The sequence below is a fragment of the Physella acuta genome, unplaced genomic scaffold (assembly GCF_028476545.2).
Source record: "Physella acuta isolate Inbredline_101_S28 unplaced genomic scaffold, ASM2847654v3 ptg000104l, whole genome shotgun sequence".
Classification (NCBI taxonomy): domain Eukaryota; kingdom Metazoa; phylum Mollusca; class Gastropoda; family Physidae; genus Physella; species Physella acuta.
In genome coordinates, this window is record NW_026731624.1 from 107,414 (window position 1) to 395,771 (window position 288,358).

Genomic DNA, 288,358 nt, shown 5'->3' on the forward strand with positions numbered 1-288,358 from the left:
ACCCGCCCCACCCAAGACGTAAAGCCTTTACTGTTGCTGGTTTTTTCCCAAACACATTCTAGCATTTATACGCTACACAGCTAAATCTAACGGTTGTTGGTCGATTCACACACCACATCCCACACACTAGAACTAACACACCAAATCCCACACACTAGAACTAACACACCAAATCCCACACACTAGAACTAACACACTAAATCCCACACCAAATCTTACACACCACACACACACGTCTCACACACCACAAGTCCAACACACCACAAGTCCATCACGCTAAATCCCACACAAAATTACTTACATACCACACACATAAACCCCCACACATCAAAAAGTCAAGCATACAAGTCAAACACACCAAACCTTATACACCATACACACACATCTCCTCTAAACCAAAGCCAACACAACCATTCACACACCAAAAAGTCCAGCACACCAAAGCTAACACACACACACACACACACACACACACAAACTCCACCCACCATTCTACCTTTCCCACAATTCACATTACCAAACGTTTACTTTTATTACACACCCATCACTCTAAGAATACGTTTAACAGTTAGCCTATCCGAATACTCTAGACACATGTAAACTAACCGAAGCTGTACAGATAGTATTTTACCGTCAATAATTCAAACCACTTTTAAGGTTCCCTAGTTTCCAGGAAAGGAAAAATAACCCAGATAAGATTTGAATAGCTTCCCCTGATTTGCGCAAAGATTTGAATAGCTTCCCCTGATAAGTACTTGTCCCTGTCGAAATCCAATTACAGCGGGTCGCCTCCCCTGTCAGTTTGTTTACTCTCCCCTGCGTTACCCCACAAAGCAATAAAACGTTAATTTATGAATTCTCTGCATTGCGAGATTGGATTAGACTGTCGACTGCTATAAAGGAAGAGATATATTTTTTCCGTCTTCCTTGGATACAGGTAAAACGTCTTAACTTAATTCTTATAATAAAAGCTTGTAAAAATAGATATACTTGGATATAGGTCTACCTAGAAATATAATTTCATGCGTCATTCATACCTATAAAGATATATCTTACCTGCTGTCATTAGGGGTAAAACTTAAAATTATTTTTCTTATTTCAAAAGATATATTTCGTCTGCTATATTTAGAATTAAAACATTATTCAGTTCATTAATATTTTTCGTCGCTACAATTGCAAGTAAAATTACATACACGATTCGTTTTTAAAAGATAAATTGTGTCTACTATAATCAGAGTTAAAATGTCAAGCTTATTTTTTTTAAGAGCTTAATTTTTCTACAGACTGTAACAGATTTGTCCATTAAACATGAGGTAGATTGGGGTAGTATTCGCCATAAAGCTGGATATTGTTCAACTAATGAACAATTATCTTCTATTTTCTTTGGTTTATAACGTGACCTTAGGGGCGAACTAGATCCTAGATAGAGCATTCAAATAACGTGCATGTTCAGAGTGCCTAATGACATTGTTATCACTGAAATTTCGTTTCTGAGAAAATTTAGGCGTATAATCTATATCTGCGCATAGTCAGCATTCTTGCAGCTATGTTCATATATATTCCATTAAGGTAAAGGATGGTCGGTTCATGTATTTATATCTCGTTTTATGGTAAGTCTTTATGGTTTGTCTGATTAATCTTAATTAGTCGTCTCCTTGCCGCACACCTTGCTGCGACGTTCAAAAAATTGCGTTTAACTGGGCGAGCCAACCACAATTGGCACCCCCCTCCTCCACACATCACCACCCCCACACTGTCCTGTGGTCCTGTGGTCTACTGAACACGCCACTGTCCTGTGGTCTACTGACAAACGCCACTGTCCTCTGGTCTAATGACCACGCCACTGTCCTGTGGTCTAATGACCACGCCACTGTCCTGTGGTCTACTGACCACGCCACTGTCCTGTGGTCTACTGACCACGCCACTGTCCTACCACCTTAAACATAATATTTTGTCCCTACCACAAATCGTAATACATTTTTTTACTAAAAACTCATGTTATATGTCACGTTTCGATAGTGTCACGTTTCGATAGTGTCACGTTTAGTGAGTGTCACGTTTAGAGAGTGTCACGTTTAGAGAGTGTCACGTTTAGAGAGTGTCACGTTTGAGTATTTACGTTTAGAAAAGGTCACTTTTTTAGTTTCACGTTTAGATTTTCACGTTTATCTAGATTCAGGCTTAGTCACATTCAGAGAACGTAACGTTAACAGAGTGTCACGTTTAATTAGACTGTTAGAGTGTCACGATTATAGAGTGTCATGTTTATAGAGCGTCATGTTTATAGAGTGTCACGTTTAGTTAGACTGTTAGAGTGTCACGATTATAGAGTGTCATGTTTATAGAGCGTCACGTTTAAAGAGTGTCACGTTTGTAGAGTGTCACGTTTAGATAGTGTCACGGTGAAAGAGCGTCACGTTGAGATAGTTTTACGTTTAGATAGTGTCACGTTTAGAGAGTGTCATGTTTAGAGAGTGTCACGTTTAGAGAGTGTCACGTTTAGAGATTATTTCACCACCAATCGCTAGAATGTTCTCACCCTCAAATCCCCCCCCACCCCTCTATACAATTGAAGCAGGTCATGTGACCCACGGGCTACTAGAGGATGTTCACACGTGGGTCTAGCAGAGGTCAAAGGTCAACTCTAAGAGCAACGAACCCAGGAGGCTGCCGGAAGTCTTGACAACCTTCTCTTTTCTAGGATTAGGATTAGTGGATAGCTGTGTCAGGATTAACTCAACCCAACATGGCGCCCAAACTTAAAGGTCCACTGAAGGCTGGTAAGTGTATGTTTTAGTTTGTGTATGTGGCATTTCATTAGATGTGTCAATGCGTATCGATTTATTGTGTGACATTTGTAGTTTTGTATTGTTTTGTTTTCTGACATATGTCATACAGTGTTATGTCGACGCGCAGGTATTTGTTTTTCACAGTCTCTTATAGCATTGAAAGGAGATTAAAAAATGTGTGACATTTTCGACACGTTTATTTATTTTCAATTTTATTTGAAATCACGCTGTGCGTCAAGACAACCCCACCCAAAAAAATTGATCATAGCTAGATTATAAATTATAGAGTATGTCCAATCTCTCTTGGTGGACTTGAGATTAGCCATACACCTGTGGCAGTTACTTTAACCCCCCCCCCCCCCACAATACACCCTACCCCATTACCGTCTTTATTTACCGTCTGTATTTATTGACGCCCATTTACACTGGTATATCTATCACACACCTGGGCTAAATACACTGGTATATCTACCACACACCTGGGCTAAATACACTGGTGCATCTACCTGTGCTAATGTATAATGATGCATCTACCACACACTTGAGCTAATATGTCACATATCACGTGTCTCCGACATACACACACACGATTATTAATGCTTGGATCAGCATTATAAATACCATATCATCAAAGCATGCAGTCGATATTACGTCAAACAATTCAAGGCGGATTAACGTTTATAGTTTACTGAGATGGTTTACTGGGCAAGTCAATAGAGATATAACCACAAGATGATGACAGATGGTGTGTTGGTTGCTGGTGTTTGTAACAACAAATGTGTATGGTTGTTGTATGGCCTGTTGTATGGCCTGGTGTATAGCCTGTTGTATGGCCTGTTGTATGGCCTGTTGTATGGGCTGTTGTATGGCCTGTTGTATGGCCTGTTGTATGGCCTGTTGTATGACTTGTTTGTTGTATGATCTGTTTATTGCATGGCCTGTTTGGTGTCTAGGGTAAGGATTGTGTCTAGCCATATGATGATTTCTAGTCTAATGATTGTGTCTAGACCTATGATTGTGTCTAGCCCTACGATTTTGTCTAGCCCTATGATTGTGTCTAGTCATATGATTGTGTCTAGTCATATGATTGTGTCTCGCCCTATGATTGTGTCTAGCCCTATGATTGTGTCAGTAATATGATTGTGTCTAGCCCTATGATTGTATCTAGTCATATGATTGTGTCTAGCCATATGATTGTGTCTAGCCCTACGGTTGTGTCTAGCCCTATGATTGTGTCTAGCCATACGATTGTGTCTATGATGATTGTATTATAACCCCAGCGTGAGTCGTGACGTTACTCACGTGCATGTGTGCGTGAGTGCACGCGCTCACCTGGAGTCAAGTGCTCACGCCGAACCAAGTACCTGGCCTGTCGGTTTCGGTTATTTCCCCTCCACTTCCGACACCTCTTAGCCTGTTTCCACAACTCACACGTGAGCGCCATCTTGGGGGTCCAGCACGCTCTACGAGTGACGGGCTGACCCCTGAACGTGACCCCCGGGGCTTTTATTGTTAGATGGAATATAGAGAGTCTGGCCCTTTCATGTTTTACCCAGGGATTTTATTGTTAAATGCATAAGTAAGGCTCTGATTTCTCTACACGCAACAAGTGTCCCACTCAACTGACCTTAACCTTAACCTACTTAACTTTTAACCCTAACAGTAACCATTTATTTAATAAAATACTTAAAAAAAACTTTTTAAAAAACCACGTTTTTCTTGTGGACTAAAAAGTAGAAAATAAATTTTTCTTTTGTGCTTCCTCGAGCTGTGCAGGTTCTTGTGATGACTGACAAAAAACGTGGGTACGTTCACCATCAAATTTCCCGACCCATCTGCCCGACCCACGTTTTTTGTCAGTCATCACAAGAACCTGCACAGCTCGAGGAAGCACAAAAGAAAAATTTATTTTCTACTTTTTAGTCCACAAGAAAAACGTGGTTTTTTAAAAAGTTTTTTTTAAGTATTTTATTTTCTCCTTTTTAGTCCGTTGCTACACATGAAAAACGTAGTTTTTAAAAAAGTTTTTTTATATAGTTTATTTTCTACTTTATCTAATGACTTGATTAAGTATGACTTGACTAAGTGTTTATAAATACACGGACTAAAAAAATCTTGAGCGACCAGGATTCGAACCTGGGTTGTCGCGGCCACAACGCGAAGTACTAACCACTATACGATCACGGCCAGCGCGCTCACATCGATTGGGGCCGAAGTAACTGTGTCTATAAGCCTCCAGTCTTGTCGGTATCTTTAGAAATCATGTCCTCAATTTTTTGGTCCTTGGGGCGTAATTAAATTAAGCTAATTACGGTCTCTAATTGCTAGTTTTTATGATTGCATCTGAAATTGTTAGGCGAAAGTAGCCTGTATGCCAAATTTCAGATCTGTAGAGCAATCAGAAGTGGGCTAATTTTCGATGTCAATTTTAACAACAAACAAACAAATCCACAAACGCGAAGCTGAGTTAAGAAAAACGTGTTAAAAATACGGCCACGGCTTCACCCTAACTTAGCAAGGACTTCTCTAGCCTAGTCCCTGAAACATGTGGCTAAGACCCCCCCCCCCCCATCCCCCCCCCATCCCCCACCAACCCCTAACACCTCCCATCTGGTGTGTGTGTGTGTGTGTGTGGATCCACGAGGGAATGATCAGATAGAGGCTGGAGGTCAGCAGACTTGACCCAAACTCTGGTCTCAATAGGTCAGCGTGGTGAGCAGAAGTCGACTCACACCTCTCTGTTATCTGGTAAACATCTGGAAGGTCAGTCTCGCACTCTCCAGATACCCCCCCCCCCCCCCGCCCCCACCCCCACTCCACTTATCCCCCTTTTTCTAGAGAAGTACTGTATCAAACTCGTAAAACGAAATACCACCTTGGCAACTATTATCACGCCTATCGTGTAAATTTATAAATCAGGTTTTATTTCTTTCAGGCACCCCCCCCCCCGACCCCGGATAAAATAAAAATTATTTAGTTTATATTGAAGACACATAGCCGACGGTCGCAGATATATGTCTTCACTTACCGCACCTATTTTACCGACTCAAAGCATCAAGTTATAAAAAAAATTTTAATCGAATTTCTAAACTTTTATTTGGCACCCCACGTTGCTCTGACGCCGGTAAACGTCTGTGTGACTCCCAGACGCCGCTGTGACTCAGTCATCTACCGCAGCATCAATAATCGCTTTCACTCACACACTCTTCATGCCCCCCCCCCCTGCCGTCTTACCCCTCAATCAATCAATCACCGTCTTGATTGTTCCACCAATCGCCACCCACACTATTTCTTACGTTCCTTTAATCACTTTTACACGCTCACTTCTTCTCACACCTAATATATCGTCTCCATCCACGCCTACCCCACTCCCCCACCCCACTCTCCACCCCACGTCCCACTTTTTCTCCTCAGCCCATATCGTAACCATTTTTTTTTTCTAATTCTATTTTCGCGTTTTTACAATTTCATTTTTTTTTCTTAGATTTTTCAGTTTTGAAAAAAAAATACACGTCTGAATGTTTTGAAGGAAAATATAAATAAACTAGTTCAGTTCTATTTACTTTAAAACTTTCTTGAAAATTGGTGAGATAAACAGATACAAGTTTTTTTTTATTAACTTTAATCAACAATATTACAAGATTCAAATCTGAATATTCAAACTCAATACTCACATAAGACAAATTAAAATCAGACAAACACAATACTGAAAACAGAAAAACACAAATCTTACACAAACACAATTTTCAAAGCATACAGACACTATATTTAAATCAGACAAATACAATGTTTAAAGCGTACAAACATAATAATTTACACTTCATTTAAATAAGAAATATTCAAATCTGACAAACACAAAACTTAAATCAGACATACTGAAATTATGAAATCAGACCAATAAAAAACATAAATACGACAAACTCAAATGAAACAAACACAAAACTGAATCAGAAAAACACAAAACTGAATCAGACAAACACAAACTGAATCAGACAAACTCAAAACTTGAATCAGACAAACACAAAACTGAATCAGACAAACACAAAACTTGAATCAGACAAACACAAAACTTGAATCAGACAAACACAAAACTTGAATCAGACAAACACAAAACTTGAATCAGACAAACACAAAACTTGAATCAGACACAATACTGAATCAGACAAACACAAAACTTGAATCAGACACAATACTGAATCAGACAAACACAAAACTTGAATCAGACAAACACAAAACTTGAATCAGACAAACACAAAACTTGAATCAGACAAACACAAAACTTGAATCAGACAAACACAAAACTTGAATCAGACAAACACAAAACTTGAATCAGACAAACACAAACTGAATCAGACAAACTCAAAACTTGAATCAGACAAACACAAAACTGAATCAGACAAACACAAAACTTGAATCAGACAAACACAAAACTTGAATCAGACAAACACAAAACTTGAATCAGACAAACACAAAACTTGAATCAGACAAACACAAAACTTGAATCAGACAAACACAAAACTTGAATCAGACAAACACAAAACATGAATCAGACAAACACAAAACTTGAATCAGACACAATACTGAATCAGACAAACACAAAACTTGAATCAGACACAATACTGAATCAGACAAACACAAAACTTGAATCAGACAAACACAAAACTTGAATCAGACACAATACTGAATCAGACAAACACAAAACTTGAATCAGACAAACACAAAACTTGAATCAGACACAATACTGAATCAGACAAACACAAAACTTGAATCAGACAAACACAAAACTTGAATCAGACACAATACTGAATCAGACAAACACAAAACTTGAATCAGACACAATACTGAATCAGACAAACACAAAACTTGAATCAGACAAACACAAAACTTGAATCAGACACAATACTGAATCAGACAAACACAAAACTTGAATCAGACACAATACTGAATCAGACAAACACAAAACGGAATCAGACAAACTCAAACGAGCCAGCACATTGTTTGACCTTCCCGCACCGTGACCGATTTCAAAGTGAACTCATTTTGGTGAAGACATAAAACGAGGCTGAAGACACATTGGAAATGGGGTTGGGAAATTTGGAAAGAGTACCATCTACTTCCGGTGTGAGGGGGTAGGTGAAATGTTTAAGGCAGTCTGACCTTGAGGGAACAGACGAGATGAGAGAAAGGTTGGGGGGGGGGGGGGTGAGGGAGCTTTTTTCTGTTTCTTGAGAATAGTTTTTGTTGGGGGGGGGGCAGGAAAGATAGGGTAGGGATGGGGGTGGCTATGTTATCTTTTTTTCTAAACAAGACAAATCCGATCGTTAAACGCCTTAGGCTTTGGTCTCCTGTAGGTGGGGGGGGGGGGGGGGTGTATGAGTGTGGTTTGGTCTGGCGGTGTGTGTATGTGAGTGTGTGTGTGTAGAACTACATGTGTGTGTTCGTGTGTGGCTAAGCGTAAACCTGGGCTTAGTTCCAGTTCACTGACTTTTATTTTTACGTCGAAGCAAAAAAGATGTCGGTATTTTTACTTACCACATTTGAGCTAACCTAGTTATTTTTGGTGTTATTTAGGGGAGGGGAGAAAGTTTTTGAAATCTGATATTTAAAATGTTCGGTAGTTTTTGTTTTGTGGTGAGTTATGACGATGATTGGTGTAGGTTGTGGGAGTTTTGGATGGTTGTTGATGATTGTTGCAGGTTGTTGTTGATGGTTTTAGCTGTTTGTCGATGGTTGCAGCTGGTTGTTGATGGTTGCAGCTGGTTGTTGATGGTTGCAGCTGGTTGTTGTGGGTTGTTGATGGTTATTGATGGTTGCTGATGGTTGTTGCTGATTGTAGCTGGTTGTTGTTGATGGTTTTAGCTGTTTGTTGATGGTTGCAGCTGGTTGTTGATGGTTGCAGCTGGTTGTTGATGGTTGCAGCTGGTTGTTGTGGGTTGTTGATGGTTGTTGATGGTCTCAGCTGGTTGTTGTGGGTTGTTGATGGTAGCAGCTGGGCCATGGGCCACACCACGATAATGTGACGTGACGTCATGTGGTGATGGGGTGGGATACCATTTTACTACGCAAATGCTGCGTCGGCATGTAAGTTATAGAGAAGCAAAATATTGTAAATTATAAATATTTGTTATATTCTCATCTCTGAAGGACCAAGTAGGTTGTTTTTTGTTGTTTTTTTACATCGTCCCAAAATAGATTATAATTACAATATATAACAACATTGAACTTTAAAATAAAACTAATTAAAGCATCGACACAATCAATAAATTGGTAATCTACAATACAAGACATTTCACCTTTAAAAAAATATATATAGCAATTTTTTTTTTGCTATTTCTGCATTTATTTTTTTATCACACGACGTCGCTAATTCCCCCCCCCCCCCCCCCCCCATGTGCGTAAAACCATGACCCTACTTGCCGTTCTGGGAAATCCAGCCCCTCAGACAACCAATCGCTACAAAAACTCTACTTCACCATCTCTAAAGACACCTCAAACCCTGTGACCACCATCACCTGCGACAGGCTTAGCTACTGTAGAACAGCCTTTTTACCATCACTGCTGTTTTTGTGTCGGCATCTAGCCGTCTAACACATATACTGCCCCAAAAAAAATTAACATTTTCATTGTCGGCATTGTCTGGCATAATTTTTCCCCTAAAAAACAGAATGAGCTACATTTGTAGGTTAACATCTTTCTCGTCTGCGTCAAACAAAAGCTCATAAATTACGCGCCGCGCATGCGCCGAGAGGCATCACTCGCGCAGCTCTCGCCGGCGTGATGGGTCGGGAACTCGGGGCTGGCGGGGTCAAGCAGAACTCACCACCCAGGGGCGCGCAGACAGGTCGGGAGAAGCAGACGATAGCTCTTACGGTGATGATGACATCGGGAGGGGTCTCACGTTGTGCATGTTAGGGTCACGTGATCTAGATTCGGTCAAATAATAGGGCTTGTAAGTCTGCTGTCTCGAAATCTACTAGCTGGCAAGTACGAGAACGAGAAGTTGTGACCTACCTACAAGCCGTATTAGTGCATGTGATTTATTTAGAACACGATCACGTGATGACTTCAAATATCAGTGCCTTACATGTATCTCTTCTGCTAGCCCCGAAGTACGTACAGACCCCCCTTCACCCGGAAGACATAGAAAGAAATATATTTTATGTATAAATATATATATATATATATATATATATATATATATATATATATATATATATATATATATATATATATATTTCAATTAGATGTCCGTATATTTTAAAAGTTTCCCGACTAAGTCCTCGGCTATTGTTTCAAATGAAGAAGACTAAAGATGTCAAATTAAAGCCTGTTTTATGTCATTTCAATGTCATGTCATTTAAATGTCACTTAGTGTGGCGTCAGATTGTAATCAAACAGAAACATGAATACAGAATTTCGAAACAAACTTAACCAAACTATTACATCATATTTATACTTAGGAATTTATAACAATTGAGTGAATATGTATTTTTTGAATGGCGGGAGGGAGGCGGCATACCATGGAGAGAGTCAAACAGTCTTAAAAATGTTTAAAGCTCATGGTTGCTAAACCGAAATGTCTCGAGTTCGAACCCTCGGGCAGATGAGGCTCGTTACCTGGGGACAGCCACTCTTCTAGGAGAGACAACTCCAAAATTAAACAACTGCTGCCTTGTAGTTTGTTCTTGGTTGGACAAAGGCTATGGAAGCAAATCCAAAAAGAAAAGCAGGCTGAAATCGGAGTCAATGGCCTCAATGGCGCATAACCAATTGACACGTAACGCTCAATTGTGTTGGAGGCGTGGTCGAGTCGGCAAAAAGCTCATGGTTGATAAATTCGAACAAAGTCTCGATTTCAAACCCACTGGCAGATAAATCTCGATCACCTTCAACACTAATAATTAAGAACGAAGAAGAAGAAGAAAAAAACTAAATATACAATAGTATTATTATAGCTGGATGTTGCTTTGTTGTTATAATGTTGTTTTTGTTTTAGATTTTTATTATATAAGACTTTTCCTGATCAATGATGGTATAGTTAAATATAGTTAAATTTTAAAAAATATACGTTTACCAATAAATGATGTTTTCTTCTATTTTAAAAAGACATTTACCAATCAATAATGTTATATTTATGTTTAAAAAGGCATTTACCAATCTAGCACGGGTGTCGCTATAAAGTTTGCGGGGTGGGAAAGTCCAACCGAATGCTAGGACGCCCTCGCGAACGTCAGATTTAGATTACCGTAGCTAAGAATAAATTCTATTTCTGTCGACGTCTGGGCGTCCTACTTTGAGTGAGGGGAGACTAGAAACTGCAGTGTATGCAGCGGTAGCTCTGCGTCTAGAGTTACCGCCCTTGGGTAAACTAGTGGTTTAGAGTTGTAGTCCTTGGTACGAAGGACCAACTTTCGTTCAAAATTTTTTTGTTGTTTTAATTCACAGTCTACTGATTACATGCTAATTACTGGCTTGTGACGAACCCAGAAAATATGTCTTGTGGGAATGTCCCAGTTGTAGGTGTTAAGTTGATTTTTTTATTACACAGGTGAAATATCGATTCTTTAGTTTTGTATTTTTAAATGTTTATTTCTAAAACGGTTTATACTACCCCTACCCACCCACTAAAATACTCGTGTATTTTTACACACCCCCCCCCCCCCGCCAATCTTTTAAACACCGTGGTACACACGCATCCCTTCAATAACATGTTGATAGTAAAACAAGTCGCACACACGCACACACATACACACACGCAGACACACATACACACACACACGCAGACACACGCATACACACACGCAGACACACATACACATACACAATTATTGATTGTTACCCGACCATCCAGGTACCCTATTAGACTACTACCTCCAAAAACCGGAACCAAACTACCTGCCACTCCCCCCCACCCACCACCCACACACTATAGTGCGTGGAACTTAGGAGTGGGGTGCGGGGTGGTATACAGCTCATTGTTGGGTCTCTCTAGGTGTGGCTACAGTGGATCACGGATCTGGAAGAATTTGATTTCAATACGGCTGACACACCGCAGTTTGTTGATTTCAATACGGCTGACACACCGCAGTTTGTTGATTTCAATACGGCTGACACACCGCAGTTTGTTGATTTCAATACGGCTGACACACCGCAGTTTGTTGATTTCAATACGGCTGACACATCGCTGTGTGCTGTTGATTCCTGGGCTAGTGAGGTCTTATCAATCCAGTCGCTCATTGATCGAACGTTTTATCCGGTCAGCTAAATTATGGAGGGGATGTGGTTCTTCCTGGATTTTATTAATTTTCCTTTCACTAACAAATTGGCAATTAAAGGATTCGTATGTGATTAGTGTTTGGTTAGGGATTAATTAGTTAGATTTTAATTAAGCTTCGCTGTTGGATTACTATAAAGATGGAATCAAAACGGATAGGTAAGTGATGATTTATAAAAGTTATAAAAAAGTTATATTTTATAAAAATGATAGTTTTGTAAAATGGTTGTTTTATAAGTGATATTTATAAAATAATTTCTGGCCTTTACAAATAGGTTTGTTTTTCGTATTTTTTAAAATTATTTTATAAAAGTAATATTTTATTTTTGAAATGCTTTAAGTGATAATTTTAGAAGGGATGTTTAGATGATTTTTTGTCTACTACAGTAATGAAATTTAGGTGTTTTGTGTTAAGTGTAGCTTTTTTAAAATTAACTTATAGAAAATGTATTACCGTGGGGGTGAGTGATGTTTTGTGTGTGTGTGGGGGGGGGGGGGGGGGAGGGGTAGTCTAAAATAAATTAGCATAAATTACCCGCAATTTAAACAATTTACTGTTTTATTTCAAAACCAAGTATATAGTTCCGCTTATTGATGAGGTGATAGCGTGTAGAGAATTTTTATTTGTTTAGTTTCTCGTCAGTGACTTGACGATCCAGCACTAGCCGACCCCTTGACTTCTGTTTAATACAGTAGCGCTAGTAGCGGACACCCCACATCTTCAAACAACGCCCCTTCTAGCCAGTAGCTGTCCTGTTTTCGTACCCCCTACATCCGCCTGTATCACGTGGTACGATATCGCTCACGCCGTTATGGGCGTCAGTGGTGTTCGCTAGCTTTCTCCAGCTGACGTCATTCACGTAAACAACGATCACGTGACACTGCGACAAGGATAGGAACAAACCTTATACTTTTTCAACTTTTTTGGTTTGACGTACCCTTTAAACCTGTCGCAGGTTCCGTCGGCAAGGTTTAGGTTTCTGTGTAATATATGCAGCAATTAAAATTACGTCATTGATTGAAAATTTGGGCACGACTGTGCAAAAATTGACGTTTAAAAATTATATTGCACGGTGTGAAATTTAGAGTCAATTATGAGCAAACTGAATTTTTTCATAAAAAGAAAGCAGGCGATATCACAAATAGCGGGGTGGGGATGGCTCACATTGGGAGAGGTAATGTTTTATCCGATGAACTTAGACACTAGGTCAAGGCCACCGAACTCTTTCATCAGGTCACGTGACCTTTGGTGTAGATTTTCTAAAGGTGTTGGTGGAGGTAGCCGTTTATTCGCTCGCGGCTAGATCACAGGTGAGGTATGCCAGCCTAAAGTGCCGGTAAAACCTGGCCACTCAAAGATATACAGTTGAGATTGGGCCACTCAATGAAATACGGTTGAGATTTGGCCACTAGGAAATAGATATTTGGCCACTCAGAAATAGAGATTTGGCCACTCGGCGAAATACAGTTGAGATTTGGCCACTCAGAAATACAGTTGAGATTGGGCCACTCAGAAATACGGTTGAGATTTGGCCACTCAGAAATACGGTTGAAATTTGGCCACTCAGAAATACGTTTAAGATTTGGCCACTCAGAAATACGTTTAAGATTTGGCCACTAGGAAATAGAGATTTGGCCACTAGGAAATAGAGATTTGGCCACTAGGAAATAGAGATTTGGCCACTCAGAAATAGAGATTTGGCCACTCGGCGAAATACAGTTGAGATTTGGCTACTCAGAAATACAGTTGAGATTGGGCCACTCAGAAATACGGTTGAGATTTGGCCACTCAGAAATACGGTTGAGATTGGGCCACTCAGAAATACAGTTGAGATTTGGCCACTCAGAAATACAGTTGAGATTTGGCCACTCGGAAATAGAGATTTGGCCACTCAGAAATACAGTTGAAATTTGGCCACTCAGAAATACGTTTTAGATTTGGCCACTCAGAAATACGTTTAAGATTTGGCCACTCAGAAATACGTTTAAGATTTGGCCACCCCTCTAAATACCCTTGTAACGTTACCTCCAATTATTTTTGTTCAGAACGGCCGAGCCTTTGTTTGGATTTCTCTCCCTTTGTTTATTTAAAACCTGTGGCTATCTCCACACCTTCACAGGGGATATTTGACTCAGTGCAACCCATCACAGGCATTCCATCAGCACCAGGGGGGGTAGGGGTGGGGGAAGGGAAGAGAGTGTATTGTATAGGCAGAGTCCAACTCTATCATTTACGTTTGAAAATCGTTTTTTAGATCTTATACGCTGTATAGACAATACACGATACACACACACACACATACATACATATATATATATATATATATATATATATATATATATATATATATATATATATATATATATATATATATCAGTAGCACATAACCTACACTTATTTATTTACCCAATTACTCAACACCTGAAGTGGGTATCCCCCACCCCCCGCCCACCTCACCTCCACCCACCCCATCCACCCATCTCCCCATCCAATGCTATGTGGAGATAACCATAACGTCTGAGAAAATAAAACAAACAGCACTTCTACAATCTAGGGTAAATATTTAAGCAATATGCGTCGTATTTTTTATCGCTCTAGTAAATAAAAAGGTGGGCTAATTGAACACGCGACATGATTTCGATTTCACCGATAATGACAGCGATAAAAGACTTGCAAAAATGGAAATGTATACACACTTGTGTTTTCCGTGTGTTTTTTTTTTTTTTTTTTTCAATAACTAGCAACCAACCTAGGACTTGCTAAAAATGGCAACGTGTCTCTGCGAATGTAATACACCTATATGAATACAAATGTACAAGCTTACGATATTCAAGAGGCTTTTGATTTATGCTTCGCTGATGACGAAAAGATTTTTATTTGGATCACTGAGCAAGTTATGTAAGGAAGAATTTTTTGCGTCGGTTTTTAAGAATTATTAGTCTCGCCCTTCAATATTTGTTTGGGTTAGTGTTGTATGGCCTTGGCTATGAGGTGAACAGTTCTAGAATGGTCTAGCGTGGGTAGTGAACAGTTCTTGAATGGCCAACAGTGAATAGTGAATAGTTCTTGAATGGCATAGAGTGCCATAGAGTGGATAATGAACAGTTCTTGGATGGCATAGGCTGAATGGTGAACAGTTTTCACAACCTAAAATTGTCAAGAAATTAAAAACATTGGATTAAGAAACCTTAACACTCATGAAAGACAGCGCTTTTTTTAAAAATCTGGATTTAATCAAATATCCGATACGAGTACATAATTATTTAGTTCTTTCTTTTAAATAGAATATATTAACATAACATTTGTATTTTGTATCCTGCTTTAATCTGAGAATTTCTTATAAAAAAAACTACGGTGTTTGTTCCGTACTGACCAGGGCTGAGTGTGCCTCAGGCAACTTTAACTTTACCCAACTAATGTCCGGTACTGACCAAGGCTGAGTGTGCCTCAGGCAACTTTAACTTTACCCAACTAATGTCCGGTAATGACCAGGGCTGCGTGTGCCTCAGGCAACTTTAACTTTACCCAACTAATGTCCGGTACTGACCAAGGCTGAGTGTGCCTCAGGCAACTTTAACTTTACCCAACTAATGTCCGGTAATGACCAGGGCTGCGTGTGCCTCAGGCAACTTTAACTTTACCCAACTAATGTCCGGTACTGACCAGGGCTGAGTGTGCCTCAGGCAACTTTAACTTTACCCAACTAATGTCCGGTAATGACCAGGGCTGCGTGTGCCTCAGGCAACTTTAACTTTACCCAACTAATGTCCGGTAATGACCACGGCTGAGTGTGCCTCAGGCAACTTTAACTTTACCCAACTAATGTCCGGTAATGACCACGGCTGCGTGCGCCTCATAGCAGAACCATCTTCCAGGGTAAACGTGGCTTAGGTGGTCAGTAGTCGCGTGTTCTACCCCTAGACCACGCATCCTGCAAAGAGTACATTCGTACCCACGTTAACAGCTGAACGCGTAGAAGTTGTGTGTGTTTATTGTATTTCAACTGACAACGAGCCACGTAAAAATGTCCACGACACTACATCTAGCAAGATTATTTTAACTTGAACCCGCTAACAGGGTACCAGTAACCACTGACGTCTAAATCAAATTGAAATTAATGGCTTTGGGTTCAAGTTTTTTCTATTTAAAAATGCAGACAGTATGTTAATTTTTTTTTAAATAGAGCGAAAAAAAAACACCTGCCCTAGCCCCATTTCCCACACCCCACCCCAATTGCCTACTGACACATATAAAAGCCCACGTTTCTAAGCCGCGTGGATTACGGCCCTTGTGCTGCATGTTTTACGAAGACATTGTGTCGGTGACTCGTCTCAATGTTAGAGGGAACTTTTAGAAATACGTTGTTGTCTCTCTTGTCTTGAGCCCCCCCCCCCCCCCCACACACACACGCCTCCCCCCCACACATACACACACGCCTCCCCCCCACACATACACACACGCCTCCCCCCCACACACACACGCCTCCCCCACCCCCCCCACCCCCCCACCCCCACACACACACCTCCCCCACCCCCACACACACGCCTCCCCCACACAGTGTGTCGTCAACCAGATGAAAGCGTTGTCTTTATTGAGGATTGTGGGGTCACGGGGTTGTCACGGTGAGATGATTGAAGATTGTGGGTCTTGGCCAACATGATTGAAGATTGTGGGTCTACTTAAACAAGATTGAAGATTGTGAGGCACTGAGTTGGCAGTTCACAACAACTTGAACGTCAGGTGAATGTGTCGTGTGTTCATGCTGTGTAGTTCACGTGTGGCCACAGTGACAATGGCTGGATAGCATACACTGGGAGGTACAGTAACAATTTACTTTAATGTTTTACATACGTTGGCGGTATGCCCTGCGTAATTAGGCCTTAGGGTTGGGTTTAATAACACACCTAGCCTAAATTAGTGTGCAAACATGAACTAGGGTCATGTCGTCACAACAGGATGTCACGAAGATTTAGCGAGAAACAACACGTATCTAAACAACGTGTCATACAATAACTTTTAAAGGTTGGTTTTTTTTTTCAATAACCGGAAGTAGATTTTAAATATTATATATGCGATATCATGTATCTTAGCACGTGTTGTATGTGCATAGCAATGTGAAGCGTAATATGAACCTCACGACAACTATAAGTTCGAATTTAAAAATGTAAATCCTGAGAGTGTAACGTAAATTCCGTTTTATGTCAGTCGTTGCCGGGATAGTAGTAACACAAGAACTTGGGGCGTAAAGCGAGACCCCGGGGGGCGTCACGCTAGATCCCGGGGGTGGATGTAGGCGTTTGTCACAGAGATTACTTACAGAGTGTCGTATGGATCTTAATGGGATACAGGGTCTTAACCTTACTCGGATTTAACCCTTTTAGAACCTTAAGGATTGCACGCATTATTTTAATCTCAGCATACATTTAGTAGTAAAACGACACGTTTTGTCCATATCTCTAATACTTATTGAGATCTAGCATGTGTCCCTATGGTCATCAAAGGGATCAATCCTTACTCGGGTCTGTGGCGTTGACCGTACTGAGATTCTTGGCATTGACCTTACTGTGGTCCATAGCCTTGACCTTACTGTGTTCCATGCCCAATAACTCTACTGCCCTGGACCAAGAAAAATATTAAATTGCCATTTTATCAGATGACAAGAACAAGTACTTCTATCACACAAGTGACATCTGCCTCGTAATCACTGACATCTACCTCGTAATCAGTGACAAGATTTAAACATGGATTGGAAGTTTTGTATAAAAAATCTGGTCAGATTTCAGTCATGACGATTTTTGTACAATTTTCAGATCTAATTAGCTGTTTAATAATTAAAGCAAACCGAAATTCTCCACACTTTACACAAGTGTAACAAATATACAATTTCTATGAGATTTTTTGTTTTCGTTTTATATCTTTACCCAAAGTTTGAAAGAAAACCTTTACGAAATATCACCATTCAGCATCTGAATACAACGTTCTTCTTACCCTAACACCTATGCGACCACAAATTCACACAATTTGGGAACCGCTGTTGTACCAAAAAAATAGCTACCAACAAAACTATAGTATTTATCTCCCTTATTTTTATCTCCCCTACCATAATACACTATGCACTAGAATTCCGGCAATAATGAACTGAGACCGTGATCACCGGATTAGATTGTCACGCTATTTGAAATGTGGAAGCTTTTGGTACAGAATTTGACAAGACCTGTTGTTTCATGCTCGCGAAGGTATGCGACGTTATTTTATGAGCGCTGTGACGTTATTTTAGGAGCGTTGTGACGTTATTTTATTAGCGTTGTGACGTGTTATGAACCGTAAGACGTTGTTGTAATAAAGAAAGTTATGCTGCGTCGTTCACGCAACTGTGATACGGATCTGTTATACTCTGCGTAGAGTAGGTTTGTACGTGGGTCTCGTTATACGACGCTATAGCTTGTTGAGCTAACATGTTAGTAAAAAAAAATGTTTCGTTGTGCGACGATTAGGTATACAAACTTCTTATTATTTAAACTAATCTTCAAAGCTAACTTCAATGTACGAAACACAACACACAAACATTACTTAAACATCTGAAGAAAACCTTTGAAGCAATTGAGTTTTTTTTTTTCTTTCTAAATCATAGATTAGGTTTTCAAAATTGATTCTCTCATGCAAACCTTTGTGAGGTAGGCTTATATATTCTTAAGCACGCAATTACAGTTTAGCTACAGAAAATCTACTTCGGTTACTTCGATGACGTCATGAAATGTAATAACTATCATACAGACGTATTATCATGTCCTATTGCTAACTTCCGTTAATTAACCACACCGATTAGCCTAACCTAGTGTCTGACAAGATAGGAGGCTGCAGACATGAGCTCTTCTCACACCCAGTGATAGGGCATCTGTCACGTTGTTGTGTCACGTTGTTGTGTCACGTTCTTGTGTCACGTTCTTGTGTCACGTTGCTGTGTCACGTTGCTGTGTCACGCTGCTGTGTCACGTTGCTGTGTCACGTTGCTGTGTCACGTTGCTGTGTCACGTATCCGGGTATTTAATAACAAAAGTACTCTGTGTTGTCTTGCTTCTTGTTTAAATGTTCACGTGTTGAGTCGCCAGCTCTAAAAAAATCATGCTAACACAACTTTCTTTTAAATCAAGGTAACTGAAGTAGATTTTTTTTTAAAACTTAAATTAAATTACTTATAGTGTGGTTTTGTCTTTATCTATTACTGTTTGAAATAGTTTATTTAAATCACAGGCTGTTTGGAAGTAGAGTGAAGCATTTTTAGAAATGTTATCTTTGTGTGTTGACTGGACAGTCCTTGTTATTTTTTGTTATCATTAAGGGATTTGAACAAGATAACCGCATACAATCATAGAGTAGTTTCCCGTACCTAAAGTTTGGGTCATCATTTAAGTGGGTCGCACGCGTCACCCAATCGGGTCACTATTTATGCGGGCCACTAGGGTCTTCACTATCGTTGGTTACCTTAAGGACTGGGTCAAGAGATGTGTGGGTCAGCGCACCACACCAGGGGCGTGGCTTGCTGGTTACACGGGTAAACTCGTGCTAAGGTATCTACAGGTGAGTGACCTGGTTTCATCACAGTCTGAGAGATCATGTTTTTTTTTACACTTTCAGCTGTTAGTACTCAAGTTTTAATACACTTTCAGCTGTTTGTATTGTAGGATACACGTTGTAAAGTAAATAAAATATTACAGCGAACAAATAAGGTTGACAAAGATACTGAACCGTTTCCTAATTTATGTTGACGGTTATCAAAATGGAGCACAGTTTTAACCACGCCCGTACTGTTTTAAGTCCTAAATGTTTGGATAGTTTGCACTTTATCCTATCAGATATCAGGACCCAAAAGATAAAATGTCAACAACAGTTTTCAACTGATATAAACACTTAACCTGGTCATGTTTTGGCAAACAAGGGGATAGTGTGGACAACACTGTGCCCAACCCTCTTTATTTCACTGAGTCAAGTACTTTTAAGAGCTGGGTGGACTCAGTTGTTATATGAACTCTAGCTTAGGATTCGAACTCGAAACTTTCAGGTTAGCAGTCGTAAGCTCTATCATTTGACCATGGCGTCCCTTATTTTACCTCAATGGACTAAAATATTTTTTTACTCAATAGTATAGGTTTAGTTTAATTTAGCTTAAATAAGATTCAATTCTGGGTATTTTTAGATCGCCCGCCCCAACCAAAACATTGACACGGGGGATACCTAGACATTTTCACCCGCGTAAAATGAAGCCACGCATTTTTAGTGTCTTCTGGAGAAAACGTTAGCGCTGATTTTTTCAACCCCACGACCGTGAGTAGGGGGGGGGGGGGGGGGCGCTAGAATGGAAGCCGGTTCCCACTTTCACGAGCCGTTGCGTAGGTAGGCAGATTCAGATGGTTGGCTTGAGACGTCTGGGATGTGTGTTTTTACGGTAGGCCGCGTTTGTTTCGTTTTATTGTGGTGTATTTTTAATGATCTATTATGACGCTGTAATCATGGCAATGTGATAATGGCGCTGATATAATAAAATGATTTTATGGACTAGAAGTATTTTTGTGTGGATAATACAGAAAATCATGTTATAGATATACTTGATATTTTAGAGAGACTTGATGTCATAGATATGACTTTGTAGCGATATAATATGTTGTAGCGATACCATATGTGGTAGCGATACTATGGTGTAACGATACAAAGTGTTGTAGCGATACTATATGTTATACCGATATTATGTGTTGTAGCTGTAGCGATACTATGTGTTGTAGCGATACTATGTGTTGTAGCGATACTATGTGTTGTAGCGATACTATGTGTTGTAGCGATACTATGTGTTGTAGCGATACTATGTGTTGTAGCGATACTATGTGTTGTAGCGATACTTTATATTGTAGAGACTTACCTATTATATTTTAATTATTACACTTCCTATGTGTTATATCGATACTATGTGTTGTAGCAATACTATATGTTGTCACTTTTTTAGAGACTTACGGATTATATTTGAATTATAACCCTTACTGCATGTTAGATTTGAACCATTATTCTTTCCCCTCCTTGAATTCAAGATTTCAATCACTCGACCCCCACCCGGGCCACCACCCCCCCCCCTTATATGTTAGATTTCAATCATTACCACCTGTAGATCCCAATCAGTACCCACCATGCATGCAGCCATAGCCTCGCCGCTGAAGGTGTAGTGAAATGATTGATGTGATGTCGTAGATAGCCCGGCAAGTTTCCTGTAGCCTCGTTTTGAGCAAGTCTGATGTACACGTCACTACATTCAGTTAAATGTGTCAGGTGGTTTTACCTGCCTCCCCCCCCCCCCCAGCTATTTTTATTTGACTTAAAATCTCCAGGTATGTGCGAGGTGGAAGTCAGTTTAAGGATAAAACGTTGAAAAACTACACTCAAGATTTAAGTTTGAAAGTCCAATAGTATTTCACTTGTCTGAGGCCGAGTACTCGTATTAGCTAAGTGGGCTCTCGTGAAGTTCAATGAGTAAATGTAGCCCTATTGAATTGTGTCTTCTTGTCTGTCCACAGAAAAATGTAGCCCCTACTGAATTGTGTCTTCTGGTCTTTCCGCATAAAAATGTAGCCTCTATTGAATTGTATCCTCTGTCCACAGAAAAATGTAGCCCCTACTAAATCGTGTCTTCTGTCTACGGAAAAATGTAGCCCCTACTGAATTGTCCTCTGTCCACAGAAAAATGTAGCCCTACTGAATTGTGTCCTCTGTCCTAATGTAGCCCTACTGAATTGTGTCCTCTGTCCGCAGAAAAATGTAGCCCCTACTGAATTGTGTCTTCTGTCTACAGAAAAATGTAGCCCTAATGAATTGTCTTCTGTCTACAGAAAAATGTAGCCCCTGCTGAATTGTCTTCTGTCCACAGAAAAATGTAGCCCTACTGAATTGTGTCTTCTGTCTACAGAAAAATGTAGCCCTACTGAATTGTGTCTTCTGTCTATAGAAAAATGTAGCCCTACTGAATTGTCTTCTGTCTACAGAAAAATGTAGCACCTACTGAATTGTGTCCTCTCTCCACAGAAAAATGTAGCCCCTACTGAATTGTGTCTTCTGTCTACAGAAAAATGTAGCCCCTACTAAATCGTGTCTTCTGTCTACAGAAAAATGTAGCCCCTACTGAATTGTTCTCTGTCTACAGAAAAATGTAGCCCCTACTGAATTGTGTCCTCTGTCCACAGAAAAATGTAGCCCTACTGAATTGTGTCCTCTGTCCTAATGTAGCCCTACTGAATTGTGTCCTCTGTCCGCAGAAAAATGTAGCCCCTACTGAATTGTGTCTTCTGTCCACAGAAAAATGTAGCCCTACTGAATTGTGTCTTCTGTCTACAGAAAAATGTAGCCCTACTGAATTGTCTTCTGTCTACAGAAAAATGCAGCACCTACTGAATTGTGTCCTCTCTCCACAGAAAAATGTAGCCCCTACTGAATTGTGTCTTCTGTCTACAGAAAAATGTAGCCCCTACTAAATCGTGTCTTCTGTCCACAGAAAAATGTAGCCCCTACTGAATTGTGTCCTCTGTCCACAGAAAAATGTAGCCCCTACTGAATTGTGTCCTCTGTCCACAGAAAAATGTAGCCCCTACTGAATTGTGTCCTCTGTCCACAGAAAAATGTAGCCCCTACTGAATTGTGTCCTCTGTCCAAATGTAGCCCCTACTGAATTGTGTCCTCTGTCCACAGAAAAATGTAGCCCCTACTGAATTGTGTCCTCTGTCCAAATGTAGCCCCTACTGAATTGTGTCCTCTGTCCACAGAAAAATGTAGCCCTACTGAATTGTGTCTTCTGTCTACAGAAAAATGTAGCCCTACTGAATTGTCTTCTGTCTACAGAAAAATGTAGCCCCTACTGAATTGTGTCCTCTGTCCAAATGTAGCCCCTACTGAATTGTGTCTTCTGTCTACAGAAAAATGTAGCCCCTACTGAATTGTGTCCTCTGTCCACAGAAAAATGTAGCCCCTACTGAATTGTGTCCTCTGTCCACAGAAAAATGTAGCCCCTACTGAATTGTGTCCTCTGTCCAAATGTAGCCCCTACTGAATTGTGTCCTCTGTCCACAGAAAAATGTAGCCCCTACTGAATTGTGTCTTCTGTCCACAGAAAAATGTAGCCCCTACTGAATTGTGTCTTCTGTCTACAGAAAAATGTAGCCCCTACTGAATTGTGTCCTCTGTCCTAATGTAGCCCTACTGAATTGTGTCTTCTGTCTACAGAAAAATGTAGCCCCTACTGAATTGTGTCCTCTGTCCACAGAAAAATGTAGCCCCTACTGAATTGTGTCTTCTGTCTACAGAAAAATGTAGCCCCTACTGAATTGTGTCTTCTGTCCACAGAAAAATGTAGCCCCTACTGAATTGTGTCCTCTGTCCAAATGTAGCCCCTACTGAATTGTGTCTTCTGTCCACAGAAAAATTTAATCCCTACTGAATTGTGTCTTCTGGTCTTTCCGCATAAAAATGTAGCCCCTACTGAATTGTGTCCTCTGTCCACAGAAAAATGTAGCCCTACTGAATTGTGTCTTCTGTCTACAGAAAAATGTAGCCCTACTGAATTGTGTCTTCTGTCTACAGAAAAATGTAGCCCCTACTGAATTGTGTCCTCTGTCCACAGAAAAATGTAGCCCCTACTGAATTGTGTCCTCTTGTATGTCCACAGAAAAATGTAGCCCCTACTGAATCGTGTCTTCTGACTACAGAAAAATGTAGCCCTACTGAATTGTGTCTTCTGTCTACAGAAAAATGTAGCCCTACTGAATTGTGTCTTCTGTCTACAGAAAAATGTAGCCCCTACTGAATTGTGTCCTCTGTCTACAGAAAAATGTAGCCCCTACTGAATTGTGTCCTCTGTCCACAGAAAAATGTAGCCCTACTGAATTGTGTCCTCTGTCTACAGAAAAATGTAGCCCCTACTGAATTGTGTCCTCTGTCCACAGAAAAATGTAGCCCCTACTGAATTGTGTCCTCTTGTATGTCCACAGAAAAATGTAGCCCCTACTGAATCGTGTCTTCTGACTACAGAAAAATGTAGCCCCTACTGAATCGTGTCTTCTGTCTACAGAAAAATGTAGCCCCTACTGAATTGTGTCTTCTGTCTACAGAAAAATGTAGCCCTACTGAATTGTGTCTTCTGTCTACAGAAAAATGTAGCCCATACTGAATTGTGTCCTCTGTCTACAGAAAAATGTAGCCCCTACTGAATTGTGTCCTCTGTCCACAGAAAAATGTAGCCCCTACTGAATTGTGTCTTCTGTCTACAGAAAAATGTAGCCCTACTGAATTGTCTTCTGTCTACAGAAAAATGCAGCACCTACTGAATTGTGTCCTCTCTCCACAGAAAAATGTAGCCCCTACTGAATTGTGTCTTCTGTCTACAGAAAAATGTAGCCCCTACTAAATCGTGTCTTCTGTCTACAGAAAAATGTAGCCCCTACTGAATTGTGTCCTCTGTCCACAGAAAAATGTAGCCCCTACTGAATTGTGTCCTCTGTCCACAGAAAAATGTAGCCCCTACTGAATTGTGTCCTCTGTCCAAATGTAGCCCCTACTGAATTGTGTCCTCTGTCCACAGAAAAATGTAGCCCCTACTGAATTGTGTCTTCTGTCCACAGAAAAATGTAGCCCCTACTGAATTGTGTCTTCTGTCTACAGAAAAATGTAGCCCCTACTGAATTGTGTCCTCTGTCCTAATGTAGCCCTACTGAATTGTGTCTTCTGTCTACAGAAAAATGTAGCCCCTACTGAATTGTGTCCTCTGTCCACAGAAAAATGTAGCCCCTACTGAATTGTGTCTTCTGTCTACAGAAAAATGTAGCCCCTACTGAATTGTGTCTTCTGTCCACAGAAAAATGTAGCCCCTACTGAATTGTGTCCTCTGTCCACAGAAAAATGTAGCCCCTACTGAATTGTGTCCTCTGTCCAAATGTAGCCCCTACTGAATTGTGTCTTCTGTTCACAGAAAAATTTAATCCCTACTGAATTGTGTCTTCTGGTCTTTCCGCATAAAAATGTAGCCCCTACTGAATTGTGTCCTCTGTCCACAGAAAAATGTAGCCCTACTGAATTGTGTCTTCTGTCTACAGAAAAATGTAGCCCTACTGAATTGTGTCTTCTGTCTACAGAAAAATGTAGCCCCTACTGAATTGTGTCCTCTGTCTACAGAAAAATGTAGCCCCTACTGAATTGTGTCCTCTGTCCACAGAAAAATGTAGCCCTACTGAATTGTGTCCTCTGTCTACAGAAAAATGTAGCCCCTACTGAATTGTGTCCTCTGTCCACAGAAAAATGTAGCCCCTACTGAATTGTGTCCTCTTGTATGTCCACAGAAAAATGTAGCCCCTACTGAATCGTGTCTTCTGACTACAGAAAAATGTAGCCCCTACTGAATCGTGTCTTCTGTCTACAGAAAAATGTAGCCCATACTGAATTGTGTCCTCTGTCTACAGAAAAATGTAGCCCCTACTGAATTGTGTCCTCTGTCCACAGAAAAATGTAGCCCCTACTGAATTGTGTCCTCTGTCCACAGAAAAATGTAGCCCCTACTGAATTGTGTCCTCTTGTATGTCCACAGAAAAATGTAGCCCCTACTGAATCGTGTCTTCTATCTACAGAAAAATGTAGCCCCTACTGAATCGTGTCTTCTGTCTACAGAAAAATGTAGCCCCTACTGAATCGTGTCTTCTGTCTACAGAAAAATGTAGCCCCTACTGAATTGTGTCTTCTGTCCGCAGAAAAATGTAGCCCCTACAAGAGGCTGCTGCGTCGTCTACTGAGGAGCATGTTGCGGTCAATGGTCACAGTGGCAAAGGTCACTTTAGTCTTCCTCAACATCTGGGTGTTGGCAGTAGTCCTGGTCGTCTCGCTGGGTGAGTTGTCCTGGTCCTACGCCACCTGTGTCCTACACCACCTCAATGTGTCCTACACCACCTCAATGTGTCCTACACCACCTCCATATGTCCTACCTCACCTCCATGTGTCCTACCTTACCTCCATGTGTCCTACCTCACCTCCATGTGTCCTACCTTACCTCCATGTGTCCTACCTCACCTCCATGTGTCCTACCTCACCTCCCTGTGTCCTACCTCACCTCCCTGTGTCCTACCTCACCTCCCTGTGTCCTACCTCACCTCCCTGTGTCCTACCTCACCTCCCTGTGTCCTACCTCACCTCCCTGTCCTACCTCACCTCCCTGTGTCCTACCTCACCTCCCTGTGTCCTACCTCACCTCCCTGTGTCCTACCTCACCTCCCTGTGTCCTACCTCACCTCCCTGTGTCCTACCTCACCTCCATGTGTCCTACACCATCTCCCTGTGTCCTACACCATCTCCCTGTGTCCTACACCACCTCCCTGTGTCCTACCTCACCTCCTTGTGTCCTACCTCACCTCCCTGTGTCCTACCTCACCTCCATGTGTCCTACCTCACCTCCATGTGTCCTACACCATCTCCCTGTGTCCTACACCATCTCCCTGTGTCCTACACCACCTCCCTGTGTCCTACACCACCTCCCTGTGTCCTACCTCACCTCCCTGTGTCCTACCTCACCTCCATGTGTCCTACCTCACCTCCATGTGTCCTACACCATCTCCCTGTGTCCTACACCATCTCCCTGTGTCCTACACCACCTCCCTGTGTCCTACACCACCTCCCTGTGTCCTACACCACCTCAATGTGTCCTACCTCACCTCCATGTGTCCTACACCATCTCCCTGTGTCCTACACCACCTCCCTGTGTCCTACACCACCTCCCTGTGTCCTACCTCACCTCCATGTGTCCTACCTCACCTCCATGTGTCCTACACCATCTCCCTGTGTCCTACACCATCTCCCTGTGTCCTACACCACCTCCCTGTGTCCTACACCACCTCCCTGTGTCCTACACCACCTCCCTGTGTCCTACCTCACCTCCCTGTGTCCTACCTCACCTCCATGTGTCCTACACCATCTCCCTGTGTCCTACACCATCTCCCTGTGTCCTACACCACCTCCCTGTGTCCTACACCACCTCCCTGTGTCCTACACCACCTCCCTGTGTCCTACACCACCTCAATGTGTCCTACCTCACCTCCATGTGTCCTACACCACCTCAATGTGTCCTACCTCACCTCCATGTGTCCTACCTCACCTCCATGTGTCCTACCTCACCTCCATGTGTCCTACCTCACCTCCATGTGTCCTACACCACCTCAATGTGTCCTACCTCACCTCCATGTGTCCTACCTCACCTCCATGTGTCCTACCTCACCTCCATGTGTCCTACACCATCTCCCTGTGTCCTACACCACCTCCATGTGTCCTACACCACCTCAATGTGTCCTACCTCACCTCCATGTGTCCTACCTCACCTCCATGTGTCCTACCTCAACTCCATGTGTCCTACACCACCTCAATGTGTCCTACACCACCTCCATGTGTCCTACCTCACCTCCATGTGTCCTACCTCACCTCCATGTGTCCTACACCATCTCCCTGTGTCCTACACCATCTCCCTGTGTCCTACACCACCTCCCTGTGTCCTACCTCACCTCCCTGTGTCCTACACCACCTCCCTGTGTCCTACACCACCTCCCTGTGTCCTACACCACCTCCCTGTGTCCTACACCACCTCAATGTGTCCTACCTCACCTCCAAGTGTCCTACCTCACCTCTGTGTCTGTGTCCTACGCTACCTCCATGTGTCCTACCCTACCTCTGTGTCTGTGTCCTACGCTACCTCAATGTGTCCTATCTCACCTGTGTGTATATGTGTCCTTCGCTACCTCCATGTGTCCTACCTCACCTCTTTGTCCACATATGTGTCCTACACCGCCTGAGACCTTCATTAGACAAAAATGTGAAAACGTGTACCCCCATTTTTAACATACATGATATTGTCATCATTACACCTCATTACACACCCTTACACCTCATTAGACACCCCCTCGCGTGATTTATCAAGTACAACACCTGCACGCACACCACAACTCACCTGTCTTAACTTCCTCTATCGGTTCATTTGCTTATGGCCAGGCCAACGTATTTAAATTTATTATCTTCTATACAAATGTTCAATTTCAAATTTACCGGCATTACACAACAAAGGCCGTTTATTTCTTATTAACTTCTCTCTAATCTTTACTACAAGACGGTATAAGAACTCGCTTGAAGAATGAGGATTGTTAGAAAAGAAGCTTTATTTTAAACCGTAAATAAAAACCACATTTATATTTAATTTTTTAACGTCTTCCTGAGACAATGAAAAGAAAATGGAGTTCACCTTCAGACTACCCATCCACCCTCCCCCCATCGCTTACATACCTGGGCCCTACCTGAAGCACCTGCGGAAGCTTATTGTTCCAACAATAATCGACCCCAATCATCGTCTATTTTTTTTTCTCTTCCTCTCGTCTCCAACACCGGAATCAAAGGAAAGGGGAGACTATCCAACCCGAGATACTGCTGTCCGTATGCGTTAGGTCAACCAGGGTTCAGAGGTCAAGTTTAGAACGGCGAGGAGAGGGGAGGGCTGCACTCACCGCTCTAGCCCCTCACCGCTCTAGCCCCCACCCTCCCCCATCCTTATGTCTTCTCCACTTGACGTGAGATCTCAGGTGCCAGACAGAATGAGTGCGCATGCCTGGAACTCGTTAGCCGGAAGTGAACGTTTCCGCCGGCCCGTTTCTTTTTCTTTTTTTTAAGGATTACTGTAAATGCTTAAGGATTACTGTAATTGTTTTGTTACAATCTCTTTAGATTCGAATATGTCAAGTTGACAAAACTTCATTTTAGGCCATTTCATTTTTACTTTCTCGTATATACGAAGTATAGAGAAAGTCTTGTAATCGTGCAAAAAAAAAAATCGAGATTTTTACAAATCTCGACGTTTCACACCTCACTGATACGGAAAAACATAATTTTGCAATCTTGTCCGTATGTCTGTGTGTCTGTCTGTGTGTCTGTGTGTCTGTCTGTCCGTGTGTAAACACGATAACTTGAGAACCGTTACAGCTAGGTTGATGAAATTTCATATATAAGTATTTTATCAAAATCGTAGATCCGTATCAACTTTTGAGCGATTTCCGATAACCGGAAGTGGTACTTTTCCTACTTTGAATTTTTCAAAAGCCTATAACTTGAGTACTATTTCAGATAGATAAATGAAATTTCATATGTAAGTAAAAGATCTAATTCTCTACCTTCTATCAAATTTTGAGTCATTTCCGTTGACTGGAAGTAGTACTTTACGCTACTTCCGATTTCTCAAAAAACTAATGTAAATTTTAAAAGTAATAATAATATTGCGCACCATTATGCGCTTTTTTATTTGGCGTTCACTTGGTGTGCAATTAATTTGTCTACGAGATTTTATTCTATTTTTAAAACTTTAAGTATTTAAAATGGATTAAAAATCATGTCTATAGCCCGAGTTCCCATCCCCTGTTATTTTATATAAGAATATTCGAGAAAGTTTAGGGGAGATCACTCCCGGTTTATTTTTTTTTTAAATATTTGTAATCAAAGACGCCTTAGCTGATGTCTTCGTTATTTTTTTTATTAGATTTTTAACCTAAATTTTAAGACAACGATGAAAAGAAGCAAATTAAATATTTCATCTTTTTTCAAGGATTACTGTAAAATCCCAGAAGAATCCAACATTACGTGGCGTTCAAACTCTGATTGAATGAGAAGTTTTTTTTTTAACTGCAGTCAGGAGCGATAACTCCAGCTTGTTAGTGCGCTAATGGGTAACTTCCCTATTACCTGTAGGGGCATCCGCCATTGTATGGGGGGGGGGCAGCAGGGGGAAGGGTCTGGGAATTCCCATTGATCCACTTCCGCTGGGAAGCACTGGGTTCAAATAAAACGGGAAGCCACAAAAGTTCCACGTCAGCAAGTTTTTTTCTCGCGAGAGTGCCAGCATCAGTGGGAGAAATAAAAAATGAGGATTTCAAATGTCTGTAATTTGACACCGAAACAAACATGACATGAAATCCCACTTTTGCTAACCATGCTCTGCTTTTGTTTATTTTAATTAGAGGATTTCATTTTTTTTTTGGTGTGTCAAGTTTGTTTAGCCAAGTTTGGTGTGTGAAGTTCGGTGTGTGAAGTTTGGTGCGTGAAGTTTGGTGTGTGAAGTTTGGTGTGTCAAGTTTGTTTAGCCAAGTTTGGTGTGTGAAGTTTGGTGTGTGAAGTTTGTTTAGCCAAGTTTGGTGTGTGAAGTTTGGTGTGTGAAGTTTGTTTAGCCAAGTTTGGTGTGTGAAGTTCGGTGTGTGAAGTTTGGTGCGTGAAGTTTGGTGTGTGAAGTTTGGTGTGTCAAGTTTGTTGCGTCAAGTTTGTTGCGTCAAGTTTGTTGCGTCAAGTTTGTTGCGTCAAGATTGGTGTACTCTCTGACTCTTTGACACTCTGACTCTTTGACACTCTGACTCTTTGACACTCTGACTCTTTGACACTCTGACTCTTTGACACTCTGACTCTTTGACACTCTGACTCTTTGACACTCTGACTCTTTGACACTCTGACTCTTTGACACTCTGACTCTTTGACACTCTGACTCTTTGACACTCTGACTCTTTGACACTCTGACTCTTTGACACTCTGACTCTATGACACTCTGACTCTTTGACACTCTGACTCTTTGACACTCTGACTCTTTGACACTCTGACTCTTTGACACTCTGACTCTTTGACACTCTGACTCTTTTGACTCTGACTCTTTTGACTCTGACTCTTTTGACTCTGACTCTTTTGACTCTGAACTGTAAATAACAAAAACAATGTATATGCCCAGATTAAGCGTTTTGTATTGGAACAAAGTGCGGGTTAGTTCTGCTAGAATGTGAGTTTTATAACGATGCTTTATGCTAAGTGCTTCTAAACCCACAGTGTTCGATTTTTTTTTCTCAATGCCGAACTGGTGAACCAACGCGAGTACACATATTGTGACCTGTGTAAGACAATTTGGCGAAGCTACGACAACATGCACGGTGCACGTGCAACTGCAGACGGCGCGTGTTTACGTAAGCCGCGGGCGTGTTTACGGCGGACCTCTCGCACTTCCGGCACTAACTCAGATACAACTCTGGTGTCATCGGCGGTAAAAATTGTCGGATGTACCGACAACGGGGCGCACAAATTCTGCCGGCGCCCTACTTTTTTTTTTTAAGTTGATATTGTGGTTTTAGATAGGGCGTCAAATTGGGGCGGATTTTTAAGTTTTTGGCCAGGAAATTAATGCTGACTTGACATATTGCGTTGAGTTTTTGGGCCAAGGTTTAACAAGGCGGTCGAGACTAGACTGTATGCAAATATCGGGCTAGAGTTAACATAAAGGTTTAGGGTTATCATTCAAGTTTAGGTTTAACATTTGGGTGACGATACTCTAGTAAAGAGCACCAGGCTAGCGTTGGGATTTTAATACTCTTAAAGATTTATTTCAGTCAAGCCACGTCTAAAAAAACTTCTTTATAAAGTTGTAGTTAATAAAATACATCACACTTTTTGCCAGTCGTCTCTCTTTTCATGAAATAACAGGTCCTTCTCACTCCAAAAAGTCAAAGAATTTTAGTTATATAAATGTTTCTTAGCGATATGTTGAGATTTTTTTTTTAAATGAGGTAGAATCAGAGGCGTAGCGAGTGGGGTGCGGACCACACCGGGTGACACCATTAAGTGCCGCACCGGGTAACACCCGACCTCGCTACGCCACTGGGTAGAATCAGAGTTAACTATGGCTATATTCTGGTATACTTTCGGGCTAGAAACTCCGAAATTAATCTCGGAACTTTCATCTCAAGAATACTTGACACCGATACAAGGTATTCGGCCATGTAGACGTCAATTTGTTGTGACGATAGAAATAATTTCACATGGATTCTTCTAGTTTAACACCTGCAAAACAATTCTTTAAAAAGTAAATGGTTTAAATGTAAATTTTATGGCGCTAAAGTGGCTGAATTAAAGGTAATCCCACCTAGTGTGATATCTACGTCTGCATCAAACAGCGCCAAAACCTCATCTAGAACAGAATCGTGTTTTGAAAGCCGAAAATAAAAAAATGAAATCGTGAAGCGTGACGTCCTTTAGTTGATCCAAGGATTAAAATAACCCCAAGCTTGTATGTTATGTAAGGATTGGTTCGAGAATTTTCGCACCATAACTTTCTTAAAGAATGGCTTTTGTGTTCTATTCGAGACGTTTTTTATATGATCCTTAAAAGTGGTGTCTATTATTCTTTTTTTTTCTCATGATTTCGGCGGGAGGGCTAGAGATGGGGTTTCATTTTTTGTCATGCTAAATTTAATGTCAAAGCCGGATCCGATTACGAATTAATTCACCAGATTTGATATCGCGATTTAATTTTAATTTTGCTGCTGAAAACTAAACCTCTCTCCTGGCCAAAGGTGTGTGGTTGAAAGTTATTAAGTTTTAATCAAAGGATATCGGATGTGGAAAAACTGTCTAAAAGTAACACGTCATACAAAGTATCAGGATTTTATGACCAACTCTACCTTAACTACAAACGACATTGCGTTTCATAATGAACTCCCCTCCCCCTCACCACCCACCGGCTCAACCCTCCCCAGTGACGGATTGTTTAGGGGGTGATGAGGCAGTGGCCTAAGGCCCCTATATTTTAAGCCACCAAATGTATCCATACTAGATCACTTTTGTCATTTGCCCTGTTGAAGATTACAGACAATGATTGGATGTGATTGGTTTGGGCAGATTTAAACTGTAAAAAAATATGATTGTCTCCCCCCCCCCCCCCCGACCCCCACCCCCACCCTTCTACAGACTCTCGCCGGAAAACTTCGTACAACGTATTTGGTCAATGTTTTACTGGACTCTTTGTGTGTATGCACGCATATTAGGAATAAAAGAATTGTTCTCATTAATATAGTCTCCAATACGATAGTACCCAATACGATCGTGCCCAATTTTAAATGAATATTTACCTTAATCAATAGCCCTAGTGCCAATTACTACAAGTTAATAGATTGTCCTAAAATATACCAGATACTTTCAGGCGTGGTAGAAATTAAACAGCGCCGCGTTAAACAATTACTTTCTACAATGGTTTAAGTGACGTAATAGTCGCAGGGCCCCTGACAATATTCAGCCAGGGGCCCCACCTAAGCATAATCCCTCTTTGACCCCCCACCCCCACCCAACCTAAGCATAACCGCTCTCTAACCCCCCCCCCCCCCCAACCCCCACCTAAGCATAATCCCACTTTGACTCCCCCCCCCCCACCTAAGCATAATTCCTCTCTGACCCCCCACCCCCACCAAAGCATAAACCTTCTTAACCCCCCCCCCCCACCCCCCCCCCCCACCCCCTCTAGGTCAACGTGCATTCTGGATTACTTGGGTCACCGTGATATCTGGAATAATTTGGGTCACAATGATCTTACTTAAGACATCAATAAATATCTGAAGTCGGTGAATTAAATGACGTATTGGCACAAATTACCCCCCCCCCCCCACCCCATCCGATATTTGTCTACGCCAGCACAATTCCAGACATGCCTGGCTGCTGCAAGATTTATGATCGCAACATCGTGAGCCGCCAAAGAAAACCAGGTTTAAAAACTACCACTGCCGTGTTGGTGCGAAACAAAACATGACCCAAGCTGTTTCCCTTCGTGTTGCTAATGGCAACAGCAATGTTCTCTCAAACCAACTTTTTAAAGTTGTGTTGTAGATCTGTCAAATTTTTTTTTACAAGTTAAAGTTATAGTTGTGTCACTTTCGAAGAATGAAATAGGAGCCTGGGTATTTATAGCGACTAAGTAGTGAAAGATTGAGAGGAATCTTGGCAAAGGTGGGAATACGTTTTGAGTTCAGACATATCTTTAGCGGCTGCGATACATCATTGTCTCAAATCTCAAATATTAATGGGGTAAACGAGTGGAGTAATTAGCAATGGCATATTGGTTGGTGCGGTTACCTTAAGTACACAAACAGCAGTAACACACAACTCCACCAACACAACCACCACCAATTTAACCACCAACAAACAACACAACCACCACCAACACAACCACCACCAGCACAACCACCACCAGCACAACCACCACCAGCACAACCGCCACCAACACAACCGCCACCAACACAACCGCCACCAACACAACCGCCACCAACACAACCGCCACCAACACAACCGCCACCAACACAACCGCCACCAACACAACCGCCACCAACACAACCGCCACCAACACAACCGCCACCAACACAACCGCCACCAACACAACCGCCACCAACACAACCGCCACCAACACAACCGCCACCAACACAACCGCCACCAACACAACCGCCACCAACACAACCGCCACCAACACAACCGCCACCAACACAACCGCCACCAACACAACCGCCACCAACACAACCGCCACCAACACAACCGCCACCAACACAACCACCACCAACACAACCACCACCAACACAACCACCACCAACACAACCACCACCAACACAACCACCACCAACACAACCACCACCACCACCACCACCACAACCACCACCACCACAACCGCCACCAACACAACCGCCACCACCACAACCACCACCACCACAACCACCACCACCACAACCTCCTTCAACAACACAACCACGACCACCAACAACACAACCACCTACACAACCACCACCAACGCAACCATCACCAAAACAACCACCAACAGCAAAACCACAACCAACAGCAAAACCACCAAAACAACCACCATCAGAAACTTATAAATAGTGCTGTATTTCACTCAGCGCTTTTAAAGTCCTACAGTTCTAGCAACTTTAATAATTATTTTGGCAATCTTTCCTCATTATAAAATATCGACTCCGCTCACTTAACCATAACCTTCTAAGAATAACAATCTGTTACAGCTGTTTACTATTACTAAGACCGACCTAACCCTAACTGGTATTTCAACACACATACCTGAGATTAAAATAGAAAACAGGGTAACTATCTAAAAACCGAATCAAATCACACCATCTAAAATATGATCATGTCTGCATTAGTGTTTCTTTCGGAAATTTTTCTCCTGCGTAGGTGGGGGGGGGGGGGGGACAATCGAAACTATGACGTCGTCTATTGTTGCGTTTATTCCTCACTGTTAATGTTACGCATAAAGCTTTTTTTTTATTAACCTTAAAAAATGAAACTGAAGAAATCAACAGCATATCAAATTGTTCACCAAGTTGGCAGAACGCCACACGATCTAATAAAGATACGTATAAATACTACCCCCCCCCCCAGGGTTTTCAAACCAGCCCAGACCTGCCCCCATCCCCACCCCCTCCATTCATGACGTGGCCTGCACGACCTGATTCACACACCTATCATTCAACGTGTGTGCAGCATCACGTGATCGTCTTCACGCGTGAACGCTTTGCATAAATCAAAACAAAACCTGTGTGGTGTGTCGCTCAAGTATTGGGAGGTAACATAATTGAGTTGTAGTAGGTGCCCTCAACCCAAGAACGCTGTAGACAGAATAACTACTGCTCGAGCGCCCTGTGCACACACCATATCGCACATCGCACCTCCCACACGCTTTATCTCACACACCTCAACTCTCAACCATACCCCACTTACCAACACACCAAACCACACCACCCAACCACACCACCCAACCACACCACCCAACCACACCACCCAACCACACCACCCTACCACACCACACCACCCAACCACACCACCCAACCACACCACCCTACCACACCACACCACCCAACCACACCACCCAACCACACCACCCAACCACACCACCCTACCACACCACACCACCCAACCACACCACCCAACCACACCACCCAACCACATCACCCAACCACAACACCCTACCACACCACACCACCCAACCACACCACCCAACCACACCACCCTACCACACCACACCACCCAACCACACCACCCAACCACACCACCCAACCACACCACCCAACCACACCACCCAACCACACCACCCAACCACACCACCCAACCACACCACCCAACCACACCACCCAACCACACCACCCAACCACACCACCCAACCACACCACCCAACCACACCACCCAACCACACCACCCAACCACACCACCCAACCACACCACCCAACCACACCACCCAACCACACCACCCAACCACACCACCCAACCACACCACCCAACCACACCACACCACCCAACCACACCACCCAACCACACCACCCAACCACACCACCCAACCACACCACCCAACCACACCACCCAACCACACCACCCAACCACACCACCCAACCACGCCCAACCACACCACCCAACCACACCACCCAACCACACCACCCAACCACACCACCCTACCACACAACCCTACCACATCAACCTACCACACCACCCTACCACACCACCCAACCACACCACCCAACCACACCACACCAACCAACCACACCACCCAACCACACCACCCTACCACACCACACCACCCAACCACACCACCCAACCACACCACCCTACCACACCACACCACCCAACCACACCACCCAACCACACCACCCAACCACACCACCCAACCACGCCACCCAACCACGCCCAACCACACCACCCAACCACGCCATCCAACCACGCCACCCAACCACACCACCCAACCACACCACCCAACCACACCACCCAACCACACCACCCAACCACGCCCAACCACACCACCCAACCACACCACCCTACCACACCACCCAACCATACCACACCACCCAACCACACCACCCAACCACACCACACCACCCAACCACACCACCCAACCACACCACCCAACCACACCACCCTACCACACCACACCACCCAACCACACCACCCTACCACACCACCCAACCACACCACCCAACCACACCACCCAACCACACCACACCACCCAACCACACCACCCAACCACACCACCCAACCACACCACACCACCCAACCACACCACCCAACCACACCACACCACCCAACCACACCACCCAACCACACCACCCAACCACACCACCCAACCACACCACCCAACCACACCACCCAACCACACCACACCACCCAACCACACCACCCTACCACACCACCCAACCACGCCCAACCACACCACACAACCACACCACCCAACCACACCACCCAACCACACCACACCACCCAACCACACCACCCAACCACACCACCCTACCACACCACACCAACCAACCACACCACCCAACCACACCACACAACCATACCACCCAGCATCACAAAACCTCTCAACCTAATCACACGACACTTCCCACCTCCTACCTCCCTACCTCACCTCCCACACTCTTCCCTCCCCACAACCTCCACCCCCAATCCCTACTTACTCTGACCTGCTTCAAATGACCTAAACCCGACATGCCAATAATTAACTCCTGTATGTTGCTGAAGAAAAAAGCTGAAGATAAAAAAAAAAAAAAATCTCGATCTAAATTTGCTTCGCCGTCAAACTCTCCAAGCTGTTTGTATTTTAAAAAACTCCAGCAGCTAGTAGAACGAGCAGACCTTGCGTATTTGTCTTAGCTCGCTCCGTAACAAACACAAGAAACGTGAATCTTAGTCGTGAACTAGAGGGGTTCTCATACTTACACAGGGCACAGGGGCTTGGACGGAGGGTTAAGGTGGGGGGGGGGGGGGTATGCACAGATCACAGGTGACAGACGATATATGTGTATGTATATATGTATATATATACATATATACATATATATACGTATATATTTATATAAATAAATATATGTGTGTATATATATATGTATATATACATATATACATATATATATATACGTATATATTTATATAAATACATATATATATATATATATATATATATATTTATATATATTTATATATATATATATATATATATATATATATATATATATATATATATATATATATATATATATATATATAATATATATATATATAATATATATATATATAATATATATATTATATATATATATATATATATATATATATATATATATATATATATATATATATATATATATATATATATATATATATATATATATATATATATATATATATATATATATATATAATATAACCACTTAAGAAGTTTGTACTCTAAACAACCCATCCTCGTCTACGTCACTACTTTCGATAAACCATTTTGTCAAGAAAAACAATAAACTTCATCAAAGGATTCCGTAAATTGAGTGTTTATTAAATTTACGTTGGCAAATTACATGCTAATTAAACGTTTTGTGGCCAATCAGGGCACTCCTCAACGTTGTTGAAACCCTAAAACCCATATTCACGCTGACCCCAGTGTCTGCGCATGCTCGACATATCCTCGTGAGGTCACAGCATGACGTCGCCGCCATCTTGTCGGTCACAATACAAATATTTCGTTTGATGGCTAGTTTTTATCTATTGTTTATTAGCACGGTAAAAGAGTGTATAAACATACTAAGATATATAATTTTATAATGTTTTCCAATTTCAAAGCTTTTCTTTTTTTGCACAAAATAACAGTCAGCATTTTTGTGTGCAGATATAATTGTGTGTTCCAAACAAATGGCAGGTTACCTTTATAAAAAAACATAATCATAAATCGTACAGTAAACTGCCACAGGTGTGTGATAGTTTACGTCTTAAAGACATTCCCAGCGCTTCTAAAAAAAAATCATGCACTGCCAATAGAAAGTTAGTTAAAGGAGGGATAACCTTCCCCCCCCCCCCCCCCCCCGCCCTCCCAAAGCACGTCTACCAAGTACAGCCCACCCCTCCGCCCCCAAACGTAGTAGATTAGAATTAATATACAAATAATATTATTAACTAGCATCCATAGGGGGTCGTCCATAAATAACGTCACACTCGTAGGGCGGGGGAGGGATTCAGTAATTTTGTGACGGTGTGTGTAAGGGGGAGGGGGGGGGGGGTCAGATGGTGTGACGTCACAATTCTGCATTATAAAAAAGCAATGTTACAAAACGAGTTGTAGCTGGTATTTAACGTTTTAGAAAACTGTTTTTGATAAATTGTAATAGGAATTGATTAAAATACTCTGTGTTGACAGATTTCAGACACAGTATAGGAAATATGTCGATCTTTTAAGAAAAATTCAATAGCAATTTGAGTGGCTGAGATGACGTCACCTTAGGGGGGGGGTCTGGCTTTTTGTGACGATGTGTGACGGAGGGGTGGGGGAGGTAAAAATCGTCAAAAAAGCGTGACGTCATTTATGGATGACCCCTAGTAACCCCTTCCCCTCCCGGAAGAAAATATCTGAAAGAAACAACGCTTTCCTAAAATATTTAGAGCCACTGCTCTATTCATGTGTTGTTGTCTTAAAGGTTACCTCTGATCTGTTAATATGACAACTTTTCACTGGTCAGATTATGACGGTTGGGCCAAGACTTTGTGGTGTTTTGCAGATATTGTTAGAACCGCTGAAGATGTCAGACGGTGTATTTTGGTGTCTGGCAATGTTTGCTCATGTAAATATTTAGCCCAGTATCTTCGTGCGTGGCGTTTGTAGCAATGCTACATTTGTATGCTCATGGTATGTTACATTTATGTCTGGCTACACCTGTATGTGTATGCCGTAATACTACATTTGTAGCTGTACGTTGCGATGCTAATTTTGTAGCATGTCTACATTCTGTCGAGGATTGTCGACATGTATAAAGAGAATGTTTCGTGCACTTGTTCATATCTCCGTTGTTTTTTTTAACCTCACCTGCAAACAACAGTACCATGGTGACTCCATAATGTACTGATTAAGGTACTCCATAATGTACTGATTAAGGTACTCCATAATGTACTGATTGGGGTAATCCATAATGTACTGATTACGGTACTCCATAATGTACTGATTAAGGTACTCCATAATGTACTGATTACGGTACTCCATAATGTACTGATTAAGGTACTCCATAATGTACTGATTAAGGTAATCCATAATGTACTGATTAAGGTACTCCATAATGTACTGATTACGGTACTCCATAATGTACTGATTAAGGTAATCCATAATGTACTGATTAAGGTACTCCATAATGTACTGATTAAGGTACTCCATAATGTACTGATTAAGGTAATCCATAATGTACTGATTAAGGTACTCCATAATGTACTGATTAAGGTACTCCATAATGTACTGATTAAGGTACTCCATAATGTACTGATTAAGGTACTCCATAATGTACTGATTACGGTACTCCATAATGTACTGATTAAGGTACTCCATAATGTACTGATTAAGGTACTCCATAATGTACTGATTGGGGTAATCCATAATGTACTGATTGGGGTAATCCATAATGTACTGATTAAGGTAATCCATAATGTTCTGATTGGGGTAATCCATAATGTACTGATTGGGGTAATCCATAATGTACTGATTAAGGTAATCCATAATGTTCTGAGTCCGCCATACCATAATGCACTCATTCAACTATACCATATAATACTGATTCAAATACACTATAGCGTACTGATTCAACTATGGATTTAGAAAAAAATTGAATTCCGATCTTATACTAGTAAAAATTTTAAATTTCTGAAGCTGTTTATTTTTCCTATGTACCGATAGAGTGATGTAATTCAATATTTCGCCTTCCCTTGTGTTTCTTGGCTCTCCATGTTGTAACTGATGCGGGGGTTTTCCGTTTTTCTATTTTTGGAACATTCATTTTAAAAATCCGAAGACTGGTCTAGTGCTGGGAACGCTAAAAATGCTTTAAAACTACAAAAACTGCGTTATTTTATTTTTATTTTTGTCTTTATTTTGTTTCGCAAACTTTATAAAAAAATGTACATGCACATCTACTCAAGTTGTAAATAAACATAAAAATGACATTGCACTTAGACTTAAGCCCCTGTTAATTAGTTTTTGACGAAGATCCTTACAACGCCACGACAGATTGATAATTAAAGTAAGTTGAAGGTTTCATCTTGTTTGTTTTTATCAGCTGTTTTCCACGAAACGATAACTCTTCCTCCGATGGCAAGCGCGGTTATCTAGCGGGTTGCTTCCCTTAATGCTGTTTCAGTTCAAATTACATGAGAAATTTGTCAATACCTGTCGTGGTTAATTTTATCCACAACACTGCTCGTGAAGTTCCGAGTTTCGTGAAGAGCCTGCGACTGCTGGTAAAAAATGTTATTCTGTTTTTAGACTGGCAGTGCGTATAGGTCGGGGCTTGTACAGATAGGTCATGTTAGTTCGGATAGGTCCTGATACAGGTAGGTCATGTTAGTTCGGATAGGTCCTGATACAGATAGGTCATGTTAGTTCTGATAGGTCCTGGTACAGATATTTCATGTTAGTTCTGATAGGTCCTGGTACAGATATTTCATGTTAGTTCTGATAGGTCCTGGTACAGATAGGTCATGTTCTGTGTGGATATGTCGAGTCTTGTACATATAGGTCATGTTAATGCTGATAGGTCGAGTGTTGCAAAGAAGAACACAATCTAATTATCTGGCTAATTTATATTCTGCAGTTAAAGTTTATGGTTAGGTAGATTAAGGGCGGTGTTTGCCTTTGTTGTGTGTGCGGCTGTAACAATAAAACTATTTTCTCTGATCAAAGGCCGACTCGGTTATAATACTAGAGGTCTACTGCACTAACTGGCTGCGCCATCTGCACTTTGTTAACATCGTTTAGTTGGGGTTTTTTACTCATTATGCTTTACGTTGATTAAAACTATGACTTTATTGTAGGTTTTAAAGTAGATAATGTGTTAATCTGACCTGAGAATTCGGTCAAAAACTCTTATTAATTTCATGACCAACTGACCTTTATTCTAACAGGTCATTGGCGGGTGTTTGATGCTACTGAAACCTACCGAACGTACGACCACCCCCATTTGGTGGGCGTCAGGGGCCTCAAGACCGGTAAATGTCTTTTTTTTAACTTTCATGAAAACAAAAGTTTTGGTACCATCACAAAAAAAATTTTTTGAACTTGACACTTTCTCGTTCGTTGTGAAACCAATTCTTGTATGCGCAAGTTTTGTTCTTTAATTACTGTTGAATGTTTCTAAAATTTAAGCTCTGTATAATAATCTCATACTTCCCACTTTACATATGTATCTCAATGTTAAACGATTTCATCTTATTTTCAGATGGTAGGAGCGCAAACCTATCTGCCCCTCAGCCCGTGAGTATTTTTTATTTTTTTTTCATTCAACTTTTTTTTGTTTTTACTTTTTCATGATAATGGTAACTAAAGATTTTAAAATGACGCCTAAATGTAAAAAAAATAGCCAATGTAATTAATGATTGACCACCTGCTAATGTGTTGATGTGATTGCTTCAGGTACCTAACGCTGGAGTACCGCCTGACGCCGGCAACAACCCACCTGTACCCGCGGTGCATGCAGGATCCGTACCCCCCGTGGACCAGAAGCCACCCACAGCCGCGCCGGTGAAGAAGCTGACGGCGGCGGAAGCGCGGGTGGCCAACCTGCAGCAGTGGTGCAAGCAGCAGCACCCCCACAAGGTGCCCTACCAGCAGGTGGCCACGTCCAAGTTGACCTCCATCCTAGTGGACGAGAAACACAAGCTGCTCTTCTGCCAGATCCCCGGTGTGGCACTAAACGATTGGCGGAAAATTTTACTCATCCTCAGCGGAACCGTCAACGCCACCTCAACCGGATCCATTTCCGGCGGCGACGTGTTTGGGAAGTACGCCAAAATTCCTAAAAGACTATCAGACTACGACGAGAAACAGAGGGTGGAGATGCTGACCAAGTTCTACAAAGTTGTTTTTGTTCGTGATCCCTTAGAACGGCTGGTCAACGCCTACAAAACCAAACTCGTCGCTAAATCGTCGAAATACTTCCACAAAGTCTTCGGGACACAGATCATCACAAAATATCGCGTCAACGCTAAAGATAAAGATAAAAAAGACGGAAGTGACGTCAAATTCTCCGAGTTCGTCAAATATATCGTGGACAGCGAACATTCAGGCAGTATCAGCCTGAACGAACACTGGCAACAGTTCTACAAACAGTGCCATCCGTGCCTCGTAGACTACAACTTCGTGGGCACGTACGAAGATGTAGAGAAAGACACTGAGCAGGTTTTAGTTAAGCTTAACGCTAACAAAAAGCTCAAGAAGCCCTACGTGTGGGACAGCAAGCCGCTCCAAGAAAAAGAACTGTCCAAAATGTACGCTGATGTCAGCGCCACAGACTTGAACAATATCTACAAAATATTTTCCGCGGACTACACCCTATTCGGATATAAATGTCCGGAATATTTACACTCGTTGTTGAAGAGGGGAAATGTGTTTCATGATTATTGACGGAGGGTGTGTTGCAAGTTGTTATTTATGTTGCAAATATTTTGCAAGTTTTTCACGTTCCATTTAGGTGCACACAGCGTGTGTATACAAATTGTTTTTTTCCTTTCATCTCGTTGTATAATTTTGTTGACAGCAAGTTACTGGCTGTGTTGGCCAAGTTGTGATAGTTTTAGGCCATTGTCAATCATGATAGTTCTAGGCCATCTGTAATTGTCATGGTTCTAGGCCATCTGTAATCAGTTCAGTCTTAGGTCATCTGTAATTGTTACATTTTTACGCCACTTTCGATCATGATAGTTCAGGCAATCTGTAAATGTAATAGATTTAGGCCATGTGTAATATTGTAATATTTTTAGTTTTAGGCATTATGTAATCGTTGTAGTCTTAGGCCATCGGTAATCTTGATAGTTTCAGGCCATCGGTAATCATTATAAGGCCATGTTCAATTGCGATACAATATTTGGCCATCTGTATTTCATAAACTATCCCTGTGCTCACTTATTACAAGATTTTTTTTGTACCTGCCATGGCTATATATAGGGTTGGTAAGTAGGTCACCAACCAGTTCTGAGGCTCAATAAAACCTGCATGAGCCATAGAACTGGTTGGTGACCTACTTAACAGCCCTATTGGGGGTGTAACCATATATTTCTAATTATAGATGTATTATTTATAAATAAGCTAGCAAATTAAATCATATTGAAAAGAATAACAACACAATGTTTTTTTATTTTACATATTTAAAACTTAGTTTTATACAAAACTATAAATATCTTCCAAACTATCAGATGACGTCATTAATATGTGGGTACACATGAGTTGTTGACTAACCTAATTATGTTCTCTAACTTAAAATAAGTTGTCTGTATACACATAAAAGTATCGTGTACATTTCACATGTGCCTTGAACTCTTTGAATAAGGATTATATTTCTGCCTCTACTAAAGCTTTTAACATAAACAAAAAAACTTTCAATTTATTAAATCTATGCAGCTTCGGGTCATTCCTTTCTATAAAATTGTTAATTATTTTTTTTAATTGTGTAACTAATTAAAATATGTACACTTCCATTTCTGTTTGTGTCCTTGCCCTTCGTGACCAGCGGTCATCATTTCTCTGACCTCCGTGATCTCCCAGCTCTAAATACGCCTAGTCTATGTTGCCCCCCCCCCCTCCCCCACCCTATTTTATACCTGTCTCTAGTTATGCCTGGAACTGTTCATCATTAAAAAAAACTTTCTCTAGTCCTGATGACCTTGTGCTATTTCTGTATGATCTGAACTTTGAACTTTCGTTTTTTTTTTTAATTGATGGTCATCAAGTCATGACCTCTTGCATCCAATCACTCGCTAGGTCACTGGAAGTGGGGGGGGGGGAGGGGGGTCTTTACATCTAAAACAGTTTATAATTTGTTTTGTTACTTAACAATACTTTTTGGTATGTCAGTATTGCCATCTTTGAAAATGTATAAAATTGTATGGGTGACCGGAAAAATGCACGCAAAAAAAAAATGTGCAAGGGGGTTTTTATTTTCTAAAATCGAGCATTTATAGACAAAGAGTGAAAACGTGTACATTGTAGCATAAACATATTTCTCCGGAATAAGACACGATTAAAGCGTATTTGTATAATTAGTTTGTATTTGCGCATTTCCTGTTTGCGCATTTTTCAATTGCGGAGTTGTTGGAATACGCATTTTTCTGGGAACCAATTGTATGTCTAACTAGTTTTACTGTTTCACCTGATGCCGAAAGTAACATGTAAATATTATCTGTTCTGATCTGGCGGCAAACAAAGTATAAAATTGTGTTTACTAACCAGAACGTTTACTGGAGGGTGAGAAAAGGCGCACTACTAAAACAAACAGATTAAAATCAAACAAATATTTGAATTATCATGATAAAAATCTGCTACATTTATACACTCCACAGCGAAATCAAAATGCATTCAAAACGCCAGGAAAATATTTCTTTAAGGTTTCAAGTTCTAAAAGAAAAAAATAAGTGACCGCACTGAATTATCGATTTTAACGTCCAATTGAAATTTGTAGACTCAGTAAAATAGTTTAACAATTATTTCATCAGTTCTCTTAGTTACAATGACTAAAATTTAAAACTAATTATATACTAAACTGCTTAATAATTCATTTTTAACAGGATTTTTTGTCAAACACGTTTTTTTTCCCCTCTGCAATTTAACTATTTAAAGTTGAACGAATTTCGCTCATACTCATTTCAATTGTGACATGCTGCGTCTCTTCCAGGCATCTCTTCGAGAAGGGGGGGGGGGGGGGCTGAGCCCCCCGGAACGAAATGGAACAAAATGGAAATGTATATAGAAAATATATATTTTTACTAGTGTCCGCCCCGCCCCGCCCCCCCCCCCCCTTCGGAGGAAAAGTCTGGAAGAAACACTGGTCACCTGCCGCACATTGTTGTTGCATTAGCTCACATCCGCCATTTTTTACATTTGTGAACACGTGACATTGTTACTAAAAAAAGATTGATAACATGATATGTATTATTGTTTATCTATACAACCGTGGGTTCTGTTGCATTACATACATGAGGGTTTATTTACTTATTTTTCATGCAATTTGTGTTTTATGCAAATGTTAATTTAATTAGCTGTCTCGTGAAGATTATCTTAACCTTAGAGCTTCGAGACGAGCAACTATTTTTGGTCAAATTAAAAGTATTACGGTATTTTTTCTAGTGCTGCTTTGAGTTTTCTTGTTTTTTTTGTGTTTGTAAACGTCAGTTTATTACAGTATGTCAGCTTCTAGCTGACCCTTTGGCCAATAGCTGACCCCCGGGCCATTAGCTGACCCCCGGGGCATTAGCTGACCCCCGGGGCATTAGCTGACCCCCGGGCCATTAGCTGACCCCCGGGGCATTAGCTGACCCCCGGGCCATTAGCTGACCCCCGGGCCATTAGCTGACCCCCGGGCCATTAGCTGACCCCCGGGGCATTGGCTGACCCCCGGGCCATTAGCTGACCCCCGGGGCATTAGCTGACCCCCTGGCCAAAAGCTGACCCCTGGCCAAAAGCTGAACCCTTGGCCAATAGCTGACCCTCGGGGCATTAGCTGACCCCCAGGCCATTAGCTGACCCCCGGGCCGTTAGCTGACCCCCGGGGCATTAGCTGACCCCCTGGCCAAAAGCTGACCCCTGGCCAAAAGCTGACCCCCGGCCAAAAGCTGACCACCCGGGGCATTAGCTGAGCAAGCCAGGAGGAAGGCATAAACAGAATCTGCCAAAGGAGCTGGCCTCAACCTCTTGGGGTGACCCATAGATGGACGGCTGACCCACGAGCCGACAGCTGACTCATGAGCCGACAACTAACCCATGAGCCAACAACTGACCCATGACCCTAAGTTGAGCCTTGCAATCCTTGTAACTAGCAAAACAAACCAGCACCATGTAGAAGAACACAAGTTCAAAATCAGAATTTAAAAAAACGGGTTTGTATTAAAATACGGGTCTGTATAAAATTCATGTCTGTAAATTAACAAGTCTTTTTAAACTCTCCAAGTGTTGCATTGTATTTCTCAAAACAGTGCTTTGTTTATTATTTATTGAGGTTAGGCAAAATAACTGATAAACAGGTTTTCAAAAAGTAATAGATTATTTGGTTCAGCTGGGGGTCGAACCCAGGACCTTTCGCGTGTGAGGCGAACGTGATAACCACTACACTACTGAACCGGTTGATATCCTTGTTTCACCTCTAGCATAACGTAAATATCGCAACTGATAAAAAAAAAACTGATATCACCGAGAGAGGACATGTCTTAAAAAAAAAAAAAAAAAAAAAAAAAAACACCTGAGTATGTTGAATGCGAGGTCAAGGGTCGTTAGGCTAAACCACCAGTTACCTTCGCTACAACAGCTTCCCACCCTACAATTGACAATGTGAGGCAACACTACCCGATCAGTGGTTCAGGTGATTAATGTGGAGAGAACGGGCCATGCTCTACAGATGAGGGAAGGGGCGGGGGGGGGGGGGTCTTAAAATAAAGGGTTTATCCACACAACGACACGCTCAAATAAAGATTTTCACCTCTCCCCCTCACCTTCATTCACATCGTCTCAAAAAGCCAGACGCTCCCGCCCCAGGGCTTAAATTAACGTCACACACCACATATCTCAGCCTACGACCCCCCCCCCCCCCAAACCACCATTATTGTCATAGCTTGATCAATAAAGAGCATGTCATTCACTTTCTAACACACTTTATTAAAACAGTTTACTAACAGGCAAAATCACGGCCGAAGTGAAATTCTTCTAGGTGGGGGAGATTGAGCATAAGGCTCCTTACATCGTAGAAAAAACAAATACGCTACAGAAAAAAAATCAAATAAGTAGGGCATTCATTAAAGTACAAATAAATCGTTAGAAATATAAATCAATTAGTTAAGCACAAATTTTAAAATATTATAAAATGTAGGAAGGGGAAGTAGCTTAGTAAAATAATCCTGTAAAATCCAACACTAGTTATCTACCGTAATTTAGACAGTTGTGAAAGGGTCTGAAGCACATTTAAAATTGAAAACGTAAAAAAAAACACGATTGTCTCCCTTCTGTTAGCATGTCTCATGACGCCTAATAATGTGCCTATTAGACATCCGGTTCAGTAGTGTAGTGGTTATCACGTTCGCCTCACACGCGAAAGGTCCTGGGTTCGACCCCCAGCTGAACCAATATAGAAAGTTTTTTTTTAGTAGAGAAATGTATATCAATTAAAATCTTCAATTGTCTAAGCATATCTTTAAACAATTATATTAATTTATTTTTTGCTTAATTTTTTTTATTTACAATATGATGCTATGCCGTTCTGTTATCTTTTTCAAAAGGTTTTAGAAAGATTAATAAAATTTACTCTACGAACTAACAGCGCAGAACTTAGTTTAAAAATGTTTGCATTATTGATAACATGTGTGCTACATATCGCAAAATTCATAAAATATTTTAGTTATCAGTTTCTAATTTGCAAATAATACGGCAAGCATGAACAATTTTACATGCCCGTCCTCAGTGTTAGAATTCCACGGGGAATTCCCGTAATTTTAGTATGGTAACCAATTCTATCAACTTATTTATTTCCTCTTTGGTTAATTATATTTATAATATTATGTAAGTATAAAGAACTTGCAATTCTAATTTTTTTTTATCTATTGAAAATTAGATTATACGTATTCTTAGTTTAAGCACTATATTTCTTTTTATATCACTATAAAACAAGTAAAACGTGTTAATCTAAAAACTAGTTTTGAGTAAATTTAACAAATCGGGATACCGTAGATAAAGCGTGTTACTATTTGGGTCAAAATGTTTTCCTTGAAATTTTACGTGGACGGGAAAAACAAAACAAAAAAAAACAACAGCCTACACACTTAACAAGCACTTGAAAGAACTAGATTTCATTTGTGTAGTTTTTGCGACATGTTGATCTTATTTGTAGATCTATGTACGGAATTTCTCGTATTGAAGAAGATGAAGATGTAGAATCTAGATCTCACGCAATGTTGTGTGTAGGTCCATACAAAGTTGTTTGTGTACTGTAGCGACCATTCGGCTAATGTAATGGCGGCTGCTACATTCACAGTGCCGGCTTCTTGAGTTGAGGCAAGGCCCATAGCCAAAGAAGAAAAATAGAGGAATACTTGTGGACTGAGATTGTGGTATGTAGATCTATGGTTTGTTAAATTTTTAACTGTTTTATCCTAAATTAGCTGTAATGTTTATTGTTGCAGTCTTTTTAAAAGAAATAAGGGTGCACCATATAAGGGCAAGGCATATATCGAAACTAAATAGTAAATAGTAAATAGATCTTCTAGTAAAAGTAAAATACTGTTAAATAATAATTTATAGATCTAGGCCTAGTACTCTTTTTATTGGGCCTAAGTGTCTATTCTAAATAGTTGGTTAGTGGTAGGCCGTTTGCTAAGGCTAGTTAGTCTACCTACAATCCGTATACAAACATTACTAAATATTAATATTAACCGTCTCCCAACTCCCTAGATTCATCATTATCATCTTTTGTTCCGGTCGTGGCCAAGGTACATGGGACAGATGAAGTAGAGTTCATCTGCCTCAGGGACCTCGGCATACACTGGAATAGTGTAACCTGAGACAGGTACCCATTAGAGCTGGGTGGACTCAGGGCCGTCCTTAAGACTTGAGCCCGGGATCAGAACTCTAGACTTTCGGGTCAGCAGTCTAGCGCCCTACTTCTCGGCCAATGTACTAGCACTGTGGGATTACTAAGTTATTCTACGCCTACTCATTAATTAATAATTATATTCAATAATAATTATTAACAATTAAGATAATTGCTATTAGTCAATATTAATTGCGTCAAAATTTTTAATAAAACCAATTTTTTATTCATGTGACAATTATAGCTTATTTTTGTGGCATTGTTATTGTTAAGATTTACAGTTAAGCCTGATGAGTAAATTAGCTTAACGCTTTTTAAAATAACGCTAATTAGCCAACTTGTTACCAAGTGATTTGCTATTTTGAACACTATGTGTAAACGTAATTTGAAATTTCGATAAAGGGGTCATCCATAAAGGACATCACGCTTTTTTTTTACGATGTTTTACCCCCCCCCCCCCCCCCAATCCCCTCTGTTACACGTTGTCACAAAAAGCCAGACCCCCCACCCCCTAAAATGACGTCATACCTCAGCATACAACCCCCCTCAACATTGCTGTTGAATTGTTCTTAAAACATCCATATTTTTCAAAAATCTTGTTAGAACTCCGTCAAAATCGAGTATTTTGATCAATTCCTGTTACAATTTATTAAAACCGTTTTCAAAAACGCGAAATAACGGCTAAAACTAGTTTTCTAACAATGCTTTTTATAATGCAAAAAAGTGACGTAACACCATCTGAACCCCCCCCCCCCCCCTCCCCCTCATCATACACCGTCACAAAATTACGGACCCCTCCCCCTACCAGTGTGATGTTATTCATGGACGACCCCAAAACACGAATATGCCCAAATCTTTCTTTACAAAATTAGTTGTTTTTTTTTTAAACATGAAATAGAGTTTAAGAAAAAGTGTAACATATTTATTTGAGAAAACACATTCTCGAGTTCGGATCCCGATGGGTATGTCTACATGTTTAACTATAGGGAAACGCATTCAAGGGCGTTAGGGTGTTTTGTGTCTTCCCTTCTCAAGTGCGTCTACGTGTTAGATGTTCTACCAGGCTCGACCTTACCTCAGAGATTCTAACGGTCGATGTCCTCTAGCTTTCTGCTCCTCAACCACGCTATCGTCAGGGCCCCTTGCATTGATAACCCTATGCAGTGGCGTAGCGCGGTCGGTTGTCATCCGGTGCGGCACTTAATGGTGACACCCCCCAGAGGCGTAGCGACCCTTCCCGGGGTCAAACTTTCAAATTTTCGATTTGCACCCCTCTCTCAAAATGTCTCAGACTTTCGATTTGCACCCCCCCCCCCCCTAAAGTTTTTCTCTGTATATTTTGCTATTTTTTTTTACCTTGGTGTTACCCCCCCCCCCTAAATGGTGTCACCCAGTGCGGTCCGCTGCCCCCCGCCCCCCCCCCCCCCTCGCTACGCCTCTGACCCTAAGCCCTCTACGTCTAAAATACTAGGGCCCCTGTATACCTGTTGCTATCGCACCAACCACCAAGGCCTACGTGGACGTGACGTAGTGGGAATTCATTTGTAGCGCGACAGCCGGTTTTTACCATATCATTCATAGGTAGTTTCATCCAATGAAATGTGAGCCCCCACCTTCCCATCCCTCTCCTTCTCAATGGAGATGCAGATAAGTTAAAGTGAGCGGAAGTCACGCAATGCGTAACCATGCCCCAGGCCTTATCTAACTCGTTTATCTCCCAGCATGCTCTTTACTTCCTGGTGTAAACATTGGGAGTCACGTGGTCTCATTGTTATTTAGTACACATAAACCACATGACAACATTTCTATCTTTAGACTCTCACTAGTCTTACCCTCCCCTCAACTCTATCCTCATTCTTCACAAACCTCAACCTCCAAAGCTCCTGGCTTATCAGCTAAATATAGCTCGCCAGTTTGTTTTGTTAGTATTGGATTTCTTTGTGGCTTTAAATCCATTTTAAACCCGTCTCCAAAGATAATGGTTTTAATAAAAATATTTTAAACGTTATAACTATAACAAGCTGAACAGGTCATATCAGTATTCAGCCAAAATGTGACAAAACGTCTCAGGAAAATGGGAACAAACAGCTCAACAACAAAAGCATTGGCGAAGATGAAAGCTAACAAAACTTATAGTTCTGTTTGTGAACCTTAACAAACGTCACAATTAAAAAGATAATGCTCACTTTCAATTAATCTGGGTAAAAAACGTCACAATTAAAAAGATAATGCTCACTTTCAATTAATCTGGGTTAACAAACGTCACAATTAACAATATAATGCCCACTTTCAATTAATCTGGGTTAACAAACGTCACAATTAACAATATAATGCCCACTTTCAATTAATCTGGGTTAACAAACGTCACAATTAACAATATAATGCTCACTTTCAATTAATCTGGGTTAACAAACGTCACAATTAACAATATAATGCCCACTTTCAATTAATCTGGGTTAACAAACGTCACAATTAACAATATAATGCCCACTTTCAATTAATCTGGGTTAACAAACGTCACAATTAACAATATAATGCCCACTTTCAATTAATCTGGGTAAAAAACGTCACAATTAACAATATAATGCTCACTTTCAATTAATCTGGGTTAACAAACGTCACAATTAACAATATAATGCCCACTTTCAATTAATCTGGGTTAACAAACGTCACAATTAACAATATAATGCCCACTTTCAAATAATCTGGGTAAAAAACGTCACAATTAACAATATAATGCCCACTTTCAACAAATCTGGGTTAACAAACGTCACAATTAACAATATAATGCCCACTTTCAATTAATCTGGGTTAACAAACGCCACAATTAACAATATAATGCCCACTTTCAATTAATCTGGGTTAACAAACGTCACAATTAACAATATAATGCCCACTTTCAATTAATCTGGGTTAACAAACGTCACAATTAACAATATAATGCCCACTTTCAATTAATCTGGGTTAACAAACGTCACAATTAACAATATAATGCCCACTTTCAATTAATCTGGGTTAACAAACGTCACAATTAACAATATAATGCCCACTTTCAATTAATCTGGGTTAACAAACGTCACAATTAACAATATAATGCCCACTTTCAATTAATCTGGGTTAACAAACGTCACAATTAACAATATAATGCCCACTTTCAACAAATGTGGGTTAACAAACGTCACAATTAACAATATAATGCCCACTTTCAACAAATCTGGGTTAACAAACGTCACAATTAACAATATAATGCCCACTTTCAACAAATCTGGGTTAACAAACGTCACAATTAACAATATAATGCCCACTTTCAACAAATCTGGGTTCATCGCGTTGCGTCATAGTTGCGTCATAGTTCAGATCCCACCAAAAAATCTCCTTTCATATCAGTCTTATAATGTGTGTTTTGTCAAATCTGGTTTGAAGAAGCTGCTGATCAGCGACGGTCTACTCCACCTATCTGTGGCGTGCTGTCGTCAGTGTTTCGTTCAGGCATCATAGTGGGCCCCGGGGCACGTCTACCGCCCCTCCCCTCCCCCACCCCCAACTAAATAATGTATATAAAAATATATACTTTTACTATTGTCTCCCTACCCTCCCGGAAAGTTAAGTCCCCCTCCCCCGTAGAGAAAAAGTCTGAAAGAAACACTACGTGCTGTGGGATTCACCACCAGGACTCAGCCAGTCTGGGGGAGCTCTGTCAAGCACACATTTTAAGTTAGGCCTACATATTCACAAACAAGTGGGTTCCGAACCAGCTACTGGCAGGATTAATATCAGATTCTCCGCTTGACGACATTGTCACACACCAAATTATAAAAATGTATTTTGTATTTCTTGAGACTTAGATTCTCAAGTCCTCTGTATCTACATACATGACGCAACTTTACCCCATCCATCAATGAGCCACTTGGGTATCCAAGGTACCTTTGCCCTTGTGAATTCCCGAAGCGTCTCAGAAACAAATATAGGATGCGAAATTCCCGGTTCTCTTAAAACAAAACCCCGGTATTGTTAAATATCACTGTCTTGTTTTCCCACTGGGGTCAATGTTATATATAGGGTCAGTGTTATGTTGAGAGGGACTGGAAAGTACCGGGCTCACATAGTAAACATGTTTCCCTGAATGGCTTGTCTGTTGACATGGTACACTTTGTAACACAAGGTCACCAGGTCACACAAATATCCTACATCCGAGCTAAAAATAGCCTGCAGCACTTGAATCATGTGACTTTGGAGCTGAGTTTTATCGCAGAGTTGAAGAATTTGGAGCTCTTGTGATTTACTTAGTGCGGTAACTGTTATCTAAGCCGGGAAAACATGATGGGATTTCAAGGCTTGGAAAATTCGACGGTGACCTTTTGACTTGTGTGTTCGGAAAACACTTTGTTTTGGATATAAAAGCTAGTTCCATCTACTGCAACATGCATAGAGTGAGTACTAGTTCCGTCAACTGCAACATACACAGTGTGAGTACTAGCATGTTCTAATGCGGGAGTTTTCTAAAGCATACCTGCATCAAATAGAATAATGTCAGCGTGTTTGAGATCGTGTTATGTGTCAGATTGTGGATTAGACGTGTCAGGTTAGTCAAACATTGAATATGTACGGCCATTCGGCCTACTAATGTATAGTCTAGTGCAAGATACTAAAGTTATTGGATAATTTTATTTAATCCGTTTTACTTGCAGTTGTTCGTCTAGTATTTCGATTTTATTCCAAATTTTTCCCACGTTTTCTTTAACTTGCTTTCGCGTCTTTCCAATCAAATCTTGCGATCGAAATTTCGGGCACTTCCCAGTTAGCTAGCGCGCTGAAATTTTCAGGGAAGCTTTGTTTCCGATGACAATAGAATATTCAATTGTTATTATTACTAAATTGATCCATGGAAACATTTTATTGATCATTTTAGACCGCTATATAATTGTACAAAAAACGTGGGCAAAAAGGGACATACCCAGTAATTGTAATTTGATGAAAACAAGGTTCGGTACTCTCCCTCTTTTTGCTTACTGAGTAGTTGTCACGCGGTGTTTGTGTACAAACAACCGGAAGGTAACAACTGGTGGCCAGTATGGGGGAGACGATATGGTCGAGTGGTTGGGCACACGATTGCTAACCCACTCGACACGGGTTCAAGGCACGTGTTTTTTACGAGTTGTCTTCGTTTACCCAAAAAAAAAAAGTGAATGCGAGAAGATCAAATCGATAGCAAGATTTCAATGCAAACAAACAGACAAAGACTAAAAAGTAGAAAATAATTATCATTAAAAAAGTTTTTAAAAAACCCACGTTTTCTGATTGAACTAAAAAGTAGAAAATAAATGCTATACATTACAATAATGCAAGCGATCACTCTACTATAAGCGATGAAAAACGCGGGGCGCCGTGATTTTCTTACAGTTTCTAATACTGTTGACTCTCTACAAGCTCCCTAGTAAAAGTCAATAGTATTATCTAATCAATAGTAATATAACTTTTACATCTTATATTAACAATGACCGATAAAAAACTTTTACTTCGGCGCCCCACGTTTTTCATCGCTTATAGTAGAGTGATCGCTTGCATTATTGTGATGTATAGCATTTATTTTCTACTTTTTAGTTCAATCAGAAAACGTGGGTTTTTAAAAACTTTTTTAATGATAATTATCTCTACAATAAAAATCGGGAGGCAAAATATTAAAACTTTTTAAATGATAATTATTAGAGCTTGTAGTTATCTAGTTTTTGTAGAGAAGAGGAGTACATCAGCCCAAGGGGTGCATTGATCAACCCGGGGATGCATTGAAAAGCCCGGGGGTACATTCATCAGGTGAATTCATCAGCTCGAGCAGATTCATTTGAACCAGATTTATTTGCGCCGGACTCTGTAATATAGTTCAGTTTTATTTTTCTAACATGTATTTGGCGATATTAAACATAGAGTTCACTAGACGTGTCTGCGCGGATAACTGGAACGCGGAAATAAATTGTGAGCAGAGGTACAAAAGACTTGTTGTGCGGGTATGGTTTGGTCGCTGAAGGCAACTACACTTGTATTGAAGGCTAGCACAGCTGTAATGAAAGCTAGCACACCTGTAGTGAAGGCTACCACACCTGTAGTGAAAGCCCAACACCTGTAGTAAAGACCTCCACCCACCTTGGTGGAAGCATGCAAGCCCGATTAATAGGGTCCTAACAACTGTATAGGATCCCCCCCCCCCCCCATAGCTGCGGTTAAGCCCCCCCCCCCCCCCCCCACACCTGCGTTTAAGACTTTCACGCCTATAGACATTCTGTAGGCCCTATGTCAAAAGGTGTTCATATTCTCACACAATTCTGTAGCCAGTGTTAAAAAAACCCCTAGAGAATGCTGAAAATATGCTACGTCACATTATGTTACGTAATGTAGGCCAAAGTCATGGACGATCTTCACGCAAACTAGGGCCTTCTTGTTAAACTTATGACAGAAAAGATGGTTAGATTTTTTTTAATAAGGGTTAATGTAAGTGTGGAGAGTGAACAGGGACTAATCTGCGTTTATATGTAGCCTTCAGGAGTATAGGTGGACCTATATTAGTGATCTTTATTTGTAGCCTATAGGAGTATAGGTGGACCTATATTAGTGATCTTTATGCGTAGCCTTCAGGTGTACAGCTATATTAGTGCTCTGCAATACCGGCGTAAAGCAAATCCATTCATCGGATTAGGATTACAAGGAAAGATCCAAACACTTTCTTTCATTTCATAGTTAACAATTTGTTTCGTTTTTAACAAGTTGAGATGCTGAGTTTTTTTTTAAAAATTCATTTTCGCTGTGCTGCTCGACACGCGTCTGCTGCTAGGCTTTCGGTTTTGGAATGAGTCACTCAGGAAACTCAAACGCTCAGCGTGACTTTGTGTAAGACTCGCGATTTCTAAAGCTTTTGAGTTAAACCAGAGATTGGTGTTGTCTTGACGTCGCCATGTTTTCTAAATCGTTTTCTTGTCGTAGTGCAGGCCTAGATGACGATTGTGTAGTTGTCAATATTGGTGAAACGTAAGCTAGATTGTGCTTGACAAGGAGGATAGCTTATGTAGGCTATAGATTAGATCTAATATATGTCGGCTTATGACGATCACGTATAGGATTTGTGTGCGAAAATAAATTTCTAATTTTTGTTATAGTAGCCACTGCAAAACGCTCTAGTATGTAGGTGGTTCCTGATTAAGACAACAGGCTAATTGGATTATATAACTGTAAATTCAGGTAGCCTAATAATCAGTTTCTTTCAAGCATCTCTTATAGGGGACACTAACACCCCCCTCCCCTATACGAAATTTTTAAGCAACCCAACACCCCTATGAGAAAAATGTTTGAAAGAAACACTGGATACAATTATTCTGGTTATTGTTCAACTTAAGCGTAGGATGTGTTCATAGGTTCCAAGGAGAATTTATTACTTTGTTCCGCATGGCAGGGGATGTAATCTAGATCTGGTTACCACTTTTGTGAGAGTTATAGGCCCTTCTAGTTTAATTGAGTATTGGTGTATTCATAGCCATTTTGTAGGGGGGGGGGGGGTGTATAAATGTACTTTAATGAAAGGGAATGCACACTTTTAGAATGAGTTGTGTAAGATTTGGTGTATCAGTAGTCACACTATATTTATGACATTCTTCTAACATTAATTGAAAATGTGACACCAAAATAAAAAGGTCTAACCACTAATTCAAAATCAAATAATTAGCCAAATTATGAAACAAAATAAACATAATAACGCACTAATATAATTATTATAAGCACATACATTTACACAGAAATATTAATAAATGTATGAATAAAATTGCTTTTTATTTTTCATTACAGTTGATTCCAGTTAATTGCAGTTGATCAGCACAAAGCTAGCCATCTCAAAAGTTAATCAAGACCAGCCATCTCAGCAGTGAGTGCATGCGATGGGTAATACTGAGTCCACTGGCCAGACAAATTTACAAACACCAACAATAAATAGTAAGCCAATTTTAAATATTTACAAACACCAACAATAAATAGTAAGCCAATTTTAAATATTTACAAACACCAACAATAAATAGTAAGCCAATTTTAAATATTTACAAGCACCAACAATAAATAGTAAGCCAATTTTAAATATTTACAAACACCAACAATAAATAGTAAGCCAATTTTAAATATTTACAAACACCAACAATAAATAGTAAGCCAATTTTAAATATTTACAAACACCAACAATAAATAGTAAGCCAATTTTAAATATTTACAAACACCAACAATAAATAGTAAGCCAATTTTTAATATTTACAAGCACCAACAATAAATAGTAAGCCAATTTTAAAGCCATTTTTGTCATATACAATTTTCTGCTTTTATTTTTAATAAATTTAAATATGTTGTTATAGTTAAAATTTCAAAAATGTAAAGGGTCCAAAGAGGCAATAAGAAAACAATAGTTATACATTCTAGCTTTGTGTATTTCTTTTCAAAGATCAAAGTGTAGGTTTGATGAATAGGGTCAAATTTCTAGAAGGCAATAATCTATAGGGCTGTTTAGTCAACTGATATAGTTCAGTATATTAAATTTTTTTCTTATAACACTGTTGTGATTGTGTTTGTAGAAAGTCTGTACATGTTTTCTTATTACACTGTGTTGTGATTGTGTTTCTAGAAAGTCTGTACATGTTTTCTTATAACACTGTGTTGTGATTGTGTTTCTAGAAAGTCTGTACATGAACATGGTTGTCCTTGTGTTTCTAGAAAATCTGTACATGTTTTCTTATAACACTGTGTTGTTATTGTGTTTGTAGAAAGTCTGTACATGTTTTCTTATAACACTGTGTTGTTATTGTGTTTGTAGAAAATCTGTACATGTTTTCTTATTACACTGTGTTGTGATTGTGTTTCTAGAAAGTCTGTACATGTTTTCTTATAACACTGTGTTGTCCTTGTGTTTCTAGAAAGTCTGTACATGTTCTTATAACACTGTGTTGTGATTGTGTTTCTAGAAAGTCTGTACATGAACATGGTTGTCCTTGTGTTTCTAGAAAGTCTGTACATGAACGTGACGCCCTGGCCATCGGTTGCCATCTACTCCACGTCCACCAGAAACAGGGACAGAAATCTGGCCAACTGCAGCCCCAGGTCTTTCAGCAGCAACTACTCTATCAACGATGATGCCCCTGGGTCAGCCGCAGCAAGTCTGACTTCCAGAGGGCCTGGGGCTGGTTCTAACGGACAGGTCCACTGGGACAAGGGGTCTCAGAGTGGGCTGCAGCAGGTGGCACCACCACTTAGGTACGGCTCTGTTGCCAACAACTACAGCTCACTAAACGAACTCAACCATCTACAGTCCTTAGAAAATGGCCGCCTGACCTCCACTTGCTCTGAGACTAATGTTGCATGCAATGGCCTAGCATCATCTTCTCACTGTGGGTTTAACCCCAGAGTTCTGGCTCAGTCCACTCTATCAGCCTGCAACAACAGATCATCTTCTGCAGCTGACCTCCCTCTGTCCAGCAGGAAGTTCCAGACACCATCAACCAAACCCAAGCCCAGCAACTCTAGCTCGAAAGAAAATCTTCCAGACTGTAGTGCAACACACAGCCAAGCTCCCAAAATACTAACACCAGCCTGTGGGAAGTTCCACAACTCTGAGCTAGACTCGCATGGTTGTGTGCTGCAGATGGATTCGTTGCCTTCTTTAGCTAAAACAATGGATTACCCAGGTGACTTGCAGGTAAATTCAGGTCTGGCCAGAACACCGGAGTCAGTTGAGCCTGCAAGTGATGCCTTCTCGTACTTTGGTTCCAACCAATTTGGGCTTGAAGCAGCGTCCAGCTACAGCACCAGACAATCTTTTGACACGGCCCACTTTACGGCTAACTCTGGCACTAGAGAGACCTCCAGCAGCAGCTGTGAGTTCAATCCTTGCGTCTGCTGTGTTGAAGCAGCAGATCCCTTCCATGAGTCGAGAGACTCTCTAGCCTCTGAACATCTCTCTGCAAGATGTACGTCTGAGAACTACAACAACAGCATGGAACACAGCCTTTATTCAAATAAAAGCAATATTAGCTATCAACAGAAAAGTTTCGGTATTTCTTTGTCTTCACAATGTAACCGAAACGCTGTTGAGTCAAGTGAAGTTGATGACTCTGGAGGATTTACAGCAACCAATGGCAGCATAGCTCCTGCATCATGTGACCCTGCTCTGTATTCCTTTGGTCCATTACCTGGGGCACCCCTCTCTTCTGTTGTCTGTATGCAGTCATCTCACGCAGCTGACAGCAACTGTTTTGCTGTGTCATCAGCTGACGTACGCAGCAGCCCTGATACAAGTTCAGGCTGGAGCAGCGCGTCCAACCCTGTGAGATTCACCAACCATCAAAACTTCCTTTGTGACTCCCAGGATTTGACCACGGAAGAAAATCTCACCGCCACAGACTGTGCTGCAGCTACTGCTATTTCTGAGCTGGCTTCCTTAAGCTGCAAAACTTGTGTTTCATCCTACGCTCAGAGCTTGGGCTGTAATGATAGCAAAGGATATGAGTCTCGTGGCTTCTGTACTATGCAAGCAAATGCTCATAATGGTTCAGAATCTATTAAGGGCTGGAACCATAATAATCATAAACATTCTGGACATAACAGTGACAATCTCAAATCTTCAACTCACATGCACTTTGATGTGCCACACCCTGATCTCATCAAGGCTTCAAATTCTTTTAACCAAACTTCAGATACAGTGTCGTCTGTCAATACAGAGAACCCTCAGTCAAAGACAGTGTATCTGCCATCACAAAAGGTATCAAAGACAGTGTACGTGCCACCACATAATGTATCAAAGACAGAGTATGTGCTGCCACAAAATGTATCAAAAACAGAGTACGTTTCGCTACACAAGTTATTTACTCATAGATCGTATGACTCCAGTCAATCAGCCCAACATCGCAGTGATACCTCCCACAAAAGGAGCTCTTCAGAAAGTGAAAGCAGCAACCCAAAACACATCAACATTGGGCATGAGTGTTCTCTCTCAGACGCGTGTAGACCTTTCCAGCAGGCAGCCCAGGGTGGCTCTGGGAGACTGGTGGTGGCAGAACTAGAGGGAGATGACCAAACACAGGAGACAGGGGGAGCCAGCAGGTTGGATCACCCGACTAGGCAAGAAACCAAGAGAGAACCAGGCAAAGATTTGCCTTTTTCAGAACACAAGGCACAAGGTAAAAATTTACTTTTTATATATTTTACAGTACTTTAAAAACAGGCAGGGATTATTATGGTAAAATGCAATTTTATCATCCATCTAAAACACCAACCAGCTATTCTGCCAATTAGTCATATTTGACCTTTGCTCTTTGAACTCGAGCTTCATAAAATCGCAGTTTTTCACACTTACATCAGATCCCCAAAAATGTCAGCCATTTCAGAGAAACAGCTGTTGAACTGATGACTAACAAAGATGAGGTGTGAATTTGCTCTATACAATACAGTGGCGTTCTTTATAGAAATAATAATTAGGCCAATGGACATTGTTTTTTTTTTTACGTCAAACAATATATTGATAAAAAATTTGACAATTTATAATTTTCTTTTTCTTAAATGTTCATTAACATAAAATGTATAAGCCTATTCAAATACAATAATTTTTAACTGTCAATATGTTTAACAGCAGCCTGTCTTATGTAAATTTACCAGTAGACCTATAAGCATACTTTCCTCCTCTGTGTGTACTTAGTGGGTGTGTATTCAAAATTAAATTTCTTTAAACACTAAAATCACAATTTTTAAAGTTGCTCCTTCAGGTGGAACCTTTTTTTCTGGCATATTCAGTCTAACAAAAAAATTGTTTCCTTATTAATTTAAGGATGTGTGTGTGTGTTTTAATTTAACAGGGCTATATTAAAAAAATTATATTAACGAGCATTTTTCAAGAAATGTTTATTTTGTAATTTTTCACCAAGAGCTTTTTGAAAAATGGGGGCTCTTGTTCTATGGCCCACTTTTGGGTGTGTTGACTTCATACATGTCAACATGTCTAAAATAGGTCACAGTTTCTAGAACGTTGTGTCTATTATTAGACATTACAAAAATGAAGTGTTTTCTCAAGTCACTGATCAAGTGACCTTTGTGTTTTATAATTTAAGTTGAAAAAATGTTTGAGGGCCTCACTAAAAGTTGTCGCACTTAACAAGTTAAAGAATATTTTTAACAGAAACATTAAAGGGTTACCTCATCACACACAAAAAATCAGTAAAATGAAAACACTTCATTTTAAAAAATAAGAGAGGTTTCTAGATTTTGTGATCTTGAGCTACTTAGGAGAGGGGGCTGAAATATGAGGGCTTGCGTCACTGGGCTATAACTTAAAATTAAATGCAAAGACAAGACCTGTGGTTAGGTGACGAAGGAGGAGGGTTGAAGTTTGTGATATAATAAATCACCATCATTCTGTTTATGTTGTTTGTGATTTGGGGGGGGGGGGGGGGGGGAGAGATTCTGTATTTTTTTAACAATAAGTGGTGAGAGTGATGGAGGGCAAATATCTAAGCTATAAGCTTCAATAACAGCATATCACTTAACGTAGCTAGAATGGCTAAGTAGTACAGTCAATAACCATTTTCTTATAACCAACAGAATGTGATGTTGCCTTGAACACTAACATCAAGAAGTATTTAATTTCTGTTTCTTCTTGTTCCTTTATGGCCCCTGGCCAGCTTTCTGTAGTTGTGTCCATGTAAGCCTGGCAGCCCTTGCCTCTTCTTCTACTGTTCTTCTCATGATTTCCTTGGCCAGTTTACTTTCCTCTTCCCCTTGGGATTCATTTCATTTCTCACAACCCAAAAATTCTGTTGGGCAGCTGTTTCAAAAGTTGGATGTGTACTTTCAAAATAAGGGGCAGACCAGAGCTAGGGGAGACAAAAACAGTTTTACAGAGATGATGTACCAATCTATATAAATACAACAATGAGGCTTTAAATATAAAACTACTTATATTAAAATATATTAGCCTACAAATTTCATCTCTGGAGGCACAGTTTAAATTGATGTTTGTAATTTATCAGCTGACTCATCCCATTTTTGGAAGCTATTTTCTTTCTTAGATTCATAATTATTTTATTTACTTATTAATAAAAGATTTATTTTATACTAAATCTAGTTTTATAATTTTGGCAGAAAATTCAAATGCCGATGAAAAGAAACGACTGGTACAGGAAGTAGTCCCCACCCCCAGGAGACAGGAAATGGTCAAGTTTGATCAACCAGCCAATGACATGCTTTCAATTTTTGGTAAAAAAAAAAATATTCCTTATCATTCTTTTACATAGTTTGTAAGTTTAATACAATATTAATCATTACATTTTTATTCTTATGATTTCCAAAATTTCTTTATTTACTGTACCCTTTAAAATTTTTAAAACTTATCCAAGTTATTCTTAGAAAAATGTTTGTGTAGGTATTATTTTATAGAACAATTTTTGTTTTTATAAAATTAGTTCATCTTTATTGCAAAAAATATTTAAATTCTCGTTTAACAACTCAAACCTTCAAACATACATTTCCAAACTTTTTTATTTGAACTGACAGATGGAATCAATGGCAAGAAAAAGAACTATGTAGCTTATTTATGCTGTGCTGCGAAGGACCTCGAGACTTTCGGCATATCCTTCCACCGTATGATTGAGGACTGGGGCTTCCAGATCTTTCTTGCACCCAGAGACCTGGTCCTGACTGGCCCAAATTTTGATAACATGTCCAGGGTTCTAGAAGAAAGGTAAGCCTTGATACAGGTGCTGACTGGTCCAAATTTTGATAACATGTCCAGGGTTCTAAAAGAAAGGTAAGCCTTGATACAAGTTTCTGGAATGATAAGTCTTGATACAGGTTTCTGCAATTATTGTGGTTATGCTAAGCTTTGATACAAGTTTCTGCAATGATTGTGGTTATGATAAGCCTTGATACAAGTTTCTGCAATGATAAGCCTTGATACAATTTTCTGCAATGATTGTGGTTATGCTAAGCCTTAAACCTATAAGAGCAAAATTTATTTTATTTCTAGAAAATTTTCTTTCTGAATTAAAATGTTGTTATCATCTAAATGCAATCACTATCAGTTTAAACTGAAAATCTGATTTATAATATTTAATTTCTTAATTTGTACCAGAATACAATCTTGAGTGATCCTACTTGTTAATTAGCTTTTGTATCAAAGTGTAGGAAATTACAGTCTAAGAATTCAAAACCCTAGTGTAAAACTAATAAGTTATTTAGCAATCCCAGGACTTTGCTATCAGTAAAATAGCTAGTCATAAAACAGATACAGAAGTTCTGATATTTGTTTTATTTCTACTTTAAATTTTTTTTTTGCGCCAAATAAGAGTGTATAAAATATTCGCCACATATTCATATTGCAGCAAATGTTTAATGGCGTATGACTTTAGTTCCCATACTAAGGCAATTTACTCTTTAGCTTAATTTTTCTTTCAATTTTGACTTGTTAAAAAGAAATTTGTTTTACTTTCCAGGTGCAATGGTAAAATTATTGTCATCTTATCTGAGAACTACGCCTCATCTGATGAATGCATGTTTTTAACTTCATTTGCCAGAGTCTTGGATCCAGGTACTCTTAAAAAACTGGCCTATTTTAGTTAAACAAAATTTAGATATTTTAAGGTATGAATTTCTAATTGTGTAACACATCCTTGAAATCAAGACTAAACAACATATGTATGTGTTGTGTGATTGCTTTATAGAAGCCTCATGTGTGCTATATGTTGACGTGGCATAAAAAACATTTCTCATCTGAAATATAAACTAAATTAAACTTACTAAAGTAATGTTAATGTTTGCCCTGTACTATTTAAGCTGTGCGTTTATCAATCACGTTTTTATTTGTTTTAGATTCCAAAAAGAGGAACATCATCCCTGTTCAGATAGACAAGGAAATAAGAAACTTCCCCAATGTGCTGAAAGGTCTCTCCATCATTAGATACAATCACGACTATAAGTGTGGTTGGCTAAAGAATAAATTGGTGGAGGCTATAGCTGCTTAAAGGACTCAAATACACAGAGGACTTTGTCCTGAAGTCACAGAGAGGACTTCCAGACAGGACATTATTTAAATCAGAGAGAGGACCTCATTAGGACTTAACACAGAGTACTCCTTTTGCCCCTGTGTTATGCTGTACAGAGTTCCACACATTGTATACATGAAGTGGGAGAATTTATTGTTCCACACAGTTTAGACAGGAGAGTGGGAGAATTTATTTAGCAAAAATTGCCTTTTATCTATTCAGTATACAAAATAACAAATTAGTTCTATTCTTCTTATTGCTGTAATATTAGTTCTGGTATCTGTCAACTTGTTGACTCCATTAGCCAATCAACAAGTTGCCAATGTTAGCCAGTCAACTAGTTGACCCCATTAGCCAATCAACTAGTTGACCCCATTAGCCAATCAACTAGTTGACCCCATTAGCCAATCAACTAGTTGACAATGTTAGCCAATCATCTAGTTGACAATGTTAGCCAATCATCTAGTTGACAATGTTAGCCAGTTAACTAGTTGACCCAATTAGCCAATCATCTAGTTGACCCCATTAGCCAATCATCTAGTTAACTATACAAGCCAATATATTTTTTATCTCCACAAGTGTTTACTTTCACTGCTTCTTGAACTGAAACAATTTTAATTCAGTAAACAGATGTATTTTTATATTATCTATCCGGCAAGCAGCATAATTTTCTTACCATGCAAATCATCATTTTTCCCATTTCCTGAATTAACAAACATTTCCACTGTTGCTGTTTTGTGAGGGTTTTTTGTATGCTTTGTTTTTAAATACAGAAGTATAATGCCTATTTATTTAACATGTTTTGTTTATTATTTTGTTTATTCCTTAAGATTCAATTAGTAGTTTTCTGTTGTTTTGTTGTGCCAAAATCTTTTTATAATTATCAAACTGTAGAGAACTTTAATTAGGCTTGTTTAGGTCACTAATTTTAAAGTTTATGTATACCAAGAATTTTTTTAAAATATTTATTTTTCTTGAACTGAGCATAAAATATCTATGTTTAAGACTAAATATTTAAACTTGGATATTCATGGTACTTGGTATTCCCTAGTAAATTAATATTTTTTTCAATCTGGTTCAAATCTTAGTAGGTCTATCCATAATGGTATTGATTCCATTACTCCTTAAAATAACAAATATGTTTTAGTTTTTCTTCTTTCTAATGTTTACTGAGTTTACAATCAGAGCTTGACCTAAATTAAAAATGCTCTCTATGCATCAGTAATGCTTTATGTACCCAACTACTTTTCTGATCTGCAAATGATTTACAGTAAGAACTGTAAAGTTGTGTACCATTTAATAATGCTTGTGTGCCTTGAACTAAGGGAAGCAATCAACAACTTCTTTATAGCAAAGTGATCTCGAATTCTTCCATTTACAGCTTGTACTCATTTGATTTTAAAATGTTATGGATCTTGACGATCACAACATATCATTATGTGTTTTCAATGGTAAATTACTTTTCAAGACATACAAAAATTATGCATTTTTTTCGTTCTAAGAAAATTATCATGCAAATCACAATTTGAACCATGAAATTGTACATTCAAGAACATTAAATATATGTGTGATCTAGTAAGATTGAATATAAAAATACATCCATTCAATTTTTAAATTGTTTGACTAAATAGGTTGTTCATATTCATCAAAGATTTTATTTTGAACATAACTTTGTGGCAAAAACTTTATGCTTTTGACAGCAGATAATTAATAATAAAACTTTGGGACTGTGTGTAAATAAAGTATGGAATAAAATATTTCATGGTTTTTATTATTCCATTTAAATGTAAACTGTGAACATCAGGGAAATGACCCTGTGACAAGACTAAACTGACCAGCAGAAGTTCCCTGTGACAAGACTAAACTGACCAGCAGAAGTTCCCTGTGACTAGACTAAACTGACCAGCAGAAGTTCCCTGTGACAACACTAAACTGACCAGCAGATGTTCCCTGTGACAACACTAAACTGACCAGCAGAAGTTCCCTGTGACAAGACTAAACTGACCAGCAGAAGTTCACTGTGACAACACTAAACTGACCAGCAGAAGTTCCCTGTGACAAGACTAAACTGACCAGCAGAAGTTCCCTGTGACAACACTAAACTGACCAGCAGATGTTCCCTGTGACAACACTAAACTGACCAGCAGAAGTTCCCTGTGACAACACTAAACTGACCAGCAAGTTCCCTGTGACAACACTAAACTGACCAGCAAGTTCCCTGTGACAACACTAAACTGACCAGCAGAAGTTCCCTGTGACAACACTAAACTGACCAGCAGAAGTTCCCTGTGACAAGACTAAACTGACCAGCAGAAGTTCTCTGTGACAACACTAAACTGACAGGCAGAAGTTCCCTGTGACAAGACTAAACTGACCAGCAGAAGTTCCCTGTGACAAGACTAAACTGACCAGAAGAAGTTCCCTGTGACAAGACTAAACTGACCAGCAGAAGTTCCCTGTGAGAACACTAAACTGACCAGCAGAAGTTCCTGTGACAACACTAAACTGACCAGCAGAAGTTCCCTGTGTCTAGACTAAACTGACCAGCAGAAGTTCCCCACACTAAACTGACCAGCAGAAGTTTCCCATGACAAGACTAAACTGACCAGCAGAAGTTCCCTGTGACAAGACTAAACTGACAGGCAGAAGTTCCCTGTGTCGAGACTAAACTGACCAGCAGAAGTTCCCAACACTAAACTGACCAGCAGAAGTTCCCTGTGACAAGACTAAACTGACCAGCAGAAGTTCCCTGTGAGAACACTAAACTGACCAGCAGAAGTTGCCTGTGACAAGACTAAACTGACCAGCAGAAGTTCCCTGTGACAAGACTAAACTGACAGGCAGAAGTTCCCTGTGTCGAGACTAAACTGACCAGCAGAAGTTCCCAACACTAAACTGACCAGCAGAAGTTCCCTGTGACAAGACTAAACTGACCAGCAGAAGTTCCCTGTGAGAACACTAAACTGACCAGCAGAAGTTCCCTGTGACAACACTAAACTGACCAGCAGATGTTCCCTGTGTCTAGACTAAACTGACCAGCAGAAGTTCCCCACACTAAACTGACCAGCAGAAGTTTCCCATGACAAGACTAAACTGACCAGCAGAAGTTTCCCATGACAAGACTAAACTGACCAGCAGAAGTTCCCTGTGACAAGACTAAACTGACAGGCAGAAGTTCCCTGTGTCGAGACTAAACTGACCAGCAGAAGTTCCCAACACTAAACTGACCAGCAGAAGTTCCCTGTGACAAGACTAAACTGACCAGCAGAAGTTCCCAACACTAAACTGACCAGCAGAAGTTCCCTGTGACAACACTAAACTGACCAGCAGAAGTTCCCAACACTAAACTGACCAGCAGAAGTTCCCTGTGAGAACACTAAACTGACCAGCAGAAGTTCCCTGTGACAAGACTAAACTGACCAGTAGAAGTTCCCAACACTAAACTGACCAGCAGAAGTTTCCCATGACAAGACTAAACTGACCAGCAGAAGTTGCCTGTGACAAGACTAAACTGACCAGCAGAAGTTTCCCATGACAAGACTAAACTGACCAGCAGAAGTTCCCTGTGACAACACTAAACTGACCAACAGAAGTTCCCTGTGACAAGACTAAACTGACCAGCAGAAGTTCCCTGAGACAAGACTAAACTGACCAGCAGAAGTTCCCAACACTAAACTGACCAGCAGAAGTTCCCTGTGACAAGACTAAACTGACAGGCAGAAGTTCCCTGTGACAACACTAAACTGACCAGCAGAAGTTCCCCTGTGACAAGACTAAACTGACCAACAGAAGTTCCCTGTGTCTAGACTAAACTGACCAGCAGAAGTTCCCCACACTAAACTGACCAGCAGAAGTTTCCCATGACAAGACTAAACTGACCAGCAGAAGTTCCCTGTGACAACACTAAACTGACCAGCAGAAGTTCCCTGTGTCTAGACTAAACTGACCAGCAGAAGTTCCCTGTGTCTAGACTAAACTGACCAGTAGAAGTTCCCCACACTAAACTGACCAGCAGAAGTTTCCCATGACAACACCAAACTGTCCAGATTTGGAATGCGAGCTGTGTTGAGGGGAATAACTGAAGACTTGTGTGTATACATTGTCACTTAGAATCTCCCATATTTTAAGAAGAACCTTGGGGAGGGGGGCAAGTAATTAGCAGATAATAAGAATCTCAGGTTTAACAACCATAAATGCACCTCAGAATTAATTGGGCTAAAAAAATTACCCAAACTATTAGTCACTAATTGCTGAGGTCATTGAAACAGGCACGAGCCGAAAGAGGCCAGAATGAATTAGATATTCCACACAACACAAACACACACTTATTCTATAAACAGAGATTCCTGAAACATTTATATCCCATACACAGTCTCACACCTACATCCCATAAAACTCACATCCTATATGCACATACACATTCCATACATACACACATCACACACATATTTCTGTCAGTGATGGTGTTTATATAAATCTCTCGGTCAGTAATGAAGTATAGGCATAGGTCTACATCAATCTTCGTAACAAACAACCCCTCGTACACACGCGGAACTTATTTACAGTAGAGGGGGTGATGGGAGGGGGAGGGGAGTTGACGCCGGACAAAAGCAAAACAAGCCAAAAAAAAATTTTTCATCCTAGTTGCGGTTGGTAATAGAAAACTAACACTAACAGCTCTACACACTGTAACAGTACATTTGTAACCAAATTATTACCATCCAAACCCCACCAGCCCATACTAATGCAAATAAATAATCACTTATTTTGTTGGCTACAATGAACAAATTAAATTTTAAGTTTCTATTTTTTCAAGTTTTGTTTTTCTTTTCAGATTTTATCCGAATTATGTCTATGTTCATTCTGAACACAACGGATCTTGCTCACGGTGTTGAGGGTGGTTTCTCAAATTATGCCTTTGATATTATTGGGAGAAGATGCTTCTAGAAATATTTGGCCTGAAGCCTATAATTGGAGGAGTGGTGAAGGTGTTATTTTGTGTTAGGTAATAGGGTGTGTGCACGACCCATAAAAGTTGTATCAAATAAAAAATAAAGGTGATGATGAGCATTGATTTATAAATTTAAGATAAAATTGATTAGGAAGCTGAAAGATGGGGATAGGGGGGGGGGGTGATATTTGATACCATTCTCAATGGTTGGGCCGTTGGGCCTTGTGTTTGATGAAGGTACTGACATTGAACCCGGATACAACTGGCTGGACGGGGATGGGGGGGGGGGGGGAATCGGCATATATCTTTAAACGCCAACTACAACAAGGGTTTCTTTCAGACATTTTTATCTCGGGGGAGGGCATTTTAAACTTTCAAGGGAAGGGGGGGAGGGGGCCGGATTTAAATACTGGTTTAAGTATATATTTTCTATATAATTTTTTTTTTTCGTTTTCATTGGGGGAGGGGGGGGGGGGGGAAGCGATGGATGTGCTTCGGGCTCCACACCCCCCCCCCCCCCCCCCGACAAGTTGCCTAATACAAACTGGTTTGGAATGTTGGTCAGCATCGTGCATTCAAGGCCGCGTCTAGTGTCAGGTTATAAGTTTAAGATACAATTTTGTGTATACGTCTAGTCGACCAGTTGGGAACCTACTATTAGACATTTATTAAAATTAATTAGAAAAATCTTAAATAAATAACACTTATACAATTATATTGCGCGCGAAATGTATCACATCGGCGCAGAGTTTCTTCCAGGCATCTCATAGAACAAAATGGAATTTGTATAGAAAACAAATTAGCAGTGTCCACCACGCCCCCCCCCCCAACCCCCCCCCCCCAAACCCCCCCCCCCCCCCCCCCGGAGAAAAAGGTCAGGAAGAAACACTGCATCAACGCTTTCATAATAATAAATTCAACCAATGAGATTCGCGTACATTTTGAAAACAATCACACTTTTTTTTAAAAATAAAATAAGACTAATTTTATTTCCTTATTCATACTTAAAACAACGTAAAACGTTTGTATAAAATACACACGACATACAGCTAATATGTGACCTCAGACACAGGGAAGTGGGGTATGTCTTTAACATTGATACCAGGAACAGTGGTCCTAAAATGGGGAAGTGGGGTATGTCTTTAACATTGATACCAGGAACAGTGGTCCTCAGATGGGGAAGTGGGGTATGATGGGCGACTGCTCAGATAAATACACTTGGGTATGGGTTATCAACGTTTATCGGTCGGTTTACCAGCGTTAGCTTCGGCGATTGATGTTAGAATTGTTGTAGGGTCCCTATGTTTATTTTTTTACATTTACATTCAATGGACATAATCTTACAAAGTAGATCCATTCAAGTGAAACCAATATATTTGGAAATAATTAATTAAATATTCATAAATTTCATACGTCATCCTAAGTAGTACAACAATATTAACCCGAATTTAACCCTTTGCATTTTTTACACTGCATAAAGAAAAAGCCAAAATATTAATGTATTTTTTGGTAATGCTTCAGTTCTGGCTTACTCTAAACTGAAAAGTGAACTACTTAAAATAGATCTAGAATCTAGATCTAGATCTGCATCTACTTGCTGACTGAAGTTGTCGGTCCAAACTTAAACAACACGAGAACCACGACCCCACAAGGAAGTTGTCGTCTGTTGATATGGGTATAAGTGCTGGGATTTCATTGGTCCATTTCCCGTGCTGAACCCGCCTATACAGCTATCAGTGTGTTGACAGTTGATGTGTACACAACTATGAATAGCTCACTGTTGGGAATTCTATTCGCAATTTTGTGTTCTCAAAAATACTTAAATTTATGTTAACATTTTCTGGATTGATTTGGTACTAAGATTATTGATTCGCTGGATTACGATGGGCAAAACATCCAAGGTAAGCTGTGTCAAGTTGAGTGTTAGTGTGTAACATGATAATACGTTTTTTTACCCATAGCACATTACTTAATCTTAATAGGCCTATGATAATAATTTAAAAATAAAACAAAATAATTCTTATTAGGATTAGGCATTATTAGGGGTCATCCATAAATGACGTCACGCTTTTTTTGACGATTTTTACCTCCCCCCTCCCCTCCGTCATACGGCGTCACAAAAAGCCAGACCCCCCCCCCCCTAAAATGACGTCACACCTCAACCTACAACCCCCCTCAAAATTGCAGTTGAATTTTATTTAAACATCGATATTTTTTTTCCAAAATCTTGTCTAAACTATTACGATTTATTAAAACAGTTATCTAAAACGCGAAATAACGTCTAAAATTCGTTTTCTAACATTGCTTTTTGATAATGCAAAAGTGTGACGTCACACCATCTGAACCCCTCCCCCTCATCACACACCGTCACAAAATTACGGACTCCCCCCTTCCCCCTACGAGTGTGACGTCATTTATGGTCGACCCCTAATGACAATGATCACGTTTCTCATACCTGTAAAGCTGTTAAGGCCAATATAGGCCCTCAATAGGGCACTTGAAGCTAAATTAATTAACTAATTTCTGCAGTCTCGGCATTGGAAGGGTAATGTGGTCACTGGTCAGCTGAATGCCCAGCCGCCTTTACTTTATCAAACTTCAGTCAGGAGACCATAAGAGCTGGGAGAACACCAGGAACTCAAGACTTGTGGGTTAGCAATTGGGTGTACTACCTCCAGACCACACCGCCCTACTACCAGACTATGTATTTCATAGATGTAATAGAAGTATATTTTTATAGTTATTTAGTAGTGTAGATGAAATTATACATTGGTCAACACAATGGCCTTAGCATTACTTCCGGTGAGTTGGCCCATCAGAGCAGTGTGAAGTTAGGGGACGTCATATGGATGAGATAAGCTTGACATGAAATACACAAAGCATTGTTCTGTCTGTTGATTGGGATCATGAAAAGATGATAGCAAAATTTGAAAATATTTAAATACATTAGCTGCCTTAAATTGAGTGGTATGGCTTGTACGAGAAATATCTTTAGCGAGTGATACCGCTTGCAGGGAATAAAGCCAAAGTTTCTTCCAGGCATCTCTTCAGGTGGGGGGGGGGGGGGAAGGCGGAGCCCCCCCCCTCGAAGAAAGTCTACCGCCCCCCCCCCCCCCCCGAACGAAATAAAATTTATATAGAATATATATACTTTTAACAGTGTCCGACCCCCCCCCCCCCCGACCCGAAGAAAGTCTACCGCACCCCTGAAAACGTAAGTGCCCCCCCCCCCCCCCGGGAGAAAATAGTCTAGAAGAAACACTGAATAAAGTTTGTTCAACGCACATTGCATAATTGAATGGGTGACATTGCGAAATCTGCTTCTCGCTATTTGTCAAAGGGATAAAAGTGTTTATGCTGTGCATAGATTTTTTGCATAAGATATGTTGTATTAAAGAAACCATCAAGTTGTTTATGCTTTGCATAGATCGCAGTGTACCGAATGTTTTTCATAAGACACGTTGTATTAGGGGGTCATCCATAAATGACGTCACGCTTTTTTGACGATTTTTACCTCCCCCCCCCCCTCCGTCACACATCGTCACAAAAAGCCAGACTCCCCTATAATGACGTCACGCCTCAGCCTACAACCACCCCTCCCCCCCCCCGCCTCAAAATTGCAGTTGAATTTTTCTTAAAACATTGATATTTTTCCAAAATCTTGTCCGAACTCTGTCAAAATAGAGTATTTTAATCAATTCCTTTTGCAATTTATTAAAAAAGTTATCTAAAGCGCGAAATAACGTCTAAAATACGTTTTCTAACATTGCTTTTTTTATAATGCATAAGTGTGACGTCGCACCATCTGAACCCCCCCCCCCTCCCCTCATCACACACCGTCAAAAAATTACGGACCTCCCCCCCCCCCCCTACGAGTGTGACGTTATTTATGGGCGACCCTTTATTCGCTTTCAAACTCAAAGTTGTTGTTTTTTTTTTAAGAAATCATCACTGGGTTCTGTTTTGTGGTTGATTTGTCGTAGAGTTTAAAGCCCCATTCACTAGGTCTAAACCGTTTAATAGCATCCAAGAGCAGTGTTTCTTCCAGATTTTTTTCTCCGTGGGGGGGGGGGGGGGGGTAGACTCTCTTCGGGGCCCTCCGAAGAGATGCCTCGAAGAAACACTGTCCAAGAGTCGCTGGAACATGTAGCATTCTTTAGTTAGATGAATGCCACTAGTCAGTCAGGAAGATTACACCAGTTACCCTCCCCTGTTGAACTCGGGAACAGAGACAACTATGGGAAAACACGCATTTCATTGAAATGAAGCAATTCCGATAACTCGAGAAGGAACAAGTACTCAGTTTTCCAGGCTATTTTTAGAATGTTATCTAAAGTCAACACATGAGGTTAGGTAGAAACTCCTTTAAGTTGCCTTATCGCATTGCCCGTTTCGCGGGTTTTTCTGAGCCAAACTTTTCAATTAACCCGCAGCCTCATGTATTATGGTATACTGTGTGGACACACTAACTCCCAGATTAGGAGAGTATAACCACACACTAACTCCCAGATTAGGAGAGTATAACAGCATGAGTGTCACCCCCTGACACAAGGAAGACTAGCCTAAGTAGGTCAGAGGTCACACAACAAACAGTCAAGTGCTGGTACATTCCCGTTATTAAATCTAGTCTGAATCCTTCAAATGTTGGAATTTTTAAACTCAACATTAGTTTTCCCCCATTCCCTGTAAATGTACTTTACATTTTAATATCCTAATTGGTTACAAGTGTTCGTGTGAATTGTGTGTGTGTGTGTGTTTGAGGGGGTGGGTGGGTGGTTGTATTCTGTTGACATTCTGCCCAGCCTTTATATTCAGTGTAGGTTACTTTAGAGGGGGGGGGGGGGTCTAGTTTATCACGTTAGGGTCACATTGGGTCTTTTAACAGAGGGGGGGGGGGGGTCAGGGTGTATTTAGTGTACTCACATGGTTGGGGGTAGGGGTGTAGTATAATGTATAAGCGAGGGGGGAAGGGGTAGGGGTGTAGATTAGTGTGGTTATGGAGGAGGGGTGTTGTGTAGTAACGAAGGACAGTTAGCCAATGAGGTTTAACCTTGAACGAATGCGGGATCAAATTCATTTTTTTTTAAACTTTGAAAAATAGCTACAGAATCATTTTCATGTGAATGTGACAAATAACATATTGTCCTTCAAACAAGACACATAGTTACCCAGGGGAAGTAATGCAAAGGTTAACACAAGGAACACAACAAAAGACTGCTAACACATCGAGCTTGTTAACTAGTGTTTAACAACCAGTCCAACCATAGTATAAAAATTCACTGTTATCTGTATGTTATCTGTAGATTTTTTTATATTACCGGGTCTATCTAGACTAGTCGCCTAAAGTGGTGTGGGAGGGGGGGGGGGGGGGGTAATTCAAGTCGGTCAGGAAGACACTTGTGAATTCCAAGTTGTGAAAGTTCTAGAAATATCTAGAAAGTTCTAGAAATATCTAGCCTTTCATACGTGACGGAGACGTGCTAGTTAAATTTACCTCCGTGTCGTGTAAAATGTGCTCGAACCTTTACGTTGCTGAGTCGCACAATAGGCCCTGATTTATATCAAGGAAGAAATTCAAGGGCGGTAATACAATCTTCTGGCATAAGATAGAATGTATGTGTTCATTTATTTGGGGGAGGGGGGGATTCTAAAAAAGTATGATGAGGAACGGGGGGGGGGGGCGGAGAAGCTTACATGCCACTCATAAGAACACCCTAGCTGTACAAATATACGAAAAGAAAACAAATTAAAAGCAGAATATTTTTATTTAAAAAAAAATTATGTGTGAAACTTTTGATAGACCTACAATTTCCTATAATTTTTCTTCCCAAATATTTGAAACAACGTCTAGATACACCAGTATCTGCCTCTTATGTATCATGTTGACTTAATGAAAAGTTTACATTTGAAAGAGAAGTAGATATATTTGTAAACAGAAAAATAAACAGTATGGTTTTGTTGAGCTACGTTAGGATTAGAGAAAGGCTTAAGGAGTGATAAAAGGTTCGGGTTTTGGTATAGTACTAGAACATAATGGTTGCTGTAGCGATGGTAGGTTTAGATTTTAGCTTGGGTTAGGTCATGTGCTATGTTTATTGTTAGTAATTGGGTTCAGAGTGTGCTAAGACTTACGTTTTTGTTAAAGTTTGGCTTCGTTTTTAACTTTCAAGTGAAGGCAATAGGATGCCTAACCCAACTCGCACTAACCAGTTTTTTATCTAATTATTTCCATCTAATCGTGTTCTACGTTCACACAACTGGCCCTGGTAAATTATTCAGCGTAACGACATGAATTTGATGAATAAATCCCGCCTATCACCCCGCAGCAACCAACGGCCAAAATTTAGCGGTTTCTTGCTATAAACTATTGTGTGCTCTACATATTTGCTTGGAAATAATAATAACATATTTGGGAAGGTACGGTTAGGTATAGTGACGGCTATGTTGAGTATCGGGAGCTTTAAATACGTTAATTTTCCAGGAAAAACTTCCACGGAAGTTTGTTTTATTTATAAGAGCACTACATCATCCATATAGACCTATCAGCACTAATGCATACGGACTTATGACACATCACGGGTCATAACAACATTGGTCTTCACAGTATGGGTCTTCATATTACTGGTCTTCATACAAAGGTCATCAAACACGTATCTTCATAGCACGGGTCTTTACACACGGGTCTTCAACACGGGTTTTTAGATCTTTATAGCGTTTGCTAACTAGATGTTGTATATCCGCCGAATAGCTGCTAATCAATGCATACCCTCAAGACTCTGCTTTAACGTGACTAAACCGATCGAAAAAAATTTTTTTTTTTACCGCATATCTTATATGAATTAATTTCTTGCCGTTTATCTTCTATGAGTTCATTTCTCAACGTCTATCTTATGATATTTTCAGGTGATTCGAAAAGAAAGTAAGTCAATCACAGATGAAATTATATGTGCGAAGGAACCGACAAGAGGACAAACAATGGATATATTGTCAGTTTTCGGTAAGTCATTACTGTACAGTGTTTCTTTCAGGCTTTGTTTCGTGGGTGGAAGCAAGCCGCACCCCCACCCCTCTTCTCCAAACCTGTCTACCGGCCTTTCCCTCATCCCCAAACGAAATGTTATTTATATAGAAAATATATACTTTTACCAGTATCCCCTCTTTACTTTTCGGAGAAAAAAAGTCCGAAAGAAAAAGTTTATGTATTTATGTCATGTACATGCCTAAATGTATGTATGCCCCTATGTATATATGGTCAGTTGTTTGACTGCTGTGATATGTTTCTCACAGATGGACCCAACAACTACAAACAGTATTACACAGCGTTTCTATGCTGTGCACAGAAAGACCTTGAGACGTTCGGTCTGCCCTTCCACGTCATGCTGGAGAAGATGGGCTTCCGGATCTTTCTGCCACCACGTGACCTCGTCCTGACCGGACCGTTGTACGAGAACCTGGCCAGGGCGCTGGAGGAACGGTGAGTGCTGACGTCATCTGGTGGGTCAGTTGACTGGTCAGTCTACAGCCAGACAACGGACAGAGTAGCCACGCCATAGTCCATAGAAACGTCATATGTCTCACACTAATCACGCTGTCTCACAGTCATGTCATGTGTCACAGTCACGTCATGTGTCACGTTCTGTGTCACAGTTACGTCATGTGTCACAGTCACGTCATGTGTCACAGTCACGTCATGTGTCACGGTCATGTCATGTCTCACAGTCACGTTATGTGTAAGTCACGTCACATGTCACGCCATGTGTCACGTCATGTGTCATGGTCACGTTATGTGTCATGGTCACGTCATGTGTCAGTCACGTCACATGTCACGTCATGTGTCACTGTCACGTTATGTGTCACGTTATGTGTCACAGTCATGTTATGTTTCAGTCACATCACGTGTCACGTTATGTGTCACAGTCACATCATGTGTTACACATTAGGCACACCATGTGTCACACTGTCATGCCACACATCACATAGCAGTCTTATCATGTGTCACACTGCCACATTATGTGTCACACTGTCATGCCATGCATCACCTAGCAGTCACATCATGTGCCACACTGCCACATTATGTGTCACACTGTCACGCCTTGTGTACCACAAGCTGGAACCACCACTTTCTCCTATCTAAGCACACTGTTTACAATTTAAATTAGTTTATACAAACTTAAGCTTTCAATTTATCTTCCGAAATTACATGCCAGTAACAATGGACAGTTAATTAATTAAATTCCCTTAGATTGTATAATTTTAACACCAGCAAAGGAAGTGATCATATGTTCATCTATTCCACAGTTGCAATGGAAAGATAATCGTGGTTTTATCAGCTAACTATGTATCTTCAGAGGAGTGTCTGTTTCTGACCTACTTCGCCAGGGTCCTAGATCCAGGTCAGTTTTATACAAAGGTTTGAAGGGTAGGGGAAGTGACGGGTGGGGGGGGGGGGCTTTTACAAGTGTATCCTTGAACTTTATCAACTATTTATTAAAATTAACACAATTTAGTTGAATAAAAAGTAATTTCTATGTGAACAAAAAACTATCCCATAGTTAGTACATATCCCAATGAGATGTTTACCCTAATGTTTTTGTTTGACCATCAGATTCCAGGTCAAGAAACATCATACCTGTCCAGATAGACAAAGATATTGGTGAGCTGCCCAGTGTCTTAAAGGGCATGTCAATCATACGTTACAACCAGGCTTTCAGGCTAGGCTGGCTCAAACAGAAACTGATTGATGCCATTTCTGCATGATGGCATATTTGCCTGATGCCAGATTAAATAGACAAACTGATTGATGCCATATCTGCCTAATGGCATATCTGCCTGATGGCATATCTGCCTGATGACATCTGCCTGCTGGCATATCTACCTGGTGGCATATCTGCCTGATGCCAGATTAAATGGACAAACTGATTGATGCGATATCTACCTGATGTCATATCTACCTGATGTCATATTTGCCTGATGTCATATCTGCCGGATGCCAGATTAAATGGACTGATTGATGCGATATCTGCCTAATGGCAGATTAAATGGACTATTACAATCATGAGATTAACTAAGCCTAATCTGCTTCATGGCAGATTAACTGGACAATTGATTGATGCCTAATGAACTGGACAATCTAAATTGTATGCCTATGTGTGTAAAACAAGAGAGTGATATTTACATTTGGATAATCAGAACACATAGGATTACATACAGAACTCTATTTATTGTATACATACCTGTAAATACGGCTGTCAGAATTAACGCAGCCCACTTAAATGTTGGAGTTTTACCTAGTATTATTGGTGAGAATTGTTCAATTTGTAATCCGTGCCATATAGGTCTACTGATTAGTAGCCTACTTTGATTCAATGACTTTTTGTAATGCTAAGTTACAGGTGTAATAGTTAGCTTGGCTAGATTTTCTTTGATTGGATGTCTAACTTTTGTATGTTACTTTTTTCATTCACTAAGCTACCATTTTTACCTGTGCATATTTGTTGTTTTTGACTGACTAGAACTTCAAACAAAAATGGATACATAACACACTTCCAACAGAAATTCCAACATTAATACACTTTTGCTTGGTATTTAAACGTAAAAATAAAGGGAAATTGTGAGCAGTTCCTTGCTATATTTCCAATATGCAACATTCCCATAAATTAACAAATATGAAACATTCTAATACATTCTATAACAAATCATTCTATATGTTGCAGCACAATAATTTAACTACTAGTGCCACATAATTTATTTTACATTTTTTATGTGGACTGAATTTATTTTTGCGTATTACATGTGCTCTAGTGGTTACTACGAGTTTATGAAGTTGCTACATTTCTAGATATTGGTAAACAGGTTCCCGTACTGAACTGAAAACTGCCAATCATCTGTTGAGTTGGTTGTTTTTAGCTTGTTGAAGATGTTGTATGTTGATATAAAAGTGAATAAGTGAATCTCTATGTATTTTATTTTGTCAAATGATGCATTTCTTTGATCAAAGTTTTGACTGTTACCTCACTAACTCATGTTGTTGCTCTCTATCTCCAATGCTACTTTCTGACATTTTCTCAAGGGGGGAGACACTTTTAACTTATATACTCTTTTTATTTTCTTTTTGAGGTGGGGGGGGGGGGGGGGGGTCTGTGGCTGCTTTTGAATTAGTTGAACAATTACAAATGAAAGCATTCCTCAACATGTCACATTATTTTAGGTGGAATATGGTTAAATAATCTAGTAATTTTGTATGAAAATAACACAATAATTATAATTAATTAAAACAAAATGAAACAAGCAGTCTACACCTTCATACTATTAACTTTTGTTTGCAGTAAAGTTTGTTGTTTTATATAAAACTTTTGTTTGCAGCAAAGTTTGTTTTATATAAAGCTGAATTTTTTCTTACCAGATTCTAGATTAAACAGTCAAAAATATTATACTAAAAAATTTGTATGGCATATTTCTATCCAGTTACCTTGGCTGTGAAAAGATTATATAAAAAATGTGTTGATACAAAAGCTTGAAATATCAAAAACACTGTTTTTGTATCTGAATTTCTAAAGTTAACTGTATGTGTATAGTGTCCTCCATCAATGGCAGAACAGCAGGTCATGGGTGTGAGGAGCCTGATTAAAGGTGTAAGATAAATTTATAATTTTGGCAAGATGATAATAATTAACATTAATTAGCAGTAGATTAGAAATGCATTTTGTGGTAGTGCAGTGGCAGTGGCCATACATTTTGTAATCACAGCTAATGACATAATGATGTTTTAGAAGCTTAAAGATAGTTTTTAAAATTTCTAACAACAATCAGTAAAAATATTTATACATTTTAAAACACAGTAGGGACTTATAAAATGAATTAAACTTTTTATCTCCCATAAAAGTAAATTTATTTCCATGTTGAATATATTAAAACATTATTTACAATACAAGAAACATAAAACCTAATGGATTAACAAATTGTTAAAACTGAAATGGAATTACAGGTAAATTATTTAATTATTTTATCACAAAAAATGTTTCCATAGTTAAGCTTAAATTTGCTAGTGAGCAAATATATTAAAAATTAAAAAAAAATTCTTTGGATTAATTATCTTGTATATGTAATATCAAAAGATGAAAAATTATATAAAATTATTTAAAATTATAACCTTATTACATAAAAACAGCAGTGAAAAACTCATATTTAATCTACCCTTATTTAAAGCTGATGTGTATGCTATAAATAAATATTTACAATAAACCTCTATTGTTTTCATAAAATATAATTATTTTAATATGATAAAAAGTGACAATTTGTATATGTTAAGAAAATGTTTATAATAAAAACTGTGTTTAATAAACTTTTTGTAAAAAGTATATTGTTTTAAATGAAGGCATATTCATATATTATTACTCTTGTAAACCAACATTTTAAAAAAATGCCCCACTTAAATGACACAATTTTATGAAGAGACAGTTAATGGCATTCCCTATGAGAAAACAATTAGTTATATGGCTTTCCGCATGAGAAAACAGTTAGTTATATGGATTTCCATATTGGCCTTGTAAGTTTCTGCTGCCATATATTCTGTTGTTGTCAGGTACATAACGCTCTGAAAAGTTTTGTGTAATCAATTCCCATGTGTAATTATCTTAAGTTGGGTGTAATCAATTCCCATGTGTAATTATCTTAAGTTTTGTGTAATCAATTCCCATGTGTAATTATCTTAAGTTTGGTGTAATCAATTCCCATGTGTAATTATCTTCTTGTTTACTTAAACCTTTTAATGTCACATATGACCTAAGACAGACATTTGATCGAGAACAAGTTGATTTCTTACAATATTTTGTTGATTTAAATTTGCAAATAGAATGAAAATTACTCATAATTTAAACCACCAACCCATCACAAGTTTTATTGATGACAATAAATAAAAAATAAGTCTGCGTACCTCTATACCAAGGTGACTTAAACTTCACAGCATCCTTTCCCCCTGTGTAATAATGGTATGGATTATCTAGACCTGCCGGTGACTTGAACTTCACAGCATCCTTTCCCCCCGTGTAATAATGATATGGATTATCTAGACCTGCCGGTGACTTGAACTTCACTGCATCCTTTCCCCCCGTGTAATAATGATATGGATTATCTAGACCTGCCGGTGGTTGATGCATGCTGTTCATGATAAGAATATAATTTAATAACAAAATAACGAGAAATTTCTTCTTCTTTGCTTAATTTTAGTGTTGGAAGCGATGCCCTCCAACACAATGAAGTATACCTGTCAACTGGATATGCGCCATTGAGGCCATTGACTCTAATTTCAGCCTGTTTTTCTTTTTGGATTTGCTTCCATAGCCTTTGTCCAACCAAGAACAAACTACAAGGCCACAGTTGTTTAATTTTGGAGTTGTCTCTCCTAAAAGAGTGGCTGTCCCCAGCTAACAAACCTAATCTGCCCGAGGGTTCGAGCTCGAGACTTTTTGGTTTAGCAACCATGAGCTTTACTGACTCCACCCTGCAGACCCCTCTTAACATACTAATATAAAAGGGAGTGCTAACAAATTATGCAATCTGTATGACGTTTCTGTATCCATCCAGCCCTAAACATCAAGTCAAAAGGACATTTCTGTATCCAGCCAGCCCTAAACATCAAGTCAAAAGGACATTTCTGTATCCATCCAGCCCTAAACATCAAGTCAAAAGGACATTTCTGTATCCAGCCAGCTTTAACACATGGAGCAACCTGAACATTAAACCATCTACTTAACACATGACTCTTAAAGAAAATATAAATTGTGTTGTTGTGACAGCATTAAATGCCTTATCTAAGTTACAACATACAACATTTGCTTACGTGTGCTGTGCAGGTCTGCTGGGAGACTTTAATGATCCTCTCTCTGTGATTGTTGTCACATTGTTGGATTCTCTATACATGCAGCAGATGGTGATCACAATGGCAGTACAGACAATAATAAACAGTGGGATACCAAGACAGATACCCAAGATAAGTCGCAGAGGATCTAAAACAAAAGATAAGATGCATTACATTCACATTTGTGTTCTAGCAGCTAATAATTATTTTAAGTTATTTTTCTAACATTTTATATTATGAAATCTGGATATATCTCATGTTAAACTCATTTATCCTACTAATTAACAATGAATTACAAATAAACTAATAAAATTATGCTGAAAATGTATGCTTACATTCATCATTAGACCTAGAGTATAAAAAACAAAACAATATATCAATACAGTGGCGTAGCCAGGATCATCTCGTGGGGGGGGAGGGGGGGGTCAAGTTTTGACTATATATATATATATACATATATATATATATATATATATATATATATATATATATATATATATATATATATATATATATATATATATGTATATAAGATAGTCATAACTTGAACATACATATATGTGTGTGTGTGTATATTTGTTTATATATGTGTGTGTATATATGGCCACTGGTGACAATAGAAACTTGTGAACAACTGCAGCTACCCAGGAAACCCAATATTTTAATACATTGTTTTATAACATACAACAAACTTACAGCCTTTATTAATGATATATAACAAATTAAGAAAGCACAAAATAAGTACACAACACAATAAAAAAATAAAAGTACATTTAAATTATCTCTGCTACAAATGAATTTCATGTGGCTCTTAAGTGCAAGACCATTGTCGGACGCAAAAAGAATTATAGTTTCTATTATGGGAGCTAATCTTAAACAATTTTCTAGAATTTGTTGACTTGAGGATGATTTCAAAAGTGATGTTGATATGTTCAATTTTTTTCTCTGTCAATGATTTACGATTTTAGGAAAGTAGAATCATTTCATAACAAACAGTTGAAGATGCTAAGGAAATTTCTTGGTCTAATGTACTTTGAGAATCAATAGTACCATCTTTCTCATTTTCAGCTTTACTTTTCTTTATTAAGATACTCAAAAGCACCAATTCTCTTCACCAAAGTACACAATGTTGTTCTAGAGGCTGCGACATAGCCTAAGTGTTAAGTATTTAAGCACTAAATGATAGCGAAACAAGTTTGACCTTGCCAATAGCTGTAAGTTAACGTAAAACAGTTAGCATTTTGGTGGTCTAAGAGGAGGGTTATAACCCCACCCCCTCACCCCCACCCCCCCTCCCATCTGGATCAATAACATGAGTAAACATCAATAAGTGAGTGCGATTGGGTATTTAGTTTATCAAGATTTTTTTTTTTTTGACCAGGTAGACCACAACTTTTAATTTCTTACTTGCATTTAGCAGCTGAATCTATGACTTGACAATACTCATTTGATTTGCAGACACTATAAAATTCAGCAATTTGACATGCAGCATCAGCAGAATTAGACACTGTAGATAGAAAATTTTTTCTAAACTTTTCATTTCAAATGTTGTTTTCATTGAGTATAAATCATTTAAATAAGCATTATAAATCCATCCAAGTAAAAACAAAAAAAAATTGGTACCAACATTTATTATTAAAATTTTATTGTTACGTATTTACAAATTGTTTAAAAATTGATTTGTTTCTCAAGAGTAATTAATTTCTATAAGTTATCTATGTGCATTAGTTTACTATGTTGTACATAACTTACACTTGAACTGGTCCACTGTGGAAGATAACCAGCTGACTTGTTGTTGTCCAATCATGGTTGTGTTCCCTGAAATCATCATCATCAGTAGTTCTGTGGCAAGTTCAGCTTTTTGTTTGTTTTCGTCTTTCTTCAAAAGCTCAACATTGTATTCCACAATAAGACTTCCAGATCTTTGATATTTATATAAGGGAAGTATAAGATAATCATTGAGAGATTAACAAGAAGAATAACATAAAGAAAATTTAAAAAAAAAAAATCACTCTGCAGACATAAACAAAAGAGCTATAAATCTTTAAAAAGTTTTTTTTTTTAATTTTTAAAGCAAAGAGTTATGTTTATTTAACTTTTACAGCTGCTAAATGTTTATTAAATAATAATAATAAATATTAAATCCAGTTGTCAAGCACAATGAAAAGTATGGAATTGTTTAACACATACAATTAAAGTATATAAGTGATTAAAAATGCTTTTCATTATAAAAGACTAAGGAAAGATACAATATAATATAATATCTCACCTTAGTGATTTAACTTTCACAGTAACAACGGTATTTACTTTTCTTTTCATTTCTTTTATCAGCTGAGGATAAATAACTGTAAGGTTATGTCTTGTTAGTTATTGTTATGTCCATTATATTAAATATATAATAGTAATGTCCCTTTGAATATGTATCCTCTGTGCTCAGTGTAAGAGTTCTATTTAATGTGTTATCCGTGAGTTGTCTAAGAATGCAGCTGGAGGAAAGACATGTTGTCTCAGCTGTGTTGTATGAATAATTAATTACTGAAGTTAACTTGAAGAGGCATCCTGTTTATTTTGAGTGATAGACAACAGGTAGTTATAAAATTAAAATCATAAATGCAAAGAAAACTTAAACTTTCCTGAAACATAGGGCAAAAAAAAAAAGAATGAAAAATCCTAATCTTACAGAAAATCAAGAAACAAAACTAAAACTCACAGCATCCTGAACATCACGTTTTAGTTGTTTGTACTCCTGGCTGTTTGTGTCTGAGAGATTTATACCAGTTGTGTTGTACCCAAAGGTTGTGATGACTGGTATAGTTAAAAGTTCTGAAGTACATCATTGTACTTTGTTAGTAAAATTAATCATCTCTTGTAATTATTTTATTCGCATTACAAATTTCTAATTTTATTGACATAAGATGAAAGAGGAACATTTGGTAGAGAAAGGATTACTCTAATGTACTTGTCACTATGCATAGATAATGCTGTAAAATTAAAGTATGCCTTCGAAACTGACGTGTCATGAGGCAAGTGAAGTAGAGTTCACCTGTTTCTGTGACCTCTGCATTTGAAGGGATAGTGTGGCCAGTACTATGCCCAGCCACTTTTACTTTCCCTAATTTCCCAGAACTTTGTTCTGTGGAATTGTAGCCCAGATTATAGCGCCTGCAAAATGCAAATACACCTGCTCTCCAGAGTTTATTCCAGGCATGCCCCCCCCCCCCCCCCCCGAAGAAAGTCTATCACCCCGAACGAAATGGAATTTATATAGAAAATATATATATCTGACAGTGTCCGCCCCCGGAGATTGTTGTCTGCCCCCCCCCCCCCCCGAACATTTCAAGTGCACCCCTGGAGAAAAAAGTCTGGAAGAAACACTGCTGCTCTTGTGCACCGATCATTAATATATATGCACATTGTTACAACAGTAACAACAATATCAACAACCATAAAAATTAACCAGAATGTGAGAGTTTAAGAGTAGTTGCTTTTTAATAGCACAAGACTTACTACTATGTGAGCCCTTCTATTAGAGAAAAAATAAAGTGAAAATTTGCTACATTTTGGTGATGCGGACGAAATACAAATTTTTTTCGACCGCCTGACATACCTACTTTAAATTTAGTGTATGTTTAAATTAGTCTATGACATTATTGTTGACAACGCTTTCTTTGGATACCTTCACTGGACCCATCTTGACAATTTTAGTGTTTATTGTTGACGTGTGAGTCAACTGCTAGTGTGCCGTTCTGGAGGGATAGACTTCAGTTATATGTGTGAGCGAGGGCCTGTTAGTACTCTGTCACTCGATTGGTCAGTTCGTTATAGTTAATTAGGTAACCCCCTTGTTAGGACGTACACATATAAATGTGTTGTATTTTACTTAATGACATTTAAGGCTTACACATATAAATATGTTGCATTCAGAGTTTCCTCTAGGCATCTGTTCGGGGGGGGGCTGCTCCCCCCGTCCTCCCCCCGTCCGTCCCCCCCCCCCCCCGAACGAGATGGAATTTTTATAGTAAACATACACTTTTACTAGTGTCCTCCCCCCAAAAAAATGTTGACCGCTCCCCCCCCCCCGAAAATGTCAAGTGCCCCCCCCCCCCCCCCGGAGAAAAAAGTCTGGAAGAAACACTGGTTGTATTTTACTTAGTGACATTTAAGGCTTACACATGTTGTTATGATGTATGTTTTAGTAGGTATTGAATTGAGTGCTGGTTGGTGCGGAGAACATAGTGAACACATGGGTATGATGACGCGGTACGAAAGATAGTGACGTTTTAGGTTAGAGAGTTGGTTGCTATGAGTTTATGTGTGAGCAGTTGAATCCTTATCGTCGGTGTGGAAGGACGTGTGTTGTTGTAGATACGAGATTAAAAGATTCATATACGGATTATTTGGTTCATCTTATCTCTGAGCGTCGTGGATTCGTTTGAATGTGATATAACCTAGGGGTTCTCAAGGTGTAATACTCTCTCCCTGGTATTGGAGACGAGTGAAATGGTAGCTGGCTGAGTCAAACAAATCAAACCCTCTCACTGCACTGCAACATAACCGTAACATAATGAAGCATGTATAACATGGTGGAGCAGCGGGGTATTTTACTTAGTGACATTTTAACATCTGGTACCTTCACATTGATATCCACCTGGCTCATTGATACAATCAGTATTTTCTGGGCAGATATTTGTCTCTGCAGCAGTCTCACATTCATCAATATCATCTGAGCAATCGTATCCCATAAAGCCAGGCTTACAAACACAAACTCCATTAGTGTTATCACAGAAAACTGTGTTGCTCTTATTGCATGAACAGTTGATGGAGCAAGTTTCCCCGTATGTAAATTTAGGGCAGGCTGGTAAATAGTGAAACATAATTTCTCAGAAAAAAAGGCTATTTCACCGGTTTGGATAATAATTATATGTTAATATGTAATACAAATGTGTTACATAGCTGAGTTAAATAAAAAAAATTTTGAAGTATGATAATAACGCAGTACTATATAGTTGCTTAAAACAAATCTCTTAATTTTTTTTTTTAAAGTAGTAATTTAACATTTTAATTTGAGAAGCAGTGAGAAAATTTGTAGTGTGATTTGTTTTCTTTTAACTGCAACTACTGCTACAGCTTTAGATATGATGTCTCTATCCATTCAGTAAATAGAATTAGCTGACAAAAATGCTTTTATAAACATAAAACAGGAACTATTCACCTCTTATTTCTGTTTCAAAGCAAGCACTTGACAACTACATCTCATTCTTACTATTATAATAATTATATCTAGATCTACATTATGAAACTAGATCTATATCGACTATAAATCTCTAAATTGAGCGCTCATCTAGAATTTTAATATTTTGCCTCCCGATTTTTATCGTAGAGAAAACGCCTATCGATTTCATGATTTGGTAGTTATTTCTAGCTTTAATCCATGTAAATCTACATAATGCAAGAGGCAAATCTAGTAAAATTGTTGCATTTTTAAATTATAGTTCCTTATGCCATAAAAATTATAATAAAAAATGGTTATTATAGTATTAGAAATGTTAAAAATATTAGGGTATGCAAAATAATTATTTCAATGAAACTCACCATGTATTGTGTATGTTCCATAGAAGCCACTTTGTGAAATACCGTGAAGTGTTTGAAATTCAAGCTGCAATTTATTTACTGTGGACCTAATTAGACCAGGTATTTTTTGTCCACAATAGGTCCCAAAAAGAGTGTTACCATCGTATGCTGATAATGATTCATAGGTACATTTGGGATCAGCTTGTGTGGCCAAGTTGACAAGACTGAAAATTATTTAAAAAATTAATAAACCAATAATTATTTATAAAAACAAACATACTATCTTGTAGCACTTGTTACTTACATCTTTAACAACTCTCAAACTAGCATGTTATAAAGCTAAAATTTAAAAACCAACCATATTACCGAAATGAAATGATGCTCCCTGAAGAGGCAATGATTGTCCATGCATATCTAAGTCTGCCATCATAAAATGATGGACTACTAATTGCTCCTGTAATGTTTGTTAGTGTCTCACTACTGCCTAAAAGGTTCAATTAGAATTTATTATTTGACAAATACGAAGAAAAAAATTATTAATAGTAAATTTTAATTTCATTATTAAAGTATAATTGTCAGAGACAAAAAAATAGTTGGTTTTTTTTAAATGTATCCAATATTTAACTTTAATTATTTAAACTGAAAAATATTAGGTATTTTATAAATCAAAATTCTATTATTGTGTCTGCCCACTAAAAAAATATATTAAAAGTTATTTTAATCAGTCTTAAAGTCAGCATTTATGTTTTGCCCTTAAGATGCAGTTAAAATTTGTGCCAAGCATTAATATAATGTTTGGCTATGTTTGGATAAAAAAAAATTGAAATTTTTAAAGGCACTCATATGAAATACAATTGGAAAATAGCTGCAGTACCCGCATAACAAAAAGCGGCAGATTTTACCAAATTTTTATGGTGACAATGTATTACTACACATATAGCAGTTATACACAGCACTGTTTTTCTTTTTTCATCCGTTCAGAAAAGAAAAAAGATACTTCACATAATAAAAAATAAAGATTATTGACATTTTTGTTCTTGCAAAATACATAATGACTTTAGTATTTGAGTGTACTGAACTAGTCAGACAGACCAAATCTGTTCATATAATAGCATATTATAGAACATTTTAACAATATATACTGTCATACATTTGAAACCTAATTACTCCTGTAGTGTTTTTTAAAATCTTGCTACAAACTAAAAGGTTCAAATTAGTTGTCATTGTAATTTGTGATAGAAAATTAAAGCTAGGCGTTACTGAACAACTAAGTCAGCAGGATTAATTAACCTAAACATGACAAGTCTCAGTCTACAGAAAAACTAATGATAACAATAACATAAATGCAATTAGTAAATTTGTTTTTTTGATTGACTGCAAAGTACTGTTTAACAAATTGATAAATCCTAGCACACAAAACACGAATGGAGATTTAGACAATTACAAACCTTCTGTAATACAGTATCCACTGGGACTCATTGCATATCCTGAGAGACACTGACACATGTAGCTTCCAATAGTGTTAGTACAAATGGAATTGGCACCACAGCGCTCTTGACTGCATTCATTGATATCCATAGAACAGTCATCAGATTCCCAACCAGGTAAACATTCGCAGGATCCAGTATAGCAAGTGGCGGTGTTGTTGGCTACACAACTGCATTGGTACTGGCATTGGGGGCCATATGTCATGTTGGGACACACTAGGAAAAAAGTTAATGAGACACAGCTCTGAAACATGTCTTTTAAGTGTGTTTTTTTTTGTTTGTTCCTCGCACCTATTACATCGGGTACTTGCAGGTAAGTTGCAGGGAAATTGTAAAGATTGTTTTACAGTTTTGATCTGATAAGCCTTAACTTTTTCATACTGAACTTCCAGATGTAGGCTAATAAATATATATAAAATATCTCTTACATTGGCAAATGTCTCCCATTAATATTGCTCCATTGGGACAATAGCACTTCTCAACTTCTGTTTGATTACCAAGGGTTACTCTTGTACACAGATGGGAACAGACTCTCTCAATACACGGACGGATTGCTGTAAAGATAAGAGCATTACAATTATGACAACCTACATGTTTTGTAGAAACATCTTAGATGTACTGAATAATGGGTGAGTTTTATCTTAAATATTTATAAATGTTGAAATTGACACAATGTATTTCTTTAAAAAGCCATGATTATTATCATATTATAAATCTTTTTACAAATGTTTTATTGTCCAATTTTCAACTAAACACTTTACTCCTCATTACACCTTTGTCGCAGACTATTTTACTGGTCTATAGTGATAATTACTAAAGCATCCTAGGTATTTAGGTCTCTGTAAATATTATGGATAAAGAAATTATCGAAAACAATCTAGTAAAAGTTTTTGACATGACTAGAACTAGAGTAAATAGAGGCAAACAAAAGAGGCAAAAGTTGACATACAAATCGATGTTGAAAATAGTTATAATGATTGTTATAATAACAACAGTGTTAAGTGCTATTAATGTTTTTGCATATATGAGGTAGGCCTAATAAGAAGCTAATTTTTAAAAATATATTACCTTGACAATTCCTATTAGATCCGAGCATCAGACCATCATAACAAATGCACTGGTAGCTACCATTTAGATTTTTACAGGATGTGTAATCAGGACATATCAGTGGGTCAAGTTGACATTCATTTATGTCTATAGAGCAGTCATTTGATGTCCAGCCAGGCTTGCACGTGCAGGTTCCATTGTTGACATCACAACTTCTGGTGTTGTTCTGTGTACAGTTACAAGAGTTGGAACAGCTTTCTCCAAATTTGAAAGCTGGACAACCTGGAAAAGAAAACTTTAACTTCAATTTACTTAATTAATCACTATAAAAATAAATCTTAAAATGATAACAAAATGTACCTACCTTCACTTGTGCATGTTTCATATTCATTTAAGAAGTACCCAGAATAACAAGAACACGTGTAGCTCCCTGGGGTATTTGTGCAGTCACTATAGTCCCCACATCCAATATAAAGACATTCATCAATGTCTTCAGTGCAGTGTAGTGATGTCCATCCAGGCAAACAATTACAAATTCCGTATCTGCTGTCACAGCTTGCTGTAGTATCTGATACGCAGTCACAATTCAATGTACAATTTGTTCCATACGTCAAATCGCTGCATTCTGCAAAGACAATTTTAATATTTGTAGTTAATAAGTCAAAAGACTTCTTCCTAAATAAAAAGCTAAAGCTTAATAAACAATTTGTTCTTAGGGACTTAAATTTATATCTGATGTAAACTACAAATAATCGCATCAATGGCGTTGGCAGAAATTCGTCTTTATTTAAAGGGCATCCTACATTATGAACACGATGAAAAAACTGAACCGAAAATTTTAAACTGTTGCGTGATTCTGATGTGTCGGACTAGATCATAGCATCTCCCTAAGGGTAGACTAGTTCATATTTTTGAAAACTTACCAACACATAACCCCGTGTCCTTTGCTGTTATTCCAGTTTCACATACGCACTCAAATGAACCAGGAAGATTTCTACACACACTGTATTCAGAGGGGCACACGCTGGTTGGGGACTCCTCACATTCATTGATGTCTATTGTACAGTCATCTCCCTTCCAGCCTTGTTTACAAAAACAAGTGCCAATAGTATGATCACAGAAGGCTGTATTGTCTTTGTCACAACTGCAGGACATATTGCAATGGTCAGCTCCATACTTCAAGGCTTCACATTCTGTAAATTAAATTAAATTTACATTTCTCAAATTTAATCGAATATTCGCAGAAAAAATCCCCAGCTTGGTTTTTCGTCATACTGGGTTTATTGCACTTTTGGATTCTTTGTCCATGTTAGTATTAAGAAAATAATAACTTTAATGAGGACTTTTTAAAATGTGTTTAAAATACAATTTTTACGACCCCCATTAATTAAAAAATAATCGTATTTTCCCTATCTTTCACGTTATCTACAAAAAGTTCAATATCAATCATTTTATTGTATTTGGCATCATTGGAAAGCTGAATGTTTCATGTATTCGATAATCTTATTTTCCGTGATCTCGGAAACAATTAGCTAGACAAATTACTCAAAAACGGTATTTTTTCTTGACCTACTTTTCGTTATTTTTTGCTGTTTTTCTCATTTTGCAGTTGTTTTTTTTTAACTAAAAATGCCTTCTACTTTTTAAAATTATAAATAAAATTCCCACAATATATTCAATATTTGTTCTTCATGTAATAATAAAACATTTGTCACCTCAGAATTGTAATGGTTTTTATAAAAAAAAATAATTATGGTGAAAAAACAGAAATTTTTAAACTGTCGCATACGAGCAAGAGTGCAATTTTTTGCGGAGCTTGTAGAATTCTGACCAGTAGCTTTATCAAAAACTTGTCGTGACAAACGTTTTAATATATAGAGAAATATAAGCAGTGTAAATTTGTTAGCTATAAGTGCGTAAAAAAGCTTTAGCATTTTAAAAATGCCAAAACATTTGAAATGGCGGACATTTTACTGATTTCCCTGACAATCAAAACTGTTTTCAAAACACTTTTTGCTGTTTAATACCTACTTTCATGGGCCAAACATGGTAAACGTAGTATAAAGGCTTTAGATATTAAATTGTAAAAGTAGAGAGATAACAAACCGCGCATATCCCTTTAAGTTAACTGAAGGAATATTTTATTGAATTGATATAAAATCATCTTTCGTTTTACACTATATAAAATGTTTAAAATTGCATTTTTGGCAAAAAGAATTAATAAAATACGCACCATGCTCCCAAAATACAGCAATAAAACCAGGTGCAGTGATTGAAAAATCTGTGTAGAATTCAACCCTCAATGAGTCTCCAGAAGATCTTATCAACAAGTCGGTCACATCACTTGAGCCACAAAACTGTTTAATCGGGTAATTAGCATCTAATGCACGATCATAAATGATCACACAATCAAGACTATATTTGCTGCCCTCCAAGGCCAGGCGTTTAAATCTGGGAATTGATGTTAAAAATATTTTATATCATCTTTTTAGAACCTTGTATTTTTAAAAATCATCGTAATTATTTGTATTTTTTTTTTTGAAATAGTCAAAATTGTGAGCTTAGTTTGTTAAGATAATAAAATAAAGCCAATTATGAATAAAGCAAGAGTGAGCACCCATGAACTTGCTAATATATACTAGCGTTTCTGTCCCCGCGAGTTGGCGCGGGGATAGAAGAAAGTTCGAGGATAGCACTGGGCAAATCGCACCCTACAGGGGCGTCGTCGGACGGGCCTGATTCAGTTTATGAAAGACTATAACACTACTTCTTATTCATATTCTATCACACTCTTTAAAACGAACGTATGCGCCTTAGCGCAACCGGGATAGCCCGAGGCGCCAAATCGCATCCTGTTGGGCGCCGGCGAACACGCCTGATTCACTTTAGTGAACGACTAAATGCCCCATCTTATTCATAGTCTATCGCACTGTTTAGAACTAACGTAGGCGCCATAGTGCTCACGGGATAACCCGGGGCGCCAAATTACATCCTCCCAGGGCGCCGCCGGTGCGAAATTGAAACTTTTTTTCCGCATAAACCTCCCCAAGAGTATTCTTAACAATTTCCCAAAGTTTCAAGGCAATCAGATGAAAGGTGTAGCAATACATCAAAGATAAATAAAATCTGACGAAATATATTAGGAGGGTTTCATCAATGCTTTACCAATCCTATATTTTTAGACGCGTGACCTTGTTTTCTAAAACTAAGTTTTAAAATGTAAACAGTGCCTGCGCTTGGATCATATTTATCGGGACACGGATTTACTTACATTACCGCCGAAAAAAGCCTGGGGCGACAAATTGCACCCTGCTTATCTTTTCGCAGGAACCTCCCCAGGATTATTCTCAACAACCGCCCAAAGTTTCAGGGCGATTGGATGAAAGGTGTAGCATTGCATAAAAAAACACACACACATACATTCCTTTTAAATTTACTTTTAACAGTGCCCCCTCCCCTGGAGAAAAAAAGTCTGGAAGTAGCACTGTAATTGTTTCTGTGGAGTTCTACGTTAGTGAAAATATTCTCTAAACCTGTGTGAGCGAGGCCAGTTATAACCAGATGTGCTATAATAATTTATTTTTGTTGAATTCTAGTTGTAGCATTTCAGTCATTTGATATTTCAATGAAATGTGGAACTCGTACTTTAATAATTTTATTTTGCAATTTATTTAATTTATTTACAATGAATCGTACATTTGTATTCTATTCTTTCGTGATTTTTAATGATAGTTTTTGTAAGTTTAGGTTACTTTTATTTTTAGCGATAGATTGAGTAGGTTTAGGTTACTTTTTTGAGTAGGTTTAGGTTGCTTTTATTTTAGCCATAGATTGAGTAGGTTTAGGTTACTTTTATTTTAGCCATAGATTGATTAGGTTTAGGTTACTTTTATTTTAGCCATAGATTGATTAGGTTTAGGTTACTTTTAGTAACTTGATTTGGTGCTTACCTAGCTTTTTTATAATGTCTTGTTGTTGAGTTTATTTATGTTTCATTTAGTTTATCGTGGAGGTGTTTACATTTAGAGTAGTTATTTGGTTGTGTTGGTAGAAAAGATTTGCATTTGGTTCTATTCTTTTAATTTAATATAATTGTATAATAATTTCTATATTTTAAAAATCTTGTTTGAAGTCGCAAGTTGGAATTGCACTTACCCCAATAGAGGATAATCCCTTGAAGTAGAATAGCACACCCCCCCCCCCCCCCCCCCCGCACCTAGGGCTTACACTTATTATGTTGTAAGTTCAGCTTTAAAAAAACATTTGAGTAAATAATTACAGCTAAGTTTCACTTCTTCTTAGCTTCTTAATTTTAGTGTTGAAAGATATTCCCTGCAGCACAATTAAGGATTACGTGTCAACTATATGCGCCAAATAGGTCGTTGACTCTGATTTCAGCCTGCTTTTCTTTTTGGATATAACATGTATAAAACATGTTATGCTTTATAAAATTTCTTATATAATACATCTGCCAGTATTATTATCGATATCACAAACTACAAGGTAGTTGGCTCTCCTAGATGAGAGGTTGTCCCCAACTACCGAGCCTCATCTGCCCGGGGGTTCGAACTCGGGTCTTTTCGATTCAGCAACCATGAGCGTAACCGACCTCCTAAATTTCCCAATATATTTTAAAATTGTCTGTCTAGTGATTTTTACATAATTGTGAATAAATGCATGGTTAATATAATTTAACTATACCAACATATCCATAAGCCTATTTAAGTTTTTTTAGAATATGTCCACCTGTAACTACACTTGAAACTATGTTACCAACCGGACTTGATTGTAGGAAAAAAGTCACAGGAAAAAAAAAACACAGGAAAAAAAACCACAGAAAAAAGTCACAGGAAAAAAGCCACAGGAAATAAACCGGGAGTGATCTCCCCTAAACTTTCTTGAATATTCTAATATAACACTACGGGGGATGGCAACTCGGGATATAGACTTCTAGACATGATTTTTAATCCATTTTAAATACTCAAACTTTTAAAAATAGAATATAATCTAGTAGAAAAAAGAAATGCACACCAAGTGAACGCTAAATAAAGATGTGCATAATAGTACGCAATATTATTAGTACTTTATAAATTTACATGCGTTTTTGAGAAATCAGAAATAGCGTAAATAAGTACTTCCGGTAAACGGAAATTACTCAAAATTTGACAGAAGGTAGAGAATTAGATCTTTTACTTACATATCAAATTTCATTTATCTATCTGAAATAGTACTCAAGTTATAGGCTTTTGAAAAATTCAAAGTAGGAAAAGTACCACTTCCGGTTATCGGAAATCGCTCAAAAGTTGATACGGATCTATGATTTTGATAAACTACTTATATATGAAATTTTATCAACCTAGCTGTAACGGTACTCAAGTTATCGTGTTTACACACGGACACACACACACACACACACACACACACACACAGAGAGAGAGACACACAGACATACGGACAAGATTGCAAAATTATGTTTTTCCGTATTAGTGAGATGTAAAACGTCGAGATTTGTAAAAATCTTGATTTCTTTTTTGCACGATTACAAGACTTTCTCTATACTTCGTATATACGAGAAAGTAAAAAAGTCACAAATATATATTTGAATGATATTTGTTAATACTTTTATGTATTAAATATTTAGAGAGTGCAAATTAACTTAGGATTAATTAAATGTAATGTAATGTGTGTAGGCTGTATACGCATAGGAATTTTTATAATTCATCTAAAAATATTTATTATGAAGTATGTAGATTGTAGTTATTTTAAACTTAAGATTAGTAGCATTTAATAGAATGCTCCAAAGCCCACGTTTTTCATCGTGTTTTTTTTTTTAAATACCAATATTAAATTACCGTGAAATGGTAAGTTCATCTGACTTGCTGCCCTCAACTCATGGCAACAATAGTTATGTTTAGTTCAACCACCTTTACTGCCCACATTTATCACGCTCATTACATAACAAAACTTAGGATCAAAACACAAAGCCGACAAGGTTCAAATGCTGTCGATGACGCATAACGTCAACAACACAAAATATGTTCGGACAATGCCTACTGAGGAGAGGCCGACCAGAAAATAGCCTACGGCAAAATGTGCCTAAATTTCTTTTCTACCGCGTATTTAACTAAATACGTAACAAAAGTTGAGATTGTTGTGTTAATTATCTTAGAGTATTTTTTACTTACAATTGTTATAAATCATAATGCTTTTAACGTCTATATATATAATTTATGCTATAAAAAAAATACAACCCACAATAATAAACATAATTTTTTTTACAATTCTTAACAAATTAATAAAAATATTTCTAAAAAGATTTTTGTGACTTTTTTTCTGTGACTTTATTTCTGTGACTTTTTTTCCGATAAAATTTTTCCACTGTGTTTTTTTTTTTCTGTGACTTTTTTTCCGTTCACCCCGGACTTATGTCAGGTTTGATGTATTAAATATAAGTGTGTATGGCTAGTTGTCACGTACCAAACGTATGAATGGTTTATTTACCTGAGGTCGATCACTTTCCCGTAACCTGCCTTGATGACCCATTCACAAAGCTGATTATTTTGATAACCAAACGGGTAGTTAGGAGACATAATTGTTCCATAGCTCTGGTGAAGTATGCCACCACACGCTGGAATAATGTGAAGAATACATATTATGTTTTATCACATTTCTTATCTAATGTATTTTTATCGATATCACGATTGGCTCTTGGCTAGAATATGAACTCAAGTCTGTGTTAATAAGTGTTAATAAGAAAGGCTTTTATTGTGTTTACAAATCACAAAAAAATCACAAAAAGTATCAAATAAATTTAGTTTCTTTTAATACCAAATTTCAGCTCTACGTAATTTCATTTTAACCAGTTTTAAAGAAATGAATATAGTTGAGCTGTTCATCAGTTTAAGTCTACGGTTAAGATTAGATTTAGTTACGTTTAATGTTTTAGTTATGTCTTATATTATATTTAAATAATTTTATACATCAATGCATTCTTTTCTGATTTTTTTCAATGAAATGCCATCTATTTAGAACTGATTTGGCAATAATGACTAGGCTACTTTGAGCTAAATACAGAATGTAGCAATGTTCTAAATATTATATAATGCATTATATTTTGCATAACGATGCGACTCAATGGAGCGTGCATTACTGGCTTTACTCAACAGAATGGTCTTCTGTGTTCTCTTGAGGTTACCCCAGTGGGCGACACAACCGACATGGTCACTGAATCTGTGTTATGTTTCAGTCGCCCAGCGTGGGCAGTCATGAGCAGCGACCCGAAGCAGCAGCTGATTCGACAGCTGAAACAGCTGAGAGCGAAACTGGCTGAACTACACGCAGTGCTCAGCGACCTGTGGCGGTGGAGGTATTTGCTCCCACACACGGCGGATTGAAGTTGTTTACTGGCTTCACGCCCACTGGATTGGGAGAGGTGACTTTGCTGTACTTGGTAAACCAAGTCGATATATATATATATTGGCTAACCTGTCTGAGGAGCCCGTCTACATCTCCAGTAGGACCTGTCTAGCAACAATCCACCCGTTCGAGCTGGTCCCCCCAAACCTGCAGTTCAGGGTCAACTCTCTGGCTGCTGAGGTGGTCATAGACTCATCCCTGTCCAGCGAGACCCACACTTCCATGCCAGAGCCCTCGTTTTCCAGCATGATGGCAGAAACCCTAGACCCACCACAGCGGGCGGCTCTGGAGAAATTACTCCAGGAATTCACAGACGTTTTTGCTTGGACAGACGACCAGTTGGGTTTCACGGACAAAATTAAACACAGCATCCCACTAACCAGTGACATACCAGTAGCGTTACCCTACCGCCGGCTTCCGCCTACAGAGTTCGCTGCGGTTAAAGAACACATTGAAAAGTTGACTACCAGGGGCATTATCCAACCCAGCACCAGCCCTTATGCAGCTCCAATGGTCATCGTGAAGAAAAAGAATGGCGAGATCCGGTTATGCTGCGATTACAGGAGGCTGAATGGCATAACCCGGAAGGATGCGTTCCCGCTGCCCCGAATCGATGAAACTTTGGATGCCCTGGCGGGGTCAACCTTCTTCTCCACGCTGGACTTGGCCAGTGGCTACCACCAGGTTGCCATGGCTGAAGAAGACCAAGAAAAGACTGCCTTCGTTACTCCCTTTGGTCTGTACCAGTGGACCAGAATGCCATTTCGCCTATGTGGCGCCGTCCAGACTTTTTCCAGATTAATGCAGGGGGTAATGAGTGAGCACATCATGAGAATCATGCTGGCCTATCTGGATGACATCCTGATATATGCCCCAGACTTCACCTCACACCTGGCCAACCTGCGCACAATACTCGCACGACTGAGAGATATCGGTCTCAAACTTAACCCTGAGAAATGTGTGTTTGGGGCGGAGAGCGTGCACTACCTGGGACATGTGGTGTCCAAGGATGGTGTGAAGACTGACCCAGGGAAAATTACAGCCATCAGCGAGTGGCAGCCCCCAAAGACCCTAAAAGAACTCCGTTCTTTCTTGGGCCTTGCCAGCTACTACCGAAGATTTGTTAAAGGTTTTGCCAACATAGCACAGCCCCTTCACCAAGTGGTCACCAATACTCATGAACAATTCGGCAAGCGAAACAAACGGCAGGACATAACCAACCTGTGGGGCCCAGAACAACAGTCAGCCTTTAACCGGCTTAAGACGGCCTTGACCACCACGCCTGTTCTGGGTTACCCTGACTTTACCCTACCCTTTATTCTAGAGACAGATGCCAGCAGCTACGGTTTGGGTGCAGTCCTAAGCCAGAAACAAGCGGATGGGGTGAAGGTAATAGCCTTCGCCAGCCGGTCACTCCGAGTAAATGAAAAAAAACATGAAAAACTATAGTGCCCTCAAGTTAGAACTTTTGGCTTTGAAGTGGGCCATGGCCGAAAAATTCAGAGGGTATTTGCTGGGCAGCAAGACATTGGTACTGACAGACAACAATCCGCTTAGCTACATTAAATCATCTAAGACCGGTGCAACTGAGCACCGCTGGATTGCTGACCTAGATGTCTTCGACTTCGAAGTAAAATACAGGTCCGGCAAATCCAATGCCAATGCGGATGCCCTGTCCAGGTTTCCTGTGGACAAGCCTGCAGCCAGAGATCCAGAAGTCCAGTACTCCGGAGTGTACCAGGTCACCACACGGGTCCCACCAGAGGTGGCAATATCAACACCTCAACCTGTCCCTCTGGAGGCCCACTGCAATTTCCTGTCTTCGGCCTTACCGGCCGATGTGAAGAATGCCCAACAGGTAGACTCAACCATTCAGGAGATCCTACCCTTCCTGACGCCCGGCCACAGATTACATTCCTCGACTCTATCACCCCCAGCCCAGATTCTCCTGAGACAAAAGTCGAGACTCAGGTTGAAGGACGGTATCCTGCAGCGCACAGTGAAACTGCCAGGTCAAGGGGAAATCGCACAATGCGTTATCCCCAATCAACTACGACCAGAGGTACTCCGTCTAAGTCACAACGACAACGGCCACCAAGGACCAGACCGCTGCCTGCAGCTGTTACGGCAACGATGCTACTGGCCGGGGATGGAGGCAGATATACGCCAGTACTGCCAGGCATGTGACCGCTGCCAGCACGCGAAAATGACCAGTCTGAAGGTGCACCAGCCTAAAGGTCATCTTTTGGCCACCATGCCCCTAGAGGTTGTGGCAGTCGACTTCACCCTGATGGACAAAGCGGCAGACGGTACGGAGGATGTATTGATTCTCACCGATGTTTTCACCAAGTGGACAGTTGCTGTTCCGACGAAGGACCAGACAGCCAAAACCGTGGCGAAGGCCCTGGTGCAGAACTGGATAGTTCACTACGGTGTCCCCAGGCGACTACACTCGGACCAGGGCAAATGCTTTGGGGCAGCCGTAATACACGAACTGTGCGACCATTATGGGATACAGAGGTCCCGAACAACGGCATACCACCCCCAAGGAAACGGCCAAGCAGAGAGGTTCAACCGGACTCTACACGATCTGCTTCGGACCCTACCTGTTGACAAGAAAAAGGACTGGCCTCGGTACCTGACCGAGCTGGTCTTCCTCTACAACACAACCCCGCACTCGTCAACAGGTTTCTCCCCGTTCCAGCTGTTGTTTGGGCGTGAGGCAGCCATCCCCTTGGACATATTTTTAAATCAAGCCCCTCCGGCAAATAGTGGTGGTGCTGGAGATTACCTCCAGGGCCACCTAACACGACTGGCCAGCCTGCACAAACTAGCCCAGGAGAGGCTGCAAATAGAGGCCACCAAGAGGGACAGACAGACCAATAACAGGCCAGCCGCTGAACTGGCCATAGGCGACCTGGTCCTGTTAAGGCAGCACCCCCTGGGCAGGCACAAAATGGCGGATCTGTACGGCCCGACAGTTTATGTCGTGGTCGAAGTACCTCCGATCACCGGCGGGTGTTACGCCATTAAAAAGAAAGATGGCCCTTCTGGCACCCGCCGGGTGGCCAGCACCCAGATCAGGAGATATGTGCCTCCCCGGGCTCAACCACCCTCCCCAAGGCCGGTCAAAGTGATACCGCCGGCTACTCCAGGTTACAGCCACATTATTTATAAGGTCCAATTGCCAGGGACCAGAGCAGCCGGTAACCCCACAGTACCTGACATACCTCTGCGTAGGTCGGTCAGGGAGCGCAGAGTCCCTAGTAGGCTAGACTTGTGATTGTGCCCTGTGGGCTGATTTTTTTGACCACGTTTTTTTGTAAAATTTATGATTGTGCCCTGTGGGCTGATTTTTTTGCAAGTTCTTTTGCAAAGTTTTTTGTTTTTTTGTAACATATATAATTATGCCCTGTGGGCTGATTTTCTGGCAAAGATTGTTTTTTTTTGTAAAATTTATGATTGTGCCCGGTGGGCTGATTTTTTTGCAAGTTCTTTTGCAACGTTTTTTGTTTTTTTGTAACATATATGATTATGCCCTGTGGGCTGATTTTTTCAAGTTTGTTAGCTTGCGGTGACCGCAAGCTTTAAGGGGCGTGTATGTGAGCGGCTGGAGTGTATTTTTATTATTTGTAACTTAGAAGGCGAATGTATCGTTTCGTTTCATGTCGTAAATTGTTCGTAATTTTTAGTTGTGTAGTCCCGTATTATGGCGCCGCTGTCTCACTGTTTATGTTCCTGGTTATAGCTAGTTTATATATATTTCGTTTATATTGTTGTCATTGTTTATATTAAGTGTCTTTTTATAATATTCTGTTGCATGTTTCGTCGTGTTTGGTTTGTTATCCGTGAATTAGGGACTATTTGTTTACGTGTAGTGTGTGAGGTGTGTGGAAGTCGGTTTCCGGCTTGTTCAACTCTGTCTTTTGCGTGGAAAGAGCGGTGAAGAGAGCAGGCAGTCTCTCTGGTCATCCAGTGAAAAGAATAGCAAATTCATCACCATCCTGCCGACGACGCCAAATGTGAGCGGGTGAATGGATTATTTATTTTGTATTATTTTATTTGTTGCGAATCTGGGAGTGCATGGTGGTCCAATGAGAAACGGCCACGGGGTCCCCTTCCGTCCGAAGCGGTCAGTATATAAACTGACCACTCGGATAATTTCTTCCTTTTTTTGACCCGCGGCGAGATGTAGGTCGGGTCAGGTTTCTGCGTGGCGCACCGCACGCGTGGAGGTATTTGTTTTTTTTATACTTTATCTTTATGTGATTTGTATGAATGCGACTGCCGATGTGTTCTCGTTTTATTTCTTTTTCGTCTAAAACGAGATAGTGAGCATCGGCATGTCTGGTATGCACGTGGTGTGTTCTTTTGAGAGATTTTAAATTTGTATTTTCTAAACCCGTGGCGTGTGTTTCGGACCACGTGGTTTAGGTCAGTGTGTTTAGGAGTGTTTCCTAAACTGGTGTGAATGCGTGTGTGCATTTACCTGATTGTTTTATGATGTGTTATTGACTAGGGTTGGCTTAGTCAATAGTCAGTTGTTTTAGACAGTAATTAGATTAGTATATTTTAGTTGCCTCGAGTTTTAGGTTGTTTAAAATTAATGTGTGTGCTGTTTCGTGCAACGTCATATTGAGTATCGCTTGCTTTGTGTCTGCCTTCATTGGGGCCTTAGCGGAGTGTGTTAACTTTAATGTTATCAATATGGATATTGTTTATGTAGACCAATGGCTTCGGGCTTCCTTGTGTAGGAAAGATTGGTTCTACGATGAATTTGTTTACACGTTATTTTTAAGTTGCTAGTTCTTCTTTAGACAGTGGTTAGTTGTTTTTGAGAATTGCTTTTAGAATTGTATAGTAAGGATTAGTTTTACTCGAGGCTTTAGCTAGATAGAAGTAGTAGGTAGCATTTTGAACTTGTGTATATATTTATGTATATATCTGCCATTACCATGCATTTTTCTTATGTTTTCCTTTTCTTTTTCTCTTCCCCCCCCCCTTCCAGTGAGGTTGCTTGGGCAACTTGGCTGGGTGTTTTGTTATATATGAATTGTTTTGTTTGGTGTAAAACGTTTGTTGTGTACGTATTGTTTTCTACGTAATGTATTGTACGTAAGGTATTGTACGTAGTGGTTTTACGTAGTGTTTTGTTTGGTGTGGACTTTTGGATGTCGAGAATGGATGAAGGGAGGTTTCTGTGTGTCAGGGCCTGGACCATCCTAGACATCATAAGTCGGTGCAACACAAGCAAATGGTCAAACGTAAAGTTTTCTTTGCTGTAAAAAGTTTGTTTTGTTACAGTGTTTTGTTACGTTAAAGTTCTATTTTGTTAATCTATTTTTTATTTATATAATTTTGGTTCCATGAAATAAATTTTATTAATTTGTTAAAGTTTTTCTGTTTTTTTAATTTAGACTAAGGTTAGGTTATTAACCAGCCTGGGTTTAGCCGGGCTTGCACTGACCGGACGGTAGTTAGTTAGATAAGCCTAGGGAAGGGTTAGGTAGATTTTAAGGTATCCCCCCCCCCCTAGCAGGGCTTACATATATATATATATATATATATATATATATATATATATCAACTTGAATGTATATGGATGTATATATATATATACATATTATATCCGTGTATATATATATATATATATATATATATATATATATATATATATATATATATATATATATATATATCCGTCCCTTACTCTTTCACTCATCCTCTTTGCTTCCCTCCACCCATCCATCCACCATAATTAGCAATATCAAAGATTTTAGAAATTAGAAAACCACCCCAAAAGAAAACTCAAGGCAAAAACTGCACACTTTTATTTTTCACAGCGAATTTTTTGTGGTATTTAATGTTTACTTATTAAAGATTTAGATTAAAGATATTTCAGCCACGGCTTTTTTTTTTTTTTACAAAATAACAATCAAGGCAATACTGCATGAAAATTATTTTTTTTATAATGGTCGACCGTGGGTCGGCTAGGGGGCATCTTTCACTCCCCCCCCCCCCATATAACGACCGCCAGGTGTGGCGACATGGTAGTTCCATCACTCTTAAGATATAAAGTCAACATCTCAGGCTAAACATACAACTTTATAATAATACATTACGATTAACTTCAACACCAATGACCAATTTACACTGACCAATGACCAATTTACACTGACCAATGACCAATTTACACTGACCAATGACCAATTTACACTGACCAATGACCAATTTACACTGACCAATGACCAGTTTACACATGCGTTTTTTGTCGTGTTGTTGTCAGATTAGATTCATGTTGGATTGTATTATGTGAACTTACTCAGACATTTTATTTGTTAATTAATGTGGCCCCAAATTAAAAGTAAGGGTTGTTGTCAGGTTTAAGGTGTTGGTTCGGTCTGAGTTACGAAACTAACCGTATGCGTCTGTCGAGGTTTTTTTACCTGTCGCACTGTGTGTGGTCTTTGGGTTCACGGACTGTCCACATGCTCTCTCCACATAGACGAAACACAGCAAAATAAGTTGCAGCTTGGTGAACCTTGAGACTTTTGTTGCCATAATCACTGCTGAAAAACTGTCGATAAACAATATTAATTTTAATCTAGCTTTAATCTTAAGAAACTTACCATTGTCATTTTTTAAATAATTTTTTTATTCAACTTATTTAATAGTAACAATAGTAGCACGGGTGCCCTTTTTTCACCTTGGCGGTTTAAAAAAAATAATAGCATTTTAATTAAAAGCAATTTAGTAGTAAAGACATATCAATAACATATTCATGTCGCTATTTAAAGAGTGTTATATTTTATTTTATTTCTCATTAAATTGTTGGTTTTTCCAAATGTCAATTGTGCCCCCCCCCCCCTCACAAACATAACACACACAATTTATGTATTTTTATGTTGGAAGCAACTCAGTCGCACGGCTCAAGACAAGATGGGCGCTTGTTGCACGGGACAAACCGGTTTTACAACTCATAACAAAAGGCCTAACTTAGTAACAAAACTTTGTGTCACCGATTATGTTAGTCTTGTAAAGAAATTATACATTATTTTTATCTTTGTAATGTTCGTCTTTAGTACGGGGCAGTACTTTAAATTTATCATATTTCATTATATAGTTTCATTATTTAATGAAAAGTTATCGTGAGTTTTGTTTTAACTTATTTCTAAACAAAATATGCAACACAATCATATACATGAGTTAAGAGTTATGTTAATTAACTCGTGTTTTTATATTTTCTGACAAGAAAAAAGTCAACCTACCATTCGGGTGAGAGATTCCGTCTGCTTAGTGTCTAGAATAAAAAAAACTTTTGTAAGATGACACTAAAACTAAAGCCCTGTTTCCATTGGCGCCTGTAATCTGGGTCAAATATCACCCCCCCCCCTTTTTTTACGCCAACGCAACTCTCATTCATTATTAAAACTTCTTACAAATTTTAATTTAAAAAAAAGGTGTTGCACCCCTCCCCTTCCACATCCTACCCGACAAATTCATCTTTTTTTTTTTTTACCAAGTGTCCACTCCTGTTTTAAATGTAACATTTTTAAAAAATCTGGATAAAAAGACCTTTATTTATAGGAGCTTGTATGCTAAAGTTGGTTTAATATTGTGTAGGGTAAAGTTTTTCAACAAATAATTTGCAGCGTTTTATTGTGTGTGGGGTTTCGGTTGATTTGCTTTAAATGTGGTCTTTACAGCTTAGATTCAATGGTGGTTTGGGGGGGGGGGGGGGGGGGGTAAACTGGGCGCGTATTGTTAACAAATATTTTACGTCCTTTTCATAAGACACCGCTCTGTACTGCCACAATACCTTAAATAAACGCGACATCGATTTTCGTAAGCCATTAAAATATAACAGCCTGACTGGCGACACATCCACGTAATTGAAACGATCGCTGTACTTGTAAGCTTTTATTTAATGAACACTGTTTGTTAGCAGGAATTGACACATTTTGTATTTCTATTTTAAACCACTTTCATTGCAGCTATTACAGATACATTTGTCTTTGCTGACAATGCAAGAATATATATTTATTAATATAATTTGATGTTAAATTAGTCATTAAATATTAATTTTTTTTTTTAAATTCAAAAATAAGGGAGATAACAAGATTAAGTAGTGACGATTGCTTGATCAGCTTGCTGTAGACAGTGATCAGTTGGTCACGTACAGTTGCTTTCACGAATTTTTATTTTGGTTTTATTATAAGCTTTTATTTAGTTCACAAAGTCTGTCTGTCTGTCTGTTGGTTCGCTTTTTATTGGTTTGTGGCAAATATCGTAACACAATTAAACCCATTTCTAATACACCAACTTAATTCGAACTTTCCAGATACATTCATCTTAAATCTTACCCAAAAGCAATACATAAACGGAGACGTGTTCAATGCGGCTTAAAAACGATCCACAAGTTTATAGGAATATAGCTGATGTTAACAGATTGAAGTTAGAAATGTCTTAAAGGAATACCTGCATGAGATGTTCGTAGTGAAATACATTTAGTCCAGTGTTTCTTCCAGACTTTTACTTCTTTCTCCGGGGGGGGGGGGGGCACTTGAAATTTTCGGGGGGGGGGGGGCGGTAGACTTTCTTCGGGGAGGGGGGGGGGCGGACACTGTTAAAAGTATATATTTTCTATATAAATTATATAAATTTCATTTCGTTCGGGGGGGGGGGCGGTTAAATGGGGAGCTACTCTTCACCCCCACTCACTTCCCTCCCCTTTATGCCTTTAATTTGGTTCACTAAATTCACGAAGAACACAGTTAATTAATTTTCTTAAATTTTATCATTCTTAGCTTATATATCTCAACACAGTATCTCATAACGTATTATTAATACTATTAGTAATATTATTTTTTAGAAAATGTAAGACCAAAGTGCGATTGAGAAATGTCTTAGTGTTTAACGATCCTTTTTTTTTTGTTAATCTTAACTGATGCGAACAACGTCGATCCTATACAAAACTTACAGAGATAAAAGCAATCCAAGTAATATCTTTCGCTATGTTAACACATGTGAAAAGTATATGGCTTTATGTAAACGTCATTAACTTAGAGGGTCACATGGTGACTGTTGTCTACAAAGACTTTTACGACTATACTGGCCAAGTCGTTGACTCCTACACAGGTGGAACCATTTAACACGGGTCTCAAGCCTCAGGTGTTGGACCATATTTTTGTGGTTCAAATTAGATATATTATTATACTTCTAACTATTTAAGCTTGTTTAAGTTTTCAAAAAGTTTTTTTTTTAAATATAAGTATTTTTTTTTTAAAGGACTGTAAAAATGTTAACATGTTTTACAAAACAGACGTGAAATGACTGAAACATGATTTAAAGCAAAAGACATTTATTCCCATGTATAAATACAATAAAAACATTTATTTACAATAGCAAACAATTAAAACATTTACTATGTGCTAACTATTTTTGCGATTAAATAAATTTATAGATGAATCATTTAAAAATATTATAATCAGAAATGTTCCCATATCTAAGCTTTATGTTTGCTAATGTCAAGTGAGAATGTGTAATGACAGTATGCAAATAGGCCAATGTTTAAGTTGTTGCTTTTTTTCTTTTCTAATTGTTATAATAAAATCTTCTAGGCTTGATCAAACAGCTGCAAATTACATAAAATACTGGTGTACAAATTTATTATATAAAAACTAAAACACCTAAAGTGACAAACAGTTATGTAATCTGCATTGAATGAAAACTGATGTGTAGACCTAAATTATAAGCAAATATAAAATATAGAAACCTATATATGACAAAATAATCAATAATATTTGAATATAATATAGATTTTTTTATAATAAAATCTAAAAATGTATATGTAGTCTTGTAATGTATTAAAATATATTGATTTTTTAAAAATCTTTTTATTTGTAAATGGTTTATTGATTTTAAAGGCTAGTATATATAGATTTTAACATGTCAACTGTTAAAAAATTTCCAGCTTTTTAATTTTTATATATGAAAAAAACAAGTCTTGATTGGCCTTGAAAGCTTCAACCAGCGTGTCATTGGTTGTTGTTGGGCAGATAACGCTCTGTCATGGAAAAGTTTAATGTAGAGAAATAAATGCAAACCTCTTAATAAAGTTTTTTAATACATGTATATTATACTATAATGTTAAGAGATACATTTCAACTAGAAATGTTTAAGGTTTCCAATTTTAATGCTTTAAATTTGAAAAAAGGTATAAACATTGGTAAAATAAAATAAAAAGATCTTTACATTACAAATGGTATTGACTACACTAAAAAAAGGCTGCCTACCTCTATACAAAGGTGACTTGAACTTTGCAGCACCCTTTCTACCCGTGTAATAGTAATATGGATTATCTAGACCTGCTGGTGGTTGGTCCATGCTGTTCATGATCAGAAAATATTTTAATAACAATCAAAAATGTTTAAAATAAACTTAACATAATATTATAACGTGGAGTGTAAACATTTCTGTATCCAGCCAGCCTTAACACATGGAGTAACCATCTATGTAACACATGGCCAAAGATAGAGAAGTCAATATCAGCAGCACTTAAAGGAAATATGAATTGTCTTGTGACAACATGGACTGGGTTATCTAACTTACAACATACAACATTTGCCTACTTGTGCTGGGAGCTGGGTTATCTAACTTACAACATACAACATTTGCCTACTTGTGCTGGGAGCTGGGTTATCTAACTTACAACATACAACATTTGCCTACTTGTGTTGGAAGCTGGGTTATCTAAATTACAACATACAACATTTGCCTACTTGTGCTGGGAGCTGGGTTATCTAACTTACAACATACAACATTTGCCTACTTGTGCTGGGAGCTGAGTTATCTAACTTACAACATACAACATTTGCCTACTTGTGCTGGGAGCTGAGTTATCTAACTTACAACATACAACATTTGCCTACTTGTGCTGGGAGCTGGGTTATCTAACTTACAACATTTGCCTACTTGTGCTGGGAGCTGGGTTATCTAACTTACAACATACAACATTTGCCTACTTGTGCTGGGTACGGGGAGAGTTTAATGAGCCTCTCTCTGTGTATGTTGTCTGCTTGTGGGATCTCCTACACATACAGCAGATGGTGATCACAGTGGCAGCACAGAAAACAACAAACAATGGGATTCCAAGACAGAGACCCAAGATAAGTCGCAGAGGATCTAAAACAAAAGATAAGATGTGTTACACTCAATTCTGTGTTAAAGAACAGAAGCAACAAATTAATAAAGTAGCTTTAAACACTTTAAATATTTTTTTAAAATTAAATTTTTTTAAACTCCAACAGTTAATAAAACATTTTTTAAATTATAAATTTTGGGCTGAAAATGTTACTTACATTCATCATTAGACCTAGGATATTAAAAAACCACAGATGAAAACTTGAATAAATAAACGTCATTAAGTTTTTGTAATTGTTACAATATATATAGTTTATCTAGTTTCTTGAATGACCAAGTAGGCTAAAACTAATAAAAAAGTTTTTAAAATTTCTTACTTGCATATTGCAACTGAATCTACAACTTGACAATACTCATTTGATTTGCAGACACTATAAAATTCAGCAATTTTACAAGCAGCATCAGCTGAATTAGACACTGTAGATAGAAAAAAATGTCTAAACTTTTACTTTCAAATTTTATTTTAATTGAGTATAAAACTTTGAAATAAGCATCATAAACCCATCTAAGCAAAAAGAAACATAAATATTGGTACTTCTATTAAGTATTAAAATTGTATTGTTCCACACTATATATTTTTAAAAACTGATTTTGAGGCTTAAATAATTTTACAGCATGTGATTTGTCTATCAGCATCTGTTTACTATGTAGTACAGAACTTACATTTTTGCTGGTCCACTGTGGAAGATAACCAGCTGACTTGTTGTTGTCCAATCATGGTTGTGTTCCCTGAAATCATCATCATCAGTAGTTCTGTGGCAAGTTCAGCTTTTTGTTTGTTTTCGTCTTTCTTCAAAAGCTCAACATTGTATTCCACAATAAGACTTCCAGATCTTTGATATTTAGGTAAGGGAAGTAGAAAATAATTATTGAGAAAATAACAAGCAAAAAAATAAAAGAAAGTTTCTTACATTCTTACATAATCTGGTTGCATTATTAAAAATAAATAGTTATTTATTTTGTTTTTAAAATAATTTTATTTGTTTTCAAAGCAAAGAGTTGTGTTTATAAAAATAGTACAACAGTTTAATAACAAATAAAAGTTACCAAGAAAAATTAAGGCATTTAATTTGTAAACAATTAAATCTTCAACATAAAAGATTAAGGTCATGTAGATTATAAATCTCACCTTAATGATGTAACTTTCACATTAACAATGTTATCTACTCTGGTTTTCATTTCCTTTATAAGCTGAGGATGACAATATGCATTAAATAAATTAAATTATATTAAATTCATAAACGGAAAACAATCAAGGAATATAAACTCACACGATCCAAAAACACAATAGCAAAATTCAATTAAATACAATCCTAAAAGAACAGAGAAAAGCAACAGTATTAAAACTCACAAGATCCTGAACTTCCTGTTTCAGTTTTATATATTCCTGGCTGTTTGTGTCTGAGAGGTTTACACCATTTGTGTTGTACCCAAAGGTTGTGACGGCTGGTATTGTTAGAAGTCCTGAAATACATCATTGTACATTATTAGCAAAATTTAACATCTTTAGTAATTTTCTTGTGTTCACATTACAAACTTTTGGATCTATCACTATTGGCATATGATGAATTATGTGCAGTTAGTAGAGTAAGGTTTACTCTACATATTCTTGCAACTACATTGTAAAGTGCAGACTATCACTGAGAGACTGTTTGAGGATACTAGCATGGAAGCTAGACCTGGATCAGCAACATTAGATTGGTCCTGGAGTGACACTGGAGCTAAGTTCAGGTTCTTTCTGGTGCTGGAGTTAGCTGCACTAGAACACTAGGTTAGTTAATATAGAAAAATTAGAACCTAAAAATATAGAATATATTGGAACTGATGGTGTGGTCAATTGGTAGAGCATCAACTGCTAACCCAAAGGTCTCAAGTTTGGATCTGAGAATCACTTGCCCCATGGACCATAGGGTTCAAAAGGATAGTTTAATTTTATACTGATAAGCATTCTCCTGTATTAGCTCACTAGACTAGACTTTGTCTGTTGATGCTGATAGTTAGGTACCAAGTATGCAAGTCTTACCATCACAAGTATTAGTGACTGGATCAGGTGTGTTTCCTGACAGACAGGTACACAGGTAAGATCCACCTGTATTAGTGCAGACAGAGTTAGAAGGACAAGGTGTTTTTTGGCACTCATCTACATCCTCAGCACACCTGCTGCCCTGCCAGCCATCTTTACATCTACAGGTACCATCAGTTTTGTTACAGCTCAATGTTGTGTTTGTGTTACACTGGCATGTCTGTGAGCACTTATCTCCATACTGCCAGTCAGCACATTCTGAAATAAATTAGCTTTAAGTGTTTATTTCTCTTCATTTCTTTAAATATGTTGAATTATTTTAAAAAATCACATAATGTTTATATAATGTGTGAAATTGAATTAGTATGCAACTATTTGACCTTGACATTTGCTTCTATCAGTGGCATTAACCATGTAGCCAGGTCTGCAGGAGCATGTAGCGCCACCTTCTGTGTTCAGGCAAGTTTGTTGGCATGGGTTGGTCAGACATTCATTTATATCTGTTAGAGGGTTAACATTTTAGTGGTTTAATTTATATTATATCTGTTTGGGTGATAACATTTCAGGGTATTCATTCAGTGATGAAATAATAACTGAAATCAGTCAGTGATGAAATAATAACTGAAATCAGTCAGTGATGAAATAATAACTGAAATCAGTCAGTGATGAAATAATAACTGAAATCAGTCAGTGATGAAATAATAACTGAAATCAGTCAGTGATGAAATAATAACTATCAGAGATATGATACTGAGGTTGACCATAAATATCTTTATGCTATTTAAAAGATATTTGATCTCCCCCATCCCCCACCAGAACCATCCGTAGAAGAACACAAAAGCATCCTACATTACCCCTATACTCTTTGGTAGCCTACATGCCATTTGTGCCCAATCCCACCATAATGTGCTCATTTACACCTATTACATCTGTCTCATTTTCATTCTAGCCAACTGACCTGTTTTTCAAGAATTGTGAGCTTTCTACTCAGCCAGTTGCTTCTGACTTAGCAAAACCATTCTAATTCTTACCCACACAGAGCTGTGTGCTTTCATTTTTCCTAAAGCCACCATCACACACACACTCGTATGTTCCCTCAGTGTTCCTGCACAGTGAATGATCCGGGCATTTGGCCAGTGAGTCCTTGCATTCATCAATGTCAACAGAGCAGGTAGTGCCTGTCCAGCCTTCTCTACACCTGCAGGTCCCAGATGTCTTGTTGCAGGCAGCTGTGTTGGCACTCTGGCACTGACACGTCTGTAAACATTTGGGACCAAACTTTCCATTTTCACATTCTGGGGATACATCATTTCATCCATTCAGTGAACAGTTACATTGTACTTAAGTTATATATCATTTCATCCATTCAGTGAACAGTTACATTGTACTTAAGTTATATATCATTTCATCCATTCAGTGAACAGTTACATTGTAGTGATATATCATTTCATCCATTCAGTGAACAGTTACATTGTACTTAAATTATATATCATTTCATCCATTCAGTGAACAGTTACATTGTAGTGATATATCATTTCATCCATTCAGTGAACAGTTACATTGTAGTGATATATCATTTCATCCATTCAGTGAACAGTTACATTGTAGTGATATATCATTTCATCCATTCAGTGAACAGTTACATTGTACTTAAGTTATATATCATTTCATCCATTCAGTGAACAGTTACATTGTACTTAAGTTATATATCATTTCATCCATTCAGTGAACAGTTACATTGTACTTAAGTTATATATCATTTCATCCATTCAGTGAACAGTTACATTGTAGTGATATATCATTTCATCCATTCAGTGAACAGTTACATTGTACTTAAGTTATATATCATTTCATCCATTCAGTGAACAGTTACATTGTAGTGATATATCATTTCATCCATTCAGTGAGCAGTTACATTGTACTTAAGTTATATATCATTTCATCCATTCAGTGAACAGTTACATTGTAGTGATATATCATTTCATCCATTCAGTGAACAGTTACATTGTAGTGATATATCATTTCATCCATTCAGTGAACAGTTACATTGTAGTGATATATCATTTCATCCATTCAGTGAACAGTTACATTGTACTTAAGTTATATATCATTTCATCCATTCAGTGAACAGTTACATTGTAGTGATATATCATTTCATCCATTCAGTGAACAGATACATTGTAGTGATATATCATTTCATCCATTCAGTGAACAGTTACATTGTACTTAAGTTATATATCATTTCATCCATTCAGTGAACAGTTACATTGTAGTGATATATCATTTCATCCATTCAGTGAACAATTACATTGTAGTGATATATCATTTCATCCATTCAGTGAACAGTTACATTGTACTTAAGTTATATATCATTTCATCCATTCAGTGAACAGTTACATTGTAGTGATATATCATTTCATCCATTCAGTGAACAGTTACATTGTAGTGATATATCATTTCATCCATTCAGTGAACAGTTACATTGTACTTAAGTTATATATCATTTCATCCATTCAGTGAACAGTTACATTGTAGTGATATATCATTTCATCCATTCAGTGAACAGTTACATTGTAGTGATATATCATTTCATCCATTCAGTGAACAGTTACATTGTAGTGATATATCATTTCATCCATTCAGTGAACAGTTACATTGTAGTGATATATCATTTCATCCATTCAGTGAACAGTTACATTGTACTTAAGTTATATATCATTTCATCCATTCAGTGAACAGTTACATTGTACTTAAGTTATATATCATTTCATCCATTCAGTGAACAGTTACATTGTACTTAAGTTATATATCATTTCATCCATTCAGTGAACAGTTACATTGTAGTGATATATCATTTCATCCATTCAGTGAACAGTTACATTGTACTTAAGTTATATATCATTTCATCCATTCAGTGAACAGTTACATTGTAGTGATATATCATTTCATCCATTCAGTGAGCAGTTACATTGTACTTAAGTTATATATCATTTCATCCATTCAGTGAACAGTTACATTGTAGTGATATATCATTTCATCCATTCAGTGAACAGTTACATTGTAGTGATATATCATTTCATCCATTCAGTGAACAGTTACATTGTAGTGATATATCATTTCATCCATTCAGTGAACAGTTACATTGTACTTAAGTTATATATCATTTCATCCATTCAGTGAACAGTTACATTGTAGTGATATATCATTTCATCCATTCAGTGAACAGATACATTGTAGTGATATATCATTTCATCCATTCAGTGAACAGTTACATTGTACTTAAGTTATATATCATTTCATCCATTCAGTGAACAGTTACATTGTAGTGATATATCATTTCATCCATTCAGTGAACAATTACATTGTAGTGATATATCATTTCATCCATTCAGTGAACAGTTACATTGTACTTAAGTTATATATCATTTCATCCATTCAGTGAACAGTTACATTGTAGTGATATATCATTTCATCCATTCAGTGAACAGTTACATTGTAGTGATATATCATTTCATCCATTCAGTGAACAGTTACATTGTACTTAAGTTATATATCATTTCATCCATTCAGTGAACAGTTACATTGTAGTGATATATCATTTCATCCATTCAGTGAACAGTTACATTGTAGTGATATATCATTTCATCCATTCAGTGAACAGTTACATTGTACTTAAGTTATATATCATTTCATCCATTCAGTGAACAGTTACATTGTAGTGATATATCATTTCATCCATTCAGTGAACAGTTACATTGTAGTGATATATCATTTCATCCATTCAGTGAACAGTTACATTGTACTTAAGTTATATATCATTTCATCCATTCAGTGAACAGTTACATTGTAGTGATATATCATTTCATCCATTCAGTGAACAGATACATTGTAGTGATAGATCATTTCATCCATTCAGTGAACAGTTACATTGTACTTAAGTTATATATCATTTCATCCATTCAGTGAACAGTTACATTGTAGTGATATATCATTTCATCCATTCAGTGAACAATTACATTGTAGTGATATATCATTTCATCCATTCAGTGAACAGTTACATTGTACTTAAGTTATATATCATTTCATCCATTCAGTGAACAGTTACATTGTAGTGATATATCATTTCATCCATTCAGTGAACAGTTACATTGTAGTGATATATCATTTCATCCATTCAGTGAACAGTTACATTGTAGTGATATATCATTTCATCCATTCAGTGAACAGTTACATTGTACTTAAGTTATATATCATTTCATCCATTCAGTGAACAGTTACATTGTAGTGATATATCATTTCATCCATTCAGTGAACAGTTACATTGTAGTGATATATCATTTCATCCATTCAGTGAACAGTTACATTGTACTTTAGTTATGTGTCATGATAAATACTCTATCAAACATTAAAAAAGAAGCTAACATAAGTCATTTATAAAACAGTAAGGATAAATTATTTAAATTTCAGTAATAAAATTTATATTTAACTATGATGCATTAAGATATAAACTAAATGTTTTTAAAAACTCCAATTACTAACACATTTTAAAAAACTATTACACCTTCATCTTTTACTAAGCAATAATATTTAACATTCATAAACAAATTTTGTTTATTTCCAGAGATGAACACAATTATGGGGCTTGATTTTTTATAAAATACGTAACAATTATTTTAAAATCTAAATATTTCAATATAGAGAACTAAATTAGAAAACAATTTTAATCAAGTATATATAACATGAAACATTATTCCTAAATAAAAATTAAATCCTTAACTTTTAGAAATATATTTTTTTACCCTGGCATTTGGTTGTGTCTGTTGCCATAACAACATAGCCATCTAGACAAGAGCAGTTGAAGCTGGAGTCTGTATTTGTACAAATCTGCTCACAGGGGTGGCTTTCTACACATTCATCAACATCTGGGGAGGACACAACCAGAACTAACACATTAGAATTAATTTTTTTAAACCAAGTTGAATAAAAGGAAAATATAAATGGAACAAGTGGATGTAAATAAACATGTCTTACCCTGACACTTAGTGATGTTACTGACTCGGTAGCCATCTCTACAAGCACACAAGTAGCTGCCAGCATTGTTGATACAGGTGTCTTGGCATGGTGCGGGGGTGTTTTGACATTCATTCACATCTGTTATTGGTGAAATCAATAGAATGGTTTTATATTAATTTGACATTCATTCAAACATAATCATTCTCTTAAAAATTTAACTCAAATAAGAATAAGAAATTGTAAGATAATAAAAAGAAATATACATATAAAAAATATTATTTGTTAATTCATGTGTAGGCCTACCTTCACAGAGCAAAGAGGTGCCATTAAAGGAGTAGCCTGGATCACAGACACATTGGAAAGACCCTAGAGAGTTGACACAACTTGAATGCGAGGGACAAAGGTTTAAGTCCTGACACTCATCTACATCTGTATCACAAATCACGCCTGTCCATCCCTGTTTACAGTTACAGGTGCCATCAGTTTTGTTGCAGTAGGATGTCTTTACTGAATTACATGCACAGGTCTGGGAACAATCCAAGCCAAACTTCCCATTCTGGCAATCTGAAATTATAAGTTAAATATTACATTTAAATAGATTATTTTTACCTCTGGGACAAAACATGCAACCAGAGACGTGAAATCTTCTTGAGGGTATGTGGCTAGGCATTAGATGAAAAGCATGCTTAGCCCATACATTGTGATGCCTCTCTCTACCTCTGTGGGTATTGTAAAAGATTACTAAGCTTATCTAAGGTACCAAATTTGGTTTCAGAAGCTCCCAAAAGGAAACCAGGGTTGGTAATTCTATTGCTTAAATACATTCAATTTATAAATATTAACAGTTTAATGTTACTAATATCTTGCATGCAATTAAACATGATTTTAGAAAAAAAAAATCTAGGTTTCATAATATATAATACATATTAACAAAAAAAAAGAAAATCTTTTAAACAAAATTTTCTTTCTAAAAGAAAAAAGTTTACATAGTTAGAAAATTTTAAAAAGAGGAGACAGTGCATCTTAAATTTACCTTGACATCTATGTGCATCTCACAATTTATCTCACAATTTACCTTGACATCTATTTGCATCTCACAATTTGTCTCACAATTTACCTTCACATCTATGCAAATCTCACAATTTATTTCACAATTTACCTTGACATCTATACATATCTCACAATTTATTTCACAATTTACCTTGACATCTATGCATATCTCACAATTTGCCACACAATTTACCTTGACATCTATGTGCATCTCACAATTTACCTTGACATCTATACATATCTCACAATTTATTTCACAATTTACCTTGACATCTATACATATCTCACAATTTATTTCACAATTTACCTTGACATCTATGCATATCTCACAATTTGCCACACAATTTACCTTGACATCTATGTGCATCTCACAATTTACCTTGACATCTATACATATCTCACAATTTATTTCACAATTTACCTTGACATCTATGCATATCTAACAATTTATCTCACAATTTACCTTGACATCTATGCATATCTCACAATTTATCTCACAATTTACCTTGACATCTATGCATATCTCACAATTTATCTCACAATTTACCTTGGCATCTATGCATATCTCACAATTTATCTCACAATTTACCTTGACATCTATGCATATCTCACAATTTATCTCACAATTTACCTTGGCATCTATGTGCATCTCCAACTTGTGTCATAAATCCTGGCCTACAGGAACATGTATAATTGCCAACTGTGTTTGTGCAAATTTGTTCACAGGGTGAATTCAGAAGACATTCATCAATATCTATAGGGGAGAATATTTATGGTAAATATTGTATCGTCAATGATCATTACATATCTTGTTTTAATGTTATCTGATGAAAATATGGATTTTTCTTAAATTTCTCATGTAAGAATTAAATTCAAGAATTAAAGAAACAAGGTCTTATTTGCTTAACTAAAATAATTAATTTAGTTTTCCATTTGTGTTTTAAAATGTTATTTTATTGGTTTTAAAGCCTTGACCTTACCATCACAGGTGTTAGCAGTTTTATTGTCTGAGTACCCAGACACGCAGGTGCACTGGTATGAGCCATCTGTGTTGGTACAACGAGAGTTCAAGGGGCAGGGTGAAAGGTTACATTCATCCACATCTACAGAGCAATCAGCGCCAGTCCAGCCATCCTTACATCTACAGGTGCCATCAGTCTTGTTACAGGACAAGGTCGATGCTGTGTTACACTGGCATCTTTTAGAACACTGTTCCCCAAAGGTCCATTCCTCACATTCTTTAGCATACAAATATTCATGTACAGTGGTATAAAATTTAAATCTTCTAAAAATAAAAAATATCTACAAAAATATTCTAAAATATCTAAATTAATATTTCTAATATAAATTAGAAAACTATAAACATGAAAAAAGCTTTAAATAATTTAGAATGATTTATTTAAAAACACAACAGTAAAACTGAGAAGCCAATACCTTCACATTTTTGTGAAAGGGGAGTTAATAGTTTAAATCCTGGTCTACAAGAGCATGAGTAGCTTCCCTCTGAGTTGGAACAAATCTGATCACAAGGTGAAGTACTGCTGGAGCTACATTCATTTACATCTGTTGGAAAATTGTGTCCCCACAAGTTAAACGTGATCCAGTTTCATATCATTGGCTTTATAGTAACTACAAATTAAGGTGTGCCTATAAGTTTAAACTAAATTTTAAAGAAAAGCAATAAAAACCTAAAGATCAATAAATACTGGATAAAATATTTAATTAATTTTTGTAAACATTTGCTTTACAATGTGTTTACCTTGACATTTGCTTGTATCTGTTGTATTGACTGAATATCCTGTATTGCAGGAACATGTAAAACTACCAATAATATTTGTACAGACTTGCTGGCAAGGTAGAGAATCATTGAGGCATTCGTTTACATCTGCAAAATGGAGACGAAGTTCTTGAATAATTTATAAAATCTTTTCTGAATTTTCAAAAATAATAATATTATTTTAAAAATTTGGTAACTATTATTAATTTATTAATATTCACTTGTTGGCTACAGACTAATTTGGCTTCATAACTTGACTTTATAAAAACTTGCACTTAAATAAATAAATACGATTTTCAATTTTTATTTTTGTAAAATAACTTACATGACTAAAAATATTTGTTTTTAAAACAACAGAAACGTGATCCCAAAGATCCCCAAAATTATGTTCTTAATACTATCACAGACACACTGAGTGAAATCTTTCCTTACCTTCACAAAGATTAGTTGAGCTGTTAAAATAAAATCCAAGATCACATACACACTGGTAGGAGCCATCCAAATTCCTACAGAAAGAATGAGCAGTACATTGGACCTGTGAGTCCTTGCACTCATCTACATCCACAGAACAGCTGGCACTGGTCCAGCCTGCCTTACACACACAAGTTCCATCAGATTTGTTGCAGTAAACAGTTGTGCCTGGGTTACACTGGCAAGTCTGTAAACAGCGCTCTCCATATGTACCATTGGGACATTCTGTAATTAGAGTAACAATCAAAAATAAGTTTCAAAATAAAGTTCAATGTCATAAGAAAGATGTTCAAGTGAATAAAAAAAAAATGTAATTTAAGCACTAAAAAACTGATCATTAAAAATTCAATTATTTACCATCACACATGTGAAGATCTTCTGTGTTTACTTTAAAGCCAGGTTTACAAGAGCAAAGATAGCTGCCAATTGTGTTGCTGCAGTCTTGTTGGCAGGGCCGGGTAACATTGAGACACTCATTTACATCTAGGAGGAAGATGTTTAATTAGAATATTTATGGCTTAATGGATGTTTCCAATGTGTCAAAGTTTTAGTAGTTTTTTTATTATGGAATAAAAGAATGGAATATTACCATCACAAGTCTGAGACCCCAAGTTCCACTTGTAACCATGGTTACACAAACACTGGTAGGATCCAGCTGTATTGGTGCAGTAGGAGTTGGAAGGACATGGGTTCCTTGTACATTCATCAACATCTTCAGAGCAATCAGAACCAGTCCAGCCATCTTTACAGGAGCATGTACCATCTGTCTTGTTACAGAAGGCACTGCTGTTTGTTTTACACTGACATGATTGCAAGCACTGGAATCCATATCTCCACTCTTCACATTCTGGGATTTAAAAGTTACATAATTTATTTCATATACATTTTTCATAAATTCTATCAAACTGATAAAATTGAATACACTTTTTATTCCTAGCAAAAATGTTAAGGCAAAATCTGAAAAAGTTTATAATGAACTTAAATATTCATAATAAAACACTTGTGATTGCAAATACAAAAATAAACTATGCATATTTAGATTACCTTGACAATTGTTAATAATCATCCTATAACCAGCACGACATGAACATTGATAACTGCCATCTGTGTTGGTACATATCTGCTCACAAGGGTTGGTAGTACACTCATCACGATCTGTGACATCAATATAAATATTTTTTTTTACATTATGGAATTTTTACTTTTAAACAACCAAATATAAATATACTTTTGAAATTATGGAATTTTTACTTTTAAACAACCAAATATTTTATAAACAGTAAATAGATATCCAATTTAGTACATTTGAACTTAATTTAAAATTAGTAAAAAAGAAAACTTTTGCTGTTTGCTATAACAGAGCCAATTACACAAACGTCTCTTTTTCACGTGCTTATTATTTAACAATAATATATATTTTAACAAATGCAATTGATGCTATCTATATATACCTTTGTAGTCTATTAATAAGTAAAAGATTTACTAAGAAAAATAGTCTACTATGTTATTACCTTAATTGTTATATTTAGAAATGTTAGAAATTAATTACCTAAACACTTTGTTCTGTCTGCAGGATCTATAGTGTAGCCTTCACCACAAGTGCAAGTATAACTTCCTATTAGGTTGGTGCAGTTTTGTTGACATAAAGAACTTGCATTATAGCATTCATCTATGTCTGGGGGAAAATGTATTTAATAAAAATTGATAGCTTTAGAAAAATACTTTATTAATCAATTTTCATAAAATATTGAAAAACCAAAACATATTCTTTTGTCAAATTCAGCTTTGTAGTAGAAATTATTAGATAAAACTGATTTAAAAATAACCACCAAAGTTAAAAAAAAATTCCTTCAACCTTCACAAGAATGTGAAGCTTGACTCCATAAATATCCAGCATCGCACATGCAGTCGTAGGAGCCCATAGTGTTTCTACATGTAGAATGTGTAGGACAGTTATGTTGCATCTGACACTCATCAACATCTGCTGCACAATCGGAGCCTGCCCAGCCAATGCTACATTCACATGCACCACTTATTTTGTTGCACTGACGTGTTGTTGCTTGATTACACTGACAAGTTCCTGAGCACCCTGTTCCAAATGTACCATTGTCGCAGTCTGAAAAAAAATATCTTTTAACATAGACATTGGCAAAATTGCATTGATAGAAACAAACCTTTAAAAGAAAAGCATTGTCAATAAATGTAGACATTTTATAAATGTTGAAATAAAAATAGAATTAACATTTTATTAAAATTTTAGAATTGAACTTATTTTTAAAGTAGACATGAAAAGATTACCATTGCAGCTGACACCATCTGTGGCCAGTTTTTGACCTGCATTACACATGCAATCAAAACTTGTATTGCTTCTGGTTTCTATGCAATTCACTGCACACTTGCTTTTTGCACACAAGTCAATATCTGAGAAAGTTTCAACATTTTTACAAATTTTGACTTACAAAACGAATTTTATTCAAATTCCTTAAAATTTTAGTGAAATTTGTATAATAGCTATGAAAATGTGTTCATGTTTATAATATGTTGATTACTAGATTAGTAATTTGGTTGAATGTATTTTTATTTTCATTATTTCATAATAGAGATTAAGATAAAAAAATTAACAAAGTGATGACAATGATGAAAATGTGTACCTAGACATTGGGAGCTGTTGGTTGAAGACAGGACCATTCCATTTGGACAGTGGCAGATATCTGTGTTGTTAGTGTGTGTGCAGTAATGGCTGCAGTTCTTTGAGGTGCACACAGTTGCAGCTAACCAAAAAAATTATTTGTCTAAACATACTAATAAATCATATATATTATTTAAAAAGTTCAGAAATTTTTTAACACCAAAGCATATAACATTGATAGTGTGAACAGCAATGTTTAGAATATTAAAGAAATCAAAGAAAATATGACTAATTACTGGCAACACAAATCCAGGTTTATTCACTATCTAGGCCTAACTATAATAAATACTTTACAATTTTGTTTAACTTGAAATTTTTGTTCCAAGCCAGAATAAAGTAAGTACTGTGTTCATAGTTTCCAATATTTGCTAGAAAATGTGAGATTATCTTCCAGGTGAATTACCTTTACAAGAAATCCCATCCAGCTGTAAGACAAAGCCTGCGACACATGAGCACCTGTAGCTTCCTTCCATGTTGTAACAATTCTGCTCACATTGTGATATGCCAGACTGGCATTCATTTAGGTCTGAAATTTCATTTGTTTAAATACAAGCTGGCTAAATAGAGATTTTTGTAACATTTTTTTTCTATTATTGTAATAAAGAAACTACACAGGATCAATGTAGTATAAACACACAAAAATTCTGTTGTTGTTTACCTTTGCAAATCCCATTTTCATAGCTGAAACCACTGTAACAGGAACAAACAAAACCTCCATCTTTATTTTCACAATCTTGGTCACAAGTGTTCAGGCTACTAATGGAGCATTCATCAACATCTAAAAATAGGAAACAGAGTGATATATTTCATTCACAACATGAATTTTGTTTAGAAAAAAAAATTATTGCTTTTTTAATCTGTTTTCATTTATTACCAATTATTTTCATTTGGAAATATTTAATAACTACAATTTTCACACAAAAAACTTAGGTTTTAGCACTATTAGGGGACATGGATTAAACATAAAAAAAAAGATTAAAATAAAAAGTTATTACCTTGACAAAAGCCATTTTTGCGCTCAAAACCATTCTTACATTTGCAGACGGCGTTTCCATTTTCATTGACACAAGTTTCATTTAACTGACATGTGACACGGCTGACAGTACATTCATCAACTGAAACCTCACAATGCACTCCTGTGCCGAGAATTTTAAAATTTTATTTTTCTTTCTTTAAAAAACATAATTAATAATAAAATGTGTTTTAATAAGATTGTTAAAAAAACAAAAATAAAATAATTATAAATTTTAAAAATTTTCACTTGCTTTCATTAAGTTAAAACCAATCTGACCTGTATAGCCAGCCTTGCAAATGCATCCTCTGGTATTATCACAGTAGCTGGCTCCTATTCCACAGCTACAATCTTGTAAACAACCAGATCCCCATGTTCCCCCAGAGCAATCTTAAAAATGTTACAACAAGAGGGGCAAGTTTACTTCCATTATTAGAAAATATAAGGAAACAATATTTTCAACAATTTAAAACAAACAGAGCAAGTTTACCTTTGTTATTAGTAAATTAAAGAAAACAATATTTTCAGCAATTTAAAACAAACAGAGCAAGTTTACTTTCATTATTAGAAAATATAAGGAAATAATATTTTCAACAATTTAAAACAAACAGAGCAAGTTTACTTTCATTATTAGAAAATATAAGGAAACAATATTTTCAATAATTTAAAACAAACAGAGCAAGTTTACTTTCATTATTAGAAATTATAAGGAAACAAGATTTTCAATAACTTAAAACAAACAGAGCAAGTTTACTTTCATTATTAGAAATTATAAGGAAATAATATTTTCAACCATTTAAAACAAGCGTGGCAAGTTTATTTTCATTAAAATAATATATATGGTAACAATATTTTCACAATTTAAAATAACAAAAATGGTTAAAAAAGAAATGAACTGACTTGTACAAGTTCTTTTATCATTTTCTAGTTTAGAACCATCTGGGCAAGTGCATGTGTATCCCCCATCAGAGTTGCTGCACCCCTCCTTGTATGTGCAGTCGTTTGTTGAGGCTGCTGCACACTCATCAATGTCTTTAAGAATTTAACATCATCATTAACAAAAAAAATTAACTAGAACCATTTTTACAATGTATTTTTATATTTTAGAATATTCAAATTGAAAGCATGAAACAGTGGACAAACCTTCACAAGTCTCTACTAATAAGTAAGAAACAGTGGACAAAACTTCACAAGTCTCTACCAATAATTAAGAAACAGTGGACAAACCTTCACAAGTCTCTACCAAAAAGTAAGAAACAGTGGACGAACCTTCACAAGTCTCTACCAATGAGAAACAGTAGACAAACCTTCACAAGTCTCTACCAAAAAGTAAGAAACAGTGGACAAACCTTCACAAGTCTCTACCAAAAAGTAAGAAACAGTGGACAAACCTTCACAAGTCTCTCTACCAACCAGACGATACCCCCTGGGACAGAGACAGGTTGTGGTGTTGTCGGAATCTCTTCTACAACCATGGCTGCAGTTAAGGTTCTCTCCCTTACACATGTCTTGCTCTATATTAGCAAATAAATGAATACTTTTATTTTAAAATTTGAAAATACTATTAACTTTTATTGGTGTCTAGCAGTAAATGAAACTTCTGAACATTTATATTGGTAACTAGAAATTCTGATGCTCAGATCTATCAGATATGACACAGTTAATTCCATACTACTTCAACATTTACCACATAATCCCCTCTAATATACATGTTACAGATGTCTATTTCATATGTGCTAAAGACTGAAATGTCATAAAAAGGTACTATAATTTTATCACCCATCCATCTTCCCACCATCCTAAAGTATTTCACAGTTAGATGTGACTTATTACTGTAACCCACCTAAAACATCTCACAGTTACATGTGACTTATTATTGTAACCCACCAAATTACTGTAACCCACCTAATTACTGTAACCCACCTAATTACTGTAACCCACCTAATTACTGTAACCCACCTAAAAGACAACGATGACGGTCATCTCCGAGGACGTATCCTGTCTGACATTTACAGTTGTAACCTCCTGGAATGTTTTCACACACCTGATCGCACTCGTCAGTATGGCTGGTACACTCATTTACATCTGATGGTTGTATCATAGATACATTTTTTTTAAACATTAATTTCGTTTTTATGTTTTTAAATACACCAGAAGTAAAGAGTTATTTTACGTTTTAGAATGGCAAACATGACTTTTTTAATATTAAAAATATTTACTACTTTTCATAATTATTTTTTTTCTATATTCTCTAAAACCTTGAGACTTTGAAAATACTATCAAACTTTCAACACATTGTTTAAAAACTTTAATTTATTTAAACGAGTTTTAATAACAAAAAACTTAAACTTTAAACATAATATTATGTTAATAATGTGATAAAAATTGAAAAGAAAATAGATCTACCTGAACAAAGGAAATTAACTCTGACAAATCCTTGTTTACATTCACACCTGTAGCTTCCCACATTATTGATGCACATCTCAGATGCTGCGTCACATCTGCTGACAGCCTGGGAATCTAGGCACTCATTCTGATCTGCAGATACGTATATTTATGTATTAAAACATTCATTTACACTGAATTGTAGAAAGCTGTATGAATATATTAAAACATTAATTTACACTGATTTAAATTAACTTAGACAATTTAAACAACCTAGACAGGGTAAAATAATAATTTTCAGTTTTTTTTAAAAATAAATACTATGTGCAAATATGACTGCTTCAACTGATGTGTGGTGGAATGAAGCTGCACAATAGTTTCCACTAACCTGTACAGTTCCCATTTATCATTTCAAGTCCAGTAGAACATTGACAGCTGTAGGTGCCTAATCCATTCACACAAGTAGTTCCAACAGGACAAATGTCTGTCTGTAAACATTCATCTACATCAACATCACAGTTGGGACCTGACCAGCTGACGTCACACACACAACCCCTCACTGTGTTGCATGTCCCGTGGTTGTGGCAGTCACACATTGACAGACAGCTGTCTCCATAGTAGGGTGGGCTACAGGCTAGACATAAATAAAACTACATGTTGTCAAAACACATTGACAGACAGCTGTTTCCATAGTAGGGTGGGCTACAGGCTAGACATAAATAAAACTACATGTTGTCAAAACACATTGACAGACAGCTGTCTCCATAGTAGGGTGGGCTACAGGCTAGACATAAATAAAACTAAATTTGTCAACACACATTGACAGACAGCTGTCTCCATAGTAGGGTGGGCTACAGGCTAGACATAAATAAAACTAAATTTGTCAACACACATTGACAGACAGCTGTCTCCATAGTAGGGTGGGCTACAGGCTAAACATAAATAAAACTACATGTTGTCAAAACACATTGACAGACAGCTGTCTCCATAGTAGGGTGGGCTACAGGCTAGACATAAATAAAACTAAATTTGTCAACACACATTGACAGACAGCTGTCTCCATAGTAGGGTGGGCTACAGGCTAGACATAAATAAAACTACATGTTGTCAAAACACATTGACAGACAGCTGTCTCCATAGTAGGGTGGGCTACAGGCTAGACATAAATAAAACTAAATTTGTCAACACACATTGACAGACAGCTGTCTCCATAGTAGGGTGGGCTACAGGCTAAACATAAATAAAACTACATGTTGTCAAAACACATTGACAGACAGCTGTCTCCATAGTAGGGTGGGCTACAGGCTAGACATAAATAAAACTAAATTTGTCAACACACATTGACAGACAGCTGTCTCCATAGTAGGGTGGGCTACAGGCTAGACATAAATAAAACTACATGTTGTCAAAACACATTGACAGACAGCTGTCTCCATAGTAGGGTGGGCTACAGGCTAGACATAAATAAAACTAAATTTGTCAACACACATTGACAGACAGCTGTCTCCATAGTAGGGTGGGCTACAGGCTAAACATAAATAAAACTACATGTTGTCAAAACACATTGACAGACAGCTGTCTCCATAGTAGGGTGGGCTACAGGCTAGACATAAATAAAACTAAATTTGTCAACACACATTGACAGACAGCTGTCTCCATAGTAGGGTGGGCTACAGGCTAGACATAAATAAAACTAAATTTGTCAACACACATTGACAGACAGCTGTCTCCATAGTAGGGTGGGCTACAGGCTAGACATAAATAAATCTAAACTTGTCAACAAAAACATTGAACTATACAAGAAAAAATTTTTCACAATTAACTAATGAAGTAAGAATCATAGCTGTAAAGGAAGTTTAACCTAGCAAACAATAACAAACTAAATGCTCAGTCCATCTAAACAACACAGCTTAAATTGAAGGGTGATAGAAACTATTATATTTACTAGCTATATAGTTATCTTGATTACAAAATTATAGGAATTAGTATTAAAAAATTTGTAGCCAGTGACTTGATGAACTTACGTGAACATGATACTCCGTCTGGTTTCAGATAATATCCAGCATGACAAGAACACTGAAACTTTCCTGCAGTGTTTGTGCAAACCTGACTGCAAGGGTTGTTTTTATACTGACACTCATCAATGTCTATTGAGACAATTTTTAAAAAGTTATAAAATACTTATCAATGTCTATTGACACAATTTTAACAAAACATTTGACAATACTCATCAATATCTATTGATACAATTTAAACATAAAGTTTTAAGGCACTTATTAATATCTATTAAGACAAATTAAACAAAACTCTTCCGTAAAAATTATTCTAAAAATTTATTAACCCAACATTTAATTACCTAAATGTAAAATAAAATGTAATTATTAAAATATATAATGAGGTAAATGACTGCAATAGCATAGAAGTTAGAGTACCACAGTACCTATACATTTGCTTTGATTGTTAGAATCTAGTTGGTATCCTTGATTGCATGTGCATTTTGTTACATTTGTGCCAAAGTCACAAACTTCACATTCCTGGCATGTAAGAGAACTTGAAGAATCTGATTGATTTAAAAATATATTTCATTATGGCATTAAATAATCAGTTTTTATGTGCAACATTACTCACAAATTTTCTCAGCTTATTGTCCCTTAAAATAAATTTTATGAACATTTATGACTAGGCCAGGCAAGTACAAGGAAAATTAACAAAATTTCAAAAGTTTGCTGAATTTATTGACAAAGTGTGAAATGTCTTTACGCTACAACACATGAACAATTGGAGTAAAACTTAACTTTCAGGTTGTATCTTGTAAAAAATTGTCAGTAAACTTACTGGCTGTGCCATGTAAAAATGTCAGTGAACTTACTCAACTGACAGGTTCTTCCATCAGGGTTCAGGTAGTAGCCAGGTAGACAGTTGCATGAATAGCTGCCTAAGGTATTCAAGCAGGTGTGTTGGCAGGTAGATGTTCTTTCTTCACATTCATTAATATCTAGATCACACAAGCATATTAATTCATCCATTAATGTCTAGATCACACAAACATATTAATTCTTTCATTAATGTCTAGATCACACAAACATTAATTCATTCATTAATGTCTAGATCACACAAACATTAATTCATTCATTAATGTCAAGATCACATGAACATATTAATTCATTCATTAATGTCAAGATCACATGAACATATTAATTCTTTCATTAATGTCTAGATCACACAAGCATATTAATTCATTCATTAATGTCTAGATCCCACAAACATATTAATTCATTCATTAATATCTAGATCACACAAACATATTAATTCATTCATTAATGTCTAGAACACACACATATATAGAAATCTTAATCACACAGACATAGAAAATAAACCAGCTAAGTAATAAAGATGTATTATAAATAAATGAAAATCTAACAACAAGAGCAATAATTTTTCAATGTTTATGATAAAAATTGAATGAACAACAACACACTTTTTGAATTTCCTAAACTTGAAATTTTTTTTTATATTGAAACAAAACAGACTTTATTTTTTAAACTTTAAAAAAAACTTGACTTTTCATCTCTAATGTAAAAAAATAATTAAAAAACTCTTTACTCACCCAGGCAAGTGTTGAGGTCAATGGGATCAAGACGGTAGCCATAGCGACAGTGACACGTGTAGGATCCCTCAGTGTTTCTACACTCTTGACTGCAGTTATTTTTGTGTATGCATTCATTGATATCTGTACATTAAGCGTGTGTTTTAAATGGTTTTATTTAGGCATTCATTGATATCTGTACATTAAGTTTGTGTTTTAAATGGTTTTGTTTAGGCATTCATTGTACATTAAGTTTGTGTTTTAAATGTGTTTTGTAAGCTTTAAAATATAAAAGATCCATACATATACATTTTTGTGATAAATAGGTATGTACAAGTATAAGCACAATCAGAGTTTAGTTAGTCGTCATCCACTTACCAACACACTGTTCAAATATTTTCTCAAACCCTGCAGGACATGGACCACAAGTGTAGCCTTTGGTGCTGTTTCCTTGTTCAGCTGCTGTCAAGTCAGTGCATGTCTGACCTTTGGAGCACGGCTGCTGCTCACACGCATCCAGCTCTCTCTCACAGTCTTGGCCTGTCAACAAATATTTACATCAGGTTACCAGCTTTAGGATGATTGCTGAAAATACTCTGATTCAAATGCAATGTACATTTAATGCCTAGTAGCAAACTTTAAGTTGTGGTTCTTTAAGCAAACATATAGTCCTATCAAAATGGCCTGCCAATGAACTACTTTAGATAGATAAATAAGATAAAAATATTTGAATTTGGGAAAAATGTAGAGCTACGTATTGAACATGAGCTAAATCTTAGCAAATTTGTACATTTTATATATTTTATGTAAGATGCTCTGTTCTAAATGTTTTTATGTTTTTTAATTTAGGCGTATATTTATACATCTATGGACATATCTTGTAAACAACTTAAAAGCTTAGTCGTCGTCCCCCCCCCCCCTCGCAAAATATATAGTTACATTTTGCCACAAAAAAACTTGAATGGCTTGATCTGCTTATTTATAACATATCTAATACTAAATTTGAATATTTCTAGAGAATTATAACTAAACTTATAAGGAAAAATTTAGAATTAACTCTAAATAGTTGAGAGTAATATTACAATACTAGTAGATCAGCATGAAGTTTGAATATTACCTGTGTAAGCTGCATAGCAGAGACAAGTAAGAACTTTGTAATAATCATTGTCATTGGTCATCTGTCTTACAGTGTTTTCTGAACAAATGCCATGCTTATTGCAATGTGGGCACAATGTTATGGGAATGTAGAGGACAGAGGAATATGCTCCTTTAGAATCATATGCCCTTATTCTGTTGATATCAAAGTTATTGGAAATTATGAGCAAATTCATTTAAAAGCAAATACTCATTCTTTTCTATATTAAAACAATAACATGAAAAAACAAAATTTATAATTGTTGCACAAAAAAAACAAGGTAGATTCAACAGATTTCATTAAAAAAATAAAAACTTAATAACCCTTTAAGTATTTTCTGATAAGAATTTTCTTCCAAAATAAAAATAAATAACTATCAAAACCAAACTCTCCTTACCCTAAAGGGGAATTATGTGTAAGATTAGGGAAGTAACTGATTGTTCCATTCTGATTTATTGTTATGCCACTTGTGTTATCAAAAACTTCATAAAAGATTTCATCTCCATCTGCATCATTTCCTATTACTTGAATTAGGTTCACAACATCTTGGTAAACCAAAATTTGAGAGTTGCTTCCCATTTCAATGTTTAAAGTTGGAGGATTGTTTTCTAGAAATAGAAATAAGATCAATGTAGATGTATTTATCATATTGAATTATACTTTAATTTATTTTAAATATGCTTATCAGTTGTTTTTATCCATTTCTTAATGATTTTTTTAAATATTATAAATAAATGAACAATTTTCAGCATAAAATTTATAATTACAAACACAGGTTTTTTTTAAAAAAAAATTTTATCTTAATCACTCACTCAAAACATTTATCAATGCATCCATTTGAGTGTTTGAATCTTTTGTTTCTTGTGCAAAAGTTTTGTCATTAGTAGCAGCATAATCAAACAAGCATGCATCATTGTCTGCTCCACATAAATCTTTAGCCCTAGCCAACACGTCTGAAGCTATTTCATCCCTGAACATTGGCAGGAAATCAGGGAGACACTTTCTTGATGTTATCCTGCCATTACCAGAAAACACTGAATCACTTTCTGTAACTTCATCTGTGAAGAGTACAATAATGTTTAGGCTCTGTTACTAAAATAGAAAACTATAAAGTAGTTTACTCTAATGTTAATTACTTCAGCAAGTATTGTTGTAACTAAAACAGAACACTTAACAATATGAGTAATACAGTCACAGGTATGGACGTAATGATCCTACTTACAATAGCGAGCAAACTGCACAAAAATTTCTCTCTCAGTCAGGTTTGCAGGTAGAACTGTGCCATTAGGTAATGTGAATTCATCATCCAATCGATCATTGAAATTTCCTAGCAGACCTCTTGTCTGGGTTTTGACTGACTTGTCAACCTCCATTTCAAGTTTTAGACTTTTGACACCAACAGAAACTTTTATTGACACTCCTAAGATATAGCATTTTTCAATGCAGAAAATAAAAGTTGAACACAAATTGTATGCTCTTTTAATTTCCTTTTAATAAAATACTTTTAAAGTTTTTAAAACTTACCACAGCCAAAGGTAGCCACAACAATGGTTGCATTGTTACTGTTCAATCTTCTAACATCAATAAAATTGTCCATCATTTGGAAATTGTAATCATTGTAGAAATCCAGGGTCAAATCTCTGTCATTAGCACTAATTATCATAGCTGTAAAATCAAATTTATTTCAATATATACAAGAAATCAAACAAACATTATTTTGAATAGGCCTATAAATTTCAACATATATTTTAAATAGGCTACATTGCTAGTAGGTGTAAATTACAATTGTATATTTTTAGCCTGATAAATAATGAGAGAAAAAAAAACTATGTTGACATACATGTATTAGAAGATGCCAGCTCAACTTGATAAATAATGAGAGAAAAAAAACAATGTTGACATACATGTATTAGAAGATGCCAGCTCAACTTGGAATTGAGTAAACTCCCATTCTGTGGCTGCAAACCCCACAAAAACTGTAGCATTTGTCAGAGTACCATTCCCTGCTTCAGCTCTCGCTGTTTGTGCCTTAAAATTAGAGACATTTTCTTTTTTAATGCAAATGTTTTAGAAAATAAAATATTATAGACATTTTGTTTTTTAATGCAAATGTAAACTAAAGTTTTAGAAAATAAATATTATAAACATTAAGTTTTTTAATGCAAATATAAACTGAAGTTTGAAAAATAAAATATTATAAACATTAAATTTTTTAAAGCAAATGTAAACTGAAGTTTTAGAAAATAAAACATTATAGACATAAAGTTTTTTAATGCAAATGTTTTAGAAAAAAAAATATTATAGACATTACGTTTTTTAATGCAAATGTAAACTGATGTTTTAGAAAATAAAACATTATAGACATAAAGTTTTTTAATGCAAATGTTTTAGAAAATAAAACATTGTAGACATTGAGTGTTTTAATGCAAATGTAAACTGAAGTTTAAAAAATCTTACTTTATGATTTCTGAACAAACTAACTTTAAATACAAAAAAATGTTCCGTTGACAAAGAAAAGCAATTAAGTAAAGTATGATTAAAAGTTACATTAAAATCTGTGAAATCAGTATTCATAAAGCTTTATGAAGTTGTTTTGAAATAAATAAATATTAATAACTGCTAAATTAACTAAAAATAACAGAAAAAAGTATGCACTTAAAATCATATATTTAAATTTTTTTAATGACTTATGTATTAAAGAAGAAACAAATGTAAGCACTACCTGCAGTGTGAAGTTTTTAGACCAGACATCCATGAGAGTATAAAATCCACATCCATTCATTGTGTATTTTAATCCATCTAAAGTCAACAAATGTGGGTCTCCTAGTGCTGAAGCTAGAAAAATGTAAACAGAATAAACATTGATTCATTTTAAATGGAAATTAAAAAGCATATTAGTTACACAAATGGGTCCCCTGAAATAATCTCCTGAAAGACATGTAGCTTCATAAATAAAAGCTTGATTAAACCCCTTTCAAGCGTTATTTTTCAAGAAGCATTTTTCTTGGCACAGATTAGCATGTTTTCCAGATATTTTCCCTCCTCTCTGTTACATGTAAACTATACATAACTACCACTCAAGCAAGTTGTAAAAAGGTTTTTAAATTGTTTCTTTAAAATCTAAGATACAATATTAAATGCACAGAAAAGTGAAATCACCTGGAACAAAGGTGACAATATTAGAGCATCCCATATCAGGGAAAACCTTGTAGAATCTGCCACACATGGCTGCAGTTGATGATTCCTTACAGCACCAGCCGTGGGCCTGTATGTTTCTCCACGCTTCCTGGTAAAGGTCGTTCTGGGACCACCATGACCACCAGGTCCAGGGGTCACTGTACAGGATGTGTCCAGCATCGGCCGAAGCTGGGAGGTATGAGGCTTGTTGCATGGAGCTGTAGAGGTTGTACTCGTTTGCCTGCCCAGTCCTCTTGTAACAGCAAAGCTAGAAAAATACAACAGCCATGACACAGTTAATAGAAGTTGGTATGGAAACAAGAGAAGAAAAAATATTAGTAAAAAATATGTGAATATAGTAGGTTTAGTAAGATGGAACTAATTTGTATTGGGAATAACATTATTAGCATCAAATGCAAAACTAGCCTTAAAATTTTCAACAGAAAAATTTTTTTTTAATTATACTATGACAAAATAACTGAGTAATAACAATATGTATTACTTTGTTTTAAATTGAAGAACCATATTTAATGCTTCATTATCTCTTAACTATCAAACAAATGAAGTGTCCTTTTTCAAAGCTGGGAAGAGTAAGTTTAACTGTTTTATTTTCATTTGTTATATTTATTGTTTTATGAGAATTTCTTCTCTAAAAGTTTTTGTTTAATGTGTCACCTTATTTCTCGTATTGCCCTGCAAAAGTCTTCTTTTTGCCACTGAACTAATGGCATAGCACTGTATTTCTCCATACTGTCCTCTGGTTTCATACAAGTTCCATTGAAGACCAAGGCGATCAAGTGAGCATGGGCATTCATACAAGTTTTTTATGTCAGATAAATATTTTGTATTTGACATCAATGATTTATGGTTACAAACATAGTTCTGGCATTTCCTATCTGAAGATGTAGCTCTTCCAATGGAATACGTCATAATGCCATTTATACCTGTTAAAGTAAAAACTCCATTAATTACTGATTGAGTAGCATCTTACCACAATCTACAACACAAGCTGAACATTTTTAGTAGGTCAAAGATTTTAAAGCCATAACGTTTAAGACGTTGCCCGATCAATACAATTTAAACCCAAATATAGCTAACAATTAAGTAGAACATCTGTTGTCTTACCTGTGTTTCCTTTCAAATCAGAGATCATAGCAACCATTTGCGAATTCACAATGTCAAGTTCCATTATGTCTGTATCAGCTACATAACCAATTTTAATTATTCTACCAGGGACATATTTCCAATTCATCAACCCATGCTGGTATACAAAAATTGCATATGATCTTTCTTCATCTAAAATAAAAAAATTACATAAAAAACATTAACCAACAAAACAAAAATTTATAAGGCAATAACAAAATTAGTTTCAGCTGTTTTATTTAAGGATGCATATGTCTTGGGAGCCAGCCAGGTTTTTTATGGGAGGGGGGGAAGGAATTTTGTTTTAATAAATTAACTTAGTTGGAGAATCAGATATTTTATTACAAAATAGAGTACCCATTTAGTTAATTGTGTAATAGCAGTTTAGTGATTTCAAGGGAGCTCAAATCTTATCACCCACATAAGCAAGTTTCATTGTTATTTTTTGAGGAAGACATTAAAAAAAAAAATTAAAAAATAAAAACTACCTCATAACAAATTTGTAGTATGCCAAAACATTTGACAACTTTTAAATTTATTTTATACTAAAAAATAAAAAATAAAAAAACTGTATGAAAGAAAAAAAATTTTTATAATATTAAAAAACAAAAATTATTTAATGCCATATTTAAAAAAATAAAAGGCCCTATACTATGGGAACAAATATAAATAGCAAAAAACAGAATTGATTACTTTCAACTGTCTCTTTTCCATTTAAGAACTTTTTATGGTGTCCAACAACAAAGACAAGCTGGAAAGTATTTTCTTCAGTATCCTATTAGAATATACATCTTATATCAGTTTGTTTAATATAGGCAATTTTTTCAATTTGACTAACTGAATAAATTGTTTTACACACTGAAATTATATTTTAAAGCCAAAGTACAGCACATCCCTAAAAGCTGTATTGATTGTAAAGTGTATGAATTTATTGTCTACACATGGATGCGGATTTTAAACCTGATAATTAAAGCTAAAAATCAAGAGCAGTCAATCCTTCATCAACTGACAAAATAAATTATAAAAGCTTCAGCCATACAAGAAAAATGAATTCGTTGACTTACATTATTTGACTGTGAAAGAAAGTGAACAGCGTCCCAAGTTACTAGGAGAATTGTGTTGGCTACAAATCCATCAAGTTTATAATACTGGGCTATGTCTCGCTCTGCTCTTGTTGTGATATCATACTGCATTGGGCTACTGTAATCATTGACATTGTCAAATGTGGATGAGTCACATGTTTCATATAGATGGTAAAACACAGAACCTTTCCTAGGATCCATCTGGGCCCAGTATGGAGCGATTATGTTATACTTCAACCCAGAGGCTGCACTGATGCTTGGACTGCTCACAATTGGACGTTCTCCAAATCGTATGACACCATTTGAATACACCTAAAAATGGTTGCCAAAACATTCATTTATAAGCATTAAGCATTATTATATTTAAAATTTGATCAATACTATTAATAACAAAAGTTAATTGTTTTAAATGGTTTATCAGCCCTAAACAAAAGTTGTGATGCTTAGTAGTTTAAATAACATAACTTACAAAAGCAACTTTTTCCAGCTGTTGTTTATTTCCAATGGGTACACCAGTGCTAAAGTAAATTGGTTTACTGATCAAAGTTCCATTGAGTATAAAGTCATTGCTTGTATTATAGTTCATAACAATGTCTGCAGCAGCTTCTCCATATGGGTACAATGGAACTAAACATGTCAAAAAAATGTTAAAGTTTTTTAAACATTTAAGAATAATTTGTATTTAAGGAAATTTTCTTTAGGGTCTGTTATTTCCATCTTTTTTTTTCAAATATTTTCTAATATTGTATTATTTACCATTTCCTTGTACAAAAAATATGGGAAACAATTCTCAAACAAACTTGGATCATACAAATCATTGTACAATGTAATGCTTACAAACATACCAACACAGATTAGATTCTCAGCCCTGTCCAGTGTAAGCCCATCTGGACATGCACAGTTTTCTATACCAGAGCTTGTAACATAGCAGGCATGAGAGCAATTCTTTATAACACAATTGGAATATGCTGAAAAGTTTGACATTAAAATTGTTTGAGTTTTGTAAACAAACTTGAGTGAACTATAAATTAAAACATAAACATCAAAATGTATGTTATTTTAAGTTAAAAAAAAGCATTCTGATACAACAATTAGTAAAAACAAAAACCACCACAAAAGCTAGTCATGGTGCTTGTGATAATTTAATAAATATTTGTAATCTGAAAAAGTAAAAATAACCGACAATGTTTTAGCTGGTGATGTTTTAACATGGATTTGGACATACCTTCACATTGGCCAAAACTGTTTTCTTTATATCCACTTTGGCAAACACATTGATATCCACCAGGCTCATTGATACAATCAGTATTTTCTGGGCAGATATTTGTCTCTGCAGCAGTCTCGCATTCATCAATATCTTCTGAGCAATCGTATCCCATAAAGCCAGGCTTACAAACACAAACGCCATTAGTGTTATCACAGAAAACTGTGTTGTTCTTATCACATGTACAGCTGATGGAGCAAGTTTCCCCGTATGTAAAGTCAGGGCAGGCTGGTAAATAGTGAAACATAATTTCTCAGTTACACCATTGTGAAACTGAGATAAAAGCAAAGGTTTTTATTAAACTGAGGAATAGAAAATCTAGTAGTCAGAAGGGGGCCGAAATTTTTTGTTGTATTATAAATAAAAGTTTTAATTTAATAATTTTGTTATCTTTCCTGTTGTTGTTTATTGTAATTATTATTTCAGGATATTGCTATTTTATTATTCAAAACAGCTTAGCATAAGAAATGAAAGTTTACAGTTCATCATGTTGAAGAAATAAGCAAGCCATATATAGCTGTTAATGCAGAGTTTATTTAAATATGATGTTCCAAGTGTTAGTGCATGTCTCATACAAATATATAAGTCTAATTATAAAATTTGAGTTCAAGATATGTGTACCACATACCTTCAAACTGCTAATGAAAATAAACAAATTAAAAAATAGTAATTTTAAAATATACTAACTGAAAAACATATTTTAAAAGTGATTGTTTAAAGAAATGTTAAAGTATTAAATATCCTAAATATTTATAAAATATTTGTAACTCACCATGAATTATGTATGTTCCATAAAATCCACTTCTTGTAATGCTAGAATCTGTAAGAAACTCAAGCTTCAATGTATTTACTGTTGATCTAATTAGACCAGGTATTCTTGCCCCACAATAGGTCCCAAAAAGAATGTCACCATTGTAGACTGATAGAGAGTCATAAGCACATTTTGAATAACCCTCTAGGGAGAAGTTGGAAAAGCTGGAAAAAAAATATTTTTTATAAAGATAGTGTCTGAAAATTACACTGCAAAATCAGGAAAACAATCTAGAGACCCTGGCGTCTTTGACATGAATAAAGTCATAAACTTGATTGTTATTCTACTCTAAACCAAAAAATATGAAAATATTTACCGGATTGAAATGACATTCCCTGGAGTGGCTATGATGGTCCAAGAACATCTAAGATCATTATCATACAATAATGGGAACCTTGGACTACTAATTACTCCTGTAGTGTTTGTAAGAGTCTTGTTACAACCTACCGGGTTGAATTAAAATGTCATTGTAATTTGAGCTTGTCAGACAAGTAACATAATTTTTTTTTTAAATATTGGATTAAATTATTAAACCAGGTGTTACTGAACAGCTGTCACTAGCATAAATCACACTAAATATGATAAGCCCAAGGCTAAAGAAACTATCCTAACTACTAATAGTAAATGTGTTTTAAGATTTATAGCTAAGTTTTTGTTTAAATAATTAACAAATCCTAGCGTAAAACAAAACTGTTGACACTTAAATAAAAACAAACCTTCAGAAATACAATATCCACTGGGACTCTTCACATATCCTGAGATACACTGACACATGTAGCTTCCAATGGTGTTGATACAGATGGAATTAGCACCACAGTATACTTGACTACATTCATTGACATCCATAGAACAGTCATAAGATCCCCAACCAGGTAAACAATAGCAGGATCCATAAGAACACCTGACAGTGTTGTTGGCTACACAACTGCATTGGTACTGGCATTGGGAGCCATATGTCATGTTGGGACACCCTAGGAAAAAAGTAAATTTTAACATTCCTTTGATAGAATCAACCATTGTTCCATTAGTAAACATGAAATTAACTATAATTGTCTTATTTTTAATTTAAACATTTAAATTTATAAAATCTCTGCCTTTTATTGTGTAATTACTATTGTTTGCATTTAAATAACGGTACTTATCAAGAAAAAAACATTTACTAATTCATGTTATCCATACAATAGCACATAAAATTACCAACCAAACCCCTCCCCCCCCCCCCCACCACCCCGCCAGACACACATACACAAGCACTCAACAGCTTATTTAACCAAAATTGTATTTTAAAAGATATTTTTTTTTAGATAAGACAAATTTTAGTATTGCAAAAATAAATGTGATTATTGCTAACTGTTAATGCATGATTGTGGATTAAAATATTCAATTAAATAATAGATACACTTATTGAAAATTGAAAACAAGCTTTTGCATATTTCCTAAATGAAGAAAATAAAATTATTTCCTTAAAAAAGCAAGGCCTGGTCTATGGTGTGCTTAAAAGTAAGCATATTTGTAAACCTACTATGATTATAATATAATATTTTATTTACAGAGTAATATACTTTAATAAATTAAAGCTTTTATAAATTTCAATATTCTCTGTACAAAGTGAAAATGTTTAAAAGAGATTATTACACCTGAGCTCAATTCATTACAATTTTAGTAATGAGAAATAGATATTCAAAATGAACATGAAAAAGTTAATGTTACCTACCTTCACAGTAATTTTCTTGAGCTCTGTACCTTCCATTATAACAGATGCATTGATAACTGTTATTTCTATACCCACAGTAAGAGTCAGCAGGGCATAGTGAGCTATTGTAATAGCAGTTTTTAGAATCAATGGAACAATCTGATCCTGTCCAGCCAGCTTTACACACACAGTCAAAGGTTGTCATATTGCAGAAATCTGTGTTATTTTTGTTGCAACCACATACCTCTGGACAGTTTTCTTTATTAATACAATCTAAAAAAATATATATTGTTATTTTGAAAATAGAGTTTTATAATCAGAAACACAGAATGTATTGAAATTCCTCTCTGGATGACTTAATTTTGGAGCATATAAAATGAGAGTAATTTAATTACACTAATTAATCTTAGCAGTTGGTTTTTAACAACCAGAAAAAACATTCCTGTTTTAATAATCAACAGCACTAACAGTATGAGCTGTGAAAGAGTAATTGCTTTCAGTGGCGTAGCAAGGGGGGGGGGGGGGGGGGGCGGGGGTGCGGACCACACCGGGTGACACCATTTAGGGGGGGGGGGGGGACACCAAGGCAAAACAAATAGCAAAATATATAGAAAAAAATGATAATTCCACTTAATTATGTGATTAATTTGAGTCTTAAATAGTCTTTTAAGAGCAAATTTGACAAATCCCCACAAGGGTGGAGGGGGGTGAAAATTGAAAGTTTGAGGGGGGTGCAAATAGAAAATTGAAAGGTTGATCCAGAGAGCGCTCTAATTGAAAGTTTGTCCCCGAGCGCTGGGAAGGGTCGCTACGCCTCTGGGAGGGTGACACCATTAATTGCTGCATCGGGTGACACCCGACCTTGTTTCGCCACTGATTGCTTTAATACCAAAATATCAAAAACTAAGAGAAAGTTAAAACTTGTTTGTTTACTGAATATTTAAAATTGATCAAATTCAAATAGAAAAAATGACTGTTTATAGAAAATATTGAAGAAATTACATTACCATATGACTGATAAGAAGAATATAAATAACTCCAATATGTAGGCACATTGAGATGGTATACAATGAACATTGTATTTGATGTAGATACAATATATCTTGGTGCATTTGTGCAATAATGTCCTAAAAGTGGAGCATTTGTGCTGTTGCCATCATAAACTTCAAAATAATTATCTGGACAGTATGTATAGTACAAATTTGGGCTGAAAAGTGTAAAATTAATGTCTAGTTAAAATGTTTTCTATATATTAAAAATGACTTGATCATTAATTGCACTTAAAATTTAAATGTTTTCATTCTTTTCTACTACAAGAAAAGCCATATTGTACAAATTTATAATAGATAATTAAATTATAGAACTGGTAGTTTTAAAAACAAATTCAATTAAAATGTTTTAAAGCTCTATAAAACATGAAAATTACCGCAATGCTATGATAGAGCTTTGATTGGCTATAATTGTCCATGAACATGAATGATTAAATCCTAGAAATGCAGAACTATAAAAAAAACCTAAAGAATCTGTCAAGGTGTGTACACATCCTGGGGAAAAAATGTTTACAATGTCAATGGCACTTAGAAGAGAATAAACTGTGTTAATTTGAAATGTGAGTAGAGCAACTTGGTAAAAAATAAGCCTTTGTTTATGTTAACTCCATAAATGAACCATATCTTACTATTCCAGTTCTAATTATAGAGTTTAATAGGAAAAGTCTTTCTAAAATTCAAGAAGTTACAAATATGCTAAAGGAATACTCCAATACAATTTTTTTTCTTAATTCGACAAGTGTAATGATGCATAGTATTGATGAAATTTTAGAAGTCAGAGAAATTTTGTATTATTTTAGTTACAAAATTTCAGAAGCAGATTGAGTGATAAATCTTATAAAAAACAACTTCATTAACTCTTAAATAAAAGTGGAAACAGTGTGTGCTGGATTATGTCCTTTTTAAATATATTATAAACCCTTCAATAGAGATTAAAGTTTCTAATAACACAAAACTATCTAACCTGAGAATATGGAATATTAATGCTATTAATTTGATTTCAAATTAATTACATTTAACTAGTAAGATACAAATAGATAGACAGGATTATAGAATTATTTTGCTTTAGTTTTCTTTTTAAAATGAAAGCTAATATTCTAAAATAAATATTTATAAAACTGCAAATATTGAGTTGATAGATCTATTTAAATATTTTTAAATTACACTTTTACCTTCCCAAATACAAATGCCATTGACTCCCAATTTAAATCCCTGCTGACAAACACATTTGTAGCTTCCAGGTGTGTTAACACAGTATCCATAATCTCCACAAACTATAAAATATGTGTAACACTCATTGATATCCACTGAACAGTTCTCAGACTGCCAACCAGGCAAACATGTACAGTTTCCTGTCTTGTCACATGATGAGGTACCAACAGGGTCACAGTCACAACTCAAGCTGCAGTTCTTGCCATAGGTTAAGTTGCTGCAATCTGAAATTATAAAAACAATAAATCTCAGATATCATTTCATTCTTAAACTTGGTCTTAAGATCAGTGTTTTACAGTTTATGTGTAATAGAATGCTCGTACCATAATGAAATCAAAGAAGTGATTTAGATTAATGATGAATATAATGATGACAATTTAATTAATGCAGAAATTATTTTTTCATCACACTAACCCCGACACATGTCCCCATCTAGAATGGTTCCAGTAGGACAGTAACATTTCTCAACAGCTGTTTGATTAGCAAGAGTAACTCTGGTACACACATGGGAACAGTTTCTCTCAGTACACTGGGAATCAGCTGTTAATGTATCATGTTGAAAATTCTATTATTGTTTAGCAATATTTGTAAATACAACAAAAATTTAATGATGTCAAAGCAGTGCTTTTTTGTCAGATTCGGCATACCAGCACCTTTTTCAATGTGGGGAAAGAATTATTACTTTTCTTGTATTTTAATGTTTATTATTAATTTATTATAATATTAATTTGTTAATTATTAATTTAGTATATTTGGAGTTGTGATTCTGCTTGCATGGATGTGCGAACTGGTAGTTGAAAGTTAGGCAATCTATTACTGAGTACCTAAACCTTTTTTTATGAAAAAAGCACTGTGTCAAAGTACTCTAAATACAGTTTAGTATCAAACTACACATTATTTTACAGTCTGCTCTGTCTTGCCCAGAGAAAATTTGGCTTTGTACCCAAAGCTCACATGGTAGAAAAAAAATATGTAGTATATTTTTACATTCTAGTATACAGAGTGTAGAGAAAGTATTGTAAACAAATATTTTAACAGTCATCACAGTTTTATACCTCCCTACTTAACCATTTAGGGAAAATAAATGATGCATTGTAATCATGCAAAAAATTTAAACAAATTTTGAAATTTTTACATCCTTCCAAGATAGGAAAACCTGGTTTTGCAATTTTGTCTGTTTGTCTGTCTGTAAACTCAATATCTTTCATATATTTCATCAAATTTGTGGTTCGGTATCAACTTTTGAGCAATTTCCAGTAATGGTAAGTGGTACATACTCTACTTCCGGTTTCATAAAAACCAGTAATAAGAGCGCCATTTAAGTTAAGTAAAAAGAAATTTCCTATATATTATATATGCATTAAATTGATGTGCAATATTTATTAACTTTATCAATGATTTTCAGTAAACAGATGTGGTATTTTACTCTATTTTCATTTGAACACTAACTTGAGTATAGTTTCTATTAGGTAGAAGAAATTTCATTTATAAGTATAGGATCTTATACTTAAATTATTTAAAATTTTTGAGTAATCGCCAATAACCTGAACTGGTAATTTATTCTAGCTCTGGTTTTTAAAATAGGGGGTAACATAAAAGCCATTTCTTTTTGGTGAACAAAATGTCATACATAATTTTAGATAGGTAGAAAATCTCATTATCTTAAATCTGTCACATTTTGAGTACTACTTTATGATAAAAATATTACTTCTACTTGACCAATTTTTTTCAATGAACCCTGACATAAAATGTGACGTAACTAGATGTTTAATTAACTTTTTAAAATAATCAATGTTTCTTTTATAAATTAAACATTTTACACGCTATTATACACATATTGTATGTGTTTATTCACTGCACAATTGTTTTTAAGTATCTAAAATGTAAAAAAGTAAAACATTTCTGTATCCAATAAGAATACATGAAAAAGTTTAGGGGAGATCACTCACACTTTATTTTATTTTTTCAGAAATTAAGTGATGAATTGTAGAAAATTATTGGAGTGGAGTTCAATAGGGATGCACAAATATTGGATGCTAATATTTTGATTTAACTGTGGTAAATATTATATTCAATTCATTTATGTTATAAATCTTTAGACCTAGATTTCAATAAGTCAAAGTCATTAAATTATGTAAACTGACCATCAGATTCTTCTAAATGTCATTAAACTTTTAATTTTTATAAAATTTCTGCCTGTTAAATCCCAATCAATGAGCCTCAGCTGACAAGACCAAGACAGATAAGCATGAAAAATCATTTTTTAAATACACACAAAACACTGAAAGAAATTGTCAATTTTTGTAAATTAAAAATTGAGATAAAGTTTGACAATTCCTCTTGCAAACAAATTCAAATTTATGTGGAGGGAAATGTAAAGGGAATCCAAAATGGAAATGTATGGAAATGTAAAGGGAATCTAAAATGGAAAAGTATACAACTAGGCATAAGAGAGGAGAAATGTAAAATGGATGTTTGGATTAAAATGACTTCTACATAAATAAAAACTTTATCTCATTGTACAAAAAGCATCAACATCTTTAAATAAATAGGTGAATTTAAAAGATAGGTTATAAATGTACTGACCCGGATTTGTACAGGTTCCATTTGCAGTTTTTTGCAGCCCTTCATTACAAATACAGTCAAAGCCTCCATTAAAATTGTGACAGTCTGAATAGTCAGGGCAGACAAATGGTTGTAGCAGACATTCATTTACATCTACAGAGCAGTGCTGTGATGTCCACCCATCTTTACAAACACACATCCCATCACTTTTATAACAAAACTGGGTGTTGTTTTGTATACAAGGACAATGGCTAGAACAGTTTTCTCCAAATGTAAATGGCTGACATGCTGAAATTCAAAGTTTTTCAAATATAGGTTAAATAAATAGATTTTAAATATAATTTGATATCTTTAAAACCATTTTTATTTTAGATGTAATGGGAAAAAAATGGAAACTTTAAATCAAAATGTTAAAAATTGAAAACTTTACCATAAGAAGTGTAGTTGGCAATAAAGCCTTTTCTGGTTATAATGTTATCAGATCTAAATGTAAGATGTAGTGTATTGGCAGTTGATATGATCTTAGGCAGAACACTATTACAATATTTTGCAATATATCTTGCAGATGAGCTATTTCCATCAAATGCTTCAAAGTAATCATATGGACATCCCTCAATTAAGAATTCAAGAAACCTATAATATATGATTTTTCTTATTAATAGCAAATATAATAAAAGAAAAGTAAATTATAAAAATTTTAAGCAACAGCAATTTTTCTTAATGTTTGTTTATGTCAGCTTTTTTACAATTATTAGTGAATAAAGAGTAATTATTGCTAATGTAATAAACTAAAACTTATACTTTGAATTTGTGTAGTTTAAAAGTTGAATTAAAATAGTAAGCAATGCAATTTCAACATTCTGAGAAAATTATTAAAAATCTTTAATTGTTTATCAGATTTTATAATACTAAATAGTTTTCCAAATATAGAGTCTCTAAATATTATTAAAGCAAGTTGCTAAATTATCAATACCTTAATGAAACAGAATATCCTTCAGTTACAGTTATTGTCCAAGAGCAATTCAAATTGTTGAAGTAATTGGCTGGATAGTTAGGGCTCATGATTGTACCAGAATTACCAGTCATTTCAAAAGAACAGGCTAAAAAGTAAATATTTTATTTAAGAAATGATCGAACTCGTCCCCGCTTGTTGCCGCGGGAATAGAAGAAAGTCCGACAAAATATATAAGAAGGGTTTAATCTATGCATTACCAATCCTATATTCTTAGACGCATGACCTTGTTTTCTAAAGGTGAGTTATTTAAATGTAAACAATGCCTGCGCTTGGATCATAAATATTGGGACATGGGTTTACCTACACTACCGCATGAAAACCGCACATATACCAGGGAAGTAGAGGGGCGCTCTCAGGAGTCCCCCCCCCCCCCAATTACACTACCACATAGTCACCACGTACGGCCCCTGGCTCCTTAAAACCAACAGGCGCCATTGTGCCAAATAGCATCCTGTTAACAATGATGCAGATTGCATCATTCGCTAAAGTGACACAAATGAACAGGATTTTTTTCTTTAACACGTAAAATTATTATTTGACGTGTTTTAAACATCAGTGTGACTGATGCAATATGTTAGTGTTACTAATGGTCTATTATTAGATGCTAGATCTCAATTTCTGATTGGATTGTCTAAAAATAGATGCTAATTGCAACATTCGCATAGTGACGAAACTGTTTGGATTATTTTACGGACACAAAGAGAAATCCCAATTAATAATCTAACCTAAGTTAATTTTTCTTATTATTAAAATAAAACATATTACATGGCCCTCAGCGGACCATGTGAGCCTTTGGGGGCTGAAACTGAAATTTTTGTTTGCAGCCAAATTGCACCCTACCAGGGTGCCAGTGGACACGCATGATTTAATTTAATGAGCGTTTGTATCGCCCCATCCTATCCATTTGTCTATCACAATGTTTAGACCAGTGGTTCCCAACCTTTTTCGAGTGGAGACCCCCTTTAATAAAACTTAAGTGACCCGCGACCCCCATATAATTAACAAGTCGAAATTAGTAAAGAAAATAATAAGCACTAAATTAGTATTTACTAGTAGACTTTCAATATGAATTATTCTTGATAACTGTTTTAATACGATGAGCAAAATTACATCCTATTAACAAGCATTAACTAGCATTAACAATTAAATTTTGCAAATTTAAGAATTCATCTTGTTATTCATCGGCAATGCTGGTAACATCAAGGAAAGCAGAGATTGGGTAACGAATCAATGCAGATTCTTCTTCTTTCAGCTCGGGGAAAATAACGCCGCAGTTCGTTGTCAAGAGATTCAAGATGCACAGAATCCTTTAAAAATTGATCTATCACACCACACTGCAGAGTTTCTCAAACATGGCAGTATTTCAAATATTTATTTTTCCTCGCCAATTTTGTAGCTTTGATAAAAATGCCAAGAGATTATCATGAAAAGAGATAATATTCGTTCCTTTATCAGGTTAAACTTATGTTGATGTTTGAATATATCTGCTAGGTATGATACTCTCTCCAACCACACCATGTCGTTAAAGTATATCAAAAGGTCTTGTTTCCTTGCACTTCCAAGAACATCTTGATTTCATCTTTCAATTCAAAAACACGATGGACATTTCCTATTGACAGCCAGCGTACTGAAACATGACGCACCATCCGTACAAGCCCCACAGCCGCTTTCCCATTTTAATCCTCCAGTTTCAAAAAACGTATTTATTTTCTCCAGGATATCTTCACAAAACATCAACTCTTATTTGCTAACATCTGAATGAATATATTTAACAAAGACAAGCAACGGCGAACCAACACGAACTCACGTCTGTCGATTCGTCAACTTGAAAATCAAACAATGGGTGAAAGCTTGATTTCATTCTAAATTTGTCTTTTAACATAAGCCGCTGCATAGTATTATTAGACAGAGATATTTGTTGCATCTTTACTGCACTGGAATCCCCAAGAATTAATTTTACCATCTTCAGCATACATGGTTTGATGAGATTTTCTCCTTTGTGTGAGAGGTTTTTTGCTGTGCAATTTCTAATACTACTTCATATGATGATTGCACTAATGCTGTGTTTTCTTGGTGAAAACGTTCTGTTCGATCAAATCTCTGACGTTTGCAACTAGCTTCATGCCGACGAAAGAACTACATATCTTTTTGGTGTGTTCCGAATGACTCGTCTCAAATTGACGTTTGGAAGTTTTCATAGACTCCTGACTAAGAACACCTTTGCACAGTACAAATTGTTTATTCTCTATTCCATTTCCAGTGATGTTAGTAATTCATTGCTAGAGTTTAGTCTACCAGTTGGCGACCCCCCAGAAAGCCCTTCGCGACCCCCATGGGGAACCGATGGTTTAGACCTAACGTAGTCGCCATAGCGCTCACAAGAATGAACAGGGCGCCAAATCGCATCCTGCCGATGGGCCGCCCATGCAAAATTAAATTCACCCTCCCACCACCACCCAGCCACCCCCTCTCCCACTTCAGAAACCTTCTTGGGAGTATTCATCAACTCCCTAAAAATTTATGGCACCTGGATAAACTGTGTCGAACGGCAATCGTCTTTTATTTTTATATACCGTATACAGAGAAAAATCGCACCCTCCCGTGGCGCCGCCCTTGAGAAATAAAACAAAAACATTTTGCAGAGCCCTTCCAGGTAGTGTTCTAATCCACTCCCAAAAGCCTCATGCCTATCTGATGAATGGTGTCATACCAAAATCAACTTTTATTTTTATATACAGTACATAGAAAAAAATTGCACCCTCTCGTGGCGCCGCCCTTGCGAAATTAGAATTGTTTTTTTTACAAAACCCTTCCTTAGAGTGTTCGAATGAACTCACCAAAGTTTGATGTCGATCGGATGAAAAGCGAGAAACCGAGATCGACTTTTATTTTTATATACAGCATATAGAGAAAAAACAAATTGCGCCCTGCCGGGGTGCTACCCCTGCATATTTGAAATTTTTTTCCACAGAAATCTTTCCAGGAATATTCTCAACAACTTCCCAAAATTTCACGGCAATGTGATAAGAGGTGTGGTAATGCATAAAAGACACACAGACACACACACATACATTGCTTTCTGTATATATATATATATATATATAGAGTGATTATATTAATGATAATTCACAATAGAAAATTTAAATATTTATCTTCAACAACAGGCTTTTTGCTCAACAGTAAGAAATGTTAACTTTATTTTTAATATAATTTTGTAATTGTTTTTACCATAAGTACAAGATCCACTGGGGCCCTTTACATATCCTGAGATACACTGACACATGTAGCTCCCAATAGTGTTGGTACAAATGGAATTGGCACCACAATATACTTGGTTGCATTCATTGACATCCATAGAACAGTCATAAGATCCCCAACCAGGCAAACATGAGCAGGACCCACTATAACAGCTGGCAGTGTTGTTGGCTACACAACTGCATTGGTACTGGCATTGGGGGCCATATGTCATGTTGGGACAAACTAGATCAAAAATTAATGATAGAGTACATGTATGTTAATATGAAATTATAATTACTATATCTTTATCAAAAATAGTAGCAACAATATGTATTCCAGGCAGAGATTTCAATACTAAAGTTTTTCTACTACTTACTATCACAAGCACCTTCCTCAGTTCTGATAAATCCATCATAACAAATACAACCATATTGGCCATTGCTATATCCACAATAGGAGTTAGCAGGACATATAGAGCTATTGTAGTAACAGCTGTTTACATCTGTAGTACAATATTCTCCTGCCCAGCCTTCCTTACACACACAAACACCAGTTGTTATGTTACAGAAGGCTGTGTTGTTTACTTGACAACCACAGACCTCAGGACAGTTCTCTTGCCTGCCTAAATTAAAATATTTAAATGTAAGATCATTACTGGTAATACAAAGTCCAAACGTTGCCAAGGAACATTTTTAATGAACATTAATCAACATTATAATGAAAACTAAAATTACACACCAGATATGAATACTTTTTTCACAAGGGGTCATCCATAAATGATGTCATGCTTTTTTTGATGATTTTTACCTCCCCCCCCCCCCCCCTTTGATCCATCACACATCGTCACAAAAATCCAGACCCCCCCTAAAATGACGTCACACCTCAACCTACAACACCCTTCAAAATTGCAGTTGAATTTTTCTTTAATCATCGATATTTTTCCAAAATCTTGTCTGAACTCTGTCAAAATAGAGTATTTTAATCAATTCCCATTGCAATTTATTAAATCAGTTTTCTAAAACGCGAAATAACGTCTAAAATTTGTTTTCTAACATTGCTTTTTTATAATGCAAAAGTGTGACGTCGCACCATCTGAAACCCCCCCCCCCTTCCCTCGTCACACATCGTCACAAAATTACGGACCCCCCCCCTTCCCCCACGTGAGTTTGACATCATTTATGGACGACCCCCCAATCACAGTATGGAGTTTTAGATGTAAATGATTGGGAAGTAATGATCAATATTTTAAGTATTTGCTTTCATATTAAAGTCAAACCTACTTACCACAAGTTTTATACTCAGCAAAGAAGTACATCCAATATGAAATTGATGAATAGGACATAGTGATGTACATTGAGTTTGATGAGGATGCAATAATTCTTGGTAAGTCTCTACAGTAGTGTCCTAAAAGTGGAGCACTTGAGCTGTTGCCATCATAAACTTCAAAATATTGTGTTGGACAATCTCCATAAAACTGAGTCCTGTAGTGCAATGTTATCAACTTTTGGTTTAAATTTTATATATAAAGGTATGTTTAAAATAATTGAAATCTATTAAGTTAGGTTTTTTTTTTAATTTTGAACATAATGCAAATTAAATAACTCTGTCAGTTGGTATAATATTTTGTGTGTAGAATTCTACTTGATATATAATGATGTTTCCAAAATTTAGTGCAGTCAAATTAATTTTGAATCTATACCTGAGAAAGATATTAAAGTTTTCTTTTGCAATTATAGTCCAAGAGCATGTGAGATTCTGAAGACCATATAGGCCCCAGTAGTCAAAGTAAAATGAACCAGCATCATCAAACAATGAGTATGTACAATCTGTAATGATATATTAATAATAAAGGATGTTGTTCACATTAATGAACAAATAAAAGCACTGTGTTGCAACGCCAACATTTTATTTGCATGATCAAGATTTTTAATAATACAAACATAAATTTATGTTCAAGAAGGTCTATGTTAACCAATTATTTTGCCAGGGTTGGAAACCTGTTTTATGGCTTCTACACTTACACAAATTATCCCTAATAAAATTAAAATAGCTACAGAAATAACTCTAAACAGAATATCATTTATAATATTTTTAATGATTTTAAGATATTTAAAGTTCAATTTAATGGTTGAAACATTTGCTGTGATCATTACAATTCCGTAACTCTAATTCTATTAATCTAACTTTACCAATATGTTTTATTAAGCCCTTTTTCCAAATTTATTTTAAAACAAAACGGACTAGATTTTGTCAATTAATCTATAATTTAAAATTCTGTGGTCATGTTTCTATCTCAAAACTGCAAAAAATCACAAGACTCCCCATCATTATGAGTCTGCATTCCAATTGTTATATCCATCTAACTATGCCAATAAATTTTACTGTGCACAGAAAAGTATGCTGTGTGTGTATATGATGAATACATAAAGTTGGGTGACTATTTAATTCATTTCTTATACACATTTTCACTGAAACCAATTTTTTAAACTATTGTTACTGAACGAGGGAAAAAGAGACATGCATAGTGTAAAGACTAAATTGTTTTGATAGTACGTTATGTTTTAAATCAAGGTAAGGCATGTAACATGATACTTGCCATTCAAACATTTTTTAGTTTTATGAAGCAAAACTAGCTTATAAATTGTTTTAGAAGAACAATATAGTTACTTCATGATAGGACCACAGGACTGGGTGGCCTAGCGGTAGAGAACTAGACTGCTAACCCGAGGGACTTGAGTTCAACTCCTGGTTCAAAAAAGATGAATGTCCCTGAGTCCAACCAGCTCTGATGGGTATCTAACTTATGTTAGGGAAACAAATGTGGCTGGCTAGACTATCCCTTCATATGCAGAGATTTCTGAAGCAGATGAACTCTACTTCATCTGCTCCATGTGTCTTGGGCAAGAACGGGGAAATGATGATGGTGAATGGAAGGACCAGAAATATTCACTAACTCAAAGAACAACATACCTTTACACTCTCCATCTGAATTTTGTTTAAGTCCACCATAACATTTGCATTCATACTGACCATTGCTATATGCACAGTAAGAGTTAGCAGGACATAAAGAGCTATTGTAGGAACAACTGTTTACATCCATAGTACAATATTCTCCTGCCCAGCCTTCCTTACACACACAAACACCAGTTGTCATGTTACAGGAGGCTGTGTTGTTTACTTGACAACCACATATTTCTGGACAGTTTTCTTGGCTTGCACAATCTAAAAAATGTATATTCTTTTCATCTATAATATAGATATGGGATAAGTATTCATTTTTGCTTGATTCTTTCAATTAAAAAATGTGAGTAAGGTTTGAAACAAATATACTTTAAAAATCTCATTGTAGAGAAAAAAAAATATGTTTTAGTTAAGATTTCTGTTATTTTAACAGATATTTTAAAATATATACCAAATGTTTCGTATTTGGCCTCAAAGTAAGTGGAGTAGTCATTGCTGTATGTAATGTACATTGAGTTGGATGTAGACACAATGAACCTAGGTACATTGTTACAAAAATAATCTCCTAAAAGTGGAGCACTTGAGCTGTTGCCATCATAGACTTGGAAATAGTGTGATCCACAGTAACCATACAGAGTAGTCCTGGGAAAAAACAGTTTATCGAAAAAATAATTAAAGAAACTGATCTTGTTTTAGGTACAAATTGTATTTTAATTTAATCTCTAAAATGCTGAAACAGTTTTTATCAATTTAAATGTAGCTGTCACATAAATATTAAAGTAAGTTAGTCAGTAAATAGAAAATTGTTCAAACTAAAATTTTACAAAAGTTCAATATAAGCAAATTTTCTTTTAAGAATAATAGGATTTGATTGCTTTCACTAAAAGAAAGCTTAAACTTAAATGCACTAGACTTTTAATTATATTCTTTACCTTAAAGATATAATAAAACTTTCATTAGTGATAATAGTCCAAGAGCAGTTGGTATTTGGATAAAACACTGATCTAGTTAAATAACCAGAAGCGTTGTTAAAAGAAAAATCACAACCTGAAAAAAAAATTGAAAATATAATGATAATTAAAATGTGAGTGGCTGGAGTGTTATTATGATTATATCTGTAACTTAAAAAGGTGAATGTATCGTTTCGTTTTATGTGGTAAACTGTTCGTGCTTTTTAGTTATGTAGTCCTGTATTATGGCGCCATTGTATAATTTTTTATGACTCTGTCTACGGCTAGTCTGTGTATATTTTGTTTATATTGTTGTCAATGTTTATATTAAGTGCCTTTGTATCATTTCTGTCTCATGTTTTAGGGCGTGTTGTTTGTTATCAGTGAATTGGTGACCATTTGTTTACGTGTAGTGTGTGAGGTGTATGGAAGTCAGTGCCCGGCAGGATGTGTCTAGTCACTTTTGTATGTCAAGGGGATAGGAAGGTTGTCTGTGTGTTCAGAGCTTAGACTAGTATTGGGTACATCAGAAGTCAGCGCAGCAGGATGTGTCTAGTCACTTTTGTATGTCAAGGGGATAGGAAGGTTGTCTGTGTGTTCAGAGCTTAGACTAGTATCGGGTACATCAGAAGTCAGCGCAGCAGGATGTGTCTAGTCACTTTTGTATGTCAAGGGGATAGGAAGGTTGTCTGTGTGTTCAGAGCTTAGACTAGTATCGGGTACATCAGAAGTCAGCGCAGCAGGATGTGTCTAGTCACTTTTGTATGTCAAGGGGATAGGAAGGTTGTCTGTGTGTTCAGAGCTTAGACTAGTATCGGGTACATCAGAAGTCAGCGCAGCAGGATGTGTCTAGTCACTTTTGTATGTCAAGGGGATAGGAAGGTTGTCTGTGTGTTCAGAGCTTAGACTAGTATCGGGTACATCAGAAGTCAGCGCAGCAGGATGTGTCTAGTCACTTTTGTATGTCAAGGGGATAGGAAGGTTGTCTGTGTGTTCAGAGCTTAGACTAGTATTGGGTACATCAGAAGTCAGCGCAGCAGGATGTGTCTAGTCACTTTTGTATGTCAAGGGGATAGGAAGGTTGTCTGTGTGTTCAGAGCTTAGACTAGTATTGGGTACATCAGAAGTCAGCGCAGCACCATCTATATTTTAAACCTTGTCAAACTATTTCTATTAAGCCTGGTAAGTTAGTTACTCATTTTATTTGAATGATTTATAGTTTGTTAGCCGTGGGCTTTTTCTGTACATGTATATTTTCTTGCCACCATTGTGGTTTTGCCAGACCACGTGGGGCAGCCAGACTTTATCTTTATTGTAAAGATAAAGTCAAGCATTGATTTTTATTAGATGTATGCCTTGGGCTTGTGTTAAGCCATGGTTAAGGTTCATTGTTGCCTGACCCACAGTTACGGCCATTCCTGATTTGGTTGTGACTTGTAAGCTGTTTTATACTATTTGTATGCCATTATAGTAGACTTTCACTTCCTGTGGTGATCTTTGTTGATCCCTAGGAGAGTGTTTATTCAAAGTCACTATGGATGTATATAACCTTTTTTACATTTTAAATGATTCTTGTCTATTTTTTTTCTCTTTCTAGGATGGTGGTCCTAATTTGGGTGTTTTGTTTTGTATGTTTTGAGTGTTTTGGTTTTGTCTCATCTTGTTTTTGTCTGGTTTTTTATTTAGATCTAGGTCTATATTTTTTTTATTTAAATTTTGGTTACACATTTTTGTAAAATAAAGTTTCTTAAATTGTTGAAGTTTTTCTGTTTTATTTTTAGCAGTTTATCTAGTGTAAGGTTAAGATTTAACCACTGTGAGTTTTACCACAGTTGCACTGACTGGAGAGTTATTAGATAAGCCTAGGAAGGGTAGATAGTATAGTTATCCCACCTAGCAGGGCTTACAAAAATAATATTATATATGCTTTAATGTTTAAGAAACTGCAGAGGAACTGAGCAGTAACCTGGGGCTCATTTTCATGTAGCATGCCTTTATGGTTTGCAAATAATAAGAATGAAAAGTTCCAGAAATAGGCAAAGAATATAAAGTTACAGTTTTTAAAGTGTATAGGGTTAGTGTTGTATTTTTAATAAATTTTAAGTCTAATGCAATGAGATCATAGGTCATCAGTACATTTGTGGGTTGTTATTTTTTTGTCATCACTGGCTTCAGTTCTTAGTTGCTAATGTAACAGTCAGTGTACACCAATTTAGTTAAAACTATCCTTAAAGAACATCTGCAATTGTTTGGTAGTAACTGTGAGAAATAATTATAGGCCTCATCTGTTATAAAAATTATTTGATACTACCATTTAACCCTTACAGCATGCCAAGCCACAATTGTGGCTCTACTGTTACATAACTTATAACGCTTAAGGCTACATGGCGCGCGCTTTAAGGGTTAACAGAGATAATAGTTAGTACATACATTTCTTAAATTTATTTTTACCAGCAAATAAACACATTGTGTGACTTTTCATGTGGTTTTTTACATTACTGATTTCCCTTTGACTTCCTTTTTTTCTCTAACAATTGGTCCAGTTTGGTCACAGAATGTAAGAGAAAGTCTGATTATTGTTTTGTTGGTAAGAGTTCCATGTTAATTTTATATTAAAAAAAATATTTTTATAAAGAAAACATTTTATAAATAAATATTGAATAAATAAATATAGGACAAAAAAATCTAACAAAAAAAAGTTTTAATTATAAGTTTTTATGTAATAATGCACTAAAAATTAACAATTATTTTCTTTAAATTTATAATCAACAACTACTATTTCAATAACTAAAAAGTTTATGTATTGAATACCTCTACTAGAATTTAAAAAACAACCCCACAATTTGATTTTTAGTTATTTAAATAGTAGTTCTGAGATAGATTAAGAATTACACAACGGAGACAGAAGCCCTTAACATGTAAACAGCTTTTATTGTTAACCGGCAAGACGGAAGTGACGAGAGACACAAGTAAGGGACATCACTCAAGATAACAATATAAATATAATACCAATACAATTATCTCAATCTATTACATCCCTTTACCCTTAGAACACAATAACACATCTCTCAATAGAACAATTGATAGTATCCTAAAATCACCAATTATATTGTAACATGAACACTATGGTAGATTACATCCTTACAAACAATGCACAATATGCCACAACATAATCAAGATACAAAACAATGATGTCAAAGTCTTTTTGACCTTTAAAATCATAGGTCTAACTTATTTGGGACTTTGATTGTCCTGCTTGACCTTCTCAGTGGCTTTTGATTTGGTGACTCAAGATTCTGACCATTTGGATTCTCTATCTCAGGAGGTCTAGGATTTAAATCATTAACTCCAGAATTTACATTTTCTGACTCCAGACAACTTGGTTCACTCATATCAACAGAACTTGGTTGTAGAACAAACTGAGTTGGTGTGAACTGATCAGACTTGGTGGGATTGACAGATTCACACTTATTATCTGCACAAGTTATTTTTAACTTTATAAGGCACAGGTCCTGTACATTGAACAATTTGACCTGGTATCCATTTTTCCTTTCTCCCATGATTTCTTAGATACACATTCTTATTAACACCAAATTCTCTTTCAATGCATGAGTTGTCATGATTTAATGGAACTATTTTTGAATTGGCATCTGAAAGTATTATGCTGTTATTCAGATCCTTGACTGACATAGATTTCTTTGATTGATCAATTTCCTCATGTAATCTGATAGTGCTTTTTGGTAACCAAAAATACTGTTTAAAAGTAATATCCTGGACTATATCACTTTGCAACTGTGATCCAGTATTTGAAATGGGTGCATTAAATGGCAAAAATCCTTTTTCTTTTCTTTTGATGTTACCCTTTTAGTTTCTTTTAGTTTCTGTAAGTGCTAATGATGTTAGCAAAGTTGTTTGATGATCACATTCCTTCTTACTAATGTATTCTCTTTAAAACATTTGAAATTGCCATATCACCATAATCATTTATTAAGTTACAAATACTTTGTTTAGGCAACTCTGACTGATAATGGACTGCATCTTCTCCATCTTTTATATTATCTTCACAAAGGGTTTTATTTCTTATTTAATATGGCCTTAAGTCATCATTCACAGACTCTTCAGGCCAACCATTCATACAGTGCTCATATACTTTTATTAAGCACTCATCTTTTTGTGTTTCTCTTTTAATATCATTCACATTTATATTGGAGTTATCCATGATAGTGAAGAGAACAAATACATCTTCTGGTACATAGCTCAGGCTTTGGTTTTTTAAAGGTAATCTACTAAGACTATCTGCACTATTCTCAGATCCAGGTTTGTATTTCAATTCATAATTGTATGCAGTTAGTGTGATAGCCCATCTTTGAATTCTTGGTGAGGCATGCTCAGGTAGGGTTTTGTTTTCTCCAAATAAACCTAGCAATGGTTTATGATCTGTAAAGATGGTGAACTTCCTACCAAACAGAAACTTATGAAATTTCTTAACACTAAAAATGATGCCTAAGCCTTCCCTATCTAACTGAGAATAATTTTTCTCAGCCTGGTTCAAAGATCTACTGGCAAAAGCAATGGGTCTGTCACCCTTCTCATCCATGTGGGACAAGACTGCTCCTACACCATCTGGTGAAGCATCACATGTCAATACAAGTCTTTTCCCTGGGTCATAGTGAGTTAGTAAGGTGTCAGCAGACAAAGCCTCTTTTGCTGTATTAAAAGCAGTATCTTGTTGTTTACCCCAGTGCCAAGTTGCATTTTTCTGTAGCAGCTTGTACAGTGGTGATAGTTTACCAGACAGATTTCCTATGAACTTTGCATAGTAATTTATTAAGCCCAAAAAAGCTCTTAGTTGTTGGGTATTTTCAGGTTTGGGTGCTTCTTTAATGGCTTTTGTTTTCTCAGGTTGAGGTCTGATACCTTGTTTGCTCAATATATAACCAAGAAAACTAATTTCTGTCAGCATGAATTGACATTTATCTTTGTTTATCTTTAAACCTTTTTCACCAATTATTTTCAATACTTTATCAAGTGTTTTAAGATGTTCAGTGTCATTCTTACCAGTTATGTACACATTGTCAAAGTACACACAAACATTTGGAATATCCTTAAAAATACTGTCCATGACAGCTTGGAAAATTCCAGGGCTAGATGATATGCCAAAACATAGTCTTTCATATTGGTAGAGTCCTTTATGTGTGTTTATTGTCGTATAGACTTTTGAATCTGGATGCAGTTCTAGTTGAGTGTAAGCATGACTAAAGTCTAATTCAGTGAATTTGTCTCCTCCTGCCAAATTCAAAGAAATTTCCTCAATGTTAGGTATAGGGTACCTATTTAGCTCTATTTGCTTATTCAGTGTAGTTTTATAATCTCCACAAATTCTTATAGAACCATCCTTCTTTAACACTGGCACAATGGGTGTCGCCCAATCGGAATAGTCTACCTTCTTTATAATGCCATTAGATTCCAATCTACTTAGCTCATTTTCAATTTTATTCCTCATTGCATAAGGTGGAACTCTAGCTTTGCAGTATCTTGGATTTGTATCTTTAATGCTTAACTTCACTGTTCTATCATTTAGTAAACCTGAGTTACCAAAAACACATTTATTTTCAGATATAACTTTATCTAGTGAAGTAAGACTAGATTCTTTTACATTCTTCAATGAACAAATACTCTCCCAATTTAACTTAAGATCACTTAACCAGTTCCTACCTAGTAATGGCGGTCCATTTCCTTCAACCACAAGAAGAGGAAGTTTAACACTTTGACCATTATAACTTACATGAACCATACACTCTCCTATTACCGGAACATTGTCACCAGTGTATGTTGTTAGACACTTGTGACATGGCTGTAGAGGCACTGATCCTCCTGTGACAGCGTCAAAATCTTTCTTTGTTATGACTGTTAGAGATGCTCCAGTGTCAAGTTGGAAGCTTATGCTCTTACCGTTGATATTAACTTGTACATTGATGGGAGCATGACTTATTGATTTCACAGAGAACAGGTTGAAATCCGGCTGCGAATCAGTTTGAGCATTTTCACAGGTAGAGTGGTTCATTGGTTGGGTTAGGTAGTCTTGGTGAGAGTTAACATAGTGCTGCCTTTGGTTGCGGTACTGTCTTGACTGGCTAGATTTAGCAACAGACGAAGACTTTGCAAAGCAGGCCTTGGCAATGTGACCTTGCTCACTGCACTTATAACAAGTTGCAGACTTGAACTTGCACCGATGAGATGCATGGGGACCTTTGCATCGATGACATTTTTGATAATTATCACTAGATTTAGATCTAGGATTTGAACGTGCAGGCTGTTTAGCATAAGTTGAAATGCTCTGATGGGGTTGATGTTTGTTGACTAACCTGCTGTTTACTGCATGGATCTCTAAAGGCGTTAGAGATTTCGCCACATCTGATGACTGCTGGAATGAAGTTGCAAGTTGTATTGCTTTTTCCAATGTTAGATTTGACTCGAGCAGCAACTTTCTTTGAATATCAGGGCTGTTTACACCTGTCACAAACTTTTCACATAGTCTGTCAGACAGCGTATCGCCGAATTCACAAAATTTACTTAGATGACGTAAAGCAGCAACATATTCTGATATTGACTCGTTTGGTTGACGAGTCCTACTGTCAAATCTAGCTCTACATAGAAACTTTGATGGGGTAGGCGCATGGTGGTCTGTTAGCAATTTGCTCAGCTCGTTAAAGCTCTTGGTAGTTAGACTAGCTGGTGCGCATAAGTCCTTTAGTAGCCTAAATTGTTGAGGCCCTATGACTGTTAACAAAACAGCTCTCTTTTTGGCTTCTATCGTCACGTCGTTAGCTTCTAGGTAAAAGCTTAACCTCTCTAGGTAATCTTGAATGATTTCATCATTCGCATCAAATTGATTTATTTGGCCATACAGCGCCATAATCCTAGAAATAATTAGCTAATAAGCTCTAGCAAACCTCTTTTTTGCGTAAGTAGGTGCTCTTTCTAGTAGATGTTTATCCTTCGTCGCCAGTTATAATAGATTGAGAATTACACAACGGAGACAGAAGCCCTTAACATGTAAACAGCTTTTATTGTTAACCGGCAAGACGGAAGTGACGAGAGACACAAGTAAGGGACATCACTCAAGATAACAATATAAATATAATACCAATACAATTATCTCAATCTATTACAAGTTCTTATTAATATATTTAAAGAAAATAATTTACTTCCTTCTTTTTAATACATCTAATATATAAAGTTCAAAAGGATTTTGTGTCTCTGTATGTATGTAGCAGACCCGTGATAGACATGCATATATTAAAAAACTCGACTTAATCGCCATTGTGCAATATTCTTAAAATATTTATTATCTAAATATACGATTAAAAAAATTAATATTGACCGTTTAGAAAAACAAGTTTCATTTTCTAAAATTATCATTTTAATTAACGTCATGTTAATGTGGTTTGAACTAAATAAAAAAAGTTCTTTAAAATTCTTTAAAATTTTAATACAATAGAATAATTATTGCATGACTAAAATCTATTGTGCGCCAAATGATCAGGAAACAATGTGTGTATAATAGCAAGGGAAATAGTACTTTATATAGGTAACTTTAATTAATTCATAAAAAATTAATTAGCATCCAATTAAGTCAAGTTTGTTGTCAGATTGCTTTGTCATTGAGTCTTGACCCACATGCCAATTTTGAAACGATTCGGTCAGATCGAGGTGGTCAAAATTTTGCTCAGCATTATTGATCAATGACGGATGACAGAAAAGTTAATAGGATATACATTCATCCTACAATTTTTTCAAAGGTGTATTTTTTCTGCAAAATTAAAAAAGGATTGTATGTGGGCTGCTATTAGGACATATACTTTTTAAAATTATGTTTGTGATCCAGCAGTAAAGCACCTGATTGCTAATTAGTAAATCTGAAGTATGTTAGATGGCTCTAATATATGTTAGTAAAAAGAAAAGTTCCCTTTTCAAACCTGACGATCCATGGTGCAAGTGAAGTTGAGTTTATCTGTTTCTGTGACCTTGGAGTATGAAGGGATAGTGTGCTCAGCATTATGCCCAGCGGCCTTTACTTTCCTTTATGTGAGTTAGATACCCATTAAAGCTCAGTGGACTCAGGAAAGATCTACTGACTTGAACCCAGATTTGAAGTTAAGACTTTAAGGTTCACAGTATAGCAAGCTACAGCTAGTTCATTCCATCCCACTCGAATATATGACCTCCCTGAATTAAATTCTGAAGACTAGGTACTAACCGCACTATCCCACCATATGCAGAAGCCAGAGATGCAGATGATGTCTACTTCTACTTACAAGGATGTGTAATTTTTGTCAATAATGTGTAAACAATTTCAGTTTAAAATTCAGCAATATCATACACAAGTTAATTGTAGTTTTTTCTCAAAATGTATTGTAAAACAGATTTGTAATACCAATGTCTAATAGTGCTTTGTGTAGTGTGAGGGGGGGGGGGGGGGAATTTCTGGTTTCCTGGAATGTAATATGTACAGATGATATAGATTTTGGTGGCCTTTAGAAATGTGTTATTTGGGGTACACTTGGAGATATTTTAAATGACATATTTTTGTGCAGATAATGTGCAGCTTCCTTGTTAATGTTAGTGGTTTATCCATTCTATGGTAATAAAAAGAACTTTTGTGAAATGTCATCAGCATCAAATATATGTTCAGATTTAATGTTGAATGTACATGTGCACAAAAAATGGTGTGCACAGCTATATCATTCAGAAGGCAGGCATTCCAAATAAAAATATAAAATTCAAGAAGTTTCAAGTTCCATTTTTTTAGAGTATCCATCATATGTTATATTGATGTAATTATATTAATTATTTACCTTCCCAAGTACAAGTGCCATTGACTCCCAATTTAAATCCCTGCTGACAAACACATGTGTAGCTTCCAAGTGTGTTAACACAGTATCCATAATCTCCACAAACATTATATGTGTAACACTCATTGATATCCACTGAGCAGTTCTCAGACTGCCAACCAGGCAAACATGTACAGTTTCCTGTCTTGTCACATGATGAGGTACCAACAGGGTCACAGTCACAACTCAAGCTGCAGTTCTTGCCATAGGTTAAGTTGCTGCAATCTGAAATTATACTTTTAATTAGTACACTTTGTATTGGTTCAAAAGCTTCATCAAACAACACCATTCACTGTTGAACTGGCTGTTTTTTAACACATTCACTAAGACAGTCTTGGATGTTTTAATAAAAGTTAGATGGAAATTCTTGTACACATTTACTGACAGACTATCTAGCTAAAAAAACACTTGCCATTATTAATCCTCCCAAACCTTTAAAACTAGTTCTTTACTTCTGTTGTTTTGGATGTTTAAATCAAATTGTGACATAAATTCTTGTATTTCACTAACCTCTGCACATGTCTCCATCTAGAACAGTTCCAGTAGGGCAGTAACATTTTTCAACAGCTGTTTGATTGGCAAGGGTAACTCTGGTACACAAGTGGGAACAGTTTCTCTCATTGCACTGGTTAATTGCTAAAACAAGAAGAGGGTAAAAAAGCAATTGTTTACATACACTTGATATTTAATATTGAAGATATTAAATTAAAGTGTAATGTAATAAACATATTTTGTTGTTTAACATAGGTCTACTTTCTAATGTTATGAAATATAATAAAATTTTCAAATTATATTAAAATTCAACACAAAATATTTCACAAGAAGACTGTTCATATCTCTATAAACTATTAGTTAAATTCAACTTTTGTATAAAAAAATAAGGTACCTTCACAGGTGCTGTTAGCAGTTTTTTGCAGCCCTTCATTACAAATACAGTCAAAGCCTCCAATAAAATTGTGACAGTCTGAATAGTCAGGGCAGACAAATGGTTGTAGCAGACATTCATTTACATCTACAGAGCAGTCCTGTGATGTCCACCCATCTTTACAAACACACATCCCATCACTTTTATAACAAAACTGGGTGTTGTTCTGTATGCAAGGACAATGGCTGGAACAGTTTTCTCCAAATGTAAATGGCTGGCATGCTGAAATTAAAAAATTGGTTAAATATAAATTTAAAATCTATATATATAATTCTGTACATGGGGGTCACGCGAGACATGACCAAAGACATAAGCGTGCCTAGCAGCCCCCTCTCTTTGGGGGGGGGGGGGGGGGGGTGGTTATCGTCCTTAACAAGCTTCTGATAGTGTTTTAAAGCAAATATTTTCAGTGGCAGCATTGGTAGTGTCGAATTCAAATATTATGAATTACTGAAAAGTAAAAAATAAAACAACTAAATAGCGGCGTATAGTACGCAGCGGGTGGGGCTCGTATAATATAAAATGCAAACTTTTAAAACCATTTTCTTTTTAAATTTATAGTTAAAAGCAGAACTTTAATTCACAAAGTTAAAACAGTGAAAATGTTTACCATAAGAAGTGTAGTTGGCAGTAAAGCCTTTTCTTGTTACACTAGAATCAGTTCTGAATGTAAGATGAAGCGTATTGGCAGTTGATATAACCTTGGGCAGAACACCACCACAATATCTGGCAATGTATCTAGCAGAGGAGCTATTTCCATCAAATGCTTCAAGGTAATCAAATGGACAGCCTTCAATTGTGTACTCTAGAAATCTAAAGACAATTTTTTGTTCAGTTATTTATAAATACAAATTTAAAAAAAGAACATACAAATCTTGAACAAAATATTATTTTTTCCAACTTTGTAAAATAAAAAGTAATAATCTATATATAATTCTCTTCTTGGATACCCTAGAAAACACCATGCTGTAAGTGCGCCTAGCAGCCCCCTCTCTTCCTCTCTAGGCATATCCCTACCACCCCCACATGGTCTGGTGAGCTGTGGTTCACGCTAAATGTTTACAATTGTAGAGCCGGGTTTAGTGACGGTTATTAGGAGCAAATAATTTAGTTTGAAACCATTTTAAACTTAGGGGAGGTAACTAAGAGGAGGCTGCTTTCACGGGAGGGGGGGTGTAGGGTAAAGGTTGGGGGAAAGGAGGGTGGGGGTAGTATTGTCCTTAATGACCTACTGATAGTGTTTTAAAGCAAATATTTTCAGTGGCAGCATTTGTACTGTCGAATTCACAAATTATGAATTACTGAAAAGTAGAAAATAAAACAACTAAATAGCGGCGTATGATACGCCGCGGGTCGGCTTGTAGCTATTATAACAGACTATTTCTTGTACTTTAAAATTCATGTAGGTTAAGAGCAGAACTAATTATAAAATGCACTAAGATACATTCAATATATTTTGTGAGAAAAAAGTAATAAAGAGTTTGTCCTATATCAATCATTTTAGAACCCTTCATAGTTTTTCATATATTTTCATTCTCTGTATGCAATGACTATTGTCTAAAATAAATTGATGATTCCAAAGCACTTATTTACAATTACCTTAGGCCTTCCTACTTTCCTCTTTTCATGGGAATTCCAATCTAATGCCAGACTGGTAAAGCTATTTATGGTTTATGAATTGTGCCTACCTTACAATAATTGAGTATCCTTCAGTTACAGTGATTGTCCAAGAGCAATTCATGTTGTTTAAATAGTTCGCAGGATAGTTAGGGCTCATAATTCTACCAGAATTACCAGACATTTCATAAGAACAATCTGAACAGAAAAAAATTCCTAATAAGAATAATAGTATATTGATGATTTACAATAAAAACAATATATCTATTTACTAAAAATGGCAATTCTTTGTCAAAAGTAAGAAACTAAAAATAAATTTTCTGTTACAGTTTTACCATAAGTACAATATCCACTGGGGCTCTTTACATATCCTGAGATACACTGACACATGTAGCTCCCAATAGTGTTGGTACAGATGGAATTGGCACCGCAGAGTCCTTGACTACATTCATTGACATCCATAGAACAGTCATAAGATTCCCAACCAGGTAAACAATAGCAGGATCCATAAGAACAACTGGCAGTGTTGTTGGCTACACAACTGCATTGGTACTGGCATTGGGAGCCATATGTCATGTTGGGACACACTAGGGTAAAAATGTTAAATATAAAAAATCTTACCGTTACACTTGTCATTAAGTTTACTTTATATGAACTTTGAAATGAAAAAGCAATAACATTTAATTTCAGATACAAATGAATGAAATTTATAATAGTTTTTAGCTAACTAACTGGTAGCTGTTAGATCGCTGGATTGAACATTTGATATTATTATTAAATTAACCTTTTTTTATGTTAGAATATCTGTACAGAATAATTATGTTCCTAATAAATTTCCTTTTTTTTACACATAGCTATTAAACGTTTAGAAAAGGCAATAAAATTGTATTTAATAAATGCACAAATCAAATGATAAAAAACCAAAGGGAAAGTTCTTTTATTCTTGAATTGTATATTAAAGAAGAAATGCTATGCTTTTATCTAATTAGTCATTACAATAGTTTGCATTTATATATATATGTGCTTATCAAGAGATAAACAATACTACTTCATATTTATGTACACTACTAGCCGTCGTTACCCGTTAAACGTGAATTATAGGACTATATATTTTTAATGTTATACATTTTTTAGAAGAATATTTTATAAAATGGTCATCGGTCAAAACGCAATGTGCTTTACTATAGGTTTAACAATATTAGTGACAAAGCAAAGAAATAACGAAATAGCTATAAGTCTAACAAATTTAAAATAACGTAGGCTGCTATAACCTATTAGAAAAAATAAAACCAAATTATATACATAATTAGATAACACAACACCATAATAAATGCACTCATTGATGAAAAGACTTAAATGACTCCGTTAGATACCCGGTTTTTCAATGGTATTTATGTTGTTTTTAAAGCAATTTGTATTAGTTTTGGCAGAGGAAATTGTTTAAATTACCTCTCGATAAGTAAATCTATAGAACTAAATCAAACTCTTAGGGGACTTCCATAAATGACGTCAAGCTTTTTTGACGATCTGAACCCCCCTCCCCCTCATCACACACAATCACAAAATTATGGACCCCCCCCTCCCCCCTACGAGTGTGACGCCATTTATGGATGACCCTTTAATGAAATAGTTCATTTCTTCCTTTTCTAAAATTGGAATATGATGCTATTGGTTTTGTGTACTTTCCGTACTCCAAACGTATGACATGTGACGTCATCCATTTTGGAATTCTTGTCCCAACTATAAACGCTTTTCCGGTTGTATAATTAAAACCATTTTTCTACATTCGAATATGCCTTTATTTTTTATTTTTATTTTTTAAATAAAATTGTGTTTATACATTTAAAACATCTACCATATTATTTTCAACAAAAGTCTGTATCAAGTTCTCCATATATCGCTGAAGATTCTGATGTGATATCCTGCGAAAATATTTTGCGGACAGAGAGAGAGAGAAGTGTGCACATGGGCTTTTATATATTAGGATATAGTGGGTTTTTTTCCGTGTTATATAGCACACAACATTACCTCCCCCCACCCATACAACACTGTACTTTAAGCCCACCTTTGCTACCACTTGCATCCACCCAACATCTTAAAATTAACTAAAATGTGTTTAAAAGACATTAAATTTATTACTTTGAGATAATACTTATCTAAGTATCAAAATAGAAATATGCTAACTATTTTTTACTGACCATATTGCAGAAAAATCAAAGTATATGAGTAATTAAGTAGGTGGTAAAACAGTTAGTGAAATTCCAATTAAACAAGCCTTTATATATGCACTAAATGAAAGAAATGAAATAACTTCTTTAAAAAGTTAGCATATTTGTAGGCCTAGCGCTGAAAATAAACAAGCTTGTAATAATAAAAAAAATTTAATGTCCATAAGGACAGCATTTATGGTTAAGGGAAAGAGGTGTAAGGGGGTTTTCTATTTGAAATGAACATGAAAAAGTTAAAGTTAATTACTTTCACAGTAGTTTTCTTGCGCTTTATACCTTCCATTATAACAGATGCATTGATAAGTGTTATTTTCAAATCCACAGTAAGAGTCAGCATGGCATAGTGAGCTATTGTAATAGCAGTTTTTAGAATCAATGGAACAATCTGATCCTGCCCAACCATCATTACACACACAATCAAAGGTTGTCATATTGCAGAAGTCTGTGTTATTGTTGTTGCAACCACATATTTCAGGACAGTTTTCTTTGTTAAGACAATCTTTAGAAAAATAAATTTTACTTGAAAATATGATTGCAATTATCAGCAACAGATAATAAATGGAACTTAATTTGAAGCTTTTTAGACACTAGTGTAGAAAACAACATTCTAGTAGCCTACATAATTTTTAGTACATAAAATGAAAGTAATTTATTTTTAAAAAGTAACACTTTATCTTACTTGGTTTCCCCTCCCCTTCCCAATAAAGGAAAAATAATTACACTGCTTTCTTTAAAAAGCAAAAATAAAGTTTATAATGAAAGGAATTTTAAACATTAACCTTTTAATCTAAGCTTACACCAAACAAATTAATAAAATACCACAATAATCACAACTGAAAATGGTTTACCATTTGTCTGTTTACTGGATACTTAATACTGATAATTATGAATGTAATCTAAAAAGTATTTTAAAAACAAATTTGTAATCATCACTGTCAATTGAAAATATGAAATCACATTACTTTACCATATGACTGATAAGAAGACCCAAAATAGCTCCAATATGTGCTGCGTTGGTAAATAATGAACATTGTGTTTGATGTAGATACAATATATCTTGGTAAATTTGTGCAATAATGTCCTAAAAGTGGAGCATTTGTGCTGTTGCCATCATAGACTTCAAAATAATCAGTAAAACAGTATGCAGAGTAAAAGCCAGGGCTAAAAATTGTAAAAATGAATGTTTAATAAAAAAGGAGAAAAGGTGTTAAATAAATAAAATAAAAACATCCTTATAATTATGCTAAAATCAACCTTTAAAAACTTTTAATATTACAAAACAGCTTGGATTATGCCAATTCACACAAGTGAAATTTCATCTATATTTTAAAGCAGTTCAAATATATTGTTTTTGTACATTAAAATACAAAATGTAAACAATCTGATAGTAGTGGCAAAAAAGTAAATTAGGCCTACATAATAAAATATATAAAAAACAAAATTCAATTCAATTTTTTTAAACAGCTGTAAACTGTTCAATGTTATATAAGTAACAATAAATGGTTGAAACATTTTTCTTAAATAAGATCATAATTTAAAAAATTATTAACGTATTACTTATCGTGTTATATAAAAATGAGAAAAGGCACTTATTCCCACTGTCTTTTTAATAAAGAGATTAAATTTTAATATATATTATCTATGAAATCAATGCTTCTAGACATTATCCCTTTTTGTTTTAGTTCAATTTAAAAAATTAAATTTAACTAAAATTTACCGAAATGCAATGATAGAACTTGTATTGGTGATAATTGTCCATGAGCATGAAATAAGTCCAGAATATCCAGGGTCATACAAAAAACCTGAAGAATCTGTCAAAGTGTGTTCACATGCTGGAAATAAAATATTTACGATGGGTTAGTCATCTAAGAGGATAAACATTCTAGTTTTGTAATTTGAGTAGAGCTATTTTGTAGTAAGGTGCTGTTTTCTTAGTTTTTCAATCAATAAACAAACCATGTCTTTCTAAAATTAGGTACTGCTTATAGAGTAGCATAGATTTAGTCTTTCTAAAACTCAGCAACAAAAATGAGCTGCCAACGATTCACTAACACTATCTATTTACTACACTAATCTACTAAGTACAAAGATTATTGTGGAAATTACAATTGAAATTTTAAATAGTACAAAAATTACTCTGTTGTTGAAGATATCATAATATTCTAGATGCAGGTAAACATAAATAATTAATTTTTTAAACTATTTTTACCATAAGTACATGATCCACTTGGACTTTTTACATATCCAGTAAGACATTGACACTCAAAACTTCCAATAGTGTTGATGCATATAGAATTGGCATCACAGTATCCTTGACTACATTCATTGACATCCATAGAACAGTCATAAGATCCCCAACCAGGTAAACAATAGCAGGATCCATAAGAACACCTGGCAGTGTTCTTGGGTATACAACTGCATTGGTACTGGCATTGAGAGCCATATGTCATGTTGGGACAAGCTAAAACATAACAAAGATTAAGAATTATTTTAAATAGCTTTAGATCACCAGCTCCTGGTCACAGCATTAAATAATTCAATGACACAACAGCAGACCACATCTCAAATTTAAAATTCAGTACTGGAAGATAAAAGAGAAACACGAATGTTTATGTGAAGTCAACTAACTTCAAGCTCTCTCAGACTTGACATTTGGCTAGAGCTGCACTAAATTTAAAATTCAGCATGTACCCAAGGTCTGAGAAAAAAAAAACAAGGAACATAAAGAGTGGATGACACTAGCATCATGGACTACAATAGAAATAACAAGATAATTTAAACTGAAAATCAACGAACATGGAAGGAAGTCCTCATAATTTTGAATTTAGAGGGTAATTACAATTTAAAGAAGAACACAAAAGGCAACAAAAAAACAATTCATTGAATGAAAGAAGTAGCAGAAGAAGCTGCATAACAAAGAAGTTTAAACAGTTGTATGATCGAGCAAGAGTAACAACACCAGTAGGCCTGCAAAGGACAAGCAAAACAATTACAAAGCAAAACAATTACAAGTGAAGTAGCTGTTTTCAGAACTTCAATACTGCAGCAGGTGAATATAACTCCACCAACTAAGTCTGAAGACAAGGCATTTAAGACAAGACACAATGAAGCACTTAAGGCATAAAAGACAAAATTTAAGATTAACTGGAAGAAAACACATGTGTTGAACACAGATGCTCCAACGTGACCTAACAGGAATGACAAATTTGGAGCTGGATTGCTTCATATATGTAGCAAGTGTAGTAAGCAAGGATAGGAGAGCAGGTAAGGATATCAAAGCTACATCAGCAAGGCCAGGTATCATCACCCTCTTCATAATCTAGCCTAAGAAAATTACCAACAGTGAAGTATGGGGAAAACTGGGCAAAGCCCCACTGACAAAAAAGAAAGAAATACTAATTGGGATTGATTTGACACACCTTGTTCAAACCAACAAACATCACTAGAGGGCCATTAAATTTGAATCTCAGAGGAATGAGAAAAGTGGGTACGCCAAACAAATATGGAACAGATCAATTTTCAGTGAAATACAGCTGGAATGTCATAGACCTAACAAAGAAATCAAAGAAAAACATGTTCAAAGGTGTCTTTGCATCCCTAGCCTCCAAAAGTCATCTACGGGAATGATGATGATTTTAAATATCTTTGAACTTGCATTCAGCCATTCAAAGAATTGTTTATTACAAAAAATGGAAAATTGAATTGAAAACCATATAACCAACTCAAAAATAAATGTTATCTACTGCTGAAATGTTATTTGCTTTATATTTTTATTTTATAACAATTAATATACATATAGGATAAGGTAAGCCATTGTTATAAAAAAAATAAAGTATTTTTTCTGTACTAATTTTGTAAATAGAGAAAAAATGTAAAAAAAAAAAAGATATTCATAAAAAAGAATATTCATGAGATACATTTGTTTTTTATTTTTTATTTAGATTCTAAAAAAGTAACTTACTATCACAAACTCCTTCCTCAGTTCTGTAAAATCCATCATAACAAATACATTCATACTGGCCATTTCTATATTCACAGTAAGAGTAGGCAGGACAGATAGAGCTATTGTAGGAACAGCTGTTTACATCTGTAGTACAATATTCTCCTGCCCAGCCTTCCTTACACACACAGACATATGTTGTTGTGTTGCAAAAGGCTGTGTTGTTTACTTGACATTCACAAATGTCAGAATGGAATTCTTGGCCATCTAAATAAATAAAAGTACATTTATGTAAGATTTACTATTGCAACACAACTTTTCATTTTTAAATATTAAAGACAGTGGCCTCACTTGAAACTTTCTTCCTATTTTAAAACTATGCAGATTATTTAAGATGTTAATACTACATTAGGATATGAACATGTTGTCTACAATCCTTACACATACTATTTGCATTTTTATACCCATATTTTAATTTTTATCTCTTATGATAATAAATTAATTAAAATTAAAACCATATTTTAATTTTTTAACCCCTATGATTATAAATTAAATTAAATATGCTCTTATTAATGTCAAACAGAATTACCAAATGTTTTATAATCAGCAGCTAAATACAACCAGTCCCATGTTTGGAAATAGGAAATTGAGATGTACATTGAGTTTGATGAGGATGCAATAATTCTTGGTATGTCTCTACAGTAGCGTCCTAAAAGTGGAGCACTTGAGCTGTTGCCATCATGGACTTCAAAATATTGGGTTGTACAATCTCCATAAAACCGAGTCCTAGGGTATAATTGTTTTTTTTTTTTACAATAATAACATTTAACTTTTTAATTCTGTGGTTTAAAAAATGTAACAAGATTAAAAGTTAACATAAAATATATACACTAAATAAAAACAGAAACTATTAGTGTTTGTATTCATTTGTAAAGTTGTAAAATAAATGTTTCCATAATGTTTTGCATTTGTATTTGCTTTGAGTCTATACCTGAGATAAATAACAAAGTTTTCTTCTGCAATTATAGTCCAAGAACAAGTGACATTCTGAAGATCATTTAGGTGCCACGTGTAAAAGTAAAATGAACCAACAGCATCAAGTAATGTGTAAGTACAGTCTGTAATTAGATGATTAACAGCACATGTGTTATTCTGTTATAAACCTTAAAACATTTTGTAGCTATACATACATTTATAAACTTTTGTATAATGTAAATTTTTAATTAGGCTTAGAAAATTAAACATACCTCTGTGTCTTATCAAGGCTATTTGAAATTTTATAAAACACTTAACATTGCTTCTGAACATCTATCAATTACAATTGAATACACAAAGTTTGGTAATAAATTACTACTTTTGAACCATTTAATTATTTTAAAATGTACAAAATAAATTCAAACAATAAGCAGACTTTATTGCTTAGAGTCTTCTTTTGTTTCAGATCATGATATTAACAGAGGTGTAACATATGCTTACTTGAAGAAAAAGTTGAGATATATTTACATGGGTGGGTTGACTTTTTTTTGTGGTATTTCTGTTTTAAAACATTTCAATGACTTTTTTGTATTAATCATTTATTCTATATCATCAGATAGATGTGTTTATATTGAGTTGTCTTTAGAGTTATGATACAATCAATAGCAAAAAAAAAACAAGTAAAGTACCCAAACATTTGGCTGACCCAAAGAAACCAAAACATCCACAACATACCTTTACACTCTCCATCTGAATTTAGTTGAAGACCATTAGAACAAGTGCATTTATATTGGCCATGGTTATATTCACAGTAGGTGTTAGCTGGACAGATTGATCTATTGTAGACACAGTTGTTTAGGTCATTGGAACAGTCCTCTCCTCCCCATCCTTCTTTACATACACACACAAATGTTGTCGTATTGCAAAAGTCTGTGGTATTTGCTTGACAGCCACACATCTCTATATAGCTTACATTGCTAAGAGATTCTAATTTAAAAAAAAAAAAGATTGTATTGCCAAAATGAGTATGCCATTACCAGCTATAAATATAAAGTGTATTTCTTAGTTATTAACATAGATAGGGAGCTAAAATGGGAGGAGGTGTAGGCTGTTCTAGTTAAGGGTAGGAGAGAAAGATTTATGCTTGCACATATGTGTAGGAAGAAACAGGATGTAGGATATAGTCACTGGAGAGGGTTCAATTTAATGGTGCTGTTGGAGGAACCTTCAAATGTAGGAATAAATATCATTTAAGTATCCCCAGGACATCATAACAAATAACTATGCCAATTGGAAAGCAGGGTTTATTTCTGACATTTTTATCTTTAGTGGGGCTCTTGAAACTCAGGGTGGATGGACACTGGCTTATATATAATACTTTTTTTCAATTTTATCTATTGGGGGAGAGGGCAGTGGATGTGCTCTGGCAGGAGGGGGGGTGACCATGACCCCTTCAGAGATACCTGAAAGAAACACGGTTTACAACATTCTATTTAACTGTAATTTGAAAAAAATTAGTGATAAGTGCGTAGGGCTTTTGAGTTTATTGTGGGTAAGCATTGCCTTATGAGTGTAGCATACACATTTTAAACAATTTATTTTGAATATACAACACATAAAAAACAATGCTACACTTTAAAAAAAAAATTACCAAATGTTTTATAATAAGCCTCAAAGTAAGTGGAGTAGTCATTGCTGTATGTAATGTACATTGAGTTGGATGTAGACACAATGAACCTTGGTACATTGTTACAAAAATAATCTCCTAAAAGTGGAGCACTTGAACTGTTGCCATCATAGACTTGGAAATAGTGTGATTCACAGTATCCATACATATAAGGTCTGGGGAAAAAAATCTTAATGAAAAATAATTAACTAAACAAATAAAGCTTTACAGAAGCAGTAAAACACATTGAGCTCACCTTTACTTTAAAAATTTATGTTTTTTTTTCTATTCAAATCCAATGCTTTCCATCAAAATTGGAAAATCTAACATAATATAATCTTTTAAATTTCAAACTAACTGTTACTCAAGCACCATTTAGATATACAATAAATCAGAGAGAAAGTTTCTCTAACTACAATTCAACAAAGATTTAATTTAAGAAATATCTGTTTAGTAAATAAAACTTAAAAACATATTAGATTTATATTTATTTTCATTACCTTATTGAGATAATATAGCTTTCATCAGCCAGAATAGTCCAAGAACAGATGGTATTTGGATAAAATCCAGAGCTAGTTAAATAACCAGAAGTATTCTTAAAAGAGAAATCACAACCTGAAATAAAAAACATTTTAAAAAAACGATAATAATAATAAAAAAAACTTCAAAGAAAATATACAGGAATTGAACAGTGTGTAACATCTTCACTAGCTGATTTTCCTATGATTATTCTAGTTTATATTAATGTTAGTAGCATCCTTTTTGGTTCAGAATATGACCAAAACAGAAAGTCACAGGAAAAAAGTCACAGAATAAATCATCAATGTTTTCTAGAATAAAAATTACTGTAAAAAATGTTTCAAAATAAGTTGTCAGTAATTATTGTTGATTTGTTTTTTATTTATTTTGATGAAAAAACTTTATTACATTTGACTTAGGCTGAATTACAATACTTAAAATTTTGAAAATTACTTTTTTTCAAGATAGTTTAATAGGACAGTGTAATCCAGCAGTAATTATATGATTACTATCTGAAATTCTTGTTTGGTACATGAAGCAGTCTGTAGGATGTCTCTACATTCAACCAACAGGGTAGCTGACTTTAAATAGAGAAATTAAAGACCACTGGTTACAGTGTTTACCAAAAACACTATCCATTCATATGCTGAGGTCAGAGAAGTAGATGAACTCTATTCCACCTACTTTAAAGACTGTCTGGTCTGAAAGGGTACTTAATGCAAATGTATCCTAAAAAAGTCTTCATTATAGTTCTAACTGCAGATTATGTTCATAAGTTATATTTATTATTTTTTACCTTCCCAAATGCAAGAGCCATTGACGCCCAATGTAAATCCCTGCTGACAAACACATGTGTAGCTTCCAAGTGTGTTAACACAGTATCCATAATCTCCACAAACATTAAATGTGTAACACTCATTGATATCCACTGAGCAGTTCTCAGACTGCCATCCAGGCAAACATGTACAGTTTCCTGTCTTGTCACATGATGAGGTACCAACAGGGTCACAGTCACAACTCAAGCTGCAGTTCTTGCCATAGGTTAAGTTGCTGCAATCTGAAATTATACTTTTAATTAGTACACTTTGTATTGGTTCAAAAGCTTCATCAAACAACACCATTCACTGTTGAACTGGCTGTTTTTTAACACATTCACTAAGACAGTCTTGGATGTTTTAATAAAAGTTAGATGGAAATTCTTGTACACATTTACTGACAGACTATCTAGCTAAAAAAACACTTGCCATTATTAATCCTCCCAAACCTTTAAAACTAGTTCTTTACTTCTGTTGTTTTGGATGTTTAAATCAAATTGTGACATAAATTCTTGTATTTCACTAACCTCTGCACATGTCTCCATCTAGAACAGTTCCAGTAGGGCAGTAACATTTTTCAACAGCTGTTTGATTGGCAAGGGTAACTCTGGTACACAAGTGGGAACAGTTTCTCTCATTGCACTGGTTAATTGCTAAAACAAGAAGAGGGTAAAAAAGCAATTGTTTACATACACTTGATATTTAATATTGAAGATATTAAATTAAAGTGTAATGTAATAAACATATTTTGTTGTTTAACATAGGTCTACTTTCTAATGTTATGAAATATAATAAAATTTTCAAATTATATTAAAATTCAACACAAAATATTTCACAAGAAGACTGTTCATATCTCTATAAACTATTAGTTAAATTCAACTTTTGTATAAAAAAATAAGGTACCTTCACAGGTTCCATTTGCAGTTTTTCGCAGCCCTTCATTACAAATACAGTCAAAGCCTCCAATAAAATTTTGACAGTCTGAATAGTCAGGGCAGACAAATGGTTGTAGCAGACATTCATTCACATCTACAGAGCAGTCCTGTGATGTCCACCCATCTTTACAAACACACATCCCATCACTTTTATAACAAAACTGGGTGTTGTTCTGTATGCAAGGACAATGGCTGGAACAGTTTTCTCCAAATGTAAATGGCTGGCATGCTGAAATTAAAAAATTGGTTAAATATAAATTTAAAATCTATATATATAATTCTCTACATGGGGGTCACGCGAGACATGACCAAAGACATAAGCGTGCCTAGCAGCCCCCTCTCTTTGGGGGGGGGGGGGGGGGGGGGGGGTTATCGTCCTTAACAAGCTTCTGATAGTGTTTTAAAGCAAATATTTTCAGTGGCAGCATTGGTAGTGTCGAATTCACAAATTATGAATTACTGAAAAGTAGAAAATAAAACAACTAAATAGTGGCGTATAGTACGCAGCGGGTGGGGCTCGTATAATATAAAATGCAAACTTTTAAAACCATTTTCTTTTTAAATTTATAGTTAAAAGCAGAACTTTAATTCACAAAGTTAAAACAGTGAAAATGTTTACCATAAGAAGTGTAGTTGGCAGTAAAGCCTTTTCTTGTTACACTAGAATCAGTTCTGAATGTAAGATGAAGCGTATTGGCAGTTGATATAACCTTGGGCAGAACACCACCACAATATCTGGCAATGTATCTAGCAGAGGAGCTATTTCCATCAAATGCTTCAAGGTAATCAAATGGACAGCCTTCAATTGTGTACTCTAGAAATCTAAAGACAATTTTTTGTTCAGTTATTTATAAATACAAATTTAAAAAAAGAACATACAAATCTTGAACAAAATGTTATTTTTTCCAACTTTGTAAAATAAAAAGTAATAATCTATATATAATTCTCTTCTTGGATACCCTAGAAAACACCATGCTGTAAGTGCGCCTAGCAGCCCCCTCTCTTCCTCTCTAGGCATATCCTTACCACCCCCACATGGTCTGGTGAGCTGTGGTTCACGCTAAATGTTTACAATTGTAGAGCCGGGTTTAGTGACGGTTATTAGGAGCAAATAATTTAGTTTGAAACCATTTTAAACTTAGGGGAGGTAACTAAGAGGAGGCTGCTTTCACGGGAGGGGGGGTGTAGGGTTAAGGTTGGGGGAAAGGAGGGTGGGGGTAGTATTGTCCTTAATGACCTACTGATAGTGTTTTAAAGCAAATATTTTCAGTGGCAGCATTTGTACTGTCAAATTCACAAATTATGAATTACTGAAAAGTAGAAAATAAAACAACTAAATAGCGGCGTATGATACGCCGCGGGTCGGCTTGTAGCTATTATAACAGACTATTTCTTGTACTTTAAAATTCATGTAGGTTAAGAGCAGAACTAATTATAAAATGCACTAAGATACATTCAATATATTTTGTGAGAAAAAAGTAATAAAGAGTTTGTCCTATATCAATCATTTTAGAACCCTTCATAGTTTTTCATATATTTTCATTCTCTGTTTGCAATAACTATTGCAATAACTTATTTACAATTACCTTAGGCCTTCCTACTTTCCTCTTTTCATGGGAATTCCAATCTAATGCCAGACTGGTAAAGCTATTTATGGTTTATGAATTGTGCCTACCTTACAATAATTGAGTATCCTTCAGTTACAGTGATTGTCCAAGAGCAATTCATGTTGTTTAAATAGTTCGCAGGATAGTTAGGGCTCATAATTCTACCAGAATTACCAGACATTTCATAAGAACAATCTGAACAGAAAAAAATTCCTAATAAGAATAATAGTATATTGATGATTTACAATAAAAACAATATAACTTTTTACTAAAAATGGCAATTCTTTGTCAAAAGTAAGAAACTAAAAATAAATTTTCTGTTACAGTTTTACCATAAGTACAATATCCACTGGGGCTCTTTACATATCCTGAGATACACTGACACATGTAGCTCCCAATAGTGTTGGTACAGATGGAATTGGCACCGCAGAGTCCTTGACTACATTCATTGACATCCATAGAACAGTCATAAGATCCCCAACCAGGTAAACATGAGCAGGATCCACTATAACAACTGGCAGTGTTTTTGGCTACACAACGGCATTGGTTCTGGCATTGGGGGCCGTATGTCATGTTGGGACACACTAGGGTAAAAATGTTAAATATAAAAAATCTTACCGTTACACTTGTCATTAAGTTTACTTTATATGAACTTTGAAATGAAAAAGCAATAACATTTAATTTCAGATACAAATGAATGAAATTTATAATAGTTTTTAGCTAACTAACTGGTAGCTGTTAGATCGCTGGATTGAACATTTGATATTATTATTAAATTAACCTTTTTTTATGTTAGAATATCTGTTCAGAATAATTATGTTCCTAATAAATTTCCTTTTTTTTACACATAGCTATTAAACGTTTAGAAAAGGCAATAAAATTGTATTTAATAAATGCACAAATCAAATGATAAAAAACCAAAGGGAAAGTTCTTTTATTCTTGAATTGTATATTAAAGAAGAAATGCTATGCTTTTATCTAATTAGTCATTACAATTGTTTGCATTTATATATATGTGCTTATCAAGAGATAAACAATACTACTTCATATTTATGTACACTACTAGCCGTCGTTACCCGTTAAACGTGAATTATAGGACTATATATTTTTAATGTTATACATTTTTTAGAAGAATATTTTATAAAATGGTCATCGGTCAAAACGCAATGTGCTTTACTATAGGTTTAACAATATTAGTGACAAAGCAAAGAAATAACGAAATAGCTATAAGTCTAACAAATTTAAAATAACGTAGGCTGCTATAACCTATTAGAAAAAATAAAACCAAATTATATACATAATTAGTCAACACAACACCATAATAAATGCACTCATTGATGAAAAGACTTAAATGACTCCGTTAGATACCCGGTTTTTCAATGGTATTTATGTTGTTTTTAAAGCAATTTGTATTAGTTTTGGCAGAGGAAATTGTTTAAATTCATAAATTACCTCTCGATAAGTAAATCTATAGAACTAAATCAAACTCTTAGGGGACTTCCATAAATGACATCAAGCTTTTTTGACGATCTGAACCCCCCCTCCCCCTCATCACACACAATCACAAAATTATGGACCCCCCCCCCCCTCCCCCCTACGAGTGTGACGCCATTTATGGATGACCCTTTAATGAAATAGTTCATTTCTTCCTTTTCTAAAATTGGAATATGATGCTATTGGTTTTGTGTACTTTCCGTACTCCAAACGTATGACATGTGACGTCATCCATTTTGGCATTCTTGTCCCAACTATAAACGCTTTTCCGGTTGTATAATTAAAACCATTTTTCTACATTTGAATATGCCTTTATTTTTTATTTTTATTTTTTAAATAAAATTGTGTTTATACATTTAAAACATCTACCATATTATTTTCAACAAAAGTCTGTATCAAGTTCTCCATATCGTGCTGAAGATTCTGATGTGATATCCTGCGAAAATATTTTGCGGACAGAGAGAGAGAGAAGTGTGCACATGGGCTTTTATATATTAGGATATAGTGGGTTTTTTTCCGTGTTATATAGCACACAACATTACCTCCCCCCACCCATACAACACTGTACTTTAAGCCCACCTTTGCTACCACTTGCATCCACCCAACATCTTAAAATTAACTAAAATGTGTTTAAAAGACATTAAATTTATTACTTTGAGATAATACTTATCTAAGTATCAAAATAGAAATATGCTAACTATTTTTTACTGACCATATTGCAGAAAAATCAAAGTATATGAGTAATTAAGTAGGTGGTAAAACAGTTAGTGAAATTCCAATTAAACAAGCCTCTATATATGCACTAAATGAAAGAAATGAAATAACTTCTTTAAAAAGTTAGCATATTTGTAGGCCTAGCGCTGAAAATAAACAAGCTTGTAATAATAAAAAAAATTTAATGTCCATAAGGACAGCATTTATGGTTAAGGGAAAGAGGTGTAAGGGAATTTTCTATTTGAAATGAACATGAAAAAGTTAAAGTTAATTACTTTCACAGTAGTTTTCTTGCGCTTTATACCTTCCATTATAACAGATGCATTGATAAGTGTTATTTTCAAATCCACAGTAAGAGTCAGCATGGCATAGTGAGCTATTGTAATAGCAGTTTTTAGAATCAATGGAACAATCTGATCCTGCCCAACCATCATTACACACACAATCAAAGGTTGTCATATTGCAGAAGTCTGTGTTATTGTTGTTGCAACCACATATTTCAGGACAGTTTTCTTTGTTAAGACAATCTTTAGAAAAATAAATTTTACTTGAAAATATGATTGCAATTATCAGCAACAGATAATAAATGGAACTTAATTTGAAGCTTTTTAGACACTAGTGTAGAAAACAACATTCTAGTAGCCTACATAATTTTTAGTACATAAAATGAAAGTAATTTATTTTTAAAAAGTAACACTTTATCTTACTTGGTTTCCCCTCCCCTTCCCAATAAAGGAAAAATAATTACACTGCTTTCTTTAAAAAGCAAAAATAAAGTTTATAATGAAAGGAATTTTAAACATTAACCTTGTAATCTAAGCTTACACCAAACAAATTAATAAAATACCACAATAATCACAACTGAAAATGGTTTACCATTTGTCTGTTTACTGGATACTTAATACTGATAATTATGAATGTAATCTAAAAAGTATTTTAAAAACAAATTTGTAATCATCACTGTCAATTGAAAATATGAAATCACATTACTTTACCATATGACTGATAAGAAGACCCAAAATAGCTCCAATATGTGCTGCGTTGGTATATAATGAACATTGTATTTGATGTAGATACAATATATCTTGGTAAATTTGTGCAATAATGTCCTAAAAGTGGAGCATTTGTGCTGTTGCCATCATAGACTTCAAAATAATCAGTAAAACAGTATGCAGAGTAAAAGCCAGGGCTAAAAATTGTAAAAATGAATGTTTAATAAAAAAGGAGAAAAGTTGTTAAATAAATAAAATAATCTAACATCCTTCTAATTATGCTAAAATCAACCTTTAAAAACTTTTAATATTACAAAACAGCTTGGATTATGCCAATTCACTTAGATTGCAAAACAAGTGAAATTTCATCTATATTTTAAAGCAGTTCAAATATATTGTTTTTGTACATTAAAATACAAAATGTAAACAATCTGATAGTAGTGGCAAAAAAGGTAAATTAGGCCTAAATAATAAAATATATAAAAAACAAAATTCAATTCAATTTTTTTAAACAGCTGTAAACTGTTCAATGTTATATAAGTAACAATACATGGTTGAAACATTTTTCTTAAATAAGATCATAATTAAAAAAATTATTAACGTATTACTTATCGTGTTATATAATTAAATGAGAAAAGGCACTTATTCCCACTGTCTTTTTAATAAAGAGATTAAATTTTAATATATATTATCTATGAAATCAATGCTTCTAGACATTATCCCTTTTTGTTTTAGTTCCATTTAATAAATTAAATTTAACTAAAATTTACCGAAATGCAATGATAGAACTTGTATTGGTGATAATTGTCCATGAGCATGAAATAAGTCCAGAATATCCAGGGTCATACAAAAAACCTGAAGAATCTGTCAAAGTGTGTTCACATGCTGGAAATAAAATATTTACTATGGGTTAGCCATCTAAGAGGATAAACATTCTAGCTTTGTAATTTGAGTAGAGCTATTTTGTAGTAAGGTGCTGTTTTCTTAGTTTTTCATTCAATAAACAAACCATGTCTTTCTAAAATTAGGTACTGCTTATAGGATAGCATAGGTTTAGTCTTTCTAAAACGCAGCAATAAAAAATGAGCTGCCTAAGATTTTCTAACTTTATCTATTTACTACACTAATTTACTAATATCAAAGATTATTGTGGAAATTACAATAGAAATTTTAAATATTATGAAAATTACTCTATTGTTGAAGATATCACAATATTCTGGAAGCAGGTTTTAACATAAATAATGAATTTTTATAAATTATTTTTACCATAAGTACATGATCCACTTGGACTTTTTACATATCCAGTAAGACATTGACACTCAAAACTTCCAATAGTGTTGATGCATATAGAATTGGCATCACAGTATCCTTGACTACATTCATTGATATCCACTGAACAGTCATAAGACCCCCAACCAGGTAGACAATAGCAGGATCCATAAGAACACCTGGCAGTGTTCTTGGATACACAACTGCATTGGTACTGGCATCGGGAGCCATATGTCATGTTGGGACAAGCTAAAACATAACGAAGATTGAGAATTATTTTAAATAGCTTCAGATCACCAGCTCCTGGTCACAGCATTAAATAACTCAATGATATAGCAGGCAGACCACATCTCAAATTTAAAATTCAGTACTGGAAGATAAAAGAGAAACACGAATGTTTATGTGAAGTTAACTAACTTCAAGCTCTCTCAGAATTGACAGAAGAAAGTGTAAAACATTTGGCTAGAGCTGCACTAAATTTAAAAATCAGCATGTACCCTAGGTCTGAAAAAGAAAAACAAGGAACATAAAGAGTGGATGACACTAGAATCATGGACTACAATCGAAATAACAAGAGAATTTAAACTGAAAATCAACCAACATGGAAGGAAGTCCTCATAATTTTGTATTGGTAGGATAATTCCAATTTAAAGAAGAACACAACAGGCAACAAAAAACAATTCATGGAATGACAGAAGTAGCAGAAGAAGTTGCATGTATGCTTAAGCAAGAGTACCAACACCAGTAGGCCTGCAAAGGACAAGCAAAACAATTACAAGTGAAGTAGCTGTTTTCAGAACTTCAATACTACTGCAGGTGAACATAACTCCACCAACTAAGTCTGAAGACAAGGTACTTAAGACAAGACCCTTAAAATGAAGCACTTAAGGCATAAAAGACAAATTTAAGAATAACTGGAAGAAAACATGTGTTGAACACAGAGGCTCTAACTTGACATACCAGGAATGACAAATTTAAAGCTGGATCGCTTCATATATGTAGCAAGTGTAGTAAGCAAGGATAGGAGAGCAGGTAAGGATATCAAAAGCCACATTAGCAAGGCCAGGTATCATCGCCCTCTTCATAATCTAGCCTAAGAAAATTACCAACAGTGAAGTATGGGGAAAATTGGGCAAAACCCCATTGACAAAGAAAAAAGAAATACAAATGGGGATTGATTTCACTTTGTTCAAACCAACAAATATCACTAGAGGGGCATTAAATTTGAATGAGAAACCAAAGTGGGTTCGCCAAAAAAATATGGAACAGATCAATTTTCAGTGAAATACAGCTGAAATGTCATAGACCTAACTTGAAGAAATCACAGAAAAACATTTTCAAAGGTGTCTTTGCATCCCTAGCCTCCACAAGACATCTGCAGGAATGATGATGATTTTAAATATCTTTGAACTTACATTCAGCCATTCAAAGAATTTTTACATGACTGTTTTCTTTCAATACACTTTTTTATTACAAAATTGAAAATTGAATTGAAAAACATATAACTCACTCAAAAATAAATGTTATCTACTGCTGTTATGTTAGTTGTTTTATATTTTTATTTTATAACAATTAATATATTTAGGATAAGGTAAGGCATTGTTATAAAAAAAGTTCTGTACTAATTTTGTACATAAGAAAAAATGCAAAAAAAAAGATATTCATAAAAAAAGAATATTCATGAGATACAGTTGTTTTTTTTTAATTTAGATTCTAAATAAGTAACTTACTGTCACAAACTCCTTCCTCAGTTCTGTAAAATCCATCATAGCAAATACATTCATACTGGCCATTTCTATATTCACAGTAGGAGCCAGCAGGGCAGAAAGAGCTATTGTAGTAACAGCTGTTTACATCTGTAGTACAATATTCTCCTGCCCAACCTTCCTTACACACACAGACATATGTTGTTGTGTTGCAAAAGGCTGTGTTGTTTACTTGACAATCACACATGTCAGAATGGAATTCTTGGCCATCTAAATAAATAAAAGTACATTTATGTAAGATTTACTATTGCAATACAACATTTCTTTAAATATTAAAGACAGTGGCCTCACTTGAAACTTTCTTCCTATTTTAAAACTATGCAGATTATTTATGATGTTAGTACTACATTAAGATATGAACATGTTGTCTACAATCCCTACACAGATTATTTGCATTTATTTATACACATATTTAAATTTTTTTAACTCGTATGATTATAAATTAATTAAAATTAAACACATATTTTATGTTTTTAACTCTTATGATTATAAATTAAATTAAATAAAACAATATCTTATTAAAGTCAAACAGAATTACCAAATGTTTTATAATCAGCAACTAAATACAACCAGTTCCATGTTTGGAAATAGGAAATTGAGATGTACATTGAGTTTGATGAGGATGCAATCATCCTTGGTAAGTCTCTACAGTAGCGTCCTAAAAGTGGAGCACTTGAGCTGTTGCCATCATAAACTTCAAAATAGTTTGTTGTACAATCTCCATAAAAATTAGCCCTAGGATATAATTGTTTTTTTTAATTTAACAATCATAACATTTTAATTTTTAATGTGGTTTAAAAAATGTAGCAGGATTAAAAGTTAACAAAATATATGCACTAAATTAAAACAGTAACTATTAATGTTTCTATTAGTTTGTAAAGTTGTAAAATAAATATTTCCATATTGTTTTGCATTCATATTTGCTTTGAGTCTATACCTGAGATAAATAACAAAGTTTTCTTCTGCAATTATAGTCCAAGAACAATTGACATTCTGAAGATCATTTAGGCGCCAGGAGTAAAAGTAAAATGAACCAACAGCATCAAGTAACGTGTTAGTACAGTCTGTAATTAGATGATTAATGGCATATGTGTTATTTTGTAATAATATTTGAAATATTGTGTAGCTATACACACGTTTATAAACTTTTGTATGCAGTGGCGAAACTACCATAAAGCTAGGGTAAGCAAGGCATAGGGGCCCAAGGCAAATAGGGGTCCTTTTCCCTCTTTAAAAAATTAAAACTTTTACATTAGAATTTTAATATTTGTTTTATGTAAATAATTTTAAAAAGAAAATGGAAATACAGTGTTTTCTAATCTAAAAGTAATTAAAAGTTCCAAAAAGGTCCCCAGTCCTTTCTTACTGTACAGGCAGTGGCATTCTGTGAGGGTGGTCAAACTGGGTGCATTTGTAATAATAACACTACAAGTATGGTCGCTTTGTCAGGCAAGCCATTGAGAGAATTAGTTTATAATAAAACTTGAACTTTGACTCTTTAGTAAGATTGGCATCTGGCACCCATTAATTTACATGTATCGCTATGTACCTCAACTCACTGGGAAATTACTTACACCTCTCTAATAACTGTCTGCCCTCCCTGTGTAATATAGTGAGATTTGTGAAGTCAAGGGAACTCACTCGTCTTGTATTAGTATTATATTTATACTGTTATCTTGAGTGATGTCCCTTATATGTTTATATATATTTGTGTCTCGTCACTTCCGCCCTCTCTCGTTTCCATCATGTAGTTAAGGCCAATAAACGTTTTATATACAATCACATGCTTCTATCGTCAACCCATTACACCCTGAAATTCCATCCTACTAACATCCTTGATAACAATTGAACAATTTTAAAAAAAATAACAAACATGGACAGTGTTTTCACAACAAGCTAAGTCCAACATTTGTCAATGTTTTTCAACCAATTTTTACCTTAATGAAATTTTATTTGTTGATCTAATATGGTGCCTATATTCGGTTTAATGAGCACCATCCACTAGGTATACAGAGTGCTACTAAAATCGATTACTAAATCGAATAAGGGGTGTCCTCCAGCGCATCAGCAGTAATAATTTAATAAAGGTTGGGTGCCCCGAGATAGCCAGCGGCTACCTGAGAAAAAGGGATCCGTTGATTGCACATCAGGGGCAGCCTTTGATGGATGACACCAAGCATAAGAGCACCCTACACTAGTGGGTCTCTACATTCGATGATTAATCCGAACCAGGGGTTGCATCCGGCAAGTAACAAGTAACTCCAGCGACGTTCCTAGGCGGTCAGCAAAAGGTGTTCAACCTCACTATTACATAGGATGATTAATGTAGACTCAATGCTTTCATACAGCACACCAAAGGGTGTCTGAGCGGTAGTGTGGACAAACCCACACCCCAGCAACAAAGATCAGCAAAAAAAATTGCAGTGGCATTGTTCACATTTCAACTATCTCAGTTTTAGAAAACAAGGTCACACGACTAAAAATAAGCAATTGGTAATACGTTGATGAAACCATTACAAATTGTTTCATTTGCCTGGTATGTGGGACTAGCAACATGGACAGGTATGCTAGTTAAAGATAAAAAGATTCTTTAACATTCCACCGTGATCGGGAAGGAGATTTTGATGTCTATGATGGAAATTTTAAATCTCATTATTTGTCCATTTAGATGCTGTTAATGTGTTATAAAACAAAATGTAGGTATTCCTATTGGGTCAGCAGCTTGACCATCTTAAGTATAAAAAATACAGAAGATGCTAAAATTGGTCTCAAAGTTAAAAGCCTGAAAAAAAACCCAAATCTAAATAAATCATGAGCCATTGTTTAAAAACTGTTTGGTTAGTGGTGTCACAAGATCGGGTGTTACCCTGAGCATTTACTTTGCACTTTAGGTGGGGTGCCCTCTAATATACGCTATTTCCGATTTCTCAAAAAACGAATGTAAATTTATAAAGGACTAATAACATTCCGCACTATTATGCACATTTTTTTTTTGGCTTTCACAGATGTACAATTCTTTTTTCTACGAGATTTTATTCTATTTTAAAAAGTTTAAGTATTTAAAATTAATTAAAATTCATGTCTATACCCCGAGTTCCCATCCCCTGTTTTTTTATATAAGAATATTCGAGAAAGTCTAGGGGAGATCGCTCCCGCTTTATTTGTATTAGGGGTCATCCATAAATGACGTCAAGCTTTTTTTGATGATTTTTACCTCTCCCCCTCCCCTCCAACACGCCGTCACAAAAAGCCAGACCCCCCCTAAAATGACGTCACACCTCAGCCTACAACCCCCCCCCCCTCAAAATTGCAGTTGAATTCTTTTTAAAACATCAATATTTTTCTAACATTGCTTTTTTATCATGCAAAAGTGTGATGTCGCACCATCTGAACCCCTCCCCCCTCCCCTTCATCACACACTGTCACAAAATTACGGTACCCCTCCCCCTACGAGTGTGACGTCATTTATGGACAATCCCTTAATCATTTAATTGTAAATTTAAAAATGCATCAGATAGATGTGTATATACTGAGTTGTCTTTAGAGCTAAGATAGAGTCAGTAGAAGAAATACAAGGAAAGGCGTAGCGGTGGGGGGGGGGGGGGGGGGTTGAGACCATGAAGTGGCGCACCAGATGATTTTGACCTAGTGACGCCACTGAATACAAGTAAAATACCCAAACATTTGGCTGACCCAAACATCCACAACTTACCTTTACACTCTCCATCTGAATTTAGTTGAAGACCACTAGAACATTTGCATTCATATTGGCCATTGTTGAATTCACAGTAGGTGTTAGCAGGACAGATTGAGCTATTGTAGAAACAGCTGTTTAGGTCACTGGAACAATCCCCTCCTCCCCATCCTTCTTTACATACACAAACAAATGTTGTCGTATTGCAGAAGTTTGTGTTATTTGCTTGGCAGCCGCACATCTCTATATAGCTTTCACTGCTAAGAGATTCTAATTTGTAAAAAAAAGATTGTATTGCCAAAAATTGTATGCTGTTACTAGCTATAAATATAAAGTGTATTTCTTAGTTCTTAAAATACATAAGTAGCTAAAATGGGAGTGGGAGGAGGTGTAAGGTGTTCTAGTTAAGGGTAGGAGAGAAAGGTTGTAGTATATAGTCACTGGAGAAGGTTCAATGTATAGGTGCTATTGGAGGAACCTTCATATGTATGAATAAAAAATCATTTAAGTATCCCCGGGACTTCATAATAAATAACCATGCCAATTGGTAAGCAGGGTTTATTTCTGACATTTTATCTTTAGTGGGGCTCTTGAACCTTCAGGGTGGTTGGACACTGGCTTATATATAATACTTTTTTCAATTTTATCTATTGGGGGAGAGGGCAATGGATGTGCTCTGGCAGAGGGGGGGGGTGACAGTGACCCCTTGAGAGATGCCTGAAAGACACACAGTTTACAACATTCTATTCAACTGTGATTTAAATAATTAGTGATAAGTATGTTAGGGCTTTTAAGTTTATTGTAGGTAAGCATTGCCTTATGAGTGTAGCATACACATTTTAAAAAATTAATTTTGAAAATACAACACATAAAAAACAATGCTACACTTAAAAAAAAATTACCAAATGTGTTATAATAAACCTCAAAGTAAGTGGTGTACTCATTGCTGTATGTAATGTACATTGAGTTGGATGTAGACACAATAAACCTTGGTACATTGTTACAAAAATAATCTCCTAAAAGTGGAGCACTTGAACTGTTGCCATCATAGACTTGGAAATAGTGTGATTCACAGTATCCATACATGTAAGGTCTGGGGAAAAAAATCTTAATGAAAAATAATTAACTAAACAAATAAAGCTTTACAGAAGCAGTAAAACACATTGAGCTCACCTTTACTTTAAAAATTTATGTTTTTTTTCTATTCAAATCCAATGCTTTCCATCAAAATTGGAAAATCTAACATAATATAATCTTTTAAATTTCAAACTAACTGTTACTCAAGCACCATTTAGATATACAATAAATCAGAGAGAAAGTTTCTCTAACTACAATTCAACAAAGATTTAATTTAAGAAATATCTGTTTAGTAAATAAAACTTAAAAACATATTAGATTTATATTTATTTTCATTACCTTATTGAGATAATATAGCTTTCATCAGCCAGAATAGTCCAAGAACAGATGGTATTTGGATAAAATCCAGATCTAGTTAAATAACCAGAAGTGTTCTTAAAAGAAAAATCACAACCTGAAATAAAAAAACATTTAAAAAAAACGATAATAATAATAAAAAAAACTTCAAAGAAAATATACAGGAATTGAACAGTGTGTAACATCTTCACTAGCTGATTTTCCTATGATTATTCTAGTTCATATTAATGTTAGTAGCATCCTTTTTGGTTCAGAATATGACCAAAACAGAAAGTCACAGGAAAAAAGTCACAGAATAAATCATCAAGGTTTTCTAGAATAAAAATTACTGTAAAAAAATATTTCAAAATAAGTTGTCAGTAATTATTGTTGATTTGTTTTTAATTTATTTTGATGAATAAACTTTATTACATTTGACTTAGGCTGAATTACAATACTTAAAATTTTGAAAATTACTTTTTTTCAAGATAGTTTAATAGGACAGTGTAATCCAGCAGTAATTATATGATTACTATCTGAAATTCTCGTTTGGTACATGAAGCAGTCTGTAGGATGTCTCTACATTCAACCAACAGGGTAGCTGACTTTAAATAGAGAAATTAAAGACCACTGGTTACAGTGTTTACCAAAAACACTATCCATTCATATGCTGAGGTCAGAGAAGTAGATGAACTCTATTCCACCTACTTTAAAGACTGTCTGGTCTGAAAGGGTACTTAATGCAAATGTATCCTAAAAAAGTCTTCATTATAGTTCTAACTGCAGATTATGTTCATAAGATATATTTATTATTTTTTACCTTCCCAAATGCAAGAGCCATTGACGCCCAATGTAAATCCCTGCTGACAAACACATGTGTAGCTTCCAAGTGTGTTAACACAGTATCCATAATCTCCACAAACATTAAATGTGTAACACTCATTGATATCCACTGAGCAGTTCTCAGACTGCCAACCAGGCAAACATGTACAGTTTCCTGTCTTGTCACATGATGAGGTACCAACAGGGTCACAGTCACAACTCAAGCTGCAGTTCTTGCCATAGGTTAAGTTGCTGCAATCTGAAATGTATACTGTTAATTAGTACACTTTGTATTGGTTCAAAAGCTTCATCAAACAACACCATTCACTGTTGAACTGGCTGTTTTTTAACACATTTATTCAGACAGTCTTGGATGTTTTAATAAAAGTTAGATGGAAATTCTTGTGCACATTTACTGACAGACTATCTAGCTGAAAAAACACTTGCCATTATAAATCCTCCCAAACCTTTAAAATCCAGTTCTTTACTCCTGTTGTTTGGATGTTTAAATCAGATTTTGACATAAATTCTTGTATTTTACTAACCTCTGCACATATCTCCATCTAGGACAGTTCCAGTAGGACAGTAACATTTTTCAACAGCTGTTTGATTGGCAAGAGTAATTCTGGTACACAAATGTGAACAATTTCTTGCACTACACTGGTTGATGGCTGAAATAAGTTGAAGACAAACACATTAAAAAAACCTATTTAAATATAGGGCCTACATGTTGATGTTTAAACTTTTGCCATTTGGTTAATCCAATACTACACTTGACAACATAAAATATAATTAAGTTTTTCAAGGCAAATATTTTAAATAATTAACATTTGTGCAAAGCAAATTTTTAAAAATACAAATTCATTTTAGTCCTCATGAAATGAGAAAATCATTGTAGGTCTGTTATTATTTGTGAAAGTGCTTATAATGGCTATGATTGTGTTAAATATATTTAGTAAACTCACACCATCCCAGAACTTTAACTCACTCATCTGCACTTATATATAGATTCTCTAATGTAATTTATTAAATATCAATATTGTGACTTAGAATTATTATCAGGCTTATGGAAAAGATTTAGAAAATAAATTTAAAATGAATATAAAAACATTGATAAACTCAAAGCTAGCAAGGACACATAGACAAGGGACTTGCTACTGCCACTTACGTGTAGTGCAGAACTGGCATTCTGCTAGTTAGCATCTAAAACTTTATATGTAATGACTTTATTTTCAAAATACTTTAATATTCAAATACTAAATATTGCACTGAAAAGCAAGGCCTTATTTAAATAAGATTTAATTAGATTTTTAAAAAAAATATGGTACCTTCACATATGCTCTCTTCAGTTTTTTGCAGCCCTTCATTACAAATACAGTCAAAGCCTCCATTAAAATTGTGACAGTCTGAATAGTCAGGACAGACAAATGGTTGTAGCAGACATTCATTCACATCTACAGAGCAGTCCTGTGATGTCCACCCATCTTTACAAACACACATCCCATCACTTTTATAACAAAACTGGGTGTTGCTCTGTATGCAAGGACACTGGCTGGAACAGTTTTCTCCAAATGTAAATGGCTGACATGCTGAAATTAAAAAATTGGTCAAATAAATTTTAAATATAATTTGAATATCTTTAAAACCATTTTTATTTTAGATTTAATGGTAAAAAAAGGAAATGAAATCACAATGTAAAAATAAAAACTTTACCATAAGAAGTGTAGTTGGCAATGAAGCCTTTTTGTGTTATGCTAGAATCAGTTCTAAATGAAAAATATAGTGTATTGGCAGTTGATATAACCTTGGGCAGAACACCACCACAATATCTGGCAATGTATCTAGCAGATGAGCTATTTCCATCAAATGTTTCAAGGTAATCATAAGGACATCCCTCAATTAAGAATTCAAGAAACCTAAAGGAAAAGATTTTTCTAATTAATAGTGAATATAATAAAAGAAAGTAAAATCTAAAAATATATAGCGTAATTGTAATTTTTCATAAAGTTTGTTAATTCCTGATTTGTATACTAACATTAATAAAATAAATTATAATAACTTTGAATTTCTGTAATTTAAAAGTAGAAATAAAAGTATGCAATATATTAAAGGTTTTGAAAAAGTTATATATAAAGTCTTTCACTTGTTTCACAGATATAATAATACTTAGCAGTTTTTCATGATTTAGTCCTTATAAATTAGCAACACAAAAATCTTAATTCTCATTACCTTAAAGAAACAGAATATCCTTCAGTTACAGTTATTGTCCAAGAGCAATTCAAATTGTTGAAGTAATTGGCTGGATAGTTAGGGCTCATGATTGTACCAGAATTACCAGTCATTTCATAAGAACAAGCTAAAATATTTTATTTAAAAAACTATATTTTAATGATAATTCACAATTGAAAATTTAAATATTTATCTTCAACAACAGGTTCTTTTGTCAACAGTAAGAAATGTTAACTTTATTTTTAATATAATTTTGTAATTGTTTTTACCATAAGTACAAGATCCACTGGGGCCCTTTACATATCCTGAGATACACTGACACATGTAGCTCCCAATAGTGTTGATACAGATGGAATAGGCACCACAGGGTCCTTGACTACATTCATTGACATCCATAGAACAGTCATAAGATTGCCAACCAGGCAAACAATAGCAGGATCCATAAGAACAACTGGCAGTGTTGTTGGCTACACAACTGCATTGGTACTGGCATTGGGAGCCATATGTCATGTTGGGACACCCTAGGAAAAGCAGGTACATTTAGGATTTTAAAATAATATAATATTTTTACAAAAAGGGATTTTTAAGACCAAAGTTACAGTTTTTAAATCACAAATCTGTTTCTAACTCAGATTTCAACTTGTCCCTTCATTCATATAGATACAACAATAAAAGTTTTGCATCATTTGTGCCTTAAGTTAACACTGAAAGCTTTATGTTGGCTGGTTATAGTGCTAAATTAATGTTTTAAATGTAGCTTGTAATGACATTATTGCTACACCTGATTTAGTGTTCATACCTTCTCTTTAAATGCAACATTGTGGAAATGCTGTTTTTTTACTCCAATACTTTTCCCTGTTTAGCATCTTAACTGATAGTTTTGTTATATTTCTGGTAATGCAATTTGAATAACTATAACTTCCATTTTAGTTTCTACTAATATTGCTTTACATAAAATTTTTGCAAGCACACTTTGGTTAGTTCTGATCATTTGTTTTTTTTTTTTAACTAAAATATGATTTTTTGAATGCCCAAACATCTATATATAAAGGAGACTTTAGATTTGTGATTGATTTGCTCAGGTATCCTTTAACCAAAAAGGATGCTCAGATAAGTGGTTCTAACCAATTCAGGCTATCAATAGTAAAATATTGGTGAATGGGAAACAGTAGTTTTGTATTTATTTCTATTGGTAGGGATTTAACTGAACCAAATAATTTTCTACTACTTACTATCACAAGCACCTTCCTCAGTTCTGATAAATCCATCATTACATATACAGTCATATTGGCCATTTCTATATGCACAGTAAGAGTTAGCAGGACAGATAGAGCTATTGTAGTAACAGCTGTTTACATCTATAGTACAATATTCTCCTGCCCAGCCTTCCTTACACACACAGACACCAGTTGTCATGTTACAGAAGGCTGTGTTGTTTACTTGGCAACCACAGACCTCAGGACAGTTTTCTTGGCTGCCTAAATTTAAAAAAAATTTATGTGAGATCTACATTGTTGGTAAAAAGTGAAAAACTTAAAGAAAAATTGTAATGATATCACTCAATGCATGGTAAACTGTATTCCCTAATAAAGAAAAAACAAAATAATATGCAAATTAAAAAATTCAACACCAAAATATGAACATGTTAACTCAGATCATTGTTATTTTGTAATTTAAATTGCTATTTGTAATTTTCAACATCACAATTTATGTGTATGGGTTTAATGCAAACCTTGAAATTCAATTCTGACCCATTTCTAATGAAGTGATTTTTCTTAAACTTTCTGTGTGCATTCACGAAGGAAAGCAAGTTTATTTTAGATTCTTATTTTCAGCACATTTAATAGGTTATTATTATAAAGGTTTTTTTTTATATCTATTTTATTAATATTTAAGTAAAACAGAATTACCACATGTTTTATAATCAGCAGCTAAATACAACCAGTCCCTTGTATTGAAATTGGAAATTGAGATGTACATTGAGTTTGATGAGGATGAAATCAACCTTGGTAAGTCTCTACAGTAGCGTCCTAAAAGTGGAGCACTTGAGCTGTTGCCATCATGGACTTCAATATAGTTTGTTGTACAATCGCCATAGAATTGAGAACTGTGAGATAGTTTGTTTCTTTTTTTTATAAATTTGCCAGTAATAACATTGATTTAATTTTTAAATTTAGTGTTTTAAAAAATCTAACTGGATTAAAAGTTAACATTACATTTACACCCCGAAATTAAAAGGAAATCACTCTATTTGTTAATACAAATATATCACACGTCTGCGCTGTGTGAACTATGCTTGAGTGCAGCCAAGCATGTCAACAAGGTGCCACTTACACAAAGGTAGCAGGTACAAGTACATGGTAATGACTTAAGTACTTTGTACTTAGATACTTAGACTTGGACTATAAAGTATTTGGATGTTTACATTGACTAATTGACATATAGACTAAGGAACCAATGGACATTATAACCCTACATAAGGGCTATACTTGCTACCTCATGCCACACATACAAAGTGCTCTTTAAGTGCTCACTACGTCAGCCATGTTTCTGATTGTAGAATAATCCCCCCCCCCCGGCTGGATATCTCACAAAATAATGTTTACCTCTTATTTACACAAAAACAGCTTTACAAAACAAGATGTAAAATATAAACAACAGTATTAGTATTTGCTGACCCATAGGGACTAACACAGATTTTAACAGTCATGTCCCCTTTTACTACCATTAGTAACATTACTGTAAGTCTATGTACAATGTTACAATACATTCATATTATTTTGCCATCACAATGATACGGAATCTATACCTGAGATAAATAATAGAGTTCTCTTCTGCAATTATAGTCCAAGAGCATGTGAGATTCTGAAGATCATTTAGGCGCCAGGAGTAAAAGTAAAATGAGCCAGCAGCATCAAGTAGTTTGTAAGTACAATCTGTAATTTGATGATTAACAGCATATGTGTGGTTTTTATCAGACTATTTAAAAAATATTGCAGCAAATATACACATTGATAAACTTCTGTGCAAGATGAGGGTTTCCCATCTTGGGAGGCGCAGATGAGTGGGGGGGGGGGGGGGGTGAGGTAGAAACCTCAGATGTATTTGGGGGTGTGTTGGATTTAAAGGTGAAAGGATAAAGGTGGGACCCATCCATGGTCTCCTGTAACAAACAAAAACATGCCAGCTTGTGTTACAATTACATCTTTACTTGTAAATATTTAGTATAATTCTAACATATTAGAGATTGTGTTTTACTTTTTTTGAAGCAAAACTAGTGGTGGATTTTCGGCTTATAAATAAGTTTGCTTTAAAATAACAATGTAACCAAAACATCCACAACATACCTTTACACTCTCCATCTGAATTTATTTGAAGACCATTAGAACAAGTGCATTCATATTGGCCATGGTTATATTCACAGTAGGAGTTAGCTGGACAGATTGAACTATTGTAGAAACAGCTGTTCAAATCATTGGAGCAATTCTGTCCTCCCCAGCCATCTTTACATACACAGACACCAGTTGTTACATTACAGAAGTCTGTGTTTTTTGCTTGACAACCACAGGCCTCAGGACAGTTTTGTTTGCCATGACAATCTAGAAACATTTTGCGAAAAACAAGTATATCATTATCAGCAATTAATAGGATATATTTTATGTTTGTTACATTTTATGCTTTTACAAAAAATATAATATGCCATTTATTAACATACAAATAAACGTTTTGATGTAAAACACTTGTAAAAAGTTTTGTTTTTTTAAATATTCCATGTAGACTAACTAGTTTAATATATTTAACACTGCATTTTCTATCATTTCAAAAGGTTGAAAAATAAAAAATATGTCACTGAGCTTTCAAATTTATAAATATAATTTATTGGTTCAACAACAAAGTTGAACAATTTACATTTTCTATGTGTCATCAAATACCCTATTTGTCAAAGACAGCCTATCTTTCAAAATTAAATGTTGAATGTTGATATGATTTATGTGAATTCATATAATTCATAACATATATACAATTCTAGACATTTCAAATACATTTTTTATAGTAATCACTAGATGTTATTTTCATGAATGATATTGAAAATATACTTTCCCAAATGAAATTGACCACTATATTTATTAAAAAATAACTCTATCTACGCAAGCTCATAACAGTTGAGAAATGACCAAAAAAACATTAGGTGATTTGAGTTCCTTGGTTTATACCAAACAACTGATGTTAAATTCAAGTATTTTGAGAATTAATTGAAGAGATGTTTGCAGAAACAAAATCAGAGTTTGGGCTATGTATATGAAAACCGTAGCAGTTGCTTTTGAGATCATGATTTTTGTGGAAGTTGAATAAGAAGTATCATTTAAATTTGCTTAAATTGTTGACTAATAGAAGCAGCCTTTACTGCCTGTAAGATATCATATTAAAAACAACAGTACATTTTTCTACTCATTCATACAAATGTACAAAATAAAAACAAAAATTAAATTTTAAAATAAACAACCAATTTAAATAATGTTTGTTCACTCATGTCTATTTCAATGATGCTTATAAATTTTTAATCTGCTCAAAAATAGAAAATGTAAAAGTTTGTTATAATACATCTCAAGGACTCACTATATGAAGTATATGTAGCACTAAATCCACTATATGAGACACTCCCATCTGTTTTAAATGTAATGAGCATTTGGTTTGACGTGGAAACAATTAGGATTGGTGTGCTGGCACTGGTGCAGTATTTTCCAATCAGCGTATCATTTGTACTTTTACCATCAAATACTTGAACAAAATCATATGGGCATCCTTCAACAGCATATGAAAAGAACCTTCAAAGAATAATTTTATTTAAATTTAAAAACTAAACTGCTCAAATAAAATGTTTTACAAATTCTAGGTTAAAAAAAAATTATCTGTAAAAAAAACCTAACTATATTCAACTATTAGAACTAACATTTGAAAATAATAAATAAATAAAATAATCTAAACTGCAATATATGTCTTAGAAATTACACAAACAATGATAAAGATGTAGCTTCTTTGCAAATAAAAAAAACCTTATGAATCAATCATGCTAATTTATATTTACCTCAAAGATATAACATGATCTTGTTCTACAATGATAGTCCACTTGCACTGGAGATTATTATCATAATTATAAGGATAGTTAGGACTTTGAATGACTCCTGTAGAACTGTTTAGAGTTTTGTCACAACCTTTAAAAAAAAGTTCTTACAATGTAAACACTCTCAATCAATAGATTAATTGTTGATAAAACAGCAGACAATATTGTAAAATATATTCAATGAAGTAATATAAATAAAAGCTTTTCTCTATTAATAGCTCAAATAAAAATTCTAAATAAATGTTGCTTCATATTTCACAAGACAATTTAAAATGTAAATTGAAATGCTAACTTGCTAAGAAAATTGGGAAATTAAGTAAAACAGGCCATGAGAGATAACCATTCTATTTTGTATTCATAAGTTACATACCTTCACGAACACAATACCCTGCATCATTCAAGAAATACCCAGACTGGCAAGTACATATGTAGCTGCCTGGAGTATTTGTGCAGTAACTGTTTAGTCCACAGCTAGTATAAAAACATTCATTAATATCAACAGAACAATTTTGTGATGTCCATCCAGGCAAACAATTGCAAGTTCCCATCCTGCTGTCACAGCTTGCTGTATTGTTTGATATGCAGCTGCAACTTAATGCACAATTTTTTCCATATGTCAGATTCCTGCAGTCTGGGGATAGAAAATTTAAATGAGACAACTTTTTTGGCTATCATCACAGCTAATAATTACTAGATAGAAATGTTTATAATGAATTGATTTATAACATTATAAATGTGGGCTGATAATCTATTGCTTATTTTTAATTAAAATTGTTACTTGGGTGCTTATTTAAGGGGCTAAGGAGACTAGGACTAGTTATAGAAACCCAAGGGGTTAATCTAAGATATTGGGGATGAGCAGGCCAGGGGAAATCTAAAATTTAATTAAAATGTTGTCGGCTCATTCTGGTCATTAAGGGCTACAAGCTCTATATAGGTGCATGAGTGAAAAGTAATTGATGGGAAGACACCTGCATAAACCGCTAAAGTGCATAGTGACTGGCATTATTGCAAATGTCAAGTGACGGTACGAGCCCGACCCGAATCCTATGGCTCTTGGGAGATGGTTAAAGGTGGGCAAAACTAGTCTATATATGAGGAAGTGTGGCATGGGGAACACACATAGCTGGCGCTAGATACTAAGGTATAGGCCCTGGATGGTGGCAGCCCTAAGGCTGGCTTATTGGCCAAGCCGATGTCTTGTTTCTATGGCCTGATGTTAATACAAGAGGCCAAAAGTCTTGTTCCTGTAAAAAGGTGCTTTGTTCCTATGGCCAGAGCTTTGTTTCTGTGGCCTGACCCTGTTGTTTATACATGTGGCCAGATATTTGCATCTGTGGTCTGATTTTTATACATGTGGCTGATGTTCATACCAGTGGCCAATATTTTCCTGTTGCTAGAAATCTTCCTGCCACTTGTGCGTCAAACTAGATCATTGTGAGTACTACTGAGTATTCATAGAAGGATTTAACCGTGTTTGAACTAGTGAAGTTAGAACCAGGGATGATAACATTTACATGTGTAATTCTGAGTTGTGTACATACAAGTGTGCTACTCACACTTATATATATATATAGTTCTAAATCAAAACAATGAATTAATATTAGCAGCCAAGGTGAATACTTCCGCATTGAAATGTAAGTTTGATTATTTTTGTCTTTTTGACTTGTATTCAAGTGATTTTTTTCTTGAATATGAAAGATGGGCCATGTCTTATTTGTATTGTTTTCTTTGCTTTAGAACATTTATTTTATTTTTATATTAATGTTTGTGACATCTAATCAATGTAAATAAATGTATTGAAATGTGTGTTAATAAGTTTTATTTTTAGTTTAATATTTATGTTGTTTAAGTGTGTAGAAATCAGTTTGCTCAAGTCTGGTAAACCTCCTTGTACCAACGGGGATGCATGGATGGGAAAGTATAAGACCACCAACTCACTCTCACCTCTCTCTCAGCACTATCTGTAACCAACCGACCAACAAACCACTTACATAAATTAAGAATTTGTAGGTTAGTATCTCTATCTGGTTAATGATTGCCATTAAATACACTTACTAACTAAAATCAGGAACTTCTAAAAAGTACTGCAAAAAACAACAATTTACATATTCTGCAAATTATGAATTATTGCGAGACACAGAATTACCATTTTAAAAACTTTACTCAGTTAAAAAAACATGTATGACTTCCTGCTTTATCTTAACTTAAAAGTAACTTACAAACATTTTCAAAAGAGATTGGTAGATCACACTAATATTTCCAAATACTATGTAAAGTTAAGTTCTTGCAAAACACTGTTAACATTTCAGAGGTTTAGCTGACTCCTGAATTCAAAGAGCCTCTTAATTTAAAACTAAATACAATCTTCCGGAGATAATTGATGAATGATCTGTAACTTTTTAGAAGCAGGTATCATCTGACTAACCTTGGCAAATGTCTCCACTTAACAATGTTCCAGTAGGACAGTAACATTTTTCAACAGGTGTTTGATTAGCAAGGGTAACTCTGGTACACAAATGGGAACAGTTTCTCTCACTACACTGGTTGATGGCTGAAAGAGAGGTTTTATAATAGTTTTATGCTAAAAGAACTTTTGTGTTTCCTAAACAAACTAATTAAAATTATGTCACTATAAAATTTTGGTTTTTTATTTTATAAGTTGTACATTATGGTTGTCATCTGTCCAGGATTACATAGCATATTGTCTGCAGTGCAGGCAGTAAATTATTCAGGATCTAATAAATAAGACTACACAATACTGATAATATGTAGGCTAACAGAATGGACAACAGATAACTGATACTGTGTACTCTAAAAAAAGTAGTAAGTAGATTATTGATGTCTATAGGGTCAATTGGAGAATAGAACTTAATAGATAGTGCATGTGTGAGTTGAATTAACCCTGTTTGTTTATATATTGTTATCCCAAGGTTAAATGTGAATATAAAAATGGAGTGAATGATTGTTATGTTGTTTAGTGGAAAAACGTGACCTGAATAAACCAACAAGAAGTGTGTAGCCATTGCTAAGTGGAATGAAAGTGAGGCACAACAGCTATGTTATTTTACAGAGTAGACAGTATATTAATCATTTTGTGTCATCTAATAAAGTAGGCATTTGATTATTATTGGAGTGGCTCGTAACATATAAAACATATTGAAAAAAATAAAAAATTTAAGATCTGTTCATAATATTTTGAAAAAAAAAACTTAAATGAAAAGCTATTTCTCAAAGGAAAATATGTTTTACCACTGCACGTTTGATGGTCAGATGATGTCAGACCATCATAACAAACACACTCATAACTGCCATTTAGATTTACACAGGTTGAGTACTCAGGACAGATCAGTGGGTCAAGTTGACATTCATTTATGTCTATAGAGCAGTCATTTGATGTCCAGCCAGGTTTGCATGTGCAGGTTCCATTGATGACATTACAACTTTTGGTGTTGTTCTGTGTACAGTTACAAGAGTAGGAACAGTTTTCTCCAAATCTGAAAGCTGGACAACCTGGAAAGAATTCAGTTTCGATAACTTTTCAAATGTTATCACTGAAATGGGTTTTTTAAATAAAAGTTTGCAGAAAATTAAAGACAGGGTTACAATTTATATTAATATAGGGACTACCTGTAAAGGACAAAAAAAAAATTAAAATCAGAAATGAATAAAGAATTAGTAGAAAATGCAAAAATATTCTTCATTTCTTAATAATTCAAATAACATAAATGAATTTTAATTTAAATATGATATTTTAATTTATATTATGTGTGCAGTTGTAGGTCTGTTACCATTTTTTCATCTATTACCAACCATATTTCATGTTAAATGTTTTCCTTAGGCTTACCAAAAGAAGTATAGGTAGCATTAAATCCTTTATCTGTGTAAACGCCATCTGATACAAATGTAATGTACATCATGTTTGATGTGGACATAATTTGGTTTGGTATGCTTGCACTGGTGCAGTATTTTCCAATTAGTCGATCACTGGAACTTTTCCCATCAAATACTTGAACAAAATCATATGGACATCCTTCAACAGCATATGTAGAAAACCTTTGGAGAAGAAATCCAATGTTTTTACTAAATAAGCGTGTTTTAGAAACATGTAGATTGAAAACTACTTATCAGCAGCGCTTTGTTCTCAGAAAACAGAAATATTATTTTTATTAAATTTTAATTGTTTGTAGAGATTAATTTGAAAGTATTCAATGTTTGTTTTGAGGAGTCAATAACATTAATTAGATTTTAGACCTATTTTTTCAAAATATATTATTCCATAGCAGGTCTGTCTACCCCAATATACTTTTTCAAAAACAAAAGTATAGATTTTTCATGATAATATCCTTTTTTAAATAACTTTTTTAAGAATACACACATTTCTTTTTCTCAAAATTGACATTTTAAATACTACAATAAATATTGCTATAAATTTATTAGAATACTAGGCTAGATCACACATTAAAAAAAATAATCAACAGATTGCAATAAAGACCAAACCAGTATTTTTTTTAAAAATAGTACCGAACTGTTCATGGCCTGTATTTAAATGAATAAGAATCAACACCTTTGTTGGAATAAAGTTAGTTCAAACAAAAGACATAGCTAACAATCCTTCTTGACAGAGGCGTTTACAGGTTTTTGGGTTAGGGGGAGTGGCAATTTTAGAAAAAGATGCCATATATATACATATATATATATATATATATATATATATATATATATATATATATATATATATATATATATATATATATATATATATATAAATATATATATATATATATATATATATATATATATATATATATATATATATATATATATATATATATATATATATATATATATATATATATATATAATTATGTATATATTAATACTAATAGTTTTGCTGTCTGTGTATGTATCTATCTGTCTGTGTATTTATCTATCTGACAAGAACGCTATAGAGAAAACACAAGCAAAATAAAAACTTTCACAGTAAAACGGAAACGAAACATGAGGTCACATTGGAGCATATAGTAGAAATTAGTCTACAGCCGGAGAGTGCACACAGTAAAATGACGTCATTGATTCTCGAGTAAACATTGAATTAAAAAGCCAATTTTGTCTAATCTTAAAAGTGGTTTGCGTGAAGAGTTTCTTTCATACAATTCTTCGGGTAGGGGCGAAGCCCATCCCCTGCGTAAGAACGTCTAAGCTGAACCCCCCCCCCCCCCCCCCCAACTCAAAAGAAATGTTGTCATCGATACTCTATAATAAAATTACAGCCTAATTCATGTGTTTAATGTAAAAAGTGGTTTAGTGGTTTGTGTGCAGAGTTTCCTTCATGCAATTCTTCGGGTAGTGGCTAAGCGCGACACCAGTGTTTCTTTCAGACTTTTTCCTCCCCAGTGGGAGGGGGCGGACACTGGAAAAAGTAGATAATTATATTTCGTTGAATGGGACGGTAGACATGTTTTGGGGTGTGTGTGTGTGGGTGGGGGGTTGGTTTTAGTTTAGAGCAAAATAGACAGCACTATCAACCTAGCGCCCGTTGTATCCTTCCTCAACGGGTCATATATATATATATATATATATATATATATATATATATATATATATATATATATATATATATATATATGCTGTATGACATTGTTTCACAAAGGTTAAAAATACATCTAAATATTGCTCTGTAGAAAACAAAAGAACAAAACACCATATAGGCCGACAACACAAAACAATTTATCACACAAAATAAAATAACATAAAATATACACACAATACAACCAAAAACAAGAAACCCAACACAACCTGTTTTGTACTCCTTGCAAAAAACAATTTGACATTAGGGAATATTAAGACAAGCAAATTACAGTAGGGGAAATAATCACTCTCTTAATATAAATATGTATGGGTCTACACATTTAATTGTTATTGTCAAATTCAACTAAATCAACAGTTACTTCACTATTTAATATAGTAGCTTAATACTATTTGTTTTTTTAAATATGGTCCACAATCTGAATTAAATAAATTTCATTAAAAATGCAAAAACATCCCAGCATAAAGAATGTTTGTAAAAGTGGAGTTGGTATAAAACCACGCTTTAAATTGCAGAGAAAACCAAATCTTATAGGTGCAACATTCTGTATAATAGCCCACAGTATATTTAATTTTAACTAAATTATTGGTCTTGTATTTCAAATATGTACATTTTTTTTAATTAGCTTCTGCTTTTTGTGTTCTCTAAAGATTATTTTTAACATTATGATAAGGTGTGGGTTAGATCACTATATTGCTCACACACCTCTTTACTGGTAACTGTAAAAACAAGGTTCATATAGCATTACATGTTTCAAAAGCTATGATTCTGACTGAAAAATAAACAACTTGAATTTAGCTTATTCATCTTTGTAAGCAGTTTTACTCTTATCCACAGTGTTTTTTCTATTGTTTTAATTAAATTTACCCAAGCTGTTCATTAAGTGCATCTGTACGAGCTGATCATCTTGACTCATACTAAAGTTCTTAAAGTTATATGAGAATGTGTTTATTTTCTGTACAATTAATCAGCTCCCCCCCCCCCCCATATAGTTGCATAGAGTTTTTAACACAATCCAGCTAAAAATATATGCATCTGTACAAGATGCTTTTGGAAAATATTCTAGATCAGCTGACAGACAAGAGACCTGCAGTTTCCCTTGACATGTCAAAGATAAGCAAATTCTTATTCTACAGGTCACACTTTAGGTAAACAATTACCCTACGTTTCTAGACTGATCTTAAAACCCAAAGTTAATAGGCCTCCCATTTAAAGAGGGATGGCTGAATTGAACCTGTCAACTCAAGCAAAATCTACACTTGCAAATAAGTTGGTGGTTGACGGTTCACATCCAGCAACGATAACACAAACAGCAGATGTACAGGCGCTAAAGTGGACAGACCTCACACATGCCTGGCACTGAGCTAGGGGCCGATAAGTAAGCCAAGAAGTTGGATATTGATCTAATTGCGATGAGTTTTTTAAAATGTGATATTTAGAGTACATAACATGACAGTTTTTAATTTGTAGTTTCAGTAATGTGTTTGCTAGTATTGGTGTTTTTTTTTATTATAAGGCGCCACAATCCCTAAAATGGTCATTGGGGAGCTGCCGCTGCCCCTGTGTCCCCCCCCCCTCCCACTGCGTATACTACTGCTTCTAGAGTAAGGCAGTAGAAACTGAACCAGGAAACAAGGTACCACAAACATACTTGGAATTTAAATTGATAATCATTTAATTTGAAATTTTGAAAAACAAAAGTTTATTTTTCATAAAATTATTTTTACATGCTTTTAAAAAAGTTGACTTATATGGAAAGGACATCCATAAAAGTTTCAAACCATGGGCGTCAAAAAAATAAAACAACTAAGGAAATCACACTAGTAAACAGCACATAATAGAAGTTTTAGAGACATCAGAATTTTTCTGGGTTTAAAATATCTTTTTACCTCAGTGATATTATGTGATCTTGTTCTACAATGATGGTCCACTTGCATTGGAGATTAGTATAATAATAATTAGGATAATTAGGACTCTGGATAACTCCTGTAGAACTGTTCAAAGTTTTAATGCAGCCTATGAGGGAAAAAAAAATCTCTAAGTCACCAAGTAAGGTATAAAGTTAGAAGCATTTAAAAAAAAATTAATACTTTTAAACAGATTTAGGAGAAAAAGTAGCTTACTTTCACGGACACAATACCCTGCATCATCCAATATGTATCCTGAAGAACAAGAACACTTGTAGCTCCCTGGGGTGTTTGTGCAGTAACTATACAGCCCACAGCTAGTATAAAGACATTCATTAATATCAACAGAACAATTTTGTGATGTCCATCCAGGCAAACAATAGCAAGTTCCCATCCTGTTGTCACAGCTTGCTGTAGTATTTGATATGCAGTTGCAACTTAATGCACAATTTTTTCCATATGTCAGATTGCTGCAGTCTGGGGATAGAAAATGTAAATAGACAATCGCTTTTGGCTATCTCAGCAGCAAAAATTACTTCAGCAATTTTAGCAAGCATTCAAAATATAGACATCAATCAACATTATTTCAATGTGGTTATTTTAGCATAATAAAATCTAACTTACTTTGGCAAATGTCTCCACTTAACAATGTTCCAGTAGGGCAGTAACATTTTTCAACAGCTGTTTGATTAGCAAGGGTAACTCTGGTACACAAATGGGAACAGTTTCTCTCACTACACTGGTTGATGGCTGAAAGAGAGGTTTTATAATAGTTTTATGCTAAAAGAACTTTTGTGTTTCCTAAACAAACTAATCGAAATCAGATTACTTTATTTAATGTTATTTGTTTATCAATAGAATCTGTCGTCGATTATGTAACATAGAGTCTTTTGAATAGATAGTAGATTATTAAGTAGTCTCATCTAATAAAGTAGACAGTAGAGTACTGATGGTATGTATTATAACAGACTGAACAATAGATGATTGATAGCTTGTTGTCTAAAAATTATAAAGTTAATTATAAAAGGAGTAGGATCTAATAAAGTAGACAGTAGATAATTGAAGGAGTGTCAAGTAACATAATTAAAAGTATTTAAGGTTGAATAAAACAAATTTTAAGATCTATTTATATTTTGAAAATAAAAACATAAATTAAAGGAAAATTTGTTTTACCACTACACGTTCGATTGGCAGATGTTGTCAGGCCATCATAACAAACACATTCATAACTGCCATTTAGATTTACACAGGTTGAGTACTCAGGACAGATCAGTGGGTCAAGTTGACATTCATTTATGTCTATAGAGCAGTCATTTGATGTCCAGCCAGGTTTGCATGTGCAGGTTCCATTGATGACATTACAACTTTTGGTGTTGTTCTGTGTACAGTTACAAGAGTAGGAACAGTTTTCTCCAAACCTGAAAGCTGGACAAACTGGAAAATATTGAGTTTTACATAGTTTAAAATTTATTTTAAAATATTTCTCAGTTTCAATCAGGAAATATTTACAGAAAATCAACAAGCGTTTGTAGGGAGGGTGGACTAGGTATATATAAACCATAGTGCAAGATTCTTAACAATTTGAACCCTGAGCTCTCTTTCAATAAAAATTGAAGACTGCAAGTATGTAAACCATAATGGCTTTATTTTTTCAATAAATATTTTTACACAAGTTCACCACCAGTACTCATGCTTAGGGAACGTAAAGGCGGCTGGGCATAGTGCTGACCATACTATCTCTTTATATGCCGAGGTCACAGAAACAAGTGAACTCTTGCCCCATAGACCGCGAGGTTTGAAAGGGAAAGTTTACTTTACTTTACTCATGCTTAGCATACCAGTCCTCCCAAAAGATAGACCCTTCTTCAGAGCCGGCGTTAGGGGGTGGCAAACGGGGCGGCCGCCCCAGGCCCCGCGCTTGAAGGGGCCCCGCGCTTCAGCAAGGCCATTGTTGCCTGAATTAGTTTGTAAACTTAAATAACCTTTGCTGAATTAAATTTAAAAAAAAAAAACTCAACTAAATGGCCGAAGTTGTTGGATGTTAAAACTGAGGCCACGGCTGATGTTAGTGAGTTTTCCTTTACATGGGCTGGGACAGACCGTTATTCTAAAGAAAGACATTAGTGTCACACATCGCTGGCACGGTCGACTCGCTATTGTCCTGAGGTGACTGGAGATGGCGGTCGCGAATTAGCCCCCGACCTGACATGGGAGGTAAAATCGGGAAAAATGTAAAAAGATACCCTATTGTTTGCGGACCGTTGAAGACGTTTTTTTAGTGAGCAGGCGGGGGTGCCTGTAGTAAACAGTCAGTGACCTGATGATGTCTTGCAGAGGAGGAGGGGGGGGTGTGAGCGGATGGGGACATGCCCCGGAATTCCAGAGTATTTATCACTAAAATCATAATTTATACACTGTATGAGCATCTTTTTTTGTAATTATGCATATTCACCACGATACGCTTGATAGGCATCCATACAGTAATTATGTTCATATTTATTTTATATATTGTCAGGTCATCTTTAAATACATTATACTTGTATTTATTTTTATATTTTTGAAGGGCATTTATACAGTAATTATGTCCATTTTCATTTTGGTAAACTTTAACGGTATTCGTAAAGTGATTAAGCACATGTTTATTTTAATTAATTGTAGGGACAGTGGCGTAGCGAGGTCGGGTGTCACCCGGTGCGGCACTTAATGGTGACACCCCCCTCCCCCAGAGGCGTAGCGACCCTTCCCGGGAAAAAAACTTTCAAATTTTCAATTTGCACCCCCCCCCTTAAACTTTCGATTTGCACCCTCCCTCAAGTTTTCGATTTGCACCCCCCCACCTCAAACTTTCGATGTGCACCCCCCTCAAGTTTTTCTCTATATATTTTGCTATTTTTTGCCTTGGTGTCACCCCCCTTAATAGTGTCACCCGGTGCGATCCGCACCCCCCTCGCTACGCCTCTGTGTAGGGATATTCAGTATAATAGTTAAGGCCATAGTGATTCTTGTTTTAAAATAGTGTGGGCACACTAAACAAATTATAAAGTCTGTACTGTTTGATACATCGGGCCGAGACTGTTTTATAGTAAAGTTCTCCTGATTTCTAAAACGTCTAAATTACCGGCAGTCCGAGCATGCCATCGCGAAACTCATAAATAACATGGTTCACTTTCTAATTATAGACACGGACCTTCTCTTGTGAGAACGCGGTCTTAACCTGTAATGTAATACGTGGACGCTCTATAAACACGCACCTTCTCTTGAATGGCTGCGGTCAGAGATCCAGTAACGTAGTACCCGAACTGATTTTTTTTTAGGGTTTGGCGTCCCATAGATTTAAATGTACAGTTATTCTTCACGGGCTTCACCTCACCCCACCAACTGTCACCCCCCCCCCCCCCCCAGTGTTCCACCTTACTGAGCGTCCGTGATTACATTTGAGAGGCATTTCATTTGGATATCTATAGCTGTAAACAGTTTTTTTTCACGATTCGAGCTTATTCCGAAATCTATCAATGTTTTGCTATTTTCCCCGGCATCCACACACTTTGAATGCCACTGTTAACCCTCGATAAATTGAGAAAATATCGATACTATCACCTGCCACTGTGGACCGATTTAACGTTGCTTCAAAGTGCCCGAAGGTATTAAGTCAGCCAAACAGTGCCTTCAGTACATTTGAAGTATTCGGGATTCCTTTCCCAATACGGCGATCGCCTACAGAATCTTGCAAACAGTTCGAGTCACAGTGGCAAGCGCCGAAAGAAGTTTCTCCAAACTGAAGTTGATAAAGAACTATTTGAGATCAACGATGTTCCAAGACAGGCTCTGCGGCCTGTCGATTCTGTCAATAGAAAAAGACATAGCCTCCAGTTTGGACTATGATGATATAATCATGGAATTTTCCTCACGAAAGGCAAGAGAAGTAGATCTTCGTTTGTGAACGTACTGGTAAGATTTTCATAAATAAACATTAATGTAAAAAAATCAGGTTTGAAGCTGACGTTCATCGTCTCTTTAATGCGTGTCTCAAACTTATATCTGTTTTATTTTTTACTTTTCAAACAAAAAGCCTTAACAGAAAAAAGCAACGTTTCAAAAGCACTTTTAAGTAAACAAATTATTTGTTAATCAGTGTCTTAATGTTAATACGACATTGATAAACAGCTTAAAAATACCATATATATCGTTATAAATATTAATTCGCTTTGAGAAGAAAAAAAAACGCCTCACTGTACATGTTTTTTTTAATTATACACCAATGAAAAAAATATAAGGCCCCGCGCGGATGGTTGGCCATAGGCCCCGCGTACCCCTAACGCCGGCTCTGCCCTTCTTTTAGACATAGGTAGATATGGCAAATTTTGCACCAATTATGTTTATTTTCATTTTTTGTATGGCCTGTCTTTTTATGTCATATCTGGGAACACACTGAGATTTGTGTTGTACTTGCAAACACAGACAGCACAGACTTTGTTCCCAGTAGCTTGTAGAGATATATGATGGTGATGTGAGCCTACATTTTGTAGGCATTATTAGATGCCCACATAAAAAAAAATTTCACTGGGAGTGAATGAGGCCAACAGAAACTTAGTCATTGACATGGCAGCCATCCATTAACTTAATGTGGTCAATACACAACTGTAGTGTTGAAACATCTATATTTGTGCCATTCTCATTTCTTCTTTTGAGAGTACCTATTGAAGTTGGATTGTGGTAACTGGATATTAAATGTATGGCATACAATTTCATCCTTTTTATACCGCATGTTTATACACCAAGCATCGATCTAGGGTAAGGTGTTTCAGACCAATAACTGCTGAGGTACAGAGATTAAAGACACAGACCAAAAAAGCGGTACCTCAGGTTCAAAGGGTTAAATCAAACTATGTGTGGGTGTTTTTAAATTCTCGAGGAATAGAATAATCAGATAAAATTTGTGCAATATTGGTGCTATTTTTCCTCAATCATTCACGTAACAAAACAATCATTCAATGAACAATGCTTGAAAATAATTACTTTATGAGTGCATAGAAGAAACCTATTAATTCAAAGGAAAAGTTAATATGTTTATATGTATTATACATTGAAAAATATCTTTTCCGGCTTACCATAAGATGTATATGTAGCACTAAATCCATTATATGAGACAATCCCATCTGTTACAAATGTAATGAACATTTGGTTTGATGTGGAAACAATTTGGTTGGGTATGCTGAAGCTGTTGCAGTATTTTCCAATTAACCGATCATTGGAACTTTTGCCATCAAATACTTGAACAAAATCATATGGACACCCTTCAACATTGTAGGTAGAAAACCTTTGGGGAATAAATGCAGTTTAACTAAATATTTACAAGGGCAAAAAATTATTTGTGAAAAAAGGTTTTTAAAATTTTTACTTAACACTATATTGAAAGAAAAGTCAGGTTTTATTAAATCTTAAAACAAGTATCTTTACACTAGCAAAAAAAAGCAAGTGTTTTCATGACAAAATCTATACATTTAAATTTTTTATTTAGCCTTTCAACTGCCATCTAGGTTTTTAAAAATACAAAATGAACAAGAGATTTGAAATTTATTTAAGCAAGGTTTTGAAATACAAAAATATATGATTCAATGAGGCTCATTTATATTTACCTCAAAGATATTATATGATCTAGTTCTACAATGATAGTCCACTTGCACTGGAGATTTGAGCCATAAGCATAAGGATAATTAGGACTCTGGATAATTCCTGTAGAACTGTTCAAAGTTTTTACGCAGCCTGTGTAGGAAAAAAATAATTTCTCATAATAAACAATTGAAAGTATATGTTAAATAAAACAGAAAGCATTTATAGTTCATTTACCTTCACGTATGCAATTCCCTGCATCACTTAAAATATATCCAGAATAACAAGAACACTTGTAGCTCCCTGGGGTGTTTGTGCAGTAACTATACAGCCCACAGCTAGTATAAAGACATTCATTAATATCAACAGAACAATTTTGTGATGTCCATCCAGGCAAACAATAGCAAGTTCCCATCCTGTTGTCACAGCTTGCTGTAGTATTTGATTTGCAGTTGCAACTTAATGCACAATTTTTTCCATGGGTTAAATTGCTGCATTTTGGAGAAAGAAAGTAAGTAGCAACAATTGAGTTGGCTTTCACATAATTAAACTGTGAGTTTACTTAAAGGTTTATTTGATTCACACTAAAGTTAATCTCACTTACCAATACAATCATCAAGTGTATGTATAGTTCACATATGTCTATTTGATTCACTTTAAAGCTGATCTTACTTACAAATACAATCATCAAGTGTATGTATAGTTCCCATATGTCTATTTGATTGACACTAAACCAACTCTCACTTACCAACACAAGTTGTATCACTGGCGTTGAGTAGTTTACTTCCTACAGGACAGAAACACAATTCCTGTTCTGGTTGACTTGCATTAACTCCACAAACATGGGAACAATTCTTTTGACATCCCACCTTACCTAAGATAGTATTGGGTTTTTGTGTTATTTGTTTTCACTTTTATAGTAATCAACTGTCTAATTACATCATGTAGTTAATGTTTTTAATTTTTATTTTTACATCTTATGACTGATAACTTTATATACATTGTTTTCACAGATAAGAAAATGGATAGACAAATATGTGTCCATATGACTAGAGAGGTTTTAAGTATTAGGACAAGTAAACAATGCTGAATACCTATTCAAAATTGAAAACTTAATAAGTCTAACTGATGAGCTACAATCGATTGTGTGAGAAAAGCCTAGCCACTTAGAAAAACAATTTATTATATTGTCTGATGTTAAATATATACTTACCAACACATAACCCTGTGTCATTTGCTGTTATTCCAGTTTCACATACGCACTCAAATGAACCAGGAAGATTTCTACATACACTGTATTCAGAGGGGCACACGCTGGTTGGTGACTCCACACATTCATTGATGTCTATTGTGCAGTCATCTCCTATCCAGCCTTGTTTACAAAAACAAGTACCATTAAAGTGATCACAGAAGGCTGTATTGTCTTTGTCACAACTGCAAGACACGTTGCATAGGTCAGTTCCATACTTCAAGGCTTCACATTCTGTAAATTAAAATAAATTTTATTTAAAAAAAAACATTTAACGAAGTATAGCATTTTTTAAAGTAAAGCACTATTTTATTAAACTATGATTAAATCAACTTTGGTTTTATTTTACGTGTAATTTAAAAAAAAATATCTTTGTCGCATGAAACATTTTCAAAATTGTTATAACAAAGTAGGTTTACACACCATGCTCCCAAAATACAGCAATAAAACCAGGTGCCGTGATTGAAAAATCTGTGTAGAATTCAACCCTCAATGAGTCTCCAGAAGATCTTATCATCAGGTTAGTCACATCGCTAGAGCCACATAGCTTGGCGATGGGGAGATAATCCACCAAGGCTCCATCATAGATGGCCACGTAATCTGGACATCCATAGGTTGAATCAATCCCTTCTAAGGCCAGGCGTTTAAATCTGGGAATTACGTAAAATATGTGTAAGCAGTCCTGTTTAGTTTTGTATTGCATCGTATATTTATAATCAGAGTATTTCTATAAATAAACCTTTACAAAATTCATACCATCCCGACAAATGGTTTATTTACCTGAGGTCAATTATTTTCCCATGATCTGCCTTGATGACCCATTGACAAAGCTGATTATTTTCGTAATTAAATGGGTAGTTAGGAGACATTATAGTTCCATAGCTCTGGTGAAGTGTGCCACCACATCCTGCAATAATAATTAATTAATTGTGCCAAATTTTAAGTAATTACTAATTAGACCTCGCTCTTGTTCAGAGGGGGTGGCGCGGGGGAGGGGGAGGGACATATGTCCCCGGGCGCCGACCTTATGGGGCGCCAAAATGGGTTGGAAAAAGCAAATTGAAAGTTTGAGGGGGGATGCAAATCGAAAGTTTGTCCCCGGGCGCCGGGAAGGGTCGCTACGCCTCTGCTCTTCCTTAGTCATGAATCTGTTGGTACAGTGGCGTAGCGAGGTCGGGTGTCACCCGGTGCGGCACTAAATGGTGTCACCCCCCCCCCCAAAGGCATAGCGACCCTTCCCGGGGACAAACTTTCAAATTTTCGATTTGCCCACCCCCCTAAAGTTTTTCTCTATATATTTTGCTATTTTTGCCTTGGTGCCACCCCCCTCCCCTTCATCACACATCGTCACAAAATTACGGACCCCCCCCCATCCCCTTTATGAGTGTGGCGTCCTTTATGGACGACCCCTAAAAGGAAAATACATAAAACAAAAAAAAAAACCTTTAAAAAATGTCATATAGATATCTTTTTAAAAAAGCAAACATTTAAAAAGTGTTCAAATTATTTCACTTTGTTCCTTTATTGTCAATTACTTCCATTGATGGATCACAAAAAGTATTACTTCCCCTTATTTAATACATTATATCAGGAGAATATGTACATTTTATTCGTTTGTTTTGGTATTGGATGAATTGTTAAAGTGCAACGTGGTAAGTAAAACACGGATATTTTAAATACTGCTTTTATTTATTTTATACACTGAACTAATAATCATTTTTAATTAGTAACAGTTTAGAAGCCGCTCCTAAATGTTCTATATGTTTACTTCTATCTTTTGGTTTGCGACAAGCTGGGGGTATTATAGTCCTTCATTAAATTGACTCAAGCACGTCCGCCGGGCCCCGGCATGGTTCGATTTGACGCCCCGGGCTATCCTGTGAGCGGTATGGCGCCTACGTTCGGTTTAGTTAGTATTATAGTCGTTTACTAAGATGCATCAGGCGGTTCAACCGGCGTCCCCGCTTTTATGTTTGCATTTAAATTTGTGTTTATGTTCTGCATTATTGTTTGCGTTTAGGTTTGCGTTTGTGTTTGTATTTGTGTTTGTTTTTGCATTTGAGTTTGTGTTGTGTTTGTGCTTATGCTTGCGTTTGTGTTTGCTTTTGTGTTTATTTTTTATTTTGAAATTGCGTTAGTGTTTGCGTTTTTGTTTGTGTTTACATTTGTGTTTCCTTTGGTGTTTACATTTTTGTTTGCGTTTATGTTTTTATTTGCGTTTTTTTTTCTGTTTGCGTTTGCTTTTGTGTTTGCGTTTTGAGAATTATCTTGTTTATAAAATGATTTTTCTGGGTTTGTTTTAAAGAAGGTAGCTCTGTCTCTTTTTTTAATTATTGCTGCACATACTAATTAAATCACTAAAACAATAACTAAATCAGTAGAACAATGACTAAATCAGCGGAACAATGACTAAATCAGTAGAGCAATGACTAAATCAGTTGAACGATGAATAAATCAGTAGAGCAATGACTAAATCAGTAGAGCAATGACTAAATCAGTAGAACAATGACTAATTCAGTACAGCAATGACTAAATCAGTAAACATCAACAAAATCAGCTTTACCTGAAGCTGGACGTGTAGTAGATGGGTAACGTGGTGTAGTTGATGTCAGCCAAGAGTTGAACGTTGGAGCAGTTGTGCCCCAAGTCAAGCTATTCTGTGTTGTCTGCATTGTTGCTGCTCTAGTCGTTTGTCCCATAAAGCTATTCTGTGTTGTCGGCATTGTGGTACCTCTAGGTGACGACGTAGTGGCTGCAGCACTCGTTTGCGTCTCACCTGACCTGTTGTATTGTGGGGACCCCGTGGTCCCTCCTGTTGTCCTGTTGTATTGAGGAGCCCCCGTGGTCCCTCCTGTTGTCCTGTTGTACACATTAATTGTTGTAGACAAAGGAGGACCTGTTGTATTAGCTGACCAGCCGTACCCACGGCTAGTTCCGTTGAATCTATCAGCCGTGACACTTGCAGAGGAAATAAGGTGGCTGCTGGTGCTCGCAAGAGTTGAGTTCATCACTAAACGGTTCTGTGTCGAGGTCTCCTTGACAGTCGTCCTTTGTGTGGTCGTGGTATTGACGGACTGCCCCGATATACCCGTCACACAAACTAGACATATCAAAGTAAGCTTCCACTTTGTGGACTTGACGGTTTTTGTTGCCATTGTCACCGCTGAAACATGACAATAAAATCACATAGGATTATATTCAGTTAATTATAGTTATTGTAAAATATTGAAGCTGCTAAAATTTTCCCACGTAATTTATGTCGAAACCTTTAGAGTGTTATGATCAATTTTATTTCTGATGTATCGGTTAATTTACTAATGTCAGTGACGCCGATTGGGAATTACGAACGCGCAATATACGTGAAAGAATTTAGAAACCGTCAATCGATAACAAATTGTGTTCCATGATCATTTCATACACACACCCACACACCCACAAATACACACAAAATACACAAAAAATACACACACAAATACACACACACAGTAAACATCGCACACCAAACATGACCCCCCCCCCCGGAGAATAATGCCTTAAAGAAGGGCTCTCGTCAAAACGGTTTTCGTCAATAGGGCTCTCAAAAATATAATATGCTTCAATCTATAAAGTTTCCGATATCACGGATTCCATCGATTAGACCCCGTCAATATGGCCGGAAACAAAACGGTTTTAGTTGTACACTAAATCTTGCCTGTACACTAAATCTTGCCTGTACACTAAATCTTGCCTGTACACTAAATCTTGCCTGTACACTAAATCTTGCCTGTACACTAAATCTTGCCTGTACACTAAATCTTGCCTGTACACTAAATCTTGCCTGTACACTAAATCTTGCCTGTACACTAAATCTTGCCTGTACACTAAATCTTGCCTGTACACTAAATCTTGCCTGTACACTAAATCTTGCCTGTACACTAAATCTTGCCTGTACACTAAATCTTGCCTGTACACTAAATCTTGCCTGTACACTAAATCTTGCCTGTACACTAAATCTTGCCTGTACACTAAATCTTGCCTGTACACTAAATCTTGCCATACGTCAAGCTCCTATGTTGTAAGTAGCTCCCATCGTAAATTAATGTCCTACTGCATATTAATTTGGCTGGTGCAGCTCTTGTAAAATTTTAAGCTCTTGGAGAACAATGTGCTCCAAATTGAAGCACTTGTCTTTTGACAGAAGCCATAATGTCGAGCCCTATTCTCTTCAGCCGATTTCTCGGTAACTTTCTGTTGGGGTCCATTTTTGCAAGCTTTTTTGAAGGATATATTTTCGTACGTATCATGTTTGTCTCACATCGTTTTGACGGGGGTACCGACACACATAACACATACGCACACGTATATTTAAAATTATGTTTCGAATTAATTAATTAATGTAATATATGATAGCGTAGAAATACACTGGTTTGAGAAACTATTTTAAAACTCTTATGTTAACGTAGAAAGAAAATGTTTATCAAAGTGACATGAGTTACTTATACGTTAATTAAATGAGATTGCACTTAACATCAGAAAAGTATGTCCACATCTACGTCGACTTCCCGATCGTGCTAAATTACCATCAACTATCAAGACGATAAAAATATTAGTGAGAAGAAAGATTTAATTTTTTAACACAATATAATAATGTTAGTCCTCTACTGCTAAAGCCATTTGGTTTAGTTTATAACCAGTTCTTTATTAATCTCACGCGAAATGTGTAGTTTTAGCATTAGCGGTATTAGGTGACAATTTCGATTTCAATGTACTGGTAACTAAAATATACAACACCGAGTTATTTCTGCACTATCGGATGCTATTTTATTGTCTGACATGATACGAAGAGAGAAAAAAACAAACCTACCTTCGGGTGGGAAACTCCGTCTGTCTAGTTCCTAGAACGGAGACGTTTTATATGGGGACACAATAAAGCTCTGTTTTCATCGGCGTCAGCAGTGTGGGACGAATATCCCCCCCCCCCCCTCCCCTTATCTCTTAAAAATACAAAACTGCTTTTTTTAAAGAATTAAGTAAAAAATACTACACATATAAAAATGCAAGTCATTAAGATTTAAATGAAAGTTATTTAATTACTAAGTCTATAAAACATGCCTGAGAATAGTCTACCCTATGATAATCTAGTAAAAGTGTCTCTGTTTCTATTATCCTCTTCTGAAGTCTTTACTGTCCGTTTTACAGGTGTCCTGTAGCTTTCTAACTTCGATTTTTGGAGGGGTTGGGGTGACACCTTATCTACCCTCCGGGTGACACACTCGACCTAGTGACGCCACTGTGTATGGCTATTCTTTCGCAAGATACTCATCAGGTTTTAAAGAACATTTCTCAGTCGTTTGGGTATCGAATTAAGAACAAAGGGAGCGGAAAGAACACATATGTTAATAAATAGGCCTATATTTTTATAATTTATTAATAATCACTACAATATTTCTTAAATTCTTAAATATTAAACTGTATAAAATAAATACTGTAGGTCTATTTTTTAAAAAAATAACAACATATTTTATCGACCAATGCTTTTACTAATAGGGCCTATGTCTAAAGAAAGAAAAATGTGTTTTCCACATATTTGAAAGCATTAGAAAGCTTGTTATTAGAAATGTTTTTAGTGTTTTAACATTAAGGCCCAACTGAAAATTGCACCCCACCCTCCCTTTCCCACACCAGAAAAAAGTTACACCACTTGCGGTGCCGCCTAATGGCGTAACCGAAATGTTGGCCTGTATCCAGAAGTCAAGACCTGCTGTAACTGGTCTAAGTCACGTTACCTACATACGTGTGCAGTCAAGCGTGATGACACTCCCTGCCAATACACTCTGGCTCCCTGCTGGTTAGCTAATCGTACAATGTTTTTCTGAATGTGAACGCCTTTCCAAAAATAAATCATGTAATTTATTTGCACTGCTATGGTGATGTATCATGTATTAATGTTGAGCCGCTATCTCCCTATAACGTCCTTCCAAAGAGCCCGAACTCCTGCTATACAGATGTCATTTGGTTTTTACTCACGGAGTGTGTACAGTGTTTCTTCCAGACTTTTTTCTCCGAGGGGGGGGGCACTTGAAATTTTCGGGGGGGGGGGGGGGCGGACACTGTTAAAAGTATATAATTTTATATAAATTATATAAATTTCATTTCGTTCGGGGGGGGGGGGGGGGGGGGGCGGGTAGAATTTTTGCGGGGGGGGGGGGGGGCAAAGCCCCCCGAAAAAATTTTTACCGCCCCCCCCCCCCCCCCCCCGAACGAAATGAAATTTATATAATTTATATAGAAAATATATACTTTTAACAGTGACCGCCCCCCAACCCCCAAAGAAAGTCTACCGCCCCCCCCCCCCCCCGAAAATTTCCAGTGCCCCCCCCCCCTTCCCCGGAGAAAAAAAGTCTGGAAGAAACACTGCCTGGAAGAAACTCTGAGTGTGTAAGAAGAGAATGCTGGGGTGGGGTGTCAACTTGAGTTAAATTTTGCTGCTATAAATACACCGTAACACTAGAAACAATGGGAACAAATAAGAATGAATAAAGTACAGCTAAATAATTTAAACAAATTGTAAGTTGTTTTAGTTTGGGTTGCACCTGTTTAAAAATAAATTACTTCCTCATTAAAGTCTTGAATACAATAGGCGATATGATACGAGGTCGCTGAAGCGATTCACAAAGCAATATTTCTCGTTCTTTATAAACCTCTATTTCTCGTTTTCTATAAACCTTTATTTCTCGTTGTTTATAAACCACTATTTCTCGTTCTTTATAAACCACTATTTCTCGTTCTTTATAAACCACTATTTCTCGTTCTTTATAAACCTCTACTTCTCGTTCTTATAAACCTCTCTTTTTGGTTCTTTATAAACCACTATTGCTGCTTCTTTATAAACCTCTATTTCTCCATTTTTTATAAACCTTTATTTCTCGTTGTTTATAAACCACTATTTCTCGTTCTTTATAAACCACTATTTCTCGTTCTTTATAAACCACTATTTATCGTTCTTTATAAACCTCTATTTCTCATTCTTTATAAATCACTATTTCCCGTTCTTTATAACCCACTATTTCCCGTTCATTATAAACCACTGTTTCTCGTTCTTTATAAACCACTATTTCTCGTTCTTTATAAACCACTATTTCCCGTTCTTTATAAACCACTATTTCCCGTTCTTTATAAACCACTGTAGCTCGTTCACTGGCTACTTCCATGGAGAAACAGGAATTTGTGCCTATTATATGTGTCTTTCTATGGATGTAGTGATTAAAAGCCAGGTCATAGTTCAATTCACATCATATTCCGTCGCCCCCCCCCCACACACACGAACACACACACACATTCACGTCTGCCAAATGTGTTGTGAAAGCAAGGAGTGGTGTTTTATAAAGGTGGCGTACTTTGTCTACAATATGGCGAGACACTAGATTTAAAGTTCGGTGATTAATCTTTTCAAGGCCAACTATGAAACAAATTGTATTTAAACCAAACAAATCAACAAAACAACTATTCTGTTTTGCCATTTCGTATTAGCAGTGGCGTGCAGAGGGGAGGGGGGGGGGGGGGTAGGTGCAGAGAAAGCCTAAAGAAACTCTTGACACTGACGGTGCAGTTTCTTAGGTTAACGTTGCAATGTAGACCTAATGATGGTGTGCATTATGTTTTATATTACTGTATGTATCATACGAGTGCTGCATGTTGCAGACTAGGTATGGGAAGTAGGCCTATCTTATTTAGATTACTTGTGTGTATTATTCCTGCTAGTGCTGCGTGTTGCGGACTAGTTGGGTTAAGTATTTATCATTGTAATACTTGTTGGCAGTATTGTGTACTGGCCGTAACCTATTTTATGACACCCGTGTATTTATGTAGCCTACACGTGGTAGTATCTTCAGAGATGTAATCTATTGTTGTTTACATATGTTTTAGGGCTACATAGCCGTTTATGGCTTGAATGTTCACGACTAGCCGTACACGGAATTGCAGTAAAGTCAGTATCTAACAACCAAAGCGTCATGTCGTTGTGTGTTTTCTCTCAGGGTCAGCCCTTTTAAACACTACACCTCAGTTTGATATCATCCCTACTGAGGAAGTGTTACTATATATATATATATATATATATATATATATATATATATATATATATATATATATATATATATATATAATGTATGGGGGCATCTTCCCTTGTGTTGGCCCCGGGCATCAAAATAGCTTTGCACGCCACTGCCTATTAGCCATTATGAAAAAAACCTACACCTCACAAACGTCCCCACACCATACACACTACCCACATAACACACACAGTTAAATTCACCAAATCATTTTATGAAAAAGACATGAGGCAGAACGACCATAATGTCAGATCCCTTATGGGGCCGGAGGGTAGGACGTGGGGCAGAACGACCATAATGTTAGATCCTTTATGCGGCCGGAGGGTAGGAGGCTGTGTAGTGAGAACAAAAATCCTACAAAAATAAAACCAACAACAATTTTTTTTTAACTTGCACTATAATAGTGGTTTTGTAAAATGTAGATCTACTACAGTAGGGATTGTTCTACAGTAACTAACACACACTGTTATGTAACGAAAAATAACTACATGAATTATAGTAGTGAAAAATGCACACATGTTCAAACCACTTCCGTGACTGCTTTTCTTTAAATAGTTTACTATAGATGTCAGTAAAGCTTATTTTAGTATTTTCGTAACAAGCAAATTTAAAAGGGACGTAGCTATACAGGAATTTATTAAAAATTAATAATATAAATTTAAATAAAGAGGGATGATCTCCCCTAAACTTTCTCGAATATTTTTATATAACACTACGGGAGATGGCAACTCGGGATATAGACATGATTTTGATCCATTTTAATTACTTAAGGTTTTTTAAAAATGAAATTGCGTAAAAGTGAACGCCAAACAATATCTGTATAATAATGCGGAATATTAGTGCTTTATAAATTCATATTCGTTTTTTGAGAAATCGTCAAATAGCGTAAATTACTACTTTCGGTCATAGAAGGCAGAGAATTAGATCTTTTACTTATAGATGAAATATCGTTCATATATCTTAAACCGTTCTCAAGTTATAGGCTTTTGAAAAATCGAAAGGTGAATAATTTCCATTTCCGTTTACCGGAAATCGCTGTTAAGTTGTTAAAGATGTACGAATTTGATATATACTTATATATGGAATTTCTTCATCCTAGCTGTGACGATGCTCAAGTTATCGTGTTTACAGACACACATACACAACACACACGGACAGAATTGCAAAACCCAGTTTTTCCGACTCGATTACGCATTAAACGCCGAAATTTTGATAAATCTGGATTCATAATTTTTGCCCGATTAAAATAAGTCCCCTTTACTCCTTATGTGATGAAGTACTGATGTATAAAACGGCGAAAACTGTGAAAATTTCATGTGATTTTTGTGCACTAATACAATACTTCCTGTATACTCTGTATACGATAAAGTAAAAAAAAAAACATAAGAATAAAACAAACACGGGAAACCATTACACATATCAAGCTTCCGTGTTTCACAATACGTGCCCTACAGATTTCAGGCCCGAATAAAGTAGTTTGTGTATATCTCTGTGTGGTTTGCAGTGGCGCAGGCAGGGGGGGGGGGGGTTAGGGGGGTCATAACCCCCCCCCCATAGACCCCTCGGTATATATAAAACGTATAACGGGGGGGGGTGCAAATCGAAAGTTTGTCCCCGGGGGGTAAAAATTGGACCCCCCCCCCCCCTTGAGACGATCCTGGCTACGCCACTGGTGGTTTGTAATGTGGCACAGAATTATGTTTTTATGCGGGGGGGGGGGGGGTAGTGATTCTTTTGTTGTTCCACAACTGTGCACACCTTAAACTAAGATAGGACTAAACATTTATTGAGAAATACATGTATACAAGAAAAACACTTCTCTATCTTGACATTCGTTTTATTAAAAAATTTTTTTTAGTTTTAGTAGGGTTTGTTCAGCAGGGCGTGATTAATACACAGGTTTAATCTTTGAAATGTTGAAGTAAAATGGGTAACAACGTGAAAATGTTTTGTGAAAAGCTTATAAACAAGTATTAGGTAGAATCACAGTTTTTGGTTTTATATATAGTCTTTGATGTGAATAGAATAATGTTTTTGATAATTTTCGATGAGATTAAGTAAAAATAAAGTGTGTTTATCATGCAACGTTAGCCGGCAAAAACATGTATCAAGTTCCCCTGTTTCAGGAAAGAGCGTGATCAGCACTATGTCCAACCGCTTTTACTTCCCCTAACGTGAATTAGGTGCCCATAAAAGCTGGGAGGACTCACGAGAACTCGCATTTGAACTTGAGAATTTCGGATTAGTAGTCAAGCGCACTAGATAGAGGTGCCAGTATTTCAAGAGTCAGGGTATAAGCTGTCATTGTTTCCAATAGAAATAAACTATCATTTTTAAAACAGTTAACTTGAATAATCATCTACATATCACTAGTCGCGTAAATACACAATCGTCAATGATGGCTGTCTTAAAACGCCATTTTTTGTTTTCTTTTAAGAAAACCAGGCAATCCTAACGAGGTGCCTTTTTGCTGAAATTTTGACTAATTTTTATATCACTACCTCAACACTCACCCTAATCATACTTCTGATCTTTAAAAATGAAAAAAATAACCCACTCCCACCGACAACAGCTGTGAGACAACCACATAAAAATCTTACATTTCATGCATTTAAAACTATTAAACTTATAAAAGTTTTAAATTTTTTAAAATCTGACTTATCCCAGAAACCATGGTTGAAAGATCAAATGTAATCTTTTAAAAATCAAGTGCGCCCACTAGTGAAATTTGAATGTGCACTCCACGTGAAGCCGAACACCTTTGTTTACAATTTCTTCTTTTGACGACGGCAACTGATGCGTGAACAATAACTTTGCTGGGAAAAGCCGACACGGAAGTAACAACCCAAGTATAACACTGACGTCTGATTGGTTGGCTGCACTCTGGTAAACCACCGACAAGATGGCCTTGTGGTAAACAACCCGAGCATGCGCAACAACACATGATGTCATTGTAACAGCCGAACAAAATATTTAATCATCGAGGGTTCTGGGACTCTAAAGAATTTTTTACTCTATAACAGACATTCGGCAGAACTGTTGGATTAATTTAGGCCCTTTGCATACAACCATCATCAACGATTGAACTACATAGTGACCTAGGGGTCATCCATAAGTTACGTCACACACTATGGGGTTCAGACTTTTGTGACGATTATGCCAAATTTTGAGGGATTTCCGGTATACCAGATGTAGTATTTTAATGTATTTCTCAAAAATATCGTTACTACTGGACTGATTTGTTTCCAACTTTTCACGTAGGACAAGACTCGGCGACAAAAATGTTTACTTAATTACATGTTTAATTAACCTCTAAAAATACAACTAAAGTTTCTTTGTAAATTTTCCGCTCAGTTATACACACAATGTTTACGTTAATTCGATGTGCAATTCTTAATTTCTAATCGATTCTATTCTATTTTTTTAAAATATTAACAAAAATAAAAACATTTCAATAGCCAGATTTTTCTCAAAGTGCCACTCCCTCACTGTTAGTGTTAAATAAGAATATACGAAAAACTTTAGCGGAGATCACTCCCGCTTTATTTTACCATCAAAACAGGCATACCTAATAGTCAAGATCTGTGTGTTTTTAAAGCTTAGCGTTAAGCCCATTGTTCAGTGTTTTTTTTTAAATCCTTAACACAAACAAGTTAATAAAAAGTCTAGTGACAATTTAAGCGCAATTTCCTTATGTTATCCATAAAAAATTTTAATTTTTAATTTTTTGTAAATATCATCCTATAAATATAAACTCCTACACGATGCTCAGTTTAAATCATCTTAGGCCTACAAGATGCTCAGTTTAAATGTTCTTAATTAATTTTTTGTGACCGAACGAAATGATATTTTTGAAAACTTTTTTCGGCAATATTGGTCTAAATTATGACAGGAATCGATTGGTAAATGTTTCAAGTCGCTAAGTGGTCTGGTTGCCGAGATATGGAGCAAAAAACTGCATTTGTTCGAGTTTTTTTGGCTTTTCCGGGAAATCCAGGAAGGAATTCCGGGAATTTTTTAGGCCCACAATCATCCTTGGAACTTGCTTAACATATTTGCTTTGGAACTAGTCCTCAATATTGCTTCGTTGAGGAGGAGATACGACTTAAAGCTGCGGACACACATCCATCCATCCATTCATCCATCCAGAAATGACGCATTATTAAACGCAATTTTCTTTTTTTTTTAAATTGCGTTTTTTAACCCCCCCCCCCCCAAAAGCATTTGTTTCCATACAAGGGCTACTGGATGTCTTAACGACTATTGGTGCCCCAAGTGTGCTTCAATTATATAATGTAAGATAATTTGTTAATCAAGTTATTTCTGAACTAAAGAAGTTTTCGATTTGCACCCCCCTCTCAAACTTTCGATTTACTCCTCCCTCCCCTCAAGTTTTTCTCTATATATTTTGCTATTTTTTGCCTTGGTGTCACCCGCCTATATGGTGTCACCCGGTGCGGTCGGCACCCCCCCCGCCCCCCCCCCCCCCTCGCTACCCACCTGCCTATATATACATTTAACAATAATTTTAAAATGCTTAGTATAATAGATTGACGACAGAAGCCTGTGGTTGTATATAACACATTTAATGGGTCTAACTACATCACGATGGTAACACACAGAGAGGACGGGAGGAAGCACACAAGGGACATCACTCAAGATAACAATATTATAAATATAACTAATACAGAAGAGTGAGTTCCCTTGACCTCACAATTATTTCAATCTATTACATCCCTTTACCCTTAGAACACAATAACACATCTCTCAATAGAACAATTGATAGTATCCTAAAATCACCAATTATATTGTAACATGAACACTATGGTAGATTACATCCTTACAAACAATGCACAATATGCTACAACATAATCAAAATACAAAACAATAATGTCAAAGTCCTTTTGACCTTTAGAATCATAGGTCTAACTTATTTGGGACTTTGATTGTCCTGCTTGACCTTCTCAGTGGCTTCTGATTTGGTGACTCAAGATTCTGACCATCTGGATTCTCTATCTCAGGAGGTCTAGGATTTAAATCATTAACTCCAGAATTTACATTTTCTGACTCTAGACAACTTGGTTCACTCATATCAACAGAACTTGGTTGTGGAACAAACTGAGTTGGTGTGAACTGATCAGACTTGGTGGGATTGATAGATTCACACTTATTATCTGCACAAGTTATTTTTAACTGTATAAGGCACAGGTCCTGTACATTGAACAATTTGACCTGGTATCCATTTTTCCTTTCTCCCATAACTTCTTAGATACACATTCTTATTAACACCAAATTCTCTTTCAATGGATGTTCTGTCATGATTTACTTTTGAATTGGCATCTGAAAGTATTATGCTATTATTCAGATCCTTAACTGGCATAGATTTCTTTGATTGATCAATTTTCTCAGGTAATCTGATAGTGCTTGTTGGTAACCAAAAATACTGTTTAAAAGTAATATCCTGGACAATATCACTTTGCAACTGTGATCCAGTATTTGAAGTGGGTGTATTAAATGGCAAAAATCTTTTTTTTTTTTTTTCTTTTGATGTTACCCTTTTAGTTTCTTTAAGTGCTAATGATGTTAACAAAGTTGTTTGATGATCACATTCCTTCTTACTAATGTATTCTCTCTGAAAGCATTTGAAATTGCCATATCACCATAATCATTTATTAAGTTACAAATACTTTGTTTAGGCAACTCTGACTGATAATGGACTGCATCTTCTCCATCTTTTATATTATCTTCACAAAGGTTTTTATTTCTTATTTAATATGGCCTTAAGTCATCATTCACAGACTCTTCAGGCCAACCATTCTTACAGTACTCATATACTTTTATTAAGCACTCATCTTTTTGTGTTTCTCTTTTAATATCATTCACATTTATATTGGAGTTATCCATGATAGTGAAGAGAACAAATACATCTTCTGGTACATAGCTCAGGCTTTGGTTTTTTAAAGGTAATCTACTAAGACTATCTGCACTATTCTCAGATCCAGGTTTGTATTTCAATTCATAATTGTATGCAGTTAGTGTGATAGCCCATCTTTGAATCCTTGGTGAGGCATGCTCAGGTAGGGTTTTGTTTTCTCCAAATAAACCTAGCAATGGTTTATGATCTGTAAAGATGGTGAACTTCCTACCAAACAGAAACTTATGAAATTTCTTAACACCAAAAATGATGCCTAAGCCTTCCCTATCTAACTGAGAATAATTTTTCTCAGCCTGGTTCAAAGATCTACTGGCAAAAGCAATGGGTCTGTCACCCTTCTCATCCATGTGGGACAAGACTGCTCCTACACCATCTGGTGAAGCATCACATGTCAATACAAGTCTTTTCCCTGGGTCATAGTGAGTTAGTAAGGTGTCAGCAGACAAAGCCTCTTTTGCTGTGTTAAAAGCAGCTTCTTGTTGTTTACCCCAGTGCCAAGTTGCATTTTTCTGTAGCAGCTTGTACAGTGGTGATAGTTTACCAGACAGATTTCCTATGAACTTTGCATAGTAATTTATCAAGCCCAAAAAAGCTCTTAGTTGTTGGGTATTTTCAGGTTTGGGTGCTTCTTTAATGGCTTTTGTTTTCTCCGGTTGAGGTCTGATGCCTTGTTTGCTTAATATATAACCAAGAAAACTAATTTCTGTCAACATGAATTGACATTTATCTTTGTTTATCTTTAAACCTTTTTCACCAACAATTTTCAATACTTTATCAAGTGTTTTAAGATGTTCAGTGTCATTCTTACCAGTTATGTACACATTGTCAAAGTACACACAAACATTTGGAATATCCTTAAAAATACTGTCCATGACCGCTTGGAAAATTCCAGGGCTAGATGATATGCCAAAACATAGTCTTTCATATTGGTAGAGTCCTTTATGTGTGTTTATTGTCGTATAGACTTTTGAATCTGGATGCAGTTCTAGTTGAGTGTAAGCATGACTAAAGTCTAATTCAGTGAATTTGTCTCCTCCTGCCAAATTCAAAGAAATTTCCTCAATGTTAGGTATAGGGTACCTATTTAGCTCTATTTGCTTATTCAGTGTAGTTTTATAATCTCCACAAATTCTTATAGAACCATCCTTCTTTAACACTGGCACAATGGGTGTCGCCCAATCGGAATAGTCTACCTTCTTTATAATGCCATTAGATTCCAATCTACTTAGCTCATTTTCAATTTTATTCCTCATTGCATAAGGTGGAACTCTAGCTTTGCAGTATCTTGGATTTGTATCTTTAATGCTTAACTTCACTGTTCTATCATTTAGTAAACCTGAATTACCAAAAACACATTTATTTTCAGATATAACTTTATCTAGTGAAGTAAGACTAGATTCTTTTACATTCTTCAATGAACAAATACTCTCCCAATTTAACTTAAGATCACTTAACCAGTTCCTACCTAGTAATGGCGGTCCATTTCCTTCAACCACAAGAAGAGGAAGTTTAACACTTTGACCATTATAACTTACATGAACCATACACTCTCCTATTACCGGAACATTGTCACCAGTGTATGTTGTTAGACACTTGTGACACGGCTGTAGAGACACTGATCCTTCTGTGACAGCGTCAAAATCTTTCTTTGTTATGACTGTTAGAGATGCTCCAGTGTCAAGTTGGAAGCTGATGCTCTTACCGTTGATATTAACTTGTACATTGATGGGAGCATGACTTATTGATTTAACAGAGAACAGGTTGAAATCCGGCTGCGAATCAGTTTGAGCATTTTCACAGGTAGAGTGGTTCATTGGTTGGGTTAGGTAGTCTTGGTGAGAGTTAACATAGTGCTGCTTTTGGTTGCGGTACTGTCTTGACTGGCTAGATTTAGCAACAGACGAAGACTTTGCAAAGCAGGCCTTGGCAATGTGACCTTGCTTACCGCACTTATAACAAGTTGCTAACTTGAACTTGCACCGATGAGATGCATGGGGACCTTTGCATCGATGACATTTTTGATAATTATTACTAGATTTAGATCTAGGACTTGAACGAGCAGGGTGTTTAGCATAAGTTGGAATGCTCTGATGGGGTGGATGTTTATTGACTAACCTGCTGTTTACTGCATGGATCTCTGAAGGTGCTAAAGATCTCACCGCATCTGATGACTGCTGGATTGAAGTTGCGAGTTGCATTGCTTTTTCCAATTTTAGATCTGACTCGAGCAGCAACTTTCTTTGAATATCAGGGCTGTTTACACCTGTCACAAACTTTTCACATAGTCTGTCAGACAGCGTATCGCCGAATTCACAAAATTCACTTAAATGACGTAAAGCAGCAACATATTCTGTTATTGACTCGTTTGGTTGACGAGTCCTACTGTCAAATCTAGCTCTACATAGAAACTTTGATGGGGTAGGCGCATGGTGGTCTGTTAGCAATTTGCTCAGCTCGTTAAAGCTCTTGGTAGTTAGACTAGCTGGTGCGCATAAGTCTTTTAGTAGCCTAAATTGTTGAGGCCCTATGACTGTTAACAAAACAGCTCTCTTTTTGGCTTCTATCGTCACGTTGTTTGCTTCTAGGTAAAAGCTTAACCTCTCTAGGTAATCTTGAATGATTTCATCATTCGCATCAAATTGATTTATTTGGCCATACAGCGCCATTATTCTAGAAATAATTAGCTAATAAGCTCTAGCAAACCTCTTTTTTGCGTAAGTAGGTGCTCTTTCTAGTAGATGTTTATCCTTCGTCGCCAGTTATAATAGATTGACGACAGAAGCCTGTGGTTGTATATAACACATTTAATGGGTCTAACTACATCACGATGGTAACACACAGAGAGGACGGGAGGAAGCACACAAGGGACATCACTCAAGATAACAATATTATAAATATAACTAATACAGAAGAGTGAGTTCCCTTGACCTCACAATTATTTCAATCTATTACACTTAGGTCTACAGTTTTAAAATATTAAAAAAAAAAATTAATAAAAAGTCTAGTGACAATTTAAGCGCAATTTCCTTATGTTATCTAAAAATAGATAGTGATCTAGTTTGTTTTTAAAAAATGTGAAAAAATGATTAGGCCTAGCGAAACAAAACCTTGTAATTGTAACTCCCTATCACTCTCATATAAATTATAAATAAATTAATAGGGTACAAAAATAACGTTTTAATTAATAAGTAAAAAATAAACTTATAGCAAGATCTAAAAGACAGCGAAAAATAGATTATTTTGACACATCCCTTTCATAACCCGTAGCTCTGTCGTAGCGTAAAGCACACACGGGGACAAAACACAATAGATCTACGTATAATGCTGGTGTGCATTCAAGCTAGGAGAACGATCGGTTTGTAGGTGTTTATGTAATTAAAAAAAAATTGTGACCGAACGAAAGGATATTTTTGAAAACTTTCTTCGGCAACATTGTTCTAAATTATGGCAGGAATCGATTGGTAAATGTTTCAAGTCGCTAAGTGGTCTGGTTGCCGAGATATGGGCAAAAAACTGCATTTTTCCGAGGTTTTTTGGCTTTTTCGGGAAATCCAGAAAGGAATTCTGGGAATTTTTTTGGCCCACAATCATCCTCGGAATTTGCTTAACATATTTGCTTTTGGAACTAGTCCTCGATATTGCTTTGTTGAGGAGGAGATACGACTTAAAGCTGCGGTAAAGCTGCGGACACACATCCATTCGTTCATTCATCCATCCATCCAGAAATAACGAGTTAATAATCGCAATCCCAGTATGGAAAAATGCGCTAAAAATTGACGATACTGCTTATTAAAACAGCTGTTTTTAGCTGTACTAAATGTTTTTGTGTATTCAATGTGTATTTCGGTATTTAGAGTTAATTTAGTGAATGAAAATTATCTAAGCTTCTGGAATTTAGACGTTCCTTCATTACTTATAATTGGCCTAGTCGATTCTAGTACTAACGATTAGGAAATTTCCCTTCTTGCAACTCTCAAATCAACGAATTTCTTCTATCTTTATTTCCATCTGCTCAAATAGTTTTTGTGCAACAAATAAGTAAATCTTGATCTAGATTCTAATATGCGTGGAAGGGGACGTCGTTCTGGGCGAGGCGGAGCAAATCAACAAAGAAGAGGTAATTCTCAGCCTGATGCTGAAGTTGAAGCCACAAACCAGACAGAACCTGATGAAATTGAGCCTAAAAGTGAAATTTCTGAACCAAATGATGAGCAGATGAAAATTGAAATTGTCGATTCAACTTCACCGAAAAAGGAGGTTTTCAAAAACATGCTAGAACAGACATCAGATTTGATTGCTGTTTTAGGTAAGTTTGATGCTGCTAGCTCAGTAGCTAGAAAATCTAGATCTAGTAGTAGTGGCAGTGCTAAGTTAATTGGGTAATCTATCGTTTTGGGTACGTAAAATCGCCCGCAGCTATTTATGTACGAAAACGTTACCTCATTGTCAAGGCTTTAATAGTAGTATATTGTCATACTTTTGTGTCAAATATTATAGATAAATGAATAATAAACCTAAATCAATGGCTAAATATATCGATATAGGCCTGAAATTAACTTTAAACAGCAGTGTCTGAGAGCAAGATTTGCTATATAAACAGCAGCCATTTGTAAAATAGAGTGGCTTCCCCCTGAACCTGGCGCTAAAAGCTTATAAAAATAAAACTTAGACAAGATGGCTGCTATAGTAAATGAAAATGAGCATGGTTGCATCTGTTGGAAACATCGCTAGTTTTCATTTATTACGGAAAAGTTTTACTTCAATTGTTTAAAAACAGGTACATAAATGAATCAAGGAAACATTTTTGAATTTTTTAAACATAAATCCTCCTCAAAATGTGAAATAATTATTAAAATGTAAGGAGTCACCTGTTTTTCACATTACAAGTCGCGGGCGATTTTACGTACCCAAAACGATAGATTACCGTTAATTGGACCATTATTTGAGTATCTCAGTAGGCCTATATTCTACTATATTCTAGGTAACACTAGTCACTAGATCTAGATTTCGGATGATTATAGATACCGGTGTTTGATAATATAATCTTTATCTATACCTCACTCCCCAGTCAGAAAAAATTAAAAATGCTTTTATAATTGTAAGATATTATTCCCAGTTGGCTGGGAATAGCCCCAATTGGGCTATTCCCAACTGGTTGGGAATAGCCTTGGCCATAAATTATTACCAGTTAATGTGTGTAAAATTAAGGCTTTCAAGTATAGTTTTCATATCTGTGGTTTGATATCGAAGCAGTATTTTGGAGTTGATTTGAAAGACAAGAATATAGGCCTATAGAGCTACTTTCACTAAATCACTGCTTGTGAGGCAAACAAAGAAATTAGGTCAAAACTACTCCTGGCAATTCTTATATTACAGACTTGAATAGAAACAGGTAGTTTCAATTTTTTAAATTGACGATGGCATCACAATCATAAGTTTTATCCCTCTACCGTGTAGTGACCGAGAAACTGGTTGCCATTTTAGTTATGCGCTTCTAGGGCTTAGGCCGTGAGATGGCTTTAAATCAAACAAACCCGGAAGCTGTCAATCAAACAGCCTATTTAAACATTGTTACATTTTTTTATGTCTAGACTCTACACTACAGTGATATTAACAAAGCTTGAAACGAGGAACTGGTTACATGCAAAATTTAATGATCCCATGTCAATTGTATTTCACAGTTTACACCTAGATTACAATCTAGATTAATCTAGAAGTTAGAAGATTAAATTTAGATTTCAGTGTGAATCATCGCATAGTGAATGTTCATGAACTTTCAGTCGCTAGACTAGTAGCTTAGTGGTCATCTGATTTCTATTCAACTTTATAAACACCAACATTATGTAGCCTATATTATATTTACTTGGTTTTAATCAACTATTGTGTTGGTTGTTGTTGATGTGAACAAATTTTCAAGACCAATAAATGTAAACTTTCTTGTTTGTCCTGAATATTACAACACTCAAAACCCAACTGATAAAACTCCAGCTAGTCACGCTAATGCGCAGATAGGGTATCATGCATGAGGGATGTGATTAGGAATCCAATACTAGAGAGCTAATTATTTTAAAATAAATAATTTAATGTTATTGAGTTGTATTGTTGTAGTGTAAAGGATGCTACTGATGAAAGTGTCTGTGGTTATGTGAATGTATTAGGCCCCTATGGGGTGACTGAGTCGATTAAATGTAAAAAGAACAAGACAATTTGCTAAGAATATCTAAGAATAAAGTTTTGTATAAACAAAGTCAAAAATCTGTTAAAATATTTTAAATTATGTGGGTTTGCCTATAAAATAAATAGGAGCTAAAGAAAAATCTCTGTTGACAAAAATAAGCATATTTATTTCGCCACCTGTAGACTGAAATTAGCACTTCTGCTATATATATAAACCTAGTGTTATTTGCTTGATTTATTTCTATGGAGGTGCATCCGTTACCCACCTGAAGTCTTTTTTTTCTAATACAGTAAATAATTCAATTAAAAAAATATTCGAGCATCCATTTCATGACTGGCTGATTTTGTGAGAAATTGAAAATATAAATAATGTGCAGCTCTTTATAAAATTTCAAGTTATACAAGCCATATGTATTTAGATATGGGACAGAGTTACCTAGCGGTAGAGAACTGGACTGTTAACCAGTAAGTCTCGAGTTCCAATCCGGGTTGAAGTCAGTAGAATGTGCCTGAGTCCACTGAGCTTTAATGGGTACCTAACTCATGTTAGGGTAAGTAAAGATGGCTGGGCATAGTGCTGACCACACTATCCCTTCATATGCTGAGGTCACAGAAACAAATGAACTCTACTTCACTTACCCCGTAGACCGTCAGGTTTGAAAGGGAACTTTACTTTATGTATTTTGCTTCATATTGTTAATTTAAGTAAAAATGTAGGCAACTAAAAAAAAAAGGATGGTAACGATGTAATACAGCTAAAAATAGAAGTTCACTATAAACAAAAAAAAAAAGAACCAATTTTTCTTATAATGCTCTTAATGCAACAAAAAGCAGTAGCTGTTACTATGTTTGCATCCTTGTGTCTGGCATAGACGTGTGATGACAGATGCTGATACAAACCTGTCAATGTTGTTTATCATGTTATATAGAGCAGTGTCTTCTTGATTTTTCTCTTATGATTTGTCCTAATTTAGCACAGTTGCAAAATTACATTGATTAAAAGTATATATTAACCCTATACCCCGTAGGATTAAAAATTACTTCTCTTTCCTTACTTAAAACTGTGTTATCCTAGGGTGACTTATTTAATTTCAATAATCAATTACAATTTTATTTTGCTAAGCAGCAATGTTGAATTTCTCATTTAGCGATCATGTAGTTGATGTATTCAAGAATGTTCAATGAATTTTTACCACTTGCTGGTGAAAATTTAGAATAATAAATCGCCTATACACGAGTGCCAACTATAAATACATTTTTTTACCATTGCAAAATTTAATATTATTGCATAATTAAAAGTAATAGCTATGACACTAATTCTAAAAGTAAAAATGTTTTTTTTTTATTTTTAAATAAAAGGAATACAATTTTAATTTTATTAAACTACTTCAAAAGCAACTGGTTATGATTTATTTTAATTGCTTTTTAAGTTATTTTACTGTAACATTTGTATTCTATTGTTTTATTTAGCCACTTGTTGGGTAGCAAGGAGTATTCAATTTACTATTGTTTGATTTGAGGAGTGATATTTATCTGAACAGAATGCTCAGCAAAGGAAAAAGTCTTTAAAATGTGTGGAGTTCCCATCTGCCTCAGCTACCACCACACATCTAGTTGCCTAGGCAACAGCAGCCTGAGCCAGGCATAGCACATTGAATGTTGGTGGAATGGTAAGACCAAATCCTACTCACACCCTGTTAATGCTGCAGATTGCACCAGGCTGAGGAACGCGTGCTCCTAGGGAACCAGCCCAGCTAGCTTTGGTTTTACAATTCTTTAGGAAAATCATGACGATCTTTGCTCATCTCACGTCGCGTTAGAATTTTAGTTTGCCAATTTCTAGTTATTTTATCTTTTAAAATTATAACTATTTTACATTTAATTTTACTTTATGTTATTTTTTAAACTCCTAGAAAAGCATGTAGAATATTTTAACTGTAGTACTCTTTCATTGAAAAGTTTAATCTTGTTTATTATTACATGAATATTTTGTGTGTTCATTATATTTCAAGTGATAGTTTTGATGACAAGTGATCTAATGATTTTCCTAAGTATTGTGTCCAGGCTTTGTGCTGGTTATGTGGAGTATTGCAATACCAGAATTCTATTCAAGCTGCAATCTGCATTGTGGGAAAATAATTCCTACATATAAGTACTTAATGACTGCGACTTGAGGATAACAGAGGAACTCTAGAGGATAGCACTTATGTAATCTTGTACACCATTGTCACAATATGTGTTGCATTTTTTGGCCTTTGAGACAGATGGAGAGGAAATGCTCTTATTTTTTTTACATTTTAATATTTGCAATAGATCTTCTGTGGTTAAACAAACATATTCACATATTTTACAGAGTTCTTTGATTTTAATATTTTATATTATAATGTCTGCATATTTTCTTCATAAATGAAATATAAAAACTCATTTGTAAGCAAAACACTATTTCAAGTTAAAATAAATAACCATAAAATAATTTCACTTCTTTAATTTTTAAAGCAATTGAATAGACTTTTTTCTTTGCATCTTTTTCTTAGGCATTTCACAATGAACTACATAATTGGCAATGGTTGTTTTACTATATTGTTGGCAATGTTATCCCAATGTCCAGGTGTAATTAATTGCTATTTAATCTATTTATTTTTATATCATTGACTCAGTGCTTTGTTTGGTGTGGTCAAATTTTCTGTTTCTAAAAGGTAATGGTAATTATTTTACTGTGGCTAATTAACTTTCATCAGTGGTTAATGCCTTGGTAAGATTGGTTGAATTTGTTCACATGGGGATTTAGACCAAATATTTATGCCCTTTATTTTAGACCATATTAAATATTTTACAAAAGGAATGGATTAGGGATATTAAGCAATTCAAGAAGCGCTTAAACATTAAGAGTTTATATTTGCTTACATCCCTTGTTCTACTAAACCAAGATGAAGTTACTGGCCATTATCTACACTCAGACCTATCATATTTTTGGTCAAGTGTAAAGATAGCCATTTGAATGAAATTGCTGCATGATTTGGTTGTCATGGTGAACTCAAATACTCTTGGTTATGTCCATAATCAGCATCCGTGGTTTGTGAATAATACAACCAGTACCTGAAGTTTACAAGATGTTAAGTTCTATACTTGATATTTTTTCTGGAGCTGCCTTCATGAAATCTTGTTTAAAAAAATGTCATTAAATAATGTATACAATAGTTTGTTTTAAGGTATAATTCACAATAGGTAATGAGTTCAGTCATGACAACATTTGATAGAAATGTTTGTAACATTTCAGAAAACATCTTTCTGTGTGATTCTGGTATCTTAATTTTATATATATACAAGTTTACATTTCCAAAGACATAGTGATGTAAAACTAATTGTGTAAAATTAAAAAAAACTCATCAGACTGATACATGCCTGCTTCAGTGCTTGTAAACATCAACTCAGTAGATACAAGCCTAGATTTTTAAGTAGATAAAAAGAAAGTAACAAATGATTTCTATTTGCAGCTAACAATGTCTCTGATCTTCAGTCAGATGAAAAAGTAGAAACTGAGATGGAACAAAACACCGAGGTAAAACTATTATACACACTGAAACCTTATTTAATAAGAAACATTTATTGGATACAATGTTTTCCTCATTTTTTTTCTTTGCTTATAATAAACCACTAGCTTCAGTAAATGAACCCACATGTTTTTAAAATTGTAATAAAGTTTTAAAGACAATGAAATGTTTGTTTAGGCTGATGAACCAAAGGATGAGACCGCCGGTGGAAGCTGGTGTACTTTGAAGATGGAATATTCTGGTGCTGAGCAAAATGAAAGTCAGAAGGAAATGGAGAAGTTTGTCACCTCCAGGCATCCTTGTATGATGCTCAATGAAAAGGAGTAAGTTGTTTTTTTGTTGTTGTTGTTTTACTGTTAAATAAATATGTAAGTAGAGGGAATTTTTGTATATACAACTTGGCATAAAAGTGAATGGTATGGCCTACGACCCCTCGCCTTAACGTTCCATGACTTAATTCTGGTGCACATCATTAACCTGTTGGGACTTAGACCTTAGTACCTTTAAATAATATTATTGATGAATATTTGAAGAACGTGGTGATTAATTTGGTTAGCGTGTAGTGGATAGTGTGGTTAGCACTGATAGTGTGTAATAATTGTCATTAGTAGGTAGTTCGAACCAGTGATCCCTGTGACTGATAGACAATGCTGCAATACAATACCATAGCTAGGTAATGATTTGAACTATTGCCTGATATGTTTATGTCACAAAGTTGCATGACACGCCCGAATATTGTGTAACTGAACAAATTAGCCACACTTATTAAACACTTTGATTAAAGCATGTTACAGGTAGGTAGACTTTGCCACCACCAAATACACAGAGCAATGTTTTAAATTTTAACCAGTACACTCATTATATATATATATCATTGCTTTAAAAGATGTAATATTGTTTTGTTTAAGTAGTATATTTCTGTTTTTTACTTGACAAGGAAACAAGCAATAAGCTATGAGCTTGAGTCAGAAACTGGAATGCCACAGAACAGAGAGTACATTATGTTCTGTGAGATCCGTGGCCAGAAGTTTTGTGGCCAGGGGAAGAGCAAGAAGCTGGCCAGGGCCAAAGCTGCAGAAACTGCTCTCAGGGAGCTGTACAACATCATCTATGACCCAGGTAAGTCCCTCACTTTGTGTCACATGTAGAGTTCATGTGCTCTCAGGGAGCTGTAAAACATCATCTACGACCCAGGTAAGTCCCTCACTTTGTGTCAAGTGTAGAGTTCATATTTGTTTACCTCGGCTAATGAGGGATAGTGTGGTCAGCACATTACTTTCCCCAAGGTTAGTTAGGTACCAGTCAGAGCTGGGTTGACTCTGGGATGTTCTACAGTCACCAGGTCTAGACCCAGACCCGAACTTAAGACTTAGGGCAAGCAGTCTAATTCTCTACGGTTCAGCCTCACCATCACACACTTGGTGTGATATGTGCTGAACTTATCTGGGAGTGCCACACTTTGTGTGATGTGTGCTAAACTTGATCTAGGAGTCTCACACTTTGTGTGATGTGTGCTAAACTTGATCTGGGAGTCCCACACTTTGTGTGATGTGTGCTAAACTTGATCTGGGAGTCCCACACTTTGTGTGATGTGTGTTAAACTTGATCTAGGAGTCTCACACTTTGTGTGATGTGTGTTAAACTTGATCTGGGAGTCCCACACTTTGTGTGATGTGTGCTAAACTTGATCTGGGAGTTGTCTCTGTCCAGACAAATGTTTGTGCTGTGAAGTGCACAGCTTTTAGTTTAGTGTGTGTATTTAACTTCTTTAGTTTCCACCATTTTAAAACTACACACTCTCTTTCTAAATTATTACTCTTTTTTTATTGATTTCTAGTTACTTTTATAATTTATATATTGCTGATAAGATTATTTTTGCTTTATTTTCTTTTATCATAAATGGCTTGCAATGTATTAGTGGACTTTAAAGCCCTTTAAATGTAATGTTTGAATATGGCTACCCTATAGCTTGTATTTAAAGGTAAACTGAAACTTGTAGATGTTATCTGATATTTAGATATCAACTGAAAAAGTTAATTAGAGGTAGTCAATTTAGTTAAATGTACAAAAAAAATTCAAGCTATTTACCAGGGGAGATAAACATGTAACACTTAATTTTTATAAGCTAGTTGTTTCCCTTACTCAAACTTAAAAAGAAATTTAAAAAATGTTAAAGAATTCTGAACCATTTTCTAGCTATTTAATTATTTAGTTGCATTAATTTGCAGAGAATAATTACAAGGCTTTTTGTTTCAAATTTCCATTAGAGTTAAGATCTAATTTATAGCTCCTTGTTAATTAGTAATTTTTTCTGTGTGAACCGTCTGAGACATTTCTTTAAACATAGACTAATCTAAAACTATGTTGCTGTTTCACATCTTCCCATTAAAAAATCAATAACCATAATGTTTGTTTTTAGTTGAAGGAAGATGTTTTAATAATTTTTTAAAATCATGTTAATTTTTATTCTTTGTATTTTCTGTTTCATCAAAACGTTATTTACGATCCTTACTGTCTAGAGCTACTTTTTCATAGTGTATATTATACTGAAATGAAAATTGTTTAAATACTTAACCATAACCCTTTAGTATTTATATGAATCACTCTTTTTAAGAAGACACAAATAGAAATAAACACATGATGATACTTTAACTATCACCTCACAAAAATAGCATTACACCACGATACAAATATCTTGTTATCAAATTTACCATGAAAATAAATTGCCAAGTTTTTTTTTTCTGTAATGATTTATTATCCCAAGCCACTAAGCCTGTGTATTTCAATTCTATAGCCCCTACCCCCCCATTAAGGTTATGTCCCCTGATGCCTTGTTTGGATGAGTTTTTTCCCCTCACTGAATGGTGCTGGTTGAATATTCTCCAAGTCTCATTAGAAGTTAAAATTTGATGCGTGACTCAGCATTGTGGTTTGTTGATAAAGATGTCTTCATGAAAAATGTATGTGGTCAAGATTGCTTGTGGGGAAGGAAGACCTCAAAGACATGACATTGTCTGGCGTTATTACATCAGGGAATATAATCTCTCGCTAGAATATTGGCATTCCCTGGCTTCCTTGGAGTTCTTTAATTGTCTAGAGAATTTGTCTCTACAAAGTCTCCCTCTGGCTGTCCACAGCATTTTATTTTCTTCTAATCCAAAACTTGCGTCTGTGTTTGAAACATATGTTTTCTGGAACAAGATTATTTCTATATTTTTTCACAAAGGTTAAGTTGATTTAACAGAAATAGTGTGTGGTTTTTAATTCTTTCCTCCCCTTCACCTACTGTTCTATGATGTGGCCATCAGAGGTGGAGACTCTTGGGATATTAGCTGATCACTACAAGTGTTTTTAATTAGTTTTAGAACTCTGAACCATTCACATTTCAAGAAACTTTTTTGTGGGAATTTTTCATCTTATTTTCTTTCAAATTATCTGTCATTCCGAGGTAAATTTATTTCTCTTCTGCATTATGGCTTTAAGTGTTGTAGTTCTGTGTGCATCAGTCCCAAGATGTTGAATTATTTGTCAACAACACCACTTTATAAGGTTGTTCAGGGTGTGCTCTAGTGTTTGCTGTTCAATCTTAAATCACGCTATCGTGTCCTGCAGTGGTTGCTGTTAAACCCCTCCATTGTGTGCTGTAGTGGTTGATGTTAAACCACTCCATTGTGTCCTGCAGTGGTCGATGTTAAACCCCTCCATTGTGTGTTGTAGTGGTTGATGTTAAACCCCTCTATTGTGTGCTGTAGTGTTTGATGTTAAACCCCTCCATTGTGTGCTGTAGTGGTTGATGTTAAACCCCTCTATTGTGTGCTGTAGTGGTTGCTGTTAAACCCCTCCATTGTGTTCTGTAGTGCTTGATGTTCCATCTTAAACCACTTCATTGTTTCCCCATTCATATTTCATTGCTCGAATAATCCAAGCGTCGTAGCCGGGATTTAATTACGTTAAGGTTATTAATAATTGAAAGATTTTATTATCAACTAATGGCTTCTGCCAGCGTTGAATGCTAGAAGATGTCGGGATGTGGGTTGACCACAGAGTGAGGGTAGAGTGTGTGTGTGTGGGGGGGGGGGGGGGGGGGGTGGAGCCAATGAGACTCCACTCGTCGTGTTGTGATGCCAGATAAACACAGGCGCCATTATTGATCGTCTGCCTTCAGATTTTTCAGCCTTCGGGAAATTTGTCAAGAAATATAACAGCTCTAAGTCGCCCTGTTTTCTCGGAGAGACCCGTGTTTAAAGGGGTAGACAGACACGGTTACCTCCCTCCTGGCCCCGGAGGAAACCCCTTTTACAGGAAAGACAGCTCCCCCCACCCCCCTCAGAAATATCGCAAATAGACTACTAGTTATATCCAGATTACTTCGTTAAAATTTTTTTTCCGACATGAAAAACATTTAACGACAGCAGGTGATAAAATACTGGCCACATCACGTGATAAAACATCCGTAACATCGCGTGATAAAACATCGGTCACATCACGTGATAAAACATCCGTAACATCACGTGATAAAACATCGGTCACATCACGTGATAAAACATCCGTAACATCACGTGATAAAACATCCGTAACATCACGTGATAAAACATCGGTCACATCACGTGATAAAACATCGGTCACATCACGTGATAAAACATCGGTCACATCACGTGATAAAACATCGGTGACATCACGTGATAAAACATCGGTGACATCACGTGATAAAACATCTGTAACATCACGTGATAAAACGTCCGTCACATCACGTGATACAACGCCCGTCACATCACGCTCTAAGAAATGTTCCTGTCCCCACAGCAAATCACTTCCTTCCCCTTTCCTTCCTGGACACTTCCTCTACCGATTAAGACGAATGTCTTCCATTGTCTTTCTTCTTTTTTTCTCTGATTCTCTGCTGTTAACGTTTGATTAACATTACCCATGTCTGTTCACTGATTGTAAGACAAATCCAAGAGGAAAAAAAACACAATCCATGAAATGATTTAGTTTCACGTGAACAATCAAGCCAGTAATTTATTGAATCATCATACCTAAAGCGACATAGGAACTAGTACAACTTTAATGATTAATGTAAAATTCGCGTGATTTACATTTTGTGCTCGTTTGAGTTGTCATGCAATGTTTGAAAGCTGTAGCAAAACTTTGAAAGCTATCATACAAGTTAGAGCTGTCATATGACGTATGAAAGCTGTCATACAAGTTGGAAAACTATCATACAAGTTTGAGCTGTCATGTGACATATGAAAGCTGTCATACACGTTTGAAAGCTGTCATACAAGTTTGAAAGCTATCACACAAGTTTGAACTGTCATGCGACGTATGAAAGTTGTCTCTACTCTATAGTTAGTTTCTCTCATGTTGGTAAGCCGGCTACACCAGCGGGGCTTCCTCTGCTGACGTTAAAGGTGGAGCTATTGTTGTGATACCGTCTTATAGGTTTATAGAAGTCTTATAAGTTCTTCACTTGGAGATGACAGCTTTTTATGACGGATATATTCGAGTTATTTATAATCGTTTTACTTGGCCATCGTTGTACGCATGGATAGCTCTATAAAAAGACGTCCCCATGAGCAAACTAACACAATATAACAGGCATCCTGAATGTATCGTGCTTTTATACAAAAATCAACCGAAACAAAACACTTACCACCCTACTCTGAACCCCAACACAAACCCTCTTAGGTTCATTCTACCCAAACCCTACCCAAACCGTTGCGCGTGTAGTTTTAAATGTATTTAGTTTGGTGAAATAGTATTATTCTGGCACTGTGTGATTTCTACCAGTAGCTTAACTTCTCTGCTAAACTACCAAGCTAAGTTGTATCCCTTAGCTGTGAAGGTTATGGCCCTGAAAAAATAGTTTTATTTTTAGACACATTTCTCATGGTTCAAATCTGTTAAGTTGGGCAATCAATATATTTACCGGGTCTTTTTCGTAGTTTTTCATAGTGAAGACCAGCACCGGGCCCACTGTATCGTAGTTTGTCATAGTACAGACCGATGCCCCAGCTGTATGATGTAGTATGATCGGTCATCATTACCGATGGGGACATGATGGATGGGACCTTGATACTGTTGTGTACAAGGTTGTTTGGTTCGCTAGGAGGTTAACTCAGCGCTCGCTTTTTTGTAGGATACCCGTTGCTCATGTAGCAAAGTTTTATAGACGTCTTGATTAAAATATACCAGTGACCCACCAAGATAACTAGAGTGTCAAGTTCTGACCACCAAGTTAACTAGAGTGTCAAGTTCTGACCATCAAGTTAACTAGAGTGTCGTTCTGGCCACCATTTTAGAGTGTCAAGTTCTGACCACCAAGTTAACTAGAGTGTCAAGTTCTGACCACCATTTTAGAGTGTCAAGTTCTGACCACCGAGTTCACTAGAGTGTCAAATTCTGACCAGCAAGTTAACTAGAGTGTCAAATTCTGACCACCAAGTTAGAGTGTCAAGTTCTGACCACCAAGTTAACTAGAGTGTCAAGTTCTGACCATCAAGTTAACTAGAGTGTCGTTCTGGCCACCATTTTAGAGTGTCAAGTTCTGACCACCAAGTTAACTAGAGTGTCAAGTTCTGACCACCATTTTAGAGTGTCAAGTTCTGACCACCGAGTTCACTAGAGTGTCAAATTCTGACCAGCAAGTTAACTAGAGTGTCAAATTCTGACCACCAAGTTAACTAGTGTGTCAAGTTATAAACACCAAGTTAACTAGAGTGTCAAGTTCTGACCACCAAGTTAGAGTGTCAAGTTCTGACTACCAAGTTAGAGTGTCAAGTTCTGACCACCAAGTTAACTAGAGTGTCAAGTTCTGGCCACCATTTTAGAGTGTCAAGTTCTGACCAGCACGTTAACTAGAGTGTCAAGTTCTGACCACCACGTTAACTAGAGTGTCAAGTTCTGACCACCAACAGAGCTGAAAGTGTGTGTGAAGACCGCTGGCTGAGGCACGCAATCAGTGCTGCTGCCATCGATCTAAATTTGTAATCTGATCACGTCGTGTATCCAATGACGCCGTGACGCCAACAGCGATGACGCACAGTCCGTTGGGAAATGGAAGAATCGGAAATTCAATATTAATTTAGTTACACGATAATTCTATATTCACATTTACATTTTTTTTCTCGGCGTTGTTTTTTTTGGGGTAGAAAATCCATTGAAAACAATTTAGGTTGTGATTTACAAACATTTGGAGTGAGTTTGTGATCAAGCTCTGCTGGAATTAGTCGGTGTGGTGTAACCACTTGCTCTAATCTAAAACACGGGCCCAGTGTTTATCTTTCCTTGGCTTGATTGGAATCTGAGGCTTGGCCAAGTGGAGAGCCGTAAACTAGGTTCCAACTTCCAAAGGGGGGTAATAAAAAGGTTAAAGAAACGTGTAACATCCCTTGGTGAGTCGCCAATGAACGGATTTGAGATTTGAGTTATAGAATAAACTAGGCTGGGGTATCACATCAAGGTCTGTGTGGTATGGTGTTCACGTTATGCCCCCCCCCCCCATCTCACCCACTCGCGTCCATGCCGACGACCCCTGGTTCCCGTTGTTGACATCCACAAAAATAGTCTTAAAACCTACATCTACTACCAGTATAATAATTCAATGGAACAAACTAACGGTTTATACAGTTTATTCTTAACTGAAGTCTCGTTATTAAATAATTATTCTGCTAAGAAAAATAAATGTGAAAAAAAGGTGGTTTATCGGAGTTAATCTGTGATTAATGTATTTGTATTTTAATGTTGTTTTTTTTAAAATTATTATTCATAACCCAACGAAAGCTTGTGCAGAGTATTACAAAAAATGTTCTTTGGTTTTGAAGGTAAAGCTAATTTGTTTGACTCTAGTCCAAAGCTGTGTAATTAGTCGTGAGACCACCTCGGGCTTATATCCCCTACTTATGCATTACCGCAACAAATTTGATCAATATAAACTTCAAGATCCCGGGGTGCCGTCAATACATTACCCTTTGAGTTGTTTTTGTTTTAAATCCCCAGCACTACCGTTGAAATATATATTATATATGCAGGATAAAGTTAGTAACCTGTTTTTTGTAAACTCTAACTAAGCATTCTGATGTTAATTGGCCGATGACCCACCCCCACCCCACACAGCCCCTCGCTTGCCAAAGACTTTTGTTGCTTCAATCAAATAAAAACCTTAACTACATCTACTACCTTCTGGGTTCCTAGCTGAGATTCGTTCAGAGTTCCATCAAACTACCTTCTGAGTTCCTGATATTCGTTCAGTTCCATCTACTACCTTCTGAGTTCCTGATATTCGTTCAGTTCCATCTACTACCTTCTGAGTTCCTGATATTCGTTCAGTTCCATCTACTACCTTCTGAGTTCCTGATATTCGTTCAGTTCCATCTACTACCTTCTGGGTTCCTGAGATTCGTTCAGTTCCATCTACTACCTTCTGAGTTCCTGATATTCGTTCACCCCCACATCTACTACCTTCTGAGTTCCTGATATTCGTTCAGTTCCATCTACTACCTTCTGAGTTCCTGATATTCGTTCAGTTCCATCTACTACCTTCTGAGTTCCTGAGATTCGTTCAGTTCCATCTACTACCTTCTGAGTTCCTGAGATTCGTTCAGTTCCATCTACTACCTTCTGAGTTCCTGAGATTCGTTCAGTTCCATCTACTACCTTCTGGGTTCCTGAGATTCGTTCAGTTCCATCTACTACCTTCTGAGTTCCTGATATTCGTTCAGTTCCATCTACTACCTTCTGAGTTCCTGAGATTCGTTCAGTTCCATCTACTACCTTCTGAGTTGCTGATATTCGTTCAGCTCCATCTACTACCTTCTGAGTTCCTGATATTCGTTCAGTTCCATCTACTACCTTCTGGGTTCCTAGCTGAGATTCGTTCAGTTCCATCTACTGCCTTCTGAGTTCCTAGCTGAGATTCGTTCAGAGTTCCAACATGACAGGTGGGAGTATAAATAAAAACTAGATTTCCTTCTCTTGTAGATTTAGGTTCCGAAAATTAAAATGACTGGTTATGTCTGCAGCATAGGCCAATTTATATACCCACTCTTCATCAGGCATTATTAGCTGTAGCTTGAATTTACTTTCCAGGAAGTAACCTATTTCCTTTCTTCTGTGTTTGTATCTTTCAACATGTCTCTGAACTATCTATGGTTTAGCCCACGTGACCTTATTATATTCACCATCTTCACCACAGGATTCAGTGCACTGCTAATGTCCATATATTTAGGACTCAAAGCTTGCTGGTGAATAATGCAGTGCAGGAACATTGGTTGTAGAATATTCTTCTCATTCACTTGTCCAACCAAGCCTTTCTTTATGCCACTCATGTACTTTCGACCATCAAAAGTCGGGTAACTGAGGTTAGTCCAGTCAAAGTTATAATCAGCAAATGTTTTTTTAACTCATTGAATATATCCTCTCTGGTATTTGCACCCAAAGTTACTTTTTCAAATTATTTTGAATTTTCTCGGCAAAGTTACTCAGCCACCTCCTACAAACTTTTTTTTTCCGTGGACAGTAAGATCTCCGCGGGCCGGATGAGGGGTCATCTCGGGCCGCATCCGGCCCGCGGGCCGTAGTGTGGAGACCCCTGAGTCTAGCTTATTGAAAATGTTTTCAATATAGAAACACTGAATGGATGTATAGAGCGGGGAGTTAAGGATTGGCGTGTTCTACCTAACCAGGTGACAGCTCTCGCGTGCTGAAAGTGTTGATTGGCTTCCATTATGGATGGCGGTTTGTTTGTTCTTTTGTTGCTGGTAGATTATGTATGGTTGCTTGTTGGCTGGCGTCGTGTTGTTGATGGTGGATTATGTATGGAAGTTTGTTTGCTGACGTGTTTTGGTGGTTGATGACTTACTACTACTGGGGCTTGTCCATGATACATATTTGATGGGGAGATACGGGATGGGAAGAGGCGCTGAAATAGGTGTGGCAGGATGGCTTCTCAGTTTGGTGGGATAATATAACCACACACTGAAGATTTCTTCATCACACTGCAAGTCGTTTACTTTCTACAATCACTTCATCAAGTAGGCCAATGTCTCCCTTAAAAAACTAAATCGATACATTTATATCCGACACCATATCGGCATTTATCTCCCCGCTCCCCCTTCCGTTCCTAAATTGCTTACAACTATGAGTGCCCGTGCAATAAAAATAATGGAGTATATCTGTATTGGGTTAGGTTACTGGTTAAAATAAATTCCTTCTAAAACGAGACAGAAAGTGGGTGAAATTGGTTTACTTGGTGGCTTGCTAAAAGGTTACCTCGCAGGATTGTAATGAAATCACGCGGGCATAGAGTAGTGGGGTTGGAGGTTTGGGGTGATAGTGCCATGTTTTAATCAGAACAATTTAAAATCTGGGGAGTTCAACTAAGCTCGTGAACTATGACCCCATAATCCTGTGGTGGGGATAACGCCAATGGCGTTGTATTGAATTAGCAATATAATTAACCTCCCCCATACCCCCCGTCCATTTTGTCTCTCCGCCTCTCCACGGTTTTAGCGTAATTAAGTACAGGTGTTTGTAGTCAGACTGACAACAATTGTGCACGGTCATTGATTGTTTGAATTAAAGAGGAAGGTACATCTTACATTCTTGTGTGTACACACATACGACATTCTTGTGTGTACACACATACGACATTCTTGTGTGTATACACATACGACATTCTTGTGTGTACACACATACGACATTCTTGTGTGTACACACATACGACATTCTTGTGTGTACACACATACGACATTCTTGCGTGTACACAAACACGAGATACCAAGTTACGAAATTGTAACCTAGACAGCTAACATCATCTTCTAGTTGACTCCACATGATGTACCACATGACTAATGACTTGGCGTCACTCTGATGAACTTTCTCACAACGATCTCCATATTTAAAACCAAATCTATGTCTTGTATTCCTGAATCGTTGATGAAGCCTGACCTTTGCCCCCATCACCTTCCAGAGGTTTACCCCACTCGGTGTCAAATTTCCATGCAAGTTTAATGAACTCGCGGGGTGGGGGAGAAATGGCAGTGATCTTTAGGGGTCTGCAGGGTCGCTATAATGCAAGCCAACTTGACAAATGGACGGATCAGGGCAGGCCAAGGGTGTTTAGCCCACACAACGTGAGAGCCGCTTCTCGTCTTGCTAATACGTCTTGAGACGTACCGTGAAGCCCAGCTATTTTTGACGGAAATGGAATCATGTTGATAGTTACATACATTTTGGTGGGGATGGATATAAGATTGACGTGAAGCTTGCTGTTTTATTAAGCCGAGCAGACATTGTTTTAAATACACCACAATGTTCGTCTAATTGAAATTGACCCAACGATTTCAAACCTTGGACGTTTCCACATCGTCCGTAGGTTCTTAGATAACTGGCGAAGTTTGCCCAGAATCTCGAGCCTATAATAACTTACGTGCATACATCGAGAAGGCAATAGAGTTTAATGATATTCACCCAACCCACGCGGGCTGTCAGTTATTAACAACCCGATTATAAAATCTGTTTTTGTTTGTCTGTGTGTCGTATCGGAGGAATTGGAAAGCCTCTTCTTCCTAAGTTGATTATTCAGTCGTGTCGGAAATGTTGAATAATAAAATGTTGTTTAAGAAGATTTGTTGGGATATTTTCCTTGTCCTTATGGTCGTATTTCTTTTGTTTTGTTCTCATTGTGGTTCAGGTTATTTATTATCTGCACAACTTGTGTATCTGTAGAGATGCTATCTTTTATTTGTACACATTTTGTGTATCTGTAGAGATGCTATCTTTTATCTGTACAACTTGTGTATCTGTAGAGATATCTTTTATTTGTACAACTTGTGTATCTGTAGAAATGCTATCTTTTATTTGTACAACTTGTGTATCTGTAGAGATATCTTTTATTTGTACACATTTTGTGTATTTGATATATCTTTTATATATCTTATTATCTGTACCAATGGTGCACAACTTATGAGATATCTTTTTATCTATATAAATTGAAAATCCGTTCTTTATCATAGATAAAACCGTTGAAATTATTGACAATTTTAAAATTACACGAATCAAGCTTTTAATGGATCGATTTTTGAAACTCTTCCTGACCTGTCTACCTGGCCTCTGCTGTGGTTAATTGATCCTTCCTCATCTGCTAATCTAATTGCCGATGCCGCTGGCGTTAATCTAACCATCTTATTATTTCAAACCTTTATGTCCTATCGATCAGCCATACCCAATCATTCATGCCGCTGACATCAGCTTAAAATAATGAGGCTACTAGAGTTAGCTTGTGTCATTCATGTAGCTTTACATAATGAGGTTACTAGTGTTAGCTTGTGTCATTCATGTAGCATTATTAGGGATTATGTAGGTATACGGGTGTGGTTAGGATCTATCGAGTTCAACCAAACTGGACGCTGCCTTTTAAAACCTGTAGTTATTAGATTTGTTGGTGACTTCTGTCATCTACAAATATTGGATGGATAGACGCTAATTTTACAGACTAGAAAACGAAGGCTTTGTGGATTGTGGTCTGTTTACAACATATGGGTGGCCACAAAAAATACGCTAAAATAATCCTGGGCACCACAACATTTGACCGACCGCTGATTAACTCAACTCAACATGTAAGCTGCGGTAATGAGAGATGTAAGGAGCGGTAATGAGAGAATAAGGAACGGTAATTCTGGGCACCACGCTATTTACCTGCCGTGATTAACTCAACTCACCATGTAAGGAGTGGTAATGAGAGATGTAAGGAGTGGTAATTGGAGATTAAGGAACGGTAATCCTGGGCACCACGCCGCTGATTACCTCCGCATGTAAGGGGCGGTAATGAGAGATGCAGCTCGTTTGTAGTACCGGAGCGAAGACAAAAGGGGAGGCGACTGGCGGATCTAGTTATCGATCCTGCCCAATCAGTCCCGGCCGCGCGGAGCCGTGTTTTGAAGCCAGGGAAAGCCGAGAGGCGAACTCGGGGATGTTCTTTTATCAAATTCCATTGACTTCAACTTGATTGTGATTACCCGGCCCACGTCGCAGGTAAGAGTTGTGTCTCTGTTAGAATAACGCTCGTCAAACGCGCTGGCTCCGGGGAAATGGTGGCCATTTGTATTCAGAACGCCTGTCAACATTGTTTACACCTCACTGGAGCTTGGCGGTACCGGCAAAGTAACTCAGTTAATGAAGACTAGATGAAAGCTAGGAATAAAAGTTGCGACATTTGTAATGACAATTCTGTCTACAAAAGTAAACCTAGAACTGATTGTTAGATCGCTTGCTAGACCGTGTTTCTGGATAAAAACATGGGTAGTCTTAAATACTAAGAGGGTGCACTTGTTTATTTGATTTGATAAAATATGTGTACGTATTTAGTTTTATGTAAGTATTTAGCTTTGTGTAAGTATTTAGTTTTGTGTAAGTATTTAGCTTTGTGTAAGTATTTAGCTTTGTGTAAGTATTTAGCTTTGTGTAAGTATTTAGCTTTGTGTAAGTATTTAGCTTTGTGTAAGTATTTAGCTTTGTGTAAGTATTTAGTTTTTGGGTATCCTGTGTTTAGGTTTCAATCATCCATTTCTTGGAGTTCAATGTACCGTCCATGACAATTAATGTACCGTCCATGACAATTGTGCGACCTACCCATTAAATGCCCGCCTGCCTGCATCAATTGCCGTGTTAATTAATTATATCCTATAATGGGGTAACACCCTAGTGACTCACCCCTCACCTCTCCCAGCGATTATCACTTCACGTCATTCTGTTAACAGCCTAGATTTAGTTCTTCCGCCAATTTTAGCGTGCTTCCTAGATTTAATTCTTCCGCCAATTTTAGCGTGCTGCCTAGTTTTAATTCTTCCACCAGTTTTAGCGTGCTGCCTAGATTAAATTCTTCCGCCAGTTTTAGCGTGCTGCCTAGATTAAATTCCTCCTCCTGTTTAAGCGTGCTGCTAAGATTTAATAGCTTTCACAATGTTCCTAATTTTGTTTTATCTTTCGGAGTCACGTCCGCTTTGAATAAATTAATTTTTTTAGTTTACAAAAAATTCAATCACTAATCTTGCTTAACATGCATCTGAAACGATCGTCGAGGGCCACCATTTTTAAAATTACAGCTTAGAAATGGTGAATTTCCATGTTGTGAATTCAAAACTAGATTCTTCCATGTTCCCTGCCAGTTCGCTATTGGTTAAAATATAATATGAAAACTGTTAGGAATAAAAGTTTTCCATTTTCATTGTGACTTTGTACATTACTTGTCATCTTGTGCTTCAGTGTAAGCTAAATGAATAATGTCATGGGGGTCTATCAAAATAAGTTTTGTTGGTGTTGAATTCGCCGCTCTATGTACTGTAAGTGGTGAAGGCCCGTACATTACGGGCGACATCGCTAGTATTTGATATACTGCTAGTTTTAGAGCAACATTTATCTTTTCTACTGCGGACAATGGGTTGAGCTGGATGGGTCTTTGGTCGGACCAGACTAAAAATGATGGGAGGCACTGAAGTGGAGATAACTCTAATGGAAAGCTTTGATAGAGATATCGTCTCTTCCATTCGTCAAACGCCGTGAAATGTATTCATCGGTTATACACTACACTACCCTTCTACTTGTGTTGGCTAGTCCCTTATGACTGGGGCTGTCTTCTGGCTTTAGGCCCGTGTGATTGTGGTCCTTATCTGAATATTGACCCGTGTGATTGTGGTCCCTATCTGGCTACAGACCCGTGTGATTGTGGTCCCTATCTAACTACAGACCCGTGTGATTGTGGTCCCTATCTAACTACAGACCCGTGTGATTGTGGTCCCTATCTAGCTACAGACCCGTATGATTGTGGTCCCTATCTGGCTACAGACCCGTGTGATTGTGGTCCCTATCTGGCTACAGACCCGTGTGATTGTGGTCCCTATCTGGTTACAGACCCGTATGATTGTGGTCCCTATCTGGCTACAGACCCGTGTGATTGTGGTCCCTATCTGGTTATATACCTGTATGATTGAGTTCCCTTCGGACTACAGACCTGTATGATTGGGTCTCCTTCTTACTATAGACCCGTATGATTGTGGTCCCAATCTGAAAATTGACCCGTATGATTGGGTCCCGTTTCTGCTATAAACCTGTATGATTGTGACCCTTTATGACTAGACCTGTATGATTGTGACCCTTTCTGATTATAAACCTGCACAGCCCTCCTCCCTACTTTACAAAAATCATCCCCACTCTTCCCCCCCCCCCCATTACCACAACAACTAGAATTATTGTTTTTTATCTCCACGAACGGAACAACAAATCAATTCAGATTTTTACCTCACAAAAAAAAAAAAAAAAATCCCCGCGTGTTATCTTGTATTGCGATTACCCTGAAATGAAGCGATGATTATTATCTTGATACGTTTACAGAAGCGCCTAATGGATGAATGTAACCCTTCTTTTATCCCATGTCGGCCTCACAAGTGGGTATTCATCATGTCTTCACCAGCTTAAGAAACCTTTGTAATACGTGGCCCACGTCGTCACCGCTGTAATGCTGGGGTCTCTTGTCTTGCCGAGCATCTACTTGGATTACTGGAACCTTCAATCTGTACATTCCCGCGGCGTGGTCTTAGGAAGATTAGCTGTCCATGTTTTGTATGGCTGGGTACATATGTCGTGAAGATTAGCTGCCCATGTTTTGAATGGCTGGGTTCATATGTCGTGAAGATTAGCTGGCCCATGCTTTGTATGGCTTTTTACATATGTCGTGAAGATTAGCTGCCCATGTTTTGTATGGCTGGGTACATATGTCGTGATGATTAGCTGCCCATGTTTTGTATGGCTGGGTACATATGTCGTGAAGATTAGCTGCCCTTGTTTTGTATGGCTGGGTACATATGTCGTGAAGATTAGCTGCCCATGTTTTGTATGGCTGGGTACATATGTCGTGAAGATTAGCTGCCCATGTTTTGTATGGCTGGGTACATATGTCGTGAAGATTAGCTGCCCATGTTTTGTATGGCTGGGTACATATGTCGTGAAGATTAGCTGCCCCGTGTTTTGTATGGCTGGGTACATATGTCGTGAAGATTAGCTGCCCCATGTTTTGTATGGCTGGGTACATATGTCGTGAAGATTAGCTGCCCCATGTTTTGTATGGCTGTGTACATATGTCGTGAAGAATAGCTGCCCCGTGTTTTGTATGGCTGGGTACATATGTCGTGAAGAATAGCTGCCCCGTGTTTTGTATGGCTGTGTACATATGTCGTGAAGAATAGCTGCCCCGTGTTTTGTATGGCTGGGTACATATGTCGTGAAGATTAGCTACCCCATGTTTTGTATGGCTGTGTACATATGTCGTGAAGATTAGCTGCCCCATGTTTTCTATGGCTGGGTACGCGATTGATATGCCATAAAGATGTGTGGCACTAGATTGCAGCAAAGAGCGCAGTGGTTTAATGAGACGTCCTGTGGTCAACTGTGGTGAGACGTCCTGTGGTCAGCTGTACTTGACGTTTGTGGTGAGACGTCCTGTGGTCAGCTGTGGAGAGACGTCATGTGGTCAGCTGTGGTGAGACGTCCTGTGGTCAGCTGTGGTGAGACGTCCTGTGGTCAGCTGTGGTGAGACGTCCTGTGGTCAGCTGTGGTGAGACGTCCTGTGGTCAGCTGTGGTGAGACGTCCTGAGGTCAGCTGTGGTGAGACGTCCTGTGGTCAGCTGTGGTGAGACGTCCTGAGGTCAGCTGTGGTGAGACGTCCTGTGGTCAGCTGTGGAGAGACGTCCTGTGGTGAGACGTCCTGTGGTGAGACGTCCTGTGGTCAGCTGTGGTGAGACGTCCTGTGGTGAGACGTCCTGAGGTCAGCTGTGGTGAGACGTCCTGTGGTCAGCTGTACTTGCCATTAGTCGTGTGACAGACGTATTATGGGTCAGCAAGTCCACCCAACTGTACTTAGTCTTACTTAGCCAGTGACCAGACAATCCGCTTATGTCCGGACATAAAATCTCCCCGGCTGTGTTTACACTCTGGTCCTAGATGTCTCACACCCAAACTCGTTTCACCACTTACCACAACATGGGGGTTGTTGGTGCAACACAAACTTCCTGCTGGGGTCGGGGAGGGGGTGTTAACCCACTTTCCAATTGACCTCTATTGATGTCCTCTACATCTGCTACATATTCCCACTTTCTATGACCTTTGTTGACCTCCTCCAGCCATTCCCAATCCACCCCTCCCCTTACTGTAGATGACCTATACTGACCTCTGGCCATCTTTATACACTGAAACGTTGAACGAAGGCAGAAGTTATTTTTTGGCATACAAATATAAGAACTTCACCGCTCTATGCTGCCTTCACATGTAGCTTGATTTTTCCGTTTGTCTTGTAAATAAGTCCAGAGACAGAATCAAAGAACATCTTTTTCGGGTAGAGATCAAATAACAACTGACTGTAATTAGTAATTCTTACCACACTTTCTACCGTTCAGAGTATGTTTTTGAATTATATTACACGGGCCACTTAGCTGTTTACTAATGAGCCAGAACGAATAATTGTTTTCCGTTTGTATTTTCATCTATGTAAAAACGTACCCCCTCACCCTATAACGGTATTTCTTTTTAATGTATGTAACACAAACTTTGTTTTATCAGTTTAACAATCCCAGTCAGTAACAAAGGTCTAGTGTTTACTGGGTACCATCAATATCACAACCTTACAGATATTAACTTAACACCCGTTTTAAAGGTGGGATGTAACTGATGTAAACACAAGGACCCCGCTAACACCAACAAATAGAAATAATTGGTATAAACACAATAACACCACCAACAATTAGATGTAACTGATGTAAACACAATGACACCACCAACAATTAGATGTAACTGATGTAAACACAATGACACCACCAACAATTAGATGTAACTGATGTAAACACAATGACACCACCAACAATTAGATGTAACTGATGTAAACACAATGACACCACCAACAATTAGATGTAACTGATGTAAACACAATGACACCACCAACAAACAGATGTAACTGATGTAAACACAATGACACCACCAACAAACAGATGTAACTGATGTAAATACAATGACACCACCAACAAACAGATGTAACTGATGTAAACACAAGGACACCACCACCACCAACTAACAGATGTAACTGATGTAAACACAAGGACACCACCACCACCAACTAACAGATGTAACTGATGTAAACACAATGACACCACCAACACCAACAAACAGATGTAATTGATACGATCTGACCAATAACTTGATCATCCTTGACACCATCCCAGCGTTAAATAGGACTCGTGTCATTAGATCTACATGATTAACCCCCCCCCCCAACAACGACACGATCCATTACTAACAGGGATAGTTCTACATAGCTGATAGCGGAAGCCCCTGGGACCCAAAACAATAGGTTTGTTCATTTGACCCGACCTGGTATTGACACAGCGCCCCCTACCGTCTTATCTCGTTAGCTCTAACCTAGGCCCTACTGTAATAATCATTTGCCAACCTTAATGCGCACACTTGTATCGATGTTGGTACTGTTGGTTTGAAGGAACTTGATTGTTTGGTTCTATGGGCTGTAGTCTACCCTGGGACTACCAGCCACTTCAGAGTTTTGCCCGACTGAAGCGTTCTCTTGTATACATTATCTAGACTCTGTGCATAGGTTAGATTCCAGTAGGTTTTTTTTTAACGTAGTCTTTTATCGCGGCCGCCATCTTAAGCTAACGATTTACATGCACCGTCTTTATCAGCATCAACAAATCGCATGCGGTGTTGTAGGGCATTAGGTTTGGGGGCTTACAGCTGTTTTATCTAGTGCAGGGGTCTCCAAACTACGGCCCGCGGGCCGGATGCGGCCCGCTAGGTACTCTCATCCGGCCCGCGGAGATCTTTTTGTCTACGGAAAAAACGTTTGTTGGTGATAGCTGAGGAACTGTGCCCAGAAAAATCAAAGACATGCCTGGTAGAAACTGGCCCCCGAACTGAACTTTATAGTCAATGCGGCCCTCGGGCTGAAAAGTTTGGAGACCCCTGATCTAGTGGTATGAGGTAAGTATAGGGGCTTACAGCTGTTTTATCTATTGGTATGACGTAGGTTTGGGGCTTACAGCTGTTTTATCTAGTGGTAGGGTAGGTCATTAGGTTTGGGGGCTTACAGCTGTTTTATCTAGTGGTAGGGTAGGTCATTAGGTTTGGGGGCTTACAGCTGTTTTATCTAGTGGTAGGGTAGGTCATTAGGTTTGGGGCTTACAGCTGTTTTATCTAACTGGTATGACGTAGGTTTGGGGCTTACAGCTGTTTTATCTAGTGGTAGGGTAGGGCATTAGGTTTGGGGCTTACAGCTGTTTTATCTAGTGGTAGGGTAGGTCATTAGGTTTGGGGGCTTACAGCTGTTTTATCTACTGGTATGACGTAGGTTTGGGGCTTACAGCTGTTTTATCTAGTGGTAGGGTAGGGCATTAGGTTTGGGGGCTTACAGCTGTTTTATCTAGTGGTAGGGTAGGTCATTAGGTTTGGGGCTTACAGCTGTTTTATCTACTGGTATGACGTAGGTTTGAGGCTTACAGCTGTTTTATCTACTGGTATGACGTAGGTTTGAGGCTTACAGCTGTTTTATCTACTTGTATGACGTAAGTTTGGGGCTTACAGCTGTTTTATCTACTGGTATGACGTAAGTTTGTACTTACTGCTGTTTTATCCACTGGTAGGCTAGGGCATTAGGTTTTGGGGCTTACAGCTAATATACATGCATGAAGTATGGTTTTGTTCTGACAGCTGTTTTGTCTACTTGTAAAGCTTTAGGGACTTTGGGCACTGCACAGCCCCAGTCAGATTTCTTCATTGACTGGTTTTGTCTCATGCATTATTTATGACTATCCTCTAGTGTAGCATACTGGAATCTATCGTCATGTACATCTTTAAAGTTTTATAAATCTTCTTGTTTTTTTTTTATATAATTTTAAAATATTTGGTTAACTGTGTGTTGTATAGCAAATGTTGGTCAAGTCAACGGTAAAAGAAGCATACTACCTGTACCAACAGGTAGTATGCTTCCCAAGTGGTCCATTAGTTGAACGGCCACGCTATACTCGTGGAAGTCACTTGATTTGCCATGCTGTACCTGGTAGAAATACCAGAAACCTATTCCATCACTCGTTTCCCTGTATAGGCTTTAGGTAATTATTTTTTAACTGGAGTGACTGACGATTGCAGGTTGAACCTGGACCCGTCGCAGGTTGAACCTGAACCTGTCGCAGGTTGAACCTGGACGTGTAGCAGGTTGAACCTGGACCCGTCGCAGGTTGAACCTGAACCTGTCGCAGGTTGCACCTGGACCTGTCGCAGAGAGCCACTCCATCACCAAAGCGGCGCCTGGCACTCATGAAGCGACGGTTACATCCTCTCAACAAGAGATGCATCACGGAGGTCTTTTGTCGTCTTTCCCTTCATGTTGTAATCACAGTACGCGTTTGTTTCTGCTTCTCTTACTCAAAACACAGTAAACAATGTGTAAAAAAAAATACCATCACATAACCATACTCAGAGTGGCGTTTAAATGTTTCTAATGGTGTCGGGTGCTGTAGAAACCGAGAGCTGTACACCAACCACCTCCTGCCCCCCCCCCCCCCCCCCCCCCCCCATCACCCACTGCAGTCTGCACTTTACCGAAGAGAATTGTAACCGGATGTGGAAGGGAGGGGAAATGAAAGAAGAAGCGCCCTTAAAAACGCGTGCAGCATCTGTTTGAAGTATTCGAGTTTTTCAATGTATTGGAAAACGACTCGGAACGTGTTGATTAGAGACGAAAAAAGAAACATGTTGTTTTGAAGTAGAATTGTTTCTTTTGGTGTAGCGGTACGTCGGTGATGTCATCTGTTTTATTTTGTTTGTACTGCAAGCCAAACGGGTGGAACTATACGTCATGCATGTTGTATTTCAACCCACTTGTACTTTGTTTTAATTAAATTATCGACTACTCAGCTCGCTAATTTGTGTTTTTGTCCCTTTGCTCTGTAGACTTGATGAAATTCAATGCCATTGTTTTTAGACTAGCGCCAGGTTTAATTTTTCTCTGCGTATATTTAAGTGTTTGTTGAAATAGTGTTTGAAAAATCAATCAACCGTCTTAAAGCAAATTAATGCTGCACGACCGCGTGGCACATTTTGAGCAACGCATGCACAACAAACTTATGAATTGTTTCACCTAACTCGTGTCTACCTGAATAGTTTCAACTTGGTGTAGCTTCAGAATCATGTTATCTTGAATAGTTTCATCTTGGGTTAGGTTGAAAATCATGTTATCGTGAATAGTTTCTTCTTGCTGTAACTTCTAACTCATCTTATCATGACTTGTATCATCTTATGGTAGCTTCTAACTCGTGTCCTATAAACCAAGCGACCTAGGGGGCCCATAGGTTAATTGGGAAAAAGGTTTGAAAAGCGGGGCGGTATTGATTTGCTGGAGAGGTTGCCTGGGTGTTAAACAATTAGACGGTTCTCGCTCTGTCCGTGTGTTCGCCGGAGGAGAAAAATATTTCATCATCGCTGGGTGTACTACTAGTGTAGTGTTGCACTGGCCTCAGATATTCGTTTATTTTATCTTTGATAAAAACTGGAATGTTTGCGGGTGCACTAAATAGATGCCACGAACTCTGAAAGTTTTTGAAATACTCTTCTCCTCTCTCTCTCTCTCTCTCCCCCCCCCCCCCCTGAAGTTTGTGCGCCGAGAACACTACGCTATGCATGAAACGGCTTAATCTGTTGCTCTAGCGGGCATTAGCGCTTTCTTTTTTCTTTTTGTTTTTCAGTTTTATAACGTAGGCCTTTGTATCAGAAATCTCACAAAGAAAAATTCCTACAATAATAACGTAATAAATGTCTTCCAACCAAAGGTTTTGTCTGTCGGCTTTATGTAACTATCAAATCTTAGTCACATCCGACTATAGGCAATTCTCTAATCTTTCTCCCCCAGCTGATGCACCTAAATGCCCGCCTTTCTATCCCGGCAGAGGGCAGAGATGCCCCTCCTGCTATTTAATCCCCACTACCGCCGTGAAGATTGTTGTGTTTAGCCCGGCTGTGTAGGAAGAAATGTGCGATACTTCTCACCTTTACTACTGCTGGCAATATCTAGACAAAACACTCTTTGTTTCACTTAATGCCTCAAGTTTGTTTCGTTTCTTCCTCCCGCTCTCAAAATCTCAAGTTAAATGAAAATAAGAAAATAAATGAAAAGCCTTTTGTTTTTATATTCTATTTTTTTAAATCCCAGGAATCCTTTCTACAGGCCCGAGGCCGCCTATATATTTGTATAACTTTGGCACATGTAGCATGGCGTGGTTGTTTACACGGGGAGGGGTAAATAATTTTTTTAAAAGTCTAGAAGCTTGGAATACAGTAGAGGATATCCTAGTCCTTTGATAAACAAATTGAGACTAATTGTCTCACACCTTTGTTGGCCTATCGAACTCTTTCCCCCATCCTCCCCTTCCCTAACGCTACATAACTAGAAACATCCTCAGTAGCTGTGTTGATGTTAAAGTGTGAGTCACAACTTTCACCAAGCTACACGAAGATTGCAGCCAATTCTTAACGTAAACTGTATGTTATCAATGGACTACACAGTATTACAGTGAATACTGTGCTGACACATTGCACATGCAATCGTATATTTCAAAGTTTCTTTCATAAAAGAAATTTTTCTAAAAGTAATTATAAAATAATTCCGAATTTTCATTATAGTTTGAATTTCACAGCGAATCCGAATAAATGTAATTTGAGTGTCTTTGAAATTGTTTATTTTTTTACCTGTAGCGCGAGTATTTCTATAAGAAAACTTGGGTACAGCCGTGTCGTAATGGATGAACATGAATGTATGTGGTGCTTAATACAATGTTACTGTGGTGCTTGATACACTGTTTATGTGGTGCTTGATACACTGTTTATGTGGTGCTTGATACACTGTTTATGTGGTGCTTGATACACTGTTTATGTGGTGCTTGATACACTGTTTCTTACTGTGGTGCTTGGTACACTGTTTCTTACTGTGGTGTTCGATACACTGTTTCTTCCTGTGGTGTTTGATACAGTTTCTTACTGTGGTGTTTGATACAGTTTCTTACTGTGGTGTTTTATACAGTTTCTTACTGTGGTGTTTTATACAGTTTCTTACTGTGGTGTTTTATACAATGTAATAAATATTGATGTGTTTGATACAATGTTTCTTACTGTGGTGCTTGATACAATGTTTCTTACTGTGGTGCTTGATACACTGTTTCTAACTGAACTTTTCGTGAAGTGAGGAAGATATTAGTACAAAGCTTCAAGTGTCACTGAACATTCAACCGTATGTTTTCATTGGCTAATTAAATCTGACGAGGTTTTAATTCAATTAAACCCCGTTGGCGCTGGTCTGAAAGTAGAAATCATTAACCGATTTCCGTTTCCGGTTATCTGGTGCCGGTTGAGCCCTAGGTAAATAGATTGGGCGCCGTGTCGGCTCTAATGGAGGAGCCACCCTCTTGTAGGCGGCCCCTAATGTTGGTCAGATGACCCGATCACCCGCCGGTAGCACGGCGGTAGCCATTGATTTTTGTAGCCGTGGCTAGATTGGTAGCGACCAGTAGACGTGGTACCGCGGGAGTGGGGGGGGGGGGGGGGGGGCTTAACTTGTAATTCTTCAAGTGAGAGTCCAGTCACATGTACACACGTCTTTAAAGATCAAGTTTCGTGATTAATCTAGCTGAGAAATATCTTTAAAGATCACGTTTTTTTTTAGACTAAGACATTACTTATCGTTTTAAAAATAAACTTTTGAAATGCTAGCTATATCTAGAATCGTCTTTAAAATACTAAAATATGTTTCTGTAATTATTACTTCACTAATACGTTTTTGTATTAAAAGAAAACTCACCCTCTCCCAATAGTTATTTTAAGTTGGTATCCAGTTTTTGTTGCTAGTAAAACACGGGGTATCTATTCAGTTAGAGCATCATTCGATTGAATAAGCCGAGTGTAAAACTTGATCAATTTAGATATGCCATTATCTTGCTGTGTGATAACCTTACAGATTCTCAAAACTTGTCGTAGAAAACTACCAACTGGATAACTACAGATTCTCAAAACTTGTAGAAAAATACCCTTTCAATGCTGGTAGTTAACTCATTTGATCTTATTTTAAAAAATCTCCACGATTACATCGTTAGAAAAAAAATATTCATTTAAAAATCTAAAATGCATCCATTATCATTTTACACGCTGTGTATTTTTTTCCTCCTCAAAGATGCTACGTAATGTAAAGCGATTGCGCAATTGTTTTCCATTGATTTAACGCCAGTTTAATTTGTTTCTTACCCTGGTGTTAAGATTTTTTTAGCTGGACATAAAATCTAAACATGCGTGCTCTAATACGCCCGAACGCATTCATTTTGACATTCCGCTTGTCAAGACATTTTTTTTCTTGTAATTTATTTTCTATTTTCTGGGTAAACCTCGGGCCTTCCGTGTTTTTGGATAATTGGAATTTTTGTTGTGTGGGGGAGGGGAGGTTGGCATAATGAACTTGTTAGCTTTGTTTCCACGTTCCGAGTTAAAGTTCACCAAGACGGTGGGGTAGTGGCTTTGGTACCGTGTGTGAGGTGTCTCATTTGTCTTGTGTGTATGGTGAGTAGATTAGTCGTCTACCTGAAACAGTTGTATGGTTGATTGGTATCTACCTCAAGTGATTGTAAGGTCAGTAGATTGATCATCTACCTTTCTCTTAGTGCAAGCTGACCACCCCACAAAGCTCGGTCAATACATATTGGCCCAATCGTCCACATAATAGCACCATTGTCCGCTCCATAGGTCTTATAGCCCCACTGTCCCCATAATGGCCAAACTGTCCCCATAATGGCCAAACTGTCCCCATAATGGTCCCAATGTCCCCATAATGGCCAAACTGTCCCCATAATGACCAAACTGTCTCCATAATGGCCTAACTGTCCGCATAATGACCAAACTGTCCCCATAATGGCCCAACTGTCTCCATAATGGCCAAACTGTCCCCATAATGGCCAAACTGTCTCCATAATGGCCTAACTGTCCGCATAATGACCAAACTGTCCCCATAATGGCTCCACTGTTCCCATAATGGCTCCACTGTTCCCATAATGGCTCCACTGTTCCCATAATGGCCAAACTGTCCCCATAATGGCCAAACTGTCCCCATAATGGTCCCAATGTCCCCATAATGGCCAAACTGTCCCCATAATGGCCAAACTGTCTCCATAATGGCCTAACTGTCCGCATAATGACCAAACTGTCCCCATAATGGCCCAACTGTCTCCATAATGGCCAAACTGTCCCCATAATGGCCAAACTGTCTCCATAATGGCCTAACTGTCCGCATAATGGCCAAACTGTCCCCATTGACACAGATAATGAACTTGTTTTCACCCATTGCAAGCGAGGAAAGATTTTTTTCTTTTATAATTAGGCACACATTTTTCTCTCGTCTTTTTCCTGGCCTTTTATGTTGTGCGATGGACAGGGGAGGGCAGGTTGTGTTCTCGAGCGAGACATTGATTTGAACCCCTCAGCCCAGCCTTCTCTCTTTGTGGTGCTGGCGATTGCATTTGTCTAATCAAGGGTTCTCAACTCTCATTTACGTGGGGGAGTAAAAACTTTCGAACTTTGAAAGAGGCAGACAGAGAAATACTTTATTTTTTAAAAATCTAGACAGCTGGCTTATCACATTAGCTGACCACAAAGATGCAGGGATGAAAATAATTGGATTAAATTAGCCCATGTAACCTTTCCTTTTACGACGAGCGTTGTATTGTACAGAGTGGGGGGGGGGGTGGGGGTGGAGGGAGATTTAACAATACTTTCATTTAGTTTTGTAACGCTAGCGTATTTTTTATTCATAAGATTGAGATGAAGCACAGCTGAGTGCATTGCGGCCGCCAGTTTGATATTGCCTTGGGTATATTGCACCTAACGGTCGTATGTCTTTCTCAATATGGGTTGCTAAACGGGCATGCAAATTATCCTCTTCTCCGCCTGAACATTGCATCGCTGGTCAAGAAGGCGGTGCCGTCGACCCGATGGGTTTGTTTGTTTGTTATTGTTGTTTATTGGTGGCTTGCGTCTTCGCGTCACTCGGGTAGCCGAGCTTTTTTGAGAGACTCGGACACAACGCTCGTGAGTTCATCACTCACCAGGGAACACATTGCAGTATCTCACGTTCGGTGACTCACGCAGGCTTGCTGGAAGATACACCCGTACACCTTAAAGGTGTGTTATATTTTCCAATGATCACAACAAATTAGTTGAGCCATACCTCCCCCACCCCCGGGTAACACGAACAATGGACGGCGCTATTTAATTTCTCTTCCAGTCACCTGGACGTCTCCACGTCAAGGGAAGTAATTCAATAGCCCCTGTCTTGTCTCCATAAGCTTTTGTTTTCATTGGGAGGAAACACGGGATCAATACGCTCGAACTTTCATGCTATTTCTGTGTTAAAATATCTGCCCTGTTACTTTCTAATGTGGATCAGATTAATGGAGCAACCACTGCTTAGTGGCGGAATTGTTTTATATGTTGGCGTGCATATCTGTTGGCCTTGTACATATATATATATATATATATATATATATATATATATATATATATATATATATATATATATATATATATATATATATATATATATATATATATATATATATATATATATATATATATATATATGTGTGTGTGTGTGTGTGTGTGTGTAGATAGAGATACTCCCACACTTTAAGCACAACAAAGTAGCACAACGAGGTGGCCATCGGTGACCTTACTCAGCATGTCGCCAGTAATTTGTTGATCCGTCACCACACCGCCTGCAGCCCACGTCTCCGCCTGCAGCCCACATCACTGTGTGAAGCCCACGTCACCGCCTGCAACCCACGTCACCGCCTGAAGCCCACGTCACCGCCTGAAGCCCACGACATCGTCTGAAGCCCATCAGCCCAGATTGACGCTGCGATGCCCCCGTCCCCGCGAGGGCAACAATTATTACCGGATCGCGTGCTGCCTATTATCCTGGTGGTCGGGCACATTTTTGCCACGCAAGTAAATCCGGATCAACACAGGAGAGGCAATTTGAGGATTCATACACCGGAAGTGGCTACTGTCAGATTGAATTTACTGTTCAAAATACGTTGTTTGCTGCCTTCAAAAATCAGTGGGAAATTGTTTTCAACTGAGAATAATGTGCTGTATCCATATCTTGTGTGTGTGTGTGTGTGTATATATATATATATATATATATATATATATATATATATATATATATATATATATATATATATATATATATATATATATATATATATATATATATATATATACATATATATATATATATGTATATATGTACATATATGTATGTATATATGTATGTATGTACATATATATATATGTATGTATGTATGTATGTATGTACATATATATATATGTATGTATGTATGTACATATATATATGTATGTATGTATGTACATATATATATGTATGTATGTATGTATGTACACATATATATGTATGTATGTATGTACATATATATATGTATGTATATATGTATATATGTACATATGTATGTATGTACATATATATATATGTATGTATATATGTACATATATATGTATATATGTACATATATATATATATATATATATATATATATATATGTGCATATATATGTATATATGTACATATATATATATATATATGTGCATATATATGTATATATGTAGATATATATATGTATATATGTATATGTATATATGTACATATATATATATATATATATATATATATATATATATATATATATATATATATATATATATATATATATATATATATATATATATGTGTGTGTGTATTTAGGCCTATAGATGTGTGTATATACATAAAAATAACATGAAAATATCGAAATACAAAGTTGCTATCTAAAGCTTGACCCTCCCCATACAATAGGTTTCATGTTTCCCTGCTGCACCGTGGCGCCCCCTAATGGGGTGTCTAGATTCTATTTGCCTTGCGCCGGGATTATGTTCTTGTTATTTTCGTCTGGAGATATAAGCATGGATTTCTTTCAGCTTTTTATTTATAGAATCCAAGTACAACCCCAGTGGTAGGCCTGCAACAGCGAGACCCGTGATAGAAAGATTGAAACAAGCAGCGTGCATTATGATATTGCAGGGATGTAACGTGTAGTCTAATCATGTTTACACATTCTCATGCTTTTGTGACAATTTTAGAAACAAAAACGTATTGTTTTTACAAAAAAAAAAAAAAAAAAAAAAAAAAAAAAAAAAAAAAAAAAGGGAAAAGAAAAAGGCGGTAAAAACATGTTTTACGATTATAAAAATAAATTTATATTTTAAAAAAGTTTGATAAAAAAAAAAATAAAGTTTACATTTCCGCCCACAGTGCTGTGAAAAATAAAGTGAAATTCGTGCAGAGAACAGCACCAGTTTGTCTGAGTTATAAACGGCACTGTAGACAGTCCATACGGTGTGATAGATATCAGAACAGTGCTCATTAGAAGGGTCGGCCGGTGCCTCAGGGGGATCTGGGTTAGTTTACACCCTCCGGCGTGTGGGTGGGGATTTAAAGAGTTGATTGTACTAATTAAGTGTTCCAATCTGCATTGTCATTTATTTTATTTATTTTTGGAATGTAGTAAAACTGCGTTATTTATTTCATTTAAACATTTACAGCAACTGAAACGAAATGCGAAAACAATTTTTTTGTTTATCGAAACGTATGTCTGGTAAATGGAATTTGTTAGAAGTCATTGGGAGAAGTGTATGAAACTATTGGACATGAGTATGAAACCTTTAGGACATGAGTATGAAACATTTAGGACATGAGTATTAAACCTTTAGGACACGAGTATGCTACCTTTAGGACATGAGTATGAAACCTTTAGGACATGAGTATGCTACCTTTAGGACATGAGTATGCTACCTTTAGGACATGAGTATGAAACCTTTAGGACATGAGTATGCTACCTTTAGGACACGAGTATGAAACCTTTAGGACATGAGTATGCTACCTTTAGGACATGAGTATGCTACCTTTAGGACATGAGTATGAAACCTGTAGGACATGAGTATGCTACCTTCAGGACATGAGTATGAAACCTTTAGGGCATGAGTATGAAACCTTTAGGACATGAGTATTAAACCTTTAGGACATGAGTATGTAACCTTTAGGACATGAGTATTAAACCTTTAGGACATGAGTATTAAACCTTTAGGACATGAGTATTAAACCTTTAGGACATGAATATGAAACTTTTAGGACATGAGTATGAAACCTTTAGGACATGAGTATGAAACCTTTAGGACATGAGTATTAAACCTTTAGGACATGAGTATTAAACCTTTAGGACATGAGTATTAAACCTTTAGGACATGAGTATTAAACCTTTAGGACATGAGTATTAAACCTTTAGGACATGAGTATTAAACCTTTAGGACATGAGTATTAAACCTTTAGGACATGAGTATTAAACCTTTAGGACATGAGTATTAAACCTTTAGGACATGAGTATGCTACCTTTAGGACATGAGTATGCTACCTTTAGGACATGAGTATGAAACCTTTAGGACATGAGTATGAGACCTTTAGGACATGAGTATGAGACCTTTAGGACATGAGTATGAAACCTTTAGGACATGAGTATGAAACGTTTAGGACATGTAGGACGTGAGTATGAAACATGTAGGACGTGAATATGAAACCTTTAGGACATGAGTATGAAACGTGTAGGACGTGTATGAAAGCGTCTTCTGGTCCAGACATCACGTGATCGATGTTCGAGTGTAGCAGACGTTTACCCTTCTTCCCTTCTGCCAGTATAAACAAAATTTCAGTCGAGCGTTCCCCGGAAACCTCTTCAATTACGGGGATATTTGTTGGCTATTTGCACGGTGTTGGTGCGCTAATAGACATGTAATGGCTTAATGGACATTTTTAACATTTAATTTCTGCTGTTTATTTGCTATTTAAAAAAATCATTCTACAACAATCGGACATTTGGCACATATTTTCTTGTACGGTCTCCACCTTCATACATAATGTAACTTGGTGACCCCTACCATTCTATTACAGATGGTGACCCCTACTATCTTTTAAATGGTAACCCGACCATGTTACAGATGATGATCCCGACCATCTTACAGATGGTGACCCCCATCATCCTACAGATGGTGACCCCCATCATCCTACAGATGGTGACCCCCATCATCCTACAGATGGTGACCCCCATTATCTTACAGATGGTGACCCCCATCATCCTACAAATGTTGACCCCGACCCCTACCATCCAACATAAGGTAATATGGTGATCCTAAAGAAGGTGATACCGACCAGATGGTAACTTAAGCCCCGTGGCTCCAGTAATCTGCCTTGGTCCTGTGTTGTTACTACGTCATTGCCTCAAGTCGCTTTATCTATCGATTTTTTTCTTAGCAACAGGCCGACCAAACTAATGATAATTAAGTTAGCTACAATTACTGTTGAACAACATCAAATTATTGGCGAGTTTCTCTGCCAGACTTTCGCTGGAGTGCTTCTATTTTCTGCCATTTCGATGAAAGTTGTCCATTCCCTCGCTCACAAGACTTCTCCTCGGTCTGATTTCAACATCCCCTCCCCCCCCCCCCCAGTTTGACAGACCATTGGGCTTATTTTTTCCCCTATGACGTAGCTCATGTCTTCAGCTCCCCGCTCCACAGGGCCTATAATCGAATCTATTTATAGATCCGAAATGCCCGTGATTTGATGCCATTGTTTTCCCGAGTTCCGCCCCTCTCCCCAAGTTAAAAAAAAATTATTAAAACTACGTTGAGAGAAACGTCACAGGAAAAGAGTAAAATAACAGCTACAATGTAATTTATTTCGATTATAATTTCGCATATTATATTTGTCGCTTGTTCTATTTTTAAGGTGATGTTCTTCGATTTGTTTACATTTTCTACTTGATTCTTGCCTGATGAATTAGCAGTGGTCTGGCTTCCAATTATCCAGCCTCTGGTGTTAGGGCTGCGAGAATATCAGCCATATAGAATTAGTTACCTGGCCTTTGATCAGACCATTGCATCCATATGAGCCGTGGGCTTTGTAGTAGAGAGGTGCGTCCAATAGCAGACCGAAGCTCGATGTTCCTACATTCGTCTGGTCGAACCTCGACTATTTACATTCACAGGTAGAGATTCTTTGTTCGTACACGTTGGTTAGATCAAGTCTCGATGTTCGTACACATTGGTAAGGTCAAGTCTCGATATCCGTACACATTGGTTAGGTCAAGTCTCGATGTTCGTACACATTGGTTAGGTCAAGTCTCGATGTTCGTACACATTCCTCAGGCCTAGGCCCTACATCAGTACACATTCTTTATGCCGACCTCTCGATATCATGAAGTTTTGGCGGGCCTAATCTCTCCTCAGTCCAGTTCATCCAGACCTTTAGCCACCCCCACCCCACCTCCCCATTATCTTCTAATGATCAACTCAGTCCAGTTTATCCAGACCTTTAGCCCCCCCCCCCCACACCCCACCTCCCCATTTTCTTCTAATGATCAACTCAGTCTAGTTTATCCAGACCTTTAGCCCCCCCCCCCAACCTCCCCATTTTCTTCTAATGATCAACTCAGTCCAGTTTATCCAGACCTTTAGCCCCCCCCCCCCCCCCACACCCCACCTCCCCCATTTTCTTCTAATGATCAACTCAGTCCAGTTTATCCAGACCTTTAGCCCCCGCTGATTGTTAGCCAACAACTGCCTCGTTCTGATGTCATTCCTTGGGGTATCGTCCTTAACATAGTCAACAAAGATTAGCAGCCTAGCTTAGAACGTTCTGATGTCATTCCTTGGGGTATCGTCCTTAACATAGTCAACAAAGATTAGCAGCCTAGCTTAGAACGTTCTGATGTCATTCCGTGGGGTATCGTCCTTAACATAGTCAACAAAGATTAGCAGCCTAGCTTAGAACGTTCTGATGTCATTCCGTGGGGTATCGTCCTTAACATAGTCAACAAAGATTAGCAGTCTAGCTTAGAACGTTCTGATGTCATTCCTTGGGGTATCGTCCTTAACATAGTCAACAAAGATTAGCAGCCTAGCTTAGAACGTTCTGATGTCATTCCTTGGGGTATCGTCCTTAACATAGTCAACAAAGATTAGCAGCCTAGCTTAGAACGTTCTGATGTCATTCCTTGGGGTATCGTCCTTAACATAGTCAACAAAGATTAGCAGCCTAGCTTAGAACGTTCTGATGTCATTCCGTGGGGTATCGTCCTTAACATAGTCAACAAAGATTAGCAGCCTAGCTTAGAACGTTCTGATGTCATTCCGTGGGGTATCGTCCTTAACATAGTCAACAAAGATTAGCAGCCTAGCTTAGAACGTTCTGATGTCATTCCGTGGGGTATCGTCCTTAACATAGTCAACAAAGATTAGCAGCCTAGCTTAGAACGTTCTGATGTCATTCCGTGGGGTATCGTTCTTAACATAGTCAACAAAGATTAGCAGCCTAGCTTAGAACGTTCTGATGTCATTCCGTGGGGTATCGTTCTTAACATAGTCAACAAAGATTAGCAGCCTAGCTTAGAACGTTCTGATGTCATTCCGTGGGGTATCGTCCTTAACATAGTCAACAAAGATTAGCAGCCTAGCTTAGAACGTTCTGATGTCATTCCTTGGGGTATCGTCCTTAACATAGTCAACAAAGATTAGCAGCCTAGCTTAGAACGTTCTGATGTCATTCCTTGGGGTATCGTCCTTAACATAGTCAACAAAGATTAGCAGCCTAGCTTAGAACGTTCTGATGTCATTCCTTGGGGTATCGTCCTTAACATAGTCAACAAAGATTAGCAGCCTAGCTTAGAACGTTCTGATGTCATTCCGTGGGGTATCGTCCTTAACATAGTCAACAAAGATTAGCAGCCTAGCTTAGAACGTTCTGATGTCATTCCGTGGGGTATCGTTCTTAACATAGTCAACAAAGATTAGCAGCCTAGCTTAGAACGTTCTGATGTCATTCCGTGGGGTATCGTTCTTAACATAGTCAACAAAGATTAGCAGCCTAGCTTTGAACGTTCTGATGTCATTCCGTCGGGTATCGTCCTTAACATAGTCAACAAAGATTAGCAGCCTAGCTTAGAGCGATGGAGATTACATTTTTGCAACACGTTTTTTTCTCCATCCCCTCTCTCTGTGGGGAAGGGGGGGGGGGGGGGGCTGATATGACGTTTTACATTCAGTATTTCAAAAATGTCAGACGAATTGAGCTTTTGGTGTTAGCTAAAGCACGACAGTGTTATCTTGGGTAGAGTCCTACGAGTGTAAACGACACTTTCTTCATAGGACAAGGTAACAGAAACAGATATACTCTACTTCATCTGCCCCAGGCTCGGAAGTGGACCGTTACGTTTTTACTGTATGGTCTTTACGCTCCGCGACAGTCTTCCTTAAGCCTGTTAAACATAGCTAGTTGCCTCGTTTCTGATGCTTTTAAAACTGCTTGTCTTTAGTAGTAGGTTTTATCTTTTAAAGAAGCGCGTATCTTGAATACACGCCTCTGGGAAATACAGCTCTGTGTTGACCCAGTGTTGAGGAGTCGATGAGCCAGGGGCTAGAGTGGATTGATTTAAACCTTGTCCGGCCAATCGGTCAGCCAGCCGGGCGTGAGTAACGATAAGCCCCGACCTTGCGTTCATTCACATTACTAACGTGGCATTAAGCTTTAATGGCTTTCATATTTCAGTTCCGCTTGGCCGCTCTCTGAGTGAATACAATGTTCAGGGCCGTTCGTGAGATGTGTACATAGATGGTGAGATTTGTCTACAGCTAGTGGCATGGCTGTATACATAGATGGCGAGATTTGTCTACAGCTAGTGGCATGGCTGTATACATAGATGGCGAGATTTGTCTACAGCTAGTGGCATGGCTGTATACATAGATGGCGAGATTTGTCTACAGCTAGTGGCATGGCTGTATACATAGATGGCGAGATTTGTCTACAGCTAGTGGCATGGCTGTATACATAGATGGGGAGATTTGTCTACAGCTAGTGGCATGGCTGTATACATAGATGGGGAGATTTGTCTACAGCTAGTGGCATGGCTGTATACATAGGTGGGGAGATTTGTCTACAGCTAGTGGCATGGCTGTATACATAGGTGGGGAGTTATCTACAGCTAGTGGTATGGCTGTATACATAGGTGGGGAGATTTTCTACAGCTAGTGGCATGGCTGTATACATAGATGGGGAGATTTTCTACAGCTAGTGGCATGGCTGTATACATAGGTGGGGAGTTTTTCTACAGCTAGTGGCATGGCTGTATACATAGATGGGGAGATTTTCTACAGCTAGTGGCATAGCTGTATACATAGGTGGGGAGATTTTCTACAGCTAGTGGCATGGCTGTATACATAGATGGGGAGATTTTCTACAGCTAGTGGCATGGCTGTATACATGGTTTTTTTCTACAGCTAGTGGCATAGCTGTAGAAAATTGTACCTCAGACTTCAGATGAGTGGCTGAGTTGTTAGCTAATTTGCTTCTACGTTCTTTCTCTGAGAACTATCTTTATTACAAAAATACAATGTTACCTGTATACACTAAGCATATCATACACCCAGTAAAAATTATCTTACGTTTATATATTTTGTTCGATAAAATCAAATATCAAACAAGAAAATACATACAGTTAAAATGTGTAGACGTGTCCACTATTTCAAGTTTTTATTTTTGTATTATATTTAAGTAAATTCTACCCAATCCCACAAGTTCGGTCTGCTTCACTCCACGTTTGTGGCCGTCGCCGTGCCCAGCCAGTGCTGGGTACGTATTAAAACTGAGTTAGCCTGTTATCTGACTCAACCGTTGGAAGCCCATGTTGAGTAACGTGAGGCTGCTTGTTTGGTCAAGTGCTTAGTGATGTGATTTTTGTCGACTCGACCAGTACCGCTACAGTACTCGGAATGTCTAAATAAATTTCCATACATCATTGATTTTTTACATCAACTTTCCCAGTGGTCGTTATTGGCATAGTGGAGAGGCTAGACAATAGAATAGACTGTCTCTTCTGGAAGCAAGTGGTTTAGATATTGGACAATAGAATAGACTGTTCTAGAATCTTCTAACGTTAGATTTGGTTCCTTCCCCCACTTTGTCTGCAGAATGTTCTAGAATCTCCTACCGTTACATTTGGTTAGTTCCCCGACTGTGTCTACAGATTGTTCTAGAATATTCTAACGTTAGATTTGGTCACTCCCCCCCCCCTACTGTTTCTACAGATTGTTCTAGAATCTTCTAACGTTGGATTTGGTTCCCCCACCCCACTGTTTCTACAGATTGTTCTAGAATCTTCTAACGTTAGATTTGGTTCCCCCACCCCACTGTTTCTACAGATTGTTCTAGAATCTTCTAACGTTAGATTTGGTTCCCCCACCCCACTGTTTCTACAGATTGTTCTAGAATCTTCTAACGTTAGATTTGGTTCCCCCACCCCACTGTTTCTACAGATTGTTCTAGAATCTTCTAACTTTAGATTTGGTTACACCACCCCACTGTTTCTACAGATTGTTCTAGAATCTTCTAACTTTAGATTTGGTTACACCACCCCACTTTTTCTACAGATTGTTCTAGAATCTTCTAACTTTAGATTTGGTTCCCCCACCCCACTGTTTCTACAGATTGTTCTAGAATATTCTAACGTTAGATTTGGTCAGTCCCCCCCCCCCCCCCGTCCCCGTCCCCTACTGTGTTTGCTGCGTGTATCACGCTATGCTGTCTTGATACAACCACTAATGTCCATGCTGACAAGAACATAAAGACGTTCAGAAAGTAAGATACGAAAAGAGATGACCCGATAACACAGAGAACTATACGTTTTAGATGTATAGTATACATTTCCCATGGTCAGTATTGATTAAACCTAACAAAGATACATTGAAATCTTCAGTTGCATTAGCCCCAACCCACAATTAGCCCCAACCTACAATTAGCCCCAACCTACAGTTAGCCCCAACCAAAGTTAGCCCCAACCTACAGTTAGCCCCAACCTACAGTTAGCCCCAACCTACAGTTAGCTCCAACCTACAGTTAGCGCCAACCTACAGTTAGCCCCAACCTACAGTTAGCCCCAACCTACAGTTAGCCCCAACCTACAGTTAGCCCCAGCCTACAGTTAGCCCCAACCTACAGTTAGCCCCAACCTACAGTTAGCCCCAACCTACAGTTAGCCCCAACCTACAGTTAGCCCCAACCTACAGTTTGCCCCAACCTACAGTTAGCCCCAACCTACAGTTAGCCCCAACCTACAGTTAGCCCCAACCTACAGTTAGCCCCAACCTACAGTTAGCTCCAACCTAGTTAGCCCCAACCTAGTTAGCCCCAACCTACAGTTAGCCCCAACCTACAGTTAGCCCCAACCTACAGTTATCCCCAACCTACAGTTAGCTCCAACCTACAGTTAGCCCCAACCTAGTTAGCTCCAACCTAGTTAGCCCCAACCTACAGTTAGCCCCAACCTACAGTTAGCCCCAACCTACAGTTAGCCCCAACCTAGTTAGCCCCAACCTACAGTTAGCTCCAACCTAGTTAGCCCCAACCTACAGTTAGCCCCAACCTACAGTTAGCTCCAACCTAGTTAGCCCCAACCTACAGTTAGCCCCAACCTACAGTTAGCCCCAACCTACAGTTAGCCCCAACCTACAGTTAGCCCCAACCTACAGTTAGCCCCAACCTACAGTTAGCTCCAACCTAGTTAGCCCCAACCTACAGTTAGCCCCAACCTACAGTTAGCCCCAACCTACAGTTAGCCCCAACCTACAGTTAGCCCCGACCTACAGTTAGCCCCAACCTACAGTTAGCCCCAACCTACTGTTAGCCCCAACCTACAGTTAGCCCCAACCTACAGTTAACTCCAACCTAGTTAGCCCCAACCTACAGTTAGCCCCAACCTACAGTTAGCCCCAACCTACAGTTAGCTCCAACCTAGTTAGCTCCAACCTAGTTAGCCCCAACCTACAGTTAGCCCCAGCCTACAGTTAGCCCCAACCTACAGTTAGCCCCAACCTACAGTTAGCCCCAACCTACAGTTAGCTCCAACCTAGTTAGCTCCAACCTAGTTAGCCCCAATCTACAGTTAGCCCAGCCTACAGTTAGCTCCAACCTAGTTAGCCCCAACCTACCATTAGCCCCCGTTTAGGTTTAGAAACATGGGTTTTATAAGACGAATTAGTAACTACAATGTTTCAGAATAGATTTAAAGTTGTTATAATCAAATGCTCTATCATCACTAAAACTATTGTTAAAAGCTTCCAATTTTAGAGTCCAACCATGCTGATGCCATTATTTCCAGCTCACACTTAACCCCACTCTCCGAACACCCCCCCCCCCCCCTCCAACTTTTGCCCAAGCTAGGACATGTTAAAACGTGCTCTCTTTGCTAATCAGCTAAACGACATTGTTTATAATCCTAGCAACCTCGTCACATAAATCGAGCATGGATTTTTTTTATCGCCATTTTTTTTTTGCTTGATTTGTTAAATGTTGTCATTTAGCGTGTATAGATTTTCTTGGCCTGCTAGATTTGTTAAATGTTGTCATTTAGCGTGTATAGATTTTCTTGGCCTGCTAGATTTGTTAAATGTTGTCATTTAGCGTGTATAGATTTTCTTAGCCTGCTAGATAAATGTTGTCATTTAGCGTGTATAGATTTTCTAGGCCTGCTAGATAAATGTCATTTAGCGTGTATAGATTTTCTTGGCCTGCTAGATTAGTTAAATGTTGTCATTTAGCGTTTATAGATTTTCTAGGCCTGCTAGATAAATGTCATTTAGCGTGTATAGATTTTCTTGGCCTGCTAGATAAATGTTGTCATTTAGCGTGTATAGATTTTCTTGGCCTGCTAGCTCCTGAAGGTGTTCACGCGTGCTAGTCTTCGATCGGGCCTTGTCGAGTCTATCAAGTGTTGCAAATCATACCGATCGAATTATTGATGCTCATTGACTTTCCGCTTGGTCCGATGGATAAAACCGCAAAATTTCATTAGAAATTCTCTTTGAAAGTAGTTCGTACATCTCAACCGAGTGTGATTTCGTTTAGGTGTTGTGCCCTAAAAAAATTCTAAGTTCCAAGGTTCTTATACTACCATGGTCCTTGTAAATGTGTTACGAAAAGCGATTCCAATGCACCAAGTTTCGAACCAACATAGAATTTTTTTTATTAGTCTCGTTTTTCTGTGTGTCACTGTGTCTGTGTGTATCGAACATTAAACATTACGTTAAAATAGGAAACAATATATGAGTTAGCTCTTTGGTGTAGCATAAAAGTATAATGGAATCCCTGACTGAGAACCGCTGATCTAAATCAGATTGGCAAGGCTAAAAGAGTAAGACAGAGATGACTGTCTAAAAGGTTAACTCCCTTAGCTGTCGTTGATTTCCGTGGCATTACACACCGGTCGTTGGTAATCTCCCCCTGTCTGGCTCCCTGCTGCTCTGTCCACACAGGCATTGAACTGTGCGAGGCTCGCATTTTCTGGTGACATCAAAATGCGAGGCTCGCATTTTCTGGTGACATCAAAATGCTAGGTTCGCACCGTCTGGTGACATCAAAATGCGAGGTTCGCACTTTCTGGTGACATCAGAACGTAAGGTTTGCACCGTCTGGTGACATCAAAATGCGAGGTTCGCACTTTCTGGTGACATCAGAACGTAAGGTTCGCACCGTCTGGTCACATCAAAATGCGAGGTTCGCACTTTCTGGTGACAAAAAAACGTGAGGTTCGTACTTTCTGGTGACATCAAAATGCGAGGTTCGTACTTTCTGGTGACAAAAAAAACGTGAGGTTCGTACTTTCTGGTGACATCAAAATGCGAGGTTCGTACTTTCTGGTGACATCAAAATGCGAGGTTCGTACTTTCTGGTGACATAAAAACGTGAGGTTCGCACTTTTTGACACCAAAACGTGAGGTTCGTACTTTCTGGTGACAAAAAAACGTGAGACTCGCCCATTCTTGTAACATCTTGTGACCTCTAAACTTGAGGTTTGCACTTTTTGACACCAAAACGTTAGGTTCGCACTTTCTAATGATATCAAGAAGTGAGGCTCTTTTTTCCTGGTGACATCCATAATTTCTTTCACCGAAATAATTAAATGCTATTTTTTTCATTTCAATTTTAGAAAAAAAGATGAATTCTCTGATTTTAAATGGCATTTCTTTGTTAAAAATACCAACTTTCGCAATATAATCGCTGCTAAATGAAAATTCTCTGAACAAAAAGAAAAATCGATCGGGAAGTTTGCTGCCTGAAGGCCACTCTGGAAGATCAGATATTAAATAGAATCCTGGGGCCAGTGAGTTAGGTGACATCGATGTTGACATCCTAAGTGGCAATAAAATATAACATCGATGTTGACATCTAAAATGGCAATAAAATATGACATCGATGTTGACATCCTAAGTGGCAATAAAATATAACATCGATGTTGACATCTAAAATGGCAATAAAATATAACATCGATGTTGACATCCTAAGTGGCAATAAAATATAACATCGATGTTGACATCCTAAGTGGCAATAAAATATAACATCGATGTTGACATCTAAAGTGTCAATAAAATATAACATCGATGTTGACATCCTAAGTGGCAATAAAATATAACATCGATGTTGACATCCTAAGTGGCAATAAAATATAACATCGATGTTGACATTATAAGTGGCAATAAAATATAACATCGATGTTGACATCCTAAGTGGCAATAAAATATAACATCGATGTAGACATCTAAAGTGGCAATAAAATATAACATCGATGTTGACATCTAAAGTGGCAATAAAATATAACATCGATGTCGACATATAAAGGGGCAATAATATAACATGGATGTTGACATCCTAAGTGGCAATAAAATATAACATTCCTCACCTCATGTAACTTGTAGTGTAATATCTCTGGTATTAGACGACCACACATGACGTCATTTCCCTTGTCTTCCTATTACATTCTCTCTCTCTCTCTCTCCCTCTCCCCCCCCCCCCCCCTCTCTCTAACTGCTTGCGTCAGACGGGGTCATTAAAAGAAACATTTCTGAAATAGAATTAAATCTTTCACAAGCACCCTGACTACACACACACACGCACACACACACACACACACACACCATTTAACACAATGGAGATTCATGAAAGTTCAGATCAAATGTCCGATTCCTTATAGCAATAGTTTGGTTGTGCTAAGATATCCACTTGAGTGATTGTGTATTTTATGTTTTCACGAAAGTGTCAGTTATAAATAGTTTATTTCTTAACACTATTTAAAAAGGTTGGGCATTACATCCGTACCGGGCTATCGGCTTCTGCGTGTATAGCTGTGGGGATCAGGGTTAGCTGCGATACTAGGGTCGGGGTTAGAGTTAGCTGCGATACTAGGGTCGGGGTTAGAGTTAGCTGCGATACTAGGGTCGGGGTTAGAGTTAGCTGCGATACTAGGGTCGGGGTTAGAGTTAGCTGCGATACTAGGGTCGGGGTTAGAGTTAGCTGCGATACTAGGGTCGGGGTTAGAGTTAGCTGCGATACTAGGGTCGGGGTTAGAGTTAGCTGCGATACTAGGGTCGGGGTTAGAGTTAGCTGCGATACTAGGGTCGGGGTTAGAGTTAGCTGCGATACTAGGGTCGGGGTTAGAGTTAGCTGCGATACTAGGGTCGGGGTTAGAGTTAGCTGCGATACTAGGGTCGGGGTTAGAGTTAGCTGCGATACTAGGGTCGGGGTTAGAGTTAGCTGCGATACTAGGGTCGGGGTTAGAGTTAGCTGCGATACTAGGGTCGGGGTTAGAGTTAGCTGCGATACTAGGGTCGGGGTTAGAGCTAGCTGGCGATTATAGCACAAAAATGGCCAGAATACATATGGTTACATAGTATTTAATCATATTTTAAAATTTTGCTAAAAAAAAAACGTTATATAATGTTTAAACATATCTAGTATCATTTGATCATGTAGCGATGAGTTAGATCTTAACTCCACAAAAGATGTTGCAACACTTAGACCCCCCTTCTCTAATCGTGGCATTTGACTGGCATGAAATAAGCTAAAGAATAATTTATGGTGCCTGTCCTGAGTTCCTTGTTTCCATCAGATAAATGACGTCTCCCATCGCTGATAAAAAAGGCAGTGCTATTTTGGTCCTTGTATCTCTACAATCTCCAGTTGGTTTTTTTCTGGTTTTCAAAAGGTCAGAATGAGAAAAAGTTATTTTATCGTTGACTTGATACCAGTGTTTCTTCCAGACTTTTTTCTCCGGGGGGGGCACTTGAAATTTTCGGGGGGGCGGTAAACTTTCTTCGGGGGGGCGGACACTGTTAAAAGTATATATTTTCTATATAAATTATATAAATTTCATTCCGTTCGGGGGGGCGGTAAAAATTTTACGGGGGGGCAAAGCCCCCCCGAAGAGATGCCTGGAAGAAACTCTGCTTGATACTGGTAAATAACAGCTTGCCAGTGTGGCGCGATGCTGGCCTATAGGAACACGCGAGCCGTATCAGCTGTCACTTCCGCTTCTGATGACAACTCTGAGCTGATACACAATCCTCGCTTGACAGATGACATCGTTTTTTAAACTTGAGAATCTGACGTGTGCGTCATTGTACTCCATGTGTGTGTGTGTGACGTCCTTTCGATTCTCTTGTTATTAGGATGACGAATTGGGTCACGACATACGTCATCGTACTCTAGATGTTTGTGACGTTCTTTCTGTTCTCTTTGAGCAATGACGTCATGGGGTACGGCATTCGTCATCGTACTCTAGATGTGTATGACGACATGATCTGTCCGATACCGTATGGTCTCATCTAGATGGTGATGGCGTGGCCTAGTCTAGCTGACCTCCCTGACCCTTCAATTAGGGGCTACCACGGCAGGTCGCCATTATTACACACGTTTTTTGTCGCCGTGTTTCTATTTTCATACACTGGACGCTGGGTCGAAACCTAATCAAATAAAATCTCTCCCCCCCCCCCCCCCTATAAAAACCTGGTCTTTTTTTTTTGCCCTCTCTCTAAAACGATTTTTTACATTACATGATTCAATTAATTTCTGAACAAGCCTGCTATTGGAAGGCAATCAAATGACGTGTTTTTTTTTTATCACCGTCTGAATGTATCTAACTACTTGTGAAGGATCTTTCTATAAAAAGAATCTCTAGTTGGGGGCGGGGATGACGTTAACAAAGAAGAACCTCCGCGTGTACTCATTAGGTTTTAAAAATATAGTGTATCGGTTTTATAGAAGAAATGACTGACAAATCATGACTTATGATGTTGTCTGGTTGACTGAATGCATTGGGTTGATTAATTTAGTTACCTCAAGTGTCGAGGCTAATTTGCCGTAAAATAAATACGACGGACAATTCGATCTGATGGTGTGAAATTTGACAGTGCATAGTACTGTAGGAGACGTTCCATTGTTACAAATGTCCGTCAGTTTTCTGGGTGGAGTCTGTCAATACATGTGTACAGAAACGTTCGATTGTTACAAATGTCCGTCAGTGGTCTGTATACATGACTGTATTGAGTCTGTAGAGTGTTGTGCTGTCGGGCAGGTGAGAAGTGGTGCACCACGGCAGACTCACCTGGGCACACAGGCTCTTTGTTGTAAAATCTGTGTTAAAACATCTTTGTTGTATCGTTAAAATACGGACCATCTGGTCCATCTTTTTGGCACACTCTCAACCAAATATTTACAATAGTGAAGTTTTCAACAAAAAAGTCATGTAACATAGTCAGCTGGTGTTAGTGATATACCGCGGTATATTATACATGGAGGCAGCACCACCACTGCTCTTGCTCATCTAGCAGGTGTTTGTATATATATATATATATATATATATATATATATATATATATATATATATATATATATATATATATATATATATATACATATATATATATATATATACATATATATATATATATATATATACATATATATATATATATATATATATATACATATATATATATATATATACATATATATATATATATATACATATATTTTAAATATTTATATATTCATATTTATATATTTATTTATTTAAAGGAATTTTTAAAAATGTAAACAAAAATCTGTTGCTTTTACAGTTTAAATGTATGTGAAAAAAAATTGTCGATTTTAAATTCCTCTTTTTAAAAAGTAAAGCTGCAATTCCAACTTTTGAGTGAAACCCCGGTCAATTGCAAGACTAGATTTATCTCATGCGATACACGTTGTAACGAGGGAGACCGTGTGAATAAAATAGCTGCTGGATTTGGGCGGACATCTTAGCTGGGGGATGAACCCAGCCGTACAGAATTCCGACAATAGAAGACATCCGGAAAATTACACTAACCGTCCAGAATTTGGACGGCAGAAGACAGGTCCGTGATTCTAACGAACCGTCCACAATTTGGACGGTAGAAGACAGGTCCGTGATACTAACGAACCGTCCACAATTTGGACGGTAGAAGACAGGTCTGTGATATTAACAAACAGTACAGAATTTGAAAGGCAGAAGGTTCGTGATATTAACGAACCGTCCAGAATTTGGACGGCAGAAGACAGGTCCGTGATATTAACGAACCGTCCAGAATTTGGACGGCAGAAGACAGGTCCGTGATATTAACGAACCGTCCAGAATTTGGACGGCAGAAGGTCTGTGATATTAACGAACCGTCCAGAATTTGGACGGCAGATGGTCTGTGATATTAACGAACCGTCCAGAATTTGGACGGCAGAAGACAGGTCCGTGATATTAACGAACCGTCCAGAATTTGGACGGCAGAAGGTCTGTGATATTAACGAACCGTCCAGAATTTGGACGGCAGAAGACAGGTCCGTGATATTAACGAACCGTCCAGAATTTGGACGGCAGAAGACAGGTCCGTGATATTAACGAACCGTCCAGAATTTGGACGGCAGAAGGTCTGTGATATTAACGAACCGTCCAGAATTTGGACGGCAGAAGACAGGCCCGTGATATAAACGAACCGTCCAGAATTTGGACGGCAGAATGTCCGTGATATTAACGAACCGTCCAGAATTTGGACGGCAGAAGGTCTGTGATATTAACGAACCGTCCAGAATTTGGACGGCAGAAGGTCCGTGATATTAACGAACCGTCCAGAATTTGGACGGCAGAAGACAGGTCCGTGATATTAACGAACCGTCCAGAATTTGGACGGCAGAAGACAGGTCCGTGATATTAACGAACCGTCCAGAATTTGGACGGCAGAAGGTCTGTGATATTAACGAACCGTCCAGAATTTGGACGGCAGAAGACAGGCCCGTGATATAAACGAACCGTCCAGAATTTGGACGGCTGAATGTCCGTGATATTAACGAACCGTCCAGAATTTGGACGGCAGAAGACAGGTCCTGGAGATCGTGATCGAATGTAATCCAAAGCTCACCCGCCGGATAGAACCTTGTCAACGCGATTGTCTGGAACTATGGGGGGGGGGGGGGGGGGGGAAGGGGCGGCGACTGCGGGCAAGCGCGTGCGTGAGTGTATCAACCCGGCAGTTGACCTCCGGTAAGCGCGGCGCACGCACGCGTACATGTACACAACGCGTACCCGTGTGAGTGGGACTCGCATCATAAACGCCCGTGTTACTTTTAATTGCATCTTTTATCTACGGGACCCGGGGCGTCGCTGATGATGGATACCATCGCCATTTGACGGTCAGTATTTCATTGCTTTCTCTGTCTATCTTTATTAGGAAGACCTGCTCGCGATTTGTGATAGATTTTTTTTTTAGTTTATTCAATTTCAACATTTTTTTCTTTCGATCTTTCTCTCAAAAACAATTGTTATCTATAGATAGATGGCTAGTTTTTACTTGGATTGAATCCATTGTTTTACCTCTAACCCTTATGTTAAGGGCCATCGATTTGGTAGAATTTATCGCCAGGGCGTTATGTCAAGCTCGGGATGTTGTTATTTGGTCAGGAGAAGACCAGGCCCGGCTTAATCTTCATTAATCTTAATGCTAATGAGCGTCTGACGCTGGCGATGTTGTAACAAGCTCGCCTAATTGACAAGGGAGATGTGCGCTGTGATACATCTCTGTCTATTTAGCTCACTTTGTCCCTTCACTTCATGGGGACAGTGCGTTAAACCTTTCTCTCATTGTGACAGTGTGTTAAACCTTTCTCTTACGGTGACAGTGTGTTAAACCTTTCTCTTTCCACGTCCGTCCCCTCACTTGATGGGGACAGTGAGTTAAACATTCTAGAACTTTTCTCTCTCCACGTCCGTCCTCTCACTTCATGGGGACAGTGAGTTTAACATTCTAGAACTTTTCTCTCTCCGTCCCCTCACTTGATGATCTTGCAATGGGGACAGTGTTTAGAACGTTCTAGAACGTCTGTTTCTCTCTTTGAGTTGAGTCCAGCACCCGCTGTATATTTTATGCGGCAGAGACTATCGGCTTGACTTAGCATATCGTTTGATGGGTGGGTTTGGTGCCGAGTAAATTATGACCATTTAAACAACTAGACTGGTGTGTTTGATGTCAGACTAGATTCCGTGGTTCTGTTGGTCGTCATTCAGATTCTTCTTTCTAGTGTGTGAATTCTTATTCTACATTCACTGGTCTAAGTTCTTGTTCTAGATTTCTTGACAGTCCTACATTTCCTGTCCTACATGACGAGACTGTCCTACATGACGAGACTGTCCTACATGACGAGACTGTCCTACATGACGAGACTGTCCTACATGACGAGACTGTCCTACATGACGAGACTGTCCTACATGACGAGACTGTCCTACATGACGAGACGTCCTACATGACGAGACGTCCTACATGACGAGACTGTCCTACATGACGAGACTGTCCTACAGGACCAAACTGTCCTACATGACGAGACTGTCCTACATGACGAGACGTCCTACATGACGAGACGTCCTACATGACGAGACTGTCCTACATGACGAGACTGTCCTACATGACGAGACTGTCCTACAGGACCAAACTGTCCTACATGACGAGACTGTCCTACATGACGAGACTGTCCTACATGACGAGACGTCCTACATGACGAGACGTCCTACATGACGAGACTGTCCTACATGACGAGACTGTCCTACATGACGAGACTGTCCTACAGGACCAAACTGTCCTACATGACGAGACTGTCCTACATGACGAGACTGTCCTACATGACGAGACTGTCCTACAGGACCAAACTGTCCTACAGCACAAACTGTCCTACAGGACCAAACTGTCCTACAGCACAAACTGTCCTACTGGACGAGACTGTCATACAGGACGAGACTGTTCTACAGGACTGTCCTACAGGACCAAACTATACTAACCGTGCCTACGACCTACTGTCCCATCTACCTTGTCCTGGTGGTCGCCCGCTGACGATAACTGAATTTCCATTAAGACGCCGCTAGCCGGCCGGCAAAGTACGGCCATTAGGTTGGTCACTGGCTGCAATCTTGGTTTAATGGGGACCTATCCGCTTGTAGTAACCATATATTATTCTTGGTTTAATTGGGGCCTATCCGCTTGTAGTAACCATATATTATTCTTGGTTTAATGGGGACCTATCCGCTTGTAGTAACCATATATTATTCTGATTGTGTGGAAGCTGACATTCATGGGAGACCTACCTTGTTGTTTGTTAAACCTAGTCTCTAGACGGGATGTGATGAACTTGTTTTGAATGTATCCATGTTTGTTACACCTAGTCTCAAAGTGTATTGACGGGATGTGATGAACTTGTTTTGAATGTATCCATGTTTGTTACACCTAGTCTCAAAGTGTATTGACGGGATGTGATGAACTTGTTTTGAATGTACCCGTGTTTGTTACACCTAGTCTCAAAGTGTATTGACGGGATGTGATGAACTTGTTTTGAATGTACCCGTGTTTGTTACACCTAGTCTCAAGTGATCTGAACTTGTTTTGAATGTGCCCGTGTTTGTTTAACTGTGTGTCCCACTGAATCACCCCAGAAGCAGGCAGAAATTATCCTATAAACTTGCCGTTACCGTGTTTTTTTAACCTCTGAAAACTTTGATTCAGCTTGTTAATCCTATCAGCCTAGCACCTGTTACCTCCCCTCATGCCGACTTGTTTATACCGGAATTTTGGTTTTTTTAAGTTTATTTTTATAGTCGAAATAAATGTTAGCAGTTGTAGGAGATGGACTGTGATACGGCTATAAAAATTAAGAATGAAGAAGAAGAAAGAAGAAGATCGTGATACGGCTGTACCTGATACATCATTTGTCACTGAGATAATTGACTGCTAGCCTCTGTCGTTTACTGGACTGCACCTGATCAAGATAAATTGGGTCTGAAAGACACTCCCGGTCACAATGGTTGGTCACCTACCCGTACAACTAACTTCACGTCATTATCCGTGTTTTTTTAATGTAAAGTTCATAGCATACCTGGAGCAGTTCTAATGTCTAATATCCACTACTACCGATATAAATTTACCCCACCCCATCCCTAGTCTATTACTGGTAAAGTGAGCCACTAAAACCTGGGCTTACAGACCCACCCCACCCCATCCCCAGTCTATTGCTGGTAAAGTGAGCCACTAAAACCAGGGCTTACAGACCCACCCCACCCCATCCCCAGTCTATTGCTGGTAAAGTGAGCCACTAAAACCAGGGCTTACAGACCCACCCCACCCCATCCCCAGTCTATTGCTGGTAAAGTGAGCCACTAAAACCTGGGCTTACAGACCCACCCCATCCCCAGTCTATTGCTGGTAAAGTGAGCCACTAAAACCTGAGCTTACAGACCCACCCCATCCCCAGTCTATTGCTGGTAAAGTGAGCCACTAAAACCTGGGCTTACAGACCCACCCCATCCCCAGTCTATTGCTGGTAAAGTGAGCCACTAAAACCTGGGCTTACAGACCCACCCCATCCCCAGTCTATTGCTGGTAAAGTGAGCCACTAAAACCAGGGTTTACAGACCCACCCCACCCCATCCCCAGTCTATTGCTGGTAAAGTGAGCCACTAAAACCTGGGCTTACAGACCCACCCCATCCCCAGTCTATTGCTGGTAAAGTGAGCCACTAAAACCTGGGCTTACAGACCCACCCCATCCCCAGTCTATTGCTGGTAAAGTGAGCCACTAAAACCTGGGCTTACAGACCCACCCCATCCCCAGTCTATTGCTGGTAAAGTGAGCCACTAAAACCTGGGCTTACAGACCCACCCCATCCCCAGTCTATTGCTGGTAAAGTGAGCCACTAAAACCTGGGCTTACAGACCCACCCCATCCCCAGTCTATTGCTGGTAAAGTGAGCCACTAAAACCTGGGCTTACAGACCCACCCCATCCCCAGTCTATTGCTGGTAAAGTGAGCCACTAAAACCTGGGCTTACAGACCCACCCCATCCCCAGTCTATTGCTGGTAAAGTGAGCCACTAAAACCAGGGTTTACAGACCCACCCCATCCCCAGTCTATTGCTGGTAAAGTGAGCCACTAAAACCTGGGCTTACAGACCCACCCCATCCCCAGTCTATTGCTGGTAAAGTGAGCCACTAAAACCTGGGCTTACAGACCCTCCCCATCCCCAGTCTATTGCTGGTAAAGTGAGCCACTAAAACCTGAGCTTACAGACCCACCCCATCCCCAGTCTATTGCTGGTAAAGTGAGCCACTAAAACCTGAGCTTACAGACCCACCCCATCCCCAGTCTATTGCTGGTAAAGTGAGCCACTAAAACCTGAGCTTACAGACCCACCCCATCCCCAGTCTATTGCTGGTAAAGTGAGCCACTAAAACCAGGGCTTACAGACCCACCCCATCCCCAGTCTATTGCTGGTAAAGTGAGCCACTAAAACCAGGGCTTACAGACCCACCCCATCCCCAGTCTATTGCTGGTAAAGTGAGCCACTAAAACCTGAGCTTACAGACCCACCCCATCCCCAGTCTATTGCTGGTAAAGTGAGCCACTAAAACCTGGGCTTACATACCCACCCCATCCCCAGTCTATTGCTGGTAAAGTGAGCCACTAAAACCTGGGTTTACAGACCCACCCCATCCCCAGTCTATTGCTGGTAAAGTGAGCCACTAAAACCTGAGCTTACAGACCCACCCCATCCCCAGTCTATTGCTGGTAAAGTGAGCCACTAAAACCTGGGCTTACAGACCCACCCCATCCCCAGTCTATTGCTGGTAAAGTGAGCCACTAAAACCTGGGCTTACAGACCCACCCCATCCCCAGTCTATTGCTGGTAAAGTGAGCCACTAAAACCTGAGCTTACAGACCCACCCCATCCCCAGTCTATTGCTGGTAAAGTGAGCCACTAAAACCTGGGCTTACAGACCCACCCCATCCCCAGTCTATTGCTGGTAAAGTGAGCCACTAAAACCTGGGCTTACAGACCCACCCCATCCCCAGTCTATTACTGGTAAAGTGAGCCACTAAAACCAGGGTTTACAGACCCACCCCATCCCCAGTCTATTACTGGTAAAGTGAGCCACTAAAACCTGGGCTTACAGACCCACCCCATCCCCAGTCTATTGCTGGTAAAGTGAGCCACTAAAACCTGGGCTTACAGACCCACCCCATCCCCAGTCTATTGCTGGTAAAGTGAGCCACTAAAACCTGGGCTTACAGACCCACCCCATCCCCAGTCTATTGCTGGTAAAGTGAGCCACTAAAACCTGGGCTTACAGACCCACCCCATCCCCAGTCTATTACTGGTAAAGTGAGCCACTAAAACCAGGGTTTACAGACCTAAAGTCTGGCGATGTGGCCGAGACTCTCACCTGGATGCAGCAGGTAGAACCGTGTGCTTATCTCATTGGGCAGGCCGGCCAGCTGATACCATCGTCTGTCTAGAACATGAAGCGTTCTTGTGGCGGGGCTTCGGGTTGTCATGATAGGGATGGCAACCTTTTTTATTTTTTGGTGTCATCCTATCAGTTTGTTTTTATAGCGTTTCACTTTTGTAGCTGACTGACTCCCTAAAATAGAAGTATCAATTTGATTTTATAGCGTTTCACTTTTGTAGCTGACTGACTCCCTAAAATAGAAGTATCAATTTGTTTTTATAGCGTTTCACTTTTGTAGCTGACTGACTCCCTAAAATAGAAGTATCAATTTGTTTTTATAGCGTTTCACTTTTGTAGCTGACTGACTCCCTAAAATAGAAGTATCAATTTGATTTTAAATGGGGGCTGAAATTTTATAGAGATGGAACGTTAACGGTTGCCGCATTCGTCAAGGTAATGGTGTCAGACTTAATGTATTTCAGTGTTACAGGCATCTACATGGTTTATAATATGTACACTTCATATAAACTTGTTTTTTCCCCACATATATTTCCCTCGTCATGTATCTCCTGAATAAAGTTTGACAATACGTTTAGCAAGTCGATCTCCGTCAATTATAAAAAAATATCTTATTTCGTCTCTGGTGTCGGTTTACGATGTGTTTCTACCTTCGTAGTTGTTGCTATATTTACACGTTTTTTATGTGATTGTTACTTGTACATGAATTATGTTATTGAAACTATTTGTAACCCTGGGTTTTTATCAAAGTTGAACCACCTAAACGTCTCTAGACAAACCTGAGCCCGACGCCATGAAATGATGCCTGTTTTTTTATAGCCAACATTTCCTTTTTTTCCACCCCGGGTAGATGCGCTCAGTGCGTGGATTATATTAAATGAGAAATACAGGTTGGTGGACGCTAAAACTGGACAGCTTATAATAAATGAGAAATATAGGTTGGTGGACTCTAAAACTGGACAGCTTATAATAAATGAGAAATATAGGTTGGTGGACTCTAAAACTAAAACTGAACGTCAGTTGCGTATATTGGCCTTGCTGAATGGTTTTCAGATGTTTAAGCCTATAGATGTTCGCTTACTGCCGGGATATATATATATATATATATATATATATATATATTCATTAAAAAGTAGTTTAAAGATAACTATACATAAGGGGAAATCACATCGGTGTCTATTTTATTTTATCTTCTGCAACTTTAATTTCTCCTGCTGTGAGTGAGCCGATATTTTAAAAGTGGCCTGGCTATGTCAAGCAGTAACTCAATACACACAGATAGGATTAATTTCATGCTTGTCTTACCACAGCTTAACGATACTCTCACCCCGGTCGTTAGGGCTGTACCCTTCAACTTGGTTTTCAAGAGATGCTGGGGAACTGACCCGGGGGGTTGGGGGGGGGGGGGATTTGATGAGTCTATAGCTAAAAGACATCCGTGCTGTAGCAATATCACAACCACATGTTTTCACATCATTCCCGCCCACTCTCACAACATCCCAACCCACCCACCCTCACAACATCACACCCACCCACCCACCCACTATTCATCCACCCACTGTCAGAACGTTCTGTCCGGGGGTCAGTTAACACACCAGCTAGAGTCTCAAGAAATTGACCATAAAAGTATTCCAGTTAACACACCAGCTAGAGTCTCAAGAAATTGACCATAAAAGTATTCCATCGGAAACTTGTTTTTTTTCTCTGTGTGGTTAACTAGTCGTAGCGTTTATATTTTGGCCCGCTGCTTGACGGAGGAGGCGCGTCGTTGGTGTAGAGAGAGGTGGGTTCGGATCTACCCCTGGTTGTACTCTAAAGCTGCTATAGCGACATGCTATGCGCCTTTGTTCTTGCCGTTGAAACCCACTTTGTCCTATATTACTGCCGGGTTGTTGTTGTCTAATGATTTGCTAAGCACCGTCTAGGTGCGACGTGTCTAACACAGCGTGCTAGTGTCAACACAAGCCATTCAAACATTAGTTGAGAAGTTTTCTGGGTGAGTTGATACATCGCTCCCCAGACACGTATTGATTTCAGGAGAAAAGTTATGCATGGGGCTTTCGTCTGATCTTTAATCCTGACTTCCGTTTGTCTTCGCCATCTTTTCTGACAAATGGGCTTCATTACTGGCTCTAAATGTTGCCAGATGGGCTTCATTACTTAGTGGGCTGGCTTTAAATGTTGCCAGATAGGCTTCATTATTTAGTGGGCTGGCTCTAAATGTTGCCAGATGGGCTTCATTACTTTAGTGGGCTGGGTCTAAATGTTGCCAGATGGGCTTCATTACTTAGTGGGCTGGCTTTAAATGTAACGAGATGGGCTTCATTACTTAGTGGGCTGGCTTTAAATGTAACGAGATGGGCTTCATTACTTAGTGGGCTGGCTCTAAATGTTGCCAGATGGGCTTCATTACTTAGTGGGCTGGGTCTAAATGTTATGATATGGGCTTCATTACTTAGTGGGCTGGCTCTAAATGTTGCCAGATGGGCTTCATTACTTAGTGGGCTGGGTCTAAATGTTATGATATGGGCTTCATTACTTATTGGGCTGGCTCTAAATGTTGCCAGATGGGCTTCATTACATAGTGGGCTGGTCTAAATCTTGCCAGATGGGCTTCATTACTTAGTGGGCTGGTCTAAATGTTGCCAGATGGGCTTCATTACATAGTGGGCTGGCTCTAAATGTTGCCAGATGGGCTTCATTACATAGTGGGCTGGTCTAAATGTTGCCAGATGGGCTTCATTACTTAGTGGGCTGGTCTAAATGTTGCCAGATGGGCTTCATTACTTAGTGGGCTGGGTCTAAATGTAACGAGATGGGCTTCATTACTTAGTGGGCTAGGTCTAAATGTTATGATATGGACTTCATTACTTAGTGGGCTGGCTCTAAATGATGCCAGATGGGCTTCATTACTTAGTGGGCTGGGTCTAAATGTTGGCAGATGGGCTTCATTACATAGTGGGCTGGTCTAAATGTTATGATATGGGCTTCTTTACTTAGTGGGCTGGCTCTAAATGTTGCCAGATGGGCTTCATTACTTAGTGGGCTGGTCTAAATGTTGCCAGATGGGCTTCATTACTTAGTGGGTTGGGTCTAAATATTGCCAGATGGGCTTCATTACTTAGTGGGCTGGGTCTAAATGTTGCCAGATGGGCTTCATTACTTAGTGGGCTGGCTCTAAATGTAACGAGATGGGCTTCATTACATAGTGGGCTGGGTCTAAATGTTGGCAGATGGGCTTCATTACTTAGTGGGCTGGCTCTAAATGTAACGAGATGGGCTTCATTACTTAGTGGGCTGGCTTTAAATGTTGCCAGATGGGCTTCTTTACTTAGTGGGCTGGCTTTAAATGTTGCCAGATGGGCTTCTTTACTTAGTGGGCTGGGTCTAAATGTTGCCAGATGGGCTTCATTACTTAGTGAGTTATGTCTATCTTTTGTGTGTGCGTGTGTGTTCTGAATGTTTAGAGTTTGTAGCATTTATATTGTTCGTATTTAAACATTAATTACCTAAATATATGATTTGACTATCAGATAGGTCTGACAATACTTATGATTTCCTGGTAGCAAGGATGTGCTAGTGGTAGCTATTTTAGTCCGAGTTGTAGTGGTAGCCCGGATGGTAGCAGCAGTGGTAGCCCGAATGGTAGCAGCATCAGTGAAGCCTCGGCTAGTAGAAGCACGTAAATCGACTGTCCATCAAACACGAGTAACTCGGCCAGTATTAAACCATCCACGATTGCTTAGGCTGCGGGACTTGATGGATGGACTGCTGGCTCAACTTTGGTCGACATATTTATTTACTCGTGCTAGACTTTGTTTAGTCGAAGCTGGTTCATTAGTGGCGCTTATAGCATACACCTCTCTACTTGTACCACCCACCCACGTCCACACCCACCGTTAGTACCACTCCTACCCACACCCACCGTTAGTACCACTCCCACCACCCCCCCCCGTTAGTACCACTCCCACCCACCGTTAACACCACATCCACCCTCAACCACCGTTAGTTCTAAATCCACCATTAACCCCCCACCCCGTAGTACTACACCCACCCCCACCGTAAGTACCACCCCCCCCCCCCCCCCCCCCGTTGGTACCACCCACCCACACCCCCGTTAGTCTAAGATCTAACAGTTCTGGCCAGCATCTTACGTGTACTCATCAAATATTGAACTCGTGTCTACTGTATGTAACAGTCTACTACAACGTGAGCAGATTACATCACATCCCCTGTGCTTTGTTTATGTTACACTGTTCGCTGCTTGATAATCTATAGCACTACACTTCCTGGTTTCTCATCTATAGCACTACATTTCCTGGTTTCTCATCTATAGCACTACAATTCCTGGTTTGTCATCTTTAG

At 36.9% G+C, this 288,358-nt stretch overlaps 9 protein-coding genes, 1 long non-coding RNA gene and 2 other non-coding genes across 15 annotated transcripts in view; 5 read left to right on the forward strand and 7 right to left on the reverse strand.

Moving 5' to 3' along the window:
- Window positions 1–808: 808 nt before the first annotated feature.
- Window positions 809–43,952, forward strand: LOC131931467 (carbohydrate sulfotransferase 11). 3 transcript variants are annotated; one of them, XM_059288279.1, is made up of 6 exons: window positions 809–937; window positions 2,576–2,780; window positions 25,831–25,965; window positions 41,858–41,941; window positions 42,172–42,206; window positions 42,366–43,952. In XM_059288279.1, exons 2-6 carry the CDS (start codon window positions 2,747–2,749, stop codon window positions 43,353–43,355), a joined length of 1,278 nt encoding a protein of 425 aa, XP_059144262.1. In that variant the 5' UTR covers window positions 809–937; window positions 2,576–2,746; the 3' UTR covers window positions 43,356–43,952. The 3 variants fall into 3 exon arrangements, with proteins under 3 accessions (XP_059144262.1, XP_059144269.1, XP_059144277.1); XM_059288286.1 differs by lacking the exons at window positions 809–937; window positions 2,576–2,780 and adding an exon at window positions 11,796–12,222; XM_059288294.1 differs by lacking the exons at window positions 809–937; window positions 2,576–2,780 and adding an exon at window positions 20,419–20,507 and having other exon boundaries at window positions 42,366–43,951.
- Window positions 43,953–46,987: 3,035 nt separating this feature from the next.
- On the reverse strand, window positions 46,988–47,060 carry Trnav-cac (transfer RNA valine (anticodon CAC)). Its single transcript has one exon. It is a non-coding gene; the product is annotated as a tRNA-Val (tRNA).
- Window positions 47,061–47,982: 922 nt separating this feature from the next.
- Window positions 47,983–48,055, forward strand: Trnav-cac (transfer RNA valine (anticodon CAC)). Its single transcript has one exon. It is a non-coding gene; the product is annotated as a tRNA-Val (tRNA).
- An 881-nt stretch (window positions 48,056–48,936) lies between these two features.
- LOC131931523 (uncharacterized) lies at window positions 48,937–66,128 on the forward strand. Its single transcript, XM_059288352.1, has 7 exons — window positions 48,937–49,036; window positions 57,343–57,486; window positions 58,536–60,707; window positions 62,662–62,775; window positions 63,073–63,259; window positions 64,011–64,105; window positions 64,387–66,128. Exons 2-7 carry the CDS (start codon window positions 57,432–57,434, stop codon window positions 64,536–64,538), a joined length of 2,775 nt encoding a protein of 924 aa, XP_059144335.1. The 5' UTR covers window positions 48,937–49,036; window positions 57,343–57,431; the 3' UTR covers window positions 64,539–66,128.
- Window positions 66,129–71,233: 5,105 nt separating this feature from the next.
- Window positions 71,234–78,282, forward strand: LOC131931513 (myeloid differentiation primary response protein MyD88-like). The gene is made up of 5 exons (XM_059288342.1): window positions 71,234–71,411; window positions 76,414–76,507; window positions 76,798–76,984; window positions 77,809–77,903; window positions 78,116–78,282. The coding sequence occupies exons 1-5, from the start codon at window positions 71,394–71,396 to the stop codon at window positions 78,265–78,267; spliced, it is 546 nt and encodes a 181-aa protein (XP_059144325.1). The 5' UTR covers window positions 71,234–71,393; the 3' UTR covers window positions 78,268–78,282.
- Window positions 78,283–85,052: 6,770 nt separating this feature from the next.
- LOC131931396 (cell death abnormality protein 1-like) lies at window positions 85,053–97,061 on the reverse strand. The gene is made up of 11 exons (XM_059288206.1): window positions 96,973–97,061; window positions 92,705–92,922; window positions 91,395–91,664; window positions 90,836–91,096; window positions 90,493–90,753; window positions 89,853–89,978; window positions 89,386–89,640; window positions 88,304–88,421; window positions 87,959–88,161; window positions 86,997–87,221; window positions 85,053–85,189 (listed from the first exon to the last, which is right to left on the reverse strand). Exons 1-11 carry the CDS (start codon window positions 97,059–97,061, stop codon window positions 85,053–85,055), a joined length of 2,163 nt encoding a protein of 720 aa, XP_059144189.1.
- A 10,179-nt stretch (window positions 97,062–107,240) lies between these two features.
- On the reverse strand, window positions 107,241–109,065 carry LOC131931463 (uncharacterized). Its single transcript, XR_009384298.1, has 3 exons — window positions 108,912–109,065; window positions 108,183–108,274; window positions 107,241–107,953 (listed from the first exon to the last, which is right to left on the reverse strand). It is a non-coding gene; the product is annotated as an uncharacterized LOC131931463 (long non-coding RNA).
- A 337-nt stretch (window positions 109,066–109,402) lies between these two features.
- Window positions 109,403–174,617, reverse strand: LOC131931425 (uncharacterized). The gene is made up of 87 exons (XM_059288227.1): window positions 174,496–174,617; window positions 173,950–174,210; window positions 173,135–173,249; window positions 172,620–172,810; window positions 171,704–171,955; window positions 170,985–171,111; window positions 170,583–170,779; window positions 170,015–170,260; window positions 168,263–168,514; window positions 167,771–167,885; window positions 167,021–167,214; window positions 166,301–166,552; window positions 164,161–164,412; window positions 163,897–164,023; window positions 162,819–163,021; window positions 162,170–162,430; window positions 161,794–161,919; window positions 161,248–161,508; window positions 152,372–152,486; window positions 151,891–152,081; window positions 151,449–151,700; window positions 150,178–150,304; window positions 149,763–149,959; window positions 148,855–149,100; window positions 148,470–148,721; window positions 145,200–145,326; window positions 144,657–144,859; window positions 144,248–144,514; window positions 142,076–142,201; window positions 141,622–141,885; window positions 140,827–140,944; window positions 140,408–140,607; window positions 139,422–139,673; window positions 138,424–138,678; window positions 138,024–138,150; window positions 137,669–137,871; window positions 136,858–137,124; window positions 136,478–136,600; window positions 136,102–136,259; window positions 135,615–135,944; window positions 135,244–135,325; window positions 134,533–134,703; window positions 134,083–134,351; window positions 133,390–133,675; window positions 132,953–133,065; window positions 132,135–132,258; window positions 131,755–131,895; window positions 131,453–131,650; window positions 131,043–131,288; window positions 130,628–130,838; window positions 130,213–130,385; window positions 129,474–129,635; window positions 129,117–129,239; window positions 128,379–128,504; window positions 127,950–128,069; window positions 127,534–127,656; window positions 125,898–126,143; window positions 125,531–125,662; window positions 125,084–125,209; window positions 124,516–124,638; window positions 124,025–124,156; window positions 123,404–123,514; window positions 123,108–123,248; window positions 122,771–122,890; window positions 122,516–122,638; window positions 122,075–122,194; window positions 121,722–121,844; window positions 121,279–121,539; window positions 120,973–121,098; window positions 120,468–120,578; window positions 120,013–120,270; window positions 119,781–119,906; window positions 119,385–119,648; window positions 118,935–119,060; window positions 118,610–118,738; window positions 118,156–118,413; window positions 117,807–117,929; window positions 116,429–116,689; window positions 116,144–116,263; window positions 115,912–116,034; window positions 112,144–112,407; window positions 111,493–111,612; window positions 111,113–111,370; window positions 110,441–110,553; window positions 110,219–110,280; window positions 109,753–109,922; window positions 109,403–109,506 (listed from the first exon to the last, which is right to left on the reverse strand). Exons 1-87 carry the CDS (start codon window positions 174,503–174,505, stop codon window positions 109,403–109,405), a joined length of 15,384 nt encoding a protein of 5,127 aa, XP_059144210.1. The 5' UTR covers window positions 174,506–174,617.
- On the reverse strand, window positions 174,514–198,564 carry LOC131931436 (fibropellin-1-like). Its single transcript, XM_059288234.1, has 26 exons — window positions 198,454–198,564; window positions 196,396–196,656; window positions 195,990–196,116; window positions 195,521–195,729; window positions 194,251–194,502; window positions 193,713–193,839; window positions 192,814–193,010; window positions 192,136–192,381; window positions 191,173–191,424; window positions 190,904–191,030; window positions 190,388–190,590; window positions 190,003–190,263; window positions 189,220–189,345; window positions 188,673–188,933; window positions 183,683–183,809; window positions 183,284–183,480; window positions 182,710–182,955; window positions 180,977–181,228; window positions 180,481–180,595; window positions 179,714–179,907; window positions 178,994–179,245; window positions 176,843–177,094; window positions 176,579–176,705; window positions 175,523–175,725; window positions 174,872–175,132; window positions 174,514–174,575 (listed from the first exon to the last, which is right to left on the reverse strand). Exons 2-26 carry the CDS (start codon window positions 196,571–196,573, stop codon window positions 174,514–174,516), a joined length of 4,854 nt encoding a protein of 1,617 aa, XP_059144217.1. The 5' UTR covers window positions 196,574–196,656; window positions 198,454–198,564.
- A 489-nt stretch (window positions 198,565–199,053) lies between these two features.
- Window positions 199,054–205,349, reverse strand: LOC131931446 (neurogenic locus notch homolog protein 1-like). Its single transcript, XM_059288245.1, has 8 exons — window positions 205,346–205,349; window positions 204,696–204,956; window positions 204,147–204,272; window positions 203,739–203,999; window positions 203,505–203,631; window positions 199,873–200,081; window positions 199,278–199,538; window positions 199,054–199,082 (listed from the first exon to the last, which is right to left on the reverse strand). The coding sequence occupies exons 1-8, from the start codon at window positions 205,347–205,349 to the stop codon at window positions 199,054–199,056; spliced, it is 1,278 nt and encodes a 425-aa protein (XP_059144228.1).
- Window positions 205,350–208,109: 2,760 nt separating this feature from the next.
- LOC131931456 (tolloid-like protein 2) lies at window positions 208,110–213,540 on the reverse strand. Its single transcript, XM_059288257.1, has 9 exons — window positions 212,945–213,540; window positions 211,162–211,288; window positions 210,805–211,031; window positions 210,346–210,615; window positions 209,881–210,006; window positions 209,370–209,666; window positions 209,159–209,285; window positions 208,631–208,839; window positions 208,110–208,216 (listed from the first exon to the last, which is right to left on the reverse strand). Exons 1-9 carry the CDS (start codon window positions 213,534–213,536, stop codon window positions 208,110–208,112), a joined length of 2,082 nt encoding a protein of 693 aa, XP_059144240.1. The 5' UTR covers window positions 213,537–213,540.
- Window positions 213,541–228,308: 14,768 nt separating this feature from the next.
- The window catches only part of LOC131931560 (double-stranded RNA-specific editase 1), an 81,081-nt gene continuing 21,031 nt past the window's right edge, over window positions 228,309–288,358 (forward strand). Inside the window, exons 1-5 of one of the 2 annotated variants that reach the window (XM_059288408.1) lie at window positions 228,577–228,712; window positions 232,125–232,253; window positions 234,078–234,142; window positions 234,312–234,457; window positions 235,072–235,253. In XM_059288408.1, the coding sequence (XP_059144391.1) occupies window positions 234,125–234,142; window positions 234,312–234,457; window positions 235,072–235,253 (346 nt within the window). In that variant the 5' untranslated portion in view covers window positions 228,577–228,712; window positions 232,125–232,253; window positions 234,078–234,124. Of the gene's footprint in view, window positions 228,713–232,124; window positions 232,254–234,077; window positions 234,143–234,311; window positions 234,458–235,071; window positions 235,254–288,358 lie in introns of both variants that reach the window. The other variant, XM_059288407.1, reaches the window with a different exon arrangement.

Bases quoted from the DNA above. Each gene is read 5' to 3' on its own strand.
- LOC131931436 (XM_059288234.1), bottom strand. From the start codon at position 196,573: ATGGGAACTTGCAATTGTTTGCCTGGATGGACATCACAAAATTGTTCT. The intron at 192,382-192,813 runs GTAATTCTGTTT...TTTTAAATTTAG, and splicing joins TGCTGATTATAAAACATGTG to GCAGCCAAGAAAACTGTCCT. The intron at 183,481-183,682 runs GTATAGACTCAA...ATTATATCCTAG, and splicing joins AACTTTGTTATTTATCTCAG to GGCTAATTTTTATGGAGATT.
- LOC131931513 (XM_059288342.1), top strand. The intron at 76,508-76,797 runs GTAAGTCATTAC...TGTTTCTCACAG, and splicing joins GGATATATTGTCAGTTTTCG to ATGGACCCAACAACTACAAA. The intron at 77,904-78,115 runs GTCAGTTTTATA...TTTGACCATCAG, and splicing joins CGCCAGGGTCCTAGATCCAG to ATTCCAGGTCAAGAAACATC.
- LOC131931425 (XM_059288227.1), bottom strand. The intron at 131,289-131,452 runs GTAAGTAGGATC...TACTCTTCACAG, and splicing joins TGTGCAGTTTGCTCGCTATT to ATGAAGTTACAGAAAGTGAT. The intron at 120,271-120,467 runs GTAATCTAAATA...TTTAAATCCCAG, and splicing joins GATTATTAACAATTGTCAAG to AATGTGAAGAGTGGAGATAT.
- LOC131931446 (XM_059288245.1), bottom strand. The intron at 203,632-203,738 runs GTAAGCTACTTT...TTTCCCTCATAG, and splicing joins AGGGTATTGTGTCCGTGAAA to GCTGCATTAAAACTTTGAAC. The intron at 199,539-199,872 runs GTAAGCCTAAGG...AATTCTTTCCAG, and splicing joins TGCTACCTATACTTCTTTTG to GTTGTCCAGCTTTCAGATTT.
- LOC131931467 (XM_059288279.1), top strand. From the start codon at position 2,747: ATGGCGCCCAAACTTAAAGGTCCACTGAAGGCTG. The intron at 25,966-41,857 runs GTGAGTTGTCCT...TTATTCTAACAG, and splicing joins AGTCCTGGTCGTCTCGCTGG to GTCATTGGCGGGTGTTTGAT. The intron at 41,942-42,171 runs GTAAATGTCTTT...TCTTATTTTCAG, and splicing joins CGTCAGGGGCCTCAAGACCG to ATGGTAGGAGCGCAAACCTA.
- LOC131931396 (XM_059288206.1), bottom strand. From the start codon at position 97,061: ATGTCTCCTAACTACCCGTTTGGTTATCAAAATAATCAGCTTTGTGAA. The intron at 91,665-92,704 runs GTGCGTATTTTA...TTTAATTTACAG, and splicing joins TGCTGTATTTTGGGAGCATG to AATGTGAAGCCTTGAAGTAT. The intron at 89,641-89,852 runs GTAAGAGATATT...CTTTTTTCCTAG, and splicing joins AATGGGAGACATTTGCCAAT to TGTGTCCCAACATGACATAT.
- LOC131931456 (XM_059288257.1), bottom strand. From the start codon at position 213,536: ATGGCAACAAAAACCGTCAAGTCCACAAAGTGGAAGCTTACTTTGATA. The intron at 210,616-210,804 runs GTGTGTAAACCT...TTTAATTTACAG, and splicing joins TGCTGTATTTTGGGAGCATG to AATGTGAAGCCTTGAAGTAT. The intron at 210,007-210,345 runs GTAAGTATATAT...ATACTATCTTAG, and splicing joins TGACACAGGGTTATGTGTTG to GTAAGGTGGGATGTCAAAAG.
- LOC131931523 (XM_059288352.1), top strand. From the start codon at position 57,432: ATGGGTAATACTGAGTCCACTGGCCAGACAAATTTACAAACACCAACA. The intron at 60,708-62,661 runs GTAAAAATTTAC...TAATTTTGGCAG, and splicing joins TTCAGAACACAAGGCACAAG to AAAATTCAAATGCCGATGAA. The intron at 62,776-63,072 runs GTAAAAAAAAAA...TTGAACTGACAG, and splicing joins TGACATGCTTTCAATTTTTG to ATGGAATCAATGGCAAGAAA.